We start from the raw sequence: 288,358 nt of genomic DNA, 5'->3' as shown, positions 1-288,358 counted from the left end.
CCTCCTGCGAGGGCTGTGCAAAATGCCCTGCTCTTGGTGGCCTCCCTCCCTCCGCCTCACCTCTGCCATAGTCCTTTGCCTTCTTCTCCCCAGGGCCTGGCTCCAGGGGAGCACCTGATCTGTCCAGGTTTCACAGTGAGACCTGTGTAGCCCACCCTTATCGATGGCTGATGCTGGCTTCATGGCATCATCTCGGCTCCTCCAGTCTTACCAAAGACCTCCCTCACCCTTTCCTGGAAAGGGGCACTGCTGGAGGAAGGAAAGAAAGGGGATGGACGCACAAACTGCCCTGCTACTCTAGAGTCCCGGGGCTGTCCTTCACAGAGCTGTATCACACACTGTGTGGTTTCAAACAACAAAAATGTTTTCTCAACTCCAGAGGCCAGGGTGGTTCCTTCTGGAGGCTCCGAGGCAGACTCTGTTCCGTGCCTCCCTTCTGGCTTCTGGTGGCTCCTGACCATCCCCGGTATTCCCTGGCTTGTAGACATATCACACCCTTCTCTGCCTCAGTCTCCCCACTACCTCCTCTGTGTCTTCTCCCTTCCTTGCTCTTCTAAGGACACTTCCCCTGGACTTCTGGCCCACCCAATTCCAGATCATCTTGAGATCCTTAGCTTAATTGCAACTGCAAAGACCGTTTTGCAAATAAGATCACATTCACAGGTTCTGGGTGGCCATACCTTTGGGGGGCTACCACTCAACCCGCTATAATATGGAGAGTTTTCTTACTGAACCCAAAGGAAAAGCATTAAAAAGAATAAATGAGGTTCCAGGTGGAAAGACCATGGATGTCGGTGTCAGTGGGCTTCTATGCAAATCTGGGGCCCAATGAACAGTTTCTTACTGGGTGGCATGGGCAAGTCCCTAACCCCTCAGCAGCTTGGTCTCCTTATCTTTAAAATGGAAAAGTCGAATCTAACCTGAGATTAAAAAATGTAAAACAGCAGACAACTCATAGGCTCTCAAAAAAGTACTGCTTCAGTGCCTTTATACAACACATGACCTTGCTCCCTTTAGCTCAAAATCTTGGGCAGCTGACCCATAGTCGGTGCTGCTGTTAGAAAGACGTGATGAGGGGAGAGAGGGGCAAGATGGCAGTGGAGTAGGGCGCTCCTGGGGCCAGCTCATGCTATAGGGCAGGTAGTGGACACCCAGAGCTATCTGAAGCACCTGTTTGGGGGCCCCAGGAAACCAGAAGAACACCCTGCATCATCCTTGAAAATATGGAAGGAGGAGACTGCCCTTCTGCAGACAGGATTCGTGAGCAAGCCACCCCAGGAGCTGTTCCGTGGCTAGAGTTGGAAGTGCCATTTCCCAAAACTTGGGGAGGAAGAGATGGATGGGCACCAATTTCAGCTACTGATAAGTAAATTCAGCTGGCTAAAGTATAATCCTAATAACAGCTAAAGTTTGGACCTGTCCAAGTTGAAAAAGAGGCCAGTAGCCACCATTTTAACTCTGCCCCCAGCACGAGGGGAATCGGGGCTGACTGAAAATCCCAGTGCTGGCAGGGATGGGCTTCTTTCCACCCAGATCAGATTCCAGCTCTAGCCTAAGCTCCAGCCCCACCTCTGGCAGGCAGGAAGCTGGAGGGACCTGCACCTGCCTCTCCAGGTAACTGCAGTTGATTTCACCCAGCACAGACAGGATAGCTGGACACCTGGGGCCCCATTCCCACATACCCATAGGAGAGGAGAGGAGCTGGGTTTCCTCGACCTCTCAAGGCAACTGCAGGCACTTTCAGCCCACACAAACTTGTTTGCTAAGTGCCTTTAATTGCATCTTCACTTCTGCTCCCCCCCTCCCTGCCCCATAGGATAGGAGGAACTGGTGCTTCCTCAGCCTCTCAGGACAACTGCAGGCACTTTTGAGCCTGCACATACTCGACTGTTAAGCACCTGTGGCTCCATCGCCACCCTCAACATAACAAGAAAGGGACTGTTTCCCCAGCCTCTCTGTCTAAATAGTCAAACTCCTGTAGCTCCATCCCCCTCACTCACAGGCAGGATAGGAGGGGAGCTGGGTTTCCTCAGCCTTTCTGGGCAATGGCAGGCACTTTGGCCTGCACGGACTGGACTGTTGGGCAATGGTGGTTCTGTTCCCACACCCTAAAGGACAGAAGGGACAGTACTCCCTCAGTTTCTCAGGGTAACTGCAGGCACATATGGTCCACATGGATTAGATTGTTGGGTACTCCAGAGGGTCAATCTCCACCCCTGGCGGGGAGGGGGGCCAGTTCTACATCAGTCTATCTGGGAAACTGTGGTCATTTGGAATGCACACAGCATAGATTGCTGCCCACACCTGCAGCTCCACCTACCCCAGGCAGGGGAGGAAGAAGCCTGAATCTCCATCTGTCCCTCCAGGCAACTACAGATGGTCTTGGCCTGCACGACATGGATTATTACACATGGCTGTGACTCTGTTCCTAGCCCAGAGGAGAAAGGTGGGAGAAACTTCATCAGTTCCGGGGCAATGTGGGCAGCTTCAGCCTCCACAGCTTATAGCACCAACTACATGCTCCACTCCTAATACACAATCAGCAAGGGAGAAAGGGCAAGAAAACCCTAAACTAAAGGGAGAAACTGCACCCAGAATAAATAAATCTAGTAAGCCAGATGCCAAGACACCAACAAAAAATTACAATCTATACCAAGAAACCAGAAAATATGGCCCAATGAAAGGAAAAAGATGAGCTTCCAGATGACTTAGAGGAGTTGAGACAACTAATCATAAATGTTCAAACACATCTCCTTAATAAAATCAATGAGATGGCTAAGAAGATTAAGGATATTAAGAAGACACTGGATGAGCACAAAGAAGAATTTGAAAGCATACGTAGAAAAATAGCAGATCTTATGGGAATGAAAGTCACAATAAATGAAATAAAAAATACACTGGAGACATGTAACAGCAGATTTGAGGAGAAAGAAGAGAGGATTGGTGAGCCTGAAGACATGGCCTCTGAAAGTGAATACACAAAGAATAGATGAAGAAAATAATGGAAAAAGTTAAACAGGGTCTCAGAGAACTAAATGATGGCAAGGGACATGTGAATGTATGTATTATGGGAGTCCCAGAAGGAGAAGATAAGGAAAAAGGGACAGGAGGAATATTTAAAGAAATAATAGTGGAAAATTTCCCAACTCTATTGAAGGAGAAGATATCCATGTCTAAGAAGCACAATGTGCTCCCATCTGAATAAATTCAAATAGACCAACTCTGAGACACATACTAAATAGAATGTCAAATGTCAAAAACATAGAGAATTCTGAGAGCAGCAAGAGAAAAGCAAAGCATAACATATATAGGATACCCAATAAGATTAAGTGCTGATTTCTCATTAGAAACCATGGAGGCAAGAAGGCAGTAATACGATATATTTAAGATATTGCAAGAAAAAAGCTGCCAGCCAAGAATCTTATATCCAGCAAGACTGTCTTTCAAATATGAGGGCAAGTTAAGAATATTCACAGATAAAAAGAAACAGAGAGTTTATAACAAAGAGACTGGCTTGCAGGAAATACTAAAGGGAGTGTTACAGCCTGAAAAGAAAGGATATGAGAAAGAGGCTTAAAAAAGAATCTAGGAATGAAGATTATATCAGTAAAAGTACCTAAAAGTGCAAAAAGAGTGGTGAAAATAAAATATGACAAATAAAACCTAAAGGTCAAAATGGGTGAAATAAAAACTGCCTTTATAATAATAACATTAAATGTTAATGGATTGAACTCCCCAAATAAAAAGACACAGACTGGTAATAATAAAACATGAGCCATCTATATGCTATCTACAAGAGACTCACCTCACTTAGACCCAAGGATACCAATAGATTGAAAGTGAAAGTTTGAAAACAGATAATCCTTTCATGCAGTAACCAAAAAACAAAACAAAACAAAACAAAAAAACAAAACTGGAGTTGCTATACTTAGATGAAGTAGACTTTAAAAAGCAAAATTGTTATTAGAGACAAGGAAGGACACTATATATTAATAAAAGAGGCTATTCACCAAGAAGAAATAACAATCAGAAATGTATATGCACCTAGCCAAGATGCCCCAAGATACATGAGGCAAACACTGGCAAAACTGAAGAGAAAAACAGGTATCTCTACAATAATAGGTGGAGACTTCAATACACCACTCAGCTTTGGATAGAACACCTGGGCAAAGGATCAAAAAAGAAACAGAGAGTTTGAATAATATGATAAATGGACTAGATCTAATAGACATATACAGAACATTGCATCCCAAAACATCAGGATATACATTTTTCTCAAGTGTGCATGGATCTTTCTCCAGGATATACCATATGTTGGGTCGCAAAGCAATAAATTCAACAAGATCAAAATTATGCAAAGCACTTTCTCTGATCATAATGGAATAAAGTGGGAAACTGACTTGGCCCAGTGGTTAGGGCGTCCGTCTACCACATGGGAGGTCTGCAGTTCAAACCCCGGGCCTCCTGGACCCGTGTGGAGCTGGCCCATGCACAGTGCTGATGCGCGCAAGGAATGCCCTGCCACGCAGGGGTGTCCCCCGCGTAGGGGAGCCCCACGCGCAAGGAGTACGCCCCATAAGGAGAGCCGCCCAGCGTGAAAGAAAGTGCAGCCTGCCCAGGAATGGCGCCGCCCACACTTCCCGTGTCGCTGACAACAGAAGCGGACAAAGAAACAAGACGCGGCAAATAGACACAGAGAACAGACAACGGGGGGGGGGGGGGGGGGGAATTAAATAAATAAATAAATCTTAAAAAAAAATGGGATAAAGATGGAAATCAACAAGGGATGGAAAAAGGGAAATTCAAAAATTATGGAGATTAAACAACACACTCTTAAATAATGGGTCAAAGAAGAAATTTTGAGAAAAATCAATCAATATTTTGAGATGAATGAAAATGAGAACACAATATAAGAGAACCTCTAGAGATCTAAATGTCAAATGAAGGAAGCTAAAGAATAATCTAGGGACTGAATAATACAGTGAACCCAGAGGTGGATGAGAATTGTGGCTGATGGTACAGATGCAAGAGTGTCCTATGAGCTAGAGCAGATGTACGTCACTGTTGCAGGGTGCTGGGAATGTGGAGAAGCATGGGAAAACTACAGTTGGTGTGACCTATGGACTGTGGTTAACAACAACGTTGTAATATTCTTGCACCAATACCAAAGATGTTCCGTGTTGATAACGGGGTGTATGGAAAAAGCATGCCAAATGTACACTGTGCACCATGGTTGGTGTTAATAGTCTGATGATATTACCTCATAATCTGTAACAAATGTTCCACCACAGTGTGGTGTGATGGTGGAGGTGTGTTGTATGGGAATTCTACACATTTGCATTTTTGTTTTGTAAATTCACAGCTTATGTAATAAAAATGTATTTTAAAAATAATAATAATAGGGTGAGTTGGGAAAAAATACACCAAATGTAAGATATGGACTATAGTTAGTAGTAATATTTTGACAACGCACTTTCATAATTTGTAACAAATGTTTCACAACAATGCAAGGTGATGGTGGTGGGGTGGTGAATGAGGCCCCTGTATGATGTTATGCATGTTTGTTCTTTAAGTTCACAACTTTTACTATACCCGTATTGTTTATGTATGTTCTTATATGAATGATATACTTCAATTAAAAATTTTTTTAAAGGACATGAGGAACTGATGCTTAAATTGTAAAGAGTTTCTATTTGAGTGGATGGTAAAGTTTTGGTAATGGATGGTGGTGATGAAATCACAGCATTGTGAACATAATTAACAGAATTATATACATGAATGTGGTTAAAAGCTGAAATTCTAGGCTGCATGTATGTTACTAGAATAAAAATGAAAAACAAAACAGGACTTTATAACACAAACAGTGAACCCTATTGTAAACAAAGGCATATGGTTAATAGTACAATTATAAAATGTTCTTTCATGAACTGTAACAAATGTACTAGGCTAATACAAGACGTTAATAACAGGGTGGTATATGGGAACCCTGTATTTTATGCAGAAGTTGTAAACCTACAACTTCTCTAATTTAAAAAAAAAAAATTTTAAGACATGATCCTGCAGTTCCTGTGAAGGGATTGTTTGTCTGATTTGATTTTTATTTTGCTTTTAAAGGGAGAAGCAGTTTGAGCTGGACCATTCTGGTACCAGCATCTCTAGTTGCCAGTTAGCTATGTTCCCTCCGCTGCGGGACATGAGCTTCCATAGCCCACCACTGTTACCATAAGGACAGCTATTTCTAATAGGAGGGCTATGTGTCCTGATGCTACAAAGGAAAAACATTTCTTTCAATGAGAAAGTGTTTTCTTGAGCGTGCACACAGAAGCAAGCAACTGGAGGAATCTTCCCAAAACCAGTTCCAAATGAGAATGGTAGAGAGTTTTTATAGGCAAAGGAGAGGGGGGAAGGGAGAAGAAGAACAAGTGAAAAATAAAAACAAGTATGACATTAGATCTTCCAGGGGTCTTGCGCGGAGGGAACGTGCAATTTCTCAGTCCTGCATTGTCTCCGGCACATTCAACTTGACCTTGGTTTCAGCCATTGATAAACCACAGTTTAGATTTAGCTGTGCAGGTGCAAGATTTTCATGGCTTCTTTCTTAGCCAATTGCTCAAGGATATCAAGCTTTTTGTCTCTGAGAAAAGTTACAGATTTACCCCATTCTGTCTGGTTTTGCTTTATGTTATCTCATTCCTGTAAGCAAAACTGAAAAGGTCTGGTTAATATCCTTCAGGGAACTAAGTGCAAAGAGTAAACTTCTAAAATTAGATTAATAGAAAAGCAGCTCAATTAGAGTATTAGAGCTTTCAGAGCCGCTTAAGTGGAGACATTTTAATAAGCACATTTTCCAGCTATCCCTACCCAGAAGCTTCCTTCAGCTCGGGCCCCAAATGCCTGCAGTTACACGGATTAACATGGTCATCAATCATCTACGTCTGGTGAGCAGCCACAACCGGTGGGCACTGCACAGACGACAGAGGCAGACACGCCTCATAGGTTTCTAATCTGAACAGACAGGTAGAGCGGAGAGAAAGGAAAGGGCAGGCACGCCGCCGAGACCCTCTGGCTTCCCTCCCCAGTGGCTGCCTGACGGTAAACCGCACAGGGAAATTCAACAAGCAGGATGGTCCATTCGAGAGTGAGGGGCCTCTCCCCTTCCCCAGAGAGTCACAGCAACTGGAGTCAGGGGCGGGCATGGGGCTGGCAATCTGACCTCGCTCTCCTTTTCAGTTGTAAGAAGGGGGTGGGAAGGGGCTGTAGAATGGCCGTGATGCCCATCACCTCCAAGTTGTGTGGCGTGATTGGGAGCAGAGGGGGGACCCCTCCAGAGCAGGTGGAGCTCCAGGGCCGGGCAGATGCCCCTCATCTTCTCGTGATGCAGAAGGCAGCAGCCTGGAATCCGAGAGGGACGGTCGGTAAGTCTATTGGGCAGCAAATAAAGACCAACTGTTGGAAAGTCCGGGAGTGGAAGGAAGTAGAAAAGTAGAATGGCAGCTGTCCGGGGCGGCCGTGACAGGTGACAGTTCTTATAAGAGAACTACTCACATTCATGGGAATGTCGAGGGACCCAACGGAGGTGGTGATGCTGGCCAGTGGAGCAGACGGCATGCCCTGCCTAACCCCAGAGATAACCAGGAGGGCAATCCTCCCTGGCAAAGTCAGAAAAGGCACCGTGTACATTTCCCCAAGCTTCTGACTTTTGCAAAATGTTAATTTACTCGCTTGAGCCATGAGCGAGGTGCTGTGAAAACACTTCCCATGGAAAAGACCTTCGGTTTTTTGAGAAATGTTCTTTCACTTTGGAAAAAGTCAACCGAGGTGATGGGGTAGGTCCTGGAACTTTTCTCCCCCTGAAATTATCATTGCCCTTGGGAGGGAAGTCAGAAAGCCCTGGAAGGGACACTTCCAAGAGAAGAGGTGGGCACAGCTCCACTCCACTCCACTTCAGAGTGACGGGGCCAAAAACTGAAGGCTTTGTTTATTAGAACTGCTCTAATCATGATTTATGTGATGCTGTACATTTTAATCTAAGCCAAATTAAAAATCATCAAATTAGTTAAGTGTGTAATATCTTTAATTGTCCATTAGTAGCTCCTTAATGATAATGGAATGCTTACCAAATAACATGTGATCTCTGAATAGTATCCAATAAAATGATTAAAATATTTCTTCAAGAAGTAAAACGTGACCTCAGTGAGCTATAATGAGCTTAGGTCTCCAAAAAGTGTGTCCAAGCCCAGACTTGCACCATCCTGAGGAAGGACAACCTTTAGGCGGATCACAACAGAGTCACCTCCACTTGGCCACCATCACCGGGCAGTTGTAAAAGTCTGGATGCCTGGACTCTAAGCCTGAATACCTTCATTAAAATCCTCTTTCTATCCTCAGTTACTTGCATGACCTTCGCTAAGTCGTGGTTTCCTTGGCTTTGCATTGCAGGGTTGTGGTGAGGCTTAAATTAGACAACGCGGGTGAAAAAAGACTTCCCACCAGGGTGGGCGGGCTTCGTCCGCAGTGGCGGTCAATACCTGTTGGTTGAAAAGTTCAGGTGAACTGACATCGTCATTAATAAACACTTGAGCATCTCTGATCAAGGCACTGTGCTTCTTGGTAGTGAAGATAAGGAAAGAAATGGAAGAGAAGAGAAGGCTAGGAAAGGAAGAGAAAGGAAGATAAGGGTAGGAAAGGAAGAGTAGGAAGGGAAGGGAAGGGGAGGGGAGGGAAGGAAGAGGATTTAGGAAACAGGATTTTGAGAAACAGTAGCGAAGATGATAATGGCCAGTATTTACTGAGTGCTTACTGTGTGTCAGGCACGGTTATGAACTCAAACGTGAATTGACCCATTTAGTCCTCTCAACAACTCTATGAGATAGTGCTATTACTTTCATCCCCATTTTAAACAAGAAAGCGAAGGCACTAAGAAATTAACTTGCCCATGTGGCAGAGCTAGGATGTGAACCCATATTCTGCACCCTTAATATTACCTTGCACACAGGGGTGGGAATCCTGGACTTGGAGTCAGAAGCTCTGGGCTTGACTCTTCTGCTATCTGGGTAGCCCTAGGCAACTTTCTCACCTCTCTGCGTCTCGTCATCTACTTTTTTCTCTTTTTTAAATTATTATCTCTCTTTAAATACATAGATCGCACGGAATGTTACATTAAAAATATACCTCACTCCCCCCAACCCCCACTCCTCCCACATCGACAACTTCTTTCATTAGTGTGGCCCATGCATTGCATTTGATGAGTAGATTTTGGAGCATTGCTACACAACATGGATTATAGTTTACATTGTAGTTTACACTCTTTCCCAGTCCATTCAGTGGCTTATGGCAGGATATGTAATGACCTGCGTCTGTCCCTGCAATATCATTCAGGACAACTCGGGACTCAGAGTTGTGTTTATCTATTAAATGGGTCATTGTGATCATGAAAAAAGGGGGGAGTGAGTGCCTTGCACTGTGGGTGGCATGCAGTAGGGGTCTAATAAAGTTTAGGTGCATTTGAATCTGAATTACTACGGCTGTTCATAAACCAGAGTTTCCACTATCTAAAAATGTCCCTGAGTCCCCCTAGATATAACTTGGACACTTAAATATGCTTCAGATCCTCTCAAAAACCTAACCCAGACTATTTAAAAGACTACATTAGAGAATTACATATGAACGAACACTGGTAATCTAGAATCAATGGACTAGAAAATATTTTCATAGTAATCTCCATCAGTAAAACATCTTGATGCACAAACCATGTATTAACTTATAAATCAGATGCTTTTTATAATATACCATTATAGCACAAACATTGAAAAATACCTGGGGAGCCAATGTATTACTAGCTCAGCAGTTGAGCGCCTGCTTCCATTTCCTGGGTCTAATCCCCCATATATCATAAAAAAAAAAAAAAATTGAAATAACTAGTTTTAAATAATGATATTTTATCTTATTCATTAATACAGAAAAATCTTTTGCTTTTACAAAATTCTCTCTTCCTTAAAATCTCAGTTTAACCCAGTGGGACAAAAGTCAGATTCTAAGTTCAGCTGACTTGGATTTTTGAACTAATGTCTGTCATCACAACGTTCTATAGGTCCAAATGGAAAAAATGCAATGTTGACTGAAATGCCTAAATCACAATACTCAACATTTAGTCCTATCCCCAAATAATGCAAAGACTTTTGCTAACGTTTGACCATTAAATTTCCTCTTTCTTGTTGTCGACTGGTTAATCTTATTCTTTTTTTTTTTTGAGGTACCAGGGCCAGAGATTAAACCCAAGACCTTGTGTGTGGGAAGCCAGTGCTCAACCACTGAGCCACATCAGCTCCCCGTGGTTATTCTTAAATAGTCACTGGAATTGACTATTTAAGTCTTCTGGAATTAGATATTGGGAATGACTTCACAGCTATATGAACAAACTAAAAATCCCTGAATTGTACACTTTAAAAGGATATATTTTGGGGTATGTGAATTCTTTCACAATCAAAAATATATTCATTGAAAGATTTTCGAAAAATGGGTGAAAACCCATGAAAACCTGTTCAAAAAATTTTTTAAACAGATTAGAAATGTATCTTTCCAACTTTCTTTAGTGTAAAGATATGGAAGTTTTTATGGGTGACATTCATCTGTCATGGGGAGCAATAAATTCACTGAATGATGGAAATATTTCCAAGCATCCATTTTCAAATGCTCTCTTCATTGAATGAGTTTCTTTCAAAAAACTGTTACTCTCACTCATAGTTAAAACACCGTCTTTACCATGAAGGCAACAAATAATTGTTGTTACTTTTTTTCAAAATATGGCTCCTAGAGAGCCACCACAAGACACAGTCAGCAAATTTGAAGCCTGTGTTCATTTATAAAATGAAAGATGTGTAGTTCATCTCTAAGTGTGGCCGTTCTTTGAAGTACTTCTTTTGAGATAACTACGAAACTCTGTGATGCACATCTTTTCAAAGTCATCCTCCTTCGCATTTCAGAGGGCTGCAAAGATCCTGCCATTCCATAAAGCTCTCTCACTTTCTAAGATCAGATTAATTGCATCCATGATCTCCTCTAGCACATTGTGCATTTCTGGCATCAAAGCTTTACAGCAGTAGTTTGACTATGAATTATCAAACAGTGAATTAATTTCAAACGTGATGTCTCTGCGTCAAAGCAGCTATTCCATCACATGTTATCTTAAACAATCGTTCCTTGAGAACATTGTGTCTCAAGAAGTTCCTTACAGTTGAGAACACATCTTTTCTGGCATGTTTTTCTATAATTGGTTCACACAAGCATAGCACATTGTATGTTTTATTACTGAAACAGAAGCTACATTGCTAACATTCAGCTGTTATAACAAACCTCTCTCACACGGCTTGACTTCTTTCAATAGCTGTGTTTTCAAAGCTTTCTCTCTGCAGTATCTTCTGTCTAAGGGAATGAAATTCAGTTCCATTTTTGAGCCGATCGTTGTTCTAGCTGCTGAGGAAGTAACGGGGGAAAATGTTCTCATGGAACTATATTCCTGAGAAGACAGATGATTAGCAAATTTTTAAAATAAAATATCTGTCTAGTATGAATGCTCTAAAGAAACGTTTAAGGGGATATTGGGACAGAGAGTGATAGATGAGCTATTTCAGGTGACAAGAAAGCCCTTCTGTGGAGGTATCATTTAAGCAAAGACCTGAATGTGTTGAGGGTATAATCCAGGGAACATCTGGGAGAAAGGCCCGTGAGCCGAGGGAGCTGCGGTCAAAGGCCCTGGGCAGAAGCTTGCTAGGTGTGGCTGTACCCAAGGAGGCCACTGAGCCTGGAGTCAGAGGAGGGGTGGGGTTGTGGGAGGACCAGAGGGCCAAGGGCAGCCGGCAAGACCAAGTAGCCTGGAGGGCTAAGGTGAGCCAAAGGGCTGTCGATGCAAAGTACCAGAAGTGGACTGACGTTTATCATGGGGATTTTTTTTGGTCTTTATTTTTTTAATGTTACATTCAAAAAATATGAAGTTCCCATATAACCCCCACCCCCCTCACCCACTCCTCCCCCCATAGCAACAACCTCCTCCATCATCATGGGATATCCACCGCATTTGGTGAATACATCTCTGAGCACCGCTGCACCTCATGGTCAATGGTCCACACCATAGCCCACACTCTTCCACGTTCCATCCAGTGGGTCATGGGAGGACACACAATGTCTGGTAACTGTCCCTGCAGCACCACCCAGGACAACTCCAAGTCCCAAAAATGCCCCCACATCACATCCTTCCTCCCACTCCCTACCCATGGGATTTTATTTAGGGTAAAAGCTTACAGTTCCGAGGCTGTGAAAGGTCCAGATCAAGGCACCATCAGAGATGCTTTCTCACCAAAGTCTACTGGTGGTCCTGGCGTGCTGCCATGTAGTGAAGATGGCGGTTGATCTCTGGCGAGGTCCCTGCCCTCCCCTCCAGAATCTCCCGTCTCCCGGAGCTCAGCTGTGGCCACCAGGCACAGGGCTTGTCTCCCTCCTGGCCTCCTCAGTCTCAGCTGCTCCGCCTTCCTCCCGGGTTCAGCTGTGGATGATCAGGCATGTGGCTCATCTCCCCAGCTCTGAGCTGCTCCGTGGGCCCAGCCTCTTGGGGGCTTCATGCTTCAGCTTTGGCTGCTGGTGATCCTCTAGTCCTCTCTCACACGGCAGGGTCAAAAATGGCAGCCTCTTTTCTCTGTCTCTCTCTCTCTGTCTCCATTTATATAAAGCTCCAGCAAGAAGGCGGGGACCCAACCTGATCAGGTCTCGCCCAAGTAGTTCTATCAAAAGGGCCCCACATCCACTGGAATGGAACAGTTCAAGAGCCTAACCTTTTGGGGGGGGGGGTGATTTATAAAAGAACTTCAAATTATCACACCGAGGAATTGGGATTTTATTCTGAAGAGAGGGGAAGCCCTTGGAGAATTCCGAACAGAAGGAAGCATCATCCAACTCAGGTCTAAAACGACCCAACTCAGGCCACACCATGGAGGACGGGCTGTGGTCTGGCAAGGCTGGAACACGGACTAGTTCCAAGAGATGAGGACGCTTGTGGGAACAGGGCGAGAAATCGCAAGATTCTGGATAATTTTTATGTAGAACTATCAGATTTGCAGATGGCTTTGGATACAGGATAAGAGAAAAAAGAGGTAGGATACTATAAAGCTTTGACCTAACCATTTATAAGGTGGAATAGCCGTTCAGACGGGTGGAAAACACTGAGGGGTGGGACGGAACAGAGGTCAAAAGTTCAATTTGGACAGCTAGCCAAGCACAGGTATCAAGTAACCATCGCTTCCAACAGGCTGGAATTATAGGAAGGGAAATATACATTTGGGACTTGTCACTATAGAAATGGTTTTAAAAGCCTCGTCACCATATTTTTTCCATGTATTTTTTTTTAATTTCAGCTGGATTTATTGCATAGCACGAAGAAAAAGCATTTCCCCCCCGGAGTTTGAAGCTTCCTCTCCCTCACCCCACTGTCAAGTAAGAAATCTCAGAAGAAGCCTTTAAGTATTTTTCATGCACTTAATAAAATTTTATAAAATAGTGCATCGAATGGTAGTGTATATGATTTTACATATCAATGAAAAAATTGTCAACAGCTTTATTGTCTGTTTTTTAAGTTATGATGGCTTCATACTCTTCCCAGCTAATATCTCAAGACATAACAGTTAGCTGCAGGTCTCTTAGTGGTAGTAGACGGAAATTTTTATTGGTAAAACTGCTCAGTGATTTTGTCGAAAATGAGGTAGTTACGCGAGTAGAACTCTCAGCGGTGTCTTGTCGTTTTGTCTGCTTCTCCTTAACTTGTGGTTATATTTACTCACAGTCGTTTTGCAGATATCCTCTTAAGCCACTTTTTTGTGATGAGTGGCTCAGGTAAAACTAGATACCCGTGTCCCTAAATCCCGCCTACCTGGCATCTGTAAACTGCCATCTGACACTGTCCTATAAAAAAAGGGAAAGGAGTCGCCATCCACGCGGGGGGGTTTCCCTCAGGACCCTTCTCTTCCCAGAAAGGAAACGTGACCTTCTTCAGTCCCCGTGGAGCCGCCAGGCCCAGCGCATGCTGTGCACTAGCCATAAAGCACCCGTCTCGTTCTCGTTTTTAGGAAAAATAAACATGAATAGAAATTGAAATCTTTTCCTCACCCACCTCAGTGGCTGGTCTGGTGCATCCCTTGTGGCACTCGGCTTTGATCTAGACCATTTTTAAGTCAAAGAAGCGGACAAGGGCACTGCTAGAGTCTAGACTGGCCCCAGCCTCGGAGTCTCCAGAATTCCCCGAACTCGTCAGTTATCACGCGTCCCGGGGACACAAGGCAACGTGAGAACCCCCCAAGCTTACACAAGAAGACATTAAGAAGACAAAGTAGTTCTCGTTAAATTTTAACGTCGTGCCTACGGACTCTTTAAAAATTAAAACTGAGCTAATTTTCTTTGGGTATTAAGTTGTTTTTGTAGGCTGCTCTTAGCCGGAAAAATTTTTTTTCTTTTTGCATGTCCTCATGGCCTCGTTAGTAAAATTGGTTATGCAGAGTGGATTAAGAGCCTGAATTTCTTTCCTTAGGAAAGTTTTACATCTAATGCATAGTCAGAAATCCAGCGACCTTTTACACTCCATCTGAAACTAAAGACCCTTGAGTTTGCTCAGCAACGAAACAGGCAACAGTCCTTCCTCGGAGGGAAGTAAGGAGTCGCTAGAAGAGAAAACAATAAAAATGCTTTGTTTCTGCAATAAGACTGTGCTACCAAAGGAGGGCAAGAATGAGGTGACCCTCCTCGACTATCTGACTCCAGATTACTCAGCCGCTAATCCACATGGACAGGTCCCTAGAAAGAGAGTTGCATTTTCTGGACACTTCTTTCTGGTCACAGACACCCACACCTGAGAACACATTGACCAATCTGTTCTCTTGAGCTGTTGTCAAATGAGACAGCTGGCCTGATCATTTGAAATGCATTATCCAGCACGCACACCAATGTAATTTAATGCCAATCCCATGCGTCTGCCTGGGTGACTGTTCCCTGGGAGGAACTGTACCCTAGAAGGTCCACCACGAACCGCGACACTGCACCGGGAAGACGGCTTCCAACTGCGGCCGCTGTGCCAATATGGAATCATCGACAAGCCCGTGTGCAGTGCTTATGAAAGTAAGCTAGAAGAACAAGGAAGGATCTTAGTTTGTCTTAGTTTGCCAGGTTGCTATGACAAATATCACACAATGGTTTGGCTTAAACCACAAGCATTTATTATCTCACCGGTTTCACAGGCCGGAAGGCTTGCTTCCTCTAGGGACCCGTAGAGTTCTGGCTAGCAGGCAATCTGTATTAGTCAGTCGAAGTGGTGCTGGTGCAAAATACCAGAAATCTGTTAGGTTTTATGAAGAGTTATTTATTTGGAGTAGAAGCTTACAGTCATAAGGCCCTAAAGAGTGCAACTCAGTATGCCAGCCCTAGAAGTTGGCAGTGACTCAGCCACAGGCTGCATACTGTTAGCAATCTCTGAGTAAGAGGGGTTCTGTGTGCTGTGCAGGGACTAACAATGGACACCCAGAAGGTCGTGCAGCCCCCAAAGCAGCAGCCAATGTTCCATGTCTGTGGAGAATGTCACACAGAAAATGAAATAAAATCCAGGGATCCAATCAGATGCAGAGAATGTGGATACAGAATAATGTACAAGGAAAGGACTAAAAGATTAGTGGTTTTGATGCTCCATGAAATGTGAATTCAGAATAATGTCTTTGCTTGTATTTGAATTTGCTATTAATATGCCATATTGTTGTATAGCTTTTGGTTACCATGCTTATCTTTATGAATACAACACAGATATACAATTTCATTTTATCTCATTATTTTAAATCATATTGTATTTAGATATTTGTTAATACTTTGCATAAATAAACAGCTTTTTTTTGTTGTTAAAAAAAAAAAAGAGTCCAACACAAGGTACCATAAGAGGTACTTTCTCACCCAAAGTTATTGGCCGCATATTGGAGCAAGATGGCGGGCCATGTGTGTGAGGGTTCCCCCTTCCTGCTTCTTCTGAAGGCTCCGTGGTCCCAGTTTCTTCCAGTCTCAGTTGGAGGCTGGGATAAGCCTTGTTGCTCTCCCGGGGCTCTGTTCTCTCCACAAGGTCAGCTGTGGACTACCAGGCTCTCTCCCTCCCCGGGGCCTCGGCCGTGTCTATGGAGCCGTCTCTATTCCTCTGTGTTCTCCTGTGTGTTTACTTCCTGGGGCTCCAGCATCCAGAAACTCCAACTAACCCCTCTGCCTGTCATTTTCTCTGTGAGTCCCTGCCCACGAATATGCCCAGAGAAACAGACCAGTTCACAAACATAATCCAGTATCTACTTTTGGAATTCATAAACAATATCACACAGCCACACAATCCTTGGGGTTCCTTGTTTTTCCCATCACATGGCGATGTCCTCTCCTTTACTTGCAGTTTCCTGATGACTTTTCCCTGTGACCTTCTCTGCCTAAGTCTGAATTTCTTCTGCTTATAACAAACCCTAGGAATACAGGTTAAGGACCCCCTGTTTTTGGTTTACCACATCTTAACTAGAATGACATCTTCAAGAGGTCCTGTTTACAAGGGGTCCACACCCACAGGAATTGGATTAACATTGGAAGCATGTCTAGGTTGGGGTGCATAACTCAATCTGCTACACAGTTCATTTAGTTTCCCAAAGGATAAAGGAAGCATCTGGAACCCCTTACAAAGAACGGAATGGTGTCATGCTGTGCCCTCCCAGTACAACGCCACTCTGCTGTATTCTCAGATTTCTTCATGTCCTGTCACTTTCTCAGGCCTTGGGGGAAGTGGAGGGCCTTTTTTCCTGGTGGGTTTAGCAAGTCAATAACAGGCTCCACCTTTGGAGAGAACGGGTAACAGATCACAGGCTTGGCATGGCTCAGCTTCCAGCTTAGCTGTGTGACCCTGGACAGGTCTCCTAAAGGAAGCGTGGCAGCTTTTCGTGAATCTGGGCCAGATGGCTCCATTAGTCCATGCAGATCTGCTCCCCCCCTTCCTTCTGCCCAGGGATGCTGACTTGGCGTTTGTGGACTCTGTGGGTAGACTCCCTTCCCCTCTGGTTTCCAACTCGGTCCAGCAAGTGGAAGCCTTGGAAGGAGAAGGGAGAGAGGCAAGTGGGACAAGTGTATTTTTTCTCTTGCGTTCTAGCTGGGGGAGCGCCTTGGTCTGACTGTGACCCACCCAAAGCCATCGCCCCTGCCTAGGAAGCTGCCTCTAGTCCCACTCTGCTGGGTTCCCACGGCTGCTCCTCAGCATTCCAGGGCCAGAGAACACCCTGCTGCTACCAGCCCCAGGTCACGGCCCTGCCCCTCATGGCCTCCTCCACCCGCAGCTTTTTAAAGACTCTCACTGTCAATAATCCTAGCTCAGCATCATATGTGGGAAACCCTGGTTGATAAATGCACTGTCTTAAGGAGCTGCTGCAGGATAAACAACCTGGGCTCCAGGAGGCCCCCTCGGAGAAGCATTGTCTCGGAGAAGCATTGTCAGCATATCTGCTGAGGCAGAAAGTCAAGTTTTCCAGTGATTCCTGTGTCATTCAGAGTTCCAGCAGGAAACAGACAGCCACCCAGATAATTCCAGGATGACTCCATGTTTACAAAAGGGGGGAGCACGTGGGTAGACTGTGCAGAACTCACTAAGAGAAAGGCGTTCTCACCCGCGTGGCCCCAGGCTCAAGGGAAAGAGTGGCTCTCTGAACCTGAAAGAAGAGAGTAAAGAAGACAGTGCCACTCTGAGAGGAGCTGCGACCTTGGGCGCCGGCACATTCAGCCCCAGGAGACTTCACAAGGAGAGAGCCTGGAGAATCTGTCCCCGACTGTGCCATCCTCTTGCGCTCTTACCTCCTGCCAGGGTTCCCAAAGATCAAATCCCACGGGACACCAGAGAGCAAGAGAGTTCCCAGACGTAATCAGCATCCTGGAGCAAAGAGAAGGCAGGGAGGGCATCTGCGGAGCAGAAGGGAGACTGGGGCACAATTCCCAAACGGAAACAACTGACTACATCAGAACCAACTTAAGGTACATTTTAAAAAACAGACAAATTGCTGAGGGCCATCCCCCAAAGTTCTGAGTTGATATGTCAGGAGTGGAGTCTAAGTAATTTATGCTTTTAAAAACAAAAAGTCTTTCATGATTCCAATGCACAGCCAAGTTGGGCATCCCTGAATTTATCAGACACACGGACCTTAAAGATTTCAAACCAGGTCACACAATCCCTTCTCACCACAAGCCCAAGCCCAACAGGACCCCAGTGCCTTAAGAATCTTCTGGAAAAGGACTGCATTTGTACATTGATCGTGTCCTGGCTGGGGCGGCACTTACCAGCCAAAGTGAGGACTGTGTTGTTTTCTATCCTCAGGTACTAAACCTTAGGGCAACTTAGCCTAAGGGTAAGATTTTTTACACTTGAACATTTTTGTCCCTTTAGCCCCTGAGCAGAAAATGCAAATAACAGCTCCAAATGAAAGCCACAACTCCTTGAAAAGAATCTTCCTCCAAAGCCAGATCCTCAGCTTTAAACCATGGCAGGATCATACGGTTAAAGGGAACTGTATTTCCACCAGGACCGTTCACTGGCTAGACAGGTCGTTCAGAAGTTTCACTTAAAGATCATTCTTTCCATTATGATCATTGATGTGAAGCCAAGAGGGGGAGAAAATTGATGGTCTGAACTCTAGAATCTTGGCATCAGAAATGCCTATTAATTCAATACAATAAAACTTTCAAATTCCCGGTAATTCTCAAGGTGATCTTAAAATTGAAATTGATTCTATGAGACTGCTTTCATTTACCATCACTGAGGAAAATTCCATTTTAACTCACCTCTTAATAGGGAGAGCATGAAGAAAAGCATAAGTTCCAGGAATACAGAATATTGTGAATACTGGGACTTGAGGAAGAAGAAACAGAAGAAGTGTATGTCATCCAAACCTCGCATTTACCTACCACTGCAGGTTCTGGATCTGACAATGTCTTGTGGTTTCGAATGGTATGTACCCCTGGAAAATCATATTCTTAGAGCTAATCCATTCCTGTGGATACGGACCCATTGTAAGAAGGATCTTTTAATGAAGCTACTTCAGTTAAGGTGTGTCTTTATCCTCTTTACAGGAGTCCTTTATAAACAGAATGAGTACAGAGAAAGAAAGAGAGCCCCAGAAAACAAGAAGCTGAAAGCAACAGAACCTGGAAGGGAAGGGAGAGACCAGCAGCCGCCACCATGCGCCATGCCATGCGGCAGAAGAGCCAGGGAGCACCGGCAGCCGGTCTTCGGGAAGGAAGCATCGCCTTGATGATGCCTTGATTTGGACATTTTTTCTCAACCTCGAAACTGTAAGCTAATAAATCCCCATTGTTAAACCAACCCAGTTGTTACCTGCTTCCAGCAGTCTAGCAAACTAAAACACAACGGCTCATTTTCCTAAATAGAGGAAATCTCTCATAATTTCCAATCACTGCTAAATGGCAAGTTGTTTCCCACAAAAGTACTTTCATGAAAAATGTGCCCAATATTAAAAGAAGCTTGGGGGAGAGCTGCTGAGTAGTGAAATACATTTATATACTCATGTGGTGAGAGAAACAAGAAGATCCCATTCCACTGAAGAAGGTGGATTTGGAAAGTGTGGCTTAGGTTTATCCCTGGAATACACAGGGCCCAAGGGCTGTAGTTGGGATTGCTGGACTCGGAGTCCCAGCCCTGCCGGGCCATTGGCCTGCTACGTAGCCTCAAGCCAAGGGTCCCAAACATATCCTTCTATCAATTTCCCAACATGATAAATGGAATTAAAAAAAAAAAAAAAGGCCTACCTTACAAATCCTATCAGAGTCAAAATTCATTTTTCTACAGAGAAGTCTCACTATATCCAATAGATACATTCCTAAATTGCAATGGTTGTCAAGTGGTGTTTTAAATACTCTCAGAGAATTGGCTTTAAAAAGCTCTTGTTAATGAGAGTGGATAAGAGGTCAGGTGCTAGAGACAGGCTGCTCTGTTCTCTTACTGTAGCAAGAAGATGTTTTGATAGATAAACCTATGTGTTTTCCTTTCCCCTTAATTGCTATTATCTGATGACCCTTCTCCTCCACATGCCAGAACCTTCTGCATTTGCTGTTTGTGACAATGACCACCAAAGACGTGTGTTCCCGCCCCTCCACAGTGTGAAGATATTACTGGAAACTGCACACGGTGGTGAACAAAGCAAAGTCTCTAACCTTAGGGAGCGTGAATTCCAGCTGAAGACACAGAAAAATAAATAAATATTATAACATCAGGAACCAAGATGGGTCATGGGCTATAAAGGAAAACAGAAGCAGGCGACTGCGGGGCAATGGGGAGGCAGAAGCACTAGTTTCTAACAGGTTGCAGGCACCATCTAAAGGAGACAGCATTTAAAAAGAATCCTCACGGTGGGTCCCGCGGGATTTTGGAGTCCGGTGGTCCCGGGTCACTTTGAAACGCTTGGTAGCCTTAAAAGCCCACAGGGGCTCTGGCCGGAAGGGTAGGGGTCATTCAGTGTCCAGCTCCCACTGGACAGGTGAGACCCCCAAGGGAAAGTCATGCCGGCTGTCCCTCTCCTCAGCTGAGGGCTCTTTGGTGGGGGTCTCGGTGTGGCCAGCGTGGGGGGCAGCTGGAAGCGAGTCCAGAGGCTGACTTCTCCTGTGTGGGCCTCTGTGGGCAGGACAGGCATTTGGAAAGTGTCTTCCCCTCTTTGACCCAGTATTGGCTGAAGGAGTGCAGTTGAAACTGTAATCAGAAGAGGCATTCTACTTCCAGAAAAATCTCAAGGACAAGTATCGCAGGCAGCGGTAGTGGTTGTGGGATGGGGATCTAAAGGAAAGGTGGTGATATCCAACCAGTTATGTGGAAGCTGGAGATAAAGTTCTCCCAGAACAGGGAGGCATCATAGTAGCTCTAGATGATGGGGACTATCTCTTATTTAGAGATGGTGACATTCTCGAGAAGTCTGTAGACGGAAATAGATCAGCACTGACATGGCATCATGTGACGCTGCCCATTCCACCGAGGTTGTGAAATCTTCCATCATGGGGATAATTTCCAGGTCTCTCTTTTATAATGAACTAATGATAATCCAATGTCTCTGAAATTTAGCTTCACTGTGCTGATAACAACATTTCCAAATAAAAATATGCAAATCAATTCTTAAAAAAAAAAGAAGAGTCATGAGTGAAACAAGGGAGCAAGCCATGCAGGCACCAGGGGAAGGACATAGACATTGCAAAGGCCACCAGGAAGAAGCCTGCTTGTCACGTTCAAGATACAAGTATTTATTGAGCACCTGCTATGTGCCAGACACTGTGCTAGCTACTGGGTTCATACTGGCAAAAAAGCAGTCACATTCTGTACCCTTATGAAGCTTACACTATAATGAATTTTTTTTAGGAGGTACCAGGTATTACCCCAGGACCTTGCACATGGGAAGCAGGCGTTCAAGCACTGAGCTACAACTGCTCCCCTTTAATTAATTTTATAATAGGTTTCCAACTATTGAATAATCCTCCTTTTTAATTCTCCCAGTGATTAACTTGATGTACTTGGGTTGTCCACACCAAAAATCATGTGGTTCACAATCAAGGAGGGAGTCGTTTGCTCATTTCCAATCTAAGCGTGTTAACTCTCAGTTATTTTATTACATTGGTTAGAAATGTGGTTGCAAAGAGCCATCAGAGGTCCTTGCCTCACTCCTGATATTAACGGGAAGCCTCTAATAGTTTACCTTAAAGGATGATGGAAGCTGTTGGCATGATAAGGAAGCATTATGAAATCCTTGATTTATTCATATCTACCAAGAATAGCTGTTGAAATTTGAATTGACTAAGAATTAAGTATACTCAGGGCTCAAAATAGAAACGGAAAAAAATTCCAAAATAAAATAGTTACCCTTCTCTCTCATTTGACTTTGCAGCCTGAGATTCCTGCCTTGCTACCTTCCTAATGAGGACATAGCCTTAAACAGGGTAGGGCCAGTGCCTTGCAGAGAATAAATACATTATCTCTCTGAAACCCCAAGTTGGAAGACGTGCCTGGCCTGCCAGGAGGAACAAGGCTGTTCTTTTAAAGGAAAAATCTTTCTGCTAAGCAAGACTGTTTTAGTTTCCCAGCTGCTGAAACAAATATCATACAATGAGTTGACATAACATCAGGAATTTATTGGCTCATGGTTTCAGAAGCTACAAGACTTGCTTCCTTCCAGGGTGGGTATCTTCTGCCTGGGTGGCAATCTTTGGAGTTCCTTGGCTTCCCATCATGAGGCAATGCACACGGTGGCATCTTCTCTCTTTTCTGGATTCCGCTGACACCAGCTTCTAGCTCCTCCCTGTGGCTTCTCTTTCTGTGTTCAGTTTCCTGTGCTTTCAAGGACCTCCGCCATATTGGATTAAGACCGACCCTCACTCAGTTTGGAAACATCTTAACTAACATCTTCAAGGGTCCTATTTACAAATGGGGTCACACCCACAGGACCAGGGGTTGGGACCAGAACATGGCATTTGTTGGGGTCACAATCCAATCCCCCACAAAAAAAGGACCCTAAACTCCCTCCCCTAAGAAGGAGAGTTGCATGGAGGTTGACCTGCCTGCAGGAATGCGAACTGTAGATGGACCTCACAGCGACACCTTCAGATGTGACACTCATGGTCCCCACTTGATCCTTTTACAGACAGATGCAAGAATATAGTCTTTTATTTACTTGGACATAAGTTCCAATACATATATTATTCATAAGTATGTTCAGGAATTTCTATATGTGCCTGAACATTTATTTGTATGTATATAAATACACACCTATGTGCCCATACACAAAATATGCCCATGTTCTTTGTGTCGCACAACCTTCCGGCATGCTAACGTAAAACATGGGCGCTCACAAGAGAGGAGAGCAGCTGTGATGGTCTGCAGCTGTATGGACCCCAGAAAATATGTTCTCAAAGTTAATCCATTCCTGTGGGTGTGGCCCCATTGTAAGTAGGATCTTTTGGTAAGTAGGATGTTAAGATGCAACCCACATCATTCCTGGTGGGTCTCAATCCTCCTGCTGGAGTCCTTCAAAAGAGAATGAAATTCAGACAAAGAGAGAGAAAAACACAGAAGCAAGAAGGTGAAAGCAACAAAAACTAGAAGAGAAGGGAGAGATCAGCTGAGGCCACCATGTGCCTCGCCATGTGTCAGGCAGCCGGTCTTTTGGGAGAAGCATCACCTGATGATGCCTTGATTTGGACATTTTTCTCAGCCTCAAAACTGTAAGCTCGAAAGTTAATAAATTTCCATTGTTAAAAGCCAACCCATTTCACAGTCTCTGTATTTCAGTAGCCTAGTACTAGAGCAGCAGGAGGCAAGAACCTCTGTTCAAGAAGGGCAAGAATTTCCTCATTTTATCACCTGGTGGCTCATTTCTCTCTTTACCTCACTGTCCTCCATGTGATCTCTGAATGGGCACTAGAAAGATGAGGACCAGGATAGAGCACTTCATTCTGCAGAGGACAAGAGATGTGGACCGGCACCATATATATCACTGGAGAAACGATGTAGCTGACAACCTAGCTCGGATCCAGCAGGTGCCTCTTTCAAAACTCAAAATAAGCATCCATTGAATGTCTACAATATGCCAAGGATTTTCACATACCAACCCAAAATCTCATTTTACGAGAGGTAAAATTACCTCCATTTCAAAGAGAAGGAAACTCAAGGTCAAAGAGTGATTTGTTCAAGGTCATTGAACTGGAACATGGCAGTGCTGAGATTTGAAGCCAGGTTTTCTGGCTTTGAATACAGCAATGGCACAATTCCACAACTTCTTCTCCTGGACAATGTGCCCAAAGGGATCCCCAGCTGTCGTTCAGCTGTCACCCTCAAAGACCCAAGCATCCAATACAAGATTTGAAGATGACCAATTGCAACCCACCTTTCTCTAAGCCTACATGAGATTCTGAGCCAAAAAACCATGTTTTCTCCAAAAGGTTTGATTTGCATGAATGCATAGGCCATAGGGTCTGGCCATCTGTCCACCATTATCCTTGTGTACCTGACCACTGCCAGGTGTCATGCCAGCCGGCTTGGATTAATTAGTTAGTATAAACCAAGTTCCCTGTAATTAATCATGCAACCGTGCACCCTTTATGCCTAATATCATAAAGGGTAAAAGATCCGTAAACTTGGGGCACTATAAAGGTTTCATCACCAATGAAACTATCTATATTTTGATGTTCCAATCCAAAATATTGAGTGAAATAAGGCCCTATATGCACCTGATTCCTGTTTGAGTCAAGTCTGGTATATTTGCCCAGGAGAGACTCTTGCAACTGGCTAGAATTAGTATCAGTGAAAAATTCATGTGGCCTGAACACATACGGATTTCTGATCATGCGACCCACTCTTGAATAACTTCAGACAATCCTTCAGTGAATGCTTCCCTTTGCTTGTTCCAACCAATTGGCCCAATACATACCTGATCTTCTTACAAGAGACACCAGGAGCTCACAGCCAGGGTTACCACGGCAGGCCCCCCAGGTACCCCCTGAGAAGGATCTCCAGCTGCAGGCCCCTCCCCCCGTCGTGGCACTACAGCCCATTTATCACCGTGGATTCCCTGGGGGTCTCCCAGACTGAACGCTATTGATCCTTTTCATAATTTACCAGGTAGTAAATTAGAGTTAGGGGCTGGTAGTTTTCCATGCACTTCTGCCTTCACTTCTTAAAGTTTGGTGCTAATTTAATCCTGGTAAGAACATTCTGCTTGCCAGATGCCTTGATGAGAGCTGGTATTTATCTCCAAGACTTACCAAAACTCTCACTGCCAATACCAGGTTGGGTGCCAAAAGCTTGTTCAGCCAAAAGCAAAAGAGTAAGAACAAGTAAAGGACCCAAACAAAACAGAAAATGCCAAAGCCAGGAAGGGAAACTTTGTATTGTCCTCTGAAGGATCGCAGAGCTGGACTTCATCAGTCAGTGTGGAAGGAACTGATGGAATTCCTGCCAGGGAGACCAAACCAGGCTAGCATTTACCTCTACAGGTCAGTTCCCAAGGCAGCGCTTCAGTTTATCACAAGACGTTATCAGTCAAATGTGTTCTACAAAGGAAAGCCAAGAAACAGGTTTAAATGATCCTCCCAGGAAAGCAAATGCCAGCAAGCCACAGCTTTTTAAAATTTTCTCTCTTTTCTAATGCCTCTTGGATGATTCTGAAAATGTTCATTTCCTAGTCTGGAATGACTCACTGCTCTGTGAATTCTTATTTTCACTCTACCCTCAATTTGTGAGTGACTAAGACAAACCAATGGTGCCCAATTAATTTCTTTAACCTCCTGACCTCAAAAGAAGGACTGACAAAGAGTCCTGACAAAGAGTAGATCATCTAGGAAATGGCCACTTTCCTTTACCTTGGGCCAAAGCCTTTCCATCTACTGGAGCAGATCTCAACCGTGTTCCCATGATCGCCTCCCCTAAGAAGCTTTCTTAGATTTTTTTCCAAGAAAGTTTAAAGTATCACAGATATACTTTGTTGAAATATACTGCATGTATACCTGTGCTTTATGCATAAAAAGGGTATGATTTCTCAGACACACACCACAAAGAAACAATTCTTGCCCTCTTGGGGGCACTATCACCCCCATTAGGAGGGAAAAATACAAGCTTAAATGCACACTACTAGGTTTGATCTCAAGGCACAACCTGTTGTGTCGAGGGAGATGGAGTCTGGTCAATGGAATAAGGAGGCAATTAGCAGAAAAGGGGTACAAAGAAGGCAAGGCCACCCACCACCAAAATACATCCTTCACAATATTGAGGGCCAGAGCTGAAGGCATAAACATCCCCTCCAATTTCAAATTTACTGCCTTTCCCTACAATTTTACTAGCTCAGTCTTTCCAGGAATTGCTATGCCCTGGCTGGTTTTCAGAACTCCTCCCCTGCTCCCTGCCTTCCTTTCTCAGCCCTTCCCGGGACTGCTGCTTCCTCAGTCCCTCTCCCTGGTACTCTGTGCCACTCTCAGTTTATTACCGTCTTCCGTAATGAGCAGGAGTATTTTAGACCCAGATTTTTATTCCTTGTCTCCTTGATTGATTTTCTAAGTTGTGTGTCAGCACGAAGGTGTTTAAAAAAAAAAACACTTAACTCAGCAGCAATTAACTGCAAAGCTTTTAAAGCTTAGTTTCCATTTCATCGGTCTTTAAGAGCCAGAAATATATCGATAGCTCCTGAAATCCAGTTGTATTTTACCTCTGGTTAAAGAGGCAGCAGGTGGTTTGAGAGGCACCACTATCTAAGGCAACATGTGCTAAGCTTTTCCTTTTCTGTCTCATTGCTAGCTGTCGTATTTTCTTATACACATACATATGCTGTGGAGGAAATGTACTTGGGCAGGATTTGGCTGAAATGGACATGGCTCAGAAAGTGGGTGCTTTGTAGACAATTCAGCTGTTTCAGTCTCCTTCTCCCTCACTTGCGGTATTGTTTGGATGTCTAGAATCCTCAATTGTGATGTAAGAAGACTTATGGCTCATTAGATAATATAGAGGGAGTCAACTGGCAAAAACATACCCTCCACTGCCTTCCACCTGTCAGCACCAAATGGCTACTAAAAGCTTTCGACTCCCATTTCCCTTTCAAGGCTTCCTTGGCTGATAATTTTAGCCATGTCACTTTCAGCTTTTAAGTATAGGAAAGCGAGGATCTGTGTGTGTGTGTGTTTGGGTGTGTAGGTGTGTATTTGGCATTGGGGGATGAGGAGAGGAGGTAGACAGCCATTCTGTCTGATTTGGTCCTAGGATACTCCTTCAGAAAATGCAAAATTAAACTTTTGTTCATGGACTAACTTGCCTGCTTGAGCTCAGACACCTAAACTCTAGCCTCATATCATCTTTTAGTTTATTAGACAGTATTTTCGTTTCCTAGGCTGCTGAAAATAAACAATGAAATAGGTTGGCTTTTTTTTTTTTAAAGATTTATTTTATTTATTTAATTTTAATTTCCCCCCCTCCCCTGGTTGTCTGTTCTTGGTGTCTATTTGCTGCGTCTTGTTTCTTTGTCCGCTTCTGTTGTCGTCAGCGGCGTGGGAAGTGTGGGCGGCGCCATTCCTGGGCAGGCTGCACTTTCTTTCACGCTGGGCGGCTCTCCTCACGGGCGCACTCCTTGTGCGTGGGGCTCCCCCACGCGGGGACACCCCTGCGTGGCAGGGCACTCCTTGCGCGCATCAGCACTGCGCATGGGCCAGCTCCACACGGGTCAAGGAGGCCCGGGGTATGAACCGCGGACCTCCCATGTGGTAGACGGACGCCCTAACCACTGGGCCAAAGTCCGTTTCCCTGGGTTGGCTTTTAACAGTGTGAATTTATAAGCTTACAGTTTTGAGGCTGAGAAAAATGTCCAAATTAAGGCACCATCAATTCGATGCTTTCTCCCCAAAGACTGGCTGCTGGCCATCCTGGCTCCTCTGCCACGTGGCAATGCACACCACAGCGTCTGCTGCTCTCCCCCTTCTCCTTCAGGACTGTTGATTTCAGCTTCTTGCCTCTGTGGCTCTCTCTCTTTGAATTTCATTGTCTTATAAAGGACTCCAGTATCAGGATTAATTAGGTGGGTCACACCTTAACGGAAATAGCCTCATCAAAAGGCCCTACTTGGGAAGCTGACTTGGCCAGTGGTGAGGGCGTCCGTCCCCCACATGGGAGGTCCGTGGTTCAAACCCCGGGCCTCCTTGACCCGTGTGCAGCTGGCCCATGTGCAGTGCTGATGCGCGCAAGGAGTGCCCCGCGTAGGGGAGCCCCACGTGCAAGGAGTGTGCCCCGTAAGGAGAGCCGCCCAGGGTGAAAGAAAGTGCAGCCTGCCCAGGAATGGCGCTGCACACACGGAGAGATAACACAGCAAGATGACGCAACAGAAAGAAACAGATTTCCGGTGCCGCTGATAAGGATAGAAGTGGTCACAGAAGAACACACAGTGAACACAGTAAATGGACACAGAGAGCAGACAACTGGGGGGGGGGGGGAGAAATAAAAATAAATAAATAAATCAAAACAAAAAAAAAAGTCCTATTTAGGATGGGTTCACACCCACAGGAAAGGATTAGATTTATGCGCATGCTCTTTCTGGAGGACATACCGTTTCAAACCACCATAGGTAGGGAGCTTCATAAACCATCACGTTTTCCTTTTTGCCTTGGCTATCAGGAATCTCAAAGCTAAATGTTACGCTCAACCGTAGTAACTAGCTCGAGGCCACATTTCCTACCACCATTTTGCTGCCCCTGCCCCCCACGGTCCCCACAGCCCATGTCCATCACATGGTATTTGGGCTTTGCCCTTTTTATCCTTACGTGGGTATTACTTTTACATTAAGCTGCCTTATAGCTTTACTCTAATTTTGGTGAAAATATAAATAAAAGAAAAAAAAAACACTAGATTATCTGTAAATTACTTTCCATCATGGAGCAATAACAGTCTTTGGTAAATATCCTTATTGAGACCTGCTGGTCTAGGGCTGGTGCCTTTTAGCGGGGCGATTAGCATAGCACATCAGGATGCGTAAAACCTCCACACCGGAACCTGCCCCCAGGACCAGAAGTCATTTTGACGTCTCTGGATGAAGTTTCCCCATCTGCATGGTGATGACAATGCTTGCTCCTCCTCTCTGTTTCACTCACGGTATGCGGATCAATGCGACTGCATCTATAAAGCGCCCTGAGCTCCTCCGGGGACAGTCCTCTATAACTCTAATTATCATTATTGACAGCGGCCAGCGAGGAACTGCCCGAGGCTTTCCACTGCACAGCGGCCCCGCCCTCCGCGCCTGCGCAGCGGGGCCAAGCCGTTTGAATGGAGCCACGATGGGCTGGCCAATCAGAGTTTTCCTTCCGCAAGGAGCCCTACTTACCTCTAGGTCCCCTAAATGTCGACAGCTCTGAAATGACAAAAGACTGCTCAAAACGGAGAAAGGCCCAGGGAAAGACGGAAAAAAAAACCAAAAACAGTCACTCCTTTCATTGAAGGGAGGCTTGAAACACCCACACAAAGATACAAACTACACAAAGCTAATCCTTTTCCTAGTTAGGAAATGCTGGTATGGAGTTGGGAAAAATGCATATAACGTCCACATCCATTAAATGATCAAGGCTTTTTATGACCCTTTTAAGACCACTGGAAACCTGACTTGTCTCAAGGAGCCGCACGGCTCCAGTGCATCACTCTGCCGTGCCGCCTCCTGATGAGACCCCTTGCTCTTATCTGGTTGTGGACACTTACATCATTTGCAGAAGGACTCCTTCCCGTGGCTGTGATTTCTCCCCTGATCTGAAACGTTTCCCTTGTAGCCAAAGAAGTTTTAAGACTGCATTTTTAAAATACGTATCTTTTGATTCCTTCTCAACGTCGTCTATTTTAAGTATTTTCTTCCAAGTCTTTCTGACCCTACAGAATGCCACGCCGAAGCCTAAAATCAGGTGGCATTCACTTGACTCCAGAAAAAGTAAATTTGCCTGCTATTTTAAAACTCTGGGTACAAAGCGCACAGTGGTGTTGGCGTGGTAGCAATGGCTAAATAAGACTTCAAGAAATAAACGAAATGAGATGGTTTCTGGGTCGGCAGACTATAAGCCAAAGCAAGAAAAATAATTTTTAAAAAACACATGTAGAATTCCAAGCTTCACTTGGGTGCCAAAAAAACCCTACACTGTACTTAGCGTTCTGCTTCCAGGGTAGTATCAATGAGAGCCAGGAAAGGAGATTACAGAGTATCTGAAATTGAACTGAAAACTTATATTCACACATAGGAAAAAGGAGGGGAGAGCAAGAGACAAGTTTACTTGGAGGCTTGCCGACTCTTTCTTAGCCAAATTGCTGGTCTGCGGCATGCCTGTATCCAGGCTCTGTGGTAATACAGTAGTTATGAGTCTGTCCTCCCCAGCTAGCAGACCAGGTCCGGCTCTCTGCGAGGTGATTTAAACAACAGAGAAGTCCTCCCAGGGGACAAATGAAGGACTTCCATCAGGGCTGTATGACTGGACAATGGTGAAATAAATGCGATGGACCAGCAGCACCTTCGGGTGGAAAGCATACAGCCTTGTTAACAAAGAGACGTGGCTCACTGGCTGACGGCCCCTGGAGCACAGTGTGCTGCTAACGAGATGTTATTCCAAGTAGCTTCCACCCCAGCCCGTCCTCAGTGACCGCTGCCTTCTTCTCCTGGGTGATTGAGCTTATTTCCGTTCATCCCGTCACTTAAATTCAGACCACTCCTCCAATGAATGGCCGTCTCCCACATTCTTTAGAAAAACCAAAGCCACTGGTCTGTGAGCTCTTTGGGGGTTGGAGTGAGCCTTAATCTGACTCCGTATGCCCAGAAAGAAATCAGTGTTTGGTAAGACACGTAGAATGTATGGCATGATTTGTTAAATAAACCATGATTTCCATCTGCCTATCTTACTATAGTTTCATATGAACATATGGTATGAAAATATCATTTCATTGTCACAATAATTCTATGAGGCTCTTACTACCCTTGTTTTATGGATGAGGAAAATCGGAGGCACAGCAGGTGACTCACCCAGGGCCACCCAGTTAGGAGGTGGCAGTCTGGCTCCAGGCTCCGTGCGCTGCTCCTGCAGGTGAACAAAGATGTCTCCTGCTAGAACTGGGTCCTCATGAGGGAGGAAGGCAAGTTCATCCTCACCTCCTCACTGCCCTCTCTCAGGCCCTCCCTTGTCAAACATAGAGTCCAAAGGCCAATATCTAATGCCCTCGGAAGTCCCTGATCCCCAGCCCATCCACGCATCTCAAATTGGCAGCTTTCTCCCTCCCTTCCCCCTACTCACTCTACAGCCAGCTTGGTGGGGCTCTTTGCAAAATGACTTTTCTGTCCCAAAGGCCCCCAGCCGTCAAGGACCACATGTCTCCCAACTTGGGCTGTTATTTTCCCTGCTTATCCCAGTGCAGGGGAGACAAGATAAGTTCTAGAGTCCCTTCCAGCTCTGAATTTCCAGAACACAAGCTCCTCTTGGATTACCAAGAAAGTACATAAACCAGTTTTCTAGGCAACATGGAGCTCAGAAGAGACTCAACACAGAGGTCAGCCTGCACAGAGGACATTGCAGCTCTTTTGACATCAGGTACACTGTGCCCTTTGGGCATGATGGTCATGTAAACCCCCGAAGCAATCTTGGAAATTGGGCTGGAAGGGACCTCAAGGCCATTTATTTCAAACCTCTGCCACAGGACAGGAAAATCTTCTCCAAACCAATTCCCACTAATGGTCAAATCCTATTTGGTTGTGGTATGCAGTACTTTGGCATTATTTATGAATTCCAAAAATAGATATTGGATTATGTTTTTGAACTGGTCTTTTCCTCTGGGCATATTAGATTGTATTGGATTCAGAGGTTTACTTGATTAAATAATGATTAAGGCTTTGATTGGGCCACATCAGAAGGACTGCAGAGAAGGGAGGTGAGAGTTTTTGAGCTGGAGCCCAGGAAGTGAACACGGAGAACACAGAGGAATAGAGACGGCTCCTTAGACACAGCAGGAGTGAGACAGAGCTGTTCACCTGAAAGTCTACAGCTGACCTTGTGGAGAGGGCACAGCAGCTGAGCCTGGAGAGAAATGGAACCCCGGGAAGACAGGAACCCAAGAAGCCTGAACTCTTGGCAGACGTCAGCAGCCATCTTGCCCCAACACATGGCAATAGACTTTGGGAGGGAAGTAACTTATACTTTATGACCTGGTAACTATAAGCTCCTACCCCAAATACATACCCTTTATAAAAGCTAATAAATTTCTGGTATTTTGCATCAGCACTCCTTTGGCTGACTAATACATGGTGTTATCTTTTTTGCACTTTAAAAACAAACCAAAAAAATCTTCAGAGGGATCAAAACAAGCGCCTCCAGGGCACCTCCACTGCCTGGCACCTGGGGGACATGTGTTCCCATCCCTGCCCCTGTTATACCACTGAGAAAACTATAGGAACCAGGTTAAATTTTCAGACTAAATTACCTTCTTCAAATGCATTGTCATACCAGCCTGAAGCCATTAATTGATGAAGTTATTTTCATCTATAGGTAAACTGAGACTAAACCAAAGACTGATTTAAGTATCTATCAGTGAGATTATATGCTGATTCAGTTGCCATGCTTTGAAAAAGCTAAAAATTGGACAGAATAAACCCTATGTGTGTGTTTGTATCATATATATATGATACATATATACTTATACATTTGTATATGAAATAAATATGCATACATATTTGTGTATATAGTGTATATTTAGGTAAGGTACTATTAGAATTAGTCAGAGCTGCTCTTTTTTTTTTCCAAATTCTACTCAATTTATTCATTTTTTTAAAAATATTACATTCAAAAAATATGAGGTCCCCATTCACTCCCACCGCCCCCACCCCCCCCCCCCCCACAGTAACACTCTCCCCCATCATCATGACACATTCATTGCATCTGGTGAGTACATCTCTGGGCATCGCTGCACCCTATGGCCTGTGGTCCACACCATAGCCCACACTCTCCCACGTTCCATCCAGTGGGCCATGGGAGGACATACAATGTCCAGCAATTGTCCCTGGGGCACCACCCAGGACAACTCCAAGTCCCGAAAATGCCTCCACATCTCATCTCTTCCTCCCATTCCCCGCACCCAGCAGCCACCATGGCCACTTTTTCCACACCAATGCCTCATTTTCTCAATTATTAACCACAATAGTTCATGAATAGAATATCATTAAGTCTACTCTAATCCGTACTGTATTCCTCCTTCCTGTGGACCTTGGCTTGGTTGTGTCCATTCCACATCTATGTCAAGAGGGGGCTTAGATTCCACATGGATACTGGATGCAATTCTCCTGCTTTCAGTTGTAGGCACTCTAGGCTCCATGGTGTGGTGGTTGACATTCTTCAACTCCATGTTAGCTGAGTGGGTTAAGTCCAATAAATCAGAGTGTAGGAGCTGAAGTCTGTTGAGGCTCAGGGCCTGGCTAGCATATTGTCAGTCCAGAGATTCAAATCCCCTAGATATATCTTAAACCCCAGCACCAACTACAATTCCAGTAAAGTAGCATGAAAGGCTTGTGAAAAGAGATCACATCTGAGTCCAGCTCCATCACGCAGAAACACCAGCTCCAAAGAAGGGCCAACTGATATGGCAGTGAACTCCATCTGCCATGACCATAGAACCTGTGGGTCTCTTTAGCCCTCAAAAGGACCAATACCTGGGGTTGTATCTACTTTATCTGTCTCTGAGACTCTGCTCAGGTGTGTACAAGGGCAATCCCTCTGACAACCTCCAGACTCTTTTTTAGAGACTCATAGCATATAAACTCATTTGTCCTTTCCATTTCCCCCTTACTTTAGGTCAAAAAGCATTTTTAACTCCTGTTTTTATATGTAGACAGGGATATTCTGCTGGTCCGCGTTGAACCTTTAATTCAAGGTCATTTTCTAGTTACATCATCAGCTGGTGCTTGGTAGTGATCCCTTGGTGCCAGGGAGGCTCATCCCCGGGTGTCATGTCCCATGCTGGGGGGAAGGCAATGCATTTACATGCTGAGTTTGGCTTCGAGACTGGCCACATTTGAGTAACACGGAGGCTGTCAGGAGTGAACTCTTAGGCACAGTGCTGCTCTAGGCCTTGTTCTTATTTCAGGTGTATAGGCTCACAAGCATAGTCATTAGTATCAGGGGCTCACTGTTGGACCCTCATTCCTTCCTAGTCCTTACCGTTGCACCTGGGGGACTGCCGCTGCTCCCCTAGGGACCACGACAGAGCCCCCCCCCCTCAGCCAGGAACCCAGTACCCCCCCAGCTGTTGTTTTTAATTGTTTCCACTATGAGTATATCCAAACATTTCCATGCACCCTGGACACATGCCCTCTATAACTCCCTGTCAACCATATGTCCCCTGTCAATAACATCCCATACCAGTATTCCTCTGCTGCCATTGTTGAACCACTCTGTGATCCAAAACTTCCTGAAAAGTGAATTCCAGTATAATGTCAGGTTCCCTAACTAGTAAAATGGAATATAGCGATGAGTTTAAAGGTTAGATATAGAATACATATTGATTTGGAAAAATTCTACATCCTATCTTTTTCTCTTCTTTTTTCCTAATTATTGAGCTTCTCTTCACAAGAGCCTTAGATCACAGTAATTCATATATACAATATACAGTACTCCTACATATCCATTATAAAACCTTTTCCCTTCCACAGCGATAATCTTTTAACTTATATCATATTTACTGAAACTGATGTACAGATATTGAGACAATAGCTTGCAAACAAGGTAACATTTGTGTTTACATTGTGGTTTATACTTTAGGCTATACAGTTTTCTAAATTTTTTAGTTATCCTATGTTTTACATTATGGTTTACATTATTAGTCTGTCATCCTCTATATGTTTTTGGTGTAATATTACATGTTTTATATTCATCCTTGTGTACTCTTGTGAAACACTTCTTTTGCCCTCACATTTACTTTGGTTCCATCTATTCAATATCTATTTCCCCCTCCCCTTGGGGCCCACAGTGACAGTCAATCTTCATTTCTTGAGGAGCCATGTTCAGAGATACTTACAACAGTGTTGAGGGCTTGACTTGCTCAACTGCCCTAATGCCCTGGGAGCCACCCTTTCTCTTGAAAGATACAGTTCCCTCTATTTGATGGCATTAGTCCTCCTGAGGATGTGGGTCTACCTTCACTCTCATTATATGGGTCTCTACCCAATGGTATAACCCACTCTGGCAAAATGAGCATTCGGATATTCCCTAGGAGTCTGTCCTGCATCAGGTTATCCCCTTTGAGTATCTTAAACAGGTAACTTTCCTAATTATATTTTGAAAAGGTTTTCTCAGCATTATACTCTCTACCAACACTTGACAATCTCCTATGTTCGTATGTTGCCCCACCCTCCCCCCAATTTCTTGGGCAATATTACCCATTGCCCATCCCTAGGCCCCCTCAAACCCGCAAAGCCCCACCCAAAGGTAACCCTGTGCCCCCATTTTATCTCTTCCTTGTGCACATAATTACCTCCAGCTTATCATAGATTTCACCCATGTAGATGTCAGCTTACATCCTTCCTCTACCCCCGATTTCCTGTAAGCCTATCTTCCAGTCTCTAGCTCTCTGAGGCAGCTTGCTTATTTCATATCATAGAGGTCATGTAGTATTTGTCCTTCAATGCCTGGGTTGCTTCACTCAACATAAGGTTCTCAAGATTCATCCATGTTATCACGTGTGTTTATAGTGTATTTGTTCTTAAAGCCGAGTAGTATTCCATTGTGTGTATATACCACATTTTATTGATCCACTCATCTATTGATGGGCATTTGGGTTGATTCCAACTTTTGGCGATAGTGAACAATGCTGCTATGAACACTGGTGTGCATATATCGATTTGTGTCCTTGTTTTATATACCCAGCAGTGGTATTGCTGGGTCATATGGCAAATCTATGGTTAGTTTTTTGAGAAACCGCCAAACTGTCCTCCAGAATGGTTGGATCCTTCTGCATTCCCACCAGCAGTGGATGAGTGTTCCCATTTCTTCACATCCTCTCCAGCATTTGTATTCTGTTTTTTTCATAGCTGCCAATCTTACGGGAGTAAGATGGTATCTCATTGTAGTTTTGATTTGTATTTCCCTGATAGCTAAAGATTTGGAGCATTTTTTCATGTGCTTTTTAGCCATTTGTATTTCTTCTTTGGAGAAGTGTCTGTTTAAATCTTTTTCCCATTTTTTAAATGGGTTGTTTATCTTTTTATTTTCAAGATATAGGAGTTCTTTATATATGCAAGTTATAAGTCTCTTATTGGATATATGGTTGCCAAATATTTTCTCCCATTGTGTAAGTTCCCTTTTTACTTTCTTGACAAACTCCTTTGAGGTGCAGAAGGCTTTAATTCTGAGGAAGTACCATTTATCTATTTGTTCTTTTGCTGCTCGTGCTTTTGGTGTGATGTTCATGAAGCCATTTCCTATTACAAGGTCTTGTAGATGTTTCCCTACATTGCTTTCCAAGGTCTTTATGGTCTTGGCTTTTATATTTAGGTCTTTGATCCATCTTGAGTTGATCTTTGTATAAGGTGTGAGATGGTAATCCTCTTTCATTCTGCTACATATGGATATCCAGTTCTCCAGGCACCATTTGTTGAATAGGCCATTCTCTCCCAGTTGAGAGGGTTTGGTGGCTTTATCGAATATTATATGGCTATATATATGAGATTCTATATCAGAACTTTCAATTCAATTCCATTGGTCTGTGTGTCTCTCCTTATGCCAATACCATGCTGTTTTCACTACTGTAGCTTTGTAGTATGTTTTGAAGTCAGGTAGTGTGATTCCTCCAATTTCGTTTTTCTTTTTCAATATGTCTTTGGCTATTCGGGGCCTCTTTCCTTTCCAAATAAATTTCATAGTTAGTTTTTCTAGTTCCTTAAAGAAGGCTGTGTTGATTTTTATTGGGATTGCATTGAATGTGTAGATCAGTTTTGGTAGGATAGACATCTTAATAATATTTAGTCTTCCTATCCACAAACAGGGAATATTCTTCCTTTTATTTAGGTCTTCTTTGATTTCCTTGAACAGTCTTGTATAGTTCTCAGTTTTTAAGTTTTTTATATCTTTAGTTAAATTTATTCCTAAATATTTGATTTTTTAATTTACTATTGTGAATGGTATTTGTTTCTTGATTTCCTTCTGATCTTGCTCATTATTGGTGTACAGAAATGCTACTGGTTTTTGCGCATTGATCTTATAACCTGCGACTTTACTAAACTCATTTATGAGTTCTAGAAGCTTTGTTGTAGACCTCTCAGGGTTTTCTATGTATAGGATCATGTCATCTGCAAATAATGAAATTTTGACTTCTTCCTTTCCAATTTAGGTAAGTACCATTAGAATTAGTCAGATCTCCTCTTAAATCCCCCTTATCCCACCAAAAAAAAAATTCTCCACCCATCTGTATTGGTCATGTTCTCCATATGTGTTTGAACTTTCAGTAGTCAGAAGCTGAGAGCAGCTACTTTCCATTTGGCTCATTGGCCTTTTGGCGAGGGGATGGTTGAGTGTCAAAGGGCCAAAAGGTTGGTCAGAACATTCGCCTTAGGCTCTTCCCCCCTTCACCACCCACATGCACGGACTCAGCCAGGAATTGCAGGTAGAGCCTATAAAGCACATTTTTTAATTGCTGTGCTATTCAGTGATGGCTCTTGTAAATGATTTCCTTTCTCTTCTCACAACAAGTAGGGTAATCAATCAAGAGAGATTTTCTGCAGAAAAAAGAAGAAATTTCACATTCCAATGCGGGCAGGTTCCCACAAATTGCAGCACAGGCTCCCACGGTCCATGGATAATGAGGGCAAGAGCACACAGAGGGCCCGGATGTTGCAGTGGGGTTCTGTGTCGATGCCCTAGAGATAAAGTTGGCCAAGAGGAGCAGCTCACTCAGAGCAGGCAGGGCTGCAGACCTCTGCGGTGGTTTGAAGCTGTACATACTCCAGAAAGACATAGTCTTAGATCTCATCCGTTGCTGTGGTTCTGAACCCATTTTGAGTAGGACTTTTTCAGAAGGCAACTTCAGTTAAGGTGTGACCCACCTTGTTCAGGATGGGTCTGAATCTCTTACTGGAGTCCTTACAAATGGAACGGACACACAGAGAGAAAGAGAACACCAGAAACAAGAAGCTGAAAGCACCAAAACCCCAGAAGAGCAGGGAGAGACCAGCAGATGCCGCCATGTGCATTGCCACATGGCACAGGAACCAGGGTCGCCGGCAGCCCATCCTCGAGAAGAAAGAACTGCCTTGATGGTGTCTGGATTGGACTTTCTCAGTCTCCACACATTCTCAGAGGCCCAGGCCACCGGGCAATGACTGTGATTTTCAGCGCTCTCTTCTGCCCTCAGAAAACTGAAGGCTATGAAACAAGATGCAAACAGAAAACCCACCACCCTTCTTCAGCATTCGTACACCTTAGCACCACCAACTATCTCACCCCTGCCCCTGGGCAGGTGCTCAGCATCCTGTAGTGATATTCGCAGATGGAGCCAGCGGAGCACACCAATGCCTTCCCCGGACAGCCTCTGTGGATTTATGTGGTCTTCAACCACACAGAACAGACATTTCAAGGCATTTCATTTCTTTGCCATTTTTTTGTCATTTAACTTTTTTTCAAATTTCAGAAGTAACATGTACTCATTGTAATACATGAAACAATACAAAACTCTATATACAAATAGTTATTCATCTCAGCCCACCCCTCCACCATGTCTATACTCCACAATCCTCTCTCTTAAGGAGAATTAAGAATTAAGCCTGGCCCATGCACATATAGTCATGCAGGCATGCACGTATACAAGAGGTTTGCTGGATTTTGTTTCTTTACTTTGAACAAAATAAAATCATTCTCCATCCATTGTTCTGCAACTTGCCCTTGTCTGTGGATATCCCTCCGTATCAGTTAGCTATTGTGTAACTGCCCAACTTAGAACAGAACTGATCAGCTTACCGTGAGGTCAGCAAACTACATCCTGATGGCCAGCCACCAGTCTGCGTAAATAAACATTTTATAGGAACATAACCACACCCGTTCATTTACATATTGTCTATGGTTACTTTTGACTAAAATGGCAGAAATAAGTACCTGTGACAATATGGCCCACAAGCCTAAAACATGTCCTAGCTGGCCCTTTCAGAAAATGTTTCCTGACCCCTGGCTTGAAACAACAGCCATTGCTTTCCTCATGATTCTGCAGGCTCACAATCTGGGCTGGGCTCTCCTGGGCAGTTCTGCTACTGGTCTCACCTAGTCATTTGGCCACTGAGCACTCCACAAGGACTTCACTCACGTGTTGAGGATCCATGCTGGCTCTCAGCTCAGCGACACGGCTCCAGCAGATTTCCAGGATTCTAAGAGGCTCTGCTCCCATCAGATTTGTCCCACTGGGGAGAACAAGTCACATGACAGGCCCAGGGTCAAAGAGAGAGAGGACAAGTGGGTACCGGAAGGCCTGAATCGATGGGGATGGACTGTTACTGTCACAATCAGCCACACCCTCCAAATCAGTCGATTGATCTTAACCTTAGATTGATCTTTTCAGAGAAATGGTTTCATTTACCTTTCAATTCAGGGAGAGTTCCATTTCATTCATTTCGGCCATCTCTTCATATTTTGGTTTGCTGCATATTTGCTTTTCTAATTACTTAAGATGAAACTAAATATCTTTATTTTATCTTCCTTCTTTAATAATAAAGGCACGGTGTTCTCCTTTCCTTGGTTTCCTAGATCATTTGTTATTCCCATTTTGATCTCTCCCCTTGATCCAGAGGCTATCTAGAATCTTAATTTTCCAGTAGTTAGGTTTTTTGGAGACCAGGCATGAGAATAATCTCTTTGTTATTAATTCTAATAGTACTGGATTTTGATAAGTGAATGAACCTGCAAAATCTCTACCTTTTTAAAAAGTTTTTCCCTCCCTCTTCCCCACTCTTCCCCTCCCCCCCCCCACCCGCCCTGCTGTATTTGCTGTCATAATATCCATTGGCTGTGTGATCTTCTGTGTCTATTTCTCTTTTTGTCTTCTCATCTTTCTACTCTCGGATTCAGAGGGATTCAATCCTGGGGCCTCTGATGTGGAGACAGGTTCCCTGTCAATTGTGCCACCTCAGTTCCTGGTCTCTGCTGCACTTCACCTTGACTCTCCCTTTCATCTCTCTTCTGTTGCGTCATCATCTTACTGCATGACTCACTTGCGCAGGCAGTGGCTCACTGCGCGGGCGCTTGGTTCATCACATGGGCACTGGCTTCCTGCACAGGCATGCCCTTACCAGGAGGCCCCAGGGATCGAACCCAGGTCCTCCCATATGGTAGGCAGAAGGCCAGTTACTTGAGCCACATCTGCTTCATTCTACCTTTTTTTATTTGTGAAGGTTTCCTTATACATCAATGATTCTTTTAAATGTTTCATGGAAAAACAAAAAACTGTATATTTTCTTTTTAAGGCATATAAGGTGCTAGATAAATCTATTAAAATAATTACATTGATTATATTATTCAATTACTCTATGTCCTTACTTGTGTTTTCACTATAATGTCTGGTCATATTTAAAAGAAATGTAGAAAATTTCCTGTTATAATTGCTTTCCTGAATTTCTAAAAGATTGTGCTATGTGGCTGTTCTATTTTTAGTGTGCAAGTTTTTTAGTGTATACCTTGTGTATTCTTCATAAACTGAGCCTTTCATCATTGCAAAATGTTCTTGTTTATCTGGTTTAATGTTTTTCACCTTAAATTCTGCAATGTCTGGCATTGCTACTCCTCCCTTTTTGTTTGGCTCATTCTTTTATCTATTTAAGTGTGTTTCTTACAAATATCATAGTGCTGTGTGTTTTTTAAACCAAATTTGACAAGGAGAATTTACATTTCAGTAAGTGATATACTTTTTCTTCCATCTTCCGTCTTGTATTAGTTATCTATTGCTGCAGAACAAATTATCCCAAAAGTCAGCAGCCTAAAACAACACATTTTCTCTCTCGGTTTCTGTGGGTGGGGAATCTGGGCATAGCTTAGCTTGTTCCCATGCTTTAAGGTCTCTCACAAGGCTGAAATCGTGTCAGCCAGAGTCTACTGTGTCACCTGAAGGCTGCACTGGGCAACAATCTGCTTCTATGATCTCTCAGAGCTTGCTGACTGCTGGTCTGAGGGCCTCAGGCTCTCGCTGGCTGTGAGCCAGAGGCCACCCTCAGTTCCTTGCCATGTGGGCCTCTCCAGCGTGGCAGCTCATTCCATCAAAGTGTGTAAGCCAAGAAGACCATAGAAAGAGCCTGCTAGCAAGAAGGAAGGCACACTCTTTTGTCACCTGATCATGGGAGTGATACTCCCCAACATAGCTATTTTCTATCATTAGAAGCAAGTTTCTGATGAGGAGATCACACAAGGCTATGAAGACCAAAGAGGCAGGGGCACTGGAGCTTCCAGTACAGTTCTTTATAGTTACTATTGACTTTATGGGCAGCTTGCTTTTTTTAAATTTTACAGGTTGGTTTAAGTTACTTTATTTATTTATTTATTTATTTTTAAAGATTTATTTATTTATTTAATTCCCCCCTCTCCCCCGGTTGTCTGTTCTCTGTGTCTTTTTGCTGTGTCTTGTTTCTTTGTCCACTTCTGTTGTCGTTAGTGGCATGGGAAGTGTGTGTGGCGCCATTCCTGGGCAGGCTGCACTTTCTTTCCCGCTGGGCGGCTCTCCTTACGAGTGCCGTGGGGCTCCCCTACGTGGGGGACAACCCTGCGTGGCAGGGCACTCCTTGCGCGCATCAGCACTGCGCATGGGCCAGCTCCACACGGGTCAAGGAGGCCTGGGGTTTGAACCGTGGACCTCCTATGTGGTAGACGGACGCCCTAACCACTGGGCCAAGTCCGTTTCCCCAGTTTAAGTTACTTTAGTCCACTTTTTCGCCAGAGTTAATTTAGAGTTTGGCTGTACTTTTCCACAGCCATATCTGCTGTCAGTGGTCATTATCACATTTCCCTCCCATCACCCCTACACACAAATTTTGGAATGCCTATACTATCCCCTTTTCCTCCCCATTCCAATCAGTAGATTTTTCTAGGATTGTTTAGTGCTTTCATTTCCAGAGCATTATTGCCATATATCTCTTCTCTTTCAGGAGTACCAGTTCTCCCATTTAAATTACGCACTCCCAATCTATCACACGTTGGTAATTTTAACTATTGGATTAACTAAGGTAATACCAGCTGTTGTAATAAATAAACTAACCTTGAAATCGCAGAGGCCTGAAACAACGTAAGTTTATTGCACACTTACGTCAACTAAAACCCGAGGTGGGAGCTCCGCTCTGTGGAGACATTCGGAAGTGTGGGCTGATGGTAGCCCTTCCATTCTCAGCTCTTGGCTTCCACGGTTTCCCTGAGTGTCCACATCTAACTGCCCCATAGGAACAGAGAGAGCATGGCCAGGCCCGAGAGTGGCTTACATCTCTTCCACCTGCACCCAGTTGGCCGCACCTAACTGCAAAGAAGGTGGAGAAGTGAAGTTTGCTATATCCCCAGGCAGGAAGGAAAACGGTTGTGGTGACCAACTTCTAGCCATGAAATTCACTTTAGCAAGAGACCCTCAGCCTCTGTCCAAGACAGAGGCCATCTAATCACCACTCAAAATCTAGAAACCCCACAACGATGGGAGAAGCTGTGGTTCAGAGTGGGCAGTGACTCACGAAATAAAGAGATACATTAACTGGCCTAGCACACACACCACACAGACCCAATCTGGAATAGGAGGGCAGTTTTCCCTAATAAAACCTCCCTTGGAAAAACGGGGAATTGAGAAATGTGTGCTCTGTAGGAATGGAGTTGGGGCATTCCTTGATTTGGGCACTGGTTCTGCTTTCCAGGATGAGCTCCCTGGTTCTTGGTCAACTTACCTGAAATAGTAGGTGGAAAAGCCACCCCAGTAATCTGATCTTTTCCACAGGGCTGAATGGGAATGGGAATGAGGTGATCACATCATTTCTGTTTTAGCTAGAATTCTAGAAGCAGGTGATATTTCCAGACCTGCAAGCGCTCCAGGAGCGGGACTCCTTCTCTTCCCCTGTCTGCTGGCTGGGCATTGATGCCCAAGGCCATCTTGGGAAGGATGCATGGAAGACGGAGGAACCTCCACAGCCCAGGCCCTGAGCACCCCACCTCTGCCACCAGCACCACCCCCACGGGGCTTCGTGAGAGCGGGAAATGAGACTTCAGGATGAATGAGAGTTCAGTGTTTATCTGTTACAACAGGTAGCATTTCCTTTCCTACATAATGAAGGTTTTTCCCTTTTTCAACATCTTTCATCTGGAGGTCTCTATGCTGATTGTTTATGTATTTGTTTTTCAAACACCCTCCTCAGATGTGGGCTATATATTCTCTTGAGTTATTTCATACTTGCACCTTGAAAATATCTTTCCTTCCACGTGCTGCATGTTCTATATTTCTTTGGATCCAAGATTCAATCCATGGTGCCACAGTTAATCCTTAACGGCACCATCACTTATGTCCACTAAGAATTAACTGTGCCGATTAAATTCTGACATAGTGATTTCTTACCATTTAAATTTTTATTTTCTACTTATTGAAAGAGCTCTTGCAGGTGTTCTTGGACAGAGAATTTTATCATCTTTTGCTCCTGTGCATAAATAGAAAGGAAAATATAAACCCAATAATTCTGGGAGTCAAGCATTGTTAAACCTCTTCGTATATGGAATCCAGATATCCTAAACTATTTGTCACCTCAGAGTTGTCCTCGCCCACGTTTCCCCACACAGCATCATCTTCTCTACCATCCAGAGAGTTCTTAAAAGAGGGCTCCATTTTCCAGGGCAAGGTTTTCCTCCACGTTGCTGGCGCCCGTTCTGCAAGCTACAGTGTCAGCAATCGCTTGACCTTTTCAGAAGAGAGCAACAGAAAGTTCTCACCCAGCAGGCCCAGGACTCGCCTTCCTTCCTCCAGTGGTCATTTACTGCTTGTTCTGAGACCCTGTCCCATCCAGACGTGGGACCTCACTCTCCCACCACTGCAGACCTACCCTCAGTAGGGAAGAAGAGCTAGAAGTGGGAACGAATGGTAGGCAGGATGCCGTCCAGTCACCACCTTCCCAGAAAGTCCTCAGCTCTCTTCTTTCATGTCAGTTATAAAAATAAAAAATAAAAAATAAAGACAAGGGACGTGGCTCAAGCAACTGAGCGCCTGCTTCCCACACGGGAGACCCTGAGTTCAGTCCCCACTGCCTCCTAAAAACAAAGCAAAACAAGCAACAAGCAAACAAATGAAAAAAAAATCAACTCAGGGAGCTGATGTGGCTCAGTGGTTAAGCGCTGACTACCCCATACAAGTTACCGGTTCAATCCCTGGCTCTGGTACCTAAAAAAAAAAAAAAATAGACAATATCTAAGTGGCATAAAGAAAAGGTTAGTCTCGTGCGCAGTGCTGATGCGCGCAAGGAGTGCCCTGCCACCCAGGGGTGTCCCCCGTGTAGGGGAGCCCCATGCGCAAGGAGTGCGCCCTGTAGGGAGAACCGCCCAGCGGGAAAGAAAGCGCAGCCGGCCCAGGAATGGCACCACCCACACTTCCCCTGCGCTGACGACAACAGAAGCTGACAAAGAAACAAGACGCAGCAAATAGACACAGAGAACAGACAACCGGGAGGGGGGAAATTAAATAAATAAATAAATCTTTAAAAAAAAAAAAAGGTTAGTCTATACATACCACTCCATTCACTCCTGCCACCCGGAGGCCTCCACTGGGACCGTGATCACCGCAAGAATGAGCGCTGCAATTTGAGGGTTCTCTGCCATTGGAACCCCCATGGAAGGGGAACGAGGGATCAGGAGCTAAAGCCTAGGAATGGTTTGGTACAAATACCCTCCAACTCCCCCGAGGAGAAATGCCATAAACCAGCGAAAAGAGAACCCCAGGATCCGCAGCTCCTCGTGACTTCACCCGGAGCAGAACCCACATGGCTCTGAGGGCAGCAGCGGAAGCCTCCGCGCCGCTGTGGTCACGGCTTAGCCCAGGGCAGTGTCCTTCACATTCGCTCCAAAGTTCTCATCAGTTGAACTAAAAAGATATGACCTGCCATGGTATGAGGAGGCAGTGAGATCCCAGGGGACAAAGCACCTCACCCCCAGCCCGGCGCAGGGAGCGCCTCAAAAAAGTGTGCCCACCCTCCCTCCTGCCCGCTAGGGGCGCCGCCGCGCCAGCGCGCCGGGCTCCCCGGGCCGTCGCCGGTGTAGTTCAAGGTCTCGCTGGAACCAGTCCCCATCTCCACCTGGTCACCCTCAAATGCTTCCAAGTTCCCTGCTGAAGGCAAGGCCAACGGTTGTTTCTCATCAAATTTTGATGAGAAAACACGTTTTAGTGCCACGCACCTAAAAGAAGCAGTAAATAGGAGTTATTATCTCTTCTCATTCGTCCCTCCCCCCCCATCCCCCCCATCCTACTGGAGAAGAGGGAGGATAAAGAGCTCCAGAGACCAGAGACTCGAGCAGCCCAGGAAGCAAGAGGAGCCATGTAAAGAAGTTGAGAGTTTCCGGTTATGGGGAAGGAACAAATCCTGCAGCATTCCCTGGAAGACAGTGCCGGTGACCGCCCGGAAGACAGGATTTTGATTTTAAAACGTTAGATCATAACCGAACCTGGAAACCTCAAAAGCAGACTCTGAAATCACAAAAGTCCACCTGGGTGCCACATAATTACGTCCCGGCCTGTGCTCACCCACGCGGGGGCACTTAAGTACTAAAGTGACAACCTTTCAGGAATAAATGACGTAACGGTGGGCACTGCCGCTCAGGGCCCCGGAACTAAAGGTTCTCTGAGCACCAAACTCTAACATGCTTGGAATAGAAAACAAGTCTGATACCGATCCTCTGCAGCGGTTTCAGCAAGGCCTTCATTTGTTTAAGCTTTTTTCTAATTGGATGTGGGAAAACAGCCTCTGGAGCTTCAAAAATAAAGTCTTGGCTGGTCCAGGAGGCCAGTCCTCTCAATATTTATGTTTAGCATTAAATACCTTGTGCAAAAATAATGACCTTGGCTCCTGGGGTTTCCTCAGCTATTTCAAAAAACACTCTGGCCACAGCTTCAGGGAAGTCACGTTACCATCAGAAAGGGACGCAGATGAGTGAATAGGAGGGAAATTATTCCTTGCTGCTCTACAGCTTCAGATTTCCCTTGATTTGATTAGCTCTGCTGCTTAAAGGCTTAAGTGGTTTAGAATCCTTTTTGCCCCATAACGGAAAAGTGAAATCCATTCTATCCAAAATGTTTAGAGAACAAAATCATCATCCAGAAGTCTCCAAGTTAAATCTTGGATTGAAACAAAATATAGTATATGATTTGTTTTAGCGGGGGAAATGGCTTTCCAGCTGCAACCTGAACAAGCTCCTGTTTTAAGGGTGCCATAAAGTATTTCATGCTGTACTCGGAGACAAGATCTAATAGGTCCTTTGTGAACTATAAAAGATCGATCATAAAGGCCTTGTGGGCAGGAATTCAGATTTAGGGCGTCAGAACACCAAGCTTTCCCTGCGTGATCCCACCGCATGAACCCCTAATTAATTATGGGTCTACTAATGTGAAAAAAGCCTTCATAGCTGAAGAGTGACCTAGCCCCATTCCAAAGCAGACCACAAATCAGTCCCCAAACACCATGAAGGAGCTGCTCAATTTGTATCTGTGTTGAGCTTCAAGTGTTGCATAATTTATATCTAAAATCCACTCTCATACATCTACTAAAATACCCACTCTGACCTTTGCTCCCAATCCCAACGGCATTAAAAGGGACCATAAATCACTGGAACCTGGGCACCCAATCACAGCCCAGCTTTCTCAAAACCAGGCAACTTTCCTCCCTTGATGAGGTCATCATCCCCTAGAACAGGTTATAAAAATGGTTCACAGTTCAAGATAGTAATTGAAGGGCTTTTCCTTTTTTAAACTGGTTCATAGCCTGCCCAGGTAAGCCAAGAGCTCGCAGATAAACGGTGTGGCCAGGTTCCATCAAGCCTTCCATTCATCCCCATCTCGAGCAGACCACCTCAGCTCCCGCTCACGCCCGAGAGGCGCCTGTCCTCATTTCCCAAAGCCCTGCGGCCTTCTCAACAGACCTTGCTGCCCGAGCCAACAGGAAGCCCTGGCGTCCTTCCGTGACAGCAAAGCTTTACCTGGCGGCGTGGATGTCTCTGAAGTTCTAAAAGAAATATTTTTTTCTCTCAGTTTTGCCAAGGAAGGAAGTCTTTGAAAACTTCTCTCAATCCCTGGATGCAGTTAAATTCACCATGCTGATCATGTCAATGAGGTCAAGTCCACGCCTTCCCCACCCAAATCCCTAGACACCCAGAGACCCAGAAAGCCTGCGGCAAACAGGTACAGCAAAAAAAAAAAAAAGGAAAATACCAGCAGTTTGCAGAGAGATTCTGCAAAGGGACCCAGGTAAACTGGGGAAGGCTTGCTTCCAACTGCCACCAGGCAGTGAGACAGCTCAGGATTTTGCTTAGCAACCGTGGTATCTACTGTCTTGGAAGGGGCTCAGTCTTCCAGGGTGGCAGGAGAGGGCTGTTTGGGGGGACAATGGTTCAATGGTCCCTACCCAGAATGAGATGTTTGACTGAAGCCCAGACACTGCTCCCCACAATCGCCACAGCACACATGCTGCTCGGCTCCCTGGGAAGGCACACACACCTGGTGTCACAAATGCAAGCTGGCAGCCCTGCTAAAAAAGGCAAAGGGCCTTGGAACCTACCTTTGGTGGCCCGCGGTCCATGTTCTTAATCTTAAGCCACTCCTCTGAGTGTGAACCCATTGCAAGTAGGACCTTTTGATAAGGACACTTGAGGTAAGGTGGGACCTACCTGAATCAGGATGGATCTTAATCCTGGAAAGTGGAGACCTTAGAGGGAAGGTCACGGGGCGCAGAAGCCGTGAGGAGCAGCCAGAAGCCAGCAGAGCCTGGAGGAGGAAAGAGAAGATGCCACATGGGCACTGCCATGTGACTGGCAAACCAAGGAACACAGGACCGCCAGCCAGCCACAAGTTACCAGCCCCAGGAGGGAGCAAGCCTTCCCGCCTCTGAAACGCAAGCCAATAAACTCCTGTCGTTAAGCCATTCTGTTGTTTGGGATTTGTTTTAACAGTTAGGAAACTAAAACACTGCTTTCCCACCCTCAAACCTATGGAGAAGTTTTAAGTTTCCCAGGTAAGATAGAACACGAAGAAAAAATTTTCCTTGTGGGCCACCAAGTCCAACAGAATTAGATCTGTGATACTGCCAGAAACATGCTGTCGTGAGAGACTCTCAAAAGGTGATTCCCACCCCACCCTCCACTATTCTTCAGCAATTACTTCTTTCTAGGGACACCCTCAAATGATGTGGTTAAGAGTCCTATACAGGTGGCAGACTTGGCCCAGTGGTTAGGGCGTCCGCCTACCACATGGGAGGTCCGCGGTTCAAACCCCGGGCCTCCTTGACCCATGTGGAGCTGGCCCATGTGCAGCGCTGATGCGCACAAGGAGTGCTCTCCCATGCAGGGGTGTCCCCCGCGTAGGGGAGCCCCAAGTGCAAGGAGTGCGCCCCATAAGGAGAGCTGCCCAGTGCGAAAGAAAGTGCAGCCTGCCCAGGAATGGCACCGCCCACACGGAGAGCTGACACAGCAAGATGACGCACCAAAAAGAAACACAGATTCCCGGTGCCGCTGATAAGGACAGAAGCGGTCACAGAAGAACACACAACGAATGGACACAGAGAACAGACAACCAGGGCAGGCGGGTAGGGGAGAGAAATAAATAAAAATAAATAAATAAATAAAAGAATTCTATACAGGATATCCAAACTGGCAGCATGCACATTTATTTGCCCTTCCTATATTTCTGGGCCTATAGAACCTTCCCTGACCTCAGGTTACCCTGGGGTACCTTTCCTTAGGACTGGGCGAGACCCAGAGCTAAAAGAAGCATGAGAAAACTATTCAACTTGGAGGATGTGTAAGAGGTTGACAGAAGGTCCTTCTTCCACCCAGAAGATCCGAGGAAAGAAAAGCTGACTGTCAATCTATGAACAGGCAAGATTTTCAAGATGTTTTTTCATCTCTGCTGTCCTTTAGAAAAAAATTCTCTGAGTTTCCATTGCCAGAACCAGCTACTCCTGAAATGACAACATACAAATCCAAATGAGAATGAGAATGAAGTCTGATCTCTCAGTAGGTAGGAGCTGATGAAGGGGCGCCAGTAATGAGTCAGAAACCAGGGAGGGCTAAAGGAAAGCCCACAGTCCCTGGCTCCTAAAAGAGGGTGAAATGGGCATCCACCTTGTTGACGAGAAAAGGAGCCCTCGACTATCGCAGAGCGTTCTGCTAACTATGCCATCTGGAAAGGCGTTAAGATGCCCCCTCGGCGAGTCAATTTGCGGGCACGGTCAAGAGAAGCCGGTGTGGTTTTGTGAAAAACAAATCCGCCTAACCTCATTTGGCTCGGTGGTGGAGTGACAGGCAGATGCTAGAAAGCAATAGATGTTATCTTGGAAACTGCAGGTAGGCTCTGGGCAGTCTTAGCACCACAGCAAGGCAAGTCCTTGCCTTTGCACTGAGTGCTTTGTGGTGCTGGCGGCTAGGGAGGACAGAAAGGAAGGAAGCGGAGGAGACTGAGCTCAGTTCCCTTCTGGAGGAGATCCAAGGCCGTAAAACCTGCCATACCATTTCTTCAAGTAATTCTACTTCTGGGAGTCTAATTTAATCTAAGGGAAGAATCCAAAAGTTAGTGTCACAGAGCAGTTTACTGCAAATATAAATGCGTAATAAAATACTTGGCCATACATTGAGTGAAAAATAAGCAAGGTACAAAACACTATACTTGTGAAGATGACTCCTAAGTTAAAAAAAGAGTGAGGGTGAGACAAAAGACCGCAAGTATACTAAATTTCAATAGGGTTTTGTTAAAGTGGTGGGATGTAATCTCCCCCTTTCCTCTATTTTTCAAATGTTTTTGTAATGTAATTATAGTACTTTCGAAAAACGTTATTTTAACGATTTGTCCTCTGTCATAAGGAAAGCAGAGCTCTGTAAAGCTCAGTAATCAGTAGGGTGGTGTTGAGAAACATCAGTGGTGTTCCTGGCAATGTAAATGTTGTTAGGGGGGAAATTCCCTTCTGGGCTGCATCGAGAGTAGGAGTAGCAGGAGACTTAGCCGCCCAGGAATTGGGGAGGGGCTGCCTGTGCAAAGCTGCCAGCTGGCCCTGGACCATGAGCATCTCTCAGTTTTGTCTCCCTTTATCTGATTGCTAGTCCCTGCTTCCCATTTTCCATATTTTAAAACTGCCTTGCCAAATCAATGCTGACCACTGAAGTAGCAACAAAAGTCAATCTGCTTATTTAACTCTCCTGTAATGAAGAGGGACACGCCTTCTTCATTAGGGGCTGGTAATGCCCCGTAGTGGCTTTCGTTGATCCTGGAAAAGGAACAAATTTTACCTAAGTTTACTTTTTTAAATTGGAGATTGGTGCATTTTTATATTCCATTCTGGAATGTTAACAGACCCTGAAAAAGTTTGCTAATGAGAAAGGTTAACTAAACTCTTGACTATGAACCAAAAATGAAAACTCACTTTTACTGTTTTGATAAATATTAACCATTGCTAAAGTGACCATTCATCCCAGTTTGCCAGGGATGGTCCTACTGTGTGCCTTTTGTCCCAGCAAAAGTCTTGGTATCACCCCTCTTGTCCTGAGAGTCCTGGTCTGGGTGATGGACTGTGCCCTCACTTGAGCCATGGGACATGTGCAGTGATTCTTTTCCCATCAGACTCTCTTCTTTTAATAACCACCTGTTCTTTTTCTAGTCCATTTTCACTTACACCACAGATCTTAATAATATCTTATTCATAGCTCATGTACCTCCAAAAGGGATTTACCCAGCATATGATGAATTCACTTGGCAAATATTTACTGGAAGCCCAAAAGCTCCATGAAGATATGTGCACAATGAAAGTTGTTCAAATAAAAGTTAAAAAGAAAGAAAATAAAGGCCCATACAGAGGAGGAAGACCACTGAGTTAGAGACCATGGGTGAGGCAGGAATCATAAATCCTTTGTTTGACTTTGAGCTGCCTGGTAGTAAAAGCAAGAAGTAAAATATAATGTATAACTTCTATCTCATTACCTGATAAAAGGAAACAAAATTTTGACACAAAATTAATTCTCTGAGAATTTAACCACTCATTCAATAAATATTTATCGAGGACCTACTATGTCTCAAGCATTGTTTTGAGTGCTGGGATACAGAAGTGAAAAAAATAGAACATACAGATAAAAATCTCCACCCTCCGGGAGCTTCCATTCTAGTGGAGAGAGAGACAGATAATAAATAAAATACAATTGGTTCTTGTTTTCTGTGGTAGTTAGGTTCTATAAAGTATTCATGAGCACTGAATTAGCAAATTCTGAATGAACCACTGCTCCTAGGAGAAAGACAGGACTAGGTAACTGTGAGCACCTGGTCACCACGTTTTCATCAACCAATCAAAGCATAACCTTGTTTTATGTGTTCTGTTTAAAGACTCCATATTTATTATTTAAAGACATCTTATCTTCTTAACTGATGAACTCACAGCCAACAACACTATATATAACTGATGCCTGGGTGATGCTTATTTTCTCCATAAGACACATCACAGCCTTCTTGTACTTAGAAAAGCTAGACAGCACTTCAGCACTACACTTGTGAGCCATCTTATTCAGCAAAACTAACCAATAAAAAGCATAAAAATACCAAAAATACGGCACTAAATATACCATGAAAAGGACGCCGGCTTGCAATATGAGAGCTGAAACAAGGAGGCAGGGTGTCACCTTGCTCATCTCAGCTGGGAACACACACTTCAGGCAACTCGTTTTTTTTTTTTACCATTCTTTGCATGTCCATCAATGACCACAAAAGTACCGTGAGTATTTTTTTTAAGTGCTGTGAGTATTGATTTGGGGGTTATAAATACATTATAGCAAGGAAGCAAATTTGCAAATACACAATCCATGAACATAAGGATCACCTGCGTGGTAGTCTGAGGTTCTTACGTACCCCAGAAAAGACTATGTCCCCAGAGCTAGTCCATTCCTGTGGGTGTAAACCTACTGTAGGTGGGAACTTCCCTTTGATTACGTCACTTCAGTAGGTGAGACTCAGCGTGGGTCTTAATCTTCTTACTGGAGTCCTTTAAAAATAGGATAAATGTAGAGAGAGACACAGACACCCCCAGAAACTGAGAGAAAGTCCCAGAAACCAGAACCTGAAATCAACAGAACACAGAAGCACAGAGAGAAACCCCCAGAAGCTGAGAAAGGAAGCCACAGAAAGAAGGAAAAAGTGACGAGACCCAGAAGAGAAGGGAGATGCCACCGTGTGCCTTCCCACTTGGCAGAGGGGTCCAGGATCACCAGCAGCCAGTCTTCAGGAAGAGAGCATCACCTGATGCTTTGGACATTTTTCTCAGCCTTGGAACTGTAAGCTTACAAATTAATAAATCCCCATTGTAATAATAGTCAACCCATTTCTGGTATATTGCTTTCAACAGGTTTTGGCAAACTAAACAACCAGTTTGAAGTGTGTGTGAAGGAGGTAAGTGCTGTGGAGAAAAAGGAAGCTGGAGGGAAGCAGACTTGGCCACTGGATAGGGCGTCCACCTACCACATGGAGGTCTGCGGTTCAAACCCCGGGCCTCCTTGACCCGTGTGCAGCTGGCCCACACACAGTGCTGTTGTGCACAAGGAGCGCTGTGCCACGCAGGGGTGTCCCCCACGTAGGGGAGCCCCACACACAAGGAGTGCACCCTGTAAGGAGAGCTGCCCAGCGCAAAAGGAAGTGCAGCCTGCCCAGGAACGGTGCCGCACACACGCAGAGCTGACACAGCAAAATGAGGCAACAAAAAGAAACACAGATTCCCGTGCCGCTGACAACAACAGAAGCGGACAAAAGAAGAACACGCAGCAAATGGACACAGAGAACAGACAACTGGGGTGGGGGGTGGAGGGTGGGGGGAAGGGGAGAGAAACAAATAAAAATCTTTAAAGAAAAAAAGGAAGCTGAACCAGAGAATAGAGAGAGGGGCCTGCAGTTTTAACAGGGTGGTTAGAAAACCCTCCACTGAGCAGATGCCATTTGAGGAGAGAGCTGAAGGAGATGGGAGAGCCGGTCCTGGGGGAATCTGGAGAGGGCGCCTTCTGGGCAGAGGAAACTGCGAGTACACAGACCTTGAGACGGAAGTGCGGCTGGCATGTTCCAGAAATGAGAGTGTCGTGAATGAGGAGCAGGTTGCCAGGAGGTCGAGTCAGAGGTAGGAGGGGAGGGGGGAAGTGCAGGTCTTGGTTTTCCTCCCTGTAAGATGGAAAGTCACGGGAAGATTTTGAGTGGAGCAGTGACATGACCTCAGGTATCCTACAGGATCATCATTCTGGCTGGGACGTCCAGTCCAGATATAGGGGAACAACGGCAGAAGTAGGAAGAGCTCCTCAGAAGCTTGTGAAATTTTCCAAGAGAAGGTGGCAAGAAATGACCGGATTCCAGACAGGGGTTGAAGGCAGGGCCTACGGGATTTGGTAACAGATGGTGTGCGGGGTATGAGAGGAGGAGAGGAGTCAAGAATGGCTCTGAATTTCTTGGTCTGAGCAGCAGAGTTGCCATTTACTGAGACGGGAAGCCTGAGGGCAGAGCAGATTGCAGGAGGAAGATTAGAAGTTTGGTTTGGACCAAGTTAAATTTGATATGCCTCTTGGACAACCAAGGAGAAATGTCAAGATGGGCAGGTCGTTGGATCTGAGCCTGGCATTCTCATGACTCCCTCACACAAAGGGCATGGGACAGTAAAGGGGATAGTGTCTTTAAGAGTTATTTTTTCCCAAAGTATGGAAACATTTGATTTACAATCATATCAGCCCGCAATAAAAATCAAAGGCATACTCTTCATCACAGCTAAGTGAAGGCACTTCCGGAGGCAGCCAAGTCAACGTAGTAGAAGTTCTAAAAGATGGTGCCTTCAGGAATCGAACTTTGCCCAAGGATAGCGCTTCTGGAAGATAGAGGGATTGACAGCTCACGTGTCTTTCCCAGGTGTGATTTGAAGTTGGCCTTTGGCAAGAGGGAGCTCTTAAATTGCTGTTATTCTCTGCGGCAGATGGTCCAGTGGCAGCGTTGGCATTTTGTTAAGAAAGACAAAAGAGCCTGAAAAATTCTCGCCCAGATCACAGCCCTTTTCACCCTCCTTTGGAGCTGTCACCGAGCTACCTGAAAGACCTGCCAGAATTTTTCATAAACAAGACCTGTAAATTTAACTCCTATGGGCAGGCCAGTACCAAGCTGAGACCTCAGCTGTAAGTTGGTACTGCTAAAAGGAAACACAACTTTGACACAAAAGATGCTTTTGATCCTGACATTAAATTTTCTGAGACTTTAATCTTATTCTTGGGAATTATCCAAGTTAAGATAGGTGTTTTCCTGGAGAAAGGGTGGCTCGCAGACAGTGGCTTACATAGAAGGATATAAGTTAATTCTTTCCCCAGCCAAATAATTAAAATGCCTATCATTTCTCCAGCCCATCTCGATGTGGAAAGAGAAAAAAAAGTACGGAACTGTCAGAAAATGTAGCAAAACTTTCAAAAGTATATCCTACCAGCAATAAATGTGGAAAACTCAAGTCATGTTTAGTTTGGCCTTTGAAAGTGTAAAAATCACAATCTTTTTCAATTCCTTGAAACGAGGGATTTTGTCTGCTTTGTACAGTCTGTACCCCAGCACTTCCTAGAATTATAATGGCACATAGTAGTTCAATAAAGTATTAGCAAAGGAATGGAAGGAATCGATCAGCATAAAAAATAAAAACAGAACTCGGAGCGCCATCTAGTGGGAAAAGCCTGTGGAACGCCCAGGGTTTCCAGCCACTCGAGGCTGGGTGAAGACCCCAAAATTTCTGTGAGAGCGGGGTTTAGGACCATCGTCTGCAGGCAGTGGGGAGCCTTGCCGTGAAGCTGAAGCTGTTTGTGCAAGTAGCTCTGTGTGTGTGTGTGTGTGTGTGTGTGTGGACTGAGGGGAGGTCGGTGGAGACTCTAGCAGGCTGCAGCAGTTTCCCCCAGGGCAGTGTGTGTGTGTGTGTGTGTGTGTGTGTGTACTGAGGTGAGGTCGGTGGAGACTCTAGCAGGCTGCAGCAGTTTCCCCCAGGGCAGTGTGTGTGTGTGTGTGTGTGTGTGTGTGTGTGTGTGTGGACTGAGGGGAGGTCGGTGGAGATTCTAGCAGGCTGCAGCAGTTTCCCCCAGGGCAGTGTGTGTGTGTGTGTGTGTGTGTGTGTGTGTACTGAGGTGAGGTCGGTGGAGACTCTAGCAGGCTGCAGCAGTTTCCCCCAGGGCAGTGTGTGTGTGTGTGTGTGTGTGTGTGTGTGTGTGTGTACTGAGGTGAGGTCGGTGGAGATTCTAGCAGGCTGCAGCAGTTTCCCCCAGGGCAGTGTGTGTGTGTGTGTGTGTGTGTGTGTGTGGACTGAGGGGAGGTCGGTGGAGATTCTAGCAGGCTGCAGCAGTTTCCCCCAGGGCAGTGTGTGTGTGTGTGTGTGTGTGTGTGTGTGTGTGTACTGAGGTGAGGTCGGTGGAGACTCTAGCAGGCTGCAGCAGTTTCCCCCAGGGCAGTGTGTGTGTGTGTGTGTGTGTGTGTGTGTGTGTGTGTGTGTACTGAGGTGAGGTCGGTGGAGATTCTAGCAGGCTGCAGCAGTTTCCCCCAGGGCAGTGTGTGTGTGTGTGTGTGTGTGTGTGTGTGTGTACTGAGGTGAGGTCGGTGGAGATTCTAGCAGGCTGCAGCGGTTTCCCCCAGGGCAGTGTGTGTGTGTGTGTGTGTGTGTGTGTGGACGGAGGTGAGGTCGGTGGAGATTCTAGCAGGCTGCAGCAGTTTCCCCCAGGGCAGTGTGTGTGTGTGTGTGTGTGTGTGTGTGTGTGTGTGTGTGTGTGTGTGTGTGGACTGAGGTGAGGTTGGTGGAGATTCTAGCAGGCTGCAGCAGTTTCCCCCAGGGCAGTCCTTTGCACGGCCCCTACCTCAGACATCATCTCAGACCAGTCCCTACAGGCAAAAACGGTGGCACTAACCCACCTCACATTCCTCCTGTGTGCTTCAGGAGACCCTTGGGGGCAGTTCAACAACTCTTTGGACACCTCACGGCAACCTCCCGTCCTGTCTCCTACACTCCCCCCACACTCACTGAGGCACACACAGTGGGCACCACCACTCTCGGCTTTGCCCAACTTTCTCCACAACGGAGGAAGAAAAAGCAGGGGCACAGAAAGCCATCCAGTCGCTTTCCCCTCGCTTTTCTCCAGGAGCGGCCTCGGGTCCCCAGTTCCTTACGTCTCCTGGTGGGCTCCCCTTTGCAGTCCCTGCCTTCCCGCCCCACCCCTACTGCTCCCCAGGAGCCTGGCCCAGGCACCAAGAGACAGTGAGAAGGCACCCTCCGGGTGTGCGCGGGGCGCTGGTGATTCTTCAGGTTTTGTGGAGTCTTGGGGCTTAAGCAAGTTGGCAGACCCTCTCAGAGGAAAAGGATATTTTTAAAAACACAAATTTAGGGGCACACATGAAGATTTATTTAGAACGGGAAAAGAAATCACAACAACTTCCTGGCACCTGCAAGTCCCAGGTCCTTTTCTTCTGATACCTCTGTGGCAGATGAGGATTTCAACCCAACACCACCAACCTCCCATCCCAGCCCACCCACCTCTTCACCCCACCCGCTCCCCGCGGGTCCCCTCGCGCGGCCAGAGCCTGTGACCACCGTGAGTGTCCTCCAGCGCTCTCTCCTGCTTGAGGGAGTCCCCAGCCCCCTTGGAACAGAACTCCAGGTGGCCTGGGGGGCGCTGTCCTGGAGATGACTCAGGACACCTCCCACAAATCCCAGCCCGGCCGCCTCAGCTCCGGAGCCACCGAACTGAGACTCGGTCGCTGTTTGACTTTGAGCTGCCTCCGTGCGCCAAGCAGGGGGGCTCCAGGATTCAGGAGAGCTGACACTGCATGACTACGATTAGAAAAAGAGCTGTAAAACATGCATCACAAAAGAAATAATAAAGCAAAATAAAACTCCAGCCAAAGGCCATGCAGTGCCTCTCCTGCCTGACTTGGCGGGGCCCAAGGACGTGCTGGCAGCACCCCCACCCCTGCCCCAACACCCCACCCCCAGCCCAGCAGGGAGAGGCCCGGCAAAGGCAAACAAGCCCGGGACTGGAGGGGCGCGGAGGGTAAGGGGGTGCTGTCCCGTGGTAGGCGAAAGCTGGAACCAACGAAGGGGCAGAGGGGATTCCGGTGGGTCCGCGTTCATGACCTTGACGCGGTGCCCTGGTCAGGTAAGGCCGCGGCCGCTGAGCCACCTGTGCTGCAGGAGCCGAGGTGCCCCAGGACGGGGCGGAAGGGAGGGGGGAGGGGAGCGGGGTGGGGGGGACGGGAGGGGGGGCGGTGCAGGGGCCCGGGGACAAGGCAGGGTGCCCCGCACACGGTATCTTCCTTTCTCCCTCTCTTCCCTGCGCCCCGCTCCCCTGGCCTTTCTCTTCCCTGCTGTGGCCACACCCTTTGAGGCCTTCAGTGTCAGGTGGTGACACCTCTACAAATAAAGCAAGACTGCGTTGCTTCTACTCCACAGAAGCCCTGGCCCTGAGTTTCAAGGGAAAACTTAGGGTGTGGCCGGCACTACCTCCCTGCTGACAGCCTGCAGGGACCAGTCAAGGAGCCAGGAAAAAAACTCCCCTGGTCTAAAATTCCAGCCTTGCCTGCCACCCGATTCCAGGGACCCAAGACTAGCAAATCCCTCAGTTTCTCCCTGTTCCCCTTTCCCATCTCTAAATCAGGAAGGAAACAGCAGCCCTAAGCAGGCTTCCAGGGATTGGGGAAAGGTGAACAATGATTTGTGTTCTCTGCTAAACGACAGCTCAGAGTCACCCTCCCTGAAAGTTCAAACCTAAATACATTTAAAATCCTTACTAAAAGGGCCTTAGGGAGTGGATGTTAGTTCGGTGGTTGATCAGCTGTATGAGGCTCTGGATTCAATCCCGGGTGCCTCTTTTAAAAAGTATAAGTAAATTTAAAAGGGCCTTAGGAAAGTACGTTTTAACCAGTGCGCTGGGGTGTTTGTGCTGCTAAAATCAGCACAGACTGATCTAAGGGGGTTCAGCAGAACGTTGTGCCTTCAGTGCCTGACCCTGGCAGTTTTTAAATTGAGTCCAGATCACACCAGGCCCCATGAAACTCCCTGAAGGGGCCACCCATTGCCCCCTGTTGCTTCCAAGCCAAGAAGCTGTCCGGTGGAGTCAGAGAAGCTATAAACACCCGCAGAAGATGACACTGAGGACAAGGACTTGCCTTTGCAGAGCACAGTGGAAGACTCGAGAACCTGGACTTCTCCCATGGCCCCAGCTAGGCTGTCCAAGCCTCTGTGGGCACAATCCCAGTTACACCCGAGGGACCTGTCACCCACTCCCCTCCCCCGGCTGCCTCTTTGCTGCCTGACCCCAGACACAACTCACCTCTTGGCTCTTCCCTCCAGAACGGGTGGGAAAGTGAAGTTGTTGGGGGCCTGAACAGTCCAAACCAGACCCTTGTTTTGCAGTCGGACTCCTGTGTGCCTTTTCTTCCTATGGACCATCCACTCTGTCAACAAGCTTCTGTTGAACTCCTGCTGCATGCTGGGCGTCCTGTTAGGCTAGGGCTCTAGGGGTGCCAGACAATAAGCGTGCAATAAACAGCAAAAAAAAAAAAAAAAGAGAGAGAGAGCAACGCAGGGAGAGAGCTGTGGAAAAAAAGAGGATCCTTCTGGAAGAGCCTGCACATCTCCACTGAGGAAGTGGCTTTTGAGTTGGGTTTTAAAGAATGAACAGACTTGCTTTCAAGTGACTTAGGAAGTTTGATAGCAAGGCTGGTACCCCAAAAGGAATCCCGCTCTGGAAGATTTGGTGGAAATATAGACGGCATTCTCCAGAAAATAAAGCAGGTCAGGGAAATTGTTGGAGAAAACCAGGAGAGCAGAGGGAAGGAGGCTGGCTTAGAAGTCTGAGCTCTCAGTCCACCTCGGCGAGCAACCGGGTGTCCGGTACGACTAGAGCTAATCCGCGGCTAGCCCAAAGCCTGGCCTCTTTCTAAGCGGACTCGTAAAGTACAGTAAGAGGACACTATTAACAGGACCACCTTCTGGGTCCATCAAGGGCAGACAGGAAAGACATGGACTTTCTAATCAGCTGCCTGTTCTAGAACCAAACAATCACCTACCAAACCTCCAGGGCTCTCCTGCACAGTGAGGCAGGGCAAAGCCCGTGCTCCCACCTCTTCCGAGTCTACTGCCCAGGAGGGGCCCCGGCGGCAAATCCTTCACCCTTCACAGGCTCGGCCCGAGGGGTTGCGTCCATCGCTTCAGCCCCGCACCTGCTGCTCGCCTCCCGGGTGTCAGTGGGGTGCCTGCCCTCTTCCCTGCGGGGCTAGGTAGCTCAAAATCGCTTAGTCTAGAAACATTTGCTTCTCTTCTTCCTGTCCCGCCCAAAATAGGAGGTGCTCCTTTCATAACTGAGTTTATTCTGTTTTTCCTATTGAATTCCTCCCAGGCTCCAAATATGGAGCCAGGCACCTGAGCCCTTTCAGACTGCTGCCCTAACCTTTCTGGAGAAAGGGGCGGAAAAGCAAGCCACCCTGAGTCCCAACCCTGCTTCTCAGCTCCAAATCCACCCAGGACCCCCAGTCCTGCTTTGACCGGTGGTTCGAGCCAGGCTTCTGCAGCTTGGCTCACTGTGCGTGGCCTTCACCCAGTCAGAGCCACGCCCTGAAGCCCTGGGAGCTACACCTGACCACATTCACAGGTGCATTCTCAAAGAATATTCACACTATCAGGACCCCTCACCCAGCTCATAATCAGTCTGTGCAACCAGCCTTCTCAGGAGGCACCCAGGGGAGATCCAGGACAGCTGGCGGGTGGCACCTGGCTCAGGATGCTGGAGCCTTTTGTCCAGAAATAGGTTTCTTTGCTCAGGCAGGGCTCACTGCTACAGGGGGATGTCCATCTTTGAACCTGGGTAATGGGTGTACCAAGGCCAATCAGTTTCTTTTCTGTCTTGCAAAATTGTATTGCGTTCCCCTTCCCCTAACCCTCTCCCCCCACCACTTGGCCTCGCCAAAGCTTTGCTGTTGATCCCTGTGCTCCTAGGGGACTGAATGTAGTTGAGATTTTTCCAAGACTGGCTGCTAGGAATGCGGCCCAGTTCAGAAAGGCCAACATCACACCCGCCTGGACTCCTGCGGGTTCAAGGCCCCGGTGATGCCTCTGTGGGACTCCGTCACTTGGGAGTGACCCGAAAGTGCTTTTGCACTTGGTCTTACCAGCCTTCCCAGGGACCAACTGGCCTTTTTCGGGTCACACAAGACCACCTTCCTCCTGATCCGTCCCACCCTGGCCTCTAATTGAAATGTAGAATGTTCCCTGCTTCCCTGTTCCACTGTATGGAACTTAGACATTGTAGACACGGCGACTGCCCTTCATTCCTTACAGAGGTCTTCACAGTGGAGAGGAATCCCCCCGGCCAGCGAGGTAAGACGGAGGAGAAAGGGCTGGAAGGCTGAGCAGAAGCAGCTGCGCTCCCCGCGCCCACACCTGGTCACGGAATTCCCCTCTCATTTCCTTATTGAGGCTAAAGCCCACCCACCCCGGCCCTGAGGACTGCCCATTTCCCTCCTGTCCCCACACCCAGGACCCAGAGGCAGCATGGACACTCTCCAGCTGCCCATCGTCCCCTCTGGATGCTTCCAACTCACCTACAGCCTCTCCTCCCTTTTCCTTCACAGCATAATCGCACTCGGCCTTCTTTTCATTTATGCCTCCTCCCCTCCTTAAACAAGGCCAATGCCACACGTGACCTTCCAGCCCATGGTGACTGGCACACAAACGGCCCCCAATAAATGTCCATGGGAGGACAAGAGAGGATAGGGAGGGAGCCTGGGAGCTTACCGTGCTCAGGTGCACATTTTGCAAAGTCGCATTCATCCTTTGAATGATTGAATCAGGACTTGAAAAGATCGGGGCAGCCAGGAAAGACCCGTGGCAAGACCCATCTGATAAAATTTAGTACCAGTCCCTGTAAATACCTGTATCAGGTTCAAAAAAACCAACAAATTTCAGTTTAGTGCAAAGAAAAAAAAAAAAGGGAAAGCCCTTACAAGCTGCCTTCAATCTTTGCAGCTCTCTCTTGAACCAGTCTGCGTGCGGAGCACCACAGAACAGGCCTGGGATGGTTTCTTGAAAGCTCGAGGGAGGCAGGCTGCGCAGCAGACGTCTGTGTAAGTTGTAAAGCCCTGATTTTGTCCAGTGCCCGGCACCTGGGAATGTTGCTGTGAGCTTGGTTCCCAGAGCTGTGGGTGCTATGTATGATATGTTGGAGCTGTCCAACACTCGGCCTCAGCAGGTCCTGCCATCGAAGCCTACCGCTGCAGAGCCCCCGGCCTGGGGTGCTTGTCACCAGACTTCTGACCCTTGACCTCCGCTCTCCGTAATCCTGTGACTGTAAGAGCAAAGACCTACCTGTCTTGAGTAGTGAAAGCTACAGATAAAATTCCTGGCTGAGCCAACTGTCTTTTCTATAAAGAAGCTTTTACACTCCGTGCATTTATTGCAGGCTGCTTCCTTCCAGCCACCCCGCCGAAGCCTCTCTTTGATGCTGAAAAATCAAATTGCTTTGTGCGAAAGCTCCTCTAATCTTATATAGATACAAATGCCTTGTGTCTTCGGGGGATCTGCCAAATGGCTCTTAGTATTTCAGAGCTAATCTTATTAAAGAAAGCTATGTTTAATCCCCACTGCTGTTTGTCGGGGATTTGGAATAAGGCTACACCTGTTCCTACTGCCAATCTATTATATACCCTTCCTGCATTTATGATTGTTCAAAAAAGCACATCAGCAATGTTAGGCCAGACAGTGTGATTCCCTCTTTTGGTTAAATTTTGCCGTTGTAGGAATGTTCCTTTAGAAGTCTTTATCTCTCTTTTTTTTAAATGACTAAAGAAAAGGAGGGGGGGCTTGAGGGGAGCTTGCCTGTTATGAAGATTAACAAATGAAATAATGAAATTGCTTCTTTAACTATCCAGCTCAATATAATTACTTGCAGTAAATGGTCGGAATTATTTTTTAAAAGGGGGGTGGGTAGGGAGTTTACAGAAGGTTGTGATCTTTTCCCAAAGAAGAGGAAATCCTTGTTAATGATTAGATTACTTATTTTGTAAAATATGTATATTTTTATATATAAATGTATTTTTATATGCATCAGTCAAAATGAAATTACTGACTTTCTCCTTCCAACACACATCTAGATCTTCTCCATCAGGAATGACCCAACTATGCAATAATATGAGATAATCACTCATTTATTCATTTTTACAAATTCTTATTGAGCTTCTACTATGGGCCAGGTACTTTTCTAAGAGGTGGGACTATCATGTCAAAAAGAACAAAAATTCCTGTTCCCAAATAGATCACTGTGTGCGATATGCTCAGGAGAGACAAATGTCGTGAAGAGAATAAAATGGCACGGTAAGATAGGTCATGACTGGCAGGGAGGGGGGTTGGGGACAATTTTAGATCAAGGCCTCGAGGAACGCCTCACTGGGAGAGAAATATCGGAGCCAAAATTTGAGGAAAAGAATCCAGGCCATTGACGATCTGGATGATGAATTTCCAGACAGTGGGAAGGGCTCATGGAAGAGAAGGGAGAGCTCTGCGGTGACAACAAGGCCAAAGCAAGGTGAGCAAGGTCCAGAGTGGGCACCGCAGCGGGGGGGGGGAGGGAGGGGGTTCAGAGAGGCAGCAGGGCCAGCACAAAGGGGCCTTGAAGGTCCTTCAGAATGAAGTGGAAGCCCCTGGAGGGGTTTAGGGAGGAATGGCATGATCTAATCTATGTTTTTAAAAGACCACCCTGTGGGGAGACATCCCTTGTTCATGGATTGGAAGACTTGATATTGTTAAGATGTCAATGATCCCAAAGCAATCTTCAGATTCAATGCAATCCCTACCAAAATTCCAACAGCCTTTTTTTTGCACAAATGGAAAAGCTCATCATCAAATTCAAAGAAATTGCACTGGACCCCAAGTAGCCAAAAGCAATCCAGGAAATGAAGAACAAAGAGGATTCACACTTCCCACATTCAAAACTTGCTCCAAGGCTATGGTAATCAGAGCAGTGTGGCACTGACATAAGGACACACACATAGACCAATGGAATAGAACTGAAAGCACAGAAATAAACCCATATATCTATGGTCAATTGATTTTCAACAAGGGTGTCGAGACCACCTGATGGGGAAAGAACAGTCACTTCAACAATTTGCTGCTGGGAAAATTGAACATCCATATGCAAAAGAATGAAGTTGGACACCTACCTCACAACATATACAAAAATTATCTTAAAATGGACTACAACCATAAAACTCTTAGAAGAAAACATAGAGAAAATGTTCATGATTTTGAATTTGACAGTGAATTCTTAGATATAACACCAAAAGCATGAGCAACAAAAGGAAAAAAAAAAACAAGGAAGTCAAACTTCAACAAAATTAAAAACTTGTGTGTATCAAAGATCATTATCAAGAAAGTGAAAAGACAACCTATATAATGGGAGAAAATGTTTGGAAATCATATATCTGATAATGGTTTAATATCCAGAATAAATGAAGAAACCTTAAAAACTTAGCTTAAAAACAAACTGACAAAAATCCACTTTTTAAAAATGTATAGGGAAGCAGACTTGGCTCAACTGATAGAGCATCCACCTACCACATAGGAGGTCCAGGGTTCAAACCCAGGGCCTCCTGGCCTATGTGGTGAGCTGGCCCACGCTCAGTGTTGCTGCGCGCAAGGAGTGCCGTGCCACGTGGGGGTATCCCCGCAGAGGGATACAAGGAGTGTGCCCTGCAAGGAGAGCCACCTGGTGTGAAAAAAGCGCAGCCTGCCCAGGAGTGGCACCACACACACACAGAGCTGACACAGCAAGATGACGCAACAAAAACAGAGAGATGCCCTATGCCACCAAGAATGCAAGCAGACACAGAAGAACACACAGCAAATGGACACAGAGAGCAGACAATGGGGGGGGGGGGAATAAATCTTTAAAAAAATAAATAAAAATGAATAAAGGACTTGCGTAAACATTTTTCTAAGGAAGACTGCAGCATTTGACATGAATTCCAAAAATAGATATTGGATTATGTTTGTAATCTGGTCTGTACCTGGGCATGATTAAGTTATGATTAGGGCTTTGATTGGGCCACATCATTAGAGCGTTGAGTCCCTACCCCTTGGTGGATGGGGACTCACAGATAATAGGCATGGCAAAGGACAGAGTTGAGGGTTCTTAATGTTGGAGTTTTGATGCTGGAGTTTGATGCTGAAGTCTTAAGCTGGAGCCCCGGGGAAAGAGACAGAGCCATTTGCTTGATGGTCTACAGCTGACCTTGTGGAGAGAGATAAAACCTAGAAAGCCTCATAGTCTACAGCTGACCTTGTGGAGGAAACAGAGGAGCTGAGCCCAGAGGAACCCAGGAAGCCTGAACCCTGGCAGATGTCGGCAGCCATCTTGCTCCAACATGTGGAAATAGACTTTGGTGAGGGAAGTAACTTGTGCTTTATGGCCTGGTATCTGCAAGCTCCTACCCCAAATAAATACCCTTTATAAAAACTAACCAATTTCTGGTATTTTGCATCAGCACCCCTTTGGCTGACTAATACAAAGACATACAAACGGCCAATATGTACATGAAAAGACATTCTATATCGGTAGTCACTAGAGAAATCCAAATGAAAAGCACAATGAAATACCACCCTATGCCCACTAGAATGGCTAGAATTTTTTTAAAAATGGAAAATGCGAAGTGTTGGTGAGGATGTGGAGAAATCAGAACCCTCCTGCATTGCTGATGGGAATGTAAAATGGTGCAGCTGTTTAGCAGTTTCTCAAAAATTAAACAGAATTACCATATGACCCGGCAATTCCACTCTTACTTATATTCCCAAAGAATTGAAAACAGGGACTCAAAAAACAGTTACTTGTACACCAATGTTTATAGCAGCATTATTCACAATAGCCCAAGCGTCCATCAAAAGATGAATGGATAAACGTAGTATGTACATACAATGGAATATTCTTCAGCCATAAAAAGGAATGCGATTCTTATACATGTCATGTCATGGGTGAACTTTGAAGACATTATGCTTAGTAAAACAAGCCAGATACAAAAAGACAAATATGGTCTGATTCCACCTATATGAAATACCCAGAATAAGCAAATTCACAGAGACAAAAAGAAGATTACAGGTTCCCAGGAGGCAGGGGGCGGAGTGAGGAATGGGAAGGTCTTGTTTAACAAGTAGAGAGTTTCTCCGGGGGTGATGAAAAGGTTTTGGTAATGGATTGTAGTGATGGTAGCCCAAAACTGTAAATGCAATTAATGCCACTGAATTGTACACTTTAAGTGACAAACTGTACACTTAAAGTGGCAAATTTTTTTAAAAGATCACCTTTGAAGAACGCTTTATTGGAGAGCAAGAGAGAAGCAGAGAGGCTCTTCTAGAACATGGTGAATTAGAGGTAATAACAATGGCAGTGGAGTGAAGAATATATGCATAATTTTTTTTTAAGCAGTGGCAGCAGAACCTGTTGATTGATTAGTGGGCTTGGGGGCATGAGGGAGAGAAGAGTCAAGGAGAGCTCCCCGTTTCCTCTTGAGCACCTGGGTGAATTACACCTGCGCATCCCCAGCTTTCTCAGTTCACAGCCCCCTTAGCATCTCGGTGAATTTTTCACAGTTCCCCCAGGCTGAAAGAAATGTCTAACGGTTCCATTTAATAAAAGTTAGATCCATATAATGTAGCATGTATTTGTGTCACATCCTTATGTGTCACATGTTTTTGTCACTATTTAATACCCATAAATCAAAAGAAAAAATAATGCTTCTATCTCATTTTTAAATTTTCACAATTATTTACCGATGTTATGTGTGTGCCCACTGGGCGTGGCACAACTTCTCAAATCTTGGAATCAGATTAGACACTGCCATCCTCATTCCTGCATTGGTGTTTATATAGTTCTTGCTTTATGTCTCAGTAACTGCCCAAAACAATTAAACCAACTGTCATTGGGAAGCAAATGCAGCTCAGTGGTTGAGCACCTGCTTCCCATGCATGAGGTCCCGGGTTCAAGGCCCACTTAAAAAAAAAATCCTAATTAGTTTGGAGCTCAGCCCACACAGTGCTCTTTCAATCCCGCCACTCTGCGATGCAATGGGGATACGAGGTGCATTGGCACACTGGCGAAGAAAGGGCACCCCCAAAACTCCAAAGCTCCACTCCCACTGGGACTGTAAGTGGACCTGAGAATGATGGTGTCATCGGCAACAACAGTAAAGATTTATTCTCTCTGATAATTTCAACAATTTGAAGAAGAGGAATTGAAAGACTCTGCATGTGACTCTTGAAAATTTGTCCAGTAAAGTTTTTTTTTTTAGGAGGTACCCGGAATTGACCCTAGGATCTCACACCTGGGAGGCACTTGCAATCACTGAGTTACACCCACTCCGTAGGCCAGTAAACTTGAAACTGATGTCTCTACCGGAATGCGTTTCCTTTTAGCAGGTAGGAACTCAACTGTATTTCTTTATTTAATGATTGCGATTAAAGCCTCAAAATATCTGAAGGAGTCACTAAGAACTTGCATTGTAAATATTGAAGGAAAAAGCATAGTCTTGCTCAGTGCCTCTTTTGCAGTGTGGTTTAAACTTTGGAATTGGACAGCCCTGGTACAGAATTTCAAATACCGGGCTTCGTAGCTGTGGCCTAGGGCCACTTATGTAACTTCTGTGAGCCCTGGATTTCTCAGTCAAATAACAGGATACTTTGCCAGGTTGTTGTGACTCTTTAAATGAAAAACACATGTAAAATACCTTGTTCTGTTTCATATGGTGTCTCGGGAGCACTGGGGAGAGGTGACAAAGCAGCACAGATTCCTGAAGAGCTAGAAGGGGTGGGCAGAACCGCGGAGGAGTTGGAGTCTCTGGAGGTTTCAGAGTCCAAGGGCACCCAGGGGGAGGAGCCTCAGCAGCCGGGGGAGGGGCCTCAGGAAGCTGAAGGGAGGGGCCTCAGAGCACGCAGGGGGAGGAGCCTCAGCAATCAGGGGGATGGGCCTAAGGGTGGGGGGGGCGGCCTCAGAGCATGGTGGAGCCTCAGCAATTAGGCTGGGGGGGGGCCTCAGGGGTCAGAGGAAGGGGCCTCAGGGAAGTCAGGGGGAGGGGCCTCAGAGGACCGGGGGGAGGAGCCTCAGCAGTCAGGGGAGGGGCCTCAGGAAGCTGAAGGGAGGGGCCTCAGAGCACCCAGGGGGAGGAGCCTCAGCAGTCAGGGGGAGGGTCCTCAGGACACCCAAGGGGAGGAGCCTCAGCAGTTAGGGGAAGGGGCCTAAGGGCACGGGGCAGGGGAGGCCAGCGGCCTCAGAGCATGGGAGAGCCTCAGCAATTGGGCGGAGGGGCCTCAGCAGTCAGGGGGGCCTCAGCCATCAGGGGAAGGGGCCTCAGGGAAGTCAGGGGGAGGGGCCTCAGCAGTCAGGGGGCGGGCCCTGGGGAGCCAGGCAGGCCTCCCAGAGGCAGGGGCAGGGTCTTAGGGCATCCAGGGCAGGAACCTGAGAGGCCAGCGGGAAGGCCCCAGCGCGTCCAGAGCAGGGGGTCTCAGGGAGCTGGGCGGCCAAGTGCCAAGGGGGGCCTCGAGGCCACGAGGTGTCTGCCCCCTCTCTCTGTTTCCTGACGGATGTGACACAGCGAGGAAACAAGAGGGGTCTCCCCTGAGAGGAGGCCGGCGGGAGCCGGGCTCGAGGTGTCCTGCCCCGAGCGGAAGGGCCGATTGTGATCTTCCGGCCCTGAAACGCCTGCCGAGGGGACGAGGAGCGGGAACTCGGCGTCCCGGGCGCGGGGAGCGCGGCGAGCGCGGCACGTGAGCGCGGCAGGCCCGCCCCGTGGGAGGCGCTGCGCCGCTGCAGGCGGACGCCACGGGCCACCGCGCCCCCGGCCGGCCGGGTCGGGGGAGGGCGCGCCGCCCCCGGGAGCTCTGCCAGGGAGAGAAGCGCCTCAGAGCCTGGCCGGGCCGAGCCGCCTTCCCGCCGGGGCACCGCCGCCTCAGGACGCCGGCGTCGCGGCCCGGCCCCCTGCCGGCACCCCTTGGAAGGGCTGCGCGTGGAAGCGGGAGCAAGCAGTGGAAAGCAGGGTTTCTCTCGCCGTGAAGTGACCTAAGCGCGGCCTGAGGACCCCCCACGCACACTCACACACACTCACACACACCTTTACACACAGTCACATTCACACATTCGCCCACCCTCGCACACATTCGCACATACACATTCACACACGTTCACACACCCATGCACACCCGTTGACACTATGAACACGTTTACCACCAACTTTAAAGGTTTTAAACCTGCCCAGAAATCCACCTCAGTATCTTTTGTTTCCCTGTGTTCTCCTCTACCTAAGCTTGTTATTTGTGATTCTCCAGCATTCAAGATAATGAAATTTCTTGTTCTGTGTCGTTTGTTTGCCTGGTAATCTTGCACACATATTTTTTCTGTATACCACTTTTTATTGTACATATTACTGCAACTACTTTATGATTGAAATTTAAGCAGTATTTATATGGGAGAGTGTGATCCAGTTTCAAAACAAATTAGTGAAGCTCAAAGTTAGAAGAAGGAAGAAGAAGAAGAAGAGAAAAAAGAAAGAACAACACAGCTGAAGTTTGCTCATGACACCACTTATGCTTTTCTGTATTGTCTCATTTAATCTCCACAGGAAGTAGGTACTATTGCTCATCCCATATTACAGAAAAAGAATTTAAGTCACAGGAGCTTAATGAACTCACAGCTTGTAACTGGCCTAGCTGAGATCTGAACCCTGAAGCCTGGCTCCTCTCTACTCCTGCTTCCATTCTCCCCTTTATTTCCCCCTTGAGGGTCCCTGACCCAGAGCCCCACCCTTCTAAGAAGCCAGCCCTGCTGGGTCTGGATGGGCCCCAGGGTGCGTGGTGGCCTCTGATGGTTGCGTGGGGTGCCAGGGCTGCAGAGGGGTGCCAGGGCTGCAGGAGGGAACGGTGCCCTGGACCTGAGCCCGCCCCCACCCCCCAAGCACACTGGAACCTTTGTCAGCCTTCCTGGTTGGAGCCCAGCCTTGCTTTCTTTTGAGAATATAAAGGCTAAGGACAATGTTGACAAAGCATTGTCCTTTCCTGCCTAGGGGCCAGGGATCAAACGAGGTCCTGAACTGCCTCCAAGACAGACCTCAGTTCTGATCAATGGGAGGGCGGAAAAGGATCTTTGAGGAGGCCTGAGGGCAAGACAATTGGCTGCCAGGCTGACAAACCAGTCCTCCTCCCCCTCTCCCCCCTCTGTCCCCTCGCCCTCTCCCCCCTCTTCCCCCTCACCCTTTCCTTCCTCTATCTCCTCACCCTCCTCTATCCAGTCACCCCCCTCTACCCCCTCACCCTCTCCCCTCACCCTCACCCTCCTCTATCCCCTCACCTCTCTCCCCTCTCCCCTCCCCCTCTCCCCCTCTACCCCCTCGCCTTCTCCCCCTCTACCCCCTCACCCTCACTCTCCTCTATCCCCTCACCTCTCTCCCCTCTCCCCTCCCCCTCTCCCCCTCTACCCACTCACCTTCTCCCCCTCTACCCCCTCACCCTCTCCCCTCAACCTCACCCTCCTCTATCCCCTCGCTTCTCTCTCTTCTATCCCCTCCCCCTCTCCCCCTCTACCCCCTCACCCTCTCCCTCTATCCCCTCACCCTCCCCTCTCCCCCCTCACCGTCAGGGGCCACCGCAGCTAACCTGCTAACTAGCTCACTTGACAGAGCTGTCTATTTCCCTGCCCACTCCCCTCACCACTGGGGCCTAAACTGTGCTCCCACGAATGCTTGAGTCCTTGGCGTTCGTTTGGTCTCCAAAGCAGGAAGCCTCTCTGCCGTTGAGTGGAGCCACACCAGGGAGAGGCACTGTCCCTGTCCTCTGACGGCTGAGACCCCACTAACTCTTAGGTAAAAACAAAAGAAAAGAAAAAGCCCACAACCAAAACATGGAGCCCTTCTTTCGGTCATGATCTGGAAAGTTACACCTGCTATTCTTCCTCTCCTCAGTCATCTTAAATTGGCCATTTACAAAGGATTTTGCCTGTTCATTTTGATTTTAATTGTCTGTGTCTTCCTCATTTGTTTCAACTAGGTGTGTATAACACAAGGGATCTCTAAAACCCTCCCCATGGGGCAATCAGCCGCCCTCTCATTCCCACTGCAATTGGAAAGGGTTCTGCAGCCATTCCTACAAGTCTGTGGTAGCAAGATGACCTACTCAAAAGCTTCACCCCTTTTCACTAAATAAATCCATGTACATAATCAGTAAATATACCGGACAAAGCACACAGCACATTGTTAACACATTTTTAAGCTCACTCATTTATTCATTCCACAGGTATTAAGTGCTTCTTTTTTTTTTTAAAGATTTATTTATTTATTTCTCTCCCCTCGCCCCACCCCCCACCCCCCACCCCCCACCCGGTTGTCTGTTCTCTGTGTCTATTTGCTGCGTCTTCTTTGTCCGCTTCTGTTGTTGTCAGCGGCACGGGAATCTGTGTTTCTTTTTGTTGCATCATCTTGTTGTGTCAGCTCTCTGTGTGGGTGGCACCATTCCTGGGGAGGCTGCACTTTCTTTCACGCTGGGCGGCTCTCCTTACGGGGCGCACTCCTTGCATGTGGGGCTCCGCTACACGGAGGGCACCCCTGCATGGCAGGGCACTCCTTGCGTGCATCAGCACTGCGCATGGGCCAGCTCCACACGGGTCAAGGAGGCCCGGGGTTTGAACCCTGGACCTCCCATGTGGTAGACGGACGCCCTAACCACTGGGCCAAGTCGGCCACCATTAAGTGCTTCTTATATGCCAAGCTCTCTATGGGGCCAAAAAAACAAAGCCAAGGCAAAGCATGAGAAAAATCAGACCTCCTGATGCATCTTTTGTTTTCCACCTTTGATGGGTCTGTGAAGTGTAGAGAACTATTGCTCTACTATAATAAAAACAGGATGATAGTAAGTCTGCCTGAGAACTGAGCACCTGCAGGGGAAAGCATGTGCTCCAGGTCAAGGGAGCAGCCTGTACTGGCTCCAGGCTTCCACGTGGCAAAGCCAGCCCAGGGCTGCCCGAGGCGCCTACTGCCAAGAGAATTCAGGACCCTCAGTTCTTAAATGACTTCTCCCAATTTTAAGTATTTATTCTTATTTTAACAACAACAACAACATTATTTAAGCTGAATAAAATGTGCCTGCCAACCCGATGTGGCCTGGGGCGACCGTTTGGTGAACCCTGTCCAGGTTTAAGGCACTTCCATCCGTGGAATGTGGTCGCTGTAATAAAACGGAGGCTCCCTGTTGTGAACGCAGCGAGGAAACTGCAGGCTGTCAGAAAACCACGATCAAAATGAGTCAGGATCCCAATGACAAGTCAAAGCCGGGATGCTTATCTCAGATGCTGGGTGGCAGGCTGCCGTTTCCATTTCTGCCTACAGGCTTTTCTTATAAACTTCTGGGAGAATTTAGGGTGTCTAAAGTGCAGTTTCTTTTCTGGTCTTTGAAACAAGAATGCAGCTGAGCTGACTCTTTTTACAAGGGCTAATGAGCCCGGGCTGACAGCATGCTGTTGACAGACACAGGCAGGGGACCCCCCAGGGTAAATGTGCCTTTGACTGGACGACTCGTGCTCTCAGTGTGTCTCCAGTGTTTCTCATGTAGGAGTGGACGGACCCATTTGCCAGGCTCCCTGGCCCCTTCTTTCTCCCTCTGGCTTACGGGGAATGCAGCAGAAGAGTGGTGGCTAGAAGTGGACAGCAATAGTAGGTGGCATGTTTAGGCTTCCTATCAGAACAAGGCTGCAGGGGGAGCAGATGTAGCTCAGTGGTTGAGCACCTGCTTCCCATGTACCAGGTCCCAGGTTCCATCTCTGGTACCTCCTAAAAACAAACAAAAAAATCACCGCTCCTTGAGAAGTGGATATACCTCAGGGGTTGAGCACCTGCCTCCCAAGTACAAGGTCCTGGGTTCAATCCCTGGTACATCCTTTAAAAAAAAAAAAGCTGAAGAGGGTTCCTTAAAAACAGAAGAAGCCTCTGTACCCATCCTATGCTACAAAGGCAGCGTCTTTCACTCTCATCTCATGTAATTTTTATCCCTCACCTCCCCTGAAAGGCCTCTGAGGCTGTGTCTTAGGTTGCCTTGCTGCTATGACAAATACCACCCACTGGTGGGCTTCATAATGGAAATTTATTGCTTCATGGCTTCAGAGGCTACAAGTTCAGAACCAAGTCATCATCACCCAGACCTTGCTCTCTCCATGAGGTGCTTCACATTCTGGTGCTGACTTGCCACAATCCTTGGGGTTCCTTGCCTGGCATCTCCACCTCTCATCACATGGAGATCTCTCTCTCCTGTGTCTGCTATTCCAGCTTCTGCTACTTCTGGCTCCAGCCTGCGTGGCCTTCTCTCACTGTATCCAAATTTCTTCTGCTTATAAAGGTCTCCACTACTATGGATTAAGAGTCACCCTAATTCAGTTGGACACACCTCATCTAAAAATAACATCTTCAGAGGTCTTGTTTACAATAGGTTCACACCCACAGAAACGTGGATTAAGATTAAGAATTTGGTTGCTTTTTTTTTGGGAGGGGGGAGAGTGGTACATGAGTCAACCTATCACAGGCACCTCCCATGCATACACAACAGCTCTATAAGATGGTGGGTGAAAAGCAAGTCAGCTGCAGACAAATCTCGCAGCCTCTGCTATTTCTCACCTGCCTGGCACATGGCAGCAAGAATCCTTCAGACTTGCTTCGCAATCTTATCACTTTCCTGGTCACCAGGCAGTTTGAGACTATTTTATGAATCCCAAAATGAGGAAGATTATGTTTGTAAATTAATCATTGCTGTGGGTGTGATACCCTTTGAATGCACTGAATTCAGTTCCTTGATTAGATTACTTGATAAGATTGCTTTAGGGCTTTTGATTAAACTACATCAGTGGGTGTGATCCATGTTGAGTTTCTCGCTGGGTCTGATAAAAATGGAGACACAGAGAAACACCAAGGAAGCCGCCATATTTGATCCTACCATGTAAGGTAAAGAATGAGAGGATCACTTAAGCACGAAGCCCCAAGAGGTTGGGACCACAGAGCACCTGTCATCTCCTGACAACATGTTACAGACACACTAGAAAACAATCCTAAAGACAGTCTTGCTGGATATAAAATTCTTGATTGGCAATTGTTTTCCTTCAGCACTTTAAATATTTTGTCCCACTGTCTTCGGGTCTTCCTGGTTTCTGACTAGAAATTGGCACTTAGTCTTATTGGGACTCCCTTGTACATAACGTGCTGCTTCTGTCTTGCAGCTTTCAGAACTCTCTCCTTGTCCTTTGTCAGTTTAACTACTATGTGTCCGTGCTGGGCATGGTTCTCTTTGAGTTTATCCTGTTTGGGGTTTGTTGGGCTTTTTTAATACCTTTGGTTAAAATTCATGTTTTTTTGTTAAATTTTGGAAGTTTTCTGCCTTTTTTTTTTTTTTTCAGTATTACTTCTGTCTCTTTCTTTCTTCTTTTTCTTGGTATCCTCTTTATTTTATATTTTGGTGTTCTTGATGGTGTCCCGCAGCTCTTTTAGGTTCAGTTCACTATTTTCATTCTTTTTTCCTTTCTTCTCCTCAGTCTGAGTCATTTCAATTGTCCTGTCTCTGAGTTCACTTGATTCTTTTTTTCTGTCAGTTCCAATCTGTTAGTGAAACCCTCTAGGGAATTTTAAATTTCAGTTATTTTGGTCTTCAACTCCAGTACTAGTTTAGTATTTTAAATTTTCTATCTCTTTATTGAAATTTCCATATTGTTCATTCATCATTTTCTGGTATTTTTTAGTTTTCTCCAGTTTTCTTTTATCTTCTTGAGCTTACTGAAGAATGTTTTTAAAAATATATTTGCACATCCAAAGTCTGGTCTTTTTTGTTGTTGGTTTCTGAATTGCCATTTTTTTCCTCTGGATAGGTCATCATTTCCTCTTTCTTTGTTTTCTTATAAACTTTTTTTCATTAAGTACATTTAATATTTTATTTTATTTATTTTTAAAGAAGCTTTAGATTACTCTTATCCACTTCATCTAAGGTAGGTCCCTGGTTATCATCTTCTATAGCACTTAGCACATTTCTATTTAAGTATCAATTTCTGAGTTTACTTGTTCCATCTTTCTCTTACACTAGACTGTCAGTGTCTTGATGACAGTAACCCTGTGTGACCTGTTTCTCACTCTTTCTCTGATCATTAGCCTAGTGCTTGATGCATAATCAATGTCCCATAAATATTTGTTCAGTGAATGAATGAAGGGCCAATAATCAGTGGCTCTACAGCAGTGTTTCCCAAACTTTAAAAAATTCTACTTGTGACCAGCCCTGGGATAAACTGAAGAGGCTACTCACTGAAGAGGCAACTGGCCCAGAAACTTCCTCTTTGCTCTGAGGACCCAGGCGATGCATTTCTTTGCCCATCTGACACCTTTTCCATGGCTCTCTGGGAAGCCCTTTTTAAAGGAACCAGACCGAAAGGAAAGGACACTAGGCAGTGGACTGAAGTGGCATAAAGAAATAAAGACCTTCAGTACAGGTAACCATATAAGTAATGATAAATACCAGTGCTATTGTGTTGTATTTTGTGGTATGTAACTCCACTTTTTACTTCTTACACGTTCTAAAATGCAAATGCACAAAAAGTAATGATAAGAGATTTGGCAGCTGCCAGTGCGCGCCCCGACCGTACATAAGGGAGCTTCTCTGCTGGTGCCGCTGGCGTCAGGGTGCCTCTGCTCCTGTTTCTTCTCCTCCCCGGGTGGGATCTGGTGACGGGCAGGCAACTGCAGCCGCATCCAGGAGGCAACTTCTCGGATTCAAAATGACCAAGGAAGAATCTCTTCCCAAAAAGGTTCGACTGAGTGAAACAGACTTCAAAGTTATGGCAAGAGATGAATAAATTCTAAGATGGAAACAATATGAAGCATAGGTGCACGCTTTGGAGAGTAGGTGCACAGATCTTAACTCTAATGCTGTAACTGACTTGAAGGAATCTGAAGAAAAATTAAAGCAACGACAGCAAGAATCTGCACACAGGGAAAACATCCTTGTAATGAGGCTAGCCACCAAGGAACAAGAGAGGCAAGAATGTGCTGCTCAATTCCAGTACCTGATGCAGGTCCAGCAGCCTAGCATTGCCCAGGTGAGATCTACGATGGTAGACCCAGCAATCAGCTTATTTTTCCTAAAAACGGAAGGTGAACTGGAGCAGACTAAAGACAAACTGGAACAAGCCCAAACTGAACTGAGAGTCTGGAAGTTTACACCTGATAGGTAAACAAATCATACTCCCCAGTCAAGAATTCCCTTACAGTCCCACTACGAGAAAGCTGTGGTGGGACAGCCAAGTACTTTTTTGAGAAAAAAAAAAAGTCACATTCTTATATTGTCCAGCTAGCACTAGTTAATGTAAAACTTATCAGATGAACCTCACGTTTCAGCTTTTTTCTCTCCCCTCTCCCCATCAGAGGCCTGATGTTGTCAGACTATTCCAAAGAAGTGGCCACCTCCAAAAATTCCCCTTCTAGAACACACAGACACTTGAGAAATGTTGTCGTCTGAAGAAAACAGAGGGAGAAACAGAAGTCTTTAGTCTGTGGCACACTGTGTCTTCAAAAGTATGGAGGAATGAAAACCTAGAAATTTTAAATCATGAACTGAACGGGCAAAACTCCAGTAAAATGTGAAAATGGAATACGCATCGCTGTTAACTTTGAGCATAGTGGCTTAGAGACACTGTATATCGGTTTTGCCAATAAGACTGTGGACTTCATGCTTCTTGTTTGAATTTCTGGGTCAAAACTCACGTGAGGTGAATTTTGCCTTTAAAGTGTTTTATTTGCTAAGAACCTACTTTTAATAGTCTTGAGTGAATCAAATAATAGAAGGCAGTACAAGCAGTTCATACATTTGACCATTTAGTTTAAAGCTCTATATTAGTGGATTGAGCCTTAAGTTGATGTGAGTTTAACCAATGGTTTGTTCTTTGAATGGTTGCTAATACTGCAGATAATCTTACTAAAGACAGTACAAACATAAAGGTGTAGTGTTAAATTGCAGGTTTAAACAGTTTGAAGCATTATAAACATTCATTTCATACTAGATTGTATAAGGATATTGGCTGTGATGAGACTCATGCGTTATTTTTTCAGTAGTGAAATTTATTAAGTCTCCATTCATTCAACAGGCACATGTTGAAAGAGCATTGTCACTGGTGTTAATGGGGAGTGAGTGCCTTCATTGTATCTGGGCCTTTAGTATTCCACTCTTGATATTAAATTAAATGTGCCTTGAAATAGTTGTTTCTTTTTTTAAAAAGTAATAATAAATCTGGACATACGATGTGTAAAAAATATAATTTTTAACAAGTATAAGCAGAAAGTGGAGGTACAGAGGAATATAGGAACAGTGTATGTGTATGCTCTTCAAGTTAAGTTGTATCAAATTAAACTTGCTTGTTATAGATTTAGGATGTTAAATGTAATCCCCATGGTAACCACAAAGAAAATATATGCACAGAAGGAAATGAGAAGGGACTCAAAATGGTACAACACCAAAAAAAAAAAAAAAGACAGCAGTCATTAATGGAAGAATTGACGGACAAAAACGGTATAGGACTTCCAAACACTAAATAGCAAAATGGTAGAAGAAATCCTCTTCAGTAATTACTTTAAAGATTTATTTTATTTATTTTTATCCCCTTCCCCCTGTTGTCTGCTCTCTGTGTCCATTCGCTATATGTTCTTCTGCGTCCACTTGCATTATCTGGCAGCACTGGGAAATTGCATCTCTTTTTTTGTTGCGCCATCTTGCTGCGTCAGGTCTCCGTGTGTGCAGCGCCATTCCTGGGCGGGTTGTACTTTTTTCATGTGGGGCGGCTCTTCTTATGGGGCTCACTCCTTGAGCATGCGGCCCTCCCATGCAGGGGCAAACCCTGTGTGGCACGGCACTCCTTGCGCATGGCAGCACTGTGCATGGGCCAGCTCACCACACGGGTCAGGAGACCCTGGGTATTGAACCCTTGACCCTCCATATGGTAGGCAGATGCGCTATCAGTTGAGCCACAGTCTGCTTCCCAGTAGTTACTTTAAATGTTAATGGATTAAACTATCCAGTAAAAACACAGAGATTGGCAGAATGGATAAAAAGAACATTACCCAACTATATGCTGTTTACAAGAGTCTCACCTTAAATTCAAAGACTCAAGTAGGTTGAAAGTGAAAGGATAGAAAAAATATGCCATGCAAATAGTAACCAAAAGAGAGCTGGGGTAGCTATGCTAATATCAGATAAAGCTGTAACAAGTGACAGGAAATTCACTATATACAGATAAAGGAGTCAGTTCAACAGGAAGACATAGCAACAATAAATATATATGTACCTAATGGCAAATCCTCAAAATACCTGAAGGATATTGACAGAATTTGAAGCAAGGAATAACTGGTTCTACATTACTAGTAGGATACTTCAACATACCACTTTCAATAATGGGTAGAATATCTACACAAACAAGGTAAATAGAAGGCTTGAACAGTATACCATAAATCAACTAGACCTAGCAGCCATGTATAAGCACTTCACTCAAGAGCAGCAGAACATAAATTCTTCTCTAGTGCACATGTCATTATTCAGGATAGGTGATGTGTTAGGTCACAAAACAAGTCTCAATACATTCAAAAATACTGAAATCATACAGTTTATCTTCTCTGACCACAAATGAATAGTTAGAAATCAACAATAAAGAGAGAATTGGAACATTTACAAATAAGTGAAAATCAAACACTGCACTCTTAACAACCAATGGGTCAAAGAAGAAATCACATGGAGAATTAGGAAATATCTTGAGGCAAATGAAAATGAAAACACAACATAGCAAAATGTAGAGGATGCAGCAAAGGCAGTGCTGAGAGGGAAATTTATAGCTCTAAATGCTTACGTTAAAAAAGAAGAAAGTTCTCAAAGCAAAGACGTAACCTTAAAACTGAAAATTTAGGAAAAAAAAAAACAAACTAACTAAATCCAAAGTGAGTGTAATTGGAGACAAATGAAATAGAGAATAAAAAACCAGTAGAGGGAAGCGGATTTGGCTCAATTGATAGAGCATCTGCCTACCACATGGGAGGTCCAGGGTTCAAACCCAGGGCCTCCTGACCTGTGTGGTGAGCTGGCCCACGCGCAGTGCTGATGCATGCAAGGAGTGCCGTGCCACACAGGGGTGACCCCCACACTGGGGATCCCCACGCACAAGGAGTGCGCCCTACAAGAAGAGCCGCCCCGCGTGAAAAAGTGCAGCCTGCCCAGGAGTGGTGCCATGCACACAGAGCGCTGACGTAGCAAGTTGACATAACAAAAAGAGACACAGATTCCTGGTGCTGCCGAGAATGCAAGCAGACACAGAAGAACACACAGCGAATGGACCCTGAGAGCAGACAATGGCAGTGGGGGGGGGGGTGGGAGGATACATTTTTAAAATAAATAAATAAATAAAAACAGTAGAGAGGGAGCGGGTGTGGCTCGAGTGGTTGGGCACCTGCTTCCCACATGAGATGTCCCAGATTCGGTTCCTGGTGCCTCCAAAAAAACAACAACAAGCAAACCAACAAACAAAAAAACAACTCAGGGATGCTGATGTGGCTTAGTGATTGGGCACCAGCTTCCCACATACAAGGTCCCAGGTTTGATCCCTGACCCCCGGCCCCCAAAAAAAAAATTGTTAAAAACAAAACAAATAGAATCAACAAAATCAACAAAAAATTGGCTCTTTAGATCAATCAAATTGACAAATCTTTAGCTGGAGTGACACAGAAAAGAAGAGAGAGGACAGAAATAACTTAAAATCAGAAATGAAAGGGGGACATTACTACTGGCCCCAAGTAATTATAAAGGATTATATGAGGGCACTATAACAACAGTACACCAACAAATTATACAACCTAGATGAAATGGACAAATTCCTAGGAACACACAAACTGCCTACACTGACTCAAGAAGAAATAGAAGATATCAGCAGACCAATAACAACAAAGAGATTGAATCAATAATCAAAAGCCTCCTAACATTAAGGCTAAAAAAAAGGAAATGGTGCATCAACATTCTCAATGGAAAACTAGCAGCACATATGATACAAGATCAACATGCGAAAATTTTTAGTGTTTATATGCACTAGTAATGAACAATCTGAAGATATCAAGAAAAAAATTCCATTTACAATAGCAGCTAAACAAATCAAATTTCTAAGAATAAACTTAACCAAGGATGTAAAGGGCTTGCACATGGAGAACTAAAAAACAGTGTCAAAAAAATCAAAGAAGACATAAATAAATGGAAGGACATTCTGTGCCCATGAATTAGGAGCCAAATATAGTTAGGTTGTCATTTCTACCCCAAAGTGATTTATATATTCAACACAATCTCAATCAAAATCCCAATCACTTTTTGTGCAGAAATAGAAAAGCCAATCATGACATTTACATGGAAAGGTAAAAGGTCCCAAACAGCAAAAACCATTTTGAAAAAGTAGAATGAAGTTGGAGGACTCGCACTCCCAGCTTTAAAGCTTATTACAAAGGTACAGTAATCAAAACAGCATTGTTTCAGCACAAGGACAGCCATAAGGTAAGGGAAGTTAATTGAGAGTTCATAGCTATGGCCAATTGATTTTTACAAAAATGCTAAGTCCTGTCCATAGGGGAAGAATAGTCTCTTCAGCAAATGGTGTTAGGAAAACTGGACAACCATATGCAAAAGAATAAAGGGAGGCCCTTACCTCACACCATATACAAAAATTAACTCTAAATGGATCAGAAACCTAAATATCAGAACCAAAACTATAAAACTCCTAGAAAATAAAACAGAGGGAAGCATTATCAGAACCTTACCTTAGGCAATGGTTTCTTAGACTTTATACTGCATGAAAAGTACCTCCTCATGAAAATAAAAAGATAGCCTACAGATAGGAGAAAATATTTGGAAACCACATATCTGATAAGGGTTCAATATCCAGAATATATTTTTTTAAATCCAAGAGTTCAGCAACAAAAAAAAACCTCAATAGACATTTACCCAAAGAAGATAGTCAAAAGGCTATAAAGCATAAAAAAGAACATTCAACATCATCAGTCATTAAGAAAATGTAAGTAAAACCACAATGAGATACCGTTTCACATGCACTAGAACGGCTACTATTAACAAAACAGAAAATAGCAAGTCTTGGAGAGGATGTGGTGAAATAGGAACATTCACTCATTGTTGATGGATAAAAAATGGTGCAGCCACTATGCAAAACAGTTTGGTGGCTCCTCAGAAAGTTTAACAGAGAATTACCATATCACCCAGCAACCCCACTTCTAAGTATATACCCAAAAGAACTGAAAGCAGGGGCTAGAACAGATATTTGCACACTGATGCACATATCAGCATTATCCCCAGTTGTCAAAAGATGGAAGCAACCCAAGTGTCCATTAATCAAAAGATGGATAAATAAAATGTGGTCTATACATACAATGGAATATTATTCAGCTATCAAAAGGAATGACATACTGATACGTGTGACAATATGGATGAACTCTGAAGACATCATCCTGAGTGGAGTAAGCCAGACACAGAAGGACAAATATTGCACGGTCTTACAAGTATGAAATAATTAGAATAAACAAATTAATAGAGTCAGAAACGTGAATACATGTCCCCAGGGGTTGGGGTGGGGGTAGAGAATGGGGAGTTAATGTTTAATTGGTACATGTTTGGGGTGATGGAAAGGTTTTGGTAATGGATGGTGGTGATGGAAGTTAAACATTGTAAATGTAATTTAATGCCACTACATTATATATTTGAATCTAATTAAAAGGCGGAATTTTTAGGTCTGTGCAACACCAACGGTGAACCCTAATGTAAACTGTGGGCTATATTTAATAACATAATTATAATACTATAGCACTGCTGTTCCTTTAGTTGTAACAAAGGTACCTCACTAATGCAATGTGTTAATAGGGAAAACTGTGAGGGGAGGTATGTGGACCCTGTTGTCCGCACGATTTTTCTGTAAACCCACAACTTCTTAATAAAAAAAGCTTACACTTCAGACACACTGTGTGTATCGGCCGTCGGCACCCAACCCCCTTTGCCAGCCTCCGGGTCAGGAAGGGCGACCCTGTCACCACCTCCAGGGCAGGGGGGGCAGCAAAGCGCGCAGCCTTTGGGGCCAGGGGCCCCACCTGCTCCCCCGCCAGTGTCGGGGTGGCCGGCCACGGCACGACGCGTGCCGGCACCGGGTGGAAAAGAGGTTTACTCACGTGGAGAGGCGACAAAGCCAAGCCAGCCGCCCCGGCCGCCTGCGCCACGGCCCCTGCCGGAAACAGGTGGCGCACGGGGCGGGGAGGTGCGCGCACACTTAACGCCGCAGAGGTCTCCGGGAAGGTTGACGTTTGCTCCTGCGAGAGGGCGAGGAAAGGACCGGAAGTTCCCCTCGAGCTGGGGGATGAGTCTCACCTCCAGGCCCAGCCCAGACGGCCAGGCCACCTCGGGGCGCAGCACGGGGCTTCTCTGTGGGTCCCGGGGCAAGCAGCAGGCTGCGCTCGGCCGCCCCCTGCCCCAGAGGGTCTGCCCAGGGCCCTCTCAGGTGGTGCTTGGGCCACCGCACTTTGCGGACCCCCACACCCCAATCAAAGGGATCTTGATCGGCAAGAGCCCCAACCCGGATTTCTGTAACCCCTGCTTATACCTCTTCCATTGTGCTTAGGGCATTACTATGAACCAAATATATTGTGTAACATATCATATGATTCAAATAAAATTTATATCTATCATTTAAATGAGAAATGTATGTTTTTATTTTTAAAAAAAGATCTATTCAGGGGTGCGGATGTAACCCAAGGGTTTGAGGGCCTCTCTTCCAAGTACAAGGTCCGGGGTTTGCTCCCCAGTACCTCCTAAAAACAAATAGACAAAGGAAAGTGCCAGTGCGTGTGGGGAGTGGATGTAGCTCCGTGGCTGAGTGCCTACTTCCCATGTACAAAGTCGTGGGTTCAATCGCCCACACCTCCTTTTAAAAAAAATCTACTTAGATGAGTTTTTCTGCGCAGATTGCAAGCTCCTGGGGGACAGAGACTTGATCTTGTTTATTATACCAACAAATATTTCATGATGAGTAAAGCGAAGTCTGCCCAAACGGCCGAGCCACTAAGCGCTGCTCATCCCCTCGCTTTCCAGCCCTCGCAGTGTTTGCTCATTCCTGAGGCAGGGCCTCCACATGTGGCCTCCCCACCCAGCTCCCTGGGGGTGAAGGCCGGTCCCTCTTTGTGCCTTTGCATGGGTCGCCATGCTGTGCCCTGCATTCTCAAAGGGCCCTCCAGAGGCCACTGGAAGAAATGGGCTGTCAGGCAAAAATGGATTTAAACAAGTAGGCTGTTACTGACTCTTGGAGTTTTAATCCTTTTACTCTTGGTCACCAGGTTGATGAAGTGCCTTTGGCTGCCGCAGAAGGATTTCATTTGCTTAATGCTTCTCCGACATGTCTGCTGAAAATAAGGCACCATCAGAAACATCATCCAATCCTCCTGGCAAAACTTCCCAATATTCCACACAGACCGTACATTCAAGGGGAGACGATGATGAGTTTTTGCAGGGAGAATTCTCTGAAGAAGACTTTTATGAAGAGTATCTGGAGGAGGGAGAGTATCTGGAGGAGGGAGAGTATCTAGAGGAGGGAGAGTATCTAGAGGAGGGAGAGTATCTGTACGAAGGAGAGTATCTGCAGGAGGAAAAGTATCCAGCAGAGAAAAAGTACCTGGAAGGCAATGAGAATTCGTATGAAGGATATATGGGTACAGGTGAGTATCTGGAGGAGGGATGCTATCTAGAGGAGGAAAAGTAGCTGAAAAGGAAAAAGTATTCTAGAAGAAGAGTATCTGGAGAAGGTGAGTATCTGGAGGAGGACCTCACCACAGTTCCCAGGGAAGAAGAACAAACCTGAGATAAGCCAAAGCTCAAATGATTGGCCCTCTCCATGGTGCCAAGAGGTGGGAAAAACCATTATTGACCAATTCTACTCACAATTTTAACAGTTGTGGCCCAGGCACCAGGCCCAGCGAACTAACAGGGAGACTTAGAGAATGTAAAGCTCCTGTTTCTTTTTTTTTTTAATGACCCATAATTTTTATTTTCCCTCTTTTTTATTACACCTATTATATGTGTTCCTTGTGGAGGTGCTAGAAATGGTACCTAAGCAAAAAGGAGAAAGCAAAACTCACCATCACCCAATGATAGTCACGTTTCATAGTTTGATTACATCCTCCTCGGACTTATAATATCTTACCTTTTATAAAAGGATCAGACTTTACATACTCTTTTGTAACCTGCTTTTTCAGGTGCATTCCTTCATTAACTTATATATCGTAATTATATATGAATATCATATACATGTATGACTATCATTTCCTGTCGTCGAATTTTCTGCAGATCATTTTCCTGGCTGTCTATTGTGCTGTGTACATATTCCCTTATGTTTTTCATTGCTCCCCTCTGGTTTACCATTCATTGCCTCTGGTGGTTTGCGTGTGACTTTGTTGAAACAGCACTGGTGGTGAGCATCCTGCTAGCTCCATTTTTATCTCTCACCTCTAAGTATTTCCTAGAATTCGTTCTTAGCATCTGTTGCTAAGTCACGACCAGTGAGGGTCCCCAGGGTGTCAGCCCTGGAAGGGCCCGTGTTGCTCTGCCTGTGAGTGTTTGACTTTGGAGAGACTTCTCTCATCCTAGGGCTGACATTCTCAGCACTGTTTCTGTAAGAGGCAGCCTTTCCTTAGGTCAGGCTTTTTCCTTTGGCGGTCGCCTCCTTGTGCTGTGTGCTAGAAGTGGACAATATACATTGTCTCCAGGCCCATGCAGTACCTTCTCGTGATGTCATGACCGCACAGCATATCCCTCTAGGTTGAGGGTTCTGAACCTTTTTTGTCCCATGGACCCCTTACTAAGTGCACACTATACTGTGTGTCATTTAAGAAATACATCACACCCGCACCAACACATCCCCACAAGAATCATGCTGTTGTTTTTTTACTTCTATTCAAGCTCATGGACCCCTGGTTAAGAAGCCCTGATCTAAGTGCAGAAATTTTCAAATCCAGATTGTTGGCATCATCTCAACGCTGATCTAGAATAAGACCTAAAGTATTTTTCTGGGTCTGGTTCTGCTACCAACTCCAAGCATCCCAGGGAGCTGGAATTTTTAAATTCCAATCTGATTACACACAACCTGCCTCCTGACAGCTGGGTGGTCTCAGCAACCACACAGGAGTTTTACCTTTTCCTCCCTCTCTGTCAGATCAGGTGCTTGTCTTAGGTTCCTCCTGCTCTCCTGGAAGCCCTAGTGATGCACTGGAGTGGCAGTCCTCTATTGCTGGGAAACCCTCTCTTCTGTGTGCCCCTATCGTGAAGTGCCCTCTTGGAATCCCAATATCCCACTTTCCATGTACTAGAGTAGTTTTTTTGTTTTTTTTTAAAGATTTATTTTATTTATTTCTCCCCACCGCCACTCCCCCATTGTCTGCTCTCTTGTGTCCATTCGCTGTGTGTTCTTCTGTGTCCACTTGCTTTCTCAGTGGCTCCGGGAATCTGTGTCTCTTTTTTTTTTTGGTTGCATCATCTTACTGTGTCAGCTCTCCATGTGTGTGGCGCCACTCCTGGGCAGGTTGCACTTTTCGTGTGGGGCGGCTCTCCTTGCGGGGCGCACTCCTTGCACGTGGGGCTCCCCTACGCGGGGGACACCCCTGTGTGGCAGGGCACTCCTTTTGCGCAGCAGCACTGCGCATGGACCCACTGACCACACGGGCCAGGAGGCCCTGGGTTTGAACCCTGGACCTCCCATATGGCAGACGGAAGCTCTATCAGTTGAGCCACATCTGCTTCCCCCAAGAGTAGTTCTACGAGTGAAAAGGAGCACTCAGGACTTTTCTCTTGCATGGTGTGTGTCAAGCATTCTTAACATGCTCCCTCTCTCCCCTGGATCTCTGTCAATACATTCCCCACTAGAGTAAGACCGAGATAATGCTGTCAAGCCGCCCGAGACATGGGTAACGCAAAGGCTTTGAAAATAAATGCCCTGTTAGCAAAGCAAAATTGGACAGGCACAGAAAAAAAACTATATGGAAATGTTAAAATGCCTTTCAAGGCACACAGAAGAATGTCTTACTGCCTGAAAATCCAGGGCAAAACAGGTCAAGAATGGATTTACAAGAGGATTCTCAAGTTCCCAAAGGCATTTACATCAAGATTTCTTTATGTAGCTAATTCTCCCTATACCTTTAAACCTCACTTGGTTTACCCCATGTTTTGACCCTCGGTGCCTAAAGAGTGCCTTCCTGACCCGTAACAGAGGCTCAGTAAAATGCAAAGGAAATCGAGGGGTCACACCACATTTTCTAAAGCAAGGCACACATTTTTTTAATTAATTGGCACCTATAAAACAAACCCTAGAGAGAGCAAATGGACTTCCAGCTCTTGTGCTGATGGTTTAATTGCTAGCAGTTGGCAGTGGAACATTGCATTGAGAAAGATTCTGAGGCCTGTTTGGGCTCAGCAGGAAAGAGTGCCATGATCAATTACTGATGCCTTCCACAGCATCAGAAGGGGATGCAGGGGCATGAGTGGCTTTGATTTTTCCATTGGGGGCAGATAGGTGTCTGTCACAAAGGGCACTTTTTTCCTCCTTTCTTAGGAGCTTTATTGCCTCAGTTTGAACCCCTGCTCCCCCACTTAACTGTTGTACAAGCTGGGGCAAGACGCAACACCTTCCTGGGTCTTGGTTTTCTAGCAGCCAGTTAACAATAGACCCACCTTGCAGTGTGGTTATGAAGATGAAAGGGCTAACATGTGTAATGCAGAGCCTCGTGAGCTCTGCTGGGCACAGAGCATTTTAAGCCTGTGTGAAGGGTTAGCTGTTACTACTAATATAGTTAAATACCAGCTTTCCTTCACTACTGACTTGTGAAGGGTAGTTTACGCTCCCCTGCGTGCATTTCCTCCCTTTGTGAAACGGACATACCCAAAAGACCAGAGAAAATGCAGTGAATGAGAATGTGGGCAGGATCTGCACAGCCCCTCCCGGCTGCCCCTCCAGGCAGGTCAGCTTCGGAGATTCCCTCAGCTCTGGGCCCAGCTCCACCCACCCCTTCTTGCCCTTAAAGGGGAGATTTTCCCCAGACTGTGGAAACTCTTCTAAGATTATTTAAGCAACTCAGATGTAAGGAGCAGCATCCATTTCCACTGAATAATTAAGGTTCCCATACATCTGACCCCCCCGGAGAGGTTCCAATAGCTGGGTATAAAATCCAGGAGTAAACCGCCGTGGCATCTCACGACCCTGGGCAGGTCGCTTGCCTTCTCTAGGTTTCCTTTTCACCATGTGTCAAAACGCCTTTCTTCACAGTGCAGCTGCGATAAGTAAAGGAGACAACCTATCTGAAAATGTTTTGAAAAGTCTCCCATACCAGACAGTTAGTTGTAAGGTATAGAAATACTCTTTTGATTGCACAAGAAGGGTGGTGCCAGGAGGAAGGCGTGTAACCTATTCCGCGTAGAACGTGCTTGAGAGCACAGCCACCTCCATCACAAGCCCCTTTTGTTTTGTTAGAACACCTGCTCTTCCTAAGAAGGAATTCCGCTTAGTGGGAAACAGCACTCTAGAGATATCAGTGTGTTGATTTCGACTTGCAATGCTTTTACCTCATAGTGTGTTGACACACATCATCTGCTGGCCTTGACGTTCTTTACCTTCACTAGTTCCTTTCTGGCAGCTCCAAATGCTGTTTTGTCTCAGTGCTCTGATTCGGTAGCCATTTCCAGTTAAGGGTTGGTGTCGTGACTACTACTTTCAATGGGAAACCCAGTGATTCTGTGTACTTAAGAAGGTAGGGAAGATGCTCATAAGGAAGGGATGGGAAAGCCAGCAGATATTTCATGCAGGAAGGTTTGGTTTGGGGCAGAGTTTCCTAGCCAGAGGGCCTCCACCACGGGCCACTGGTGTGGGGACAGCCTGTCCCACCCTGGGCTCTGCACCAACGGCATATGTCTTGCCCCAAAGAAGGACAGGGAACAGTCCAGCGGCATAGGGTGAGGAATAGCAAGCATTCTTATATTTCACAGGGTTTGTTGTTGGGGTTCAGAAGTGGGAAGAGTCTTGTCCAGCAAGGCAATGAAGAAAGCACACGCATACACCAGTTGTATGCTTAAAGAAGCAGCTCCCTGTGTTACTTCTTAGCTGGTATCTATAGATTTCTTAGATTCTTGGCTATGATGTAGAATTAACAAGTGATCACGACTTAGGAATTTGTTTTCCTGATTAATCATAAGTATTTCTGACCTAGTACAGCTCGTGAGTAAATGTCTCCTTGTGTGTTTACAGCAGGCTATGTTCTGATCGTCACAGTTGCTTTCATCCCCTTGTGTACCCAACAAATTTTCCTGGGCACTACGTGACTTACAAGGCTTCCTACGATGGCACCAGTGCGCTCGAGGCTTTTGTGACAGCTAGGGTTAGCTATCTCAGCTGAGCTGTTAGGGCCTCTCAGAGGCAGCCTGGTTCAACACAGTTTTTCTCCCAAAAATTACAGGCATCCACCCACCCAAGTCACCAAAGAGAATCCTGAAACTGGAGAAGGTATGTGACTGGTCCAAAGTCAGGCAGAAAATAATTCGAGGAGCTAGACAGGATCCCTAGTTTTTTCTCCTCTCTTTGAGTCACCTCTTTTTCTTCTCTCCCTTCCTTCCTCCTTGCCTCCTTTGTTTCTGCCTTATGATAAATTATGAGCATATTTTAATTTTAGAAAAGGAACGAAAGAATCAAAAGCCCTTCTCTGATTCTAAACAAAATGGGAAATTTGAAAAGTAAAAAGTGGAAAAGGTTCACCTAAACTACTGACACCCAAATATAAAGCTACTTCACACCTTAGAGATTTTTCCTGCTGTCACCTACCCTTATTTTTTGCATATTTGGAGGTTGTTCTTGTTTTTTTTTTGTTGACTGTTTATTTGCTTTTAAACCATTTTAAACATACTGTCTGTTCTAAAATACAAGTTTGCATTATTTTACTTTGGGGATTAGTATGATGACTTCAACATTTCCCCTGCTGCTCTAATTTTTGTAGACATAATTTTAATAGCCAAATAACACTCCTGAGCAATTTTCTGTCACATTGGTAAATTATGCATAGGTGTAAGTGTTGAACATTTACATTTCAAATTCAAATTTTCCGATTCTCATTTCTTTCCTGCTTTCACGGCGCCATTCTCTATTGCTAGAATTCATGGTGGATCTTATCCCGTTTGTGCACAAAATGCTTGATGCTACACCATTCAAGGCAAATACTTGTGATGAAATGACACAAGCAGGCTCTTTTTTAAAAAATCAAAAATAGTTTTTAAAATATTTCTGTCCTCTGAACCCCTGTTCTTTGTCCTATAACACAGGGAAGCTTCTATGATTGCTAAAGAAATTAACCAGGCAAATTCGAATTTTCAAAATCCACGATTTCTCGAAGATCATCTTCTTGAGTTCTCTTTAATTTCATAAAATGTCAACCTCATAATTTTTAAAAGAAACCAATATTGCGGAAAATTAAATCATAGAAAATTGCTGTTACTAGGGCCCTCTCTACCCCAACCCCAGCATCAGGTACTTAACAACATATTTTTAGATAGAAAGAAGGATGCTTTTTAGTTTTTCCCCTCAATATTCTTTCTGTTCTTTTTTCCAATAGGATTCCCGGTGGCTCATTCAGAAGAAAAAATGGCCATTCTTAATGTAAGGTAAAGTTCTCATCAGATAAATCAAGTGGAAGCCTGAGGCTCCCAAACAAGGGAGATGCGGGGTGCAGGTCCCCTGGGAAAGGGGGGCTGGGTGGGGGATGCCACAGCCGAAGGCCCTCACAACACTGACCACCTCTGCCATTTGGCCACTAGCAGCATCGGGGGGTGGACTCAGAATCAGAGTCCTGGGCACCCTGACCCACCTGAGATGCAAGGCCAGGGCAACGTGCCTCTGGGAGAATGCAGGGGACAGGGTCCGAGCTGGAGAGGGGTGATAAAGGGCCCCTGGGCAATGCTCGTGGGTGCTTAGATGGATGAATGCCCGAGAGGGAAGGGGCAGGCTATCCAGAGACAGAAGAAGCTCGGGCGTATCTCCAAAGCCACGGGCTCGGCACCGGCGAGACCTGGGTGAAACACCCGTCGGTTGCGGCAGCCAGGCCTGACGGCCTCTGGTGGCGCCGCGGGGCTTTGCCGTCCAGAAGGACACACAGACCCGTTTTCCGTGCCCCGCCCGCTGGCCCCTGCTCAGCACCCTGGCTGGAGGAAGTCTGCAGGAGCTGGGGGCCGGCCACCACGCCTCGGGGTTCCTGGCCCGGCCCTGGGCTGGGGAAGCTGAGCGGCCCCGGGGACCCCCGTGGACAGGAGCCGTCCTTGTCAGTCCTCAGGCCTCCACCTCTCACGCCGCCACTCCTCCCGCCTCGGAGCCCGCCACCCCGTCTCCGGGCCCATCCACGTCATCCGCTGGCCTTTCCATGTCACCTCCCATCTACTACGTCAGGAATGACGGGACGATTGTGCTGCTGGTGGACCAGACCACGCAGACGGAGTGGCTCTACGAGAGCAAGCTCGGTAAGGGAGGCTGCGCCCGCCCTGGCCGGCACCTGCCGGGGGCGGGAAGGGGCTTGCCGCGTTCCGGGGGGGCCAAGCCTTGCCTCTCACCGCCTCCTGCGAAGGGGAGTGGGGTAGAGTGGGTAAATATGAAACTCCTCCACCAGCCCTGCCGCCCATTTCCTCCCCACCCCCTGACTCCCACAGAGAGAGCAGCAGCCAAAGGTCGAAACAAGCATCTTCTCCCACCTCTCCCATTTGCCTCCCCCGTTCCTGCATTAAGCCTCCTGTGCTTGCCCTACACATGAATCCCAGGACTACTTTCCTGCAGGGACACGGGCCATCTCCTTCCCGCTTTACATTCTGCGTCCTGGGTAGAGAGGCATATCCAGGTAACAGAAAGGAGAGGGCACACGGGCTGGGCCCGCCCCTGGCTCTCGTGCCAGCGTGCGAGCTAAGCCAGCCCCTAGGTTCTGTGTCACCAGCCTCCGTGGCCCCATCCGGGAGCCACCCTGAGAGTCCAGCGAGATAACGTGGAAAAGCTCTGGCTCTGGGGTGAGGCAACACTGAGCAGCACTGATGAATCAGTTAAATCCCCTTTGGCTGATGCAGCCATTCCTGTTTGGGAGACTTCACATCCGTCATCATGGCAGCTGTCAATTAGATGACCCCGCGTCTCCCCACCCCCACCCGTGCCTGCTAAATGCATTTTGCTCAGATGTCACTGAGTGAACTGAGGAGACAGAAACCCTAGAAGAGAACACCCAGCGGCCGAGGGCAGGCCCAGACAAGTCGCACTCGGTGGGGGCACTTGACAGGCTCAAACGGTTCACTGGGCACTTTTGTCGTGTGCTCCGGTGGGGCCGGGGAACCGGGATTGCTTCAAAGTCAGGAAGCGTGACAGCTTTGGAAAATCGAAGCATTGATCTAAATATTCATAAGCAGGATTCTGGAAATCACGTACTGGGTAAACGCCTGCCAAGTGCCAATGCGAGGATGTGGGAGAGGAGAAAGGAGAGAGGAGACGGGCTGGGGAGGGAGAAGGAAAGAACTGGAGCCTGAGCGAGGCCTGCTCAGACCCTGGTGTTATATGACCTGTTCATCCACAGGCCTTTTTTTTCCTTCTTCTTTATTTTCTTTCAATATTACATTAAAAAAAATATGAGGTCCCCATATACCCGCCCCCCACACATCAACAACCTCTTCCACCATCACGGCACATCCACTGCACCTGGCGGATACACTCTGGAGCACCGCTGCACCCCGTGGACAGTGGTCCACATTGTAGTCCACACTCTCCCCAGTCCACCCAGGGGGCCACGGCAGGACACACAACGTCGAGCATCCGTCCCTGCAGCACCACCCGGGACAACTCCAAATCCTGAAAATGCCCCCACCATGGCTTAGTTTACAGAGCCAGTCACGTCTGCATCTGATTTAGGTGTGAGAACCCTGCATATGTGGTCTCTAGGGATGTGTTTTTGCCACTAAGTCTATTTCAGGTCCTGAGTGTCTTAAGGCCAACATATGTTTGGGGTTTAGTAAAAGTCTGGTCACATGCAGGAAACATCTACTGGTCAACCCTGTGAGCTGGTGGCCTGGGGTAAAGGTGTGGACTGTGTTGGGGCCACCAAGCCTGGGAGGCCACCCCAGGCACCTGCCGCTAGGAGGGAGGATGCTTGTTACAGCAGAGACGGGGACCCAAGGAGATGCAGGCCATTCCTGAAAATCGCTGGAGGTTTTCCCCTTCTATCCAGGCTTTACAATCCATCGTTTGGTAATCCTTGGGTATAAGTTGCTGGTAATAATTCTACCACCGTGTCTGACCAAGAGAATGGAGCAAATATGACAGTGGGAAAAAGAACGTGCAGGTGTCGCAGCTCATGGGGCAGGGGTCACCACCCAAGGCAGAGAGGATGTCTGGGGGCGGGATTGCCAAGCTAGTTACCAAGAAAGCCACAGGGAATGGATGACTTCTAAAGGCTCCCCAGGGGCACAGGGGCACCGAGGTGCGTGGCCCGGGATAGGGGCAAGAGAGGACGGCAGGTGAGTCAAGTCCTCACGAGAGGCCTTTGTCTCAAAGCAAAGCCGGTCCTTCAGGAGCTGGGGTACAGGATAGTGAGGATTCCCAAGCGAGGCAGATGCAAAACCAAACACGGGTGATCGTGTCACCCCCATGGAAAGTTCTGGAAGTGTAAGGCCAAGGGTGAGCCATGACCAAGCAGACCTGAGACCAGGTTCCTCAGTCTCCTGGGGCCGCCGCGAAAAAGCACCACGGACCGGGCGGCTTAAAACAGCAGAGCTTTCTTGCCTCACAGTTCTGGAGGCTGGGTCCAAGTCTGCCCCGGGGTTTCAGCAGGGCTGCAGGGAAGACCCCTTCCTGGCTCTTCCTCGTTTCCTGGTGTTTCCCAGCAAGGCTTGGCATTCCTTGGCATTCCTTGGCTGGTGGGTGTATCCGTGGAACCCGGCAGATTGGATTCCGATCCTCATCCATAACTTGTGCGAGGTTCTCCATCCTCACTTTGTGCGTCAATTTTCTTCTCCTCTGTCAAAAGGAGATGGGAATTACTGCATAAAGCTGTTCTGAAGAGAAAGGAGCGTCTACACGGAAAGCATGTCCAGCAGTCTCTGCCATGTGGTTGATACTCAATAATCAAGAGTATGTAATCATGCTGAATGTTCCTACACCCCGTAACGGAGTTCAAAATACAAGAAGTGAAAACTGGCAGGACTGAAAGGAGAAATGGACATATCCACGATTAGAGTAGCGTGCCTCTCTCACCACGCGGCCGGCCGCCGTGTCTGGGTCTCCCCCTCCCTTCTAAAAGAGACGTGTTCATGTTGGATTAAGGGACCGCCCTACTCCAATGTGAGGTCATCTTGACTAATTCCATGTGCCATGACCCCATGTCCAATTAAAGTCACTCTTACAGGTGCCAGGGGCTAGGATTTCAACACATCTTTTGGGGAGACAGAATTCAACCCACAACACCAAGTGTGTGCCCTTCCACGCCACGGGGTCCAGGACGGCGTGTCACCACCCCCAGGTGCGTGTCGAGATGCACGGTCCCAGCCCACCTTTTCAGAATCCCTGTGTGTGATGACCAGAAACGTGGATTTTTAACGGGGTCCCCAGTTGATTCTTAGGCACACGAATATTCGAGAACTTCTAGTCTAGGATGAATTTTCTGGGTGCTGGGCTCCTATTTCTACAGGATTTTTTAAATTATGGGATTGTTCGACTCAGTGGACCGGAAATAGACTTCCACTTGGCAAGGCGCTTCCTGACAAATGGGACTTTAGACTGAATATACAGAGGGAAAAAAAGGCCCAAATAAATCCTTGAAACCTATTACCACAGAGGTTGGCAGGTCTGACATGGAAAAAATGCTAAAGGCACAGAAAATGCCTCGAGAGCCCTGTGCGGAAGTGTTCAAATGGAGGAGGAGAGAGACTATTTATGGCCTCAGGTGTCTGTCTACCCAAGCAGAGAGCAGGGTCATAAAGAATACCAGAAATTCTAACACGGAGCATGACATACATGCGGTTGTAGAAATTTCTGAAGTTAGAGCATGGCACATACTGAGCACCTGCAAATACTTGTTCAAAACTTGGGAAATTGTTGTTGAACCCTAATCTGATTCAAGGTCAGATCATGGTGATGAAAGGACGTATCCTACTCCAAAGAACAGTCTTGGTGGGAAGGTGGCTATGTGCAAAAATAGTCACACACATAAAAACCCTGTGGGTGACATCACCAACATGCTGATGTACACCTCCCTTGAGAAAGTCTCCCCAGAGAGGTACAGACTAAAAGAACAAAGTCCACTTGCCCAACTCTGAAGAATGGTAGAGGCTGGAGAATGACTCCACAAGCACTGAATCAAAGGAGCAGGAAAATTGCAGGTCTAAGTCCATCCTGGACTGCCGGTCAGTTCCCATTTCCCCTCTGCCTCACAGGGTCTCACGCAGCGCAGGAGCCACCCAGAAGCAGCACAGCCCCGGGTCCCTCTCACCGCAGACAGAGACTGTAGACAGGATCACAGCAGCAAGTGAGAACACCATGAAAATCCAGGCATAGGAAGCTAAGTCTGCAGAGACCCAGGATGGAACACAAGCTGCTGAGGAATGATGCGTACGCTCCCTTTTCCCCCTCCCCCTCAGGGGAGAAATAAAGAAAGAGACCACCACAGGAAGGCTGGTGAAACTGTTGCGACCAGTTTCAGTTGACTCGACCACCAAAAGGCAAAACGGGCTTCTCTGAAGTGACCCACCTTTCAGAACTGACCCCACCGGGCTCCCTGGGGTGGGATACTGTAACAGGCAAGAAACTGGAGGTGGGAAACCTCACAGAGAGGGGAAAAAGTGGGGTGGTGGTGATAAACTGAAGGAAGATAGGATGGGTCCCAGAATGAAAAGTGTAAGGAAAACGGGGCTCTGGGTAAGAGAGAGAATTCAAACAAATCACAGGAGCTGGGGAGAAGAGTCTGCACAAGAACAAACAAAACAGATCAAGATTTCCAGAGACGCAACAGAGAAAAGGAAGCTGTCTCCTGGGGGTGAACAATTGCACAACAAGTTCCATCTTAAAAATTGCACCACATATCCAGGGTAAGAATAAATGAAGAAGAGCTGAGAAAATCTGTACAGTTATAGATGTGCTATTATAAAGGCCTAGAATAAGTTAGACCAAGAATCAACGAAGAGTCTTAACATAAAGCCAATCAACAATAAAACCCTAGACAAGGATACATGGGCCTTCAGAGTTAACCCATCAAGGGAATGAGAAAACCACATGATCATCTCAATTTATACAGAAAAAGCATTTGACAAAATTTAGCATTCTTTCTTGATAAAAACACTTAGAAAAATAGGAATAGAAGGAAACTTCCTTCACTTGATAAAAGGCATAGATGAAGTAACCAAAAAGAACTGGGGCAGCTATAATAATATCAGACAAAATAGACTTTAAGTCAAAAGCTGTTATGAGACATGAATATGATAGTGGTTTGTTTACTGCTGGGGTTTTTTTGGAGTAAGAAAATGCTCTAATATTAATTTATGTGATGAATGCACAACCTGGTGATTACACCAAATGCCATTGATTGTACACTTTAGATAAATTGTATGCTTTATGAAGAAAACAAAATAATAGAGTTGGTTGGGTGAAAAACACCAAATGTAAGATATGGACTGTAGTTAAAAGCAACACTTGGACAACACTCTTTCATAATTTGCTATGTTTCACAAAAATTCAATGTATTGATGGTGGGGTGATGTATGGGAGCACTGTACGATATGATATATGCGTGTTTGTTTTGTAAGGGCACAACTTTTACTATACAGTTATTTTGTATGTATGTTCATGTATGAATAATATATTTCAATAAATTGTTTTTAAAATGAAAAAGCTGTGATAAGATGCAAAGAAAGACACTATACATTAAGAAAAGGGGCAACCCCCTAAGAAGAAATAATAATCATAAATCATAAATATTTATGCACCTAACCAGGGTGCCCCAAAATACATAAGGCAAACACTGGCAAAACTAAAGAGAAAAATAGACACCTCTACAATAATAGTTAGAGGCATCAGTATACCACCTTCACCAATGATAGAATATCTAGACAGAAGATCGATAAGGAAAGAGAAAATTTGAATAATATGATAAATGAACTAGACCTAACAGATATATACAGAACACTGCGCCCCAAATCAGCAGGATACACATTCTTCTCAGTGCACATGGATCATTCTCCAGGATAGACTGTATGTTGGGTCACAAAACAAATCTCAGTAAAGTTAGAAGCTAAGAATAGAATTACCATATGACCTGGCAATCCTGCTACTAGATATATATCCAGAAGAATTGAAAGCAGGGACTCTAGCAAATATTTACACACCAATATTGGCATTATTCACAATTGGAAGCATCCCAAATGTCCATCAACCAACGAATGGATAAACAAAATGTGGTATGTCCATACAATGGAATATTATTCAGCAAGAAAAAGGAATGAAGTCTTGGCGCATGTGACAATATGAATGAACCTTGAGGACATTACGCTGCGTGAAATAAACCAGGAACAAAAGGGCAAATAGTGTATGATCTCACGGATATGAACTAATTATAAGCAAATTCACAGAAGATAGAATCTAGAAATAGGTTACCAGGGGATAGACTGGGGATAAAGAATGAGGAGCTGAAGCTTGGTTTGTGCAGAATTTATATTTGGTTTGACTGTAAAGGTTTGGAAGCGGGTGGTGGTAATGGTAGCACATTATTGTGAGTGTAATTAACGGCACTGAATTATGTGTGTGAATGTGGCTGAAAGGGGAAGTTTTGGGTCCTGTATGTTACTAGAATGGAAGTTAGAAGATAAAACATTGGCCTGAATAGCACAGTAAACCCTGTTGTGGACAATGAACTGGGGTTAACAGTGCAAGTGTAAGAATGGTCTCTCAAAAATTATAAGAAATGTACAACACTAATACAAGGTGTTTTGTTTTGTTTTTAATTTATTTTTTGTTTATTTCTCTCCCCTTCCCCCACCAAGTTGTCTGCTCTCTGTGTCCATTCGCTGTGTGTTCTCCTGTGTCCACTTGTATTCTTGTCAGCAGCACTGGGAATCTCTGTCTCTTTATGCTGTGTCATCTTGCTGCATCAGCTCTCTGTGTGTGCAGCACCATTCCTGGGCAGGCTGCTCTTTTTTTCGCACAGGGCGGCTCTCCTTATAGGGCACACTCCTTGCACGTGGGGCTCCCCTATGCAGGGAACACCCCAGCATGGCAGGGCACTCCTTGCGCACATCAGCACTGTGCGTGGGCCAGCTCACCACACGGGTCAGGAGGCCCGGGGTTTGAACCCTGGACCTCCCATGTGGTAGGCAGACGTTCTATCAGTTGAACCAAATCTGCTTCCCAACAAGGTGTTAATAATAGGGTGGTATATGGGGAAAATATACCTAATGTAAGCTATGGGCTATAGTTAATCGTAATATTTCAATATTCTTTCATCAGTTGTAACAAAGATACCACGCTAATGCAAAATATCAACGATGGGGGGTATATGGGAATGTTCTATTTTTTACATAACTTTTCTGTAAACCTACAGCTTCTCTAATTAAAAAATAATATTTTAAAAAATATTATGCTAAGTGAAAGAAACCAGACACAAAGTACTACATATTTAATAAGTCCATTTACATAAAAGGTAAATATAAATGTATCTATGGAGACAGAAATAGATGAGCGGTATGTAGGGCTGGGGAAGGATAGAGAGCTTGAGAGGCAACTGCTAAGGGATGTGAGGTTTTTCTTTTTGGAGTAATGAAAATGTTCTAAAATTGATTGTGGTGATGCATGCACAGCTCGGTGATTATACTAAAAGTCCTTGATTGGGCACTTTGAAGGGATTGTGTAGTATGTGAATATATCACAATAAAACTGCTTTTAAAAAAATAAACTATACACATGGGGATGTGAGCAGGGATAAGCAGAGCGGGAGGTGATAGCACTGGAGTAGTATACTTCAAGCCACTTGGCCAGAGGGAGGAGAGGGTGGAATCTCCTAGTCGTGCAAAGTAGTGTGTTTGCTCAGCTTTCTCCTTGGTGGCCTCGGACTTTGAAAACTCACGGCAGAAGTTAAAAAGACGAGTATGCTACCTACAATGAATGTAGGGAAATGGTTCTGAGCTTTAAGACGATTATCAGGAAAGCTGGAGCTTAGAATAAACTTATTCTTACCAAAATAACCATAATAATAATACCATAGATGGTGACAAAAGAAGGGGGCCCTTTTAAAATACCTTCAGAGCAAAGAGAAGACAAGGTGGACAGGTGCAATGTTGAATGATTCAGAGAAAATCAAGTTCTTCAACTGCCTTTTTTTTTAAAGATTTATTTATTTTATTTATTTCTCCCCTTCCCCTCTGCCCCAGTTGTCTGTTCTCTGTGTCTGTTTGCTGCGTCTTCTTTGTCCGCTTCTGTTGTTGTCAGCGGCACCGGGAATCTGTGTTTCTTTTTGTTGCATCATCTTGCTGTGTCAGCTCTCTGTGTGTGCGGCGCCATTCCTGGGCAGGCTGCACTTTCTTTCGCACTGGGTGGCTCTCCTTATGGGGTGCACTCCTTGCGTATGGGGCTCCCCTACGCGGGGGACACCCCTGTGAGGCAGGGCACTCCTTGCGCACATCAGCACTGCGCATGGGCCAGCTCCACACAGGTCGAGGAGGCCCAGGGTTTGAACCGCGGACCTCCCATGTGGTAGACAGATGCCTAACCACTGGGCCAAGTCCACTTCCCCTTCAACTGCCTTTTGATTATGATTTCACTGAGAAGGAGACTGATATTCAGATTGAAAAGGGTGCAAAATCAAGCAAAAATGAGCAGAACGCGAAGATGGGTGAAAAGATCAGAAGAGGATAGTAACTGCTTGCTCCTGGCCTAGATATTTTAAAACACACTCCAGAACACATAAATAGACTAGCTTAATCATAATAGTTTTCGAGAACTTGTGGAAAACTATGAAAATGAGTCTGTGACCCAGCTGAAGCAAATATTTAGAACAAAGTGACCACAAAACCCAGCATAGAATCACTAGGAACAAATCGTGGCAGGAGCATTTAGGTCACTTTTTTTTTGTTTTCCATTTACAGAAAAATTATACTGAACGTATAGGGAATGCCCATATAACCCCACATACAAACCCACACACACTTTCCCCTATTATTGACATTTGTTACAATTGAGGAACCAATGTTGAAACATTGCTACTAACCAAAATCTATAGTTTACATAGTAGATGTATTGCTAGGTCACTTTTTGACAAGTCCATTGGCTCAGGAACCCGTGGCTAGCCCAGTGATAAACTTCCAAAAGGCCTTGCATTTTGAAACCTTGCCTGATGCTCTTGTGGAAAAGATGGAGAAACATCAGGTGGATGCTGATTTAAGAGGACGGTGAGAGAGCAGATTGAACAGCCACAGGAAGACACTGATTTGTGGACCAGAGTCCGCCCAGTTTCCAATGGGGAGCCCCGGGGCTTGTCCAAGAGAATGTTTTTATCATAGGCTCGGAGGCAGGTGGAGAAGGAATATTTATATTTGTAGGTGATCTGAAGCTATTGGATGATGAGATAACCGTCGGTTTCTGATGAACTGACAAGCAGAAACTTCGGACCAGGACTAGGCAGACAAAATATAATGGTGATTTATATTAGATCCGGCTCTTAGGCTCACAAAAACAAAAGAATGGAGAAGCACAGGGTGAGTACGGCACTTCGCTCAGACACGGGCTCCAAAGGTCAGTGGTATCAGTGACTTGACTGCAGAAGTCGGCCTCACTAAATGTGCGCTTTCGTCTGCTCTAGGCTGCACTGGAAAGCCAGCCTGGGAAGGTCACGTTCAGTTTGGGGGATGCCACGGGGGCAAGCAGATTGGCTGGAGCTCCGAGGAGAGGCTAGTTTTAGCCAGACTTGGATGCTATGTCACACAAAGAACTGTAGAGGCAGGTGGGGATGTTAAGTCTGGAAAACACACAATGCTAAGAGATGTGATGACTTAGCTTCAAATATTTGATGACCTGCTGCATAAAAAAATTAAGAAGTGCCTTCCAGCCCTGGTTTCCCCTCTATCAACCAGAGCCAACAGAAAATTTCTGCCCTCAGAACATTGGTGTCTAATATGAACAAGCTTAGCCTCAGGAATCAGAGCTTCTGCTGAAAAGAGTAAGATTAAAATCATTAACAGCCACCCTCTTCTGTCTTTTAACAGCATCTTTGAAGTCAAAACTAAGAGCAGTGCAAGACTTCTCAAAAATGATTCTGACCAAGAAGGCTGATTTGGAAGGTATAATTTATTAGGATTTTAAGTGGCTCGTAGAAGTGACTAATCCGTCCGTGTGCAGACGAGCATGCCCCAGCCGAGGCCAGCCCCCTCTCAAGCACTTTTGACTGGGGGGTGGGCGGGGTGGGCGCTCGTAAAGCCAGCGGGCAAGGAATTCGTTCTGGGACTTAATGCAAAGATGCGAAGCCCAGGTAAGACACTGGACCTGGGCTTTCCACATGGAGGGAAGGTTCTCCACGCGCAGTTCACCCAGCGCCATTCACTGTATTCCTTCCAGACGCTGGCGAGATCTAGAGGTACACAAAACCCACCCCAGCCTCTTGGAACTCAAGCTCTAGCAAAGGAGATGAGCAGGAGCAAAGGGAGGGGAACCAGCGGGCGTTCAGCATCCGCTACCGGCCTCGGGTGCTGAAGGTCAAGAGCGCGAGGCTCCCAGACAGGTCTATCCAGCGAGGTGGTCCATCAATTGATTCCCTCTGGGATTAAAGGCTAACTGGTGTGTGGTATTTCATCTTATTGATAGTTTTTCCCTATTTTTTGGGGGGGGGGGGGGAGTATGTCTCCACTGAACTGAAGAGAAAAGAAAGTGGTTAGAGTCCAACATAGTGTATGGAAAGCTGACTGCTCCCTGCAGAGTGCCATGGGCAGGGAAGATGCCCCGGTGGGAGGTCCCCAAGCAGCCTCGCTAGGGACATGCTGGACACACACTGCCCCAGAACCTGGCCACGCTTCTGGGCTCTTTCCCGAAGAAGGAGGATAAAATTAAAAAAAAAAAAACAGAGAGAGAGAGGGTCCCTGGAAAGGACCAGGGCAAGACCAGAAGTCCATCTCTCTACTCAATGGGACCAGGGACTCCCTGATTTAAAGAAGGCCCTGTAGGTAGCTGGTTCCCTGAGGCCTGGGAAGCAGGGCTTGAGGATGCACCCCAGAGACAGAGACGGTGGTGCCTTGGTAGCTAATAAATTGAAGCCACTACAAAAGATACTTTTAAATATCTATGGCATGTTACTTAAGAAGGGGCAGTGGGATCCTGTGAAGGGAAGGATAAGGGAGAGTCGTCGCAGCAGCAGAGCCCCAACTTGTACATACCACTCCACAAAACAAAAGCCCTGCGATGAACCAGACCCATCCTCTTTAGTAAACGGGCGAGGGGCCCCATCTGTTGCCACTTGAGCAGGGAGTGGGTATGGGGTCTTACACGTGCACGCTTACTCCGTTCTGCCTCCGGTGGCTTATCAAATTCTTTCAAGCTCTAGACCACGCACACACGTCCAGAATGCCTGAGAAATACAATTTTCTTCTTCCACTTCCAGGGAGTGCTGCTCAGCCTCCAGTGTGCCTAGGAGTCACCTGGAGATGTTAGAACGCAGGGTCTGACTCGGTAGGGCTGAGAGTCTGCATCTCCAACGCACTCCCTCGTCCCCCTGGCGTAGCTGTGACGTTTTAGAACAGTTTCTAGTTGGTACCAGTCACAGGCACCGGGCCAGCCCGTCCCTGGGCCCCACTGAGGATCCCAAGGAGCACGCGTGTGGAGGGCTGGAGGGGGTGACGCGAGGCTGGGTTTCGTCGGTGGCGCCGGTCTCAGCCGAGCTGGCCCCTGAGCTGGGCTGCTGGCCCCTGGGCGGGTCCCTCGCTGCTTCCATCTTCCCTGTCCACGTTTGTAACGTGGGGATTATTACACCTACCCAGCAGGGCACACGGACACAGCCCCGACGCCTGCCCCAAGGTCAGGGGCCGCTGCTCGGTCCAGAGAAGCAGCGGCAGAGGCATTTGGTGGGGGGAGAGTTAGGATTCGTCCTCAGTCAGGCCCGGGGGCGCACAGCTGGCTTCTGGAACGCTGTCTGCCAGGCGTTTAACGGCGTAGCCCTGGGGCTCTGAGCCCCCGTAAGACGAGGCACGTGTCTCCTTTACCCAGAGGAGGGAGCGAGGGCACGAGGGGCCCAGGGCCGGGGGAGCACTGAGACCACCCGGCCCTGGCCCCACACCCCCCAGCCCGTGCTTCCCCGCAGAGCAGCTCCAGGGGTAGGAAATTATCTCACCTGAACAGAAGAGACTGACGGAAATCCCCAAAGGGAGGACACGTTAATTAGACGTACAGCTCGCACTTCTGGCTTCTGCCCCAGTTATAACTCCCTTACTGCTTGTTTACTGGGCTTGACTTGACAGGCCGACAGGGCGCCGGCTGTTAATGAGGTTAATTATTATTACGTCGATTCGAACACCTCTGAAAACTGCTGTTCAGTATTCAGAGCGGCCAACTTCCCCCTCTGCTCTTGAAGAACACCTTTTTTTTTTAAGAATAACTCTGTGTTATTCAGCAAAGCCTGTTAAAGTCTAGCCATCACAGTGAGGGCGATTGCCGAGCGCTGGGGGCGGGAGCCGGGTTCCCATGCCGGAGCGGGCTGGAGAGCTCGCCTCTCCACGCGGAGACTCTCCCCTGGAGGCTCGGCGAGTCGGTCTAGCAACCCAAGACAGAATCCTTCCAGTCCATTCCTCTCCCCTCTCCATTGCCACCCGAGAAAGCTTCCTGGACACTCGCCTGAGTTCCCGTGGACTCTCACTGGGTGGTCTGGAATCGCTTCAAAACATCTCAAGGTCATTTCCATGCCGACGGTTGGGCACCTGCAGTGGTTCTGGAAACAGCCGCAAAGCGCCCTTGACTTTGCCATGCTGTGACGACTCCAGGGGGGTGCGGGTGGGCCCATGGGATCCGACATCTGGAACTGCACAATCCAGCTCAGGTGCAGCGAGGGAAAAAGAAAATCAAGGCTGGGGCCGGAGGGTGGGAGGCGGCACGGACAGACAGCGGTGTTCTGGGTCAGCGGAAGCAGATCAGGCTCAGCGCTGGTGGCCGTGCTATCAGGAGGCCAAAGCACTCAGAGTGCCTATTACCAAGCCAAGGTTGGGAAGGCACGCAGAACTAGCTCACGTGGGCCGAGATCCCAGGCATCCTCCCCCTAAGGCATCAAAAACAGACAAAGCAGGTCAGCCCTGTGCCCAGCCTGGGAGGTGTCCAAGGCTCTCTGAAAGTCCTGGGGTCGTCCTCAAGCCGAGACAGCAGGCCATTTCCCGGAACCCAAGTGACTTGGGAGAGCCACTGCCCCCGAGCCCAGGCCTCAGGAGCCACAGCTTCCCAGGAGCACAGAAGCGCGGTCCAAGCCGTAACGATCAATTCCACAATTGCGTGTGCACCCAAGCGGCACCCGGGGCTCTCAGCCCTGTCCCGGCCGGGTCCTCCAGGACAGAGGCTTCCGCGTCTCAGGTGGATTTTCCTTAGCCCGGGTGCTTTGGGATTCATTCCCGACGCTTTGCTTAGCGGTCATGAACAGACTGCAGCGCCAGAAACTGGCAATTGCTTTTCCACAGCTGGAGGGAGATAGGAATATTTTTTGGAATTCCCAGAGAAACTCCCACTCAGAATAAACCTCCCTCAGAATGTTCCCCAAAGTCCTCCCGTGGTCCACAAGCCTCTCCGTGAGCCAGACCTTGGCCCCTGCTCTCCCCTCCTGCCGCTGCAGGCGTGCGGGTCCCCTTGTCAAACCTGCAAGCCCACTGCCGCCGCAGGGCCTTTGCCCCCCTAGGCTCTGGGCAGCAACCCTCTCTCCCAACTCTTTGCCTGCCAGCTCCCCAACTTCCTTCAGGAGTCACTCAGATGTCACTTTGTCAGACAGACCTTCACTGCCCCGAGGAAAGTGAGTGCTTTCTTAGGTCGGCCACTGAGAATAACCCTTTCCTTAGGAACCCCACGTTGAATTTTAGGTAATCCGATGCATTTAACATGAAGTCTTATTTATCATGTATTCGTTTTTATTAAGGTAAATAGTATACATTTATCTCCTTTTTTTCTTCTTCTTTTTTTTCATTCCTTATCTAAATGTCTTTACTTTCGATGTGCCTTCTAATAAAGCAAAAACCAAGGGATTTCCTTCTCCGGTGAGCTCTGAGGAAGAGGAACAAGACGAGCTTGATGACATTGACGTACTGGAGGGCGAGGTCTTCAATGATGAAGTAAGTTAGATACGAACTTGAACTCGCCTTCCCCTAAAAGTGGGGCAGGATATCCCCAAGCCAGCTGAGCGCTGCCTCTTGTGCCGGGTTTCCCTTCACTCTTGCCAGCACCACTCAAATGACTGTCTCACAGAAACGGTTAGAGATATGTCTAAAGGACATGTCAAATCACAGAGGGTCAGAGGAAAGCAACCTGGGGTGCTCCAGAGCCTGACTTTCTGGTGGAATACACAAACACCCACCAAGATGGCTTTTTAAGACGGCCAAATGGAAAAGACAGCGTGCACGCTCTCTGGGGATCGAGCTCTCTGGGGATCCTCCGGGACGATGGAGCAGACGTCAGTCTCGCTGTTCTCCCTGCTGGGATGTGAGACAAGCCTGAGCAGCGTCTGAGAGCCGGGGAAGAAGCGGCAGACGCCTCGAGACCTGGCAACCCTCCGATGGGTTTCTCCTGCCTCGCTTCTCCCAGATGGGCGCAGGAGAAGCCTGCAGCAACCTGGAAACCCAACAGGTCCAGGCATCTAAAGCCTCGAGGACAGCCTGCGAAGCACCAGGAGCGGGGCGCCCGAGCAAGACGGAACCCTGGCAGACCATGGCCTGTCTGCTCCAGCCGAACTCCACCTCGATTAGCCTCCCCCGGCCTGGCATCTTTCTGCGGCCACCAGTACCCCTCAAGGGGCATGGCACGAGCTCCGGAAATTCAACAGGCGTCCCCTCCCCAGCTGTGCCCAGTCACCGGCGCTGAGAGCGAGCCAGGCCATTGAATAAGCCCTGTGTACAGTCTATTGCACTGTCTCTAAAACAAAATTGGTGTTATGATTTTATAAATGCACCGCGTGACTGTTTTGCCTGCTAGGCAGTCTGGGGACTCTAATCTCCTGAGTCATTTTACCTCTAGACAACACGATGCTGGTTTAAGTGGAAGCACTATAATCCAGCCTCTTCTTTACTGCTATGCCACCGACAGTGGCTAAGAAAAATCTTGGGTCCCTGGAACATAAAAGTAAGCAGATATGTTTGTCTGAACTTACCTCCCCCCAAAAAAGGCAAAAGCTAGGTCTTTCAGGCTTTTTTTAAGTTGTTTTTTTTTTAGCAAAATTTTTTATTGTCTTTTTTTTTAAAGATACATAGATCACACAAAATGTTACATTAAAAAATATAAGAGGTTCCCACATATCCCACTCCTCACCCCCATTTTTTTTTTTTTTTATTGTGAAATTTTCTGGTTTCTGTTCATACCCAGCCCTAAATTCCTTACTTCCCTCACTTGCTTCTACACAGGACTGTATTAATTAGAGTTGCTCTTTGAACACAGAAACACCACAGCATTGGAGTTGGGGAGAAAAGGATTAACTAATACTCACCACGTTGGATTTGCTAATACAGGAAGTGGGAGTCAGGCATTTTAGAAAGATTTTTCAACTCTAGTTACCACCCAAAGACATTGTTTTAATTAGAAACAAATTATTCACACGTGTCAGCCCAACCAAAGAGCTGCGTTCTCAGCAGAGGGGTCACCCCTTCCACTGAGCAGGGCACGTTGGGGCCATTCCATGTGGCATGTGGGCTGAGCAGGGCAGCTCATCAGCACCTTGCCAGCCCTACAGCTTCAACGCTAGAAGAGTTTTAGAAAGGATGACACAATCAATTTTGCTTTTATTTTTTATTGTTGGCTAAGGATTTTTATTCAAGCTAGCTTTTGAATTGTTACGCTATTATGTGCGTATTATTTTTAAATATTGAAAGCGTAAAGCTATAAACTAGATGTTTTAAGGCTCTACCTCCTACCTCCCAGAAATAAATTCTGTGTATTGTTTTGTATCCTTCTAGAAATTTGAATGCCTCTATGAATGCTTCTATCTTTAAAATACACACACATACACATAAATAGGATCAGACTATGCATTCTATATTTTGCTTTCCTTTTAATTATATATTTTAGAGACCTTTGGTGTTCTATTTATATAGCTATACCATAATTGAGCTGCTATCAGTGGACATTTAATTTACTCCCAGTTTTTATTTTGCTTTTGTTCTTGTGAGCACTGCTGCTATATGCTGTAATATGATTGCATGACAATGCAAGCATGTCTAAAGAATAAATCCCTAACCGTCAGATGCTGAGTCTAAAGATAGCTGTAACTTTAACTCAAAAGACATTGACAAATTTCCCTCCAAATAGCTTGTGCCATTTTACTACTTCCACCAACAGTACATGAGAATTCCTCTTTCTTCACATCCTCATTCCTCAAGGGTCATAGAAAACTTTTAATTCTGGTCTACCTGATAGAGTAGAAATAAGAATATCTCATTGTTTTCTCTTTTTTTAAGATTTATTTTTATTTAATTCTGTCCCCCACCATTGTTTGTGCTTGGTGTAGGCTCATTGTGTGCTCTCTGTGTCTGCTCGTCTTCTTTTTTTAGGAGGCATCAGGAACCGAACCCACGACCTCCCATGTAGGAGGGAGGCATCCAATCGCTTGAGCCACATTCACTCCCTGCTAGTTGTGTCTCTGATTGTGTTTCCTCGTTGTGTTCTCTCATTTGCGTGATCTTGTTGCATCAGCTCACTGTCTTGCTTGTCTTCTTTAGGAGGCACCAGGAACCAAACCTGGGACCTCCCCTGTGGTAGGCAGGCACCCAACTGCTTCAGCCACATCACTTTCCCCTCATTATTTTCTTTTGCATTTTCTTTATTATGAAAAGTATTGGGAATTTTTCATGGCATCTGCTGGTCTTTCCTTTCTCTTCTGGGTTTCCTTGTTTTCGCTTCTTGCTGCTGTGGCTTTCTTCGTCTGAATTTCATTCTCTAATAAAGGATTTCAGTCAGAGGATTAAGACCCATCCTGAATGAGATGGATCACATCTTTACTTAAGATCCTGCTCTTTTCCAGCTGGAACCATGGAGGGTGTCAAACAGAAGTTTCCTGCTGTGCCAGAAAACCTTAAGAAAAAGCAAAGGAATTAGCACTTGAGAAAGAAGTTTGCCCAAAAGATGCTTTGAAAGGCAAGGAGGAAACTTATCTATGAAAAAGCTAAGCACCACTGCAAGGAATATAGGCAGATGTACAGGGCTGCAATTCAAATGGCCGGAACGGCAAGCTGGCCACGTCTGTGCACCTGCAGAACCCAAACTGGCATTTGTCATCAGGATGAGAGGTATCAACGGTGTGAGACCAAAGGTTTGAAAAGTGTTGCAGCTCCTTTGCCCTCACCAGATCTTCAGCGGCACCTCCCTTATGCTCAATAAGGCTTCAATTAACATGCTGAGAATTGTGGAACCAGATATTGCGTGGCGGGACCCGAACCCAAAGCCAATGAATGAGCTGATCTGTAAGCGTGGTCGTGGCAAAATCGACAGGAAGCGATTGCCGTGACAGCTCACTCACCGACGGCCTCATCTCTTAGTAATTGTGGCATCATCTGAACGGAAGACCTGGTTCTTGAGATCTATACTGCTGGGAAACACTTCAAAGAAGCAAAAACTTCCTGCAGCCCTTCAGATTATCTTCCCCAGAGGTGCAATAGAGAAAAAGACAGCCCATTTCATAGGAGGAGGAGATGCTGGCAACAGGGAAGACCAGATCCACAGGCTGATCAGAAGGAGGAACTGAGGTTCCCCACAACTGTTTTTGTAATCTGACCAGTTAATAAACAGTGACTGCGTTCAAATTGGGGGAGAAAAAAGATCCTAGTAACCAGGGAGCAGATGCGGCTCAAGCAGTTAAGCACCTGCTTCCCACTTGGGAAGACCCGGGTTTGGTTCCCGGTGCTTCCTAAAAACAAAAACAAAATAAGCAAATAAACAAAAACCCAACTCAAGGAAGCCTGTGTGGCTCAGTGGCTAAGCGCCAGCTTCCCACTTACGAGGTCTGCCTCCTCTGGGGGTCAGAAAAGTGATTACCTACTAAATCACGCATTCCCGTTCTCTGGAGAGTTTATTCTGTGCTCCTTTGTAGATTTTGAGCAACACCTCCTACCAGAAAATATTTAAGAGGATGATCAAAGAAATGGCGATTCGCAGTGAACTGGAAGGAGACATTGACGAGCCCCTGATTGGGTATCTGGAGACTGAAACCAGGAAGAAGCTGGGGATTCTGTAAGTCCCTGGGGAGGGGCTGCTAGTGGCCGTTAGGTCCAGGGAGGCCAGAAGTGGCAGCGGGAATGCGTCAATTGGGTGGCCAAGGAAGAGAAAAATCCAGGGCCAGGCAGGTTCCCTCAGTTCAGTAAGGGTCAAGGGTAAGGACAGCTGCCAGAGGAGCAAGATCAAAACTCAGTGCCCCTGCTGGAGAGCCAGCAAGCACACTCCATGCTCTCCAAGGTTTCTGACAGTGGAAGAGGGAAAACCCAGGCTTTCCCGCAGGCAGCGCGTCCTGCATCACAGAGCCCTGGGTCTGTGATCACAAGCATGGGAGGTGTGGGATAGAATCAGAGGCAGGTGACGGCAGAGGTGGGACATCCTGAGCAGGACCGGTCTTGAAGGGACTACAAATTTGTATGAAAGCCTGGAGAGCAAGGCTCCAACCCTTGGACCCGTGAAGAGATGGGGAGAGGGGGTTCAAGGCCGTGGGCCTCTGGCCCGCAAATTCCCCAGCCCATCCTAGGTGGGCTGATGTGTTCCCAGGCCCCCTGAAGGGGGGATCCAAGCCCGGGTCTTCCCTGACCTGCAGGTCGTTGCAGGAACTCTTCTTTGGAGAAGGAACGGTGAGGTTTGCAGACCTGCTGCTGGCACCAGGTCTTTCCAGCTGGCACGGCCCCACGTGGAAAAAGATCCCAGAAGCCCACTTACGACCCAGAGCTCTGTGGTGCAGGACGTGCTGCCCACGGGAAAGACTGGGTTTTCCCTCTTCCATTGTCAGAAGCCTTGGAGAGCACAGAGTGTGCTTGCCAACTCTCCAGCAGGGGCACCGAGGACTGGGCTGTGGGCACAGGGAGCCTGATATAACCGGGCAAGAGTCAAGGTTTTCACAAAAGAGAAAACAGGTTGCCTGCCAGCACCTTCGGCTTTGGGCTTGGTGGGTTGATTCCGGGGGCAAGAGATCCCTCAGGCATCTCTAGGACAGGGGGAGGCAAAATACACAGAGCAAAGCGGAGAACTCCCAGGCTTTCAGAGCCGTCTGATAGCAGAATACAGAAGAGTTATCTGGAAGTCATCCTGCCACGCGCGTGACCTTTTCTCCTCTTTCTTCCCACTTAAGCCTGTAACAGAGGCTCATCCTAACCTAATGGCATCTGTATTAGTCAGCCAAAGGGGTGCTGATGCAAAATACCAGAAACTGGTGGTTTTTATAAAGGGTATTTATTTGGGGAAGGAGCTTACAGATTCCAGGCCATAAAGCATAAGTTACTTCCCTCACCAAAGTCTATTTGGAGCAAGACAGCTGCTGACATCTGCGAGGGTTCAGGCTTCCTGGGTTCCTACCTTCCTGGGGCTTGCTTTTCTCTGGGCTCAAGGTTCTGCCCTTCCTGGGGCTGGCTCCTCTTTCCTCTGGGAGCTTACTTCCCAGATCTTCAGCATCAAACTCTAACATCAGAAATCCCCACATCGAAACCTCCAACTCTGTCCTTCGCCATGCCTTTTATCTGTGAGTCTCCACCCACCAAGGGGACTCCACGCCCTAATGATAACTCCATCACGCCCAGGTACAGATCAGATTACAAACATAACCCAATATTTCTTTTTGGAATTCATCAGTTATATCAGACTGCTACAGCATCCAGCACATATTACCTGAGCATCTTCTGGGGACTGATCTGGGCTTGGGGGTACAGTGGTGTGTACCCAGAGTCTCTTTCATTGAGGACCAGGTCAGGATTCCACCAACTTGCAAAGGCAAGGGAGGAGCTCCCAGTGCTTCCCAAAGGGACCTGGAATGCTTCTGCACCCCTCCCCACCTCTGTATTTCCTCACAGGTGTAGGTAAGCTCAATCACAACTCCTGTGCCATTAAAAATCCTGGCAAATAAAACAAATAGCATTTGGTGCAAACAGTCCACAAAGATCTCCTTCTCCATCTTGCCTATGGCTTCTAAAGTAGGGCAAGTCATAAAACAGAGGTCTCTGCCCGGTAAAACCGTGCAGGTACTTTCCAGCGAAGCATATTCACTTCCCCAGTGCTACTCGAAGTGAAATTGTTAACGCTCTTCTCAAGGAATCTGAACTCGAGCCTGTCATGTCAAAGATCTTTTCAGATCCCATCAAGCCTGGGGTGCTCACCTTTCTGTTGCATTCCCTTTCCAAGGGGCTCTCATCTGCCCCTGGAGGGAAACCCAGCTGCCGCTGGAGACCACACTGCCTAGAAGTAAGACGTCCAAGCCATTGAAATGCCAGGGTCACTTGCTCTGTTTACTGCAGTGACAGGGGCTGAGGACTTGATGGTTTCAAAAGGCTGTGCCTTAGTGTGGCTTTCATGAGCGAATTTATTTGAAAATGTTCTAGCTAAATGCACAGGGGATTTTAAAGCCTTCCAATGGCTCTGTCGGGTCCAGATCGGGTCCACAGCCTAGGCTGTTTTTCCCAGGCTCTTTCCAAAAGTACCCCTCGCTGGGATGGGCAAACCACAGAAAAGCAAGCCGCAGGAGCTGCACCCATCGAGCCTCGCCTGCCTTCGAAACTCCCCTGCCCTGTCCTAGTCCCCAAGTTGATGTTCATTGAATTTATTTGCAAGGGTCAGAGGGCCAGCCCTTGTACCCAAGTCGGGGCCAGTCAGAGGCCAGGAGGGAAGCAGCCAGTCGATCCCAGGTGCTGTCACTTCTGTGGCCTGAGCACGTGCTAGCAGAAAAGCTGGCTCAGGACACAGAGCCCCCGCCCCCACTTTCCACTGCCATAAAAGACTCTACGCTGTGTGTTATGACGGCTGGAAGCAAGTCCTGTCTCAGCTTTTAAAGACGATGCGTGTTCCTTTTAGGTTTAAGAAAAACTTTGAAAAATACAAGGAAGCAGTTATCTGGATTATGAGGAAACGTGAAAGTAAGCATCCTTCTATCATTTGGCTTCCCCTGAGTCTCCCTAGCTCTGCTCCTCTAGGGTGGGCTGTAAGGAGGGCGGATATTCTCCCTCGTTCACTTAGGTTCCTCCGGGGAGCCAGGAGGTAGGCTAAAATACTTGGCAAGACCCACAGAGTCTGGGACCTCAGTGGGTTTATCCCTCGAAGGGCGGCAGGAGCAGTGAGGAAAAGAAAGTAGGGAGTGACCACATAGCGTAAGCACTACGATGGGAAGGGGGTGTTATGGGACCCCAGAGGAGGATGCCCAACCAGATGGGAGGGGCCTCAGGAAGGTAATATTAAGGCAAAGTTTGGAAAGAAACAGTCCCTTTGCCGGGAGACTGAAGGCATTTGGGATGGAGGCTGCCAGTGGTTTGGGTGTAATTATGGAAAGCTTGGGTGAAGAGGCGACTTGATTCAAAGACTCAAACCCAAAATATGGAGCATCTTTCAGGTTATTCAATCCAACTAACATAGAAATGGCAACAGTACCCACGGCAGACGTAGCTAACAAGTCATGGTGCTTTTTCCTCACTGAGCGCAGGACACTGCCTCAGACCCCCTCTCAAGACAGTGCTCCCGTCCCCCAGTCCCGGTGGATGCCCCTGCCCTAACTCTCACTGAGCAGCTGCCGTGGGTTAGGGACTTTCCCACATGCCATCTGATGCAGGTCGATCTTTTTTTTTTTTTTTAACATTTATTTCTTTCTCTCCCCTTCCCCCCGACCCCAGTTATCTGTTCTCTGTGTCTATTTGCTGTGTCTTCTTTGTCCTCTTCTGTTGTTGTCAGCGGCACGGGAATCTGTGTCTCTTTTTGTTGCGTCATCTTGTTGTGTCAGCTCTCCATGTGTGTGGCGCCATTCCTGGGCAGGCTGCACTTTCTTTCGCGCTGGGCGGCTCTCCTTACGGGTGCACTCCTTGCACTTGGGGCTCCCCTACGCGGGGGACACCCCTGCGTGGCAGGGCACTCCTTGCGTGCATCAGCACTGCACATGCGCCAGCTCCGCACGGGTCAAGGAGGCCCGGGGTTTGAACCGCGGACCTCCCATGTGGTAGACGGACGCCCTATCCATTGGGCCAAGTCCACTTCCCTGCATTTTCAAATGACGCAGTAATATACTTTCCTGATTTAGGTTCAAGTAGCACGTTGAAGGTCCAGTCCCCTGATTTAATGACTCCCACCTATTTTCAGTTAACAGAAGTACCAACCACACTTGTCACTGGCTGAGAACTCCACTCTCTTTTCTGACACTGGCCAGTTGCTGGCGTGCAGCCCCTCTTCACACCCCCACCCCCAGACCGGGTCTTCCTCCTCGTATTTCCAGAATCTAGCCCTGAGCATTAGGCCCTCAAAAAACACGTGTTGAATGAATGAATGAAAACATCGAGAGAGCTGCGATTTCAGCCCCTTCGTTTCTGCCTTCCAAGACTTAGCTCTTTCTGCCACTCTCGAAACCCCTCCAATTCCCTCTGGCACCTCTAGGTTTCCTTTCTCTTTTCCACCAGTCTCATTCAATCCACTCATTGCAGAGACGCCTGCTTTCACGTTTTGTTTACGCAAACAACCGTCGCTCATTGAGGAGGCTGAGCCTGCAGAGGAAGTCAAAGCAGCTCAACGTGTTGCTCGTCGTAGGAGGAAAGTAGTACTGGATACAGAATGGATAAGGAGGGAGGCTAAGGTAAGGTTGCCCGCGGTTGGTGTTTTCACCTGGCGCAGGTTTTTACGGCTCAGGGGAAGCACAGGCACCATTAGGGAGTTGTGGTGACCGATACACAGTGTGAAGACAAGTTAGAAAAACGTACCCAGTATATAGAGGTGCCTAGGAGTCTAGGGGCTATTGGCAAAGTGACAAGGATTTTTACAAAGGTAGTGGGGTAAGGGTGGGAATGGAGGAAAGTAAATGACACAAATAAAAACATGTTCCCTGCCCTCAAGGGACTTTAAACCCATGTCAGAAATCAACTGCATGGTAGTTACAAAGATTGACATTCTAGTCACAAATGTTAGAGTTTTTCAGAGAGCAAGTCTAAAGCTCCAAAAGAAGGCACGAAAGTGAGCTTTAGACATGATGCACATTATTTATGAATTCAGTAAGTATTTACTGAGAACTTGCCATGCCGCACACGATATTGTAGGTGTTGGAGATACACGACCGAATGGCACAAAGCCCCCTGCTCTCTTGGAGTTTACATTCCAGTTGGGGATAGAGCCAATATAAAAAAAGAATATTTTACGCTCTGGCAGATATTGTCACATGCGGTGAGGAAAAGGCATCGTACAGGGCTCTTGAGTCATCCCGGTAAGGGACAATTTGCTCTCATGTACTTAAAAGGCACCCACTTGGGCCAGGTGACATCTGAGCTGAGTTCTGTGTGCAGTGAGGGAGTGAGCTATGTCGGTGTCTGGGGAAAGGACGTTCTGGGAAGAGCAAGCAAGTGCAAAGACCCTGGGGTTCCAATGGCAGCCAGGAACCGGTAAGAGAAGGATGGGGAGTGATCTTGGGTGGCCAGGTCAGGAAGAAGCTTTGGGTCCTAGTAAGGCATTGGCTTTTATCCGAAGGACGATGTGAAGCTGTGAGAGCACGGAGGGCAGGGCCGGAGCATCATTGGACGTGGGATTCAGAAGAATCATCTGGCTGGTGTGTGGAAGCAGACTCCGGTGGGTGGAGGGGGGAGGGCAGCAGGAAAGCCGGAAGCCCAGTCCGGAGCCCTGACAGCACATCAGGCGAGAGGTGGGTGGTGGCCTGTTAGGGTAATGGGAAGCGTCCGCTTGGGATGTTTTCTGCAGGAAGAATCACCAGGGCTTCCTGCTGAGTGGGATGTAGGATGTGGGAGAAAGAGAAGACTGAGGATGAATCTAAGCATTTTTGACCCGAGCAACTGAGTAAACACTACGTTACCATTTATTAAATTAGAGAACACAAGGATGCTAGTGATAATAACTATTATTTATGTGACACTGTAATGGTCGTATCGCCTCTCTAATGTTATTCCCCTTTTCCAACAACCCTGTAGAAAATACGTGTGGTATTTTTAGCCTCACTGTACAGTTTGAAGAGAGACCCAGAAAGACTTCATGGCAGAGCCTGCGTTAGTCAGGGCAATGCTGCCCTAACGGGCAGAAGCCTCTTTCTTGCGCACGTCCCACGTGACTCGGGCCTTGCGGCCCTCTGGGGTGGCTCTGCTCCCTGCTGGGGCTCAGAGGCCCGGCTCCCTCAGCGCAGGCCTCGGCCGACTTAGAGCTCCTCACGTCCGGTCGCGTGGGCAGGAAGTGGGCCCAGGGGCCAGCCCCAGCCTCCGTTGTCTGGTACGAGCCCCACCGAGCTGCAAGGGGACTGGGGACTGTCCTCCTGTGCGCCAGAGGAGAGTGGAACCTGCTGGGACTCGGGAAAAGCAGCCAAACTACTTAAAGCCACGCGGGTGGCTTCCCTTGTGGCAAAAGCAGGAGAGAACAGGAAACCTTTGTCGTCAGCCAGAGGAGGGTTGGAGAGTTCCATGTCCCTTCATCTCGAGCCTGCACGTGGCAGTGGGGGCAACCAGAACTCCTGTGAAAACAGGAATCAAGGGAGAGCCGGGGGGCTCTACAGGTTTTAACACACAACAATAAAGGTATCGGAAGTTCCCACAGAAGGCTTCAGCTTTCTCAGCCCCTGGCTTCACCTCCAACAAACTAAGGACACCTTCCTTGGCGTCTTGCTCCAATTAGGCTCGCCGGCTGCCTCCTCTTCCCACCCTCCCTGCCCTGTCCTGCCTTGAAGCCTTTGCCCTGCAGCATCTTCCTCTGACCCACCGAAGATGACTTCCGCGCAGCCTTAGCGGAAGGTTTCCAGCAAGGTCTCTAAGGAAGGGGCTCTTTGTAGCCCCCATTCATGTCAGGCTGCCCGAAGGGCCCGAGAGGTTCAGGAGAGAGGGAGCCCTTTGATTTTCTCTTGGTTGTCTGTTCTTTGCCTCAAACCGGCAATAAACTCCAGGTAGTTTGCCAGGTCAGGCTGTGCTCTCTATAAATGCGAGCGGCACGCAGGCACTGCCTGTCCCCTCCAGCCCAGCAGCCAGCGGCTGGACGGCAGCCAGGGACGGGTCCCAGCCAGCGGCTCCCACCGGGCAGGGGTCGGCTGCCTGCAGGGGTTGCTTCCCCCTGGGAGGTCGGAAGGAGGATCTCTTTTACAGGGAGGTGGATTCTTCTCTCCTACCTGTTAGCTTTTAGCCATGTTCTCTGCCCCCACCGCAAATGGTAATGTTTCATGTTTTCAGAAGTGAGAGAAAATCTCTGTGTCAGAGATTTTGCTTTGCCCGTGAGGCCCTTCTGATCAGGAAAATGTCATTCCATGAAAAGCAGATTTGACAAGCAGAATGTATCTCAAGAAATTTTGGCTTTGGGGAGGCTTTTGGGAGAAAAGACCTAAAATACAAGTGCCCTTTCCCATGAGAAATGTCTGGATGCTTCCTTGGGCCAGAGGAACACCTTATAAAACACTTTTCTGGATTAAAAAATAAAAGAGCAGCCATTTGTGGACTAAAGGTAGGAGGTGGGCAGGAGCTTAACAATTGGAAGCAGCATGGTGCTGCGGTGAAGACTAGGTTTGCCTCAGTTTATCTCTTTCACTCACTGGATAACTTTGTGTGCAGGATTTAGCCTCTCTTAAATGGGGCTAATAATGGTGCTTATTTTGTAGGGCCATTGTGTTGTGAGAAATAAAGTGTTGAGTGCAGTGTGGGGCCGGGGAAGCACTCACTGTGCTCTCTCTTAGGGTCATCGTCATCTAGGGTACAGTTTTCACTCTGAGGCCCAGCTCCCGGGCATTTGAAAGCAGCACCCAAGGGACCCCATGAGCAGCTCCTCTTCAAAAGGACCTGGATCTCTCTTATCTTTTTAGATGTTGGCATTCTGCTGAAAGTCTTCTTTGAACAAAGGATTCTTCAACTGTTAGAAAGAATAGTTCAAATAGCACTGATCTGGAGAGCAGATGTGGCTCAAGTGGCGGAGCACATGCCTCCCACACGGGAGGTCCCAGGCTCAGTGCCCAGTGCCTCCTAAAAGCAAAGCAAAAAGAACAACAAGCAAAACAAATGAAAACACCAACTCAGGGGAGCCGATGTGGCTCAGTGGTGGAGCTCCGGCTTCCCACATACAAGGTCCCAGGTTCAATCCCCTGCCCTGATACCTCAAAGAAAAGTCACTGATCTTCCTTCCAGATAGAGTACTACGGGATACTAGATAACTTGCATGACAGTTTGAAGTTCTGTTTTGAATCCCGAAAGATTATGTTCTTAAACTAATCTTTTTCTGTGGGTGTGGTACCCTTTGATTGCATTAGATTCACTTTATTTTTTTTTAAATATCTGGGGTTTTTTTTAAAGATTTATTTCTTTCTCTCCCCTTCCCCTCTCCCGCCCCCATTGTCTGTTCTCTGTGTCTATTTGTTGCACCTTCTTCTTTGTCCACCTCTGTTGTGGTCAGGGGCACCAGAATCTGTGTTTCTTTTCGTTGCGTCATCTTGTTGTGTCAGCTCTCCGTGTGGGCGGCGCCATTCCTGGGCAGGCTGCACTTTCTTTCGCGCTGGGCGGCTCTCCTTACGAGGCACAAGCCTGGGGCTCCCCTACACGGGGGACACCCCTGCGTGGCAGGGCACTCCTTGCGAGCATCAGCACTGTGCATGGGCCAGCTCCACACGGGTCAAGGAGGCCCGGGGCTTGAACCGTGGACCTCCCATGTGGTAGACGGACACCCTAACCACTGGGCCAAGTCCGCTTCCCTAGATTCACTTTAGATCACTTGATGAGATTGTTGTTGTTGGACTACTTCAGTGAGGTGTGACTCAGGTTGGGTCTCCACTTTTCTGCTTGGTCTTTTACAAATAGAGGCACAGAGAGAAATAGGACATAGAAAAAGGAAGTTGCTATTTTGATCTTGCCTCGTGAAAGAATGGAGAAAGGATGGGAACGGACTTTGGCCCAGTGGTTAGGGCGTCCGTCTACCATATGGGAGGTCCGCGGTTCAAACCCCGGGCCTCCTTGACCCGTGTGGAGCTGGCCAGGCGCAGTGCTGATGCGCGCAAGGAGTGCCGTGCCACGCAAGGGTGTCCCCCGCGTGGGGGAGCCCCACGCGCAAGGAGTGCGCCCGTGAGGAAAGCCGCCCAGCGTGAAAAGAAAGAGCAGTCTGCCCAGGAATGGCGCCGCCCACACTTCCCGTGCCGCTGACGACAACAGAAGCGGACAAAGAAACAAGACGCAGCAAATAGACACCAAGAACAGACAACCAGGGGAGGGGAGGAAATTAAATAAATAAATCAATCTTTAAAAAAAAAAAAAAAAAAAAAAAAAAAAAAGAATGGAGAAAGGAGAGAAGAACTCGAGATTCACCTACAGTTGCCGAAAGGCAGAGAAGCCCCGAGAAGCTGAGGGAGTTCCCAGAGTCTGGAATCAGCAGAGCACAGACGCATGGAAAGAGGCACCCGAGGGGCTGGGCCCACGGAGCAGCTCAAGGCTGAGGAGAAGAACCCTGCCGTGGGCCTCACCACCACGTGGCAGGGTGCCAGGATCACCAGTACGTGACTTTGTTGAGACAGAGCATCTCAGATGGTGCCTTGATTTGGACATTCGCAGAGCCTCAGAACTGTAAGATTTTCCTCTTAAAAAATTCCCACTATAAAACCCAACCCATTTCTGATACTTTTCATTGGTAGCCTTTGGCAAACTAAGACAACCTGAGAAGTCTTCCTGCTACAAACACCTGGAAAATTTAGATGAAGTTTAAGGAGCAACCTCTTAAATGCAGAAAGTAAGAGAAATAACCAATGCCAGAAATAAAGAGAAAACTAAAAACTGAAACAGTGAGAATGTGAGCTAATAATTCTGCAGTAGACATATGTGCTGAAAAAAACTGAAAGTGGCATGTCTTGACAATCTAGGGGATTGGGTTTTAATACCAGTATGGAAACAGGATACAAAGCCTTATGCTTACATGACTCATCAAGTGAGAACCGAGGCCCCGCACATAAATTGGAAAGATCAATCTTCAAAGGGTTATACCACTAGTAAATACGTGCCAGGGAAAATATATATGTCTACTGTCACAAAGAGTCATCAAGAAAGCTTGTCTGTTTCCACCTGGGCTCTGCCTGGAAAAAAATATTTGCCTTAATATATGGCCTGGGAACCCCAAACCGCTGAATTCACATTAAAACTGGACCCAAAGCGGTGATACCTCTGGGGATCTTGGTAAAAGCCATTGCAAAACTACTCTGGAAGAACACGCTTTTGATCCAGGCCACACAGTATATGAATACGTAAAGCCCACCAAAGTAGAGTTCACAACCCAAATTGACAAAACACATGAAACAACCCATTCAAAGTGCGACTCAATAGACACAAACCACAGGATTAGAACCCCTAAGAAAATTACACAATAGATCAATCTCACAGAGAATGTTAGCATATTTTTAAAAATTAGAAATAAAAGAATGAATCCAGGGAAGTGGACTTGGCCCAGCAGTTAGGGCGTCCGTCTACCACATGGGAGGTCTATGGTTCAAACCCCAGGCCTCCTGGCCTGTGTGGAGCTGGCCCATGCGCAGTGCTGATGCGCGCAAGGAGTGCCCTGCCACGCAGGGGTGTCCCCCGCGTAGGGGAGCCCCACGCGCAAGGAGCGTGCCCCGTAAGGAGAGCTGCCGGGTGGGAAAGAAAGTGCAGCCTGCCCAGGAATGGCACCGCACACACGAAGCGCTGACACAACATGATGACGGAACAAAAAGAAACATAGATTCCCGTGCCGCTGACAACAACAGAAGCGGACATAAGAAGACGCAGCAAATAGACACAGAGAGCAGACAAAGGGGGGGGGGGGTGGAGGGGGAGGGGAGAGAAATAAATAAATAAATCTTAAAAAAAAAAAAAAAAAGAATGAATCCAAACATGAGATGTTGGGGGAGGACAGGGTTAGGGGAATTGCTATGAAAAAGAACCAAATATTAATAGCACTTATAGAAATGAAAAATGTCATCATTGACTTTAAGTCAAAGGTTAGGTTCAAAAGAAAACCAGGTACAGGTGAAGGGAAAATTTGTCAATCAAAAACTAAATATGAACAATTTCCCAGACCCACAGAGTGACTTAGGCCAAGGTTTAGAAAGTGACAAGAATGAAGATGACTCAGACCCAGTTCAAGGCTGCTTGCACTTTATTACTGAATAGCGAACAAGTAATGAGAAAGATGTGTGCTACATGGATACAAATGAACCTGCAGGCACAGCTTACCATCGTTCCCCTCGCTCCTCTTACCGTTAGGCCTGAGGTTCATTGTCAATGAAGCCCACAGGGAGGGGCACAGGCCGGAGAAGGCTGGCTCCCTCCCCTATGTGACATTAAATGGGGGTGTCTCCAGGATCTACCGACCACCGTAGAAGGTGACTCCAGCTGTTCCACAAAAGCACAGTTCCTCTTCTACCTCTTATTGCCTCCCTGGGCCCACAGAGCCAGGGATGCCCTACCACATATGAAAGAAGACAGAGGGAAGCAGATGTGGCTCAACTGATAAGGCCTCTGCTTACCATATGGGAGACCCGGGTTCGATCCCTGGGACCTCCCGGTGAAGAAGAAAAGAAACCATGCCTGCATGGTGAGCCAGTACCCGTGAGGTGAGCCGAGTGCCTGCACGAGTGCCCACGTGGTGAGCCAGTGCCCACGTGAGTCATGCAGCAAGATGATGAGGCCACAAAAGAGATATGAAGGGGAGAGTCAAGGTGAAGCACAGCAGAGACCAGGAACTGTGCCAAGGTGGCACAACTGACAGGGAGCCTCTCTCCACATCAGAGGTCCCCAGGATCGAATCCCTCTGAATCCTGGAGAAGAAAGATGAGAAGAGAAGATGAAAAAGAGAAATAGATACAGAAGTTCACACAGTGAATGGACACAGACAGCAAAAAAAACAGCAGGGCAGGGGCGGGGACGGGGAGGGGAGGGGGAAAATAAATAAATCTTAAAAAAAAAAAAAGGACAACGATAGAAAATGAATATCCAAGGTGTGTCTCATAGGCGTCGCAGAAGAAAAGAACAGACTGCCTGGCAAAGAGGCTTTGTTCAGAAAAATAAGGCTGAGAACTTCTCAAAATTAGTGACATGATTCCACATATCAGGAATCACAATGAGAGATAAACAAAAACAAATCCACCAATGAGCTCATCATAGTGAAACTGCAGAAGGCCAACGGTAAAGAGAGCTTTAAAACAACCATGAGGAAAAGACAGATTACCTACTCCCAAAAATAACAAGTTTAACAGCAGACTTGTAACACTAACAATAAAAAATTCAAGACAATAGACTATCTTCAAATTGCTAAGGGAACACTCAGCTAAATTCTCATTCTTCGGTGAAAATGAACTAAAGACAAAGACTAAGAGAACCTACCACAAACTGACCACCACTGAAAGAACAACTAAAGAATGTATTTTAGGAATATAGAAATTGAATCCAGGGAAGCAAATGTGGCTCAAGCAATTAGGCTCCCACCTACCATCTAGGAGGTCCAGGGTTAGGTACCCAGGGCGTCCTGGTGGCGGCAAGCTGGCCCTTGTGGTGAGCTGACCCAGGCGAGTGCTGCCCCACGCAGGAGTGCTGCCCCTCACAGAGAGCTGGCACAGCAAGATGACACAACAAAAAGAAGCACAGAGGAGAGACAATGAGAGGCACAGCAGACCAGGGAGCTGAGGTGGCACAAGAGAATGATCAGCTCTCTCCCACTCTGGAAGGTCCCAGAATTGGTTCCTGGAGCCTCCTAATGAGAAAACAAGCAAACACAGAACACACAGGGAATAGACACAGAGAGCAGACAATGGAGGGAGGGGGGAGAAACAATTTTTTTTAATTGAACCCAGAAGAAGGAAGTGAGTTGTGATCATCGATGGTGCAAAGAATAGGTAGATGTGGATAAATGTTGGGGGTATAAAATCAAGGTGGAATTAAAATACTGGGTAAATTACTGGTGTGATCAAGTTTAAAACATTCTTTTGGTTCTTTTTTTATGCAGAAGGCAGGCAGAGATGGCATTTACTTTAAACTTTGTAAGTTGAGTATGTCTGTTTATTAACAGACTATTTTTTTAGAGCAGTATTAGATGTACAGATAATTGGGTAGTTAGTACAGAGAGTTTCCACTTATCCCTTCTCTCCCCAACTCACCTTTTCCCCTATTATTAACCATTTGCATTAGTGTGGTACCTTCATTACAATTGATGAACATCAATTGTACATTAATGGATACATTATTATTAAACAAAGTCCATAATTTACATTAGGGCTCACTCTTTGTGTTATACAAGTCTATGGATTTTGACAAATGCATAATGACATGTACCTGCCATTACAGTATCACACAGACTAGTGTTTCACCTTTTCATCCCTCTCCTTCTTTCCCTGAACCCTTGGCACCCCCTCATATTTTTCTGTCTATAGTTTTGCCTTTCCAGAATGTCATATAGTTGGAATCACACAGTATTCAGCCTTTTCAGACTGGTTTTTTTCACTTCCACTAATAAGCATTTAAGATTCCTCCATGTGTTTTCATGTCTTGATAGCTCATTTCTTTTTTTCATTGAATAATAATCCATTGTATAGCTATACTGCAATTTGTTTATCCACTCACCTTTTGGTTGCTTCCTAGTTGGGGTAATTATGAATAAAGTTGCTGTAAATATTTATATATAAGATTTTGTGTGTATATAAGTTTTCAACTCATTTGGCTAAATAGCTAGGAGCACAATTCCTGGATTGTATGTTAAGACTATGTTTAGCTTTGTAAGAATCTGCCAAACTGTCTTCCAAAGTGCCTGTAACATTTTGCATTCCCACCAGCAATGAAAGAAAGAGTTTCTGTTGCTCCATATCCTTGCCAGAATTTAGCATTGTCAGTTTTTTTGGATTATAGCCATTCTTGTAGGTGTGTAGTGGTATTTCATTGTTGTTTCAATTTGCAGTTCCTTCTATAATAGGAAGCATTCTTTCATATGTTTATTTCCCAACTGTGTATCTTCTTTGGTGAGGGAATGTTCAGATCTTGTGCCCATTTTTTAATTGGATTGTTTGCTTTCTTATGATTGAGTTTGAGGGATTCTTTGCATATTTTGGATACAAGTCTTTTAATAGATAAGCATTTGCAAATATTTTCTCCTGGTCTGCAGCTTCTCTGCTCATTCTTTTAACCATCTCTTTTAGAGAACAGAAATTTTAAATTTTAATGAAGTCCAAATTACCCATTATTTTTCTTTCATGGATCATTCTTTTAGAGTTGTATCCAAAGACTTAACACCAAACCCAAGGGCACCTAGATTGTCTCCTATGCTGTTTTCTAGAAGTTTTGTAGCTTTGCGTTTTATATTTAGGTCTAAATTCCATTTTAAATTAAATTTTGTAAAAAATTAAGTATACCTATTTTTATTTTAAAAACCAACCATCAAAATATATAAAAGATTGCATACCTTCTTTTAAAAAGAAATTTAAAAATCAATCAAATAGAAACTCAGAAAAGAGAAAAACAAAAATATGGTAAATAAAAAGCCCAAAATGAAGATGGTACAAATCAACAAACATAATAAATGTAAGTTGACTAAACATGAGTTAAAAGGCAAGGTTTTTCAAACTGTAGTATTATAAAATCTTAATGTATATAGTCTATAACATAAAGACACCAGAATTTTGGAAATGAAAGGATGAAAATATATATACCAGACCACTACTAATCAATACTAATTTTAAAAAGCTGGTGTAGTAATATTAATATTAGACAAAATAAACTTCAAGGCAAGAATCGTTATTAGTGTTAAAAAGTCATTACATAATAATAAAAGAACAAGTTTCAAACAGATGTAACAATTCAACACATGTATGTACCTAATAACATAGCCTCAAAATATGTAAAGCAAAAACCGACAGAATTACAAGGAGAAATGAACAAATCCACAATCATAGTAAAATATTTTTAACATGTCCCTCTCAATAACTGAGAGATTAAACACACACAAAAACAAATGATATATAAGTTCTGAACACATTATTAATAAAGTCAAAGTAGCATGAATATGTACACACAAACTTATAACCCAACAGTTGGAGAATTTATATCCTTTGAAACTTTTATACTCTAGGACACAAAACAAGTTTTTTTTGTTTGTTTGTTTAAATTTTTATTTACTTATTTATTTCTCTCCCCTACCCATCCCCCCCCCCACCCTGGTTGCCTGTTCTCTGTGTCTCTTTGCTGCATCTTCTTTGTCCACTTCTGTTGTCAGCAGCACGGGAATTTGTGTCTCTTTTTGTTTGCATCATCTTGTTGTGTCAGCTTTCCGTGTGGGTGGCACCATTCTTAGGCAGGCTGCACTTTCTTTTGCGCTGGGCGGCTCTCCTTACGGGGTGCACTCCTTGCGTGTGGGGCTCCCCTATGTGGGGGACACCCCTGCATGGTACGGCACTCCTTGCGTGCATCAGCACTGCACATGGGCCAGCTCCACACGGGTCAAGGAGGCCCGGGGTTTGAACTGCGGACCTCCCATGTGGTAGACAGACGCCCTAACCACTGGGCCAAGTCCGTTTCCCCAAAACAAGTTTTAGCAAATAATAAAAAGTTGATATCATACAGACTATGTTGACTCTAATGCAATTTAATTAATAATAATAAAAATAATATAATCAAAAGCAATTCATGTATTTGTAAATTTAAAAACACATTTCTAAATAACTAGTATGTCAAAGAAAAAATCATATTAGAAGTTTGAAAATATTTAGAATTGAGTGAAAATGAAAGGTACATATCTGCACTCATGAGAAACAACTAAAAAGTATTTGGTGGGGGAGTTTTTCAGTTTTAAGTGCTTATAAAGAAGGAGGAGGAGGAGGATGGAAAGAAATGAGTTCAGCATTCAAGTCAAGCAATTAGGAAACAAAACAAAACACACAGAAATGACCAGGATACAAATGGTAACAATAAGAGCATAAACTGATACAATAGAAAACATAAATAATCAAATCCAACAAACCAAAAGCTGGTTCTTTGAAAAGACCAATAAAATAGGCAAACCTTCTGGCAAGTTTGATGCAGGAAAAAAAAAAATGAGAAGGTATAAATGATATAATGAATGAAGACAGAAACGTAATTACAGTAAAGATTTTTTTAAACAATTTGTGACACACATTTTATGACAATACCTTTAAAAATGTACATAAAATGAACAATTTCCTAGAATACTACAATTCACTGAAACTGATTCAATAAGAAATTTTAAAAATTTCACCAATACCCATTAGAGTGATTAAAATACTAGTTTAAAATCTAAACACACGCATTGATCCAGTTCGGCTACCTCATTCTATAGACAAGTACGCTGGGGCCAGGAGGTTTCTTGTTCAGTGTTCCCCACTAAGTTCATCCTGTGATGGGTGGGCCAGTATGTGAGCATTTAGAAACCAAGTTGATGGAATCCAAAGCACTCTAGCAACAATGTCATACTTCGAACTGGAACAAATTCAGCTTCTTTACACTTTTCATGGGCTTCTCTTTTCTTCCCAGGTGCATCGCGGTGATGGAAAATTAATTCTCTACCCCAACGAATGTGTCTTCCAAGTTCTCTTTCCTGATGGAACAGGTCAAATACAGTATCCACAGGCGCGCAGGGATGTTCACCTTGACACATTGATTTGGGGCTGGGGCCCGGTGCCTTTTCGAGACCTGGCCTCCTCTGCAGGGCTCTTCCAGGGGATCCCGATGGACCACTTGTGCCTTAACCACCTTCCAGTTACCCGTCAGGAAACCTGGCTATGCTTATCTTTGAAACAAATATTAACTCATTCACATACATCATTCTGGAAGACAGTAAACAAAAGGAGTTACGAGCCCTAATCACCAACTCTGGGCATGCCACCTTCTACGATGAAAACAGAGATATCTGGTAAGCTTTGGGTCATGTGTCTCAAACACCTTCAGTCTGTGGACAAGCAGTGTAGTTAGAGTTTGATTCTGTCTGCCCTGCCTTCTTCCCTCACAAGGCAAACCTCCCTCACTTAGGAATTCATTCATCCAGCTAACACCGTTGGAAATGGGGGTGGCTGTAACAATGGCTAGTAAGACAGGATTCCTGCCCTGAGAGAAGGTACCCTGTCCACATGGTGCCACTGCTTCCCTACGGATAAAATAGGACTCATGGGCTCATAGCAACCAACCCCACTGGCTTCATCTCCTAACTACTTCCTAAGAGAAATGTCTGAGAAAGAACCAGTCGCTCCCTGTTCTGGGTGCCTCAGACAAGAATGTTTGGTAAGTGCATTGGAGACGAATACACTGTCATCAATACAGGAGTGATAATGCAGTCTCGAAATATTTTGTGATAATCGCAGTTAGTTGTTAAAGTCCCACTTCTGGGAATGGTGGAAAACTTCATCTTACTAATTCAAGTTAACTCATTCCGTCATTTTGTGTAAGCACTCTATCATTTCAGAATTTTCCCCTCCCTCCCTTTCTAAATGGTCAAGGGGTGGGAGATGCATATTATTTTGGATCAATTTTAACTTTTCTTTTTTCTTGATCATCAAAGTCAAAACATTTTTTTTTTATTCCAAAAAATTTTTTTTCGTTCTCCTAGTCTTGGCTTTTTTTTTAAAGATTATTTTCTCTGCTTTGAGTTTTCTAAAACACCATTTCCCAATAACTTCTTTGTTCTTGGTGGTATCTGCTCTGCCCTGAGGGCTGGTCATAGAGAGAATGTTATATGATGGTGGAGGAAGTGTACAAAGTCCAAAAATAGAAGGGGAGTGGGGTAACAAATCTGTTAATTATCTCAACGATCATCTGGCTACACACAGAAAAGCCTCTTCTCCATAACGTCCCCACATTTTAGGACCAGAAGAGATATTGGAGAAATGGAGAAACATCTCGTTTTATTCATCATGCAGAAACAGAGGCCCAGAAAGGATAAGTCACTAGCCCTGAGTGACACGTAAGATCAAAGCTGGTGGAAAGCTTTGCAACATTTTGACCCGGCCTTAAAAAAAAAAAGCATTTTTTCAGAAGTTATTAAATCAGGGACACAAGAGATGCCTTCATTTTATCCCTGGATCTCAGCCTGCCGAAACCAAAGGGAAGATGATTGCTCAGATCTGGGAGAAGGGGTGACCCCCACCCTCAAGATCCTGCTTCAGGGAAACGGACTTTGGCCCAGTGGTTAGGGCGTCCGTCTACCACATGGGAGGTCCGCGGTTCAAGCCCCGGGCCTCCTTGACCCGTGTGGAGCTGGTCATGCGCAGTGCTGATGCGCACAAGGGTGCCCCCGCGTAGGGGAGCCCCATGCACAAGGAGTGCGCCCGTGAGGAGAGCCCCCCAGCGCGAAAGAAAGAGCAGCCTGCCCAGGAATGGCTCCGCCCACACTTCCCGTGCTGCTGACTGACAACAGAAGCGAACAAAGAAACAAGACGCAGCAAATAGACACAGAGAACAGACAACCGGGGGAGGGGGGGGAATTAAATAAAGAAATAAATCTTAAAAAAAAAAAAATCCTGGTTCAGTGGGTCTGGGATGGGGCCTGGAGAGGTGCGTTTTTTAAAAAGCTTCCCAGCGAGTCTCCAGGCCGATCAATGCCCACGAGCTGCTGGCAGCAGCCCCACCGCCTTTGTCTTCCCCTCAAGCCTGCAAAATGAGACAGACCTCAGAGGAGAGCCACCCCTTGTCCGTCCCTCTCAAAGGCCGCAGGCAGCGACCCTCACCCGCGTCGGTGCCGTCTGATTGCGCTCACGCCCGTGCATCGAGGAGCCTGGGAAAGCGGCGCTCTTCTGAGGAAAAGGACCCGGGAGCTCTGCGATGGCAGCCCTGCTCTGGGCTCTGGCTCTCTCGCCCAGAACGGCTTTGTCCCCGGGCCTCCAGGCCCCCACCTCGCAGCCAGATTGTGGCCCAGGAACCCACACCTCTCCTCTCCCGTCTCCGTCTCCGTCGCAGGGACCCGTGGCCTTTTGCCCTGGGAAGGTGTCCTGAAAGCAAGCCAACCACTGCGGGACTCCCGGCAGCCTCACGAGCTGGAAGCAAGGCTGACCGCTGTCCTCACTTACCCCGGCTCCTCCTCGTCCTCAGCCAGGGGGAGGGACCTGCTTAGAGCTGGGAGCTGACCAGGGGGCCACCCTGAGCTCCTCCTTGTCCTCAGACAGGGGGAGGGACCTGCTTAGGGCTGGGAGCTGTGCCACCCTGAGCTCCTCCTCATCCTCAGCCAGGGGGAAGGACATGCTTAGAGCTGGGAGCTGACCAGGGGGCCACCCTGAGCTCCTCCTCGTCCTCAGCCAGGGGGAGGGACCTGCTTAGAGCTGGGAGCTGACCAGGGGGCCACCCTGAGCTCCTCCTCATCCTCAGCCAGGGGGAAGGACATGCTTAGAGCTGGGAGCTGACCAGGGGGTCACCCTGAGCTCCTCCTCGTCCTCAGCCAGGGGGAGGGACCTGCTTAGGGCTGGGAGCTGACCAGGGGGCCACTCTGAGCTCCTCCTCGTCCTCAGCCAGGGGGAGGGACCTGCTGAGAGCTGGGAGCTGACCAGGGGGCCACCCTGAGCTCCTCCTCGTCCTCAGCCAGGGGGAGGGACCTGCTTAGAGCTGGGAGCTGACCAGGGGGCCACCCTGAGCTCCTCCTCATCCTCAGCCAGGGGGAAGGACCTGCTTAGGGCTGGGAGCTGACCAGGGGGCCACTCTGAGCTCCTCCTCGTCCTCAGCCAGGGGGAGGGACCTGCTGAGAGCTGGGAGCTGACCAGGGGGCCACCCTGAGCTCCTCCTCGTCCTCAGCCAGGGGGAGGGACCTGCTTAGAGCTGGGAGCTGACCAGGGGGCCACCCTGAGCTCCTCCTCGTCCTCAGCCAGGGGGAAGGGACCGGCTTAGGGCTGGGAGCTGACCAGGGGGCCTCACAAACCACAGCAAATGGCCCTCGGAGCGCCTCTCCACAGACCCGGGGCAGCCTGTAGAGACCCCCGCATCCCCTCTCCCCTGCGCCCATCCCAGGCACAGCTCTGCCCGCCCGCCTTCGCTCCCCCCCTCGCCAGTGGCAGGGGAGGCCCCTGGGGGTGCGGCTGTCGTTCTCTCACCCTCCCTTACTCGGCACTGCGCCGCACACATCGTGTGGCCGTGGTGTCCCTCCACCGCGCCCCTCAGTCCCCAGAAGTCACAGCACAGGGCCGGCCCGCGGCGGCCGCACCAAGCGGAGTTCCTCGTCCGGAGACAACTGCGCTCCCACGACGGAAGGACTTGGTGTCTGAGGGAATTCATGGTCTGAGCTGCAGTCCCTTTCTCCCTGGGAGAAATAGTTTGCGGATAAAGAACCCACCCGGTCACCTGAAAAGAAAGTTGTTTAGGCAGGGCCCGCCTGGCTCTAGTCGCTAGAGCTTTGCGGAGCTTCTCCTCAGCGTCCGCCCTCACCTTCCCACCGCGGGCGCTCGTGGTGCCCCGGGCGGCGCTGGCGCATCCCCCAGCAGGGCCGCAGGCGCCCTCCCCTGGTTGGCGTTGGCGGGGTGTGTGGACACTACAGCAGCACCCCGCCCCGGCCCCTGGACTTGAGGGTCTCAGAGCAGGCTGCCCACCAGGTTTCGGGGCTCCCACCCAGCGGGCAGCCCCAGGCCCGCCGGGGCTCGGGCCTCTGGTGGGGGGGGTTCACCTGCCTCGCCAACCGGCGAGGGGGCCGTGTTTTACCCACACAACGCTGTAAGGAACTATCAGGGTGTCCACTTTACAGCTGAGGACACGGAGGCGTGGCGAGGGGAAGCGGCCCGAGCTCCTGCAGCTGGCGGGTGGCAGAGCAGGGCTTCGAACCTGGGGAGCCCGGGTCTTCAGTCCATCGCCGTGCCTGAGGTCAGATGGGCCGGGGCCCAATGTGAAGGCAGCAGAAGAGCTTAACGCGAGTGAACGAGGCCATCCCCGCCGGCCGAGCCCGCTCCAGGGCCCGCCGGCAGCCCAGACGGACGCGGGCAGGGCGGCCCACAACCCGGGCTTCTCCTCCCACCTGCCCCTGGCCTCCGCATCGCGTCCCTTCTTTACTCAGTGCCTGAGAGACGCCGTCACTCCCACGGCACCGATTCTCAAGCTGATGGGATTCAAAACGCAGAGGCCAGCAGGCCCGGGGGACACAGCAGGACTGACATGTCAAGAAAGGACAGACAGCCTGTAGGTCAGGCTGGGGGCATGGCACTTGTCTGGCACGTCTTTACGTGGGTGCTAGGACGGTGCTGGATGGTAAAAGTCCAGCAGTGAGCGAGGCAGGCGTGGGCCCTGCCCTTGGAGCGTAGCTTTTGGTGGGGGAGGACAGACACTACAAAAGTGTGCATGTGTGTGGGGTGTGCATGTGTACAGGTACGTGCTTTAGTCTTCTGGGCAGCCAAAGTGCTGGTTCCATGAAATGGTTTGGCTTTTACAAAGGGGACTGACTGGTTTCCAAGCTTACAGTTTCAAGGTGGAGAAAATGTCCAAATCAAGATCATCAAGGCAGTGCTTTCTCCCCAGAACCCAGCTACTGGCCATCCTGGACTCCTCCGTCACACGGCAAGGCGCACGGCGGCGGCGGCTCGTCTCTCCCTTCTCTTCCAGTTTCAGCTTCTTGCTTCCAGGGCTTTTTCTCTGTCTTCCTAAATCACCGTCTCTTATAAAGGACTCCAGTAAGAGGATTATGACCCACCCTGGGCCACGCCTTACTAAAGGAACTTAATCAAAAGGCCCTACAATAGGTTTATACCCACAGGAATGGATTAGCTTTAAGATCATATTTTCTGGGGACCAAAAAGCTTCAAACCATCATAGTGCATATATATGTATGTGTATATGTGTATATGTATACATGTATGATGTATATATATAGGTGTATGTATATGTGTATATGGATGTGTATGTCTATATATGTGTATGTATATATGTATATTGTATGTGTGTGTACATATAAATATGTGTGTATGTATATGTATATGTGGTGTATATATGTAAATGAGGTAAAAGAAACCAACAAAGGATGGAGAATCATATGGTAACTAGACAAGCTGGTCACAAAGGACTTCTTTGAGGAGGCGACATTTAAGCTGAAACCTGGAAGATAAGCAGAGCTGGGAAGACATTCAGAGCAGCCGGGCGAAGGCTGTGAGGTAACAGGCAGGCACGACCCAGGGACTGAAAGGAGAGCCTGGGTGCGAGGGCCAGGGCCAGCAGGCGAGGGGAGCGCAGCGCAGCAGGCCCAGCCTTGGGTTCCCCTGTGCTTGCTGGGCCTTCCCCCACAGCTGAGAGCCTGCGCATCTTTTAGTGGGTGCCTTAGTTTGCTCAAAGCTGCTGAAAGCAATATACCAGACATGGTTGGCTCTTACAAAGGGGGGTTTTTAGGCTGTCAACTGACAGTTCTGAGGCCATGAACGTGTTCAAACCCAGGCATCTTCATGCAAAGCTTTCTCGCCGAGATCAGCTGCTGGCGATCCTCGGTAACTCTGCCACATGGCAAGGCACACGGCGGCATCTGCTGGGCTCTCCCTGCTCTTCCAGGTTTTGTTGCTTCAGCTTCTGGCTTCCTCTCTCTGGAGTTCCACTGATTTCAGCTCCTTGCTCGCGTGACTTTCCCTGCTCTGGTGGCTTTTTCTTTGTGCTTTGACGAGATGTCTGTCAGCTTCTGGGGCTTCATCTCTGTGTCTCCCTCTGTAGTCACCCCGTTTATAAAGGACTCTGGTAAGAGGATTAAGACCCGCCCTGGGCCACGCCCTGCTCCTGTGAACTAATCAAAAGGTCCCATCGACAATAGGTTCTCACCCACGGGAAAGGATTAGTTCTAAGAACATGATCTTCTGGGGTCCCTCCAGTTTGAACCCATCACAGTGAACAAAGAAGGCTGGGGAAAAGGAAGAGGGGGCAGGGGGCAGGGGCTGTGCTCTGCCTCGGGAACGGCTGTGGGGGCCCCTGGGGCTGCCTGACGGGGCTTCTCCATCTAGGTTGAGTCTGAGCCGCAACCTGGGCTACTACTTTGCCCACGGCAGAAGCCAGAAGGCCTGGAACTGGTGGGATCTGGACCTCCACGTCCATGCACCTCCGTTCCAGCCCATCACCTTGGAAATCAACCAGTACATCAAGGTATTTATCGAGAGCCAAGATAAGATCTTCCTCCGCTTCACCGCCCACCGACAGAAGCAGATTTGCTTGAACCTGGGCACCAAGTTCAAGGTAAGGCCTCAGCTCCCCACAGGCTCAGCCTGGCTGCTCCCCCTCCCCAAAACACAGGTCCCGCTGGCTGGTCTGGGTGCCCAGCCTCTGGGCCACGTGCTGCGTCACACCAGCCACCTTCAGGTACCTGCTGCTTGACGGATGCACAGCAGTGTCAGCCCAGGTTGGGAGGCCCGTGCCAGGGAGAACGTGCCAGGTGCACGCATTTAACCTTCCAGCGCCTTGAGAATCAGCTCCGAGGACACACATCCTCAAGGAGCTTGGCCGCGAGCCAGACCAAACTGCAAATAACGCCACCAGGCAAGTCGCTTTGGATACTCGCCTCGGCCCTGTGAGAAGGCAGGCCCCCAAACCAGGGAGAAATGTCTGTTCCCAGCCCTGGCCCTGTGTCCTCTCATACTCGTCTCATCTCGGGACAAACGAAGGCCCTGGAAGCGGGAAGCAGGACAGAGCAGGAAGGCCGCCACGGTGCCTCAGCTGCCTAGGACCCGGTCTCCAATCCCCTCAAGCTGTGTCGCTTCAAACAAGCCCTGGGGGCCGGCAGGCTGGAACCCAGGAGTCGCTCTAGGATTTGCCCTTCCCCGTCCCTTCCAGCTTCCGGGGACTCCTGGTGCTCCTTGGTTTGTGGCGGCAGCACCTCAGTCTTCGCGTGGCCTTCTCCTCCGAGTCTCCCCCTCTGTCCTCTTCTGAGGACACAGGTTGTTGGATTTAGGGTTTACCCCAATCCAGGATGGTCCCATCCCAAGACCCTTAACTGCACCTGCCAAGATGCTGCTTCCAAATAGGGTAGCATTCACAGGCGCTTGGGGTGACGTCTTTTTGGGAGGTCATGAGTCAACCCACTGCAAATGGCAAGTCTAGCCCCCCTGGAGTGGAGAGCAAGGCACGGGGCTCCTGAGACCCGTTCCGAGGTCTGGAGTCGAGGTAAGGGATATGGGCGACCCCAGCCCCTCAGTAACACCAAACGAGACCCCACTCCTTTACAGACCCGGCCAGAGAGGACCCGAAGCCTCGAGAGCAGGGCCTCCAGGGGAGACAGACAGACAGACATTTCCCTGTAGAAGTGAGGCAGGGGTAGGATTGGGTTGGTGGAGCAGGCGAAGGGCAGTCTCTGGGGAAATTAAACTGCAGGCATCTTATGGGGGGGGGCGTGGTCGGCTTGGTTGGACCCCCACCCTGGTTTGCCAGGACTTGGGGCTTTCGGGGGGGGGGGACTTGCTATTTCTACTAGAAGGGCCCACCTGATCTGCACCACAGAGGAGAAACAGGTCTCTTAGTGAGAAGGTGACTTACTGCGAGTGCACAACAGGAAACTGGGGGAATCTTCCCAAAACCAGTTCAAAGTAAGACTGGGAGCTAGGGCTTTTATAGGCAAATGAGAGGGCTTGGGGAGAAGAAAAACGAGTGAAAAAAAAAAAGCAAGTGATGGCAGCGATCTTGTGAGGAGGGTCTACTCAATTTCTCAGTCCTGTGTTGCCTCAAGCACATTCAACGTTTTCTTGTTTTCAGCCGCTAATTCACCACAGTTTAGATATTGTTGTGCAGATGCAAGACCTTCCCGGCTCCCTTCCCAGCCCACTGCTCAGAACATCATACGTTTTGTCTCTGAGAAGAGTTACTGATTTATACTGTTCCGTCTGGTTTTGCTTTGAGACGCTATCTTACTCCCGTAAGCAAAACTGAGGGTCTGGTTAATACCCTTCAGGGAGCTAAGCTCAAAGAGTCAACTTCTAAAATTTTATGTTACTAGAAAACCAGCTCAATTAGTGTATTAGAATTTCCAGAGCTGCTTAGGTGAAGAAGTTTTTGGTAAGCACATTGCCCAGCTATCAAACTGACGCTGTTCCGGGCAGCCCTGGATGGTCAGTCCGTCTCGGTTCTCCTGGCAAGGCCTGTGGCTCAGTAACGATGCCCCGATCCCCTGGCTTACTCGAGATTTCCCGGAGCAGCCTGCCCAGCACAGCCGGGCAGCAAACACTTCTTGGCCTTGAGGCCCTGTATTAGTCAGCCAAAGGGGTGCTGGTGCAAAGTATCAGAAATTGGTTGGTTTTTATAAAGGGTATTTATTTGGAGTAGAAGCTTACAGATACCAGGCCATAAGCATAAGTTACTTCCCTCACCAAAGTCTATTTCCACATGGCTGCTGACGTCTGCGAGGGTTCAGGCTTCCTGGGTTCCTCCCTTCCAGGGTCTTGTTTCTTCCTGGGCTCAGGGTTCTTCCCTTCCAGGGTTCTGCTTTCCTCTGTGAGTTTACTTGCTGGGGCCCCATCTTAAGGCTTCAGCATCAAACTCCAACATCAAAATTCCAACATCAGAAACCCTCCACTCCGTCCTTTGCCATGCCTTTTATCTGTGAGTTCCTACCCACCAAGGGCCGGGGACTCAATGCCCTACTGACGTGGCCCATGCAGAGCCCTAATCATAACTCAGTCACACCCAGGTACAAACCAGATTACAAACATAATTCAATATCTATTTTTGGAATTCATAACCATATCAAACCACTACAACAAGCCCCATTCACCCTCCACCCACAGCCAGGACAAGCCCAAGAGGGGGCCGCTGGGGTTGGGTGGGTGACAGGGCCAGGGCCCCCAGGCTTTGAGTGACAACGGGGCCCACTGGGGAGGAGGCCCAGGAAGGCAAGACGGTGTGGTCAGAAAGGGACAGGAAGGGCCGGCTGGAGAAGAGAGAATGGGAGGCCTGGGAGCACCGTGGAGCGGGGGGGTGGTGAGGGCAGGGGATCCAGAAGGGAGCAGAACAGCACACGTGTCCCTACGCAGAGGCACCCACACAGCAGTGTCAGCCCGTGCTGGGAGGCTGGGGAGCACTCGGAGAACATGTGGCTCCTCCATCGCTGTTTGACACTAGCAAGCCGCTTGCCCTCTCCGAGCCTGTGGTCTTCGATAAAGCAGGCAGAGTTGTTGGAAGTCTTCGATAAGATACTACGTGTGAGAACATTTCATAAGCTGGATACCTCAGAGACACCGAACATTTTGGGGTGGTCCTTGATGATTTCCCCATCTGGGAGACCCTGTCCTTGACCTTCTAGAGGCCTCAGACCAGAGCAGAAGTTGGCACCGACATGGCCCTGCTGGGGAGGTGCCTCTTCCCAACGAAGTCACATACACCGGAAGGGGGTCCAGAGCGGAAGTGGGGCTTGGCCGGGGGAGGAGCCCCTGGGCGAGACGCCGGCCCCCCCGGGGCGCACGGCCTTGGGAAGCAGGCCGCACGCGGCTGTCTGAGCTGAACGCTCTTTTGCTCTGAGGCCCGGGCCGTGCCCGGGAGTCGAACCAGGGCGTGTGCCTGGGAAAGGCCGGGGGGCCCCAGCTTCCCACGGTGGCGCCGGGGCGGGCGGGCGCGAACCCCGCGCTCACGCCGCCTTCCGTGAATTCCCGCAGTTCATACCCCCGGAGACGCTGAAGGAAATGAAGAAGAGAGAGGTCCTGGCGGCGGACTTCCGCCCGGCGGCGCGGAGGATCCACATCCTACTAGGGCGCATGCGCCGCCTGCTGCGCGGCCTGAGCGCCGCCGACCTCGAGGACTTCGTGGAGTCTGCGCAGGCGTGGCCGCACGCGCGCCGGGAGTCCCCGCGCGTCGGAGCCAGGAGCCCTTGCGACCCGTGAGCGGTTCCGGGGGAGGGGAGGGGGGGGGGGGGAGTCCTCCCGGCCCCCAAGACCTGCTGCGGGCGCTTCGAGGGCTGGTTTGCACCGGCGGACCTACTCCGGCTCCTGGGTTTTAGAAGAAAACGGGGAGCTGCCAGGACCTGGGCCCGGCCCCGCCCCGTCACCGTCGCGGTCAGACAAACCAGTAAACGCCTGTCGCATCCGCATAGGTTCCTTTGCGGCCCTCAGAACTTCCAGATGCAGGCTACCTGCGCCCCAAGCTGCGCCCCGTGTGGCCCCGGCGCGTGGCCTTGCGCCTCGGTTTCCTCATCTGTAAAATGGGCCTAGGAACGGCGCCCGCCCCGCAGAGCCGTGAGCGCCGGGGTGCCGGGTGCGCGCAGGGTAGCGGGGTCTCCGCCTGGCCCGGGACGCCGCCACTCGGCGGGTGTCGGCGCCCTGTCCCCGCGCCGGGCTGCTCCGGGGAGGTGGTTGTCCCATGTGCGTCCCTCGGGGAAGGCTGCGCGTCGGCTCGTCCCTGAGCCCGCGTGAGGGCGCTCGGCCACTCGGCTCCCTGGCCCCTGCATTGGGTTCCCTGGCTGCCGTAACTAGGCGCCGCCGGACCTGGTGGCCTCAGAACACCAGAGAGTTACTCCCTACAGCTCTGCGAAGACATGTCCGAAGTCAAGGTGTCAGCCCAGAACCTCCTGGCTTCTTGCCAGCTCCTGGTGCCGTCGCCGTCCCTCGGCTTGTGGCCACGTAGCGCCCCATCTCCGCCTCCGTCTTCGCGTGGCCGCCTCTCTCTGCGCCTCGTCTTTTCTAAGGACCCCAGACATTTTGGAGTGGGGCCCCTCCCTGCTCCAGCCTGACCTCTCCTAACTCGTCCGTCTGCCACCACCCTCTTTCCAACTAAGGGGCGGGGGCAGGGGTGTGAGGGCTCAGCACGTCCTGTTGGGGAGACACAGCGCAGAGCAGGCACCTCCTCTCGTGACCACGGCTGCCCTTGAGCGTGAGCCGGGCAGGCCTTGCGCTGACAGAGCACACACCTGTGACAGAGCACACACCTGGCTCGTTCGGCGGTGGCCCAGGGGTGCTTCCTCAGGCCCACCGAGGCTCAGAGAGGTCAGTGCCTTGCCGGGGATCGCACACACGTAAGTGGCAGCGAAGGTCGGATTATCCCACAACAAAGGGCCTTCGCTCTGGGCTCGTCGTTTTCCTGAATCCCCACCTTTTCTCATGGCAATGTATTAGGCCCCAAGCTTGGAGTTCTGAGGCCGGGAGAATGTCCCAATCAAGGCCCCGTCAGAGATGCTGGCTCCCCAGAGGTGGGCTGCCGGTGGCAGGCCCATGGCAGGGCACCATGGCGACTCTGCGCAGGTCACGGCGCCAGGCGGGCTCTCCCCCCGCTCTGCTGTGGGTGGTCGGGCATGTGGCGCCTCTGTCCTCTCTGCAGGCCTCCCTCTCTGTCTCTCGGGGTTTCTCTGTCTCTGTGGCTTTTTCTCTGTGTCTCTCTGTTTATCAACAACTGCAGCCGGAGGACCAAGACCCACCCTGGCTCACACCTCACTGAAGTAATCCAGTCAGAGCCCCCCCAGCTGAATCCAGTCCAGTCAAAGGGTCCCCACACACACAGGAATGGGTTGGCTGCAAGAACACGATCTCTTCTGGGATCCACGAAAAGCTTTTTGTGGACTCCCTCTGGGAGGCTCTCACAAACCCTGACCTCATCACCAACACCCCCTTTCCACCTCGGCCGGGATGGAGGGAAATCCAGGGCACAGCCCACCGCCAGTCTGCACCGGGTCCCACAGGCCGGGAGCCACCTGGGAGCAGGAAAGCCCAGACCGAAACTCCCTCCAGCAGCTGAGGCCCCTCGGGTCGCCGACAACAGCCGTCAACTCGAATAGCTGAAGCAAACTGGAAGCTTCAGAACCCCAACAGAAGAATCGGGGGGCCTGAGAAAGGGCGGGAACGGAAGGCCTCCAGCACCCAGGAGGGCCTCTGCGTCTCATCCCTCTCCACGCGTCTATTTCTGAATGTTCTAGGCATCTCAAGTCCGCGTGGCTAGCAGGGGACACGCCCACGTGAACACATTGCCTTCTGAGCTCTCTTTCCCCCAGTTCCAAATACTCAGTGGTCTCCAGTTGGCCCAGTGGGAGTCGGGAGACCACCCTGCCTGGTGCAGTAGGAAGGGTGGGCTTTCTCCTGTAAATGTGGTTCCCAGCTGAAGCCCGAGCATGGGGAGGGGCAGTGGTTTCTAGAACAGAGGAGCTCGGGAGCTGGGCTGGCCTCTGTGGCATGAGTTTTATACATACTGGGACCTCCTCAACTCCTGCCTCAGCCAAGACCAGACGGAAAGCCTCTTCCCCCGGAGCCATCAGCCTTCCCTGCTGGGGACAGCCCTCGCTGAGGTCTCCCTGCCCATCTCACGCTGCCTGCCACCAACCTCCACCAGATGTCTGGGCGTCGCCCGAGACCGTGACATGTGAGCACGGAGGTGGGTCTGGAGCAGAAAGCCGGGAGGAGCTGACGGGGAGGCAGTCCTTGACCACTGTACCTTGTTGGTAGAAGGCAGCGACACGTGAACAAAAAACAAGCCAACCGCTCCCTTGCCGCCAGGTAGTGAGCCGGTTGACATGGGGGCTGCAGCGGCACCTGTACTTGCAGACCCTGCTGGAGTGTCTTCTCGGGCCGTGTTAGTCCTGCACCCATGCCCAGTTTGTGTGGTAACGCTCTTCCCGTAACATGCATCAAAAGACAAGCTCCTGTCTTTCGACAGAAAGACAAGGCCTCGGCAGCAAGTCATTCCGAGCATGCCGCCACCTCTCCGCCCCAAGGCTTCCGTGCGCCCACCCACCCACTCGTGCTCCCGAACCTTCTCCCCACAACCAGGAGGCAGGCAGCTGTGCAACTGAAGAAACACCCTTGGGAGCAGACGGTCCTAGGCTAGAACACAGCTCACAGAGTCAGGGTGGGGATTCAGGGGGCACAGGCTGGCTGAGAGCATCAGCCTGCTCCTCTTCCCGGGCTTTCTCCTTTCACAAAACTTCTAGACACCCCACTCCACTAATGCAGAGGTTTGAACCAGGTGGCTGAGCAGAAACATTTTGTTTGGTGTGCACCCGGTTTTAAAATATGTTAACTTGTTGCCAACCCTTGAAAAAAGGGAAATTTCGCGTAGAAAAATGGACTTCCGGTTTTCTTGGAACTGCCGTCGTGTGTCAGGCTGGGGTGAACTCGGGACTATTTTCCTAAGGAAAGGTGAATCCTGGTGCCTGACAAATGGTGAAAGAAGGGTTGGAGGTGGTCGACCAGATGGCCAGGAACTAGACGTCTCCAGGTCACAGCCTGTGTTTCATAGCTCCTGGCCCTTCCCCAGCCCTCATCTTCCTGAAGGAATAAATCCTCTCAGCCTCAAGGAAAGGTGCTTCTCCTAGTAATGAAAATGAACTCATTGGGCTTGTTTATTAATGAGAACCTGTGGCTTCCACACAAGCGTTTTCCTGATGGGTAACAAGTCAAGGTAAATGGTGCCTCTTCCAGTGCCCACAGAAGAATTTCCTCAGTAATTAATTAGGTCATACAACAAATTATACTTTGAGCACTCACTCCATGCTGAGGAGACAAAGGAAAGGACAGGTTAGCTGTACTTGAGGTGTACTCCGTGGGGCTACAGAGAAGCAAGTGATGGCAAAGCAAGGAAACGGGGCTTTACAGAAGCACCGGGAAACAATGGAAGCATAGAAGGGGCTTTTGGAGGAGAGGGAAGGGTCGTGGGGAGCCCCTTTGAAAAGGTGCATTTGACCTGAGCTCAAGAATGAAGGGGATTTGGGGGGGAAGAGGTGTATGCTGGGAGTCGAGGGAAGGGCATGTACAGAGACAGAGAGCAGGGAGTTACGGGGTTTGGAGATGTGTGGGACAAGTATCTTTTCTTGGCTGTCCAGCACCTCCATTTGAGGGAGGGACTCCATCTCGTAATTATTAGTGGTGGCAGTGCCCTGCACCAAGAGACGTGGTGCGAGAAAGTCGCCTGGGTGCCAGAGCTGGAGCAAGGACCAGGAAGTAGGCTGTAGGGTGCAGAAGCTAGTTGACAAGAACTGCCTGCTGGCCCATCAGAAAATTTCTCTGGAGAGTGCCACCAAACACCCCCACTGCTGACAGCTGCCATGGGAAAGGAAACCAGAAAGAGATGCCGGCGCCTTGCAGCGTGCCTCTGCATCCTCGACCAGCAGAGCCTAACATTGCACCAGCAGGCAAAGGAGGAGTGTTTTCAGGGTCCAGCTCCAGAATCACAAGGGCCAAAAAATAAATTAAAACGTGGGTTTGGAGGTGAGGCGATACACTGATCACTGGCACAGAGAAAGATCTTCCCCATTCTGCTCCAGCACTCAAGGATGGACAGTCAGACAATCATCCCTTCCCCCAGGGGGAGAAAGTTGGACCAAGAAAAAGGCAGCTGTAGGGATGTGCGGTCCAGGAACCTGCCACAGCAGTAGTGACAGTGTTCCAACTGTTTCTGCTTTGAAAAACAAAAAGCATCTGCGATGTTTCCTGCTCTCAACCCTCTGGTTCTCCAGCCTCTGGTCTTTCTCCTGGGTCCCCCATCCTTCCTATAAAGTCCTCTTCTGCTAGAGTCAGGCAGTGGTGTCTTCTGTGGCTTGGACTCGAGAACTGAGGTGGCAAGGGAGAGGTTGGACAGATGGCAGAGGCCGAACGAGGCAGCTGACATTTTTCTGTCCTAGGAGCAGGAGTGGAGGTGGGGTTGCTAACAAGACCGGCTTCTTGCCATAAAGCTATTTCATTGTACCCAGCAAGAAATAACAAGCCTGACACAGGGTAATAGCATTGGAAGTAGAGAGGGAGGGAACTGAAGAGCTACTTGGGATGAGAAGAGAAAGGACTTGGCAGTAATGGGATGGTTTGGAAAAGGCTACGTACCTTGGGCCAGAGTAGATCGTTTTGCTCATTCAACAAACATTTATCGAGCACCTACAGCAGGCACTATTTTAGGTTCTAGTCTGCAGGTATGAATGATACAAAGTGCCCCCTCACCCCCCCATCGCCAAGGCGCTTACAGTCTAGATCAGGGGAGACAGGCAAATATCAAGCAAAATACACCATGTGTCAGGTATGAGGACAGCTGAGCCAGGAGAGGGATAGCAAGTGCTGGAGAAGGGGGTGGGGAGTGGCGAGGGGGTCGTGTTCGTGTACAGCGTGGAGTTTCTCAGCTTTTGCACCACTCTCATTCTGGGCAGGGTACCTCTTTGCTGTGGGGCCATCCTGTGCATTGTAGGAGGTTAGCAGCACCCTGGCCTCTTCCTGCTGGATGCCAGTAGCTCCCCACACTCCCCGCCTCCCCACACCAGACAGGAGAACCAATGTCTTCAGACATTGCCAAGTGTCCCCCATGGGAGGGAGGGATTGCCGCTGTTGCAAACCACTGCTGTAGATCGTGTTTGGTTTCCTCTGTTTGTTTTATGGCCCAGTATATGTCTATCTTGGCATATGTTCCCTGTACTGGAAAAGAATTTGAATTCTGCAGTTGGATATTGCAAATTTATTAATAAGGAATCTCGAGCAAATCCAGACTGGGGGTTCATTCCATAATATAACTGGTCTAGATGCTTAAAAAAAAAAGGTCCATGTCAAAATAACACGCACACAAAACATTGAGGAGGCCTGGTTGACTAAATGGGACTGGAGAGCCCTGACAAGGAAGTAAAATGTGTGAACCTTGCTGAGAAGGGCTACGAGGCATTTTAGGGACAGTTGGGAACAGATAAGGGCTGCTTATTATTACTGATTTTTTTTAGCTCTGATGATATTGGTACTATGTAGGAGAAATGTTCTTTGAAGATGGACTCCGAAGCCTTAAGGGGTAAAATGTCAGGATTCCTTTAAAAATGTCAGCAAGAGGCTACAGTCAGCTTCCAGTGATGGGGTTCAGGGAAGAGGTGGTAGGTGCCATGTCCAGTCACGTAGGTGGCAAGAAGCCCCTGAAGCAGCCCAAGAAGCAGGCCAAGGAAATGGACAATGAAGATGAGCCTTTCAAGCAGAAACAAACAGAACAGGAAAAACTCGAGGAGCTGATAGCGAAGGCTGGGGGGAAGGGCCCTCTGGCCACCCATGGAATGAAGAAATTTGGCAAAAACTAAGCTGCTCCTTGTGCCTGAGGCCATGACGACCCTTGCTTTCACTCCTGTTTAAACATCCAGACTCCCTACTCTAACATCTTTCGTCACCTGTAGTTAGAATGAAGTTCTGTCTTGGAGCCTATTGTACACTTAAGAATAAAATTTTCTAGGAAAAAAAAAAAAGGCTACACATGTGTGTGTGTGTGTGTGTAAACTGATAATGAAAACTCACTTCATTTAAAATATCCACAAAGAGCCTAATTTTGTAAGAAAAATAATTTAGTATATATATAGCAAAGAATCTCGAAGAGATGCCGAACCTTTTCCAGTGGTTACCTTTTTATGGTTCATTTATTAACGACTTCCCTCTTTATGTTAAAAATTCCAACATTAGATAAATGTGTAATAGTGAGCATGTTTTTCCTAATCAGAAAAAAATAAGTTTAAAAAAGCAAAAACACGTGAGAAGAGTAACCTGGCAAGTAACAGTCTCTCATCAAGGACCCTGGGTTCCTTGAACCAATAGTCCCTTTCTGAAACCTCAGATGGGCTAATGTTTCTTACTTTTCAGGTAAGCATAAAAGAGAATTTAATGGAAGAGGTTGTTAATCCAGGGAGGAAATAGAAATTTGTTTTATCACTGTCACAATAATGCTAAATTTCAATACTAATATGTGCACTGACCGTCCTTGAAAAACTGTACTGATAAATATTTTTATCTTTAAGACCACATTCTGGCAGTTTTGCAAAGAAATAATTAACTTTTCTTTTAACTAGCAAGTATTATCAAGCTTTCCATAACAATCACTTTGCCAAAAGAATCCACACAAAGTACAAATGAAACTAGGAAAATCTGAATAGGATTGGTGAGTAGTATTGATGTTGATATCCTGTTTGTGCTATTATACTATAGTTTTACAAAATGTTAGCACTGGGGAAAACCAGGTAAAGAGTACATGGCATATCTCTGTATTATTTCTTACAACTGCCTGGGGTCTACAATGAGCCCAATAAAAATTTCAATTAAAAACTTTATCGCAACAACAACAACAAAAGACTCCACACACCTAAGACATGTGAGAACAAACTGGGAAGCAAAAATCTTTATTTTTTAAAAAATTCACATTTATTAAAAACAATTTCTAGCCAAATAATATAAAGCATTTTAAATTAATTACTTGAAAGTATGTACACTTTTTGTATAAGTAAACACTTGAAACTGTACAGATTTAAACATATATTCATTTAGCAACAAGGTGGAGCACTATCCCGACTCAGCACTTTGAAAGGTGTTTTGAATATTTTAGAAATCAAAAGATTCACAACACGAGAAGGAGTGCCGATAAATATTTTTATCTTTAAGAACACACTTTGCGCTCTGTACATCAAATCAGTCACAGTATTGTACAATAATCATGCCCTCATTTCTTTGGAAAGCCTATTAAAAAATCAAATGTACATATGATACACAAAACTGGATATTTTACAGTTTGTCATTTAAACATGTATTTCAAACAGCAAGTGAAAGTAAGTAGTCTTCCTTATTCATTTGTTTAATTTCAAAGAATGAATATGGACTCTTTACCTTTTATCTTCCCAAAATATAGTAAGCTCTATCAAGCAATATCCCCCACCAGTTTAACCTGCTTCGAGGAACATGTGACCTGTGAAAGACGACAGGCATGGGGACAGGCAACCTGCCTGGGCCCCAAGGAAGAGCTGTTTGAAGGGAATGAGAAGTGCTGCCCTACAAGGAGGCCCGGGTCCCCGCCTGCGCCATGAGGCCTGCCGGCTACAGTCCCCAGCCCGTCAGCATTGCACCCCTAGACCAGTGTTGGAACAATTCAAAAACTTTTGGACCAAAAGGCAGGCTACACTTACTATCACATCAGAGGCAAAACCAATCCAATCCGGGATTTGTGGGGAAATGCTAGGTGTGCCTAATTTATTTTATGATCCCTGGTCCAGGGTAGTAGGTTTCAAGGTGTGGGCATTCTGTCTTGGTCGTCTCTATTTTTGTTAGTAAAATATATTCTGCTTTAACAGGGCTGAGATCCCAAATGCTGGGCTCAGCACAGCCAGCTGAATATACAGGACACAAAAGAGTTCATTTTTCAAAGAACTGCTAAAACCAGAGGCAGTGCCCGGAGGCTGGTAATCCTGATCTTCATTTGTGAGACATACTACTCATCAGGTTTCCTTCTGCCCTTTATGTGGCAAGTTTAAGATACCTTAATTGGCACTTCCCACACACAAATACCGACTATTGTACCATGAAGAGCCTCGTTAAAGACCACAGATATCTGTGATGAGGAGGCAGGGCTCCCTACCTTTGAACTGTCTGCTCCTCAGCCACTGAAGGAGGACATACTGGGACCTTTTTCGAGGTCCTTACATCTTTAAATGACCTCACATCAAGCCTACATAATTCCCAGGACATTCCCAGGAAAGGTGAATGTGCTCAGAAGCATCCAAATCTACTTCAAACTAAACTTCAAAATGATGCGAGAAACATTACATTAAATATAGTGTAGAAATAACATTTCTGGAAGTAAAAAAATATAGTCACTATGGAATGCTCAGTGGTTAAAAGTGTTGCAGTGTTTCACACTTTAACAAATCTTACTCTTAGATGCTTTCTAATTAGCTGTATTTCCAGCAAGTTCTTCTTTGCCCTTGCTATCATAACCTCTTTTCATTGCACATCTTTTCTAAGAATGATTTTGCCACATGCCCACAAGAGTCACCTCTTAAAAGCTTACATTTCTTGCGGCCACTTAAAATGAGACCGTTTTCACCACTCGCAGATGAATCTTTGGCATTTTGATGTTTGTAAAAGGGGAAACACCAGTCTTCTGAGCACTCTGCTTACACTGCGCTCTGCAGCCAGCACTGAGCAGCATGCTGGTGTGGTTCTCAGGGACACTGCTTACAAACGATTCCTTAATGTCTTACAGCCGCAGGACCTCCCCGCACTCCTGCAGGGCACACCATTGACATAGACAGCCCAACTGGCCTGGCTATTTGGAAATCGACAGTAGTAGGTTCACCTGAAAAGCAACGTGATCGGTAATGTCAGTTCTGCTGTAGAACACCATAGTCAAGAAAAGTTGTTTACGGCCTCAAAAAACAGAATGAGCAAGAAAGTCTAAGATCTTAAAGGGAGCAGTAAACACAGCTGTAGGTGTGAGGGGGCCCACCAATGCTGATCTGCTTTCTGAAGCAGCCACTGGACACTGAGCGTCGGGGAGGCCCAGTGGGGAGCTACACTCCATCACAGATTCGCCACCTCTACGCCTTCAAGTCATTTAAAATCCAATGAAGGTGACATAAAAAAATATATATATAAACACTGACAAGTGACAGAAGTATATCTAAATAATGACACCTTTTTCTATGCAGAGTACATTTTGGGAAGAATTTTGAGTTGAATTTTTAAGTGACGTTTTAAAATACACAGGAACAGGCACAAATGAATTTTACTTCACACGCTCACTCTTTCTAGCCACACTGACCTGCCCACTATCTAAAGGAGGCCTGCATGTGACACCAGAGCCAGGCTCAACATCCACAGTGGGCACAGGAGGGGATGGCACTGTACATCTTTCATCTGCCACCAAGGGCCCCAGAGGGACCCTGCAGTCAAATCCTTCTAGAAAGCACAGTGAACCCTTCTATGAACTGCAAACTATTTTGGTGAGCGCAATACTCACCCTCTAACCTTTTATAAATTTGTACTGCCAGTGAGGAGGACACAAAATCACCTTTGTCTTTTTCCTTCCAAAAATACAAAACCTGAATCTAATCAGGAGGAAACAGGCACTACCAACTGAGGGGCTTTCAACAAAACAACTGGCCTGTTAAGGTCAATAAAGAGAAAGCAAGACCAGAAACTGTTACAGATTAAAAGACACTAAAGAGATGGTATATGAAAGCAGCACGTGATCTTGGACTGGACCTGGACTGGGGGAATTATCTACAAAGGACATTATTGGGACAATTGATGAAATCTGAATATGTACTGGGGATAATAGTATCAATGTTAAATTTTCTGTTTTGATAACTAGGCTGGGGTAATGTAAGAGAATTTCCTTGTTCTTAGGAAATGCAAAAGTATTTAGGAGTAAAGGAGCACAGTCTTTCCACTTAATTTCAAATGATTCACAAGAGGGAGGAGGAAGAAAAGGGAGAGAGAGAGAATGATTAAGCAAGTGGGGCAAAATGTAAACAATGAATAAAGGAATATATAAGGAACAGGAGTTCCTTATACATTTCTTGCATTTTCTCTATAAGTTTGAAATAGTATTAAAGAAGTTACAAAAAAAGTTTGTATCCATATACAGGATCATATGAAATGGGAGAGAAAGTGACAGAAAACCAGAGGACTTCCCCTAAGAACAATCTGCCAAATCAGATTACAGGGTTCTTATCCCAACCCTGTAACCTCTTGGGCAAGTGACTTAACTCTCAGTGCCACGATTTTTTCATCAGAAATTGAAGTAGAAAATGCCGTGTCTTTTTACCTCATAGGGCCAAGGGAAGACAGAACAAGGTAACACATGTAAAATGCTTAGAACAGAGCTTGGTATAAAGCAAGCAGTCAGCAGTATTAGCTGTGGTTACTATAACCCAGAATCTGTTCACAGTTCTGAAAGATGATTGAGGCACAGGGAGAGCAATGGTCTGTGTTTTTTCAGACTGTGATTGCAAGCACTGTGCGCTATGAAAATAATTTAGCAGTCTTTGACCAGCATATTTTTAACAAAACAAAAAAAGAGAAGAAAAGCAAAGTGAAGCAACAGAGTTATATGGAATGTGGGTGATTATTTACGGAAAGCTTTTAAGGTATAGACATCCATATACCCAAAGCAACACTAGTAGGAGTTGGGTGGGAACCCAGGAACTCTGCGTGCTCCTCACAAGACCCAGTCAACTGAGCGCCATCAGAACCACTTTCATTGTGTCTTTCTCCATGTTCGCAACTTACAGGTTCATATCTTCACCCCAGAGAACTCCCTGAGCACCAAATACTTTATCAACACATTCATGTGGGTGTAGCAGTTTGATATGGCTATGAATTCCAAAAATAGATACTGGATTATGTTTGTACTCTGGTCTTTACCTAGGCATGATTAAGTTATGATTAGGGCTTTGACTGGGCCATGTCATTAGGGCACTGAGTTCCCACCCTTTGGTAGGTGAGGACTCACAGATAAAAGGCAAGACAAAGGACAGAGTTGGGAGTTTTTGATGTTGGAGTTTGATGCTGAAGCCTTAAGCTGGAGCCCCTGGAAGTAAGCTCACAGAGGAAAGAGAAGCAAGCCCCAGGAAGAGAGGAACCCTGAGCCCAGGAAGAAGCAAACCCAGGGAAGAGAGGAACCCTGAACCCAGAGAGAAGCAAGACCCTGGACGGGAGGAACCCAGGAAGCCTGAACCCTCACAGATGTCAGCAGCCATCTTGCTCCAACACGTGAAAACAGACTTTGGTGAGGGAAGAAACTTATGCTTTATGGCCTGGCATCTGTAAGCTCCTACCCCCATATAAATACCCTTTATAAAAACCAACCAATTTCTTGTAGTTTGCATCAGCCCTCCTTTGGCCCACTAATACAGTGTGCACCAAAAAGATGTGCCAAACTTAACATGCACAAAGCTGAACTGCCCACTATGCCCCCACTCACAAAACTACCCCTGAAGCTTTGGCCTGCACAGGACAGGCATCATGCTTCAGCTGCTCAGGCCCAAATCCCTGGAACCCATTCCTTCTTTCACACCCTTCACCAGTCCATCAGTCAATTCTGTCCAAAGCCAGGCCACATCTACACTGGTCACTACAGTGGCCTCAGACCTGAGTTCCCTGCTTCCACCCCTGTCCCTCAGTCTATCTGAACCCAGCAACCAGGGTGATGCTCTCAAAAGAGAAACACATTATCACTCAGCTCAGAGCCCTTCAAGAGCATTTAATGCCACTCAGAGTAAACGCCAAAGCCTTATAAATACCTAGAACTGTGACGGGCACACAAGCACTCAAAAAAAAAAAAAAAAAAAAAAAGTATTAATGAATATTTAAGTGCACATACACATGTGTGCACTTAGTTGCAACATAAAATATATTTCTTATTTGGATTAGAGAAGATTTTGAAATGACTGACAGAGATTAAGGAGGAATGTGGAGAAGGTGAAGTTGCTTAACTGCACTGGAGAACACAGATCAGGTAGGGCGGGCACAGAAATGCCCCGAGGCCCCTTGGAGAGGCCATGCTGCCCACTGCTGGGAGTGCAGTCAGAGACGGCCTCCAGCCGGCAGCTCCTTCAGGGCCTGCCTCAGCTGCCGAGAGCCACCCCAACGGAGGGCAGCCCCCATGGCCGAACAAGGTGGGCTATGAGGACCTGGGGCCTTCTAGCACTGCCTCAGACCTGCTCTAACGGGCCACCCACTCCAGAGTTCACTACCAGGATGACTGGTGTCTTGCGTCTGCAGTACACTTCAACTTCCTCCTTTGCCCCTTCCTGAATCATCCCTACTTCCCTTCACATGTCTCGATTCTTAATAAACATCTTACACTTCAGAATCTATCTCAGTGCCTGCTTCTGGAAATCTCAACCGGCCATGCCAGGCTTATGATCTTGCCCAGCTAGATGGTTCCCGAACAAGCCCTTCATTTTCCAACATCGCCAAAACTTTACTCAAGTCTGCTCCCTGGCTGAAAGCCCTTTTGGAGTGTTACGTCATCATTCATTCTTTAAATCTAGCTCAACAGTTGCCTTTTCCTGTGAAAGCCTTGCCCAGTCTCCCTCATTCCATTCAGAAGTCTTCCCTCAAACACCAAGCATGCTATTTGTTCTCTCTTACAATGCCCACTACTTTAGCAGCTGAGAGCTTACATTCCTGGCCACATCCTAAACTTCTAAATTACACTAAAGACCAGAAATAAAATATACTCCTCATTACCAGGCTACTCCCCTAACACATAAGAGGTACATTATAAAAATTTGCTGACTGAATTGAAAAAATGGGCAACAGTAAACACAAACTGAGCCTATTATTCAGTTTTTTTAATTGAGGAAGAAGAAACAAAAAGTTTGAATATTCCCTTTTTTCCACTGGAAATCTAGGCTTCTTCTTATACAGGTTTCAAACAAAATTATCCAGCTACCTCAACACCACTATGAGTCTTTCACAAACAGTTCATTCATTTTAAACATAGCCTTTTTCAATATCAGAAGTATAAAAACCAATTAAGTGGGAAGGATAGAGGGACTGAGAGGTGACTGCTAAGGGGTATGGGGCTTTTCTTCTTGGAGTAATGAAAATGTTCTAAAATTGACTGTGGTGATTATGGTGATGAACGCACAACTCTGATTATACATCAGCCACTGATTGTACATTTTGGATGGATTGTATGGTGTGTGACAGTATCTCAATAAAACTGCTTTAAAAAAAAATTCTAAAGCAATCCCCAAAAACAGTTCAAAGTTTAAATTCTTGCTCATCAGAATTTAAATAATGAACAATTTTTTAAATATTAAAACTAGAAACATGGTTACTCAAAGACTATTTAAGTAAAACAACTAAGGGGGAAATGCACCATAACAAGGCCCCTCGGTCTCTGGATTACCTGTTCCATGGAAGGACAAGCTATGATTTGGACATCTTCAGGGCTGAACTCTTCCTTTAACAATGCATGGAACTTCTGGAAGACTTGCTGAATATTATTCTTAGGAAAAAGAGGAAATCATATTGAGTCACTGAACACATTAGCAGTCACATTAAACATGAAGTAGAGAATGTCGAATTGTAATAAAATTTGCCAAAACAAGTGGGAGAAATGTGTCTTTCAAAGATGACTAATTTGCACTCGTATTTCACATATAGCACAACCTAAGATATGTCAGATAATACCTCCTGGAAAAACTAAACTCTAGAGCGTCCTATCTACCCAGTCACTCCCCTCCCGCCCCCCACCCCTGCCAAAGAATAATAAGAATCTTCAGCAGCAATTTCTTACACAAAGGTAGTAAAAGTCCCTGGACATATAAAATGTACTTTAAAATCAACCAAAGGCTTGACTAAAGATGTAAGCTCAACACGGAACTGGAAGTTATGAGTTCTAAATTTGCTGTGACATTTAATCCCTTGGCAGCCACTGTGAGCCATTTATTTCCACGACTCACCAGTAGAACGTGGCGTAACTCCTGCTCCTCTAAGTGTCGGCCACATGCAATGGGAGCTGATTTTTTGTTGATTTTTACTAATTTCTACTTTGAATGAAAACAAAAAACTCAAGACAAAGTAAGGGTAGCAAAAGTATTATCATCAGCTTGATGCAGGCTTGGTAAGCCTTTCAAGAGTCAGTGATTATTCTTCAACTGCATGAGTACAGTAGAGCAACATTTTAAAATGTGTATAGGAAAAAGAAAATGGTAGCTGTGGCAAGAAGGCTTGAAGAGAAGGGCCGACATTCCAATAAATCACCATAATACTCACCCTAACAGGTTTAAACAAGATGAATTCAGTATCTTTATTGGATAGGTACAATGACATACTTCTCAATGTCAAAGGCAGCTTTGTTTTTATTGTCTTATAGGCAGCTGACACAAGGTCACTGACCTTTGCTGGAAAGAAATTAACCTTGTTAGTGTCACATAAGGAGAAACATTTCCATTTTAATTCAGAGGAGAGTAGAGGGGGGAAATAGCCAAAGAAAGATTCTTTATTTCCCCCTTAAAATTTCTTTCATTTTTGTTAGTTTATATCGTTTAATAATAAACCCTATAAATAGTTGTTAAGAGTGTACTATATATTAAATTCTAATCTCAAAGGTTGAGGCTGCTAAAGAATTTCCCCAGCATGTTTCAGAACATTCATCAGGCTGTAATATGGTGCCTTTGGAATTTGGAGATATAAGGTTTAAAAAAAAAAAAAAAGACATTTTCAGAGGGACACTCATAAACACTTCCTAATGAATGAGCTCAATCATTTTCAGAACTGACTCACACTAAAAGGTGTTCTCTAACCATCTTGCTGAGATCATTCAGAACACACCCACACAACACTAAGGAGATCTAAATACCCATTCTTTACTCTCTAGTGCTGTATTCTCAGGAGAAGAGAATTCCAGAAAATTATCACTGAAGTAACGATGTAACCAGAGGTAGTATTTGAAGCAGTAACATGATCAAGAGGAAGTACTTAAAAATGAGAACTTCCTAGCTGATGAACAAATCCAAAGATGTTCAACCTCACTCATAATTAAGGGAATGCAAATTAAAACTATGAGATCTTTTCAGACTGGCAAAAATTACTAAGCTTGAATGTACTGACGTTTAGCAAGGGTATAGGGAAAGAGGCAGCCTCATCCTCTGCTGATGAGAAAATAACTTGGCTTCAGTTCTCTGAAAGAACGGTAGGCAATATCTAGCAAATTTTAAAAACACATCCTCTTTAACATTTCCACTGCTGGAAATCCATCCTATGCATATACGCACAAACTGCCAAGATAGATATGCACAGGGATTTTTCACAGAAGCAGTACAGGGAAAAACAAAAACTGAAAACTGAAGAGAGTTGTGGTGGGGCAGTGTAAGAAAGTGCCCATGCTCTCAAGAAAAAAAGAACAATCCAGGAATTGCTTATTTTTCATAAAACAGATGAAAGCGCCTCCAAGACAAATTCCACTTGGTTCTATATTTATCACTAACCACCCTTCAGGAATCACAAAATCAGTTTTCAGACCTCTTAGTAACCAGAAAAAGAGTCCTAAAATGACATATTCCCCAGAGTTTAACACAGGATGATTCCAGAGAACCTGGTCCATTCTGAATGAGCTGGTAAGACCTGGTTTCTAGGGCAAAGGGGCCAAGACAGCCCCTAATGCTTCCACCCCAAGTGACTCATCACTTCTCTTTGACTCTAAGGGTGGGCTTCTCATATTACAGCTCATATTACAACTCCACTCCTCCACTGTGGCTAAGGTAGCCGAAAGATACCACCAGGGAAAGAGCACTGTCATTGCGCTATCCACCAAGACCTTCTCCCTTAAAAAGAAAGGAAATTGTTAAATGACAAAACAGCAGGAGTTACTTCCAGTCTCTATCTCAAGTCCTTTTGTCAGCTCCTTTTATCTCCTCCTGCTTTACTAATGACAACACTCTAGTAACGGGCTCAAGAATGCAATACACCTACCGCTGTGAATTCTGTTAGGGCTCCACCTGAGAAAGCAACAGCCCCTAATTTTTGAGGGAAAGAGGATCTTTCCAAAAGGGAAAGAACACCACATTAACTATGCATCAAGCCCCTACCTATGCCTAAGTTTCTATGCTGGTTTCTACCTATTTTTAAGTTAAGATTTATTGTACCCAAGAGTTTCACTTGCAAAAACATTCAAAATAAAAATCCGCTATTTCTAAATAAGCCCTACAAGTAACTGATACCTTGAAGCAAAGCCTCCAGTTAATCCAAAGATCATCAAAATTCCTTCAAGAGGAAAACGGACTTTGGCCCAGTGGTTAGGGCGTCCGTCTACCACATGGGAGGTCCGCGGTTCAAACCCCGGGCCTCCTTGACCCGTGTGGAGCTGGCCCATGCGCAGTGCTGATGCACGCAAGGAGTGCCCTGCCATGCAGGGGTGTCCCCCGCGTGGGGGAGCCCCACGCGCAAGGAGTGCGCCCGTGAGGAGAGCCGCCCAGCGTGAAAAGAAAGAGCAGTCTGCCCAGGAATGGCGCCGCCCACACTTCCCGTGCCGCTGACGACAACAGAAGCGGACAAAGAAACAAGACGCAGCAAATAGACATCAAGAACAGACAACCAGGGGAGGGGGGGAAATTAAATAAATAAATAAATCTTTAAAAAAAAAAAAATTCCCTCAAGAACCGTGCTGACCTAAGGCCTGAAAGCCTCACTTACCGACCGTGAGGAGTCAGTAGGGGGTTAACAATGGCACAGACTGTGTTCAGTATTTCCAGCATCATCAGCCAAAGAACTGGTTTCCTGTCTTCTGACAGAATGTACTGCAACAAGTATGCTCACTGTCTTTTAAAAGATGTCAAAATTCCCATCTCACTGTTTAAAAAGATCCTGGAGCACTCACCATCTCCATCATACTAAATAAAAGGCTTCAAGTATGACACAAAGTTTATTTGCAAATAAAACAAATCAATGCACATCTGCACTGATAACGTTCACAAGATGAATCTTTGAAATGTAATCCTGTCTTCCTTTCAAATACAATTGATCATTCTCTACATTTACAAATCTTTCTAAGAGATGCACAACTACTCTCAACTAATTAGTTCGACTTCAAATTTACCTGAAGCATTAATAATCATAACTGAAAATTTAGGAGTCAAAGAATGGTTTCAATCCTTTATCCCAAAGAAACTGAATACCGGACAGGCATAAGTACCTTTTCAACATGGACAACCTAAGATAGTATAAGTTGATTCCATTAGGTGCCTGTTGACAGTCAATGTTTCATGGATGCTAAACCAGAGTCATACCTTAAATCTCTGTATAAGAAAGGGCTGCCCTCCAACCTCAACACAGTTCACCAATAATTCAAACACTGCTTCTGTCACCATTTTGCCCTTCTTAGCTTCGAAGGATCCCTACTACAGTATGGGCCAATGGACAGAAAGAAAGGCCAACCTAACAAATGGTTTGTTCTGGTTTAATGCCACTTGCAATGCCACAAAATATACCAGAAGTAACCCAGTCATGATCTTAAATGTCTATCATCTAATGCTAAAGACACACACCATTTAAAAAAAAAAAACCTCCAGCACAAAAAGATTTGCATTTAGGAAAGAGTAAGATTGGGAACATCTCAAGCATATCTGTCTCAGCCAGACAACAATGTTGTCTGTCAACTCCCAAATGCAGTCAGTTTTACAATTATTTTCACACATTCTAAAACATTAACAAACTTCAAACTTGCCTAAAATGTGGAACAAAATAATGGCCCAACATTTCTTCAGATAATACTTGAAAACAATATCACTCTCTCCATACTTTCATCCTATTGAATACATCGAATATTTTCATCAAAGCTCTTACAAAATGGAAGCAAATATACAGGAACGAGCAGATTCAAAGTTTTTCCATCTAAGCCACGTTTTATTTTTCACTAGGTAAATTGATTTTATTCTTCTTTCCTTGGAATGCTTATTGAAATGCAAAGTAGCAATGGCCAATTAAGACATTTCAGCTTCAAACTGAATCTTGCATTAATCCAGACCATCATACCCCAGAGTGAATAGGAAATCAACTCCAAACTTTCAGAGCAAGGACTATATAAATGCAAATTATATAGCCCAACATCCTAAGAAAGAAATTCAAAATAGTAAAATCTGGATACCTGGTTGTGCCCAAGGCTGCTGTGAGAGGGTATACTTGGGACCTCCCTGACTGGCCATTGTTTTTAATGCTGAAACCTGGTAGAGAAGACAAAAAGAAGAAAGTGTCCATTTCACCAAAAACAAATTAAACAGGTACAGTTCTCAAGGGACATACAACAACATTCGAACCCATTAAAACAATGAAAATAAAATGTATAAACCTAAAACAAAAAAGGTATCTCAATTTTTTACAGCTAATAAAAATTTTTTAAGCAAATTTTATTTTGTGATTTCTTAGAGAACTTTGCAAATGCATATATATATTACCATATATTCCCTGATAAAAAACCGTATAAATGTTCTGAGGCATTCTGTCTGAAACATTTCAGGGTAAAAAGCTAAAAATAAAGCCTAGAAAAATGTCAGCACAAAATGGGTTTCTCCTTATGTGGACTATTATACTGATATTAAATTATTATATGCTACTAGAAAAATGTCACCCTGGCAGAACAATATCTACTTTACATACCTAGAGGAAGCTTTTTCTTATTATATCATAAACAGAGAGAATGTCATTAAAACAAGCATGACTTTGGAATAACATCAAAAGGGGCACTTCGCCAAGCAGAAGTACGGGTCCAGGTTTGGACACCCATCTCCTAGTGGTTCCAAACATCACAGCTATTCCTCTCACTTATTGTTCCTCAGCATCTGATTACAGAGGAACAAATCCAACAAAAGCACATTTAGCTACTTGGGCAATGCAGTTTTTAAGAGAGAAAATTATGGTGGAAGTAAGGGGAGAAAGAGCAAAAAACACATTTCTAAAAACTAGATTCTTGAATGCCAACAGTCCAAGTCATGCCCCTCGATGAAAGTCTCATGAGAAAACCTTGGGCATTAACTCTTTTGACTTCTCACACTGAGGTGATACAAATACTTCAGACAGAGGATGAGCCCAGCCCAAACACACCACGTCAACCTGGAGCTCGCCAGCATTGCTATTCCACAAGTTTCTACTCCTGGACAGTTCTATAAGAAATCATCCTTTTCCTCCTGTCAGTCAATTCCTCTCCATGTCTTTATTTCTTACTGTGAAATTCAGCTTCCAAAAGGGAATCATACATAGGATTCTAGATTAATTAGACAATGATAAAACTACTGTTCATACTTCAGTATATATTATCCCAAATAGTTTCCACTGCAAATATATAAAGTGTATATATGCATTTACAAAAAATGGGAACATACTGTTTTGTAAACTTATTGCCCCACTTGCTCTATATTGTGGATGTTTTTCTATGTCCTAAAGTCATATTTTAATAGTAATGGGTGCCCACTATTCCGTTGATTGTTTCAGAATTTATCCTGTTTCATAATGGTAGATATATTTAGTTTCAATTTACAATTTTTTAATATTAAAAACACATACAGGAAGCAGATGAGCATCCGCCTACCACATGGGAGGTCCAAGGTTCAAACCCAGGGCCTCCTGACCCATGTGATGAGCTGGCCCACATGCAATGCTGATGTGCACAAGGAGTGCTGTGCCACACAGGAGTATCCCCCATGTAGGGGAACCCCACATGCAAGGAGTGCACCCTGCAAGGAGAGCCGCCTTGCACGAGAAAAGTGAAGCCTGCCCAGGAGTGGCGTCATGCACACAGAGAGTTGATGCAGCAAGATGATGCAACAAAAAGAGACAGAGATTCCCGGTGCTGCTGACAAGAATGCAAGTAGACACAGAAGAAAACATAGCAAATGGACACAGACAGAAGACAATGGGCAGGGGGAAGGAGAGAGAGAGATAAATAAAAAATAAATCTTAAAAAAAAAACACACACACACACAAAAAGCACAAACAGGGAAGCAGATGTGCCTCAAGCAATTAGGCTCCCATCTACCAATATAGGAAGTCCAAGGTTCAATGCCCAGGGCCTCCTGGTGAAGGCAAGCTGGCCCGTGTGGTGAGCTGCACAGGAGTGCTGCCCCACACAGAGAGCTGGCACAACAAGATGACGGAACAAAAAGAGACACAGAGGAGAGATAATAAGAGATGTAGCAGATCAGGAAAAGCTGAAGTGACGCAAAAGAACGATAGCCTCTCTCCCACTCTGGAAGGTCCCAAGATCGGTTCCTGGAGCTGCCCAATGAGAATACAAGCAGACACAGAAGAACACACAGCGAATGGACAGAGAGAGCAGACAATGGGGGAAGGGGGGGAATAAATTTTTTTTTAAAAAAACACATACAAGCTTTTATGTTTGTCAGTATTTAGTAAAAGATCCTTTATTTATCCCCATTCAAACCTTGATGAGAATTTTCTTCAAGTTTTCCCCAATTAGCCCAATCTTTTTAAAACCCTACAGGATGAACACAGACACATTTTCTCACAATGCATTACTGCAATTATTTGGATAATGTATATAAATATTTACATTGCTATATATGTCTTAGTGTCTACCTATTTTTCTATCTTGATTTCCTATTAGGTTATAACTCCTTGAGGGCAGAAATTAAATTTATAGGTCAAATTCTTATTACAAGCACTGTATCAAGAAACAGTTTAAATGTATAGTGTTGCTGAGAAAGTAACACTTCAGAGGGAATATTAAGAATAAACTTGCAATACCTGAGCAAATTGCTTGAAAAAAAAATTGAATATGGCTAAATACGTGAGTATGGTTTTAACAAGCCCACTGGGGAGAAAATCAGGAGATTCAAAATAGCCATGTTCTGATTTTCTCATTGCTGGCATTAGCCAGTTGATGGAATTTAACTAGGAGACAGAGAGAGAGACCAATTGGTATAAATCCACGTATCTGGCGATTAACAATGTAAAGATATAAAATGTCCACTTCTCAACCAGCCATGCAAAATGGAAGGGGGTACAAGGCCAACCGCAGCAATGCCGCACCCATGGCCAGGATGCTGCATCACCCCCACTCCCTCAGTAATTTCACACTCAGAAAAACTGTCTTTTCTCCCTCATGCCTTTGACCTCAGGTATGAACCTAGAGATACGCGGCCCCTGTCTTTTGTGTTTGGCCTCAGTGTTGTGTTGGGAGAAGTGAGCATGAAGGAAACACCTAACAAAATGTTCCTCTGCTCCGGTTACATATGAAAGAGCTTCACCCAACTGCTGTTCCTCTAGGACTGTGGTAGACATGGTGTTTAGAATCCATGGAACCTGCTGTCTAATTCCATGTTCTGCTGTGACAGTATTAACATGAGGAGTGTGCAGTCCTCAGGCAGGCTGGCCCAGAAACACTGCCTGCCAGGTCTGCTCAGCCATGTTGGAGGGGGAAAGGAGTCCCCTCCTTGTGGCAGGGGGCCTTATCTTGTCACCTGAGCACAATTGGTCAAGTTCGTCATGCCCTCCAAATGTCTACGCTCAGTCCTTCAATTATCGGTTCAACCACGGCCAAAGACAAAATTTCTCCAGAGACAGAGGGAGGAGCAGGCAGTGAGGAAGAGCTCAGAGTCCAGAGCGTGGCAGCCACAGCCTTGCCGGCCTCTCTGGCTGGGCCCTGCTAGCATCTCTGAAGGCTAATTGGACTGACTGTGGACCCCAGACAAGCAACAGTGTCATCAGGGTCACCTTTGTTTCTGATCAGTTTATCATGGTACCAAACTAAGTCAAAATAGGAGCTATTTATAGAGGCAGCAGCATTTAATGCCTCACATAATGCAACGCCTATTTTTCAAGTTAACAAACGCATGTATCTACACAGATGTATTTGCTGAGAAGTTAGGTCTATGGCAGGCCAGAAACCACAACTTGTGATTTCTCATTATTTTTTCTTAGAAAACATTTTTATTCATAGGAAATGTGGTTAACATGTAAATAACATACATGTCTTGATTTCCAGAATGCTTATTAAATGTATATACTACCACAATTTGCATGAAGAAATATTCTTTATTAATATTTTGTTATAAAGTGAAGAGTTAATAAAATTCAAGGGTTTTGGGTTATACAAGCTCTCTTGCAAATACTGTTTATGCAATAAAAATCGAATTACTGTTTTAAAAAAAAAAAAAGGCAAACCCATGTGAAACCAAGAGGGCAGTAAATCACCCATCTCCAGTCACAGGGAGCCATGCTAGGCAGGACTGGGGTCACTGCCACACCAGGGCAACGTGGGAAGAAGGAGGGCCTCCACCACAGGCAGAAAACCGCAATGTGGTAAAGAGCACAGCTTACAGGGGTCAGCTGTGATCAGCTCTGCAAAATTTGCACACACTCTTAAATGTAAAAACTCTACAAACCTATTAAAGGCCTCAAACCAAAAAGCTTTCACAACAGGAAGCGCAGAGATTGCCTAGACAGAATCATTAAGACTTGGGCTTACTATCTCTTCCTGCCAGCATCCTCAAAAGAGGGGAATTTAAAAAGAAACCCAGGAAGAACTCGAAATTACTTTAACAAACACATAACAACGTCTATACCTTTGTCATGAACTCCTCCAGCTGCTCTCCAAACAGCTTGGTCTGCTGCTGAATAAACTGCTCACAGGCTGACTTCAGATGACGGTCTACATCTTTTTTAGAGTCGAGATAATGTTCTCTTATCTCAGGAGTGCCCTTGAAAAGAAGACAATTTCCTCCTGTTTATATGTGCCTAAAAATTACGACACACAACATGAATGTCATTTATCTCCCACCATCAATGAAACAGACTCCTCCTTACCTCCAACAAGAACTCTATCAAGGCATTGTTGCTATTCAGCCTAAAAAATCTCGGAACGGTCATAGGGTTCAGGATTTTAAATGCTGCATCTGCGAAACAAAATTACTCATCCAGTCAATAGGTACAGTTGCAAGAAAAAGCCTATCTCCTGTTTCAGGGTATAACATACCCTAGTTCCCTACCACCACGATACAAAACAAGTTTCATAATCACCAACTTTCCTACATAAAAGGATAAGGTTGAGATGGGTACCCATGACAGCTACAGACCCCACTCATGTATTTTTCTGTAAGACAGAATTGCAAAATGACTATTAATCTCAATTATTTACTTACGGAGAAAAGAAAAACTGTCATTTTTCTTTTTTAATTATTAACACCTTAAAATTTTTCACTACTTTATTTTTAAGGCATTAAATAGATTTTCTAAAATATATGTGTGTATATGTGTATGTGTGTATTCATATCCACATACTTACCCAGCTTCTTTGTTAAGATCCTTGCTGGCACAGAAATTTATTCATTTGAAGTAGAGTGAATAAACTAATGTGTCAGCCAGGAAGAAAACACCATAAGGACATATTTAACCCTTAACCTCCAGACTAACTAGAATCTATCCAAAGTACTGACTGAGGTCTCATTGATGTTCAAATGCAATAAGATTAAAAAACAGTTAGTCATAAGAGGTTAGAGGCTTAAAGTAAAGACAGCAGGTATTAAAAAGTGAGAGTAAGACAAGACCATTTCTTTGCTTTGCTTTGCCAGACTGAAGAAAGCAAAGCTTGGAATGGTTCCAGTCCTCATTTTGCAAGCATACAACAATAGTCCTCAGAGCCTTGACCCCAGTCTTACTGCAAAAGGACCACTATCAGATCCAGTAGTCTGGGTAAAGCTTTAGTACATGACAATGTCTACTGACTTTTTTACAAGATAGCTGAGAGATTCTGGCTGCAAAAAAATGGAACAATTCACATAGGCTTCATAACATATGGGGGAAAACATGCTTTAAACCAATTTTGCCAAAACTCAAGGCTATTTCATTTTCTCACAGTGGATCTACCCTAAAACCAAAGGGCAACAAATTAGGAATTAGGAAAAAATGAAGGGAAGAATCAACCCATCTCTGTCCCATCACTTAAATATGGACAGGACTATGTGCAGCAGTATACTTCAGGGTAAAAGAAATAGTCCCATGCCTCATACTGAAAGGAAAGAAGGCAATCAACCAGAATGGTCAAGAGATGGAAGTTTCTGGTGAGACTAAGGTTTTTTTTAAATTATACTTATATTTTAAGTTTTATACATTTATGTATTAATATATATAATAAAGGCACATAACAGATTCATACATATATAAATTATACATTCTCTCTCTATATATATATATACAAAAATAGCCTCAAAGACCAGTGTTTGGGGGAAAAAAAGTCACTAAATACATGAATAATACACAGGATTACTACCCAAATTCTGGCATTAAAAAAACAAAAAAATACCCTTTGTGGTGGCAAGGAGAGCACCAGGAAAAAAGTAAACTTACTTTAATATGGCTTATCATTATACAACTTATCTCAGCTGACTTAATTCAAGGCCACTCACAGTATAAGCACAATAATGAGGGAACTAAAAACTTTCTTTCAATTCTCCCAATATATGAGAGAAGTTAATTAATTATATAAGTGGATGGTTGAAGGTATTGAGAGCTTAATTCTCTCTTGGAAACGGTTAAGAAAAAATTAAGCTAAGATAAATTTGTAAGTAACTGAAGGAAATTGGGAACATTTATGGTATCGCTTTAATTGCTTAAGATCAACATCTTGAAAAGTAACTCCTTTGATCTTTTAACAAATCTCTTAATTCAGTCATAGACAAAATGTTAGGATGGGTGAATCATCTTTCCCAGGATGACTTCATGTCTACCACCAATGCAAAGATCAAATCTAGATGATTACTGACAACCAGCTGATTCAGTAATAATACCACTGACAATTATTTAAGGGCCTCAGGCTTACAAAGCACTTTTACATTTTCATTCTTAATGATCTTGATAACCCTGTGAGGGTATCAGGACAGGTTGATTAAGCTCATTTTACCAACCAGGGAGCTGGAGTAGAGAACTAAAAGACCCATCCAATATCACACAAGAGCCAGGAAATGATGGGCCAGGAACAGAATTTGACTCTTTCAAACTCCTAGATAAGTACTCTTCCCATTTTATCCAGCTGGATTCTTGAACTTTCATGAATTGACCAACTTGCCAACTCAATGTTTAAAGTCATCCCAATTAGCTGACATTTTAAGTATTTATTACACTTCTCATTTTTTAAAATTTGTTCTGGTTAAAAGCAGTCTAAGAGGAAAAAAAATTTACAAATGGAAATGCTCAGAAAAAGTTCCTTTTGTAAAGTAAATACATCAGGTTAGAGGCAATTAGGATGTCCATAGCTCAGCTCAGTATGAACAAGATGCCCAGCAAGCAAAGCATGCAAAATAAAATTGCAGATGAACATAAAATAAACCTATAACCTGTACTGACACATCTGGACAGGTCAAACACACCCAACTGTGCCAGCCAGATCAAAGAAATACCTCTAGTTTTCTTGAGGTCCAGGGAAATTTCCTTAATGGTGAATTCTGTGTGAAATGGAGCAATTTGTTCACGAAGAATCAAAAGGTGCTTAATTAAGAAAAGTTGTCCATCAATCTGAGTCTAAATTTGTAAAACAAAAAAAATGGATATTATCACAGATCAACTAAAAATATAAGCACATACAACAGAGCATTAATCATTAATCAACCTACCTAGACAGATTAATGAATGAATTAAGCCCTTCACCTAACTCTAAGGTACCAATTCTCCTTTTTTGTGCAATGAATTCTCCCCACTGTATCCATGTGAGGAATTATCTGGAAATATTTTGCTTCACTCTTATTAACCCTGCCACCTGCTCTGCTAAGTAAGTTAAGTCAAACAAAAGGTAGTAAAACAACACATTCAGCAAAAGAAGTCAAATCTACTTCAATTTGGTGAAGACGTAGAAGAGGTGATGCCACCTAGCATCAGCACGAAACAGGAAGGAAAGAAAGCGCAAAGCAAGAACAGGATTCTGACCACTCACTTTCTTCAGTGCCATGGCTTCAACAGCCAGAACACCAGAAATACGCATATTTACTCTCAAGTACCAAAAGAGCCTCTACATGTAAAATGATTTGGGGTTACCATTTTAAACTGTCCTGACACAAACAGAGCCCTGCCTGCCTACACCCTGAGGGTGTCTACGTTTCCTTTTGCCCTCTCTCAGGACCTACCCACACGAGTCTTGTGATTCCCGCTTAATTCTCAAAGCTCTGGCCTAGTCCCTATCAGTGAACAATCACAGGTCTCATTTCAGGAAAGATTCTGTATATCGAGAAGAGCAACACTTTGCTTGTTCCTTCTTCCTATTAGTCAAAGTATTTCTCATGACATTATATTTATTAAGAAAAAAATACAGTTGTTCTTCAGTCAGCAATATAAATTTTAAAGGGATTTCTAAACAAAGTGTTCCTCCCTGGGCTCTTTCTCCCTCTTCTAAATAAAGACAACCAAAAAAGTATAACTGATATGATGGAAACTCACTTTACACACTGGAACATAGCACAGTGGAAAAATAGGAAATGCTACATATTCTAAATACTTGCTCTCTTTCTAAAAGAATAAACAACTCTGGTGGATAAACAATGAATAATAGAGATTTGACTTGCTTTATTAAAGCGGTTATAATCTAACAAATAATATGTTAATTTACTGAAATTGATGTTTGAAAAAAATTAATAGCACAGTGGCTAGCACAAATGGCTGGTGCTCATTTGTTAGCAGGACAATTTCTTGTCTTAAAAAAAAAATACTAGAAAAGTCTTTAAGATATTTTCATTGATCACTTTTTTTTTTTTAAGGTACTGGGGCTGGGAATTGAACCCGGGATCTTGTAAGTGGGAAGCCAGCTCCAGCACTTAACCACTAAGCCACATCGGCTTCTCTGGTTTCCTCATTTGTTTGCTTGCTTGTTGTTTGTTTTTTTTTTGTTTTTTAGGAAGCACCACGAACCAAACCTGGGATCTGCCATGTGGGAAGCAGGCACTCAACTGCTTGAGCCACATCTGTTCCCTCAAGGATCACTTTTAAAAAGCTGAAAGGAAACATTACATAAACTGTCATGAAAACAAAAAAGTAATGCTTACCAGTTTGAGGGCTTCCTCATATATATATTTAAACCCCTTATAATTCATAGGAGACAGATTTAAAAGAGGATGCCCTATTTAAGGAAGACAAAAGACTGAGTAATCTAAAGGCTCCTCATTCCTTCCTTAAAAAAGAGAACAGTGATACAAGAAGACAGAATCATATGAATTTTTTTTTTAATTAGGTCATTTTCCCCCTCCTGATCATGTAGGGAATACATGCTCATTATAGAAAATCTGGAAAATAAAGAGTAGGGAACTGGGGAAAAAGCATCCATAGTCCCCTAAAAGTTTTCATTGTCAAATATTTTGGTCAATACATTTTTTCATTATATAAAGTCATAGTGTAGATTTGATTTATGGCCTGTGTGACTTTTTTTTTTGCCTTAATATATTTGTTTCATTTTTAGAAATTTAATAGTATAAAGTTTCATTTTTAGAAATTTAATAGTATAATATTCCACTGAATGGAATGTGTCCTCACTACTTAACCATTTCCCTAATATTAGATGTTTCCTGATTTCACCTATTTTTTTAAAATATGACAGCTGTTAAGTTACTTAGCTCAGCCATGGAAATACTTGTTTTACAAGACTTATATCTGCCTGCCTATAACTTAACTTTTCATCCTCTTCTAGTTCCCATATCAAAATTTCATTTCATTCTCCATTCCATGAACAGGAGGATGCAGCAATCATAAAAGTAGATCTTCTCTAGCAACAAGATCCCAAATCATTTTGTGCGGAGGTTTAAAAAAAAATTCATCTACCACCTGAAGTTAGAAATCAAGTTTGTAAATTTGCATCCAGAAAAGTTCTCAAGGTTTGAACACTCCAAACAGCAATGATTTTTGGCCGTAAACAATCCCTCAGCTCTCTCTCTGTGGGCAAAGGGTACTTTTAGTGGAGAGTTAAGCAAAGCAGCACTTTCAACCATTGTTTACTTCCTGAAAAAAACAAAACAACTGAGAGGCCATAGGGGAAGCACATGCCAGTAGCTTTCAACCCCAAATCCATTCTCAGTAAAAATGGAAGGGAAGCAGATGTGGCTCAACTGATAGAGCATCCGCCAACCACATAGGAGGTCCAGGGTTCAAACCCAGGGCCTCCTGACCCGTGTGCTGAGCTGGCCCATGTGCAGTGCTGATGCACTCAAGGAGTACAGTGCCATGCAGGGGTGTTCCCCGCATAGAGGAGCCCCACGAGCAAGGAGTGTGCCCTGTAAGCAGAGCCGCCTCGTGCAAAATAAGCGCAACCAGCCCAGGAATGGCGCCACACACACAGAGAGCTGACATAGCAAGATGACACAGCAAAAAGAGACATAGATTCCCAGTGCCGCTGAAAAGAATGCAAGTGGACACAGAAGAACACACGGCAAATGGACACAGAGAACAGATAAAGGGGGTGGGGGAAAGGGGAGAGAAATAAATAAAAATAAATCTTTATAAACAAAAAACCGTAAGCTGCAAAGGAAGAGTCATGGCAACTACTTCTAGTCACACAACCCAAGAGCCACAACTACCAGGCCTCAAAACTGACTGGCAGGTTTCTTCCACATGAGGCCACTGACGCTGTTTAAACATCTTTGTAGGGATAACTACAAATTGCTACTTTCCTTTGAAAATGCTCTTTCAGGAAAACAACAGCCTACCACTTCCGCAGTTGCCAATACTACAAAAAGAAGCCTTTATCCTATAGAATGTATAACCTAAGTCCCATAAATAGCACAGTCTTTATTTAGCACTATAATGAAATACCAGCTTCTCTCAAAGGGCCTCAAAATTAAATATATTTAATTCTACTACCAAAATGGCTGGAAGCTTCTGTGTCTACAGATAACATGCTATATTACACAATATTATTAGAGGTAATGAGATTTCACCTAACACTTCATCAAACCTTGTTTTTGCTGATAGACTCTGATGCTCCCAGTAAAGACTGAATGCAGGCGGACAATGCTTCCTGAGATAATCCTTGGAACACTGCCCTCTGGTGGAGTAAAAGAGAAACATCAGCCTAAAGCACGACAAAACAAAAATTCTCTAGTTTGTTCATTATTAATATTGAAATAATGAAAATGCTCTAATAATGACTGAAGTGATGAATACACAACTATGTGATTAGAGTAAATACCAATGTACACCTTTGAGGAACTGTATGCTTTATTAATATGTATCAATAAAATTGATGTTTTTTAAAAGGCTGGGAAAACAAAGAAATTGAATGTTTGCTTGTCCTCATCTGTTAGATTATGTTATTCCCTGGAGTTTTCTAATCCCGTGCAACTTTTCTAGACCAGCAAATAGTTTTGTATTTTGCATTCATTTCTTCAAACAATTACGTGACGCTTCACCACCTGTACATGAGCGCCATCTTATGCCAGGCACCGTAGCAGACAAATGTGGGAAACAAGGTGGATATGGTTCTGACCTCACTAAGACCTCATGCCAATATGACCTCATGTCACAGGACTGTGTTTAATCTCTAGAACCAACTTTAAAGCAATGCCTTGGTAAATTCATTTCTAAAAATTTATTTCAAGTAATTAACAGGATGTTATTCAAGACTCATGCATATGGCCTCTTCATCACAGTATTATTTAAAACAGTAAAAGCTAGAAATAAAATTAAATATTCAGTGATGGAGGATTAACAAAATACAAGCAAATCAAAATTATGAGTACTGTACAATTCCTAAAGATGAAATCAAAGAATGCTGAAGGAAGTAGCAAAATCCTGATAAAATACAAATTAAGGGGAAAAATCAGGTTATGAAAGGATATGTAAAGTATGATTTTCCATTTAGTTCTGCCATTTCTCTATTTTCCCAGGTGTGGCTTATCGGTCTGGGAACAGTCTTCTGGCAGAGTCCTTGTGTTCCTCCTGCTCCATTCCATCCGAGAGAGAACTGCAATGGAGGGGTCTGAGCAAGACCCTGGCTGTGGCCTCTTACTTGATGTTATTTTTAATTACTTCTCTCTCCTTTGTTTCCCATGAGGTGACAACAGTAAGAAGAGATTAAGGCTGCCTCCTGCTGAGACACTGACCCTGCTTTAGGAAGGGTAACTTGGGCAGCTTAGACCAAGACCCTTTCCTCCCCCTGCCCACCTTTGATGCATCTTTCTCTGGGTTTGGCTTTCCTCACCTTTGAGTATTGAGGAGAGGGAGATAAGATGTAGCTGTGAGCTAGGCGAAACAAGTATAGGCAGGCTTAAGGCAGAAAATAAAAACAGGAAGAAAGACCGTCTTCGGCTTATCCAGTCAGTGCCTAAAATAAAATTGGTTAGGCTCGCTAGGGGGCTTCACTAGGGTCTGTGACGACTACAGGTTCTAGGTGGAACAAGCCGCCAGCATGTTTCCCTTGGGATCCTGGGTCCACCATAGGAACTTTCTGAATCCCAGTCTCATACCATCATTCAATACAACTACTGGGGAGTCTGGGAAAAAGAAGTGACACATATCCAAAGCCCTCTCTGGAAGAGATTTCCACAGCTGAGCAGAAAGGATGATACACTAACTCTGTACAGGTATTTGGGCCTCACCCCTAAGAGTCCCACAACTGGGCAATGGGCACTCACTCCTGGCTGAATTTCAAAATCTCCAAGCACCAACCCCAGCCACCAAGCAGTTTGCAAAAGATACAGAGTAGAGATCCAGTGACACGACTGCACTGTGTTCAGCCTCGGGACTGTTAGGTGCCAACTAGCTCCACAGTGGGAGGGACAGTGTCAATACCCGTTCTGGACCATATTCTTAAGAAGCAATTGACTGTTGCATTTAATCATGTCTTTTTTTATATGCAGGTGGGGTTGTAACAATCAAATTAAGAGATTAAAAAAATGATGCCTCAAAGGACACCATAATTACAGTGTAATGTTCCTCAATCAGACCAAATCACTGTGCAGACCATCTCACTGACACAACGTTGCTGGCAAGACTCCAATGACTCTTCCTTATCATCTGTGAAGTGTGTGTTTCACCTCTGTAATTAAGGCCTGAAGTGCATGGTAGTCAACAGAGTTGAGATAATGAAACAAATCAGGCGAAATACCCTGTTGTTGACATTAGCGAAGCAACAACACATGCTGATCTCCTTGTTCCTTAAGCTAAATGTATAAAAAATTTGTTATTCTGGAAATATTTGGATATAGATTAAAGGTGTGGACAAAGTGAAGATATTGTCTATTTTTTAAGTATTGTATATTAATCAAAGACAAAAAAGAAAAATAAAACCACTGAATATTATAAACTACTAGTTCAGCAGCATACTACTATATAAAATATGTAGTGAATATAATAAATAAATATAGGCATATTTGATCTTGCAGGCATGATAATCATATCATTAAACCAGAGTGGTGCTTGAAATCACTGTTAACTGAAATCAATACACAGCCTAAGTTGGTGCAAAAAAATTAAAAAAAGGTACTTCTACTTTTAACAAATAACTAAACTTAGTTATTTCATTGGTTTGAAAGAGTCTTAAGATTACTTGTTAAGGATGCTGATTGAAATTGAGTGCAAAACTTAATTAAAGTAGTTGGATTTCACACTGACTGTTTATTATACCTATGTGACACTGCACATACCACTTAACCTTTCTGTAACTCTTTTTCTCTATCAATAAACAAAGATAGCTGACTTAACCAGTAGTTTTAAATGTATTTGAGAAAATGGACTCCTTTGAGAACTGATGAAAGCTACAATCCTCCTCAAAGACACAGACACAAACATAGACCCAAATTTTATCCATAATTTCAAGATGTTCAGAGACTTCTTGAAGCCCATTTGTGAATTCTAAGGATCAGCAGAAGGCTCAGGGTAAGAATCCCTAAATTAGATTAACCTTAAAGTCACCTCTATACCAAAAGTTATATGATTGTAAGAATACAAAATAAAATACTGTGGCAAGAAAAACATTTCAAGTTAAAGATCAAGTAATTTAAGTAAAGACACAAGAATTTACACACATACATCTATGCATCTGTATAATTTGGAGAGGCAGACAAGAGTTCTGCGAACTGTAGGATACCACATTCCATGAAGATCTGCTGGAGAAATTGTAGTCTGTGGTCTAGGATTGAGGGATTCCACTGAACCTAAAATCCAAATGAAAAAATACATTTCACACTTGTGGATGTCTTAAAATAGTCTGCATGACAACTTAAACTGCTCTTGTTAGCTAGCAATAGTTGACAGGCATCAATTTTGCTCTAGTCTTACCTTTAACCAAGAATGCCATAAAAAAATCTCAATCAATGACAGGGGAGATCTGACACAATAAGTGAGAGCACAGATGAATAGATACATATATACATTCTGGCCTCATATATACATTCAACCCAAACTGCTTTTCCCCAACTGTGATCAACAAATCTTTGTGGATGAATGAACTCATACTGTAGAAGACCATGCAGCCACTAAAACAGGGGCAGATCTATAAGCAGTCACATGGAAGCACGCAGGAGCCAGTGGAGTTGGGGTGGGGGGAAGTGACAAGGAAATAAAGCAATTTTAAACAGGAAATGAATCAAAGCTGATTGCCTGCCTTCATGTTCTGAGCTATATCCAATTTCCAAGTGATCAAAAGCTGGCTTCCCCTCAGCAGATCATAAAGTGCAGGCTCCAGGACATGTGAGAAAGACCAGGTACAGGGTGCAGACAGAAACCTTGTAAGGGAAACACCATCACTTTGGCATCCAAGGCCAGATTTCAAATGGGCCATAAAAGTAGAGTTTATATAACAGACACTTTTGGGGACTAGAAGGGAATTTAAATATGGACTGGGTGTTAGTGTTAGGAAATTTTATTAATTTTGTTAGCGTGAGAATGCTTTAAAGTTATTAAGAGATACCATTTTTTTGACAGATAAACTCAAAGCCAAACACCAAGTATTAATGATCTATTATTTACATCAAAATGATAAGCAAGGGAAGCAGATTTGGCTCAAAAGGTAGAGCATCCACCTACCACATGGGAGGTCCAGGGTTCAAACCCAGGGCCTCCTGACCCATGTGGTGAGCTGGCCCACACGCAGTGCCGATGCACTCAAGGAGTGCCATGCCATGCAGGGGTATCCCCCACATAAAGCCCCATGTGCAAGGAGTGTGCCCCATAAGGAGAGCGGCCTCGTGCAAAACAAGCACAGCCTGTCCAGGAGTGCTGCCACACACACGGAGAGCTGACACGGCAAGATGACCCAACAAAGAGACAGAGATTCATGGTGCCGCTGACAAGAATGCAAGTGGACACAGAAGACCACACAGCAAATGGACACAGAGAGCAGACAATGGGGGATGGGAAAAGGGGAGAAAAAAAAAAAAGATTAGCAAAATATGCATATATAATGTGATCAAATGTCAAGCCTGGAATCCAGGTGGTGAGTATGGGTGTTCATTATTCGTGGAATCATATTTTTCTACTTTCTGTACATTTGAAATTTTTCCAATAATAAAAACTGAAGTATATCCATGATATACTGGTAACAAACAAACAAAAAAAAAGGCACAGAACAATAAGCAAAACTTAATTTTTTTTTTTTTTCCCAAACAGATAGCTCTCCATATCCTTTAAAGAAGGCCTGGAGGTTATGCAGTACATTTATAAGGAAAAAAGAGGGGAAATGTTAAAGATTAGTGCTTTCACTTTATAGTTCTATAAGAATCTCCCCCTTCCTACAACAAGTGTGATAAAATGGCTCTGTCAGATGGGAACACCCATCTTGCTTGGCAGTCTGGATTTGGGAGTACCACCTGTTTATAGCTGATTCAGAATACTAGATGCCCTAAGCCCTGAGAATCCTGGGACAGTTGGGTCCTTAAAAACCCAGAGAACGTTATGAAATTTCCACCCCCCATTGAGAGGGAAGAAACCACCATTCTCATGGGGAGCTAAGCTGGGGTGTTGCCCTTACAGCTAAGGGGGTTGGGAGTGGTCATCCAACTTCTTATCAAGCTTATTATCTAGTTAACTCATGACCTCCCAGGGTTACTCTCCTTGTATAACACGTTCTGGATTCAAGCTATCCCATACATTTCTCTCAGCAATACTCTGCCCCAGGCCCAGCCATTCAATATGTTTACAAAACACAAATCCAATCATGCAGCTCTACTGATACATGATACTGGTTGAAAACTCAAAGGCCTCAGATCGGCACATGAGACCTATCAACCTGGACTGCCTTACCTGCTCCTTCCCTACATACAACCTGTGTCCAAACATGCCAAACCACTTGACCTCAAAGCGGCCAAGACCTTCTATCCTACATGTCTTCCTACACACCATCCTATTTATCTTAATCTTAATTCACCTAGGTCATTCTCATCTTTGTAAAGACCGCAGGTGTCAGAAGCTACACCTCTCACACTTCTCAGTTATGAAGCCGACCTCCCTTCATAACTGACGCCCCTCTGCCGCGGTCTAAGAGTGTATCCCTCTGGTATGTCACTTACCACTGAACTACTGAACTACATCTGTGGTTTGTCAATCTCCCCGTTGGCTCCTCAAAGGCACCAACTGTTTTACATGCCTGGGACACAGTCCTAAATAAAGGTTTATTAAATGAATGAATAAATGTTGGAATTACAAGAAAATGTAACATACCAGATTTTTTTAGATTGTTGGACTCTGCATCATCTAACTGAATATCTGAAAATGAGGCTTCTGAGGGTACCTTCTTCTGTTCATCTTTTAAACTTTGTGCAATTTGCTGCATAGAGAAACCAGAAGGATCATTAAAGCATAGTTTTCAACAAAGCTTGGCAATATGAACATGTTCATTCTACAAAGTCAAAAAAAGTACTAATTAATAAATTAGATGGTCTAATTAAGAGAACTATGCCAAAACTAACAACACATGGAAATGAAACATTAAATTAGTATGGGGTGTCTCTATTCTCATAACCCATACACAACCTTTTCACTTCACTTCAGAACCAATACAATGTACCTGCTGAAGTGGCAAACACAAGGCTCATACAAGAAGCATACTTTTTGACTTTAAGTTTATAAACTAACATATTCAAATTTAAGACTGAAAGCAGAAATCAGAAACTGAATATCAGAAATGTCTTTAGTTAACTGGTCAATCCAAGTAACAGGATTTTTCTTTATATGATAATAGCTATAGTACTCTGCTTTTGAAACAGATTTTTAAAAATTAATTTATGGTCATTAACACTGTAAGTAAGTATGGAAACCTTTCCCGCTGTCTAAAGAACATGATCCAGTATACACAGGTCACTAAATGCTAAGTTAGTAATGAATATTCCACAAACTTACATTGGTTATAGAGGTTGAAGTACAGGAGGTACAGGAAATGAGGATCTAACAGTTTCCTAGCTATTACTGAAAAAAAATGCTTTCAGCACTGGTGCGGAGACACCCAGACCAGTCCTCTCATGCTGCATGCAGAATCCAGAATGTACAGCCAATCCCTAAATGACATGCAGACATCACAGCCTGATTACCCTTACACTCGAAGCCTTCACCAGAGGACAAACAAAGCCAGTACCTGCAAGTGGTAACTTTAAACCAAAGAGTCTACACAATACAGGATCAAGGATACTGGGTCACATTACGACTGAGTAAATATACAAAATATATTGCTAAATTATACTGGGCAGGGGGTGGGGATGTTTAACAATAAACTTTATCACTAACATTCTACTGGACAAAACTATTAAAACAGGCATTCTATCTATATACATAATATAAAAACTAATATTCATAATGAAGGCTCAGGAGGAGAGAAGAGGGGAAAAAGAGCAAAATTTCCCAATTTGGACTGAGAAACAGGCTTGTCCCTATTCCATCCATTTTGTGGCCTTCAGGTTCAAGGCGACCCCTGCAAATGGATGCTCCATAGGCTCCCCAGAGTTACTAATACCCAGACACAGAAAGACAATCCCTACTGTGAGCCTGCAGAATAATAAAAGCTAGACAAAACCAAACAACTCCAAAACACTACATGCCGTATCTACCATAACATCTGATCCCTGTAAGGTTAACTGTATAGATTATAAACAGTAAAAAGCAATATAACTACCCAAAATATAACAATTTCAAACAGAAGTCAGAGGAAAGGATGAAAGTTTAGGAGAACATTCTTACCCAAGAAGTAGGGACATTAAACTAAACAAGCCGAACAATTTCAAACATACGAACGTTAAAACAAACTTGCATACCTGTTATATACATTTATCAATGTGGGTACTAAAGTAAATCAGGTTAAGTTCAAATGCTAGCAAGGACATGGAGCAACAGAAATGGATGTAAGCACACACAAATTTCTCTGTTCTTTCAGCTGAGAGGGCTTAGAAGCAATGGCACTCCAGCAGCACTAAGCATTCCCAGCAACCAGACCATGTTTTCTAATACCACATCTAATACAAGTAACCAGGGCTTTTTAAAGGCTGATTCTGGGACTGAGACTAGAAATATACAAGATGAGCCAGGAGATTTGCAATGCCAGATGTAAGGAAGAGCTTTAAAAAAAAAAATGAAGAAACCTACAATGATGTGAGATAGGTCAAAGAACACAGGAGCCAACTGAAAGAGCTCCAATGGCCAAACTGGAACAATATGAGTATCCTATTAAATAAATAAAGTAGCACTGGGCTATAACCTAAAGTATAAAAACCCAAAGTCCATACTGATAGAAATGACTGAATAAATAAATGGGGGAGAAGAGCAAATTTCTTATGCAGAAAAATTCTAAATAATTTATGTAGAAACCCCACAATCCCTCCATCCTTAAGTGTAGCCTATGCAAAGTAACTTTCTTCCAAAGAGTAAAATTGGAAAGGGGGGAAAGAGTAACTTTACAGCAGAAAAACCCTCACAACCCCATGTCAGAGAGCCGATCAAGGTTAATATTACCAGTGATAAGTCATATTAATAGTGTGTTCCATTGCTATGATGTCATGAGAAGGGTACATTTTCTTCCAAAAATCCACAACCCCAAGTCTAATCAAGAGAAAAAAATCAAATAAATTGCAGTAAAGGGGCATCCTGCAAAATCCTTGATCAGTGCTCCTCAAAACTGTCAAGGTCATCAAAAACAAGGAAATTCTAAGAAACTGTGAGTCAAAAGGAGGCTAAGGAGACATGATATCTAAATGTAATATAGGGAAACGGACTTTGGCCCAGTGGTTAGGGCGTCCGTCTACCATATGGGAGGTCCGCGGTTCAAACCCCGGGCCTCCTTGACCCGTGTGGAGCTGGCCATGCGCAGTGCTGATGCGCGCAAGGAGTGCCGTGCCACGCAAGGGTGTCCCCCGCGTGGGGGAGCCCCACGCGCAAGGAGTGCGCTCGTGAGGAAAGCCACCCAGCGTGAAAAGAAAGAGCAGCCTGCCCAGGAATGGCGCCGCCCACACTTCCCGTGCCGCTGACGACAACAGAAGCGGACAAAGAAACAAAAGCAGACAAAGAAACAAGACGCAGCAAATAGACACCAAGAACAGACAACCAGGGGAGGGGGGGGGAATTAAATAAATAAATAAATGTAATATATTAAAATTACATTAGACAGTGCCTCTTGATGGGATCCTGGTACAGAAAAGTACAATAGGTCAAAAGTAGGAAAATCTGACTTTCGTTAATAACCTCCTATCAATATTCACTCATTATGCCACACTAACCTAAGAGGTTAACAGGGGAAGAAACTGGACAAAGAGAATATGGCAACTCTGTCCTATCTTCATCATTTTTTTGTAAATCCGAAACTGTTCTAAAAAAAAAAGTAATTGAGGCTATGTGACATCCAGTAGAAGAAGTATTGACAGAAACAGTAACATCTGAATCATATTGTACCACTTGACAATAGAGACTGCCACTTGGTGACAAAAGGTATATGGTAACTCATGAGAAAATGTACTTCTATTTCTCATACAAGTAGATTTAAGTCTGTCACTACTCCTACTGTAAACCAATGAAAATTAACAGGAATAGTTTAAAAACCTGGCAAGAACTAGATTACGTTTTTAAAAAATATATCAGAAACGTGCTGACTTAACAAAATTACTTCAGGGGACATTTTCCGGTTCACTATCCCTAAAATTTCCTTTGAAATGTTTCAAATAAAGTAACCAGGCTACTGACAAATTTTACCCTAATGCTTTTTAAAATGTATTTTTATTTTAAAATTTTTTTCAAGCAAAATTAGATCAAGTAATTTGTTTTAATCAGCTCAGGAGAAAATAGCTGCATTTGTAAAAGATAACCCTCTTCATATCAAAATGTAATACAGAAAAGGAAAGGCAGATAGACATATCAATACTAGGTTTACCTTCACTGTAGCAGTTTGATATAGGTTATGAATTCTAAATACAGATACTGCATTAAGTTTGTAAACTGGTCTGTACCTAGGCATGATTAGGTTATGATTAGGGCTTTGATTGGGCCACATCATTAGAGCATGACATGGCAAAGGACAGAGTTGAGGGTTCTTAATGTTGGAGTATGATGCTGAAGTCTTAAGCTGGAGCCCCAGGGAAAGAGACAGAGCCATTCGCCTGATAGTCTACAGCTGACTTTGTGGAGAAAACAGAGGAGCTGAGACCAGAAGAGCCCAGGAAGCCTGAACCCTGGCAGATGTCGGCAGCCATCTTGCTCCAACACGTGAAAACAGACTTTGGTGAGGGAAGTAACTTACGCTTTATGGCCTGGTAACTGTAAGCTCCTACCCCAAATAAATGCCCTTTATAAAAACCAACCAATTTCTAGTATTTTGCATCAGCACCCCTTTGGCTGACTAATACCTTCACTAACAAGCCAAATTTCTTACTCAAAAAAATAAATAAAAAAACAAAAAACGATGGGTTGGTTATTCACTCACTACAATAAGGAATAAACGAATTAAAGGCTGCTTTGAAAACAGTCAAATGCCATGTTTTTAAAATACTTCAAGGGGCCAAAATTATAAGAGCCACTGTCTACTAGGTTTAAGGGGTGTCTAGTTGTTCTCTCTTCTCTCGCAACCCCCCTCCACACTCGGTCTTGTTATGTCTGTCTTACAAATGATGAAACTTACTCATAGAGGCCCAGTAATAGCTACTAATTGACAGAACTAGGATCTGAATCCAGGACTGTGTGAATCTACACTTCTGCCTACACCACACAAATGGCAACCTTACAAGGGCAAACCCCCAGTCTAAAGAGAGCCAATCTTCCATTTGAAATCTGCAGGTCTATATTTAAAATCAAATATCTAAGACAGTAATTGGTTTATCTTAGTAGGATATACTCTAAGGACAAAAGTACAGAAATCTTGAACTGTTGGTTCCGGCATAGGTGATGTAATTCTGAAACTATTCTTTATACTCTAACTTGGATCCAATGGCTACATACATGGAAAGTGTTGGGTACCAGGGTATCTTCTGGGAGAAAAGGGTACCAGGGTATCTTCTGGGAGAAAAGGGAGATTCAATTACAGAACGCGGAAAGATAAGGAAGAGCCTTTGGAACTGGATTGAAACTAAAGGTTTTAGTATGAACTCCTGATATTTTCTAGCTCTGGCCTTTAAAAGGGGCTAGAAGTAATGACATCCCTCTAACAATGAGCATACTGACCACTCGGATCTTGGTTCCTAAATACTAGCTCCTTCCCCCTTAAAGGAAGGAAGACTTCTTGGAGAAATAGCTAATTTAGGCCAAGGCAAGGAATGTACAAGGTGAGTGCCTGGACATCTTATGCAAGAAAGCCAGAAAGGACACAAAGACCATGGGGACACATCACAAAGACAGAGGAGCTAGCCTGAAGAAGCTCCCACTGGCCAAATTTGGGACAATTTGGGCATAAAAAAGAATAATTACAGTAATGGACTATAATGGGAATGAGAAAGAGGGAGGGACGGAGAAAGAGAAATCAATTCTTTCAGTAGAATGCCAACCAATAAACCTAAAAGTAACAACAAATGTGAAAATTACCATTGACAACTCCTGGTACAACTGGTTTGGGCAAAGATCACCAATGGATGACTAAACCATTAGGTAAAGGGTTGCTGGGAACTGACCTAGTCTCAAAGTGTCATCCCACCATTACTTATTAATTACAAAGGTGGAAATGTGTGTTTAGAATAGAGAGCGCTAGCACTTACCACCTGAACAAAGAGTGGAACAGCCTGACATTATGCACCTTTGATGTGAAGACTTAAGAAGTATACAATATTGGCAGCGGACTTGGCCCAGTGGTTAGGGCGTCCGCCTACCACATGGGAGGTCCTCGGTTCAAACCCAGGGCCTCCTTGACCCGTGTGGAGCTGGCCCATGCGCAGTGCTGATGCACACAAGGAGTGCCCTGCCACGTAGGGGTGTCCCCCGCGTAGGGGAGCCCCATGCACAAGGAGTGCCACCCTGTAAGGAGAGCCGCCTAGCGCAAAAGAAAGTGCAGCCTGCCCAGGAATGGTGCCGCACACACGGAGAGCTGCCACAGCAAGATGATGCAACAAAAAGAAACACAGATTCCTGTGCCACTGACAACAACAGAACCGGACAAAGACGACTCAGCAGGGTGGGGGGGGGGAAGGGGAGAGAAATAAAATAAATAAATAAATCTTTAAAAAAAACAAAAAGAAGTATACAATAGAAGCTATGTAGTATTCTTCGGAAAAAAATTTTAACTTGAATCTAATCATGAAGAAATGACCAGACAAGGGCAGAATGTGGTGCATTCTATAATACAACTGGCAAGGTTTCTTCAAAATGCCAATGTAATAAAAAAAAAATTTTATATATATATATAAAAAGGGGAGGGGGAGTTTGGAATTGATTTAAAGAGATTAAAAAAACATAAAAACTGAATGTAACATAGGAACCTTGACTAGATCCCCCTGCTTTTTAAAATCCAGCTATAAAAGACATCTGGAGGACAACTGCCAAGATGAACATGGACTGTACATAAATTATATTTCTGAATTAATACTAATTTTCTTACATGCAAAAATGGTATTGTGGTTCTGTGAGGAATGTTCTTATTCTTAGAAGAATAAGAACTGAAGTATTTTTCATAACACCTGCAACTTATTTCAAATGGTTCAGCAAACAAAATGCACCCACGTGTGCACATACAGAACATAGATTAAGTAAAACAGCAAAATATTAACAATTGATGAAACTGGAAAAAAGTCCTAGATTCAACTTTTTAGGTGTGGTGATTGTATTCTCTCTACTTTTGTTCATACTTGAAAATTTCCATTAAAAAAGTTCTAGGTTCTAATTCTGATTTAGCACTAATATCTTAGTCATTATTTAAATTCTGTCCAGCAGTCAAAGAAAACGACAATACCTATGTAACTGAAAGATCAGCAAAACAAACCTATGTCTCCAAACCACAAACTGGACATCAGTACGCTATGACTTTGAGGAAATAGGCCTCAAAGGTTTTATGAGCAAGCAAGCATGACACATGGTCACCACGTTAGTCACCCATGAAGGCTCCAGTGCCATCAACCCTCTTCCAAGCCACTTGAAAAGAAAAGAGATAACACAGGGAGTCCTATTTCAATTTAAAATTGAGAATGTGCATTTCCTGGGAAAGGGGGGAGAACTGAAAGTTCATAAAACACAATTTGAAGACCACCTAACAAAATATTTCTGTCAATTTACTCTGTGAAGTAGATTAAGATTTTTTAAAAATTTCATTTCCTAAGATATGATAGCAAGTATATCTCGATTTTACATTCGGAGTCATAATCAAAACCAAAAATCCTATTTTAACTAGTATGAAGCATACACATGCTGTTGGGGAAGGGCAGATCAAGTAAGAAGACGCTACCTCCATCATCACTAACTTATCAGGGTACGCCAGGTCTCCAGGAGCAGGTTTGTAGCCGGTGATGTCAGTCTGGATGTAGATGTGGGTTCGGTAAACAAGCCGCTCCTGTACATCTTCCAGCATCTGTTTTACTCCAGCTGCAAATGCCCCCAGTTGTTCAGCTAATAAAAACAAGGTACAATCATCCATTCCCTTTGATTTAGAAAATACTGTAACAAACAAAAATATTACTAAATTGCTCAGAAATAATATCAACCCCTTTTGCTTCAGAGATCATGGTTCTATTCGAGTAGGACTCAATGACTTTATGAAAAGTCATTTAGCAAACACCTCTCAATGTCCTCATTTTTAAAACTAAGAAATAAACTTGCCCACACACCTCTTTGAAATTACAACTATTATTAATACGAATGATAAAATCTCCATTTTAAGAGTGCTTTGTGCTTTTAAAGAATTATTTGGGAAAGTGGATGTGGCTCAAGTGATAGAGCTTCCTTCTGCCTACCATATGGGAAGAACTGGGTTCGATCCCTGGGGCCTCCTGGTGAAAAAGAAGAGAAAGCGTGCCCGCACAGCGAGCCAGTGCCCGCACAAGTGCCCGTGTGGTGAGAGCAAGTGCCCGCACAAGTGGGTCATGCAGCAAGATGATGACGCATCAAAAGACAGACAAGGGGAGAATCAAGTTGAAGTGCAGCAGAAACAAGGAACTGAAGTGGCACAACTGACAGAGAACCTCTCTCCCTGTGAGAGATTTCCAGGATCGAATCCTAGTGAAACCTAGAGGAGAGAAAATGAGAAAAGACAACACAGACAGCAAAAACAGCAGGGCAGGAGGAGGGGAAGGGGGGAAAATAAATAAATCTTAAAAAAAAAAGTCATCTGTATATTGGAATAATGAGAATGTTCTATGATTGACTGAGGTTATGACAGCGCAAGTCTATGAAAGCCACTGAATGTACACTTGGAATGGATTCCACAAAGTAGGAGACTATATAACACAGGGAATACAGTAGGGAAGATGGACTGTGGTTAACAGAAAAAACATGAAAGGATTCTCTCATAAACTGTAACAAATGTATAATCCTAACAGAGGGTGTTAATAATTGGGTGGGTTGGGAGATAACACACCAGATATTAAGATATGGGCTATAGTTAATAGCAATATTCTGACAATGCTCTTTCACTGCTTGTAACAAATGTATCACGACAATGCGAGATGCTGGTGATGGGGTGCTGTATGGAAGCCTTGCGTGATTAACATCCATGTTTGTTTTGTAAATTCACAACTTATACACTTATTGTTTATGTATATTCATATATGAATTATATTTTTCAATAAAATCTTATTTTAAAAAGAGTTACTTACATGATTTAATATAGTTTCAAACCAAAACTCAGATAGCTAAGGTAGGCTACTAATGGGGTTATTATCTCCATTTTATAAATAGAGTCCCACAGATGTTAAATGGCTTGTTAATGTTTTCATAAAGAAAAATGAGTAAAAATTAAATGATATATGAATTTATGTCCTATTTCTTTACTTCTAAAATGCCATGAATATTAAGATATCAGTAACTCAGCAACAGTTTTCTTTCTAAGGATAGGAGGATTGGCAACACTACACAATCACATAAAATATTCACATTAATTAAAAGTCATCCCTTACTTTGGAATATATGCTCCCCAGTGTAAGTGTTAGACTCATTTACAGGTTCTCTACACATGGCTCTTTTTTCCATTGATAAATACACGTCCCAGAGACTTAAATCTTGGATCCATCCATGTGCCATTTGAACCCTGAATCTCAGTAGAGTTCCAACACCTACTCTCCACTGGACTCACCCAGGACAACTAGCAAATGATGATGATGGACAACACCCATCCCTAGGAACAGAGAGTGTGTGCAACCACAAGCAAGACGGCTCCATCCATCTGCCCCATGGGATCTAAATCCCCTCTCAATTAGAAGCAGAGTGGGCATCACCATCCCCAAATCCTCAAGACTGGGGAGTTAACAATGGACTAATGTAGGCTTATTATTATTCTACTATAGACTTAGTGTTATTCTATTCCATTATTCTAGCAATGGAAGAACTCTTATCATTGACATAAAGGCAGTGATCACCAGAGGTTCTGAGCGATGAGAGAGGGAAGAATAGGTGTAAATGGGGGCATTTTTAGGACACTGGATTTGTCCTGCATGACACTGCAGTGACAGATACAGGCCACTGTGTATTTTGTCATAACTTACAAAATTGGAGTTGTCCTCAAGGATACTGCAGGGACAGATGCAGGACATTATATATCCTGCCATAACCCACTGAATGGACTGGGAGAAAGTGTAAACAACAATGGAAACTAAATTCCATGCTGTGTAGCAATGTTCCAAAATGTACTCATCAAATGCAATGAATGTATCCACACTAATGAAAAAAGTTGTCAACATGGGAGAAGTAGGAGATGTGGGGAGTGGGGTATATAGGAACCTCTTATATTTTTTAATATAACATTCTCTATGATCTATGTATCTTTTTAAAAAAAGTAAAATAAAATAATGAAAAAAAATATCAGGCAAACTGTAGTCCATGGTTAGCAGCAATGCTTCAATAAGGGTCCATCAATTTTAACAAATGTATCACACTAATGAAAGATGTTGTTAATGTGGGAAAATGTGGGAGGGGGAGAGAGTAGGGCATATGGGAATCCCCTGTATTTTTTATGTAACATTTATGTAATCTATAGGTTCTTTAAAAAAAAAATTATAAAAAAAAAAATTCAGAAGCATTAAAATATTGGAAAATGTACATATATCTTAGTATTAATTAAAAGCAGCAGTATAAGAAACTTTGCAAGAGCAACAAACCCAAACTGTCTCCTAAGGAAAGCCAAGGTGAGGGCAATAATTTCTACCAGTAAAATGGTGACGTGAAGGGTATCTTTAAACATAAAGGTATCTTTCCAATGTTTATGTCTGCTCTGGGCCTGACCATGGTCTGGGAAATGAGCACGCAGTCAAGCAAGCTGAGACATTTTTCCAGGAGCTCTTTCCAGGTGAAGAATTCTGCCCCCCATCTCCAAATTCAGAGGACATTATTTTTAATAGTGACGATAAGCAATCAGAGGCTCCTGGGATCAGTAATATAATAATGACCAAACCAGAATCCACTGAGGAAATGAAAAACCTAGAAAGCCCAGGAAAGCACCCTTACATTGACAAAGAAGTAAACTGGAAATTCCATTTTGGACCTTCATCCTGGCATCAGAGTATTCTCATTTAAAAGACAGTTCCCCATATTAGAAGCGGTTATATGATAAATGCTATGGATGCAGATGTTGTCTTTAACTTTCTTTGAGACATTCAGTCATTGGATGCCTTTGTTAATCTATCGATAATAGATTTATTGGTTGTTGTTTATTTTGGCCCTCCCTGTAGATTCCATGATCCAGACTCTTCAACTGCATTAGCTTTATTTCAGAATTAGGTTCATACATGAGGCTTCCATATTTAGGAACTCTGCCTAAAGGAAGATAATATTTTACCTGCTAATGATCTTTAGATTTTACCACTGTCTACAGAACAATATCTATTGAATAGTTTGAATATTTTTGCAACTATTACAGTTGCTATCATCTCTGCTTTCTCTGGAGATATTTGAATCATGAAACACAAAGAGTAAATTATGGGAAGTGGACTTGGCCCAGTGGTTAGGGCGACCGCCTACCACATGGGAGGTCCGGAGTTCAAACCCCGGGCCTCCTTGACCCATGTGCAGCTGGCCCATGCGCAGCGCTAATGCGCACAAGGAGTGCCCTACCACGCAGGGGAGTCCCCCGTGTAGGGGAGCCCCACACGCAAGGAGTGCACCCCATAAGGAGAGCCAACCAGCGCTAAAGGAAGTGCAGCCTGCCCAGGAATGGCGCTGCACACATGGAGAGCTGACACAACAAGATGACGCAACAAAAAAAGAAATACAGATTCCATGCCACTGACAACAACAGAAGCGGACAAAGAAAAACACGCAGCAAATAGACACAGAGAACAGACAACTAGGGCGGGGGGAGGGGAAGGAGAGAGAAATAAATAAATCTTTAAAAAGAGTAAATTAAGTGGGTCTTTTGTATTATAAATATGTACACATGATGGTGGCATTCCAACTAATGCAACTGCCAATATGATAAAAATACATTTAACTCTGATAGTTAAAAAGATTAAATAAAGGTATCTAAGTACCATTAGGAATATCATATTTTCTGAAATGACAATCCTATGAAATATCAAGAAATATATCAGATGGAGAAAGTAAAGCTGTTTCAGAGAATTACTTTTCTTCTTTGCAATTCAAGAAAAATCATTACTATGTATGTATGCTAAAACAATTCCTGCTTTTAAATCAAGAGTATGCATTTTAGCCAATTACTTTATGTATTCTGATAAGTGTACCAGAAATGCCTAACCCTAAACTGAGAGTCAAGTCTCTCTGGATATCTAGATGCCAGAAAGGAAAGTGACTATAATTTTTTAATTCCTAATTTTGCTCAAATCTTAAAATTATTTTCCCATTTAGTTTTTGCCCTCAGTCACAGAATAAAGTATCTCTCCACTCAACAAAGTTAAGACATTGAACTTAGGTTAAAAAACATTAATTTTTGGGAAGCAGATGTGGCTCAAGCAATTGGGCTCTCATCTACCACACAGAAGATCCAGGGTTTGATGTCCAGGGCCGCCTGATGAAGGCAAGCTGGCCCGCATGGAGTGCTGCCCCACATGGAGAGCTGGTACAGCAAGATGACACAACAAAGAGACACAGAGGAAAGATAATAGGAGACGCAGCACATCAGGGAGCAGAGGTGGCACAAGAGAATGATTGCCTCTCTCCCACTCCAAAAGGTTACAGGATCGGTTCCCAGAGCCACCTAATGAGAATACAAGCAAACACAGAAGGCCGCACAGTGAATGGACAGAAAGAGCAGACAATTGGGGCAGGGGGATAAATAAATAAATCTTTTAAAATATATATTAAGGAAGCGAACTTGGCCCAATGGATAGGGCGTCCGCCTACCATATGTGAGGTCCGTGGTTCAAACCCCAGGCCTCCTTAATCCATGTGCAGCTGGCCCATGTGCAGTGCTGATGCATGCAAGGAGTGCCGTGCCACGCAGGGTGTCCCCCGCATAGGGGAGCCCCACGCGCAAGGAGTGCGCCCTGTAAGGAGAGCTGCCCAGCGCGAAAGAAAGTGCAGCCTGCCCAAGAATGGTGCCACACACACGGAGAGCTGACACAACAAGATGACACAACAAAAAGAAACACAGATTCTCAGTGCTGCCAAGGATAGGAGCAGTCACAGAAGAACACACAGCGAATGGACACAGAGAACAGACAAGTGGGGGGGGGGAGAGGGGAGAGAAATAAATAAAAAATAAATCTTTAAAATATATATATATATATTAACCTTTTTTAGGGGGGACCTAATCTTTTTCAAATTCACTGAACCACAGATATAATAATTTTAAAAGACCTTTGAAATTAAAGTTTCTACTTATCATTTACCATTGTTCTGCACATGATCTTCAAGCACCTCATTTTTAAGAATCCCACAAAGTTCCGACAGAGTCTCTAAGTGAATAACATGAATGATCAATGGCCTGAAGACATCATACAATGATACACACAGTTTCTCCAAAAGTTCACTAAAATGAAGAAAACATGGTTATTAGAAGTAATCATCTTCTTGGGACTCTATATATAAGAGGGTTCATTGATTTGTTAGTCATTAAAAATAACAGATAAATATCTACTGAAAAAGAGTCTCTGGGAACATTAGAGAATGAAAAGTAAAAGGCTGAAAGTAATTCTGTAAATGTTTTTGTTTTAAAAGCTCAGAATCAATAAACACTCCTTGGCAATCAATTCAAATTAACTACCTCCAACTAACAGATGGGTCAATTTATTGCAAATTTTATGCATTTCAGCAAAATTTCATATAGTTTCATTCTAAAGTAATAAAAAATATTTTAGATTTAATTATCCTTTTATATTCTATTTCACTGTTAATCAAATGATATCATTTTTCCAGAAAAGACAGGTTTAAAATTCTTGAATATTTAGTAGACAGGCAAAACTCAAAGTACTTGTGACATATATCAAGTATTGAGAAACTTTAAACATTTGAAAAGAAAAAATATAACTTGTCTATGTTCTGCACATTGTCAACAGTTCTCTTCTATATACAGTGTATCACTGAAAGTGATCACCACAACCAAAACCATAAAATACATTTGCCTCTTCCTATTAGAGGAGCCCATAAAATAGCCAATATGAAAAACTCAAAAGTGACTACCTGTGGATTTGAAAAACACTTTGAGAGGAAGAAAAAAGAAAAGGATATTAAATAATATCTGTATTTTTAAGTGCCTTTCATTAGTTAGACTCATAGAATTATTGTAGTTAGTGGAAAGAGAAAAAGGGGTCAAGATCCCAAGACTGTGAATTCCCTGTACAGAATTCTTCCATCCCATCATATTGTCCCCATAATTACATTACCAACAACATGAAAGTATGTTGGACTAAACTGTACATTATTTTAAGAAAATAACTGCTGCCCCATGCAACAATATTCTGATTACAAAAAAAAAAAAAATTCTGCTGGTAATTACAGAATAATTTATTATAGTCACTAGCAAATTAAATCCTAGAAACAAGAGCTTAAGTCCATTTACCACCTACTCTAATTTTGAGGTTGGCTTTGTGAAAAATTCATTGTAAAGTTGATGTTCATCCTGGCACACATGGACCATAAAGGCACAGCCGCTGCGAACCTGCAATTAACAAAGGTCACGGACAGTTAAAGACACATAATGTTTCCAGCATTTATGAAATAAAGCCTATACTTTATTTGCAAAAAGATTATGCACAAATATTCATAAAACAACTTATTAAAGAACAGAAAATAGTTGTGGACTTTTTAGGTTTTGTTTTGTTTTAGGAGGTACTGGGGATTAAAGCCAGAATCCCATACATGGGAGGCAGACACTCAACCACTGAGTTACATCTGCTCCCAAAACAGTTGGTTTTCAATGGTATACTGCAGAAGAGGACTATGGATGATTTTTATGTCTGTTTTAACACTTTATTTTCTAAACTTTTGATAATGAACATAAATTATTTTTTCTAACTGAAAAGAGGATATTTTTTAAAAAAGAACCTTTATGTCTTTATAGTATTTATTCAAACCACACACACACACAAAACATTTTTGCTGCAAAGCATAAGCTAAAATTAAATTAACACAAATCCGCAAACTTTGAAACCTCATCTTTCAAGAAATAATACTTGTGCATCTTCAGACCTCAAAAAAATAATCAAGATGTCACTGTTTTGTCAAGTTAAAGAGGTTAATTACCAAACTGGGTTTGTCATAACTAACAGAAAAATTCTTTAAGTTTGGTGATAATGGAAACCGAAACATATTTACCCAAGAATAGCTTCTAGGATATCAAAATAGCCCAAAAGAAGGTTTAACATTAAACCAAGACAAGCAGAAACTTACCAAGGCACAGTGATCTCTGTTATTCTGGTTGGTTAACTCTGTTACGGTACAAGCAATACTTGGACCCAAAAGGAGCTCCCGCTGATCAAGGTAACATTGGTGAATATCGTTTAGGAGTTGCTGGTATCTGAAGGGAAACAACTGAGATTGGAAGAGCAACTCTTGACATTGTACAAAATATGTACATAAAGTCTGATATTAAATCCCAGAATAGGTTGCCAAACCTCTAGAGATATATGGTCACCTCTTATTTGCCCACATTTAGTGCTCAAAATATTTATATAGAGAGAACAAGAATAAACCATAATAAGCTGTGATATCATAACCTTTATCTCTTAAAGAAAGGCTTCTCTTCCAAGAGTAGGGACTTTATGTCTGCCCATTTGAAAAGAAAATCCTGTTATGGGGAAAAGAGCTGCCATGAAAACTCCCTACATCAGGTCTGTGACCTTGCTCGCCAAAGTAAGTTGTGCACTGCAAGAAAAATATTGCATAGTACGCACAGGAGTCACTTAGAAAATATCAGGGACATAATTAGATTTGGAAAAATAGTACTTCAAGAGGAAGACAATTTGTAAATTGAGGAACTTCTGTATACTCACTCAGGTATTTTTTCAGATCGTTGTTCTATTTGTTCAATAAGAGTCTGCAGAATAAAGAAAAACAAAAACCCATCTGTTTTGATTATATTTTTAATTAAGTTTATTTTCTGATTGTAACATTTCATGCTCATCTTAGAAAAATGGTAAATATAAAAAAGTTAAGGACTTCTGGGAAGATGGAGGACTAGAAAGACACAGGACTCTTCTCCTCCAGAAAAATACCTAGAGAAGAGGGTGAAACAGCCTGGAAAAAGATCTTCTAGGGTTTAGAATACCAGGCAAAGGCTGAACACTACACAGAGGAGAGAAGGACAAAGGAGGAAAATCATGACAACAGAACTGTGAGTTGAAACCAGCCGCTACTGCTGCTGCTGCTGCTGCCACCATCCCCCACGCTAGTGACTCTTTAGAGCTCTTGGGCCTCTGGGCCTGCTATTACAGACAAAGGGGGCTCTAGGGTCCTACCACCCCAGGAAAAGGGAGTGAGAGGGACACAGCCTAAGGCTGACTCAGCATTTGACTCAGATTTGGTCTGCTGTGTCCCAGGAGCCTTGGAGCCTTGGGAGTCTGCAAGGGGCTAAAGTTATACAACACTCCCAATCTCCTCCTCCACTCACAGGGACTGATTGTTGAGGACTAAGAGGGCACTGGAACTATTTTTGACCTGGGAAAAGGGAGGCAGTTGCCAGAGAAGGCTGTAGAACTGAGAATGTTTGAATTACAAGGCTGATAGCCTCTAGACAGGAAGCTCTATCACACTGATCCCATCTGTGTTGCAACAAATACACTCCAACCCAGCACTCAACTGAAAGCTGCCAAAGAGCACCATCTGCTGGCAGACCAAGGAAGTGCACTCAAGAAAATTAAAAATGAGGCTTTTTCTGGGTTCTATAGCCCCCCTACCCCTACCTCCGCCAAACACCCTAAGAAACAACTCTACAACCAATTACTAAGTCCAGTGCCCAGTTGTGAGCAACCAGCAGGACAATCCTAAAAATCCAAGTCAAGACAAGAATCAAAGAACAGTGGTCACACAAAATCTCCTGCCACTAAAACCCTAGAAAAGAGAAAGAAATTAAGCATCTGAGTAAACTACATCCTAATCAGAAGCCTAGATATCAGCAAAAAATCATGAGCCATGCTAAGAAATAGAAGATATGGCCCAAGAAAAGGAATATATCAAAGCCCCAGAAGAAATACAGAATTTGAGAAAACTGACACTGAGATGTACACAAACTTCCAAAATCAAATTAATGAGTTGAAAGACAATAAGGTTAAAGAGATAAATGACATGAAGAAATTGAGGAGCACAAAGAATTTGAAATCCTGAACAGAAAAGTAACATAGGTGGCGGACTTGGCCCAGTGGTTAGGGCGTCCGTCTACCACATGGGAGGTCCACGGTTCAAACCCCGGGCCTCCTTGACCCGTGTGCAGCTGGCTCATGCGCAGTGCTGATGTGTGCAAGGAGTGCTGTGCCACGCAGGGGTGTCCCTCGCGTAAGGTGTCCCACGCGCAAGGAGTGCACCCCGTAAGGAGAGCCGCCCAGCGTGAAAGAAAGTGCAGCCTGCCCAGGAATGGTGCCACACACACGGAGAGCTGACACAGCAAGATGACGCAAGGAAAAGAAACGCAGATTCCTGTGCCGCTGACGACAACAGAAGCAGACAAAGAAGATGCAACAAATAGACACAGAAAACAGATAACAGGGGTGGAGGGGGAGGGGAGAGAAATAAATAAATAAATAAATCTTTAAAAAAAAAAAGTAACAGAGCTCATGGGAATAAAAGACACAACAGGTGAGATCAAAAACACATTTGAGGGGAGCAGATGTAGCTCAGTAGTTAAGTGGTTGAGCACCTGCTTCCCATGTACATGGTCCTGGGTTCACTCTCTGGAACCTCCTTAGGGGAAAAAAACCCATTGAGGCATACAAGAGCAGACACAAAATGACAGAAGAAAAAGTAAGTGATACTGAAGACAGAACGGCTAAAATTGAAGAGAAGAACAGAGAGAGAAAAGAATAGAAAAAATTGAGCAGGGGCTCAGGGAGGTGAATGACAACATAAAACACAACAACATACGTGTCACAGGAGTTCCAGAAGAGAAGGGAAAAGGGGCAGAAAGAGTATATGAGGAAACAATAGCTGAAGATTTCCCAACTTTCACGAAAGAAATGAACTTGCGTGTCCAATAAGCACACCTTAGCCCAATCAGAATAAATCCAAACAGACCTACTCCAAGACACATACTACTCAGAATGCCAAATGTCAAAGGGAAAATTCTCAGAGCAGCAAGAGAGAGGCAAACCATAATGTACAAGAGACGTCCAGTAAGAATTAATGCAGCTTTCTCTTCAGAAACCACGGAGGCAAGAAGACAGTGGTATGCTACAATTAGGATGCCGAAAGAGAAAAACTGTCAGCCGAGAATTCTTTATCCAGAAAAACTGTCCCTCAAATGTGAAGGTGAGTATAAAATATTCACAAACAAACAGAAACTAAGAGTTTGCAAAAAAGAATCCACCTTTGTAGGAAATATTGAAGGAAGTCTTAGAACCTGAAAGAAAAAGACAGGAGAGACAGGCTTAGAGGAGTATAAAAGAAAGAATAGCAGAAAAGATAACCAAAAGAGTAAAAAGACAGACAAAAATAAGATATGACATATGAAAACCAAGGAATAAAACAGAGGAAGAAAATAGTGCATTTACAGTAATATCATTGAAGGCGAATGGCTTAAACGCCCCAATAAAAAGATACTGGCTGACAAAATGGATAAAAAAAACAAACCATGAGTCATGCATATGCTACTTACTAGAAATTCACCTTGGACCCAGGAACACAAAACGGCTAACAGTGAAAGGTTGGAAAAAGATACTCCACAAGAATAGAAACCAGAAAAGAGCAGGGATAACTACACCACTATCAGACAAAACAGACATAAGAGATACAGAAGGCCATTATATATTAATAAAAGGGACAATCCATCAAAAAGATGTAACAGTCATAAATATCTATAAACCTAATCAGGGTGCCCCAAAATACATGAGAATAACTCTGGTAAAACAGAAGGGAGAAATAGGCAGCTCTACAACAATCACTGGAGACTTCAACACCCCACTCATATCATCAAATAGAAAACTAGGCAGAAGGTCAGCAAGGAAACAGAACTTAAACAATATGATAAACAAGACAGGCCTAACAGATATACACAGAACACTGCATCCAAACTCAGCAGGTTATACTTTCTTCTCAAGTGCCCATGAATCTTTCTCTCCAGGATAGATCATATGTTAGGGTACAGTACAGATCTCAATAAATATAAAAAGACTGAAATTACACAAAGCACCTTCTCTGATCATTATGGGATGAAACTGGACATCAATAATAGACAAGAAAAAAGGTAAATTTGCAAATGTGTGCAGGCTGAACACCACACTCCTAAATAATCAGTGGGTCAAAGAAGAAAGTGAAAGTGAAATCAGTAAATATATTGAGGCAATAAAAATGAGAACAAAACTTATCAAAACTTATGGGATATAGCAACAGCAGTTTTGAGAGGGAAATGTATAGCCCTAAATGCATATATATTAAAAAAGAAGAGCTAAACTAAGATTTAATTGAACAATTAGAGAAACTAGAAAAAGAACAGCAAACCAACCCCAAAGCAAGCAGAAGGAAAGAAATAAAAATTAGAGCAGAAATAAATGAAATTGAGAACAACAACAACAAAAAAAAAACAGAAAAATCAACAAAACCAAAAGCTGGTTCTTTGAGAAGATCAATAACAAACCCCTAGCTAGATTAACAAAGAAAAAAAGAGAGAAGATGCAAATAAATACAATCAGAAATGAAAGGGGGGAAGTTACAAGTGATCCCACAAAAATAAAAAGGCCTTGACACGTATTACAAAGCTACAGTGGTCAAAACAGCATGATACTGGCATAAAGACAGACACATTGATCAGTGGAACAGAACTGAGAATCCAGAAATAAACCCTCATCTATACAGACAACTGCTTTTCGGCAAACTTACCAAGTCAAGGTTAACTTGAAAAGAAAAAACAGTCTTTTCAACAAATGGTGCCGGGACAACTGGATATCTATAACCAAAAGAAAGAGGACCCTTATCTCACTCCCTATATAAGAATCAACTCAAAATGGATCAAAGATCTAAATATAAAAGCCAGGACCATAAAAGTACTAGAAGAAAACACAGGGAAACATCTTCAAGACCTTGTAGTAGGTGGTGCTTTCTTGGATCTTACATCCAAAGTATGCGCAACAAAAGAAAAAATAGATAAATGGGACCTCCTCAAAATTAAAGTTCTGCACCTCCCAGGCCTTTGTCAAAAGGGTAAAAAAGGCAGCCATCTCAATGGGAGAAAATATTTGGAAATCACATGTCAGATAAGGGTTTAAAATCCAGGATATATAAAGAGATGTTACAACTCAACAATAAAAACAAACAACCCAATTTAAAAAACAGGCAAAAAACCTGAACAGACATTTGTCCAAAGAAGAAATACAAATGGCAAAAAAAGCACATAAAGAAATGCTCAACATCACTAATAATTAGGGGAATGCAAATCAAAACTACAATGAGATACCATTTCACACCGATCAGAATGGCCACTATTAAAAAGACAGAGAGCTCAAGTGTTAAGATGTGGAGACACAAACACTTATTCACTGTTGGTGGGAATGCAGAATGGTACAGCCACTGTAGGGGACTGTTTGGCAGTTCCTAAAAGAGTTGAATATAGACTTGCCATGTGACCCTGCAATACTACCACTGGATATATACCCAGAAGAACTGAGAGCAGTGTCACGAACAGACATCTGCACACCAATGTTCATAGCCACATTATTCATGATTGCCTAAAGCTGGAAACAACCTAGGGTCCATCAACAGATGAATGGATAAACAAACTCTGGTCTAGTCACTATGGATTATGCAGCTGTAAGAAGAAATGAAGTCGTAAAACATATGACAACATGGATGAACGTGGAGGACATTATGTTGAGCGAAGCAAGCCAGAGGCAAAAGGACAAATACTGTTATGACTGCATTACTATGAACCAAATGTATTGTGTAATATATGACTGCATTACTATGAACCAAATGTATTGTGTAATATATTGTATGATTAAAAAAAAAATCATATGTATGCTGTACATTTAAATGAGAAATGTATATTTTTATTCAACTGTTTTCTTTTTAGTTGTTTATATTTTTAATTATTAAATGTACAAAATAAGGTTTAAAAGTTAAAAGATCACAAAAATAACCTGATAGCAAAAAAACAGTATTTCATATATTTTCTTTCATTTTTATATGTATGCATTTACTATATTTTTTCATTTTAAACAAAATTAGAATTATACTTTTATACTCAGCCTATAATATGCTTTTTCCATTAACATTATTTCATAAACATTTTCCTATCACTAAATAATTTTCAATACTAGAGGAGAGCCTTAGCACAGTCCCTGGTAAGCATTAAGACATATTATCATTATAATTATAAATATCACTTTAAATGGCTACATAGTATTGGTAGGCATTTGAAGTGATATTGGGTAGACCATAAGTCTACACAACAACACACACAAGTGTTGGGTGATTCTGAGCGGACCATAAGTCAAGCATTCTTCCACTGTTAAACATTTATGTTGTTGGCTAAGAATAACATCCTAGTGGTTAAGACATCTGGACATGGAGTAAACCTACCAGAGTTTGAGTACCAGCTCTATCCCTTAGGAACCATCTGAACCCAGGAAAGCTGAGATTTCATGTACCACCATGTAAAACTGGTACAATAGTAGTACCTACCTTTCAGGACTGCTGTGAGGATTCAATGTTAAAATGTATGTAAAACATTAAGCTCTAAGCCCAGTGTCTGGTAAGAAATCAATATTTGCTATTATTTGCTTAGATCGCAGTCATTTGTTAATAGATGCCAATCCTAAACTCCTGGGTGTGCAGAAAAGATAACACAGCAGGACTGAGACCACTATTCTTTGAAAAGCCTACATAAGGATGACCTTGGAATGGCATCTGGAAACTTTGACTGGGTCCCCACCACTCCTTGATAAGAATGGCTTACTATGCCTAAATTGTTTGTGCAAATCCTATGGTTTATGCTGAACATCTGCTTCTCTTCAGGGAGCCTGGAATTTGGGTCTGTGCCAGGCAGAGGGTACCTACGTGGCCAGCCCCCAATCAAAACCCTGGTACTAAGCCTCTAACAAACATTGCTGGTTGACAACATCTCACACAAGCTGTCACAACATGTGCTGGAGGAATTGTACATGTCCTGTGCGACTCTTAGAAGATTGCACCTGGCTTCCACCCAACTTTGCCTCAGGTTCCTTTTCCTTGTGGTGATTGTGCTCCGGACCCCTTCACTGTAATATAATAGATCACAACTGTGAATAAGATTAGATGCTGAGTCCCCAAGTCCTCCCAGTGACTCTGCAAACCAGCAAGTGGATGGTCTTAGAGACACACTAGGTCAAAAGATAGAAAATATTTGTTGAGGCTTTTGATCCACCTTTCTAAAATGTTTTCCAGAAAGGAACCAATTTACATCAGCACTGGGTCACCAAATCCTCAAAAGCACTGACTATTATACTTAATTTGCCAAATTCTAATGGGCCAAAAAAAGCTCCCAACTTGCATGAATTTTCAACTGCGGTTAAACATGCTCTGTTTTTATTAACCATCTGCATTTGCTGTGAGTAATCTGGTTATATTTACATTAGGCATTCATCTTTCTGATTTCTAAGCACTCAATATAGTAAAGGTATTAACCTTCCGAGTTATCTGGTGGAAATATTTTCTCCTTAGCATCTACCTTTTCTTTTACTATTTGAAATTCAGAACATTTAATTTATAGCCTCAGTTTTCTCCCTGGTAATTTTTTTCCATATTTCTTCTGGTTTTCATGGTCTGCTTACCATTTTTGCATTTAACTCTTTACATGACTTAGAATGTATTTTGGTAATATTATGAAGTCTTGAAAAGCTTAATTTTTTTTTCAAATACTTAGCAAATATCCCCAAAACTGTTTGTAGAAAACTCCAGTCCTTTTTCTTTGGTTTGGGATGTTCCCTTATTTATTAAGTTCCAGAAGTTTCTACTCCAATGATCTGTCAGTAAAATTCTTAAATCAGTATTACTGCGTTTTTTCAAAATGTTCTTTAGTCTTCTCTATTTCAGGTTCATCCAAATGAAAATCCTCCTGGAATTTTTGCTAGGATTACACTGCAATCAATAAATTGCCCTGGGAAGAACTGACATTTTAAAAATATTTAGTCTCCCCAAACAGGAACAAGATAAAGATGGGCTTACCATTTGCTCAGTTTTTTATAACTTTCTGTCTAGTTTTGTCACTTTCTTTACCATTATACTTCTGATCAGGTTATTCCTACTTACATATTTCTGTGACTAATAAAATGAGACTCCATTACATACACTAAAGGTATACAAGAAAACCACTGGTAATTTATACTTACTTTGTATTCACCAACTACACTGAGCCCCCTTATTTATATTTCTTTCCTAAACAAGTTTTATATTTGTCTAATAAGTAGAAGCAATCAAACAAGTATGCCTACTTGATCCGAGCTCAAAAACAGTAACAACAACCAAAAACAACTCATTACAACTGCCTTTCAAGAGGGAGAGAACAAGGGAGAAAGTAGAAAGAAGAGACCTGTACCAGCTCCAGTCAAGCATATCTCTCTCCTTTTTCTCCTCTCTCCATTTCCAAGCACTTAAATAAAGACAGATTTTTTGTGTTCCTTTATGTACCAGACACTGTGCTCAGGGGAGTAAATAGGACCCATATACCCAACTTCATGGAATATACAACCATTGCCTTAATTCAACCCTGATTTCTCACCTGTATTATTGCAAAATTGCTGTTAATTAAACCTCTGTCTCAAACCTCTCTTCACCATATCTTATCCTTTGGAATCGGAATCTAACCATATCACTCTTGTTTAAAATACTTCATTGGTTCTCTATTCTTCCTGAGTTAGCATATTTAACACGCCTTTTGAGATGGTCTTTATCATCTTTCTTGTCTTCTTTCCAATCACATCCCACTAATATCCCATGATGGGAAGCCAGTGTGGCTCAAGTGACTGAGTTCCCGCCTACAGGAGGTCCCAGATTCAGTTTCCAGTGCCTCCTGGAGAAGGACGAGATAGTGAGCTGGTGCAACGGGCTGGCGCAGCAAGTTGATGCAACAAGATGATGCAACAAAAGAGACACAAAAAGGAAACACAATGATAGAGACAACAAGGTGGGGAGTGGAGGTGGCTCAAGCAATAGAGTGCCACTCTCCCACATGGGAGGTCCCAGGTTCAGTTCCCGGTGCTCCTAAAGAGAAGACGAGCAGACACAGGGAACACACAGCAAATGGACATAGAGAGCACACAGCGAGAGCAGACAGTGAGTACAAACAATGGGGGTTTGGGGGAGATAAATAAATAAATACATAAAAGTATATACATATATATATATACCATAATCCCCCAATAATGTATTACATTCAATTCTCCCAAAATGGCTTTATATGTTTCCTTACATATGCTGTTTTCCCTATATGAAATACCCTTACCACTCCCCTCAAGGCCTCCTGGTGAACTCTTTTAAGTTCAAGTATCATCTTTACCTAGAACCTTCCCTGAGCAACTTAGGAAGAGTTTAAGTATTTCCTGCTCTGTGGTCTTAAAGTACCTAAGATACAATACAGTAATAAGGGAGATAAATGTCTACCTTTCATTCATGTTCATTTCTCTGGTATTAGCAAAGGTCTGACTCCAAAAGGGCTGGCAAAATAAATTTCACAGAAATGCCCTACTTATGCCAATAGACTTACTCTGACTTTGGGGGCAGCAGCTCGAAACTTCACATAAAATAGGGTAAAGGCATTGTCTGCATTAGGTATAGATGAAGGATCCTAAAGAAACAAGAAGAAGGAAAAGATGCTAATTAGCAAGCAAATAATTATTCAGAAAACATGACCCTAACCATTCCATAAGGCTACTGACTTGTATATTAATCAATAGCTCAGAGAAAAAATCTCAAAAGGAGATTAAACATTACTATTGCTATAAATTCTAAATAATTATATAGAACTGCCCTTTCTCTCTCCCGTTTATGGTTAAGATTTACCTTACATTACATGAATTTGGAGATAAACAGACCTGACTTCAGAATCCTTACTGAGTTGTCAAGTTACTCAAGCTCCCTGAGATCCAGTGGACTCGGGATCTGTGAAACTATGATAACATATACCTCACAAAGGTTTGGGGAGGCTCCATAGTAAAGTACCTAGCACATAGTAGGTACTAATACTTACTAGATATTAATTTCCTGACCTTATCAAAAATTTTGCAAAATAGAAAAATTACATTGTCCAGCTGTGGCAGTTTGATATTGTTTATGAATTCCAAAAATAGGTATTGGATGTTTATAAACTGGTCTGTCCCTCAGTTTAGATTATATTAGACTCAGAGGTTTCACTTTTACTTGATTAAATAATGATTGAGGCTTTGATTGGGCCATGTCAGTAGGACACTGAGTCCCTGCCTCCTGGGGACTCAGAGAGAAACCACACCACAGAGAAGGGAGCTTGGTGTTTTTGAGCTGGAACCCGGGAGTAAACACACAGAGAAGCAGATACAGCAGAGGCCCTGGGAAGAGAGATGAGCTGCACACCTGATAGTTTGTAGCTTCAGAGACCAGAGCCCTGAGAACTGAGCCAAGAGAGAAATGAGCCCCAGGAGAGACGAGACTTATCCAAGCCTACAGTTGATACTGGAAGAAGCTGGGATCATACAGCCTTCAGAGGACAAGGGAGGCTGAACATTTGCAGATGTCGGGAGCCATCTTGCTCCAAAACATGGCAACAGACTTTGGTGAGGGAATTAACTTATGCTTTATGGCCTGCTAACTAAGATTCTACCCCAAATAAATACTCTTCATAAAGTTCAAAAGATTTCTGGTACTCTGCATCAGCACTCCTTTGGCTGAAAAATACACTGGCTGTTGTGTTAGCAAAGAGCAATGTGAAGACTAAAATATCTTGGGGCTGCAAGAGCAACCCAAGTCAATGGCTTTGAAATAAAAGCTCAAGATAGCTCCTGTTCTTTCAGAAGTAAACTTAGAAAATAAAATACATGATCTGTATGCTTTTATTGTCTTAAGAAAAAAATGTGCTCAATGACCACCCTAGCTAGCCTTACTCTTATTTTATACCCTAACACCCTGTTCATTTTCCATCTGGCATCTACAACAATTTGTAGTTAATTAATGTATGTGTTTCTTTCTGATTATTTCTCCAGAGTGTGAGCTCCAGCAAGACAGAGACCTTGCTAGCTCCTTTTCACTACTGTACAGCTCTGAGTGCATTTCTAGGCATTTAGGAGGCATTTAATTGTTAATGTAGAAAATTATGAAAATTTCAAAAAAAAAGGAAAAAAGAAAATTTAAATTATCCATCACCACTCAGAACTTTTTTTGGTGTCGTTCTCTCCAATATTTTCATTTAAAAGATAGAAAAGAAATTAAGTGACAGTTTGTACCTTATTTTGTTATTTAACATATAATACTGAACACTTCTCACACTGTCAAATATTCTTTGAAAATAAGACAGTAATGGACATAGCTAATATGGCCATTTTTCCCTATTACAAATAAAATCACAGTGCATTCAACAGGTAAAATTTTTTTTAGAATTACAAAGTACTAATCTCAGATTAAGATTATGGAAGATAAAGGAATCAAAAATAAAAAGCAGCCTGTTATTAGGACCAGTTAACTCACCCTTTTTAATAACTGATTAGTGAGGTTCTGCAGTGTGTTTATAGTGTATGTCTTCATGAGATGCAAAGCTTTAGAGAGACACTGTTTAAACTTCAGTAAATACACAGGATAATCTTTAAAATTAGGCTGAAAAAGAAGAGAATAATTTACAAAGAGGAAACAAACACTGACTAAAACTTTTAATGAAAACGAGATGTGCTTTACAAAAAGAGGGTCTTATGTGGATCAGAAGCACCATGAAGACAAACACTGTGATGCATTGTTCACAGCTGAATCCTGTGTCTGACACATAGTAAAGACTCCATAAGTATTTTCCATTATTAGCAAAATATACTTTTCAACATCCCAAGGACTTCAAGGCTAATAATATATAATACCCAACTAGGAAAATAGAGATTGGAGGAGATAAATCCAGCTATAAATCCTCCAGGGATAGAAATACAGGGTGATTAAATCAAAGGGCTTATCCTTTTATTTGCCCCCCAAGTAACACTTTCTGTTTCCAAAGAAGCACCTACCACATCAAGTGGTCAACAATCTAAAAATGGCTCATACTTTTATGTGGGATAAAGTTGAGTCAGCCTTTTTATTCTAGGGCTTGTCTCAAGAGCTAAAAGTGCTTTTTATACTACTACTGATAACCATTAAGAATTTAGTATGTTTTTTCAAGTATATTACAGATATACTTTTTCCTTTAGAAGAAATAACTACTTTAAAGCATGAGAAGTATAACAGGGATATTAAGATTTCTTAAAAATTTCACAGAAATAACATAACTTACATGAGATGAGATATATGTTATACAATCATCTAACTTGGCCAGCATAGGTATAAATCCTTCACTGTTCACTGATAATGTAGGGGAATTCAATTTCTTTAAAGGAAAAAAATTCAAATCTTAATTCACACACACACAAAGTCACAGACATAAGAATTAGTACATTTACATTTTGGATATACACAACTGTATTAACATCTTTATAATACATTTTTAAGAGTCACCAAAATAACTTCAAGTGTAGCCCATGTGTTACAATAAAGAAGGGACAAGTAGAAAAGAACACTGATTTAACTCAGTTTATTCCTAATGAGCTTATTGGGGCTCTTCATGAATTAGCAAAGATTTTTATATCACACCACTGAAATGATATTATAGTAAAAACAAAATCAAGTACCTATATATTAAGTTTTTTAGTATTTTGCCATACATAATTTTTCCCCTTTCAAATACCGGAGATTTTCTCAAGGTTAAAAGATTAACAAATGTTTCACAGTAACACTATGACAGGTAAATATTACTACCTAATTACTCATCTTGATATGCAAATAGTTTGGTAATGAGATGATGAATTATTTCCCATTGTATTCTACTGTTAACTAGCTACTAGTTTTCCTTGTATCTCTTTAATAAACTATAATAGTTATGATAATTTAGTAATTTTTATAATTTGATTTGCATATGATTAGGTTATAAGCCAGAAACATGGAAGTATAATTTACATAACAATCTTGATTGGTACTAATACTTTGGGATAGAAGTTTGCCTATGACAACTACACTTTTCCTCAAAATAAACTTTTTTCTTTTTGATGTACTGGGAACAGGGATTGAACCCCAGACCTCACATGTAGGGAGCCAGCACTCCACTACTGAGTACATCTGTTCCCCTGAATTGGTTTTTTCATTTGTTTGCTTGTTGTTTTTCTGTTTTTAGGAGGCACTGGGGACCAAACACAGGAATTCCCAAACTACTTAAGCCATACCTGATCTCCTCAAAATAAACTTTTTTTAATGTTTTTTTATTACTATTGTAGTAACACAACCACACTAAGATTTAAACCATTTCTTCTTACAGCTTACAAATAATATTCTAGAAGAGGTAACTAACAAGATGATTTTATTATTATTAAAATTTCATTTGAAAACATCTAAACCGGTAATAGATCTCCATTGGCTTAAATAGGAATATTCATCAAAAGTAAAAGCAGAATTAGAATATCACTCAAGCCAATTTACATGTTTAAACTAAGGGAAATACAAAACAAAAATCACTAACTTTACAAAACATAAAAAAGCAATGCTTACTGTGTTAATAGTTTCCAATTCATTAAAATAGGAAAGCTTTTGTTGAATGTTCTCAGCAAGATCAACAAGTTCTGACTGCATTGTTTTAAAAGAGAAAAATCAATTATTATAAGAATTAACAATCCTGTCTCAAAATTCCACTGAATAGACTTCTACTACACATATGCATTTATATTAGACATAAGATTTCAGAATAAGGCACAAAGATTTTGCAATCAAGAAATAAAACAGGCAATAGCAATTATAGTCAATTTAATCTGTTCTTTTTGTAAAATAATAAATGACTTTTTTTTTTTTTTGAGGTACTAGGGTTTGGGGATTGAACACAGGACCTAGAATGTGGGAAGTCAGCACTCAACCACCAGGCCACATCAGCAACCCTGAGTGGGTTTTTATTTGTTTTGCTTGTTTTTTGTTTAGGAGGCACTGGGAACAAAACCCAGGACCTCCCATGTGGGAAGCAGGAGCTCAACTGCTTGAGCCACATCTGCTCCTGGACCACTTTTAAAGATATATACAAAAATTCATACAGAAAAAACTGAAATAATTATAGCAACAAACATTCTACCTCTAAGTTACACATTTAAAAACAACCTAGATCAGCTGATCTTATGATAAACCCCACCACTAATGCAATTACTATGCTTGTTCAAAAAGTATCAATAATAAGGGGCAGACAGACCAAACTAATGTATCTTCTTCATTCTGAATTGGTACTGAGATCTAACAGCCCCCAATACAGATAGGCTCACCCCTGTTCACAGCAGTTTATGCAGAATATAAGTCAGGAGCCTATGTGGTAAGCTGCATGCTTAGCACAGGGCCTCAGGCAGAGTTCGTGTTCACACGGAGAAGTTAATGAGACTAAAATTCAACTGTATTCATCTATGCAAAAATAACATATTAAATACAATTACTGACCCTCTCTCCTCTTTCAAATTACCTGTTCTTTAAGGAGCTGTTCACAGGCTTCATGTAAGGTTCCTGTCTTATTGGACACAAAAAGATACTGTTTCTGCAGCGACTCCAGATGCTGAAGGGCGCTGTTCACATCGTTCAATAAAGCGTCACACTGCTCCTGAAACCCAGACAAGTAATCCCTCATCTGTCTAGAAAACAGAACCAAAAGGGGATTGGCAATAATAGTTTCCCCCAGTAAGCATCATTAATAAACAACAGTCTCATTTTAAATGCTTCAACTTTCAGAGGAACATCTGACCTACTCAGAAAGTTGATTCCATTCAGAAATACACCAAAAGCTCTCTCATAAATGGCTTTAACACCAAAGAAGGCAAATCACAGGTATTAAAAGCAACAAAGGGAATCAGCCATGAGGTCATACTGACTGGCTTTTCACGTGGAAGGCAACAAATCACTAGCTCAACTTTCAAAGACTGGAACACCAAGGCCACCCCGAGCCCTCAAGATCAGTTCTTCAGATCACCTTTGAGACACGGTACAATGTTGTGGGAAAAATTCTGGACCTTGAAGTACAAGGACTGAGTTCAAGTCCCAACTCTGTCCAAGCCTCTGAGACACTGGGCAAGTCACTTAACATATCTAGACCTCAGTTTGCATGCTTATAAAATGAGAATAATGATGCCCGTCCTCCCAGAGCTGCTGTGGGATTACATGGGACCATATGTCAAAGAGCCGAACATGTGCATGGCAGTATGTCACTAAATAAATGTTAACTGAATGCAAATGCTCAGCCCAGTCTCCAAATTAACCAGAAACTCTACATAATGTTCCCCATGCTATCAACATGCACAAGCAGAACAACATAGTTACATCCAATCTAGGTGGCTGTCCCTAAAGTCTAAAGTCTCTTGGGTCACTCTAAAGAAAAGTAACAGACACTTCTCAGAGTTCTTGTAAAACTCCCACAGGAACCCACTCTTCCCTGGAACAATGTAAACCAATGCCTGTCTTTTCTCATCTACTATGACAGACGTATATATTTTTTAATCACACAACTTCTGTTATCAGTTGGAATGACTCAGATACTCTTTGGCTATTCTTTTTTTTTTGTTCTTCTGTGACCACTTCTATCCTTATCAGCGGCACCGGTAATCTGTGTTTCTTTTTGTTGCGTCATCTTGTTGTGTCAGCTCTCCGTGTGTGCGGTGCCACTCCTGGGCAGGCCACACTTTATTTCACGCTGGGCGGCTCTCCGAACGGGGCGCACTCCTTGCGCGTGGGGCTCCCCTACATGGGGGACACCCCTGTGTGGCACGGCACTCCTTGCACGCATCAGCACTGCTTGTGGGCCAGCTCCACACGGGTCAAGGAGGCCCAGGGTTTGAACCGCGGATCTCCGGCTATTCTTAAAGAAAATGTTGCTGTTGGAGTTTTGTTGCACCTTAATTTTGTTTAAAGACACAAATTATGGAATACTTCTGATGACTGAGATCTTAAAATAAGGATAGCCAACGAACACAGGAGCCACATACCTATATTTAGTTCCTTCATCCTGATCCATCTGAGTTTGGAGCTTTGCAAACCACGAGAAAAACTGGAAATTAAGAGGATTAAATTGTCAAAAAAAAAAACAAAAAACGGATGGCATGAAAAGCAGGTATATGCTGAACAGCAAGTCAAAAAGGTAGAAATAAAGTTTTATTCTGGGGGTGCTCGGACATTAAAAATTAGTTCCAAACCAGGAGAAAATAATTGAACTTCAAAACTCAATATCTACATACTGAAAAAGCAAAGGCTATTAAAAACATAGTCTATACTAGAGGTTAAATAGGAAGAATGTTAGAGATGTAATATGTAAGAAAATATGTATTTCTAAGAAGCTAATGCTCTTTTGCTAGTTTTTTGGGTAAACATAAACATTAATGTTATCTAATGAGAAATGTGAGAAGACAAATGCAGCAATAATATAACAGTTGTTGAAAAACACTGACTTTGCTATCAGCTACACCTGGGTTTGAATTCTGACTACCAATAAGAAATTACCTATTATTATAAAGAGGTGGGGCATAAGAGATCTTTTAGGGATGATGAAATGTTTCATAGATTGTAGTGGTGGCTACACATGTATATACATTTGTCAAAACATCAAAATGTACACTTAAAATGAATACATTTTACTGTATGTAAATTATAAGTCAATAAATGGGAAATAAAAATAACTATAATAGAGACATGCAGGTACAAATTCAACCCAGATGATTTTTTTCTTTAAATAGTTCAAGTAAGTTCACAGTCACAGTGCAAGATTACCTTCTATAGTTCTAAAGGGGGATTCGATGTCAAGGGTGTGCTTTATCCTCTCAAGATACTAGGCTTTCCAAGAGCCTTGGCTATTGTTTACAGAGCATTTAGTGTATGCCTGCCACAAGCTGCACTTACAAGCATCAACTTATTTAATTTTCAAAAAAGCCTATGTGATAGGTACTATAACTATCCTTGTTTTCAGACTAGGGAACTAAAGCCCTGACAGGTTAGTAATTTTCCTAAGTTCACAAAGACGGTAAATGATGGCGCTAACTTTCAGATCCAGGTCTGCCTAATTCAAGAACCAGAGCTTGTAACCATCTTGCAACATTGCCTTTTCTCAAACTACTACAAAATCCATTAAGTTTGTTTTATGTTGTACCTGGTAAGTGTCCCAGCTTTGATCTTTACTAGGACAGAAAGAGAAGGAGGAGGCAGAAGAAAACGCTATACATCCAGGTTTATAATTAAGAATAAGCAAAAACCAAGAGTGGATTACACATGCTAAATTACTGAAAAATAACTGTAAGGACTCATTTAAAAGACAATATTTAGGTTTTTAAACAAGGTTAAGCAACAAGGGGTGTGTGTGTGTGTGCACGTGTGCTGCAGAGACAAATTAATAAAGACAGATACTGGGGATAGACAAAAGTGCATAAAATATTTAAACTTTAACAAATATAACGTGTATCAGCATCCAAACCTGGATTATCATATTTTATTTGTTTTTTATCTGTACCTAATTTGCAATAGGTAGATTTAAAACACAACTAACACAAAATCAAAAAAGTTCTTGAGAGACTTAATGTTAACTATAGTTTTAAATGTTCAGATCTTTTAACAAGGACCTTTTTTATTAGCCGCCTTGAGACATCTAAAACACATCAAACACCCTTAGTAAAGATACTGCCATTCACCTGCTGTGCAGTTTCGATCCTTTCTTCTTCCATCCCTAAGGAAGTGAAACCCTTCCAAAGAATATCTTCTGTAGATTCAGGCACTACTGATGTCAGTGGAATGGGCAGTGACTGGGACGTTAAACTGCACAAGTCTTCAATTGGGAGCTTAAAGTAAAAAGAGCCAAATAGATATTTAAATAACTTGAAATTTTAAAATTCTCTCAACTTAACTCAAGATTAGATTTCCATTTAAGGTGTTTTGAAAGAGAAAAGAATGTTTTCCATTAAGTTATTTGAACTTAATAGCACATAATACTAACACTTACAACTGGATTCTCTCTATGTATGTTAAATGCCAGTCCCAAAATGTAACATGACACTGATGTCACCACAGTAAGGTATGGTTTTGAATTAGCTTTCTAATAATGGGGGTGGATCTGTGCTAATCCACACATTTTCTTACTTGAACCTCTTGTTAACTACCAGCAGAGAGAGGAAAAGCTTTTATGTTGTGGAGAGTAGCTCACCTTCCCAGGTACCTAACACAAACGTCTGACCTCCTAGAACTACCTACCAGTAAACACTACCTCCTTCTATCATTTCAACACAGGCACACCTCACCTACACCTTCTTGCTGACAAGTGTTGAAATTACAACTGAAGAGAAGGAATTTCAGAGTTTCCCATCAGTTTCAGAAGAGCCCCACCAGTCAGGCCTCACTCTGACACCATCAGAGGTAGACCTATAGTGTCTTCCGTTCTCCACTACCAAATATAGGCCAGGTGGTAATTCACCCGCAGTCACACAACAAGTGCTTGTTAGACATAAAGAACGGGAAGTGGGAGCTAGGGAAGGTAAAAAAGACTTATCATTTAGGTCCAAATGCAGTTTTCAGTCCTTAGGTCACAGCAATTAAAGTCCACTGACATGATCCAAGACAGGATCCAAGTTCTTAAGAAACAGACTCCCCTGCCTAATTTTCTACACATAGAAATTTCACCTGAAGACAAATGATAGTAATGGTGCTTTGCAGAGAAACTAATTTAGAAATACAACTCTAATAAAATATAGGGTTTTACTAATATGGGTTCAAATGGAGTTGTATTTTATGGCATGGTAAAGCATGTTTAGTGCAATCTGGTTGAATCCTGCTTCTGCTAATTTACAAGCTATGTGATATTGGGCAAACAACTTAATACTCTATTATGGTATCTGCATCATAACTCTGTTGTGAAGAGTAAAGAATACAGTGCAGATGTGGGAAAGAGGCTTCCTGGAATACTGGAAAGCTGCAGACAGATCCCCTCCCAATGAGTCTGACTAATGAACCAGGAAGACCCTGGGTGTATGCAAATGTGTATTATTTAGGCTATCAAATATTCATTTAAACTCTTCCTGAATGGTGATATAATTTCTGAATATAAAAGGATAGTGGCACAGTAAGAAATGAATTTCTTAAATGGGTGAATTCTATGGTATGTGAATTATACCTCAATAAAACTGTTACCAAAAAGAATTGAGTTTCTCAGATTTGGTGAGAATCCACTTTGAGCTTACAGTATCACTAGCAATTGTGGACTACTGTAATGGGTTCTGGAGGACAAGGGAAGTTCTGCTGAAATAAGCAGCATCTGCTTGCTCTATGGAATCACCCTGATTACCAACAACCTCCTTGGGGAGGAAGGACATCATTTCTGATTTAAAAAATAACTCGTCAGGAAATATATACCAAATATAAACTAGGGGCTATAGTTAGTAATATTTTGACAACACTCTTTCATAGTTTGTAACAAATGTTTCACAATAATGCAAGCTGTTGGTGATGGAGATGTATGGGAGCCTCGTATGATACGCATGTTTATTTTGTAAATTCACAAATTTTACTATATTTATTGTTTATGTATGTTCATGTACAAATGACACATTTCAATAATTTTTTTTTTTTAGGTACCAGGGGTTGGGGGGTAAACCCAGGAGCTCATATGTGGAAAGCTGGTGGTCAACACTGAGCCACGTGGGCTTCCCTGAGTTGGTTTTTCATTTGTTTTGCTCACTGATTTTTTTTCAGGAAGTACTGGGAGCCAAACCTGCTACCTCCCATGTGGGAGGCAGGCACTGCTTGAGGCATATCTGCTCCCTTCAATAAAACTTTATTTAAAAAAAAAAAAGTAACTCGCCAGAAACAATGCTGCACATAAAGCACTTGGCATAATAACTGCCAAACACTCAACAAATCTGAGCTATTACTATTAGTAGTATAATTCCTATGTATTAAAAACAGAGTAAGTAAATTTATAAATCTGAATCCTTTACTGCTTCTTAGGGATACAGAATAGCCAGTAAACTATCTTTGCAAAATCTGTATATTATTAGTAATTCTATATGAACAGGTCACAACAAAATTCAACCACATAGTTCTATCAGCACAGTTTTCTGATGCCTTAAAAAAAAAAAAAAAGATGGGAGGATGGAGGGCACAGCAAGGATCAGACTTAAATTTGAAAATTTTACCAGAAAATATACAAAGGCTAGGCTAGGATACAGAATGCAGGAAAAGAGCACTGATTCAACACCCACACTAATTTCCAGGTACAAATACTATTTCCCTCATTCTCTACTGTCCTATATACAATGTCCAGCATTCAACCAAAAATTACATAGAATGAAAGGGGAAAATACACACACACACATACACACACACAGTTATCCAGTAACAAAGCAATCAACATTCGAAGACTGAGAGATAACCTGGATATCAGAACTACCAGACAAGGAATATAAAATAACTGATTAATATGTTAAAGACTGGTAGAAAGTATAGAGTAAATGCAAGAGCAGGTATAGAATTTCAGCAGAAAAATAAAAACAATAGGAATCAAATGGAAATGCAAGAAATAAAAATCATGGCAACAGAATATCTATGACGGGCTCACCAGTATATTTAATGCAGCTAAGGAAAGAAGCAGTGAACTTGAAGATAGGTCAAAAGATATATTCACAATAAAACAGAAAATGGAGTGGAAGGGAAAAACTGAACAGAGCATCCACAAACTATGGGTTTGTATCAAATGATCTAATATATATCTAACTCGAATCCCAGAAGGAAAAGAAATATTTGAAAATTGATAATTTTCCAAAAGTAATTAAAGACATCAAACCACAGCTCCAAGAAGTTTAGAGAACCCCAAATATATACCAACACAAACACACACATGTGCACACATACACCCCAACACCTGAAAACAAAAAAATCAAATCCTGAAGGCAGGCAGTGGGACAATGACGACAGACGTATTAATTATATACAGAGGATCAAAGGTATGAACTACAGTGGACTTCACAAAAAAATTATGCACATCATGTGGTGGGAACATCTGGGACCCACTTGGAAATGGGTTGTATTAATTGGTTTTGTAACTTTCTTAGTTATGTTTTGCTGTGCCTTATAATGTTGCTGTGGCCTTTGGGCCCAGGGTGCAGCCTTGCAGCAGCGAGCCCTTAAGACGCCAGCCGTTGAAGGGGTGGATGTAGGGGAGCTTGAGCCTAATAGTTAAAGGGCCTAAGCGTCCTGGATACTTCTTGGCCATATCTGGGAAACAATGACACAGCATAACTGCACTCAGCTTCCAGGGGATAGGCTTGGTCGAATGGTACACATGCCAGCCAATCAGTATACATAACATGATAGATATGCCACTGTAAGAACCAGTCATATATTGATAGTCATGACATAAGAGCAGCTCCCAAGTAAACACAAGAGTGGAGAGAACAAAGGAAGGGGGAAAGGAGCAGGGAATTAACTCAGGATGCATCAACTAAAAAAAAATTAAGTTAATTAAATTTAAAAATTACGCAAGTCAGAAGGCAAAAGAACAAGATCTTTAAAATATTGGAAAATAAACTGCCACTCCAGTGGGCTATACCTAGTCCTAGTCTTTTTTTTTTAGATTTCTCCCCCCTCCCTCCATTGTCTGCTCTCTGTGTCCCTTCTCAGTGTGTTCTTCTGTGTCTACTTGTATTCAATTCCCAGCCCTGGTACCTCAAAAAATAATAATACATTAATTATATCCTATCAGAAGGCATGAGGCCCTACAAAATAATTCTGGTACCATCTCATAACATATAACAAATTCCAGGTACAAAGTAAAATTCCTCTTGTTCCAGAATCATTAGTTAATATACATAGTAATCCTTTTAAATATATTTATTTGAACAGGTAATAAATTCAAATGGCACAAAATCCAAAGGATATTCAGTGACAAGTCGCCTTCCCAGGACCCATTACCCAGTTATCCAGGTCCCTCCTCAGAGTCTACCAAAGTGACTACTTTCTTATGTATCCTTCCTGAAATACACCATTCTTTAAACAGTAGATTATATTAAAATAAACTCAAAATATACCATTTTCTAAACAGTATATTAAAAATATGCTATATAGGCTCTCTCTACCTAGAGAAGCCCATATCAAATCTTGATGCATATTTCTATCCATCTCTCCCATTTCTCAGCAAGCTCTCTTCTTTTCTCCCATTTCTCAATAATTATTTTTACTGGCCTAAAAAAAAAATTTTATATATATATATATATAAAAGACTTAAAGATTTATTTTTTATTTATTTCTCTCCCCTTCCCCCCCTCCCTATTATCTGCCCTCTGTGTCCGTTCGCCGTGTATTCTGCGTTGGCTTGCACCATCTGGCGGCACTGGGAAACTGCGTCTCTTTTTGTTGAGTTGTCATGCTGCGTCAGCTCTCCGTGTGTGCAGCGCCACTCCCAAGCAGGCTGTGCTTTTTTCACGCAGGGCGGCTCTCCTTGCAGGGCGCACTCCTTGCACATGGGGCACCCCTACATGGGGACGCCCCTGCATGGCACGGCATTCTTTGCGCACTGCAGCACCGCACATGGGCCAGCTCCACACGGGTCAACGAAGCCCGGGGTTTGAACCCTGGACCCTCCATATGGTAGACAGATGCTCTATCCATTGAGTGACGTCTGCTTCTCTAGACTGATTTTTAAAATAACATATGCTTCCTGACTTCCAGGAATTTACCCCAATCGCAGGTCCATGGATAACGTCCTCATTTTCCATGTGCCACACATTTAATACTGTCATTTTAGACAGACCCAGAGGTATCATACAGGTGTGCTTACTCTGTCATCTTGACCAAAACTGTTTATTTTCTAATTTGCTTTAGAAAATAAAATCATATGAAAACTAACATTTGAGAAGCCACTACAGATACTTCAGGTATATTCTGTAATCTTGTTAAGTATAACAATGATTTGAATTTATGAAAGAGCATTCTATTTGATTACTTCAAGTACAAATACCAACTACTTTTCAAACAAAAAGACTTTTAAATACCAGGAGTGGGAAGAGGCTTCCTATTGCCTTATTGTCACTAACAGAAAACCACTTTCTTTCAAAAGCCACAGTGCAACAATTTAAAAGAAATACTTTTAAAGTAGCAAACAAAAGTTGCTTTTTAAAAGCAAATATATAAGAAGAAAAAAAGAAAAGAAAAAGAAAAAAGCAAATATACCTATACATTTTGAAGCTGGGTGGACCCCAGAAAATCATGTCCTTAGACCCATTCCTGCAGATGTGTGCCTACTGTAGGAGGGACCTTTTGATTAAAATGACTCCATTGAAGACCTCCGATTAGATTACTTCAATAAGGCCTGACTGGGGGTGGAGTCCTATACAAATGGGATGGCTAGGGAGAAGTAGTAGAGCGAAAAGGCCTCAGAGACAGAGATAAAGTCACGGAAGCTGAGAGAACCCCAGGAGAGCAAGAAGCTGAAATCAGTGGAACCTGGGAGAAAGGAAGCCAGAAACTGGAGCAAGGAGACCCAGAGGAGAAGGGGCTGCCACCATTTGCCCATCTTTGGGGAAAAGGCATCTCCTCATCCATGATGTCTTGATTTGGAGACTTTCAGGGCCTTGGAACTGTAAGCTTACAACCTAATAAATTCCCACTGTAAAAGCCAACCCATTTCTGGTATGTTGCTTTTGGCAGTTTTCAGCCAATGAAAATAATAACCCTGTTAGGTATATTTGCCCAGCTACCTTCTCTTCTAACAATGTGTAATAGAATGGCAAATCAAGAAGGGGTGTCATGTAGTTATAAATTCTGCTTCCTACTCGCTTCTGAAGAGGAGACTTACTGAATGCTACCCACTCTTTGAGCCTCCAGGAACAGACAAGACACCACCAGAGAGAGAAGAGCACAAATCTAGATTCCCAGTTGGCAATCCTGGACAGCTACTGTAAAGTTGTATGCAAAGAGAATGCTAACTTAAATAGAAATTGTAATAAACCATCCAGCTTTGCCAGCCGAGCACGGCCAAGAAGAAAAGCACATCTGTCTTTCTCTTCCAAGTTTATTTCTTGCACATTTGTGAGCTGGAAACAAAAATCACTCTTAGAAGCAACCGAATCAATAATTTCCTAAATGAAGCCTGACGTTACTTTCTCTGTTTGGAGCAAACCATTACAGAGGTAGAGACAAAGGCACAGGACCTTCCTCAGGGCACTAACCTCTTCTCTTACCTTCGGTCTGAGTGACACCTATTCCAGCTCAGGAGGATAGCAATCTAATTTATTATTTGAAGGTGTTCAATAATATAAAGCTAGTAAACAGTTTGCCAAGTGCACTTTATATTCATGATTTCATTTAATTCTCACACTTCCCTATGATATAAGTGCTATTACAATACTCATTGTATAAAAGAAGAAAACTGAGGCTAAAAGAAATTAAACATCATGTCTAAGGTCACAGAGTCTCTAAGAGACCAACCCCCTAACAGTATTACCTCCCAGTTCAGGGCAAATTATTTTAGCATTTTACCAAGAGTTATATTAAGTTAAAAAAAAAAAAAGTTCTGGGTAGAAGAAAACAATCTGCCTAATATTCTACTGCAAATTATTTTATCTAATATCAAATAAAAGTTACAATTCCTTTCCAAGATAAGACTAGCTCTGTTTCATAAATGAAAAAGCTATTTTCTAAAGAACTTAACTTTATGATATTTACTGAGCATTAGTTGGCCTCTTTCAGTCTTTCAGAAAGCAATTTATGGGAAGCAGATTTGGCTGAACAGACAGAGCATCTGTCTACCACAAGGGAGGCCCAGGGTTCAAACCCAGGGCCTCCTGACTCATGTGCTGAGCTGGCCTACGCACACCACTGATGCGCGCAAGGAGTGCCGTGACACGGAGCGGTATCCCCTGCATAGGGGAGCCCACATGCAAGGAGTGTGCCCCACAAGGAGAGCCACCCCACGTGAAAAAAAGTGCAGCCTGTGCAGGAGTGGCACCACACACACGGAGAGCTGATGCAGCAAGATGACGCAACAAAGAGACAGATTCCCGGTGCAGCTAACAAGAATACATGCAGACAGAGAACACACAGCAAATGGACACAGAGCAGACAACTGGGAAAGGGGAGAGAAATAAAAACTAAATCTTAAAAGAAAAAAAAAGAAAGAAAGCAATTTATCTTGTGAAAACGGTGAAACACAAAGAAAATCCTTTAGAGATATGCTAGCTGGACAAAATGAAAACTATTGAGGCATCCTTTTCCACCCCCAATGTTAAAAAAAGAGTGGTAACAGGGATAAGAATTCAATGTGAAAGCCTTCATACCAGGTATAAATGCTTAATAAATGGAAATGAGGGCTGTTGAGAGCTGAAGAACAATGAGGACTGTCCCTCTCAAAATCCCATGAGGGGTAAATAACAGGCTACCAATTTCACTCCCAAAGGAATGCAATTCCAAGGCAGGGTGTACCAGAAGACCTTCACTGAATCCTTGTCAAGCTCACCCCCTACCCATGACCTTTGCATTGCCTTTTTTTTTTATTTTAAGGATTTACTTTATTTATTTATTTCCCCTTCCCCCTCTCCCCACAGTTGTCTATTCTGTGTTCATTTGCTGTGTGTTCTTCTTTTAGTCCGCTTGTTGTCAGCGGCATGGAAATCTGTTTCTTTTTGTTGCGTCATCTTGTTGTGTCAGCTCTCCGTGTGGGCGGCGCCATTCCTGGGCAGGCTGCACTTTCTTTCACTCTGGGCGGCTCTCCTTACAGGGCGCACTCCTTGCGCGTGGGGCTCCCCTACGCGGGGACACCCCTGCGTGGCAGGGCACTCCTTGTGCGCATCAGCACTGCGCATGGGCCAGCTCCACACGGGTCAAGGAGGCCCGGGGTTTGAACCCCAGACCTCCCATGTGGTAGACGGACGCCCTAACCACTGGGCCAAGTCCGCTTCCCTGCATTGCTTTTTACTGCAGCTAGTATGTTCTTTCTCTAGTCCTTCCAAGGCTGGCTTCTTGCATTCCATCACTCAGGTCTCACCTTAAATGCCACTTTGTTAGAAAAGCTTTCCCTCCTCACCTAAAATGACACACTCCAATCCTTCTGTCACACCATCCAGTTTTAGTTTCCTTACATCATTTATCTCTATTTTAACTTACCTTATTTCTTTGTTGTTGTTTATTTTAACATGTTCATGACCTCCACAAATTAGGTCAGTTCCACAGGACAAGGGATCTTGCTTACTCATCTCTCTATCTCCAACTGTATGTTACATGACTGTATAAAGCAATTGATAGGTACTGTGTTGCATAAATATATGAAAGAATGGGCTGAAAATAATGATTCCATTTATTTCATTCCAAACCCTCTCCCTTCATGCTTATTGAAACTAAGAAACAGTTTATGTCCCATGACAATAACAAATTGGGTTATTTTCTTGTAGAATATGTCCCCCCAGCCTAACCCCACTTTCTCAGATATTATGAAGTTCAAGGAAGTACCAAGCTAAATCATTTATAAACAGATTGGAAAATTTATACAGCAAACAACGTCTAACTTTTATTCACAGCATGAAAGAGCTTAAGAGCCAAGCCCAAGAAATTTCCACCTGCTTCTTCATTTATTTCAGACCCACTTCCGGGACAGTATTCTAAAGGCAGACAAAGAAACCCAAGAAAGAACACCTGTATTTTATGGCTGAACATACAACAGAGAAAGTAAAGAGAACTTTTTAATCAAAGCTCTTAGCTCCTAAAGTTTGAGGGCAGAGGGAAAGAGAAAAAAAAGAAGTCTCTAAATGCAATCCACCTTTGACCACAATTGCAAATCCTGTAAAAAAGAATGCTTCCAACATCAAAAGTAACCATTTCCCTCTAAAGTAATCCTTCTAAAAGTTGCCTTCAGAACCACAAAACGTGTGTCAAACATCAATTCATAAGACTTCTTGCGACGATAACTAATTGGACTGAATCACACAAGAAGCAATAAAATACACACAAAACTGGTCTTTGGGATTAAAAATGTTTGACACTCAAGGCGAAAATCAGCATGACCCGGTACTGACCCGGCTTTCAAAACTATTTATTATTGTTGTTTTTTGCTCTGCAATTGGCCGGATACAGCTGATCTCCCGTAATTTGCACTTGTTTGAGAGGACGCTCTTTCTTCAAGGTGTGATGAGTGCAACTGTCCCATCAACATGAATTTATGCTCTCTCCATGCCCTTCCATAGAAAAAAAGAAGCTTGGTCACTCATGAAGGTGGCCACCAACCAACCAAGAAGCTGTCCCACAACAAACCGAAGGAGACAGGGGCAGCAGGGTCGCGCCTCGGGGACTGCAGGGACGCCCGCTGCGAGGCTCCCCGCCGACCGTTGCACGCCCACGGCGGCCCGAGGAGGGAGAAGGTCTGCGGGAGCCTGCGGCGTGAGGCCCGACAGCCCCGGGGGGTGGGCGTCTCCCACCCAGCCGCTGCCAGGACCGAGAAGCAGCCGACGGAGCCCCGGGGCAGGGGTGGGCGAGGCCCGGAGGAGGCCAGGGCCTGGGAAACATCCAGCCCCGCCGCCCGGGCCCCTCATCCGCTCACCTCAGCCGGCACGGGCAGGTTCTCCACCGCCGCCTTCAGCTCCAGCACCGAGTCCGTCTGCCTGTCTGTCAGCGGCGCCGTCGTGTCGGGTCTCCGCTCCCACAAGGCCAGCTTCTCCCAGGCGTCCCGCTCCGCCGCCGCCTCCGGCAGCAGCAGCGCCGCCTCGGCCATGGCCAGCGCCCCCGCGGCCCTCAGCGGCAGCGGGCTGGAGGCGACCCCAACCGGGACACCCGGGCCACTTCCGGGAAAGCAGGGGCTTCCAGCGCGGCACCAGGGGCGGGGCAAGCCGGCATCGCCTGACCCGGAAACGCTTCCCCAGTTTGTGGAAGGGCCAACGCCAGGACAGACGTGGCTTTAAGCTGGGAACAAATACATCCGGTTGGGATGGAAAAGAAAAGGGCGAAGGCTGCAGGCCGGGACCGAAATAAAGATGCCCCTACCGGAAGTGCATCGATAACTTTGTAGTTACGTGTTGTTGCGTCTGTTGACAACCGGGCTAAGTGGCCCTGCCGGCGGGGGCTTTCCTGAGCCCCGGGATCTCCCGCCTTCTGCTCGCAGCAGTGTGTTCCAGGTGGAGTGTGTGGAGTGTGGATTTCCGTGTTGAGGTGTAGGTACTTTCCGCTGTCAAGATCAAAACCATGAGCATAAACTTTAAACATCCAGTCATTATTCCCGTTAGAAAACCAATTTTTGGAAACATGAAACTCATATCAAACACCATTAATAGTCTCAAGTCACTGGAAAGAGCATAAATGTCCCAACACTGAAGAACTGATTCACTAATGCATGGCACAGACATGCAATTGGAATACTATTCTGCCATTTAAATCACGTAGATTTGAGAGCAAAATAATATTCTATCATAACCTGCTGCAATCAGCTCACAATAGGTTGACTCAAAGGGAACGCAACACAACTTTATGAAATAAAATAGACACAAGAGAAGAGATAAAGATGGGACCGGAGACTCAGCTTCTGGAACTGAGAGCCTGGACCCTAGTTTTCACCTCATATTTATTGGAAACCAGCAAGCATCTGTTTGCTATTAGAATTGCAACATCATTTACAATAAGGAACAACTGCAACATCTACCATAGAACAGGTGTAATATTTACAATAAGAAACAGGTAAGCCAGTTTCCCACATTTCCCCCTTTTTGTTTTTGCAAAGTCTACACAAATGATGTTTCACTGATTAACAAAGCTTCCTGCATGAGATTTTCACTTTTAAGTTTGAACAGTGCTCTTTTTTTTTTTTCCCCCTCAATATATTCAGTTCCAGGATTGTTCAAACTTAAGAGATATACATCAAGGTACATTTATATATCACAGTTCATCAAATCACTTAAGTACACAATGTTTCATTAATAAAGTTTGGATTAGCATTCAAGTATTTTATCCATCATCCATAACTACATAGATTATACAACAAACAATAAGATTTCCAACTAGCAGACATTTAATGAATAAACTTTCATTTCTTACAGGCTTAAGATTTCCTACCAGCAAGGCTAATAGGACAGTACTTGATCAAAAATGACCTCATTTTCCCCAATTTGCATAGTTTGAGGCATAGGCAATGATAAATCCTTACTTCCCCATTTTGGGCTATGGGGCAACTGGAAGTTTATCCCATAATTTCAGTGCCTTCCTTGGTCCTGCTCTTAAGCGTCTTCCCTGGGCCTGGGGCCACAACTCAGTGTTGAATTTAAACTTAATCCATCATTGTGAGGACTCATTTTTCAGGCAGAAAACAATAGCTGGCTTGTTCTAAGGGTCCCAAGGCAGGGTCTGTAGCAGTGAAAGCATACTTTGCCCCTTCCAGGAGCTGGAGGGTGATGATGTCATAGTCATTGACGTGAGCATTAAAGCCACAAGCAGTTGGTGAATAGCAGGCAGCAGGAACTGTGCTAGGCACCCGAAGGTCTGATATTCATGATATTTACTTTTTCCGGTGGAGCCACTCTGATTCCTCTCAGGTCCCAATTTCATGGCTCTGAATCTTCATGAGGCATCTGCCTCAACAGTCCTGAAAGGGGTGTTAGAGGAGTGGGCAGGGACATGACAGTTACCTGTCACTGCTGGCAGGTGTCCCAGATGTTCTTCCACAGATCTCTCCCCCATAGAGAGTGATTCACAACAGTCCATCCTTTCTATCTTGTTTTTAGTATTTGCAATCCACCCCTGGATAGGGATGGCAGTCTTCAGAGTGACCAGACACTATTGGGGAAAGCCTTTGACTTTCAGCAGGGAGTCCTATGCTGCACACATTTTTATATTGTACTTATAGCCCCTTCCCACAATTGTGACTAAAACCCGAGGGGTACTCAATTAGATAATGTTGCCTTTGCAACAAACCCCACTCAAAGCCAGTATTGGTACTGGCCACATCCAGATCGCAGGCTATGTCAATATCCACCTTCTCCCCGCCCCCCCCCCTTTTTTTTTTTAAAGCAGCCTGCTGGAAGTCCTCCTGCTCCCATGAAGGACCTTTCCCAATTAACACATCTCAGTGAGGGATAAAAGACTTAGTATTCCAACAATATTACAAATTCTTTTAACATGAGAAAACATTGCACTTTATCAATTACAGCAGAGATAGTTTTGTCTTACCCAACTAAACAACAGTTAAGAATTTGATAGAGTAGCAGGGATCTTACAGCTTTTCCCAATTGGTGACATATTCATAAGATACCATTGTCTCTGATGTATCTTAGTAGGGTCACTGCCACAGGTTTCTTCTGTGCAGCCAGATTCATTACCATCAGGCCAGGGCAGAAAGCCTTGAAGAACTGCAGAAGTCCATTGCTGACCTTTTCACAGGGTTTTTGTACTTTTTGTATTCATTCAGGCTTGTTTTACTTTTACAAAACACATTATCTTACTGAATACTACCACAATACTTTTACAACTTGCTATATGCATACTAGTTCTGTTCTGCATGTCTCCATTTTCTGATTTTATAAAACTAAACATTTTGTTTTAGGACAAAACATACCTTATTAAATTTCAGTTAGCATTCCCACAAACTTTTTACCTTTTTCAATATTTGCTTAACTTTTAAATCCTTCATTTTATCCTATGAAGAAAAAGAAATTCATTTCAATTTAAGAACTATTTTTTATGAAGACTTATAGTAATTCTATTAATCGAGATTTACAACTCTAGAGATCTCATTAACATTTCAAACTTGGGTAATAATATAAGTGCTTATTTAATTTTTTGGCCATTTGAATAGAGCTCTTTCAGAAGTTTTTATTTATACCATCCGAGGTATTAAAACATACATTGACATTGAACGTACTGACAAACACAAAAACAATTACAACACACCAACAGAAACAAAGTTTACAATTTGACTCATAATTCTTACCTGTCTGGTATAGCTGTTTTTTTAAGCTCTCCATCATTTCACATCTTAGATTTTACTGCTTTTAGGATTTCTTCTGGAATCAGGTTGCCTGTAACATGCAAGCTTGTTCTTGGAAACACTTGTTAGTAATCAGCAACCAGTTAGGATAAACTGAGCAGCATAAATACGCTTAAGCACTTATTTAGCAGTTTAGACAGATAGTTAAAGAGTAGTCATCCAAAAAATGTGTGTTAAGACTACACTAAGACTTGAAGTTCAGGAGTAAGCTATTGATTCAAAACTGAAAATTCCTTTTAACACCTTGATAAAAATTTTGTACTAATTTTATTAATTTGGCTAAATAGACCCCATCAGAATTAGCATGAAAACAAAATCTCTCCTTGATAGTCACAATCAATTACTCCTGTATGCTCTCTAACTCCCTGTGCGGTAAGACTGCTTCTCTCGAGAAGTCCAACCATGCCAGTTGGTAAAGGTCCCTTTATTCCCATTTTTACACAGTCGGGGTGTCTCTGGGAGGCAGAATAACAGGTTCTGCCACAGGAATATCCACAGCTGCACTTCCTGCTGTGGCAGGGGAGAAGTCCACGGCCCTGCGGAGAATCAGGGAGTGTGGGGATTGCTCTGCTGAACCAGGAAAGCCCCCTTTTGGAGCGGCCGGAGTGGGCCGGTTGGAAGTTTCCTTACAAGGGGGTGCCGTTCTTTGATAATTAGACCGACAAAGGCCATACCAATGATTTTCTTTACCACAGCGTAGACACAGCTCAGGTCGTTTCAGAGCAGAAATATTCTCTCCAAGCACCATTGTTTTTACCTCAGACCTTTTCCAACAATCTTTTCTCATGTGACCAATTTTTCCACAACTGAAACATTTTCCAGAGAACCTCACTGATTTTCATCCCTGCCATAGCCTAAGCCATCATTGTAGCACGGTGGCCCTCCATCCCTACGTTCTGGCACAATTTAATATATCCAGTCAAATCCACTTTACCTTTCATAATCCCAATAGCTTTCTGACAATCCTGATTGGCATTTTCATAAGCCATTAGCTGCAAAATGGTATCAGCAGCTTCTAAATTATTGACCTGTTTTTTGATAGCCTCTTGTAATCGAGCAATAAAGTCAGGGTAAGATTCTTTAGGCCCTTGTAATATTTTTTGAAACGACACGGAAGGTTGGCCTTTAGCCTCAATTTTTTCCCATGTCCTTAAGCAACAGCAAGGACCTGTGTGATGGCTTGATCATCCCTTTTAATTGCTGATCTGCTCCCCACCCAATCCCCACCTGCACTAACTGATGCAAGGAAATGGGGATATTGTGGGCTCTACTACGAGCAGCCTGAGTCTCTACATGATCTGTCCACCAGGTTTTGAATTGTAAAAACTCTCCAGACCCCAGGGTAATGTGTGCCAACGCGGACCAGTCAGCCGGGATCAGCCTGGAGCCTTCAGTAAGACCTTGCACAGCACCATAGGTAAAAGGAGAATTTGGGCCATATTGTTGCACTGCTGCTTTTAACTCTTTCAAATTTTTAAATGGGAAGGGTTCATGAGTGAACTTGTAAACTCCATTCGGGTTTTGAGGATCCACTCTGGGAGCTACTCTTTCTTGTATGGTAACTGGAAAGGCCGGTTGGAGTGCCTCCAAGTCACCCTCCCTTCTAGCCTGTAAAATGCCCTCTTGTAAAGCCGACAACTTTGGCTGACAACTTTGGCTGAGCGTAGAGGAGGAGACGGAGGAGGTGGAGGGGAAAGTGACTTTCTAAAGTCAGTTAATGAAGGAGCTGAAGGCAAAATGACTAGATTTTGTATCATCAAGAAATTCAATAGGAGAAACTTCCTCACATTCTCTATTTTCATTTTTCTCTTACCTTCTGTTAGAGTTCTAAAATAGATTTAACAATAGTCAAGGTGGTTTCTATAATCTCTAAGACTTCTAACATACGAGGCTCATGGCCTTGGCTCCTCCTGCTTTAAGGAGCTCTTTTAGGAGACAGACATATGGGCAATATTTTCTTGAACTGTCTCCATTTCCCATCATGACCCTGCTAAAATACCCGAGAGTGTCCTTACTCACCGAGGACTTGGAAGGCCTTCTAAACCACTCGGGCTCTCCAAGGGATGCTTCTTCCCCTCGAGCCCCACGCTGGGTGCCACTTGCTGCAATCAGCTCACAATAGGTTGGCTAGAAGGAAAGGCAACACAGAACTTTATGAAATAAAAGAATAGAGAGAGACACAAGAGAGGAGATAAAGATAGGACCAGGGACTCACAGCTTCTGGAACTGAGAGCCTGGACCCTAGTTTCTACCTCCTATTTATTGGAAACTATCAACCAGCTGTTTGCTATTAGAATTGCAACATCATTTACAATAATAGGGAATAACTGCAACATCTAACACTGCAACATCTACCATAGAACAGGTGTAACATTTACAATAAGAAACAGGTAAGCCAGTTTTCCACAATAACCTATAGAATAAAATAAATACCAGTGAGTCCTCAGTGGTAGAAATAAATAAGTGAATAGATGAATTCAGAAAAAGGGACAAGTCTGCCTTACAGAAGAATTTCAGTTAATAAAAGTAGAGAGAATGAGGGAAATAGAAAATCACCATTAGAACAGCACAGTAATAATTGTTGCAGGCGTGATTTAAGGATGGATGCTAAAGGTTAGTTGGTAAAAGTTTGAGGAGAAACAGAAATTTACGTAGTCTCTAATTATCTCCCTCAAAATAGTTAATTAACTATCAAGGGGGATAGTAAAACTATACAGTGGAGAACACTTGCAAACACCACTGTCACCAAGTGATCGAAGGCAGTAGCAGCATCTCAAACCCCCTGCCGAATTCACCTCAGGGGCATTCTTGCCAAAAAACGCAGAACTTCACCCGAATCATGAGAAAACATCAGACAATCTCAAATTGAGGAAGGTTCTACAAAATAACTGATCAGTAGTAGATCAGTACTCTTCCAAAATGTCAAGGTCATGAAAAAGGGAGACCGAGGAGCTGCTGTAGATGGGAAGAGACTAAGCAAGCATAAAATTAAGTGCATCGTGGATCCTGGATTGGATTCTGGGGTAGAAAGAGGACTATGGGAAAACCTGAACAATACAAATGAAGTCTGCAGGTTAGTTAATAGTACTGTACCAATGTTAATTTCCTGGTCTTGACTTTTTTTTTTTTTTTTTTTTTTGCAATAAGTTTTGCATTAAAATCAGAAAAAAAAGTTATTATGAAAAAATATTCACCCTCACTTCAGAGCATCGTTTGCCTATCACACCAACAGACCACGACTTCCTAAAGTCATGCTGGGGCTATGTAGAAACTGTCTTAAATGTTGTTCTATTTACCTTTGTTAAAAGCACTTTTTCTTTTTGAGACCAGACTGAACTCTAGGGCTGTGCATCTCAGAAATAAAATTAATCCTGTGGAAGTTTTGCATGACAGTTCACCAGACAAAATTTTCTCCCCCCCCCCCCCCCACAAAAATGTGTTTCAAGTGCAGATTTCCTCTAAACATTATTTTTAATTCTTTAAAGTATTTTCACCAACTTGTGATTCCTACTAAAAGGATGCAGTGGAGGTTATGGTACCCATGGAGAAGCTCTGGGCCAATGCCGCCATGAGCGCAAATGAAGGGCTGAGCAAGGCAGATATGCAGCACAATGACACCTGGTCTACCTGATTGAGGAAATGAGGGCATCAAAGTGGGAGCAGCTGTCTGAGGGATCCAGCAGTCACTAGCTGCCTCTGCGGGGAGAGGGGCGCAGCGGGGAACAGGGTTCTGAACCTGTTGAGCTGTAGGATACAACAGAAACAGCCAGGATGATCTGCTCCGGCTTGTTCATGAACAAAGAACTCTATCGGCAAGCAACTCCTGAACAAATTGAGCGGAACTTCAGAGCCCCTGAGGACCTCCTTTAGCAGGTAGGGGTGGGGGTGGGGGGAGATAATGAAACAGAGTAACAGCAATTTATATGGCTGTTTTAATTTTGCAGAACACTAGCACAAAGTATATACTGAATGCTTCTTCTGCCTCAGACCTTTCTGTTATGGACAAATACTGTTGAGTTCCCACCCCCAAATTTTTTTTTCCTGTAATGGACCAGATTTTAAACTCTGTCCTCCAAGGCAAAAAATATCCTCCAATTTCTAGCAGGTGATTTTTCTTTTTTTTTTTTTTTAGGAGGTATCAGGGATTGAATCCAGGTCCTTGTACATGGGAGGCATGCATTAAACTACTGAGTACATCCTCTCCCCAGTGAGAGCTGGTTTTTTCATTTGTTTGCTTATTTTTAGGAGGTACCAGGTTAATCATTCAACCCCCTTCAGCAGGTGATTAACTTATTCCCAGAAGTATTTGATAAAATGACAAATACAGCTGCATTTTCTACTACAATTCTTAACATATACTTGATTAAAGTTCTGGTAATTATTCACATAAAACCACTCACATTGATATAGTAAGTACTGGTATTGCATGTGTCTATACATATGTACATACAAGGTACATATATGCATTCGGATTGTGTGTAAGAGAGACAGACAGAACAAGAAGACAGGATTGCTAAGGCTGGCTTGGAGAACTGGACAAAGAGGAAATTAAAGGAGTCTCATCCTCAAATGATCAAGGTCCCCACCTCACATATATAGGTATTTTGTTTATAAGCTGTTATGTGAATTTCATCTTTCATGTCTTATACCAGGGGGTTATGATCTCCCATTTACAGATAAGCCAGAGCAACACAGGAGAATGAAGTGAATTGTGGAAGGAAAAGGCCACTTTTATGCATTGTTGGTGGGGGTTGATATGCTCTTTCTAGAGGGAGATTTGCCAGTATCTATCAAAGCAGAGGTTGGAGAAATGGAAAGAGAGAAAACATAGCTTTGTTGTTTATTTTTTAGGAAATACCAGGGATTGAATAACAGGACCTTGTACATGGGAAGCAGGCACTTAACCACTGAGCTACATCTGCTCCTAGAGATAATTTTAAATGATCTAAGCAAACCCTTTCGTTCTACAGATGAGAAAACCGGGGCCTGCAGAAGTGAGAGGTCCACCCTGTAGTCTACAAGTGCTTAACGTCAGTGGTGAGACTAGAACGTAGATATCCTGACTTCTGAGACAGAGGCTCTTTGCACTGCTGTAATGTTTCTCCAAGTTGAATGATGTGCAAAGCCTTCAAAAAAAAAAGTGCCAGTTCCCAATGTTGATGTAAAGAAATACATTATGTTGGTAAAATATGGACAAAAATTAAACTTGACATAAGCTTTGCATTATTTGCAACTATTTGTACCAAAATAGTTTCACGTTACATGCCCACAAAACTATAAAAACAATAGCATTCAAATTAAAACCATGAATGACTGGAGCAGGTGTAGCTCAGTGGTTGAATGTGTGCTTCGCATGTACAAGGTCCTGGGTTCAATCCCCAGTACCTCCCAAAATAAAAAAAATTAAAATTAAGAAAGAAAAAAACATGAATGAGATGGATGATGTCGTTTTGCAGGAACTCTGAATTGCTGACTGCTGCCACGTAGATGCTTTGGAGTATTGGAAACTGAGGCACAGTGGCCTAGCAAGGAGAGGCATGCTATCTCCATGGCTACGCTGGTGACCTAAGGAATGCAACGGTTGAATGCTTGATGGCTATCAGGACGCTGTCACAGGCAGAGATAAAAATGAGCACATGGGAAACGGACTTTGGCCCAGTGGTTAGGGCGTCCGTCTACCATATGGGAGGTCCGCGGTTCAAACCCCGGTCCTCCTTGACCCGTGTGGAGCTGGCCATGCGCAGTGCTGATGCGCGCAAGGAGTGCCGTGCCACGCAAGGGTGTCCCCCGCGTGGGGGAGCCCCACGCGCAAGGAGTGCGCCCGTGAGGAAGGCCGCCCAGCGTGAAAAGAAGCAGCCTGCCCAGGAATGGCGCCGCCCACACTTCCCGTGCCGCTGACGACAACAGAAGCGGACAAAGAAACAAGACGCAGCAAATAGACACCAAGAACAGACAACCAGGGGAGGGGGGGAATTAAATAAATAAATAAATCTTTTAAAAAAAAAAAAAAAAGAAAAAAAAATGAGCACATATATTTTGTAGTAAATAGAACACTTAGACTTTGCACCTTGAGATAAGATATTTTGAATTCCTTAGATCATGAGTAATGGTACTAGTTAACTGCATGTTGCTGCTTGTTCTCGCCTAGACTGGGGTATACAGAGAGTTCCTTGTAAACAATAAAGTTGTCTAATGAGTTTGTGTTCTTAGACCCCCTGATCCCAGTCTTCTCTTTGTCTTTCATTCCCAATACTCTCTGGAGGACATTTCCGACAAGGTGACTCACAAGAAGAGATGTGCTGTCTCCATGGCTACTGTGCCTCGATTTCCAACACTGGAGTTCACCATTCCTACGTAGAAGTGGCAGTGGGCTCAGTTCCTCTGCCATCTGAATTCTGAAGTCTTCTCTCAGACCAGATCCCACATGTCATTTTGCCTTTAATTGAGTCGTGCATACATTTGTGTATTAAAGCAGGCCTTGTTCCTATTTAGTACCTTAATTAAAATAGTCTATATAGCCCAACGAGGAGGGTGTAAGTTGAAATCACGTAGCAATCCTAAACTACAAGACCGTCCTGGGTGGCGGACTTGGCCCAATGGTTAGGGCGTCCGTCTACCACATGAGAGCTTGACCCATGTGGAGCTGGCCCATACGCAGTGCTGATGCGCACAAGGAGTGCAGTGCCACGCAGGGGTGTCCCCGCATAGGGGAGCCCCACGCGCAAGGAGTGCACCCATAAGGAGAGCCGCCCAGAGCAAAAGAAAGTGCAGCCTGCCCAGGAATGGCACCGCACGTGCAGAGAGCTGACACAACAAGATGACACAACAAAAAGAAACACAGATTCCCGTGCCACTGACAACAACAGAAGCGGACAAAGAAGATGCAGCAAATAGACACACAGAACATACAATCGGGGTGGCGGGGTAGACGGGGAGATAAATAAATAAATCTTAAAAAAAAAAAGACCCGTTGCTGATCCAGAATCCGCATGTGTATTTTTTAGAGTATTGAAGTGAAAGCACGCACATAAAATACTTGTCCACAGGCTCCAGTTCGAGAAATATTGCACTATATTCCACTGCCTGCTGCCCTAAGGTAGAGACCGTGGTGAAACTCTGCTGCTGCTCCAAGTATGAAATTCCACATTCCAGAATCATTCCTTGCTGCTTAAGGTTTTCCACTCATTAATGTCTTGGAAAGAGACCCTTTTGAATGAAGAAAGAAAGGCTTGCGGGATAAGGCATAATAACGGGGCACCTGGTTAAGGACAGAGGGAGGAAAGGAAGGTGATGGGTTTGCAAAGACTTCCTTCCTGTGGGTCCTTCATAGAGACGCAACCTACAGCCCTTCTCAATGACTGAAACCAGAGCCCTGCAAAGGACCATGCTAACGCTGTAGCGAGAATAGCTAACGTGGGTTACAAAGCACCTCTCACCTATCAGTTTCACCCAGGGAGGAAGTGGGTGGATATTAGTAGTATCCTCATGTTATGAATGAAGAAACTGAAGTCCAGGAAGGATTGTGACCCATTTCAGATATTGGCTAATAAAAGGCGGACCTCGGTTTGGATCCAGGATAGTTGCCAAGACCTTCTCTTTTCCACCAACGCAAACATTAGGGAACGTGAACTGCCTGAGGCAGAGGTCCAATTTGAACTTAGTTCCTTGTTGTGTGGGACAGTTCAGTCCTGAAGGCAAGGGTTAATGACTGGCAGAAACACCTCTGAGAGGAAAAGACTTGAAGCCTCGTTACATCCTGCTCTACTACAAGGACGAATTTGAGGGCTAAAACACAACATCATTGCATCTAAGAGGAGGAGCAGTGAAACCCGGGCTCCTCAGATCATGCTCCATTTTACCTCCTTGCTTATAAAACACGAAGTCACAACATGGAATAATTTAAAGCACACCTCCACGTCTGCAACTACCTCTTGAATTTTCAGAGCTCATTAATTTGGAATTGCTGAATTTCTTTATGTACAACCCCTAGCCCATTATCAAAATAACTGTTGGTTTTGTTATAGCTTCATCTAGTGTTTGAGATCGGTTTATCTTTTCAAATGATTTCCTAGGTGACTCACTTGATGAATTTCTCCTTCACACGGTGAAATGTCTACATCACCTTAAACCTTGACAACTTGAACAGTAGCTATGACTATTTTATTTTATTTTTTTTTTTTTTTTTTAAAGATTTATTTATTTATTTAATTCCCCCCCTCCCCTGGTTGTCTGTTCTTGGTGTCTATTTGCTGCGTCTTGTTTCTTTGTCCGCTTCTGTTGTCGTCAGCGGCACGGGAAGTGTGGGCGGCGCCATTCCTGGGCAGGCTGCTCTTTCTTTTCACGCTGGGCGGCTTTCCTCACGGGCGCACTCCTTGCGCGTGGGGCTCCCCCACGCGGGGGACACCCTTGCGTGGCACAGCACTCCTTGCGCGCATCAGCACTGCGCATGGCCAGCTCCACACGGGTCAAGGAGGTCCGGGGTTTGAACCGCGGACCTCCCATATGGTAGACGGACGCCCTAACCACTGGGCCAAAGTCCGTTTCCCATGACTATTTTATAATAACAGGAAAATCGCTGCCCTGGGTCAGACAAATGGTCCCCAGCTTACAATTGAGAATTGATATTCAGAATTAAGGCATGTTTTGAAGAGAGACATAATTACCTTCCAAGATTTCAACCTCAAAAACTATAAGCTGCATCTTTGCTAGTAATAAAATGAAAACAAGTGTAATAAAAACATTATCACATTTTGGTGATGGAATAAACATTGGTGTGACAGTTTGAAGCTTTTGTGACTCCCAGAAAAGATCATGTTCTTGGAGCTAATCCATTCCTGTGGGTGTGGGGCCCTTTGATGGGATTGGATTCATTTGGGGACCTTTGATTCATTGTTTCAGTGAGGCGTGCCCCAGGGTGGGTCTTGGTCCCCTTGCTGGGATCTTTTATAAATGGAAGAAACATTTAGAGACACACAGAGAAGGAAAGCTGCCATTTTATCCTGTCATGTGAGAAAGGACTCCAGGATTACCTGTAGCTGCAGAAAGACAGAGAAACCCTGAGAAGATGAGAGAGGCCAGAGACTGGGATCTGCTGAGCAACCCAAGAGACTAGTACCAGGGAGAGACAAGCCACAGACTTGATCTTCCAAAGCTGAGCTCAGGGAGAAAGTGAGCCAGAAGGGGAGGGAAGGGGCCTCAGCAGAGACTGGTTGCTGTTTTGCCTTGCCACACAACAGGAGTCCAGGATCTGCCAGCAGCCAATCTTTGGTGAGAGCATCTCTGATGATGCCTTGATTTGGACATTTTCACAGCCTTGAAACTGTAAGCTTTTACTCTAACAACTTCTCATTATAAAAGCCAACCCACTCCTCATATTTTTGCATTGGCAGCCTTTGGCAAACTAAAACAATTGGTAAAACATCTTTGGGAATATGTATCAGTAGTATTAAAATGTTCATATTTTTTACTTCCTCTTCTGGGACTTTTTAGTACATTGATCATCTTAAACATTGGGGAAAAAAAAAGCTTTTCTACAAAGATGTTCATTCACAGTATACCAAAAAGAACTTTGGAAACAATTTTCATATAGAACTATGGTATATGTGTTTGATGGACTGTTAGGCCGTCATTTTAAATTGTTTAAATTTTATTTGTATTTTCTGTTCTTTAAAATGGTTTAAATTAGCATGCATTATAATATGTACATATTTTTTAATTATTTATTTTTTTAAATTACATTATGAAAAATATGAGGTCCCATTCAACCCCACCGCCACTGCCCCCCACTCCCCCCACAGCAACACTCTCTCCCATCATCATGACACATCCATTGCACCTGGTAAGTTCATCTCTGAGCATCACTGCACCCCATAGTCAATGGTCCACATCATAGCCCAGACTCTCTCACGTTCCATCCAGTGGGCCCTGGGGGGATCTATAATGTCCCGTAATTGTCCGTGAAGCACTATCCAGGACAACTCCACGTCCCGAAAACGCCTCCACATCTCATCTCTTCCTCCCGTTCCCCACACCCAGCAGCCACCATGGCTACCGTTCCCACACCCATTCCACATTTTCTCTGTGGACATTGGATTGGTTGTGTCCATTGCACACCTATGTCAAGTGAGGGCTTAGATTCCACATGGGTACTGGATGCACTCCTCCCGCTTCCAGTTGTAGACACTCTAGGCTCCATGTTGTGGTGGTTGACCTTCTTCAACTCCATGAATATGTACATATTTACATAATTATTTCTGTATATGTTTGTTGTATGTGTGTGTTGTACTGTGTCAGGATCTCAGAACATAACCAACCAGGTGGCAACATGGACATATCTTGAAGACATCATGTTGACTGAAGCAAGCCAGACACAAAATGACAAATATTGTATGACCTTGCTATTATGAAACACCTACAAGAGCCAAAATTCATGGAGACAGATGGTTTAAATGTTACCAGAGTAGGGGATGGGATGGAAGATGGAATTATAGCTTAATGAATAATAGTTTCTGTTTGAGGTAATGAAAAGGGTGAGATAACAGATGTTGGTGATGGTAGTGAAATATTGTGAAAATGATTACTACTACTCAATTGTATACTTGAATGTGGTTAAAATGGGAACTTTTGTGCTCTGTATCAGTTACTGCAATAAAAAGTTAAAAAAAAAAAATGAGAAAGAGATCTAAGTCTCAGACAGGATGAGCAATTTGCTGAGGACACACTGCTGGTCAGCCATGAAGCTAGGAGGTCTGCTCTCCCTGACTGAAATGTCCTTTTTGCAATATCTGCCATCCTGCCTTACCAGGGCTGGAGAAACTGTGTCCAGGCTGTAGGGTACTTCTCTCTTCTCCTTCCAAAAATATTAGAGTTAAAATATTAAGTGACGAGGAGGTCAAATGAAGTAACAAATAATTTAAATCAAATAAACAAAATTAAATGTGTTGTTAAGAAATGAAAAGATGGATGGGAAACGGACTTTGGCCCAGTGGTTAGGGCGTCCGTCTACCATATGGGAGGTCCGCGGTTCAAACCCCGGGCCTCCTTGACCCGTGTGGAGCTGGCCATGCGCAGTGCTGATGCGAAGAAAGAGCAGCCTGCCCAGGAATGGCGCAGCCCACACTTCAAACAAGATCTTTAAAAAAAAAAAAAAAAAAAAAGAAATGAAAAGATGGAAATTAGCCATATGCCATTCAGCAGAAATGGGATTTTCATGAATTTTAAAGGCAGTATCTAAAGGCTAGGTATCCTGAGCTCTGTTATAGCTAATCTCTCAGTTTCTTTGGGTATGTGAACACAATATTTTCATAGAACTCAACTCAGTCCAATATATAGAAAGGGAGAGTAAAGTAAAGTAAAGGTGTGACTAAGAAAATTCATTTCATGTTTATATTGGGGGAAATTTTTAAATGTACTGTGATGGCTAGGCTATTGTGACTTGAGCGGGTTCTGAAGGCACGAATAAGTTACATGAGGAAGTGGCCCAAACGCCCATGGTCACCGCCCCTGCCATGTTACCTTCTCTTTCCCAGCCCACAGCTTTGGCTTCTTGGGGAGTCCCTTCCAATCAGCTGACTGAGGAAGAGAAAACTCGGGCCTGGTTTACAGATGGTTCTGCATGATAGGCAGGTACCACCCGAAAGTGGACAGCTGCAGCACTGCAGCCCCTTTCTGGGACATCCCGAAGGAGTGTGGTGAGGGAAAATCCTCCCAGTCAGCAGAACTTCGAGCAGTGCACCTGGTTGTTCATTTTGTTTCGAAGAAGAAATGGCCAGAGGTGCATTTGTACACTGATTCATGGGCTGTTGCCAATGGTTTGACTGGATGGTCAGGGACTTGGAAGGAACATGATTGGAAAATTGGTGACAAGGAGGTCTGGGAAAGAGGTATGTGGATAGACCTTTTTGAGTGGGCACAAAACATGAAAATTTTAGTGTCCCATATGAATGCTTACCAGAGGGTAACTTCAGCAGAGGAAGTTTTAATAATCAAATGGATAAGATGACCCCCTCTGTGGGTAATGCTCAGCCTCTTTCCCCAGCCACTCCTGTCATTGCCCAGTGGGCTCATGAACAAAGTAGCCATGTAGGTAGGGATGGAGGTTATGCATGGGCTCAGCAACACGGACTTCCCCTTACCAAGGCTGGCTTGGCTACAGCTGAGTGCCCAATCTGCCAGCAGCAGAGACCCACACTCAGTCCCTGGTATGGCACCATTCCTCCAGCCTGCTACCTGGTGGCAGGTTGACTACATTGGACCACTTCCACATGGAAAGGGCAGCAATTTGTTTTAACTGGAATAGACACATACTCTGGATATGGGTTTGCATTTCTTGCATGCAATGCTTCTTCCAAAACTACCATGCGTGGACTTACCGAGTATCTTATCTACTGCCATGGCATTCCACACAGCATTGCTTCCGATCAGCAAATGATGTGTAGGAATGAGCACATGCCCCTGGAATTCAATGGTCTTAACATGTTCCCCATCACTCTGAGGCAGCTGGGTTGACAGACTGGTGGAATGGCCTTTTGAAGACTCAATTACGGTGCCAACTAGGTGGTGATACCTTGCAGGGCTGGGTCAATGTTGTCCAGGAGGCTGTGTATGCTTTAAATCAGCGTCCACTCTATGGTGCTGTTTCTCCCATAACCAGGATCCATGGGTCCAGGAATCAAGGGGTGGAAATGGGAGGGACATCACTCACTATTACCCCTAGTGACCGACTACGAAAATTTTTGCTTCCTGTCCCTGCAACCTCAAACTCTGCTGGTCTACAGGTTTTAGTCCCAAAATGAGTGCTGTCACTATGATTCCACTGAACTGGAAGTTAAAACTGCCACCTGGCCACTTTTGACTCCTCTTATCTCTGAATTAACAGTCAAAGAAGGGAATTACTATGCTGGCTGGGTGATTGATCCTGACAATCAAGGGGAAATAAGACTGCATCTACATAATGGGGGTAAAGAAGGCTTTGCATGGCATCTCCTAGTACTGCCACGTCCAATGATTAAAGTCAATGGAAAATTGCAACAACCAGTCCAAGCAGGACTAACAATAACTCAGAATCTTCTGGAATGAAAGTTTGGGTCACCCCTTCAGGCAAAGAACCACGGCCAGCTGAAGTGCTTGCTGAGGGTAATGGAAACATGGAATGGGTGGTGGAAGAAGGTAGTTGATAAATATGAACTTCAACCACTTGACCAGTTAGAGAAACTAGGACTATAATGGTCATGAATCTTTCTTCCCTGTTTCATTATGATGATTGTACATGTACACAAAACGAATTTGTCTTCCCCAAATTTTCCCCTTATTATATAACAAGTTGTATCCATTTCATGTCATAATATTTGAGGATGTCAAGTTTGAGAGTGAGGAAGAACTTGCACCCTATTATGTATGGAATTAATATGTTTCTGGTTGTATGCAGGAGAGCTGAACATTGTTAGGCAGAAATATATATATATGCATGTCTGTTATTGCTTTTACTTAGAGACTAAGTATGGTTTAAGTTAATGTGCATGGTTGCCGAGTTAACAAGGGGTGAACTGTGATGGTTAGGCTATTGTGTCAACTCAGTCAGGTGTTTGTACCCAGTTGTTTGGTCAAGCAAGCACTAGGCTAACTGTAATACAAGGGCATTTATGGACTTCAGTCACCATTGACTTTACTGCAGTGGTAAGTCATAGATAGCTGGTTATAATTACATCAGTCAGGGAGATTGCCATCAGCAGTGAGTGATGCTTAACCCAATCAGTTGAATCCCTTAAAAGGGGAAGTGATTCTAGCATTGACAGAGAATTTCCCAGCTCATCTTTGGACAGCCAACATCTCCCAGAACTCATCAAGAATCTTCACTGGACTTTCATTGGAGCTCCTGGTTGTAGCGTGCCTGTGGAGCCTGGACGTGTGCATCCCCATGGCTGATGAGAGACTCTGATAAATCTCATTATCGACGGATATCCCTTGTTGATTCTGTTTCCCTAGAGAACCCTGACTACTACACGTACCTCATGAATATTTTTAATATTTACAGCAAGATACAGTGAACAAAAAATATACACAGTCCTTTCAGTTTCTCCGGGACTGTATTGTCTACCTAGTCTAAACATTTTTGCCTCTTTGGTTTCTCCAATGTTCAATCACATTCTGAAAATGAAGTTAGTGTATGATCACATAATGTATAAAATGTGATAAATCAATATGGATCTTACACCATTGTTTCTTGTTTGACTTTACTATAACAGGTGTTCAATTTGATTTTGGAATAATTTTTTTGTCTCAAAAAAAAAAAAGCATGTTACCTATTCATTAATTCCTTCAGTTGCCAAATATTTACTGTGTACATACTATGTGCCAGATTATGTGCTGTTCTGAGGATTTAATACTAAAGAAGAACAAGACCTGCCTTCAAGGTACTTAAAATCTAGAAAGGTAGATAAGTCCTGGAAAGTGCCATACAACACAAGAGATGGTTATCATTGAACTGAGCATAGGGTGACATCACAGAAAGGGCAGAAGAAAAGTATGCAATCCATTCTCAGAGGTTTTCTGGTGGAAGAGATCTCTAAGCATAGTGCTCAGCAAAGTACATTTATGCTCAATAAATGTACTTTGAATGAGCTGCAGGCCAAAATGACAAAGAGGGAAGGAGAAACCCTTTCAAGCCAGAGGGAACATCATGTGCTAAGACCTGGAAGCCAGGATATAAAATATTCTCAGGAGGTCAAAAATGCTAGCCTCTGGCTGGGGTGAGGAGTTGGAAAAGTGACAAGAGATAAGGCCAAAGAGGTGAATAGGGTGTGACACTAAGGAGTGTGGCCTCTACGCTGAGAAGAGCAATGAAGGCATTGCCAGAATGGCCCTGGGGAAAGTCCCAACCTGCAGAAGACTCCTGCATGGCCAGGAGGTCAGTGGAAGTGGAGACAGAGTGGAGGCTGTTTCATCTAGCCTGAACTCAGGTGTCAGTGGAGATGGACAAAGGAGGAGGAATGGAAGGGTTAAGAAGGTAAATTGCTCAGGCTTGAGGTTTAGCTCAAGGTTAAGTAAAATGGAGAGGGGACCAGACTGTCTGGCTTGGACTTGCTTGTGTCCTTTACCAACTGGGGAACACAGGAGAAGAAGACAGTGCGGCAAGGGTGACAAGCACAGTTTTGGACATGTTAATGGTGCTGAATGTTTTTCCACCCATGCACAGCGGTCTGTCCTAAAGGGTCTGACCTGAGCGTCCATCACCTTAGAGGAGAGAGGGAAGTTGTCACAGCAAAACCAACAAACTTGTCAAATGGACAGCTTTTGTACTTGGACAGCAGTTACTCAAGTGTAAAACAAACATGGGAAAGAGACATCATTTTTTTCCCTACCCCAGGAAACTTGGTGGTTTGGGGAGAAGAAGGAGTCAACAGAGGGGAGCAAGGCTGAGGTTGCTGCATTCAGGTCACAATAGGTTGGCTCAAAGGGAAGGCAACACAGAAATAAAGGTAGAAACACAAGAGGGGAGACAAACCTGGGACCAGGGGACTCACAGCTTCTGGAACTGAGAGCCTCAACCCTAGTTCTCCCATCTTATTTATTGGGAAGCTACCAAGCAGCTGTGTGCTATCTGAACTGCAACATCATTGACAATAACAGGAAACAACTGCAACATCTAACAACTGCTACATTTAACAGGTGTAACATTTACAATAACAAACAGGTAAGCCAGTTTCCCCACATTTCCCCCTTTTTGTTTTTACAAAGTCTGTGCAAATGACATTTTACTGACTAATAATGCTTTTATAATAAACAATAAGACTTCCAACTAGCAGAATAGACATTTGTTTGTCATGGGCTTAAAATTTCCAACTGGCAAGGCTATATAAGCCAGTACTCAATATTAATGCTGGCCCCATCCAATTTACAGGCTAAATTAATATAAACTCTTACCCAGCCAAACAGCATTTAATAATTTGATAGAATAGCAGGGACCTTACAGCTTGTCCCAATTGTTTGCCTTTTTTCAGGCCCTTAATATCCACAGGTTTCTTCTGATGTTTCTTAGGGTCACTGCCACAGGTTTCTTCTATGCAGCCAGATTCATTGCCATCAGGCCAGGGCAGAAAACCTTGAGGAAGAACTGCAGAAGTCCATTGCTGACCTTTTCACACAGTTTCTGTACTTTTTGTATTCATTCAGGTTTGTTTTGCTTTTACAAAATATACTAATTCACTGAATGCTACCACAATACTTCTACAGCTGGTATATGCATACTAGTTTTGTCCCACATATTTCCATATTAACCATTTTATTTTAGGACAAAATACACCTTATAACATTTCAGTTAGCATTCCCTCAAACTTTTTACCTTTTTCAATATTCACTTAACTTTTACATATTTCCTTTTATCCTATGAAGCAATTTAAGCAAGAATTCTATGAATCAAGAAACTTAGATAACATAAGTGCTTATTTAATTTTTTGGCCAATTGAATAGAGCTCTTTTAGATTACATATCAAAATATAGCAAAAACCATTACTACACACATTGAAAAATTACAACACAATTACAGCACACACACTAACATTGCACAAACACCTTTTTGGTCCTTTTGGGACCCTGGGCTCTCGCCCTCTTGGGGTACCTGCCCTTCTCTTTTTTTTTTTTTTTTTCCACATGCACTAACATTGCACAAACACCCTTTTGGGCCTCTTAGGACCCTGGGCTCCCGCCCTGTTGGGGCACCTGTCCTTTTTTCACACACACTAACATTGCACAAACACCCTTTCTCACTAATATTAAACAACCATATAAACAAAAAAGCAGTTTTCAATTTACTAATCTAGAATCTCTTCATTGCTTCAACATTTCTTTTCCAGTTCTCCTCCTCTCAATTTCTTTCTTACTCTCTTCCTGTCCCCAAGTCGTACTTGCTTTCTGATGCCATGCTTGAACAAGTTCTGTAGTTAACATACTTTGATGTCTTTGAAATGAGACCCAGCCGGTCAGTTTCCAGCGTCGGTCTCTTCACCTGTAAGACCGGAGGTTCTGGGTTCCACAGAAACTTTCGTCCTCTCGGCGTACGTGGTATGGTATTATCCAACGAGCTGGTACCCACACAGGACGTTCTTTCATTTCTCAGAACAGCTCTGGAAGTCCTTTTCATAGCGTCCCCGCGCAGAAACGCTCCCGAGCTGCGGCGTGCGCGCCTGGCGGCCCCGCAGCCTCCCCACAGCCGCGACTCTGGAAAGATCGTCCCCACAGTCCCGCAGCCGCTGTCACCGGCCGGGAAGGTGTAGATTCCGCTCTCTGTCTCCTGGGGCTCAAAGGGAAGGCAACGCAGAAATAAAGGTAGAGACACAAGAGGGGAGACAAACCTGGGGCCAGGGGACTCACAGCTTCTGGAACTGAGAGCCTCAACCCTAGTCCTCCCATCGCATTTATTGTAAAACTACCAAGCCTCTGTTTGTGTCTGAACTGCAACATCATTTACAGTAACAGGGAACAACTACAACATCTAACAACTGCTACATTTAACAGGTGTAACATTTACAATAACAAACAGGTAAGCCAGTTTCCCACAACATGAGGTGTTTTGGAGAACAGGTCTTCCAGTCTGGGTGGCGGGGTGCATGAAGTTCTGACAACAAAGAAGATATATCTCTGACTTCCTAAGTGGGACAGGAGAGAGCGACAAAAACCCAGAGGCAGCCTCCCGAGACCCCAGCAAGGCACAGGGGGCATGCAGAGGGTGTTCTCTGTCCAGGAGTGGTGAGACAGATGGTGGGGTCGGTGCTGGATCTGCAGACCCCTGGGCTCTGGCAGCTGGATATGGCTCCCAGTGCCTGGGCTCCTTTGGTTCTCAGCTTTACGTCTTTTTAGGGAGATCTCTGCACCCAGAGTGAGGTCAGACCTCCCCATCGTATGTTCCTGCAGCCCCCTGTACTTCCTCTTGTAAAAGGATAATTTTCATAAAAAAATAAGTAAAAGGTCAAGTCGTGGCTCTCATACAGATATAAATAAATGGAAGAAGTAAATCAAACAGGGAAAGAATACTAGCAAAAAATTGCCACACAGATTTTTTAAATAACCAGTCTTAAGAAAATCAATTACATTTTAAAAAATAATCTTAAAAGTGAAAAACGTTATTGTCTGTAAATGGGTCTCACACCCTCAAAGCCATTTGCCTTGTGCCCAAGTCAAATACGCAAGTCCAATGGAGAAGTAAGAAGAAATCCCCTAGGTGGGAGGCTGTTACAGCTGGCTAAATATCCTGCTTCCTTCCCTGGAGAAGAGTCATACTTGCCTACCATTTGGTCTTGTCGGTGGACTTGCCCTGGCAAATGAAACATGAAGAGAAGTGGCATGTGTGGCTTCTGAGCAGAAGCTTTGAGAACTGAGGTACGCTTTGCTGTGATGTATTTTCTCTCTACTGGTGGCTATGTTCCAGAAAAGATCAACAGGAAACAGCCCTTATTTTTAAGAGCATGCCTGTGTAATGTCCATCATGTTTTCTAGCTCCAAACTGTGAACTTCATGTTACACCCAAACTATTGTTTGCTAAACTATCTAAGAGACAAGAGTTTGAAGAGTACTTTGATTTGGGAGTATGAGGTTTATATTCATGTGGTGGGAAAGGAGGTCTTTACTTTTCATTATACAGCATAATTCAGAAATTTCTATTTATCATAATCTTAATTCATTTTTAAGTCTTTTAAAAGTTTATTAAAATTGGTAAAAATAATCCATGTACACTGTGAGAAGAGAAACAATATGGACAGTAAGGAAAAGATGTATAGTTCCTTCATTCTCCTCATCTTTTGAGATAACTAATACTAACAGATTAATCTGTAAAGTGCCACATCTTACTTTATATGCACACAGATGCACATGTATATAAGTAGTTGGGGATTTTTCTTAATTTTTAAAACGTGATCATGCTGTAACTCTTACTTGGCAACTTCTTTTCTCACTTAAACTTACATCATATGTATTCTCTGTTCAACTACAACAGATCTAATTCATTGGTTTTGTTTTATCTTGGATTTGTTTTGTTAGAGAAGTTGTAAGTATACAGTAAAATCAGGCAGAAAGTATGTAACTCTCATATCCCTCTCACATGCAGTTTCCCGTACTCTTTTTTTTTTTTAATTAATTATTTATTTTTTTAAATTACATTATGAAAAATATGAGGTCCCATTCAACCCCACCGCCCCCGCCCCCCACTCCCCCCACAGCAACACTCTCTCCCATCATCATGACACATCCATTGCACCTGGTAAGTTCATCTCTGAGCATCACTGCACCCCATAGTCAATGGTCCACATCATAGCCCAGACTCTCTCACGTTCCATCCAGTGGGCCCTGGGGGGATCTATAATGTCCCGTAATTGTCCGTGAAGCACTATCCAGGGCAACTCCACGTCCCGAAAACGCCTCCACATCTCATCTCTTCCTCCCGTTCCCCACACCCAGCAGCCACCATGGCTACCGTTCCCACACCCATTCCACATTTTCTCTGTGGACATTGGATTGGTTGTGTCCATTGCACATCTATGTCAAGTGAGGGCTTAGATTCCATATGGGTACTGGATGCACTCCTCCCGCTTCCAGTTGTAGACACTCTAGGCTCCATGTTGTGGTGGTTGACCTTCTTCAACTCCATGTTAGCTGAGTGGAGTAAGTCCAATAAATCAAAGTGTAGGAGCTGAAGTCTGTTGAGGCTCTGGGCCTGGGTGTCATATTATCAGTCCAGAGATTCAAATCCCCTACATATATCTTAAACCCAGCACCGACTACAATTCCAATAAAGTAGCATGCAAGTCTTGTGAAAAGAGATCCCCTCTGAGTCCAATTCCATCACGCAGAAACACCAGCTCCAAATAAGGGCTATCTGTCATGGCAGTGAACCCCTTCTGCCATGACCATAGAACCCGTGGGTCTCTTTATCCCTCAAAAGAACCAATACCTGGGGTTGTATCTACCTTATCTGTCTCTTAGACTCTGTTCAGTTGTACATAGGGGTATTCCTTCTGACAACCTCCAGACTCTTTTTTAGAGACTCACAGCCTTATAATCTCATTTCTCCTTTCCATTTCCCCCTTACATTAGGTCAAACAGCTTCCCGAAGTCATGTTATTATATGTAGAGAGGTATATTCTGCTGTTCCGCATTGAATCTTTAATTCAAGGTCATTTTATAGTTGCTTCTTCAGCTGGTATGTGGTAGTGATCCCTCGGTGCCAGGGAGGCTCATCCCCAGGTGTCATGTCCCACACTGGGGGGAATGCATCGCATCTACACGCTGAGTTTGGCTGTGAGAGTAGTTTCCCGTACTCTTAGCACTTTGCCTTAGTGTGGTAACTTTGTTACAACTGACAAAACAATATGATTATAATTATTGTATTAAGTATAGTCCAGAGTTTACATTAGGATCAACTCTTTGTGTTGTACAGTTGTATGGTTTTCTAAAACATTTATACTGGTTATCCTCAAATTTCCTCTATGAACCACATTCAAATATAAAATTCATTGGTGTTAATTCCATTCAAAATAATACGCAACTATCACAACTATCCAATATATCTGCTTTATCAACTCAAAGAGAAATTCTGCACTCATTAAGCAGTGACTCCTTCTACTACTCCCCAGCCCCAGGTAACATACTATCTGTCTCTAAGAGATTTTCTTCTAGGTATTTCATATACGGAAGATACTTAAGTTTTGTCTTTCTGTGTCTGCTTGCATTCACTCAACATGTTGTCTTCAGGGTTCATCCATGCTGCAGCCCTTTTATAGCTGAATGGTATTCCATCAAGGGTCTATAGCACATTTTGATTGTCCATGCATCTGTTGATGGACATGTGCCACCTCTACCTTGTAGCAATATTGAATAAAGCCATGAACATCGATGTGCCCCCTCCCACTGCAAAAGAGATCTCTCCTTACCTGATGCTTTCAAATTACATAGGTCAAATTATATTTCAGTAGGCTGACCATTTATTTTACAGTTAATCTACCACTAAAGGGCCTCACAAGCAGAGTATTCTATTTGCCCCTTGGCCCTGCTGTTGATTACAGTATCAGTGTCTCTGGTAGCTAAAGAGCTGTCACTTGGCCTCTCAAATCTGGGAGCCTATTTAAATGGTAGCATTTCTCATTGTCATTTTATATTCTTGGTGGGGAAGCCTAAGTATAATGCGTGATAATGATACGGCTGCAGTAAATTACATAACCTTTTTGATAAATATTCCTATTTTCTTTCCTTTGATGGCCCTTCTTGGATATGTGTGTGTATGTGTACACAAATATATTTGCATACATTATCTCTGGAAAGATTTCTTTAGAAAAGCAACCATAACCATAGCTGCCTTTGGGGAAAGAAATTATATGTGATGAGAAGGACAAGTGCCGGAGATTTTTTCACTGGAGAAACTTTGGTATCTTTTGAAGTTTGTACCACATGCTTCCTTTACCCACTCAAAATATAAAACGATTTATCTTTTAGAGATAGTACTCTTTGCACCCCGGCCCGCTGGATAAATAAGATTCAAACTTTCTCAGTGTTCATTCCGTCAATTGTTGAGGATTAAAGGCAAGTAACTAAGGAATTTAGCAAAAATCTCTTCCTTATTCTCCAGGCAAAAAGATTGGTCCCTCGCCATTAGATGTGTGGTATCCAAGTATGATAAACGGCTAGTTTATTGCCCCAGTAGAATTTTTAATGTCTGAATCCCTGCAGTCAGGTGAGGCCTCGTCACTGAGCTCTTGCCAGGTGTCACGTGGCAGCCTCTGGCTTTCCCTGAGACAGCTCAGCCGCTCTTCTCGCTGACTTCTGCTCCCCCTGCTGCCTAGAAAACAGAAGTTGCGATTTTTGAGCCGTGGGTCATTCAGACTTTTATCTAAGAGAAATGAACCTAATTCTTATTTAAGTGTCTGTTATGTGGGGGTTTTCATCCCAGCTGAACTGGATCGAATAGCAATCTCCTGTTTTCCTTCCTGCCCTGGAGCTTAGTCTTGCAATTTCTACAGACTTGCTGGAACAATGTGGAAACCGAGCGGGGGAGGCTGTGCTTAGAAACAGCTCAGCTCAGTGCCACGTGGGCCGTTGCAGCTCCCTGGAGGCTGAAGTGATCCTCTAAATCTACCACGTCCCCGTATTTGTCTCTTATATTTGCGAGACCGCAGCATCGCACAGCTCAGGGAATCTGCGGGTCCCATATGTGACCGTTGGAAGTTCTTTTATGACTCCCCAAAAGAAAAAGATAATTTTGAGGTAATCCATTCCTGTGGGTGTGGGGCCCTTTTGACTGGACGTCACTGATTGGACTACGTCACTGGCTGGATTATGTCACTGATTGGACTACGTCACCGACTGGACTACGTCACCGGCTGGACTACGTCACCGACTGGACGACGTCACTGATCGGATGACGTCACGATTGGACTCCGTCCAAGGGGCTGGGCCCACGGAGCCGCTCAAGGCTGAGGAGGAGCCCCGTGCCTGATGGCCACCCGGCAGGACCCCAGGACCACCAGGAGCTGACTTGGTGGGAGCGCATCCCTGACGGTGCCTTGATTAGACATTTCGCCTCAGAACGAGGAAGCTTTTTACCCTAGTACACTTCCCATTGTAAAAGCCCACGCACGCCTGGCACTTCGCACCGGCAGTCCTGTGGCAAACTAGGACACCCCAGACACTCTCCCACAGGACCGTGGAAATGACCGAGGCTGAGGCCCCTCCCTCTCGGTGCGCAGAGGGCTAATGGTTTAGGGCTGTCTCGGGGCTGCTCCAGCCTTCCAGCAATCCTGCAAAGATCCTTCTGAGCTCGCTCCCCCGGGGCTGGGTGGCCAACTTCAGACAACCTTCTCAATCACTTCTGTCTCCCCTCCTACCCATTGGCGTAAAATGGTAAATTGTGCATAATGGTGAGTGTGTAACCACCAGCTCTCCGGAGGGAAAAGCTAGTAGTGTTGGTTGACATCTGTGGGGCAAGATGGCCAATATTAAGCTACCCATGCGACACCACTCACATGGACTGGGAAGAAGTTGCACAGTAGCACATCATTTTATGCTATTTCTATCATAAAGATATAATCTATGTGTGCGATTTTATTAATATCAATAAAATTGATTTGATTAAAAAATTCTAGTGCGAAAACAAGGGGTTCCTGAGCTGCTAAGCAGTAGAGCAGACCATCCATTTCATCCCGCTATCCAGCCTCCTGGATTCTGCTCAAGGAACTGCTTGTTTAAGAGTGTAGGCTCTGGGAAACGGACCTTGGCCCAGTGGTTAGGGCGTCCGTCTACCACATGGGAGTCCCGCGGTTCAAACCCCGGGCCTCCTTGACCTGTGTGGAGCTGGCCCATGTGCAGCGCTGATGCGCGCAAGGAGTGCTGTGCCACGCAAGGGTGTCCCCCGCGTGGGGGAGCCCCCCGCGTGGGGGAGCCCCACGTGCAAGGAGTGCGCCCGTGAGGAAAGCCGCCCAGCGTGAAAAGAAAGTGCAGCCTGCCCAGGAATGGCGCCGCCCACACTTCCCGTGCCGCTGACGACAACAGAAGCGGACAAAGAAACAAGACTGCAGCAAATAGACACCAAGAACAGACAACCAGGGGAGGGGGGGAATTAAATAAATAAATAAATCTTAAAAAAAAAAAAAGAGTGTAGGCTCTGGGGGGGAGCGAAGGATGTGGCTCAAGCGGTTGAGTGCCTGCCTCCCACACGGGAGGTCCCAAGTTCAGTTACTGGTGTCTCCTGAAAAAACAAAAACAAGAAGGGAAAACAACAACAACAAAAAACCAACTTTGGGAAGCTGATGTGGCTCATTGGTTGAGAGCCCTGGCTCCTCTCACATACAAGGTCCTGGGTTCATTCCCCGGTACCTCAAAAAAAAAAAAAAAAAAAAGTGTATGCTCTGAAACCTGACTATGAATTATTTAAATCCTGGCTCTACTTCTTACCAGTTTTGTATGTAGTCCTGGGTAAAATATCTACATTCCTTAGGCCCTTGTTCTCCCATCCATACAATGGGAATAATAGTCTCACCTCTTTTGATGATTAAACTAGCTAATATACTTATCACTGGCACATAGTGATTGTTAAGTGTTGGAGTCTCCACTCTTCTTGCTATAAGGCTAAGGGGCACTCCAGGCACTAAGCCGGTCACCATAGCAGAGAAAAGGCCAAGGAAACGAACTCTATAATGGACGGCCAGGAAGTCCCAGAGCTAGGGGTGATTGCTGGAAGGGTAAGACCCAGAGGACAGGCAGCAGCTGTGAGCACGGTGACAGCAGGCCGAGCCGCCGACACGAAGGCAGGCAGGGCGTGCTGATTTCCAGAGCACACCAGGGCGTGCTCCTGGGCTGGGGAAAGCAGGCGGGCACCCTGCAGCGGCTGGGGTGTACACCGCTGACAGCTGCCCTGTGAGTGAAGTGACTGCCAGCACCAGCTGAGCGGGCGGGATGGGAACCGAGGCCTTCTCCCTAGCAACCTGAGAGCCAAGTCTTTCTCCACAAACCTCCTGGGCTGCTCCAAGAGGAGAGCCAAGCCCTTTTGGCCAGTCTGGCCCTCGATGCCAGGGGCAGCAACAGGCAGCACCAGCAGTTTACTCTACACCCGCTTAGTCTTCAGGGCAGGGCTTCTGAACCTCAGGGCTAGGACAGATCGCAGGTGTGGGTATGTGTGTGTGTGTGTGTGTTGATGCAGAGGCTCCAGAGCTCAGATCCTCAATCTAAAAAAGGTTAACAGGCGGCGGACTTGGCCCAGTGGTTATGGCGTCCGCCTACCACATGGGAAGTCCGTGGTTCAAACCCCGGGTCTCCTTGACCCGTGTGGAGCTGGCCCATGCGCATTGCTGATGCGCGCAAGGAGTGCTGTGCCACGCAAGGGTGTCCCCCGCATGGGGGAGCCCCACGCGCAAGGAGTGCGCCTGTAAGGAGAGCCGCCCAGCGCGATTAGCACCGCGCACACGGAGAGCTGACAGAACAAGATGACACAACAAAATGAGACACAGATTCCCGTGACGCTGACAACAGAAGGGGACAAAGACGACGATGCAGCAAATAGACACAGAGAACAGACAACCAGGGTGGGGGGGGGGGAAGGGGAGAGAAATAAAGAAATCTTTAAAAAAAAATAAAAATAAAAAAGGTTAACAATTGGGGGACAGATGTGGCTCGAGGGGTTGTGTGCCTGCTTCCCACATGGGAGGTCCTGGGTTTGGTTTCTAGTGCCTCCTAAAAACCAAACAACAAGCAAAACAATGAAAAACCAACTCAGGGGAGCTGATGTGGCTCAGTGGTTGAGTGTGGCTTCCCACACGTGAGGTCCTGGGTTCAATCCCCAGCCCCAGTACTTCAAAAAGGGCAAAAGAAAAAAGGTTAGCAGCCATTCCCCTTGGAAATTCTAATTTCAAGTTTTTTTGTTTTTTGTTTTCAGTCTTTTTTTAAAGATACATAGATTAACTTCAAGTTCTTAAACCTAAGAAGGTTAAGCACTTTTCTCTCCATCCTCTATCAGACCAAAAACTCCTCCACTAAATTGTAATCTTTAGTTCAGAAACTAGTCTTGCGTTTCATTCACTACTGTAATCTCAGGCCTCGCATGTGTTAAAACAGAAAAAAAAAAGGGTGGGGAGGGGAGAGACAATCAATGTAAATAACCTCCAGGGCACAAATATCAGTAAAATAATTATGAAGTGGTGAACATTATTTATTACCTTTGTCTTTAATATAATGTACTTAACATTACGTAAGTTTAGAGAAGGTATTTCTTAATAATGGCTGTAACAACCTACTTGGAAAATTCATGAAGTGGCCACCTGCTCTTACACGCTGGTATGGGCAGCTCCGATGCACCATGATTCCCACCCCAGATGTGGGACTGTCGTCCCCCCCACCTCCCCTCCGCATGTTAGCAGTCACCGCTGAGGCGTGCTGGGCAAACTCTCCCTGAATTACATGGCCACAGCTGCCGGGTTTACAGAAGCGCTCAAAGGCAGCTGCGTGTGGACTGCACTGCTGTGATGCTCTGGAAATGCCTGTCTTGTTTATAGAGGAATGCTTAGGGGATTTAAGGAGCGATCAGTAACGGTTGGCATTTGGCCTCACTTCCTAAATACAAGGGTGAGAAGCCCAGGGAATGGGCTGGTTGAAAGAAAACCAGCTGCTGGATGTGTGGTAGTTCAGAACTTTTTCAAGATCAGTTCAGGGAGTTGTGGGAACTCAAATGGACTTGAAGATCTCTTGTCTTCCAGGTTGGGCCGGAACCCAGGCCACAAGCAAGGGCAGTGCTAAATGAAGAGCAGGGACCATGACCCACTCGCACCAGTGATCTCAGCCAGAATGGATCACTATTTGACAGCAGCTTTGTTTCTTCAAGCACGTAAGAGAAAACTGGTGAATAGAGTGATGAGTAGGAAATACTACGTGTGGTAGTCTTATCCTAGTTCTCACCGATTCCTGCATGATCTTGAGAAGGCAACTCAGCTTTGGAGGACTTTAAGGTTTTCTACCTAAAAAATCAAGACAACACTTACCATAAAAGTTTCTTAAGTAATGAGCGAATTTCAGTAGGTCACTTCCATTTAACGCAAAAAGCATTTATTGAGTTATTTACTATGTGCAAAATACTATATTAAAAAAAAAAAAACCCTACCAAGTAGTACAGCATTATAAGACTAGTGATGCAATTAAAGATGAAATCAGGGAAGCAGATGTGGCTCAAGAGATTGGGCTCCCCCCTACCACATGGGAGGTCCGTGGTTTGGTTCCGGTGTCTCCTAAAGACGACAGAGCTGGCACGATGGGCAGGCGCAGCAAGATGACACAGCATGATGATGCAACAATAGACATAAGAAGAAAAAAGTGTAATGAGAGACACAACAAAGCAGGAAGCAGAGTTCCCAGTGCCTCCTAAGGAGGATAAGCAAGACAGAGAGCAGGCAAGGCGAGCTGACGCAACAAGACGACACAAGACACAAGAAAAAAAGCTTTATGAGACACAGCAGAGCAGGGAATGGAGGTGCCTCCTTCCCACATCCAGAGGCCCTGGGTTCAGTTCCCACTGCCTTCTAAAGAAACAAGGGAGACGAATGGAAAAGTGAGCCAGTGGTCCTAGCAGTTCTTGGATGTTTGAAACCCTGGCTTTAACTGGAAGATGTGCATTCCTTTTAGGTTTAGAATTCTAGGACCCTCACAAATTCAGAGTGGGGATACACGACAGCTTATATTTAGCCAGCTCCTTTTCCTATATAAGACTGCAGAGTGCTTCAGATGTATATTTGCAAAACAACGATTAATGAAGTAAAAAAAGTCTCTCTACTATACAATGCAATGAAACAGTATAATTTAAAAGTTACTTTGGCCAGATGGAGCCTATGAATTTTGTAAAATACCCCAGGAGTTTAGCTGACAACTTTTAAGTATCATGTTTTAGATATAAACTCCAGGTTAGGTACATAAACCACATGATGCACTCTTTGTGTTTTTCTTCTCGATGTAAAAAAAAAAAAAAAGGGTGAAATATTTTTAAAATCAAAAGAGATTTACTGTGCCAGAGATGTACTGTGTTAATAACAGGGGGGTATGGAAAAGAATATGTCAAATGTATGCTATGGACCATATTTAGTGGTAATTGATGATATTATCTCACGATCTGTAACAAATGTCCTACAACAGTGTGGTGTGCTGGTGAAGAGTGTTGTATGAGAGTTCTACACATGAGCATGATTGTTTTTAAGTTCACAACTTCTGTAATAAAAATGTATTTTTTTTAATGTAAAAAAATTTTTTTAGGGACAAACATTTCCAAGTAGGACCAATGACTTTGTAAGTATCTCAATATCCATTCCCATCTATATTCAGATGCCCGTACACTGCAGGCTCAGAAAACCAAGGAACAATAAACTCTTTAAGGTGTGATTTTTTTTTCTTTCTTTTTTTAAGGTGACTTTTTAAAAAGTAGTGTTTATTGGATTGAAAGCAAATAGTTAAGAACTTTTTTAAAAAGCAGCAAAAATTTCCCATTTCTCCATCCTTCAGTTCCATTTTGTTTGAAAGCCATTTAGTATTCTTTTTGAAACATTATATAGTTAAAGTACAAATAAAATATATATACTGCAATTCCCATTTCCCCCTTGCCTACCATAACTGGGACAATTGCATTCCAAGCCAGTCTTTTAAGACTTTGTTCTAAGTTGACAAAAATAAGCTCTCTTATTTGTATGTAATTTGGTATACAAACATTCATAATAACTATTTAAAATAGTTAACAATTCCACCCTTTGATCCATCCCCTACATACAAAAGAATTATACTTTTTCCCCTAAGAAATGAGATAGTGGCACATGTGAGTCTGCATCTAACTGTTTTCCCACTTAATAGCATGCTAAGAACATCTCTTATTTTTTCAGGTCACGCAGGTCAAGATCTAACTCATTCTTCTCAGGAGCCCCAGAGTAAGCCACTCCATAGACGGACCAGCTTTTGTAGACATGTCTACAGACAGACATAAAGGTCACCTGTTTTCTCTCTCCTGGTGCTTTTGGTTCAGTATCTGCAACAAGCTTTCAAGAATAGATTTGTACACGGCCTCTCTCTTGCATTCCCAAGCACTGCTACAGTTCTACTTATAATCTACAGAAAATCTACCCTGTCACATCTTCCCAAGTGCTGTTTTAAAAACAAATATCCTGGATTTAAGGCCAAATGTGCCTGACAAGTGCCATGACCTGAGTGAGCGCTCTACCCTCCACTGGCACTCCGCCTGGCCTGGAGGCCACCTGTTCTCACTGACCTTTAGATGAAGTCAGCCATATACAGCATCACTCAAGCTCTTAGGCTAGAGAACTAAGACAAAAAGGTCTCCTCTTTTCCCACTTGTATTATTTTTTTCAAGTACTACGCTGAACTCAAATGTTAACAAGGGCACCTAGAAAAGCCTTTTATGTGAAAAAATTAATGAGCCAGGTTGGCATTTAGTTCACTGGTTGTTTTCTGCCCACCAGAGGTGTCTTTGCCTGGTCCACAGTTGACCAAGGATCTCCTGCCTGGTGCCTTCACCAAAAGTTAGAGAAGGGACAGAGCGACCCGCGTGACAGCCCACGGCGCTGATGTCATCCCACTGGCCTTCTGAATGTCCAGGCTGCCCTGCCAAGCCAGCCCATGGATCAAATTCACTGGCCTGTCCCGAGTCGCAGACCATGTCATACAACGGGAGGTCCCACAGGGGTCCATGCGACGAGCAAGACGGCAAGTACCAAGATGACCCCAAGGACTTCTTTAGGCAAAAAAAGATGTCCAAACACACTGCGCAAACATTTCTACTTCTGCATCTCCTTTGAATGTCTTTGTTTAAATGTTTCTGTATCTATCTCTGAAATAACCACATATCATTATTATATATTACTCTAGTTTATTAAATAAATGCAACAAGGTTGACATCACAGATTCCAACGTTGTTAAAATAAAGAGCTCAACATAAAAAGGCTTCTAAAAAATGCTTACTTTTTAATATACTATTTCGGCATGTGAATAAATATGCACAACAGGAGCCACTGCTGACACCACACACCGGCAGTGTTTAGCATCAGTGGTTACACAGATCCATAAACAAACAATACAAATATTTTCTTCAACTTGGTTATAAGCATTTGAAATGCTTTTGCCATATTTAAGCAACATCCAAATAGGGGAAGGGGCTTGTGGCCACACCCCAACTCCTTCCCTAGGCTGTTTCTTGGTTAAAGTCTCAACAATTGGATTATCTTTTTCAGGAAGCAGAAAAACAAAAGCAGGTTAAGCTACACTGAAAAAATGCTATAGTTCTGTCTTAAAAAACAAACAAGTTTTACAGTGAGGTTTGAATTTCTTTTCATCCTGGTATAAAGATGTACATAATGTGAATAAATTGTCATGCTACGGCATGACATTCACTCTTTATGTGGTCTTTCAAATGAACTCGCTTCCACTGATTTAGAAAATATACACTTAAAAATTGTTTTCTAAGTTAAAGAAAAAAAAAAGTGGTTCATCAAAAGCAATTCCTTAAGCTCAAAACAACTCAAAAACGAAAGCCTTTCTACAGAAAGTCTTCACTGCATCAATGGAATGTTTTAGTAAGAAAACAAAATTTCTCCTCTGCCAATGTGTGGTTCCATGCCAGGCTGAGCTTGGCTCTCCTGGGTCATGGGGCCTCCTCTGCCATCTAGAGGGAGCCCGGGAGAACCTGGACTTTCCCTCCCAACACATTACATGCCACCCACCACCCTGCCCTCTTCCTACCTCCCCTGAATGTCCTTTCACTTTCGGCAATAAAAGTCTGCTCCACAAAATCTTTTTCAAAGGAACCACTAATAAAGAAGGCATGCAGAGCGTATTTAGCTCAGTGGTTGAGTGCCTGCTTTGCATGCATGAGGTCCTGGGTTCAATCCCCCGGACCGCCATTAAAAAAATTAAAAATTAAATAAAATTAAAAAAAATAAAGAAAACACAAAAAAGAGAATAAGATAATAAAGAAAGAGACAGGTGGGGTGAAACTGAAAGCGAGGAAAATTGGCTGAGCCCCCAAGAGAAGTCTGCACTCCTGCCTCAGTGGAGGAAGGCCCCAGAGCCCAGACAGAGCAGCAATCTGCCCACAGACGGGTCTGCGCTGGGGCCGCAGTTAGTATGTGTTTACTGTTACCCTCAGCAGGAGTAACTGAAGACGCCCAGGACATAGGTTCCCTTGCCTGGGCTGCCTTCTCCAAGGGTGAAGTTCTTGGGGCTCTCAGAGTCACCTTTAATTTTGAGAAGAACAGGATAAAGACAAGAAAGGAGAGTGATTTCTCTTCATTATCTTTAGAAGTAAAGAATAAAGGAAAATATCACATACCTGTTGTCAGAAGCTATATAAACAGATGCTGAAGAAAAATTAATAGTTTCAAATATCTCAATCCAGTATTTTTCATCCAAACTAACAAGGAAGTCCAAGACAGGAAATGTTTTAACAAACATGACGCAAACTAAAGTGAAAACTGAAAAGCTGGAAAAATCAACTCTTCAATTCACTAGCAACATTTCGATAAGCAAACGTAGTAAAACCTCCACTTAGTGCCTTCTTGAGCCAGGCCTTTGCTAACAGGCTCTGCTCAGGATTACAGTGACAAAGCTCTCTACCTACAGACTGCTGAGGGATCATGGCTGTAGGGCAGCATGATGTAAACACATGGCAAGTGGCTCCACCTGCAGCAGCTACTATTTTCACGACCCTCCACACCACCAGCTGTTATCATCCCCATTTTACAGATTGGGAAATAGGAGCAAGAAAGGCGAATACATTTTCTAAAAAAATCAGAGTAAAATTACTACCATTACCTAAGACAGAATCCAAGCTGCTGGAAACGTCTACCACCAAGGCAGACAGGGCCACCCCCAAAGTCAACAGGTTACACCACGATAAATTTAGGTATTAGTACTTTGCAACAATTCCTCACAAAGGCCAAGCCTTCAAAGGCTTAAAAAATCACTTACTATAAGTGAACGATCCTGCCCAAATAGATTACAAAGCAGTGCAATATTCCGGGGCTTTTTCCTGCATCGTTTATACCCAAGTTTGAGAAGTTCAGGTTCCACGTGTGAAATCTCTTCAGCTGACAAGCCCCAGACCTTCAGGAGAAACAAAACCCTCTTGGAGGTTCCACCGAACCGGGCCCACGAGCTTCTTCGGGGCAGTCCAAGAGCTTCAGTTACGAGCCACGGTGCCTCGGGAGCGGCTCTCCCATGAAGACAGGACCCGGCTCCCGGCATGTTTGCAAGCTTTCTTCAACAAGAACCGCGCACTGTGTGCTCTCTCCTTATCCAAGGGCTCTTGGGCGGTAAGGACTCCCGTGCCCAACACCAGCGCTCAGCAGTCTGAGTTCATGCAGCCTCCGTCTGTTGCTCACGCCGCAGAATGCGAGGAGCCAAGCGGTGAAAGCCATGTGAAGCACAGGAAGCTCTACTGATTCGGGAGTTAGCGTTCTCGGAGGGGTGGCTCATGCAGCCTGCCATCGGTCACAAATCCAACTTCTTCAACTGCTCGTATGTCACAAAGAACTGTGGTTGCTGGTTAAGGCTGATAGAAAATGCCATCTTCATTGACTCCGACACATAAAAACAGATGAACACAGCACCAGCTGTAGCTCGGTGGTAGAGCGCCTGCTTCCCATGGATGAGGTCCCGGGTTCAATCCCCAGTACCTCCTAAAAACAACAACAAAAAACATAATCCTTGACCCACAAGATCATGCAATGATGGATATAGGACATGTTAAATTACACCAAAAATGTATAAAAGTCTATAGGCTAAAATGTAAACCACAATGTAAAACATAAGGTAACTAAAAATTTAGAAAATTATACAGCCTAAAACATAAACCATAATGCAAACCAAAAAATGCAAACAAAAAAAAAACCACATAAAATCCTTAGGAAGCAGGTGTAGCTCAATGGTTGAGTGCCTGCTTCCTATATGAGGTCCCAGGTTCATTCTCTGGTACCTCCTACAAAAAACAAACAAAACAACAACAATAAAAACAGATGCACAAGCACATCTACAAACAGATGTGTGTGGGCAGCCCATGTGCCACGGACAGAGTTAAACAAGGGATTCTGTCCTTCACCACCCAAAAAGACCACCCCACAAAGCCTTCCCAAGGTCAGCGTGGACCAGAATGACCTCAGCTGATGTACCTCAATCACCCAGCATCAGTTCCAAGAGCCTCTTCTAGGATGACATCCACCCTGATTAGCTTCCTACGAGAGGGTGAAACACACAGAACAAGGCCGGGGAAGCGGCCCGCTGTGCAGGGTTTCTAGCAGGCAGACCTTCCTTAAGAGAAGCAAACAAAAAGCAGCAAGGGGTCATGAAGACCAACATTCCCACCTTGGGCCATTCTGCCCTTCCATGTCCAGTACAGGAAATAGGGGTGATTACCCAAAAAATTCCAGAGCTAATTCCTGTTTCTCCTTAGGCACGCTCTAAAATAAGTATTCTTCAATACTGTTGCCAAACACATCCCTAGCAGTGGCTGGGGATATGAAATCAATCTGATATCATAAATATTAATACCCTCAGCTTCCAGGACAATGACTAAAAATTATCTGCACCAACATCACTACCTTTCAATAACACCATCGTTAAATAAACAAGATTCATGGTGCCTAGCAGAGACTTTACATTTCCTAGAAAAAAAAAGTCTAAATAGCCATTTCTTAGAATCAGAGAAACTCAAAAGAGTAAGAACCTACCTCTAAATTACAGTTAAAAACATGATGTTCTATAAAGACAATATTATTTTACCTACTTTTTTTTAGATCTCTGCAACGAAAAGGATACAATGATATTCCAAGGACCAAGTCTCAACCAGTTTGGCCAAAACCCTTTATATAGAGCAAAAAATCCTTCATTCTTCCATGTCTGTTAAAAGAGAAAAAAATAAAAGTTAACTTCCAACTTCATAGGTATATCAAATGCGTTAAAAATTAGGGGCTGGGTGAATCCATTTTTCTTAAGAATAAAATCCTGTCTAAGAAATCACTGCCTTCAATCCCTCTTTGTTTTTTCAAGTCTTCTGTGTAGATGGAAGACTAAGGCTCCATTCCAAGCAGCCCCACAAAGCAGGCGAGCAGCAGTGAAGGCCTAAGAAATTAGGTTTGATTCCAACAAGGGTCGTTTGCTTCTGTGCCACTGGTACTCAAACATGGGCTGGAAGCAATGCTGGCAAGTATCACTCAGAGCACTGCTACTTCATAAACTGTTTGATGGAAGAAAATGATGAGCATCTCTTATCGTGTCTAGGATGCAACAGGTGTTACACCTGTCAGGCCACAGGCAATCGAGAGGGGAGGCATTCAGGGGCTTTCGTCCGTTCATGAACTCTAGGCCCCATTATTTAAGCTGTGCGTGACGGGTTCCTTTGAGGGAGAGATGTGAACAAAGGATTCCCATTCCAGTCTGGCTCAACAGGAAAGAGGGAAGCTTTGGAAAGGAACCCAGTTGTTCTACGATCATGGTAACTATGTTCTCAGCTTTCCCAGCAAAGCAGAAGTAAAAAGAAAATGAAGTTTCATTCTTAATATTCATCTAGATTTTGTATTTGTGAACATTTACCCCAGTGTGACCAGAACTGTGCACAGATTGTATGCCTCAGGGCTTTGAAAAGCATCGCTCATCTTAGTTTTGACAGCTCTCACAATTTAATTACTTCTGTTCAGCATCGGTGGTTCACTGATTAAAGCGACCCACCAGAACACTGAAGATAAAGTATATTTACTTGTTTCATAACAGTGTCCCTTATTATTAGTAGGAATTCAAACTGTTGAGGGCTTACCACATTCCAGACACTGTCCTCACCACTCTCTAGGTTCTCTTTTTGAAAGTGCTAGTATTGCCCCCATTTCATTTATGAGGAATCTGAGGGGTGGGAAGATAATAAATAGCTTGACCAAGTCACTCAGCTGTGACAGATTGAAGCCTGTATCCTCAAATTTTTATGCTAATTAGCTCCTCTGTGGGTGCCTTGGAAGCTGCTGGACTGCGAATGGAATTCATTATCCTGCCAGGACAGACACTTGCTCTCACCTGTAATAAGCAATCCAGGGTTCCTCTGTAGCCAGGGCACCTGCCGCCTGGAAGGACTCTCTGGTTCATCATACGTGTTCTCACCACATCCACAGGGTTTGAGGCCAGGGCTCCCGCCAGGCCACAGGTGAAGCTGGAGCTGTGGAGGGGACACCACAGGGCACAAGAGCTACAAACACCACTGTCGACACAGGCGCGACGCAGGTCCTCCCCGACTATGCTAAATGTGACTTGTCGCTACGCCATGTAACGAGACAAGACATGTCAGGATCAATGAGCAGCACAGGCTCTTGGGACACCAACACTGATGAGACTGGCTATGAATTCCAGCCACCACCACAAATGCCCTGGACGTTCCACAATGTCTCAGAATCATAGATGCCTGGAAAGGCCATTCTCTAAGGAGGAGCAATTCCATCCATTTACCTGTAAGTTAGGTAGTGGGGTTAATTCTAGTCATAGCAGAACCATATTGTTCTCAGAGTCCAGAGAAAAAATTTACTTGTGAAATGCCCACAGGGGTTCTTAGGTTCTACCACACTTCCCGTCTTACAAGACTACCATGGGCCCCCTTTGGTACCAACGATCCAGAACAGGCTTCCTCAGCCTCAGTGCCATCAACATTTCAACCTGGAGAAGTCTTTGCCAGGGGCCGCCCTGTGTGTTGTAGGTGCTGGCCCTCTGGATGCCAGGAGCACCCCTCCTGGTCGTGATACTCAAATGGCTTCCAGACATGGTCAAGGGTCCCCTGGAGGGCAAAACTGCCCTCGCCCCCACTCCCAATGGGCTAAATAACCTATGATATATCCATACAACGTGATCATTCGTAGCTATGAAAAATAAATGAAGTCTGTATGTAGTGACGTGGAAAAGATATTTGCAACATACTGAATTTTAAAAAGTTAGAGAATAAAGCACGCGCTTATTGGTATAAAAAGGACCTGAAGTATGCTTTTATAGACATTTTTGTGCATGCAGAGAAAATGCCTAGCAGGCCCATAGCAAACTTTTAAAAAAGGCTACCTAGCAGAAGGGCTAAGGACTTTTATCCTTCTCTGGTACAAAATTTTTTTCTTTTTGAGGTACCGTGGCCGAGGATTGAACCTGGGGCCTCGTATATGGGAAGCTGGTGCTCAAACACTGAGCCACGTCAGCTCCCCAAGTTGGTTTTTTTGTTTGTTTTGCTTATTGTTTTTGTTTGTTTGTTTTTAGGAGGCAATCTGGAACAGAATACGGGACCTCCCATGTGGGAAGCAGGTGCTCAACTGCTCGAGCCACATACACTACACCTCTGGTATACTTTCATACTGTAATTTTTCAAATATGAGAATATAATACTTGTTTAACAAACTTTCTTTAGAATTTCTACAAGTTTGGACTAAATTCCCACTCAAAATGCATGCATCCCTAAAATATTAATTTTTAAAAATCATAAACATACAGGAAGTGGGTATAGACCGTGTCCCCCATCAGGCCAGAGAGAATTAGATGCTTCTTGGTGATATCGTAAACAGGCAGTTCCACGCCAACAACAATAGCCGCCCGCTGAGCAGTTAAGGACACCCCCTGGGTAGAAGAGACAGAAAAATGATTTAGATATTTAGTCAGACTTGCTCTCCATAGAACGAGCCCTTCAAATTAGCAAAAGGTTGAATGCACAGATTTTAAAAAATGTTTTCCTGCTAGAATTTGCAATATTGATATAAAGATAGTAGTTAAGAGAGGTTCTGAGGGAAGGGGGAGAGGAAAATAGGTGGAACATGGAGCATTTCTAGGGGATTGGAATTCTTTTGCATGATTCTGCACTATTGGATATAGGTCACTATATTTTGTCAAAGCATATAAAACTGTACAATGCAGAGTATAAAGCATATGTAAACAACACAGCATGGTCAGTAGCTATGCTTCAACACTGGTTCATCGGTTGTAACAAATGTACCACACCAATGTAGTATGTTGTTCATCGGGGCAGATGTGGAAGGAGGTATATGGGAATACCCCCTACTTTCAATATATTTTTTCTGTAATGTAAAACTTCTTTAAAAATAGTTTATTATATGAAAAAGAAATTGTTTTCCTCCTGGTGGTGAGTGATATAGGTGACAAAGTGGAAGATACCGTGGGCCTGCAAATCAGAACTGCCAAAGTCTAATTGTGATCCTAGCACCAGCTGTACGACCTTGAGCAGACCTTGGCCAGGACAAGTCACCTCTCAGGGCCTCTGGCCCCCTTAGAGTTGCCCAGTGAGGCCGGGTCAGTTCTATGCACTGACATGCACATCTCTAAGATGGCGGAAACAGCACCGCATACCAGAGTTTGCTTACTAACACAGCCAGGAACCACAGAGAGAAAAAACTCACTGTAACTGCGACCTAAAACCCTTTTTCACAGAATAAAGCAAAACCAGCAAAAAGATACCCACCTATGCCTTCAGAGAATTTCTTATATATGAATTATTCAAGAGGTACTTAAATCAGAATATAGTCCTTATATCTCCATTTCACAGGTAAGGAAATTAGGGAAGTAAGTGTCTTCAAGGGCAGAAAATGTCACTTTTCTTTACTCCCTTATGCTACTTGTATTAAGATAAAATGAGGTGCGATCTAAGCCCCCTCTCAATCTGTAGCAGAGTGGGCAATGCCATCTCCAAATCCTCAAGGATGAGGAATGAACAAGCATTAAGGGGGAATGCAATTATGGACCAAAGTGGACTCATCATTATTCTAGCAATGGAAGACCTTGTAACACTGACAGTAAGACAGTGGTTACCAGAAGTTGGGAGGGGAAGGAGGGGGAAGAACAGGTAAGAACAAGGGGCATTTTGGAGACATTGGGACTGTCCTGCATGACAATGCAATGACAGATACATACCATTATACATTTTGCCAAAACCTATAAAACTATACGGTGCAACGTGTAAACTATAATATCAACTAAAGTGTGTGGTTAGGAGCAGTGCGTCAATATGTGTTCATCAATTGTAATAAATGTACCACAGTAATGAGGGATGTTGTTAATGGGGGAGAGTGTGGGAGGCAGAGGGGTGGAGTATATGGGACTCCCCTATATTTTCACTCTAACTTTTCTGTAATCTAAAACTTCTTTAAAATAAAGTTAAAAAAAAAAAAAAGATAAAATGAGGGAACTAGGAAAACAAAGTCAGAAAAGGAAGAAAGGTAAGAACAAAATAAGCAGGTGGCCCTGCTTTCTGAGCTTACCTTCCACAGTCCTCTAGTCCCCTCCTGCTGGTAAATGTTGATGAAGTTTCCTATCATTCCCCCTTGAATGCTGCTGTTCTGTGCCTGCATCCGGATCTGGAGATGATTTTCAAAACCAGCATGAGGAGGAAACTAGCACAGTTCTCCCAAAATGTGTACCTCTGAAAACCATTCAATCGTTTGCTTAATAATCACCACCCGAAAAAAACTGTTGTAAATATAACCATGATGCTAAGTTAAAATGTCCTCAGTAGATCAAAAGCATATAAAAGATTCATTCTTAGGGACTTTGGAATCCCCAGAAAGCATCTGGAAGAGAGTCCTGCACTGGTTATGTCAATGAGAAATTAACATTTTAAAACAAGGTCTTTGGAGAAGGAAAGAAAAATTGTCAATCTCTCTGTACATTATAAAGGAGGAAAGAGATAAAATAATGGTGATTCTAAACGTTTACTGTAATTAATTAATAACAGTATCTGGGGAAGCCAGTGTAGCTCAGTGCTGGCTTCCCCTATACAAGGTCCAGGTTCAATCCCCGGGCCCGGTAATTCCAAAATAAATAAGTAAATAACAGAACCTGGCGTACCTGGCAGCACTGAGCAAATGTGCACGTGGTTCTTAAATTAGTTACTCTGTGCCACTACTCTTTCCAACCAGCTGATCACAAGGTATGCAGACAAGGCGGCAAGGAAACTACCATGTGGTGCCCCTTACACAGTAATACTTGAACTCACCAGGGAACTTCACTATGTCCATCTAGACTCCAACATGAAAATAACATTAGATAGAGCTTTTTGAATTTTTAAGAATTAAAAGGGGTTCCTTCACTAAAAAGCTGACACCTTATTTTTGTTTAGGGAGCAAATGGATTTCCTCTGACTTCTAGAGGGAACTGACATTGCCATGGCAACAATGGAAAATGAACCAAAGATACAGGAACTCCCTTTCCCTAAGCCCTGAGATATATTTAAGAGATTGCTTGTACAGGTATTTTTCCGTAGCCCTCTTACACCAAAAAAAATTATGGCAAAACGATGGCCTGGACTTTCGTCTCCAGACATGCTGCCCTTCCACCACAGCACACATGTAAGTGGGGTGCACTCGGCACACTGTATTCAATTTTGATGCTTGTCAAAATCTATTAGACTGCAAGTTCTCTGAGGGCAGCATTCTTGTCTTACTTTTGTTTTGCAAGCACCTTGTACCACCAACTGGTACAAGGTAGAAACATAGTGAATGCTTGTTAAATAATGAAAAAAAAAAACCACCATACACACAAAAGAAGTAGAGAGGAAAGGAATATCCCGAGGAGTTAAAAAAGCAGTTTGTACCTGACTTTCATTAGTTATTTCCTCGCCTTATTCCGAAGAGGATTTAAGAAGGCTGTAACGCTAGTACTCCTGATAAACTTAACTAAGGTGCTATAGCTAATTGGAGTAATCAAATATTTTCATTAGCATTCCCTGAAACAAAATTAACAGATAAGAAAATGTATTCAGAAATAGTCACCAGTGTTCAGCGTAGACTTAAGTGAAGCTACCAGTCGGCCTTTTTTTTCTCCATTAAAAAAAATTTTAGTGTTTATTTCATTTTTGTAGTCTGTCTACTTCAAAAGGGGCAACAAAATGGGGTATTAATGAAAAAAGAAATTCAAATGTACCCAGGCCTAAAACGTTTTTTTCCTGCTTAATTACCAGAAAAGTGAGCTCTACTTTTGAGACGGCCTGTATCCATAGGAAATCTACCTATTGGATATTAAAAAGTCAGAATTTTCACGGCACTTATAAATACATTCACATATTGTATTCACAGATTTTTCATTCTCTGTGCATATTGCATTCTCAGTGCATATTGTATTCACAGATTTTTCATTCTCTGAACACTGCCTCCAATAAGAAAGCATGGAATGTGCCTATAAGAGATAGGTAGGCCCTGCTTACTTTCAAAACATCTGCTGGATTGGCAATGGCTGAGGATATGACTCCAGAGAGGATTCCACAGATGCCATTTATCAGGAGGGTTTCATCTGTAAGGAAAGACGTGTCATTACCTGGCTTCTGAGATACACAGAGCTCTTCCTGTAAGTCAGATATAGGGGACTGTTTATCTTAAGATGATAGCGCATCAAGTAGTTTCAAAAGGATTGCAAAATTTTATGACTAAGGGGACTGCACTTAGCAAAATTTCTTGATATTAATATGCTACATGAATCATCATGCAAGGTGAGTAACAAGCTGCCGATTCACTCTTGTGCATTACTTCAGATTATCATAATTAAGATGAGGTATATCTGCTATGTAAATAAATACTCCTGTGAGATAACTGGAAGATTGGCAGTTAAAAAAAATTTTTTAAATTGTTTTTGTTTGAGAAGTTGTAAATTGACACAAATATCATGCATGAAATACATAAAATACAGAGTTGGCATGGAAAGTTTTACAGTACATCATACATAATTCAAATTAAACAACTGCTATCAAAGCATTTCCAAAGCATCTTAGCTCCTGTCCATTATTTTACCTACCAGTGACTGATGCTTTATGCCATTGTGAAAAAGGGAGAGAAAGTTCTATGGATTAAAACAGTCACAGAACTAACGAATAGAGTATCAGAACTCAGAATTCTTAAGCCTAAGAAACACAACCACTTTCCTGGAAAACAGGTGGTAATTCACATGATTTTAGAAATTTTTAAGTTGGAAAGTACTGTAACGAAATATCCTCTAGTCCGGGCATTTTGGAGATGAGGACAAGTAATTAAAGTGTTTGTAGAGATTGCTCCTCTCAATTATTACTCCCCTCAGGTTCCCTCAGTTCAACTAATGAGAGGCTTGCTTTAAGCAGGAGCCACTTAGATTTTACACAAGTTCTCCTCAGCAGCAGCAAAGCCACAAATAAGCTAAAGAAAATCTGATCTAAAACCCCTTCGAGCAAAAGCCCAATAATTCACTTCCTGTCCACAACTGGACAGAAAGGTTCCCCACTCACCTTCTGGCCGCTCAACAAAGAGTCGCTTCAGGCTCTGGTAAGTGCCTATCTTGATGGTGCCGTAGGAAGCCTGGCGCAGCATGGCAGGAGCGATCCTATCAAACCAGGGAACACAGGGACAAAGAGAATCAGCAATCGCTGCAAATTCTTGCAAAAACCCACATGCTGAGACACAATTGTGCACTTGCCTTCCTCCCACAATCATACCGTAGTAAAACAGTTTTCTTAAGTTCAAAAGGCCAACAAAAATTCACTGGGTTCAGTCAAATTTGTGCCCATTAGTTCACTGGGTGAAAAATCAGCCTCTCCTGGTTCTCACTGAAAACGGGGCGTAACATCTGCCCATCCACTTCAACAGAAAAGGTATTCCTTCCCTGATACAAAGCACCTGGTGATAACTGGCTTCAGGGGCGCACACTGCAAGCATCTGTAATTCTTCCACTACGCTTCTTTTAAATCACCTGGATGGAATTCTGGTTCCCTGTAGGAACTTTAACAGATGTAGGCAGAGTCCTGTCTTACCTTCCTATCCAGCACCTACAGCACACCGTGTTCATTAAATGCTGAATGAAAGAAAAGTAGTTCACTGCAACTCTTACCCACGGAAGATACTGTATCACTTTCATTACAGCAAAACACTTTGCTAATTCAGATTCATTACAGGGAAAGGGCGATGATCAAAGTGTATAAAAAGTGGATCATGGGAAAGTAAAGCAAATGTAATTTTTCTATTATTGTCTCTTATTGAACATAATAAAAATGTAGTTTTTCCAAAACAATTCACCAGAAACTACCTATTTGGAAAATAAAGTTAAAATCAAAAGTGAGAAATCCAGAATGCTCACTGTGATTTCAAATACACCTCAAACTTTTACTTTTTTTAATGAAGTCTGAGGTAGGTCTTTCTATTCCTTGGAAAGCCAACAGCGAAACATAAATGCCTAAAGGCCTACTCACCCCGAATACAGTGCTTTCAGCCCTTCCTCTCTGCCTATCCTCACTAATGCATGCAACATGCCGCGATATCGGATTTCTTTAAAGTTTGCATCATTCGCCTGGCCTTGAATCTGGAGACGTGTCTTGGTTAAATCAATTGGAAATGTGCCTGAAAATTTAAGAAATACATCACTTAAAAAATTTTCCATAAAATAAGGATACACAGCAATATATTACTGAGGCAACATTCAGATTATAAGATAAACTAAGAAACAATTAACAAATGGACATAGCACAGCACCTGGCACTTACAGCTACTCAATCAATATTTGCTGAATGAGTGAATAGAGAGAAGAATAAACAATTAGGAACAAAGAAGATCTTTTGTTGAACCCCGAAGAGGAGGAAGTCACAAATAGGAGAAGGACAACGTACACAATTAAAAACTGCTTGAGTAATTACGGTTGATCTAATGTGCCTCAGGGAAGACCCCTGAGCTTCTCAAAACCTCTGCACAGGCAAACATGCTGTGGCAAAATAGGGAATAGGCCAAAGGAAATAAGGACAGATGCATTCCAGAAATGATTCACAGACTTCTGTTTGGAAAACTGGCTCAACTTTCTCCCCAATAAACTTTGAACCCTAAACTGCTAATGAGTAGCCAAAATGACTACTTTGTCTTAAGCATGCTAAAAGGAAATCTATTTTGAACTCTGAGATGAGCGTTTGATCATCTCCCATTCTGTGCCTGAACTACGATGACATCAAATACCACAAGGTGACCCCAAGTTTAAGCACCAGGACATGCAGCAGGCCAAGCCACCCCAGCGGCGGGCTCCTTACCGCATTCTGCCGTGATGGAGGCCAGCCCTCCGTACACGAACGGCTCCCAGTGGAGGGCCGACATTGTCACCAGCGCCCCTTCTCCTCTGATTCAGAGAAGCATAGCTGCCAACGGGGTTTTCCTGGACACAAAAGCAAGGGGTTTCAAAGCTGTCCACCTCTCCTGCAGGCAGTTTCTTCTCTGAACTCTTTCCTCCTAGTTCACTCAGGGAGTGCCATCTGGAGCTATCAGGAAAGTCGCCCAGCAACAGCTCCCCCCACCCTCCCCAGGCAGCAACACCGCCCCCTGCCTCTGCTCCCAAGGGCAGCCTTGCCTTCAGAAGGCAAAGCACCTGTGTCTCCTAGACCCCAAACCAGCGATTATTTGTCTCACAGGAAAAAAAGGATATCCTTGAGTGGTGGTAGGGTGGGGGCGCTGTCCCAAGTGCAGGGAGAAAGAAGGAAGCATCACACATACACTCCCTCACTTTATCAGTTGCCTTCATTTTCACTCAGTTGGTAAAAGTCATCAGATTGGATGATACCCTGATATCTGTGTTTAAGATCAGCGTGTGGCAGTGAGTCTAGCTTCTGGGTGGACAGATATTTTATTGAAAAATATTCTTGTTCACTCAGTTAACTATTTGCTGTTCTTTTGTCACTTAGTGAGTCCCTACAGGGACGCGCGGCATCCCTCAGGTGCACTGGAGCAGAAAAACTTTGCAAACTAGTGTCATAAAGTAAAACAAGTATGCAGAGTTGCCACATTATCTCCAGTTCACACTGGAAATGTTAGCTCTCTCCTCCTACTCCTCTCACTGGCTGGCAGGCAGCGTGGCATGAAGGACACAGGCAGACTCCGGGGTCAGCATCACACCACTTCTTCCCGGGAAATGCCTGTTAGCTTAGCTGTTTTACTTCACTGACACTGTTATCACAGCAGCCGAGACAACCAGTCAGGGGTAGAGCCCATCCTTTTACTCACCAAGCTAAATGAAATGCCTAGCTTTTAGGCCTGTTGCGTGGGTTATGTATTATACATTTTTAAAAGTAGCATGAGAAAAGACAGCAAACGCTGCCCTCTTCTCCACTCCCTTCACTGGCCCTCGCTGACTGGGATACTACTCATGAACCTGCACAGCCTGGGCCCTCCGTGTTGATTAGATGTTCTGTAAGAGTGTGTGATTTCAGTTGCTTAAATCTGGCCTCATGACTATAAATGGGAAAATCAAAACCGTGCAAATGAATTCCCTTTTGTGTGTGTACTATCAACTCTAACAACTGTTGGTTTTAAGTGAGCTTTCTTATTTACTACAGTCATTACTGGCAAGGCCAGTGCTTACTTTGCTTCTGTTTAGGAATTGCACAGGTCTTCATTTTCCTGGGGAGCCCTACCACAAATTATCATGGCCCCCAAAATTAGCTCTGAACAAGGCCAAGGGGCTTCCTCAAGTTAGAAGGAAATACAAGGGCCCAGAGAGGAAAGCTACCAATAGCGATACCTATACCTCTCTCCAAATTGAGACTGGTTACAAATGAACATGGTAGAAGGCTCCATAAGCATGAAATCTGAAAATTATTTTTATGTACTTCAGTGCTGAAGAATAAGCCCCTGCCCATACCAAATGCAAAAAACCCTCCTCTCATCTATTATCCTTGAAAATCTATAAAAACACCTCTACTTAACTAGTTCTTAACCTTACTGAATTCATAGCTAATGTGATTAAAACTATAAACTACAATTTGTAAGAACACATTAATAACAAGTCCAATAATTTATTTGCTGTCCAGAAGTACCATCCTCAACCCATTCTTAGATTTTGCTGATGGCAAGTTAAAAAGCAAAACCAATAGCTACACAATAGTAGCATTTGGAGGTCCTGTGGTTTACCATTACCAAGTGGTCCACAGAAATGATTGCACTGTATCCCCCCCAAAGGTTTGGGGTAGGAGGACAGACATTACCATTCCCAAGGCAATAACTGAAGAGCTGTGGGTCTAAAAAGGTGTTAAGACTAACAAAAGGTAAATAGTAAAAGAGCAAAAGAAAGTCCTGCACTATCAAGAGTTACTTTAAATGTAAACGGATTAGACTCTCCCATCAAAAGAGATTAGCAGAATGGATACAAAAGGATGATGGAACCATATGCTATTAACAAGAGACTCATCTTAAATTCAAAGACAAGTAGGCGGAAATAAAAGGATGGAAAAAAATACACCATGCAAATAATAACCAAAAGGGAGCTTGGATAGCTATACTTTCATCAGAGAAAATAGACTTTAAGCCAAAAACTGTTATGAGGGATAAAGAAGGTCATTATATACTGATAAAGGAGTCCATTCAATAAGACATAACAACCATAAGTACATATGCACCTAATGGCAGAACCCCAAAATAAGTGAAGAAAATACAGATTTGAAGGCAGAAATACAGTTCTACAACAACAGTAGAAGACTTCTATACACCAATTTCAATAATGAATAGAACACCTAGACAGAAATAAAGAAAAAGACTTGAACAATACTATAAATTGACTACATCTGACATATATAGAACACTTCACCTAACAGCAGCAGAACACACATTCTTCTCTAGTGCACATGGGTTATTCTAGGATAGACCATATATAAGGTCACAAAACAAGTCTCAATGAATTGAAAAATACTGAAATCATACAATATATCTCTCCAAATGCAAAGGACTAAAGCTAGAAATCAATAAGAGGGAAAACTGGAAACTTCACAAATACGTGGAAATTAAACAACACACCCTTAAACAACTAATGGGTCAAAGAAGAAATAACAAGAATGAAATAAAGATTAGAATGGAGATAAATTAGAGACTTGAAAAAAAAAAAATAAAGAGAACTCAACAAAGCCAAAAGTTGGTTCTTTGAAAAGATGAGTTAAATTGACAAACCTTTACTTAGACTGACAAAGAAAAGAGAGGACACGACTAAAATCACAAGTGAAAGGGGCAGTGTTACTGCTGACCTCAGAGAAAGGAAAATAATTATTATAGGCTACTATAAGCTGTATGCCAAAAACTTAAGATAACTTAGACAAAATGTATAAATCCTAAGGTGAATGCCATCAACAGTGAGTGATGTCTCATCCAATCAGTTGAAGGCCTTAAAAGGAGAAGTGATTTCAGCATTCTGAGAGAATTCCCATCTCCATTTTAGACAGCCAGCTTCTCCTGGGAACTCATTAAGGACCATCAGTGGAGCCCCTGGTTTGATCCTGCCCTGCAGAATTTGGACTTGTGCATCCCCATGGTCACATAAGACAATTTCATAAAATCTCATACTATTTACAGATAACTCCAGTCGGTTCTGTTTCCCTAGAGAACGCTGACTAATACACTATACAACACCAACAGTGAACCCTAATGTAAACTATGGACTAGAGTTAACAGGATAATTACAATAATATTCTTTCAACAACGTCAACAAGGTAACGCATTAATGCAAGGTGTTAATAATGGGGGCAGCGGCAGGAGGTTATATGGGATCTTAATATTTTCTGCATGATTTTCTATAAACCTACGTTTCTCATAAAAAAATTATAAAAATGAAAATTGTCATGGAACTGCCTCCCCCTGGTTTGGGATCACACACCTGCTAGTTCCTAAATCAGAGGTATGGTCAAAATAAACTTATCTTCTGCAAATTAGTGGACACTCCTGTACCAGCATTCTATTCAACTACAATTGTTAAGAGTTAGCTAGGAAGCAGGGCGAACACTTTGTCTCCTCTCTTTTCCTTTCCGAATGCTAGGACCAGATGCCTAAACAGGACCAACAGGCCTTCCCACAGTTAATGTTTGCCAAGTAAAGGGAAGAATCACTTGACTATTTAAATAAGAGCCAGAAGGCCTCAGTAGCTAGTAACCATCCAAAGACAGGGTGCTATCGAAGACCATGTGCCAGCAAACTCGACTGTCTGTTCAGTAAACTAAGCCATGTACTTCGCCTTGGAGCTCTCTCAGGAGGAATTCTCCTCACATACATTCCTTAACTTCCTAGCATAACTTTTTTGAAAAATCTCAACTCTGTGTCTACTGCAGTGGATATGGCCGCACCCAGCTGGAGAATGACCCGTCTTCAGTGGTCACCAGCCTTTGGACAGATTCAGGCAAAGAATCTCATAAATTCCCAAGCCCGAGTGGCAGGCATAGAAGGCGTTGCCTGTCCCTGTCCCCCTCGTGCTTCCCTGTAGGCTGTGCCCTTCTGGCCTGGCTAAAACCCTGGGGCCACCTCTCCTGGCTGCACTGTGAACTTGATCCCATTGACAGTTGTCACTGACTGAATGCCTGATATTTCAGGCACTGCTGTATGTGTTCCACATCAAGGGTTTTACTTAATCCTCACAACTCTATGAAATCCCTATCATTATCCACTTTTCAAACTGAGGAAGCCCAACCTCAGAGAGGCAAACTGACTTCCCTGAGGTCACACAGCTACTGCATTCAAACCTAGGTCTCTGAAGGAACACATGCTTATTCCCCGATTTCGTACACAACCAAAAACCATCTTCCAAAAGCTGTTCAAAATATTGGAGGGTAGGAGGGTGAAAACTTCTACGCATTCAGAATAAATGTAGGATTTTCCTGCGGGGAAATATAAAACTTAAAAAAAAAAAAGCTTTCTGAGTGAAATTATCTATCATATTAAGAAATCCAAAGGATTCTCCCTATACTTAAGGCATACATTATTACATTATTCTCTCCACATCCTCTCTAACCTGGTTATTTTCTCCTTACTTGTACAGCTGCAGAGGGAAGTAATTAAATATTATCCTTGCTGCTGGAACTTCCGAAAGCTTTCCAAATTTCTCTTATATAAATAATTCCGGATAAATCCCTTCAATCTTACTTGGTGTGCCCTTTCCAGGGCACAGTGTTAAACGGTGATCACATCTCCAAACTTCTCTCATAAATCTTTGCTCCCCGCAGGGCTGCCCTTCCGTGGCCTTTTCCTATTTCCTATTCATTTTAAAGGTACAGAACCAAAAACGAGCTCGTCACAGCCGGAGGAAATGTGGGGTTTTCAAATCATAGCTCGACCAACCTCATTTCCCACGAATTAACAGAGTCCCACGGCCACGAGGCTTGGCAGCGGCAGAGCCACGAGCGGAACTCGCGCCAGCCGACTCCACCCCCCGCGAGCGTGGGCCGAGACCCGGCAGGGTGGCACCGGCTCGCTCCTCGCGCCCGGGAACAACCACGCGGACGGTACCGCCAGGGCCCCTGCGTTACCTGAAGTCACTCGCCCCTAAAAAGGCCACAGCGACTGTCCAAGCCACTGGACTCGGCCTTGCCGGCGTGGCGGCCCGGCAACGCCAAGCCCCGCGCGCCGACCCCGGCGCGAGGCCGGCCGGACGAGCTGCGCGTGAACACGCCGGCGGCCGCGGCAGGAGGTCGACGGGCATCCCCGCGGGGGCGCGCACGCCCGCAGACGCTGCCTGGCCGCACGCGGCAGCCCGCGGAGCGCGGCGCAGCCCCGCGGGGCAGCCGACAGCTGCAGGGCCCGCAACTGCAGACCCTCCGGGCCGCGGGCGAGCGGAGCGGGGGGCGGGCCAGAGCAGGTGCAGGCCGGCGCGGCGAGGCACTTACCGACGGCTGCGGCCCTCGGCTCCTCCTCCCCGGCTGCGCTAACGCCGGGACTGCCGCCACGCGGGAGGGAGAGAAAAAGCCGCGGGTGCAGGGGGCGGCCCAGGAGGCTGCGCGGAGCCCCGCCCCCGCGGGGGCCCGCCCCTTGTGTCTCATTGGCCGCCAATTGCTCGGGCCTCGCCCTCCTCCTCGGCTTCCATTGGCCGTGGCGGCGCCAGCCCCGCCCAGGTCCCGCCCCGTAGCTCGGCCGAGAGCTCCCGGCGTTGGACCTGGGCTCCTCCTGCCGGGAAGGCGCGGGCTCTCCGCGGGCGTCGCTCGGCTGCGCGCTCCCCGCTGGGGACTCGAGGAGGGTCCTGCGCGTCGCGTCTCGACCTCAGAGGGTGAGAGAGAAACTTCAGGAACACTCCGAGGGCCCAGGGCCTGAGCCAGAGAAGGTGCCTTCGCAGGCCGTAGGTTTTTTTTTTTTAAAAACACCTGCTTTTTAGTTTGAAAATTTACCAACAGTTGAGGGAAAGCTGAGGGAATCGCACTGTTAACAGTGTACCCTTTACCTACCTTCACCGAATGATAACATTTCGCAACATGTGCTTCATCTCTATAGGTCCCCCTGCCTCCCGAGCCATTTGGAAATTGCAAGAACAGCTTCACCACTAAATACGTCACCGCTATCACAAGCAGGAAATGTAATACCGCTTCAGTCCGTCACCCAATATACCTCTATATCTAGAAAGCCATCGTTGTCCGAAAATAGTACACACGCTCGTTCTTCTGTGGTTTTAAATGCAGGATCTACTGCATTCACCTGTTGCGTTTGGTTTCGTGTCTCTCTACAGAAGCTCTTTTAATCAAGGCCAGTACCCTCCCTTTAATAACTTTCGCGTATTTGTGAAATCCACGTCATCTGCCTGGCACGTTCCTCCTGGATTTCTCAAATTATTTCCTCATGATTAGGTTCAGGTTGTGAACGTTTCGGGTAGAAAAGTAGGAAGGGACGGAGTGCTTCCTTGCAACACTTGGGGAGGCCTCGGTGTGGTTTGGCCACGTGGGCAGGGTGTGCCCTGCGGGTCTGCGCACCACAGAGGCACCGCTCTCCCCCGCAGCTGCTCGTCTCTGCGGGGGATAGGCTGAAAGCAGGCCAATATTTTGTCCCCACGCAACTTTCACTCAATGGATGTAGCATACCCTGATGAACTCTTTTTTTTTTTTTAAAGATTTATTTTTATTTATTTAATTCCCCTCCCCTCCCCTGGTTGTCTGTTTTTTTTCTGTGTCTTTTTGCTGCGTCTTATTTTCTTTTGTCCGATTCTGTTGTCGTCAGCGGCACGGGAAGTGTGGGCGGCGCCATTCCTCGGCAGGCTGCTCCCTCCTTCACGCTGGGCGGCTCTCCTTACGGGGCGCACTCCTTGCGCGTGGGGCTCCCCTACGCGGGGGACACCCCTGTGTAGCACGGCACTCCTTGTGCGCATCAGCACTGCGCATGGGCCAGCTCCACACGGGTCAAGGAGGCCCGGGGCTTGAACCGCAGACCTCCCATGTGGTAGACGGACGCCCTAACCACTGGGCCAAAGTCCGTTTCCCACCCTGATGAACTCTTATCACCTTGGTTGTAATACGGTGATTTTTCTAATTCATCAAAATTAAATAAAGAAATATTTATACAGCAGTATATTACAGAATATACTGTATATAATATATACTATTTATATAGTAAAATAATTTGTATCGTTTACATAATAAATAATAGAGTCAATGAATCTACCCAATTTATTTAATTTTATCATTCCTCCTAGCTGTCTAAGGAAGAATAAGTATCCTTCCCTTGTTCACTCTTTTCTCTTTCTTTTCTTCTTCCCCATTCCCCCCTCGTTCTTCCCCTCAGTTTTTCTTCCATTTTCTTTTGGAGTATCAGTAAGGCTCCTGGATTCTTTTTTAATGCAATTATTATAATTCAATGCCATTATTATTTTTAGTGCTCAAAATGCCCATATCTGGCCAGTGAAGTTCCCCTCCTCCTTGACCCGTGTGGAGCTGGCCCATGCGCGGTGCTTATGTGCACGGGGAGCGCCCTGCCACGCAGGGGTGTCCCCGCGTGGGGGAGTCCCACGCACAAGGAGTGTCATGCCACGCAGGAGTGTCCCCGTGTAGGGGAGCCTCACGCGCAAGGAGTGCGCCCCGTAAGGAGAGCCGCCCAGTGGGAAAAAGTGCAGCCTGCCCAGGAATGGCGCCGCACGCACGGAGAGCTGACACAGCAAGATGACGCAACAAAGAGAAACACAGATTCCTGTGCTGCTGACAACAACAGAAGCGGGCAAAGAAGAAGACACAGCAAATAGACACAGAGAACAGACAACCGGGGGGGTGGGTGGGGGGGAGGGGAGAAAAATAAATAAATAAATAAATAAATAAAGACTTTCACTGGAGTCCTTTAGAAAAATGAAATTCAATCAGATAGAGTGAAAGCCACACAGGCCAGAAGCTGAAAATCAATGGAACCCGACAGAGAACCCAGACAGGAGAGGCCGCCAGTGCATGGCCATGTGACAGAGGAGCCCAGGGCCAGGACCCCAGCAGCCAGCCCCAGAACACCAGTCTTCTGGAAGAAAGCACTGCCTTGGTGATGCCTTAAAATAGACTTCTAGCGTCAAAACCAATGAACCTCTAAATTTGCATTGTTTAAGCCAACCCACTGCATGGTATTTACTATTAATATAACAATGAGGAAACTAAAACAATATCTCATCAGTATGAGTACTTTCTCACTTTCTGACACAAGATCTCATTGCACTTTGTCTACACTAAGCAGAGAAACTCTAATAATTTTAAAAATTAGATCTGAGTGAGCACGTGGCATACTCCTTGCTACTGGGATGTCATTTCTTCTAGCCCCTTTCAGTGGACATATCTTATGCATAGGACAATGAGCAGTGCAACTTTTACCCAGATACATATTTAAATCCTGAGTTCATACTGATACCTCCAATTCAAAATCCAAAGCCACAGGATTCATTCTAGCATTTCTTTTTGCATATTTCTATATTTGTCTCCCACAGTGAGATAGAGCATCAATATATTTTCTCATTTATTCTATTCTATAATATACACATTATAAAATAGTAAGATTTAGACTGACACATCTGTACCAGCAACAGACCTTTTAAGTAAAGTTCAAGATTTCTTTACAGTACCTTTTTTTTTAAAGATGTATTTATTTATTTATTTCTCTCCCCTCCACCTCGGTTGTCTGTTCTCTGTGTCTATTTGTTTTTATTTTTTTTTTAAAGATTTATTTATTTATTTAATTCCCCCCCCCTCCCCTGGTTGTCTGTTCTTGGTGTCTATTTGCTGCGTCGTTTCTTTGTCCGCTTCTGTTGTCGTCAGCGGCACGGGAAGTGTGGGCGGCGCCATTCCTGGGCAGGCTGCTCTTTCTTTTCACGCTGGGCGGCTCTCCTCACGGGCGCACTCCTTGCGCGTGGGGCTCCCCCACGCGGAGGACACCCTTGCGTGGCACGGCACTCCTTGCGCGCATCAGCGCTGCGCATGGCCAGCTCCACACGGGTCAAGGAGGCCTGGGGTTTGAACCGCGGACCTCCCATATGGTAGACAGACGCCCTAACCACTGGGCCAAAGTCCGTTTCCCTCTGTGTCTATTTGCTGCAACTTGTTTCTTTGTCTGCTTCTGTTGTTGTCAGCAGCATGGGAGTCTGTGTTTCTTTTTGTTGCGTCATCTTGTTGTATCAGCTCTCTGTGTGTGCAGCACCATTCCTGAGCAGGCTGCACTTTCTTTCATGCTGGGCGGCTCTCCTTACGGGGCACACTCCTTGTGCGTGGGGCTCCCCTATGCAGGGGACATCCCTGCGTGGCACGGCACTCTTTGCGCACATCAGCACTGCGCGTGGGCCAGCTCCACATGGTTCAAGGAGGCCCGGGGTTTGAACCATGGACCTCCCATGTGGTAGACGGACGCCCTAACCACTGGGCCAAGTCCGTTTCCCTCTTTATAGTAACTGTAGAAGTACTGACCACTTCTAAACGACATGCAGTCAGAGCACTGTGTTCAAAAATTATTAGAAAAAAAGAAAAGTGAAAAAAATGATTAGAATTAATTTGCTTTTCAATAGGCTTATGTTATCAATTTAACATAATTGTTAGATCTGTTATTTTTATTGGCATCAATTTCAGGGTTGTTTTTTTAAATCCTTTTTTTGTTTAATTTCAGTTTTTCAATGTATAAAACAGTCACATGATCCAAAATCTAATCTTATCAAAGTTATATTCAGAGAGGTCTTACTCCCATTCCTATTTCCTCCAATCCATTCCTTCCCACCTCATCAATAACCATTTTCATTAGTTTCTAGTTTATTCTTCCACCTCCCCCAAATTAAAAATGTGTGTTGGGGAAATGGATGCAGCTCAGTGGTTGAGTGCCTGCCTCCCACATATCAGGTCCCAGGTTCAATCTCTGGTGCCTCCAAAAAATAATAAAATATTATTATAATAAAATAAATTATTTTTTAAAAAAGTATACATGTATACAAATATATATATTCGTTAACTGCCTAAGAAATTACCCCAAAGTTAGCTGCTTAAATAACAAGCATTTATTGACTCACAGGTTCTGTGGGTTGGAAATCAGGAGTAGTTTTGTGGGGGGCCTCTGCACAGGGTCTTGGGGCTGCAGTCAGCACTCAAGGTGTTAGCTGGGGCTGTGGCATCCCAAGGCCACCTGCAGGGGGAGGGGGAGGGGGAGGGGGAGGGGGAGAGGGAGGGGGAGGGAAGATGACGTTCAGCCACTGAGCCACATTGGCAACCCTGAGTTGGTTTCTTCATTTGTTTGCTTGTTGTTTGTTTTTGTGTTTTTTTTTAACTTATTATTTTTTATTTATTTCTCTCCCCTTCCCATCCCCCTCCCCCCACCCTGGTGTCTGCTCTCTGTGTCCATTCGCTGTGTGTTCTTCTGTGTCCACTTGTATTTTTGTCAGCAGCACCCGGAATCTGCATCTCATTTTGTTGCGTCATCTTGTTGTGTCAGCTCTCCGTGTGTGCAGCGCCATTCCTGGGCAGGCTGCACTTTTTTCGTGCTGGGCGGCTCTCCTCACGGGGTGCACTCCTTGCGTGTGGGGCTCCCCTACTCAGGGGACACCCCTGTGTGGGACAGCACTCCTTGTGTACATCAGCACTACGCGTGGGCCAGCTCATCACACGGGCCCTGGATTTGAACCTTGGACCTCCCATGTGGTAGGTGGACACCCTATCTGTTGGGCCAAATCCGCTTCCCTGTTTGTTTTTTGTTTTTAGGAGGCACCGTGGACCAAACCCGAGACCTTCCATGAGGGAAGCAGGCGCTCAACCATTTGAGCCACATCCACCCCCCCTGTGACTACTTTTTTGAATGGGCCCCAGGTTCCAATCAATTTCCTGTGCTGTGATGGGCAGGATTCTAAGCTGGCCACCAAAGATTTCTGGCCCCTGGTGGACATACACTTTGTCCTTGTGATTCAAACACTAATCTAGTGATACTGGTGGGGGCATGTCTTCAGGGTAAATTCCTAGAAGTATAATTACTGGGCTAAAGGGTGTTTTTGTTTGCCAAAGGGTTGCTGATGCAAAGTACCAAAAATGTATTGGCTTTTGTAATGGGGATTTGTTTGAGGTAAAAGCTTACAGTTCCAAAGCCGGGCAATATCCACATCAAGACACCATCAGAGGTGCTTTTTCACCAAAGTCAGCTGCCACATGGTGAAGTGAGATGGCTGCTGATCTCGGCAGAGATCCCTGCTCTGCCCTCCTCTCCTGAATCTGCCGACTCCCAGAACTCAGCTGTGGGCAACCAGGCGCAGGGCTTGGCTCTTTCCGGGCCTCTCTCTCTGTCTCAGCTGCTCCACTTTCTTCCCAAGCTCAGCTGTAAGCTATCAGGCATGTGGCTCATCTCTCCGTGGGCCTCAGTGCTTCCCTACCGCCCCCCTTTCTAGTTGCATCATTGTCTTTTTTAGGGCGTTGCTGCACCAGCAGGGGACTTGTGCCTCTCCACACAGGTCTGGGGCGGCTTTTTTCTTTTTTTTACCAGGAAGTACTGGGGATTGAACCCAGATCCTCCGTAAATGGGAGCTTAATTGCTTGAGCCACAGCCACTCCCGGCCTCAGCATTTTGAGCCTCTCAGGACTTCTCTCCTCAACCCAGTTGTTGGCAAAACTGGAGTCCTCTCTCACATGGCAGGAGCAAATATGGCGGCTTCCTTCTCCTGTGCCTCTCTCTCTGTGTCTCTGTTTATATCAGACCCAGCAAGAGGGCAGAGACTCAGCCGGAGTCATGCCTCACGACCTAGTCCAATTGACAGCCCACAAGAATGGATTAGCTCACAAACATAATCTTTCTCTTTTGGGGATTCATATAAGTAATTTCAAACTGCCACAAAGGGTAAAAGCATATATAAAAATTTGTTCCTTTTTAGTGTCTACATGGTACCAGGTCTACTCCAGGAATCTTTGCGTTCAAGCCAGAGAGGTGCTACTTCCCCTTGATAGACGAGGGAACAGAGCAGGGTCAGCGGAAGGCACTGGTTCAGGGCTTCTAGATTCTTGGCTTATGACGCATAAAAGAATTTAAGGACATGCCATAGGTTAGGCAAGGGAGTGAAGAGTTTATTTAAAAACAGAAAAGAGTGCACAGTCCTAGACATGCGCTGTGGCCATGCTGCAGAGTGGGTGTATGTGGGGGGGGCCCCAGCTTAGGCCTTTCAAGACTTTTCCTCCTCCCCCTTCATAGCGTTGGGGAGGGGCCCCAGCTGTTCGCTGTTCTGACTGGTTGCCTGTTAGCTGTCAGGGGTCCAATGGGAAGGACTTTTGTTTGAAGGTATGTGGGGCTTCCCCTTGACCCTGGAATGGGATCAAGGGTGGAATCTGGGTGCCTAAAGGATCTATATATAGGAAAGGAGGATCCAAATGGGATCTTTCTGGCAGCCTCTCCTCAGGAGGTTTCTGGGAGGGGGTCTCATGGCCACGTGATCTGTCGGCCATATTGTCTGCCGGCCATGTTGTCTGCCGGATCTTCAGCTGTGACCCAAGTCTCTCCTTTCCCTGTACTAACCTGCCTCATCAGGAGGCAAGCAGCTTGCTACGAACCAGAAATCAGGGCCATCTCACGCTGTTTGGGCCAGTTTTAGGTATCACCTGCATCCTGGCTGTGGCAATTTGAGATTATTTATGAATTCCAAAAAAAGGTATAGATTGTAAACTGGTCTGTTTGTATTGTATTAGATTCAACGGAGATGTCTTTGATTAAATTATGTTAAGATTAGGGCTTTGATTTGATCATGTCATTAGGGAGTGCAGGGTTGAATCCCTACCCTCTTAGTGGGCTGATAAAACAGATCCTTGCAAGGAAGGAGATATACAGAGAGGGTACACAGGAGAAGAATACAGAGGACTAGAGACAGCTCAGTAGACCTGGCAGAGGCCCCAGGAAGAGAAATGAGCTTGACAGTCTACAGCTGACTGTGTGAAGAGACCAGAGCAGCTGAGCCTGGAAAGAAATGAGCCCCAGGGAGAGAGACGAGACTTATGCCAGCCCACAGCTGAGATGAGAAGAAGCTGGGACCACGGAGCCTTAAGAGGAAGAAGGAAGGCTGAACCCTCACAGTCATCACCTGCCATCTTGCTTCAACATGTGACAAATGACTGGGTAAGAAAGTACCTCTTATGGTACTTGAGTTGGACTCTTTAGAGCCTTGTGACTGTAAGCTTCTACCCCAAATATCTCCCTTTATAAGAGCCAACAGAGTTCTGGTACTTTGCATCAGCATCCCTTTTGGCTGACTAATACACTGGCTGTAAAAACAAATCTGTTTCCATCCTGGAGGAAAGTCATTGGAATCCTTTCCTCTCTCAGGCAGGGCAATAAGTACACGGCTTTTTCTACTGCCATTCTTGCCTCACCAAGTCCTTTCCAGACTCATGACTTGGAGGCACATTCATGCAAAGAGACTGGATCCCCTTTCTTATATATAGATCCTTTAGGTACCAAAACTCCACCCTTACCCTCTGCCCCATGAGCCTGTACTGACACATAAGTAATTCTTAGTAAAATACAGGAATCTCCAACGCTCTAAGTTTCCTCTATCATCTAAAACATTTTGTTCAAATGTGGAGTCCCTATAAAATAGATAGCAGTACTTGATGGCAGTGCCCATGAAGAAAATGTACACCGAATTTGAGGACCCCTGCAATAACTTGCCTCCCCCCCAAGTGTCTTGGTTTGCAGGTTGGAAACCACAGCTCTATGGAATATACTTCGATTACATCATCAAAACCAGTTTAGAAACAACAATGATAACAAAAAAGGAGATGTAAGACAAGAAACATATCTACCACCGAGTGCCAGTCCCTGCTGAACACAACTTCATTCTCATCTGTTCTTCGCCTTCAACTTTTCCCCCGCACCAGGTCTTTGTGTCTGTGTTTTAACCTGACCTCTGTAAACACACCCGGGTGGCAACTTGGAAAGGTGTCATGAGCTAAGAATTTGCATTTGGAAAATCTAGGGTTGTACTCAGTCCTGGGCGTATCGTTTTTACCTCTGTGCCCCCTGTTAAGTACTTAGTTGAAGTCTCCAAGTCTGATTCCTCGATTCTCGGTGCTCCCCAGCATCCTCAGGGCTGAGGACAAGCCCTCAGCCTGGCATCTAAGGCATCCTGCCTCAGGGCCCCACAGGAATCCAACTTCCCATCTTCCTCCCCCATTCACCTGCCGCTCAACCCTGCATTCTAAATTCCTGCCAAGTAGACACTTTCGGAGTAGCTGGATTTTTGGAGTTCTTTCCATTCAGGGCTTTTTTTTTTTTTAAGATTTATTTTTCATTTATTTCTCTCCCCTTCCCCTTCCCCCCCCTTTTCTGCTCTCTGTGTCTGTTTGCTGTGTGTTCTTCTTGTGTCTGCTTGTATTCTTGTCAGTGGCACCGGGAATCTGTGTTTCTTTTTGCTGCGTCATCTTGTTGTGTCAGCTCTCCGTGTGTGCAGCACCATTCCTGGGCAGGCTGCGCTTTCTTTCACACTGGGCAGCTCTCCTTATGGGGCGCAGTCCTTGTGTGTGGGGCCCCCCTACGCGGGAGACACCCCTGTGTGGCACGGCACTCCCTGTGCACATCAGCACTGTGCGTGGGCCAGCTCCACACGGGTCAGGAGGCCCTGGGATTGAACCCTGGACCTCCCATGTGGTAGGCAGACGATCTATCCTTTGAGCCAAATTTGCTTCCCGTCAGGCCTTTTATTAACCCAAGATGAATGCTACTGTTTAGAACAGTGAGCGGCCACAAAGCCATAAACCAACCCTACATTCTATGAGGTGGACTGCACCAATATTAGGGAAAAACGGGGCTTCAGGAACCATTCTAGATGTACCTTGTGACCTTGACGCAGCTCTTGACCTTGAGTCACATCATTACCTTGAACCGCCTTGTAACCTTGACCCACCTTATGACCTTGACAGTTTTAAGTTTGTCCTCTGAAGCAATGATTAAGAGCATATGCTTTGGCATCAGCTAGAGTTTAGTAAATGTGAGTTCAACCACATTGAGAGGCAGGAACGGGGCTGATACATTGTGATATGGCCCTACGTCTTGTCGGGAAATGTCTTGGCTTTTTCCAGACGCTTGGTGCCATGAAGAACTGAAGGCTTGAATCAGACCACTTTTTAGGACTTCAGTGGCTGGTGGAGGAAGAGGGCGGTATCCAGCAGAGTTGCCTGGTCACTTACCCCTCCCCTTGGCAAGGTGGAGCAGATGTGTGTGACCACCAGGCCTAACACAGCGTAGACTCCCAGTAAAACTCACAGCTGATGTCCTGAGAATGAGCCAGTAAAATTCTTTATCACTGAATCTTAAGCAGTGGCTCTTAAGTAGGGTCGATTTTGCCCCCAGGGGACACTTGGCAATGTCTGGAGACATTTTTGATTGTCACCACTGGAGGTTGCTCCTGGTGTCTAGTGGAAAGGGGCCAGGGAAGCTGCTAAACATTCTATAATGCACAGGACAACTCCCCACAGCAAAGAATTATCTGGCCTAAAATGGCAATAGTTCTGATATCTGAGAAACCTGACCTGGAGTCATGTCACCTTTGTTTTTCTTGATTACAGATGTTTTATTAGGAACATATCCTTCATGTAAGCCAGTGAATAGCTGTACTGAAATTCTTGCAGCTCCCCAAAGGTGTCACTACTCCCTTTCACCTCTGGGAGTTCTGTGCATGCTAAGCTGTATCCACTGAGTTCTTGCTAACTCCTTCTCATCCTTCAGGCCTTAGTTTGGATATTACTTCTTCCAGGAAGCTCTCTGAATCCCTAAAAGCTGGGTGCCTACTTCCTGTTATCAAAACAGTTGCCATGCTCTGATAGAATGAACGGTCTCCTGGTCAGTTTTCCCACTGGATGGTAAGCTCCTTTTAAAGTTATTGTAGTAACCTATGCAACATAAAATTTGCCATCTTAGCCATTTTTAAGTATACAATTCAATGGTACTAATTACATTCACAATTCTGGGCTACCATCACCACCATCCATTGTCAAAACGTTTTCATCCCTCCCAGCAGAAACTCTGTACCCCTTAGGCAATAACTCCCCATTCCCTCCCTCCCTGACCCCGCTTGGGGTGGGTCCTGTCCTGCTCACTCATGTATTCCCTCTGTTTAGCACTGGACCTAACCTATGGTTGGCTTCCAAGAAATATAAACACATTAGAAGGGTTTCCATCATTTAGGAGCTGGGCAGGAAGCTGGAAGACTTCTTCAAATGATCCATCCACTTGCCGTCGACACTGCAGAGGTTGTGAGCCCTGCTCAGAGAATACCCGCTTCCTTGGGTGTGTCCACATAGAGAAAATGTTACAAACCACAGCGCAGGGAATCTCAAATGAGGTCTGCTGATCCGCATTTGAAGAGTCAGGTTATTTCATTTTATGTTACTCTGTTTTTAATTCCTTTTTATTTTCCTCCAGCCCAGGAAGTCCATAGACTATAGCCCAGGGACTCCATCTGCCCTGCCACGTTAGAGCTAAGAATGTGTTTTACATTTTTTAATGGTTATATTTTAAAATGTTATATAAGTTCCTGCATAATAGCCTCACATTTGCCTCTTGGCCTGCCAGATGAAAACATTCCCATGGAGGGGAACCAGAAGCTCCTCAATGGGAACCCAGAAGAGAAAGAAAAAAACCTTGCTTAGGAGTGGATGTGGCTCAAGCCGTTGAACAGCCACCTCCCACAAGGGAAGTCCTGGGTTCGGTTCTAGTGCTTCCTAAAGAAAAAACAAACCAACAATGAGCAGACAACAAGCAAAACAACAACAACAACAAGCAAAACAAAAAATGAGCAAACTATTGAGGGAGCCATCTGGGGCTGGGGTGGAGAGGACATCACCACATGATAGGAAAGCCAAGGAAATCCTAGTGAAGTAAATAAATATACCCGTAGTTTTCCACCATCCTCATTGGCAACCCTTCTCAGTCTCCTTCACTGACTCCTTCTTCTACCAGAACTCTAAGCATTGGAATGTTCTAGGACTCCATCTTGAGCCATTTCTCTTCTCCAGTCCTCTCCCTAATGGTCTCACCTAGTTCTACAGTTCTGAATACCAGCTGTATTAGTTAGCCAAAGGGGTGCTGATGCAAAATACCAGAAATTGGTTGGTTTTTATAAAGGGTATTTATTTGGGGTAGGAACTTACAGATACCAGGCCATAAAGCATAAGTTACTTCCCTCACCAAAGTCTATTTTCATGTGTTGGAGCAAGATGGCTGCTGAAGTCTGTGAGGGTTCGGACTTCCTGGGTTCCTCTGGGCTCAGCTCCTCTGTTTGCTCCACAGGCTCAGCTATAGACTATGAGGCTCTCTAGGCTTTGTCTCTCTCCACAAGGTCAGCTATAGACCACCAGGCAAATGGCTCTGTCTCTTTCCCCGGGGCTCCAGCTTAAGACTTCAGCATCAAACTCCAGCATCGAAACTCCAACATTAAGAACCCTCAACTCTGTCCTTTGCCATGCCTTTTATCTGTGAGTCCCCACCCATCAATGCCCTAATGACATAGTCCAATCAAAGCCCTAATTGTAACCTAATCATGCTCAGGTACAGACCAGTTTACAAACTTAATCCAATATCTATTTTTGGAATTCATAACCATATCAAACTACTATACCAGATGATGATTGTATATCTCTAGCTCTAGCTTTGTTTTCTTTGCCACTCCAGACCCACATATCCAACTGCCTATGTGATATCTACTCTTGGATGTAAATAGCCATCTCAAATTTAAGAGACTTCCTTGGCGGCAGACTTGGCCCAGTGGTTAGGGCATCCGTCTATGACATGGGAGGTCCATGGTTCAAACCCCGGGCCTCCTTGACCCTTGTGGAGCTGACCCATGTGCGGTGCTGATGCGCGCAAGGAGTGCCCTACCACGCAGGGGGATGCAGGGATGTCTAGGGGAGCCCCATGCACAAGGAGTGCACCCTGTAAGGAGAGCCACCCAGCGTGAAAGAAAGTGCAGCCTGCCCAGGAATGGCGCTGCCCACATGGAGAGCTGACACAAGATGATGCAACAAAAAGAAACACATATCCCCATGCCACTGACAACAACAGAAGTGGACAAAGAAGACACAGTGAACAGACACAGAGAACAGACAACTGGGGGTGGGGAAGGGGAGAGAAATAAAAGAAAAAAAAGATTCTCTTCTGATAAACCCAAAATAAGAACAAGGCCTAGAGCAACTTTGTGCCTGGGAATTTCCTTCTGTCAGCCTTCATGTTACTCAAATGTGGCCAGTCTCGAAGCCAAACTCAGCATGTAAATGCAATGCCTTCCCCCCAGCGCGGGACATGACACCCGGGGATGAGCCTCCCTGGCAACGAGGGACCACTATCAACTACCAACTGATGATGCAACTGGAAAATGACCTTATACGGAAGGTTCAATGCGGATCAGCAGAATATCCATGTCTATATAAAATACCATGACTTTAAAATGCTGTTTGACCTAAAGTAAGGGGGAAATGGAAAGGAGAAATGAGTTTATATGGCTACGAGTTTCTAAAAAAGAGTCTGGAGGCTGGCAGAAGGTTTGCCCTCATGCACAACTGAGCAGAGTCAGAGAGACAGATAAAGCAGATACAACCCCCAGATATTGGTTCCTTTGAGGGCTAAAGAGACCCATGGGAGTTATGGTCATGGCCGATGGGGTTAACTACCAGGGCAGATGGCCCCTCTTTGGAAATGGTGTTTATGTGTGATGAATCTGGACTCAGATGGGATCTCCCTTCATAAGACTTTCATGCTAATGTGCTGGAGGTGCAGTTAATGTTGGGGTTTAAGATATATTTAGGGGATTTGAATCTCTGGACTGACAATGTGATAGCCAGGTCCTGAGCCTCAACAGACTCCAGCACCTACAATCTGATCTATTGGACTTACCACACTCAGCTAAGATGGAGTTGAAGAAGGACAACCACCACACCATGGAGCCTAGAGTGATTACAACTGAAAATGGGAGGATTGCATCCAGCATCCAGGTGGAATCTGACCCTCCTCTTGACATAGAGGTGCAATGGACACAACCAATCCAATGTCCACATAGAAGAGGTGGCATTGGATTGGGAAAAGTGGACATAATGGACAAAGGGTATGGGGAAAGGCAGGAAGAGATGAGAGGTGGAGGCGTCTTCGGGACATGGAGCTGCCCTGGATGGTGCTTCAGAGGTAATCACCGGACATTGTAAATCCTCACAGGGCCCACTTGATGGAATAGAGGAGAGTATGGGCCATGATGTGAACCAATGTATATGAGGTGCAGAGGTGCCCAAAGATGTACTTACGAAATCCAATGGATGTGTCATGATGATGGGAACGAGTGTTGTTGGGGAGGGGGGAGAGGGGGGGTGGGGGTGTGGGGTTGAATGGGACCTCACATATATATTTTTAATGTAATATTATTACAAAGTCAATAAAAAATAAAAAAATTAAAAAAAAAAAAAAAGATTCTCTTAATTTTGTTCTTGAAGCCTGTTCCATCCCTAGTCTTTCTCTTAGTAAATGTCACCATCATCTATTCCAGCTCAAACCAAACAGCCAAGAATTATCCTTGATTTCCCGCTCATTTTCATGTTCAGTATCCACTCTTTAAGCCCTGCTGTCTCTACCTTTACAATACATTTCAAATCTGATCACTTTTCTCCATCAACACCACTACCACCCTTGCCTAAACCACCGTAATCTCGTATGTAGACACCTGCAATAACTAGCCTTCCTGCTTCCACTCCTGCCAAATTTACGTCAGGCCACCCTCCCTCACTTACGCACCAGTCAGTGGCATTTGCTAGGAAGAGAGCAGGGGAAGGCATTACTGCTTGTGAGCGTATTATCCAGAAGTGATACTTTTCCAACACCTCTGACACTTGAAGGTGACAAAGGATGGGGCCTTTTTTATGAGTGTTTCTCCAATGGGAGTCTGTGACCCTGGCTCTGGTTTCCTCCTACCAACCTAGTAAATGCTTTTGCACTCAGGGTCTTCACATTTATTAATCCCTTTTTCCAGAAGGCTCTTCTCTCTCCCTTCTCACAGTTGCTTCTGTTCATCTTTCAGGTCTCAGACCAAACGTCACTTCATCAGAAATGCCTTTCAGGATGCCTCGTTCTGAAGTAGCATCCCTTCTAATTATTCTCCATTCCCTTATATGTTTATTGCCTACAGAGCTCTAATGAAAACCTGAAATTATGTTGCTTATTTGTTTATTGTTCTGTCTCCCTGTGTATTCGTCTGGACTGGCTAATGAGTATAAAAGACAAGTCCATTATCTCAATGGCTTAGCAGAGAACAGTTTATCGTGCTCTCTCTCACCCACACCAGTCAGGATGGTAGAGTGGCTGTTCTCCATAGAGTCATCAGGGACCAAAGGTCCTTCCTGGCTAGGTATGGTATGATACTTTGATAATAATTTTTCCTCAAATTTAAGGCACTGCTTCATTTTCTTCTAGCTTCCAGTGCTGCTATTGAGAAGTTCAAAGTGTCTGTGATTCCCAACCTTGAATTTGTAAGCTCATCCCCTCTCCTATGTAGGCTTTTAGGATCTTCTCTTTATTCTGGGTGTTCTGGAATTAAACCAGGATGCAGCCATCTTCGTATATGGCCCCCAAAGTCTCTGCAGAAGAGGAAGAGATAGAGCATGGAGAAGGCACACTTGCTCTTTACTGCTCTGCTCACAATCCATTGGCAGGAACCTAAATACAAGGATGCTGGCCTAATTGTATGTTTTGGGGGAGAAAATGGAGTTTGGTGAGCATTTGGGCAGTCACTGCCCTACCACATGGTGGAATGTAGTGCCGTGAGGGCAGGGGTCTTGTTCTAATCGCTGCCGTATACCCAGCACCTAGCTGAAGAGGCTGCCAGTGGATAGCTGTTGGATAAATGGATGACCTGTTCTCCTAAGTCCACTCTTTCTCCCTCACCCATTCTCCACAGCGTGGTCCGGGTGATTGAAATAAATTCTTCCTACTGTTTGAAAGTCTTTCATAGTTTTTCATTGTACATAGCACAAAACTCTAAATCCTGAACAGCTGGACTGACCTCTCGTTGCTTTCTCCTTCTTTACCAGTTGAAGTCCAACTAGGGGATAACTTTCAGTTCCGATGTGCCAAGCTCTTCTTCATCCCAGTTACACGCAGGTTGTCCTCTCACTGCCGGGTGTGCTCCCTCTTTCCTCAGCCTGACATTTTCTCATCCATTTTGTCCCAGGTCAAATGTTGCTTCCTCCAAGAGGCCCACTGTGGGCCCCCAAAGATGTCTACGTCTTTGCTGGAACCTGCGAATATCTTATAGACTATGACAAAGGGGAATTAAGGTTGCAAATGGAGTAGTTAGCTGACCTCAAAAGAGGGAGATTATCCTGGATTATCCAGGTTGGCCCAAAGAAATCACAAAGGTCCTTAAAAGTGGAAGAGGAAGACAGTAGACTTGGAGAAGGTGATGTGACTGTGGAATCAGGTTGGGATGATGTGATATGAGAAAGAATCAAACGGCCATTGCTGACTTTGAAGATGAAGATGGATGGGGGTCATGAAACAAGGAGTGTGGGTGGCCTCTAGAAGCTGGTAAAAGCAAAGAAATAGATTCTTCCTTGGAACCTCCAGAAAGGAACACCATCCTGCCAACACCTTGGTTTTAGCCCAGAGAGACCCATTTTGAACATCTGCCCTAAAAAACTGTAAGCTAAATGTGTGTTGTTTTAAGCCAAAGTTAGTGGTAATTTGTTATAGCAGCAGTAAGAAACTAATACACTACCACCCCTGGCTTCCTGATTCTCCATTTTCCCACCACGTAAATTGGGTCCACCTCTTAGTTCCTCTCACAACAAGCCCTCTATTTTTCTCCCCTGGCTGGTGTGAATCTCAGGCAGGTCCATGCTTGTGCTTTCTGGGACATACTCTGGGGAAACTGACCCTCGCTTCACTTAGTCTCATCTTAAATGCTTAGGAATGTGGGAATTCCCCCCAGTTATTTACACCTGAGGAGTGGATGGACAGAACAGTCAGGCAGCAGGGGCAACAAACAAAGGATAAACACTTCCATGAAAATGGCTGAGAGAGTCCCTCATACCTGGCTGAATCCTCTCACTCCACAAGGATCTGGTGTCCAGACAGTGTGAACTTTAATGAATGACTTATCTTCTTGGTAATCCTCAGTTTCCTTCCTAGTAAAATAGATGCCCATACTTTCTTCCAAGGACTTTTGTATGAATTAGAGGAAATAAGTGAAATAATTAACATCGTGCCAGCATATAATAGACATTATTGCTATTACTGTGATCACCACCACCAGCATTTTTCCAAGAGTCTCTTTCTTGTAATATACAAAGGCCCACTCCATTTAGGCAGAACTCTTCTTGCTAAATAGTCAGTCTTCAGATATCTTGGGAGTTTTGTCCTGAGGTCTATGATCACTACCTTTGAATAATTTATGTCAAGTAATGCAATTTCAAAAATCCCATTTTAACACAAATCAAAATAGCTACTTAAGGGGAGCAAATGTAGCTCAGTGGTTGAGCACTTGCTTCCCATGTGCAAGGTCCTGGGTTCAATCCCCAGGACTTCCTACGAAGAAAAAAAAGAAACAGCTACTTGTTGTAATGGCTAGTTATTGTCTGTGGGACACTGTGACAGTTGGAGATCATTTTATGAATCCTAAAAAGAGAAAGATTATGTTTGTAAACTGATCTATTCAGCTGAGGTGTCTTTGATTAGGTTCCCTGTTAAGATTAGGGCTTTTGATTCAACCACATCAGCAGGAGTGACTCAGGCTGAGTTCCTGCCCCCTTGCTGGGTATAATATAAATGGACACTCAGATAGACACACAAGAAGAGAGAGCTCTGTCATTTTTTATTCTGCCATGTGACAGAAAGAAGGCGGCTCTGATATAGGAGGCCCAGAAAGAAACAAGCTCTGCACCAGGAGAGAGAGGACTACAGGGTCATTTAAGCATGAAGCCTCAAGAGGCTGGGTCCATGGAGCTCAGGAGGAAGAAGGAGCTCAGGGGGAATGAGAGAACAGGCAGACGGGAAGCGGCTGTGGCTCAACTGATTGGGCTCCTGTCTACCATATGGGAGGCCCTGGGTTCGCTTCCCAGGGCCTCCTTGTGAAGGCACGCTGGCCCGTGCCTGTGTAGAGTTGATGACCCACACCCACGGAGAGGTGACGACCCACGTCCATGGAGAGCTGATGGCCCATGCCCATGGAGAGCTGATGGCCCACGCCCACGGAGAGGTGGCGGCCCACAACCATGGACAGCTAATGACCCACGCCCATGGAGAGCTGATGGCCCACACCCATGGAGAGCTGATGGCCCACGCCCACGGAGAGGTGATGGTCCACAACCATGGACAGCTGATGACCCACGCCCACGGAGAACTGGCACAGCAAGATGACACACAAAGGGAGACAAGCAGACACAGAAGAACACACAGCGAATGGACACAGAGAGCAGATAGCAAGCAAGTGGCAAGGGGGGATAAATAAATTTTTAAAAAGAATAAAATTAAAAATAAAATCTTAAAAAAAGAAGAGAGAGACCAGGCAGAGATCTCCCGCCATCTTGCTTCAACACATGGCACTGACTTTGGTTGCATGCACCTCTTCTGGGGCCTTGAGTTGGACTTTTCACGGCTTTGGGACTGTAAGCTTTTATCCCAAATAAATACCCTTTATAAGAGCCAACAGATTAGTCTGCATCCACAGCCCTTTGACAGACTAATTCAGACAATAAGAAAACAAATCATTTCATCATGTTAAAAAAATCAATCTGAGCCTTCCCTGGAATTGCCTACTTGTTTTTTAAGCCAATCATTTAACTGACTATTTTACTCCTCAACCTTCTCTGTTGCCTTCATGTACACACTGTTTAATACAAACTACCAGACATTAGTCAATCAAAATTAAAGAGGCAAATCGCAGTCTGCAACAGATGGGATAAGTGACTTTTTCCTTGAAAAAGAATTTGGGGAACTATAAGTGCTCCATGACAGCTAATGCTGAGAGACACAAGTATAAAAAGGACAAAACATGTGGCTTCCATGGGATAATTTTAGCCAGAGTATTCTGCAGCCTCGTTGGAAGGGGAAGGGAGGCGAGTCCCCTGGCCTGTGCTTGTGGAGATACCTTGGAATGTTCAAGTTAAGGAAAACTAGGGACAACAAAGCCAGAATGGACACTGTTTTTTCACCACTGGAAAACTGAAAGCTGTCCAGCCCTGGGAGGACTTTCTCCCTGGTTCTTGGAACCTGCTCTTGGCACAGACTGCCATGCTCAATTTTCACTTCTGATAAAGAGAGTCCATGAGCTTAGCACGAAGGCTCTGAACACACCCACGATGCTAGAATCCAGGGAATGTTTGCAGGGCAGGGCAGTGGGCTGAGGACTGAAGCTGGCAAGGAAGAAAAGTCTGAGTAATTCTGATGGCTTTCAAGCTCGTGGAACTGTAACCCACAGCAACAAACACATTTTACATCATGACCCATCACACACATTCACATATAACTGAGGCAACCGTTGCAGCAAAGGATATTTATGCTGCCTACGGTCAGTGCACACTGATATTCATTTTTCTATTCAATTCTATTTCATTTTTTGTTCACACTATTTGTGACCCACTCAATAGAAAACCCACAGCTTGAAAAATACTGGTTATAAAATCCAACCAAATCATACTCATTCTGAGCTTTCGTGTCACATGAGGGGTCCCCGTGGCTGATTCTGTGACAGTGACAGGGGCAGTAATGGGCTTTGCAAATGGAAGTTATTGTAAACAATGAATGGCAGCCTGAGAACGCATCTTGAGGCCTTAGGCTGGAAAGTTCCTCTCCCTACAGATGACTTTCCCCAAAGGAGAAGTTATGTTTTCATGTCAGACTACAGCCACTGGTGGCCTTGTGCATGTACTGGACTTGATCATCTCTTTCCTTTTGTGTGAATTTAATGGCAGTCTGAGCCTCTCTGGTAGGTGGGAGCCCAGTGACTTGAGCCACATCCACTTCCCAATAATATTTTTTATTTTTCATCTATTTTTGTTCACGTTTTTTGCTTTTTTATTGTTTTCTATTTTTCTTTCTTCTTTTTGTTCACTTTTATTTTTATTATTAACATGTATGTATTTTAATGTAAAGCCTGTACACCCATAGCCACCTGAGGTCAGTATAGTAGTATTTAAAGGACAGAGGACACCATCATTCTCAACATTTATATACACTTGTCCAAAAACATATAAGAACATATCCCACCAGAGCCAATGAAAATGTAGAGGGTTGTTTGTTGTTGTTTTATATATTTGTTCTGGTGCTCTGGGTAGTCAAAGCAAAATGCTTTTAGGGCTTTGATCAAATGAATATAAATAACTTTTTTTTTTAAGATTTGTTTTATTCTTATTTATTTCTCCCCATACTCTCACTGTTTGGATTTGCTGTGTCTGTTTGTTGTGTGTTCATCTTCCTTTTAGGAGGTTAGGAGGTACCAGAAACCAAACCCAGGACCTCCTGTGTGGGAGGGAGTTACCTAATTGCTTGAGCTACCTCCAATCCCTGCTTTGTTGTGTCTCTCATTATGGTTTCCTCCTTGTGTCTCTTCTTGCATAATCTTGTTGCATCAGCTTGCTGTACCAGCTCACTGCGTCAGCCCATCGTCTTGCTGTCTTCCTCATCTTCTCTAGGAGGCACTGGATATGAATCTGGGACCTCCTATGTGGTAGGCAGGAGCTCAATTGCCTAAGCCTCATCTGCTTCCCAAAAGATAACTTTTTGAAAACAGTAAAGCAGCCTCAAAAGACAGCCAAGTTGGCCCAGCTCAGCATAAGACCTATACAGAAGCAAGATTATTTATGAATTCCAAAGAGAGATTATGTTTGTAAACAGGTCTGTTCTTCTGGGCATGATACCCTTTGATTGTATTAGATTCAGCTGACATGTCTTTGAATAAAGTATGATAAGATCAGGGCTCTGATTCGACTATGTCAGTAGGTGTAACTCAGGGTTGATTCCCTGGCCCCTTGCTGGGCTATATAAACGGACTATCAGGAATACACAAGCAAAAAACAGCAAAGAAGAACATGCGGAAGAAGAGAGAACTAGGTCGTTTTGGTCTTGCCATGTGACAGAAAGGAGTAGGCTCAGTCAACTAAAGCCCCGGGAAGAGAGAGAGCTCTATGCCAGCCTAGAGCCGAGATGGGAAGAAGCTGGGCCCACGGAGCCTCCAGAGGAAAAAGGAAGGAGAGACCAGGCAGACATCACCCACCATCGTGCTTCAACACATGGTAACAGACTTGGATGAGGAATTAACCTTGAGTTGGACTCTTTAGGGCCTTGTAACTGTAAGCTTTTACCCCAAATAAATACCCTTTATAAAAGCCAACAGCTAGCCTGGTACTTGGCATCAGCACCCCTTTTGGCTACTCCACCCCTGATCCCTCTAAAGAAAAGGCCTCATTGGTCCCCTGAGAGCTAAGAGGCGGGGATCATAAGGCAGCCGTTCAGAACAGCAAACCGCTGGGGCCCCTCCCCAGTGTTAAGCAGCAAGAGGAGGAAAGGTCTACCCGCTCCCCTTGTGCACATCTCTCACCCTGCAGCACACTTGCAACCCATGTCTGGAGTTGTGTACTTATTTCTAGTTTCCTTGTTTCTTTTTTTTTTAAGATTTACTTTTTATTTATTTCTCTCCCCTTCCCCGCTCCCCCCTCCCCCGCCCAGTTGTCTGCTCTCTGTGTCCATTCGCTGTGTGTTCTTCTGTGTCCGCTTCTATTCTTGTCAGCGGCACCGGGAATCCGTGTTTCTTTTTGTTGCGTCATCTTGCTGCGTCAGCTCTCCGTGTGTGCGGCACCATTCCTGGGCCGGCTGCGCTTTTTTCACGTGGGGCAGTTCTCCTTACAGGGCACACTCCTTGCGCGTGGGGCTCCCCTACGCGGGGGACACCCTTGCGTGGCACGGCACTCCTTGCGCGCATCAGCACTGCGCATGGGCAGCTCCACATGGGTCAAGGAGGCCCGGGGCTTGAACTGCGGACCTCCCATGTGGTAGACGGACGCCCTAACCACTGGGCCAGGTCTGCCGCTCCTTCCTTGTTTCTTAATAAACTCTTTACTCCCTTGCCTACCCCATGGCGTGTCCTTAAATTCTTTCATGTGACCTAAGCCAAGAGCCTAGAAGCCCAGGACCCGGAGCAGGCCCCTAGCACCTCCACTAGAGAAACTGGTAAACTAACACACCTTCCTCAGCTTCCCTGCAGCTAAGCATGGCCACAGGCTAGGTCCTGGCCACGGAGACGAAAGGGCAGCTCTTTGTGGGGGTGAAACAGAGGAAGGGATGCAGAAAGCATTTACTTCTCTGTCAAGGGCCGGGCTCAGGGGCAGCGTGGCCGGAACCACCCTTCGCCGTCCTCCTGCTGGAATCCGAGTAGGGCCTGGAGCTGCGGCAGCATCTAAGGATCGCTGACGAGCGTGATCATAGAAGCCCCACCCGCTCAGAATGCCAGGACGGAAAGGTAGAAATAGCCAGGTCCTGCCCTGGCCTGCTTCGCGGAGCTTTAAGCGCGAAGATACAGGGATCTAAGCACATCTGTCACTGCTTGTGGGAAAGAGAGCTCTTATAGTCAGTGCCAGCCCGCAGGCCCTTATCTAGAGGATGGTTCTTCTAGAAAGACATAGCCACATACACAGTGAACGTCTCCCCAAATGAGGAGGTAAGGCGCTAAAGCACTCCGGCTTAGCTGCCCACATAACAGGAGCTCTAAGTAGAGCAGACGCTCCACCAGGGCTGGGGAAAGAAGAAATTCCTCTGCAAAAGAAGAACCGCGCAGCTGGCAGCCAGGTGGTGCTGGGCTGCTCTCACCAGCACCTTCCTTCCCCAGGCCCCGGGCAGTACTTACTTGACGTTTGGGCATAGGGCCACTGCCGTCCACAAAGCACGACCAAACGCCAAAGTTGTTTGGTGCATGCCCTGAATTGACACCTGGATCTCTCCTCTAACTCTGAGTGTTCCAACAGCCTGGGAAAGATTCTGCATCTGGAGCTACCAGCACCTATTTTTCCACCATCACCCTTAGACCTACTCACCTAAAAAAAGAAAACAAGGCCATGGCTGGGGCTTATTGATCCAGTTCAAGAGAATGCCCTGTACACTTTGACATGGTATCTGTTTCCCAGCCTTAAAAAAAAAAAAGCCCTACATCAACAAACAGGATGACCCTTCCCCCAACAGGTCTCCTTAAATTTGACCGGGCTTTCACTAGAGTTCACGGAAAGATGGACACTACGGATGATCAAAGTGCTTTGTATGTAGTGTTCCTTGTCCTCTTTCCATTTATGCTAAAGAAAAAAATCGCGAGGGGAGGGTCAGCGGCGTTTCCCATAATGAGTATGCCATTCGTAGCGTGGTGTGTGTGCTCGATAAATATTAGGTAAATTACCATCAGTAGAGCCAACCTGGAGGTTTGCAAGGTTATTCTGAGAATTGTTTTCTGTCCTTGATTTTCTGTGACAATACCATCGGAACACCATCAGAACTTTCCATGATGAATGTCTCCACGTTGTTGCTCTCACCCACTGAAAATGCTTCAAGTTAAGATAAATCATTACAGAGAAGCAGATGTGGCTCAACAGCTGGATGCCCACCTTCCACATGGGAGGTCCCGGGTTCAGTTTATGATGCCTCCTCAAGAAAATGAGCAAGACAGCGAACTGACATGACAGGCTGGTGCAGCCAGGTGACACCGCAAGATAACACGGCGAGATGACACAATGAAGAGACATATAAGGAAACGCAATGAGAGACGCAATAAGCCAGAGTGGAGGTGGCTCAAGCCACTGGACGCCTCCCTCCCACATGGGAGGTCCAGGTTTGGCTCCTCGTGCCTCCTAAAAAAAGCAGACAGAGAGCAGACAGAGGACACAAACAAAAAGGGGGGTGGAGAGAGAAATAAATAAAATAAATCTTTAAAATTAAATAAATAAATAAAGCCTAACAGCAGACTATTCAGCAGGAATTGGAAGGCGGTGACTTGTCTAATTACAGTGCTTCCACAGTTTCTTGGGAGGAGCGTAAAGGGTCTCTCCCGTCAGAGATAGAGGTATTTCAAATTGCTGATTTCATCCGACTGCAGTTTATACATTTAACTTCTTTTGCAGGCCAGGATTCACTTAATTCTCTGCTCCAGCACACTCAAAGTGAATTTCTACCCTCTGGTGTGACTCCTCAGTCTCATTTCCTTTTGGGTTTGTCAAGTAGAAAATGAAATAGAATCACAAGAAAAAATAAGCCCAGAGAACAGATGGATAAAGCCTGTGGAGAGTGGTAGGTAAAATGGACATGCCCCTCATTTGCCCAGGGGTTCTACATGCAGCTATGAAAGTAAATTTCATTTCCTCTCTTTGTTCATTCACTTACGCATGCGTTTGTGCATCTAGTAGTCACCAATTGAGTGCCAGGCTGGGAGAAGGGAGAAGAAAAGACGCCTGGCCTTCAGAGTTTTACAGTCTGAGGGGAGAGAAGGAAAACAAGCCAGCAGCCACGCAGCCTGCATGGTCTGAGCAGGCTTTCGGAAGCCTCCTGGGGAGATGACGCTTGAGCTGAGCAAGTCTGGAAGCAGGAGTGTTGGTTCCCCAGGTGAAGAGCTGAGTTCAGACAGCAGTCATGGGAGAGATGAAGAAGAAGGAGTCCTCAGAACCTAACTGATCCGCCACGGAAGGAGAGAAGTCATGGCGGCAAGCACGGCACCTGGGTCCTTTGCTTGTCAAAAAGGGACAAGCAAAGGCTGTAGGAAAGGGGCTGCTCAGAAGCAAAGGTGAGGACTCCGTGTACGGTACACTCTTAATGTGCCTAGGAGTCTAGGAGTCAGTTTGCTCTCAGGGTCTCGAGCTCAGGAGAGAACCATGCATCGCAAATCAATGTAGAATCGTGGAGATTATCCAAGAGGGAGCTGACTCTGCATCTGGGATGAGGGGTCCCGGGGCAGCGAGGTGGGCTTGTGGGTGAGGGCACACCTCGGGGGGGCAGGGGCCCAGAGGCCGGGGAAGACGGACAGGAGCCACAGTCCCTCCACAGCCAGGGGGGGCGGTCAACACCCCAATTACCAAAAGCACTGATAAGATTAACTTTGGAATCTCCTTCTGAGAAAAAAGTGAGGGATTAAAAAGGATGATGAAGGCATGGTTTAGAGAGGGAAAACAAAAAAAGACAAATTACTGCGTCGGGACAAGTTGACAATGAGATTTCCTAGGATGGTTCCCGGCACACACTAGGTCAACAGATGGATGACGTCACATCTCCACAAAGACCATGAGAGGGGGAAGCAGAGGAGGCTCAAGCGACTGGGCTCTCACCTACCACGAGGGAGATCCTGGGTTTGGTATCTGGTGCCTCCTAAAGAAGATGAGCAAGACAGCAAGCTGATGCAACAAGCTGATACAACAAGAGACACGAGGAGGAAAACATAGTGAGAATACAACATAGCAGGAAGCAGATATGGCTCAAGCAATTAGGTGCCTCCCTCCCACAGGGGAGGTCCCCAGTTCAGTTCCCAGTGCCTCCTAAAAGGAAGATGAGCACACAACAAACATACACACAACAAATGCAAACAACGAGGGGGGTAGGGAGAAATAGATAAATAAACTAAACCTTGAAAAAATTTTTAAAAGACCGTGAGAAAGTTCTGGCTGACTCTGTTGCTAACAATCCCTTCAGCATGACTGAACTTTGGACAGGCTTCTCCCTGACTTCAGGCCCCGGGTCTCCCTCTCATCCATGCCCTTACTCTCCAGGCACCTGAGAGGCTTCTAACTAGGTGATTCTTAGCTCCATATAGACTCCAGAGTCCAGGAAAACATCCCCACCCTAGTGGACCTACTTGCAACCTCAGTAAACCTCTCCTCTGGCCTGGGACCAGCCTCCCACCAGCCCTGGTGCTCTTCCCCTAAGCCCCCCAGCCCCACCCGT

General features: G+C 44.5%; 3 protein-coding genes, 1 long non-coding RNA gene and 2 pseudogenes across 6 annotated transcripts; 3 read left to right on the top strand and 3 right to left on the bottom strand.

Annotated features, from left to right (window-relative positions):
• Positions 1-74,613: 74,613 nt before the first annotated feature.
• Positions 74,614-75,353, top strand: LOC101431084 (pre-mRNA-splicing regulator WTAP-like; annotated as a pseudogene).
• A 23,849-nt stretch (positions 75,354-99,202) lies between these two features.
• Positions 99,203-140,355, top strand: ERICH6B (glutamate rich 6B). Its single transcript, XM_058276850.2, has 9 exons — positions 99,203-99,266; positions 103,171-103,271; positions 107,231-107,370; positions 110,179-110,240; positions 111,786-111,934; positions 123,807-123,892; positions 124,033-124,185; positions 130,208-130,436; positions 133,838-140,355. Exons 1-9 carry the CDS (start codon positions 99,236-99,238, stop codon positions 134,060-134,062), a joined length of 1,176 nt encoding a protein of 391 aa, XP_058132833.2. The 5' UTR covers positions 99,203-99,235; the 3' UTR covers positions 134,063-140,355.
• Positions 106,168-106,885, top strand: LOC111763989 (large ribosomal subunit protein uL30 pseudogene; annotated as a pseudogene).
• Positions 140,356-141,260: 905 nt separating the features above from the next.
• On the bottom strand, positions 141,261-211,690 carry COG3 (component of oligomeric golgi complex 3). The gene is made up of 23 exons (XM_004457857.4): positions 211,290-211,690; positions 201,409-201,555; positions 199,720-199,781; positions 198,210-198,375; positions 197,267-197,341; positions 195,963-196,055; positions 195,182-195,307; positions 193,233-193,313; positions 184,342-184,385; positions 183,740-183,866; positions 182,917-183,008; positions 181,741-181,880; positions 176,193-176,353; positions 169,022-169,127; positions 166,394-166,518; positions 163,320-163,409; positions 159,790-159,910; positions 157,202-157,290; positions 156,961-157,095; positions 152,529-152,604; positions 148,661-148,788; positions 147,792-147,890; positions 141,261-143,222 (listed from the first exon to the last, which is right to left on the bottom strand). The coding sequence occupies exons 1-23, from the start codon at positions 211,458-211,460 to the stop codon at positions 143,193-143,195; spliced, it is 2,484 nt and encodes an 827-aa protein (XP_004457914.1). The 5' UTR covers positions 211,461-211,690; the 3' UTR covers positions 141,261-143,192.
• A 32,394-nt stretch (positions 211,691-244,084) lies between these two features.
• SLC25A30 (solute carrier family 25 member 30) lies at positions 244,085-263,656 on the bottom strand. 3 transcript variants are annotated; one of them, XM_012524872.4, is made up of 10 exons: positions 263,579-263,656; positions 257,272-257,393; positions 256,450-256,597; positions 255,493-255,587; positions 254,446-254,531; positions 252,506-252,601; positions 250,729-250,853; positions 249,288-249,426; positions 248,043-248,123; positions 244,085-246,761 (listed from the first exon to the last, which is right to left on the bottom strand). In XM_012524872.4, the coding sequence occupies exons 2-10, from the start codon at positions 257,333-257,335 to the stop codon at positions 246,720-246,722; spliced, it is 876 nt and encodes a 291-aa protein (XP_012380326.1). In that variant the 5' UTR covers positions 257,336-257,393; positions 263,579-263,656; the 3' UTR covers positions 244,085-246,719. The 3 variants fall into 3 exon arrangements, with proteins under 3 accessions (XP_012380326.1, XP_058132638.1, XP_004457915.1); XM_058276655.2 differs by lacking the exon at positions 263,579-263,656 and adding an exon at positions 262,867-263,012; XM_004457858.5 differs by lacking the exon at positions 263,579-263,656 and adding an exon at positions 262,510-262,947.
• A 2,072-nt stretch (positions 263,657-265,728) lies between these two features.
• Positions 265,729-285,511, bottom strand: LOC139436539 (uncharacterized). Its single transcript, XR_011645838.1, has 3 exons — positions 285,294-285,511; positions 267,474-267,586; positions 265,729-266,911 (listed from the first exon to the last, which is right to left on the bottom strand). It is a non-coding gene; the product is annotated as an uncharacterized lncRNA (long non-coding RNA).
• Positions 285,512-288,358: the final 2,847 nt, after the last annotated feature.

The sequence above is a fragment of the Dasypus novemcinctus genome, chromosome 15, assembly GCF_030445035.2.
Source record: "Dasypus novemcinctus isolate mDasNov1 chromosome 15, mDasNov1.1.hap2, whole genome shotgun sequence".
In the NCBI taxonomy this organism is placed as follows: domain Eukaryota; kingdom Metazoa; phylum Chordata; class Mammalia; order Cingulata; family Dasypodidae; genus Dasypus; species Dasypus novemcinctus.
Note: the sequence above shows the minus strand (reverse complement) of the source record. Positions and strands in the feature narration are given on the sequence as shown.

Bases quoted from the DNA above. Each gene is read 5' to 3' on its own strand.
- ERICH6B (XM_058276850.2), top strand. From the start codon at position 99,236: ATGATTCTGACCAAGAAGGCTGATTTGGAAG. The intron at 123,893-124,032 runs GTATCCACAGGC...ACCACCTTCCAG, and splicing joins GATGGAACAGGTCAAATACA to TTACCCGTCAGGAAACCTGG. The intron at 124,186-130,207 runs GTAAGCTTTGGG...TTCTCCATCTAG, and splicing joins GATGAAAACAGAGATATCTG to GTTGAGTCTGAGCCGCAACC.
- COG3 (XM_004457857.4), bottom strand. From the start codon at position 211,460: ATGGCCGAGGCGGCGCTGCTGCTGCCGGAGGCGGCGGCGGAGCGGGAC. The intron at 166,519-169,021 runs GTATGTTACATT...TTTGGATTTTAG, and splicing joins CAACAATCTAAAAAAATCTG to GTTCAGTGGAATCCCTCAAT. The intron at 163,410-166,393 runs GTATGTGTGTAA...TTACTCCACCAG, and splicing joins AATTATACAGATGCATAGAT to AGGGCAGTGTTCCAAGGATT.
- SLC25A30 (XM_012524872.4), bottom strand. From the start codon at position 257,335: ATGTCGGCCCTCCACTGGGAGCCGTTCGTGTACGGAGGGCTGGCCTCC. The intron at 248,124-249,287 runs GTGAGAGCAAGT...CTCTTTTAACAG, and splicing joins CCCTGGATTGCTTATTACAG to ACATGGAAGAATGAAGGATT. The intron at 246,762-248,042 runs GTATCCTTTTCG...CAGCAACCACAG, and splicing joins TTGGTCCTTGGAATATCATT to TTCTTTGTGACATACGAGCA.